Source organism: Sander lucioperca, chromosome 15 (assembly GCF_008315115.2).
Source record: "Sander lucioperca isolate FBNREF2018 chromosome 15, SLUC_FBN_1.2, whole genome shotgun sequence".
Classification (NCBI taxonomy): Eukaryota; Metazoa; Chordata; class Actinopteri; order Perciformes; family Percidae; genus Sander; species Sander lucioperca.
In genome coordinates, this window is record NC_050187.1 from 8659802 (window position 1) to 8890752 (window position 230951).

General features: G+C 40.4%; 3 protein-coding genes and 1 long non-coding RNA gene across 5 annotated transcripts in view; 2 read left to right on the top strand and 2 right to left on the bottom strand.

Moving 5' to 3' along the window:
• Positions 1 to 3232, bottom strand: part of LOC116047880 (coiled-coil domain-containing protein 85A-like) — a 52230-nt gene extending 48998 nt beyond the window's left edge. For both annotated transcript variants that reach the window (XR_004104498.2, XM_031296904.2), the window contains exons 1-2: positions 2469 to 3232; positions 207 to 1296 (exon numbers count right to left, since the gene is read on the bottom strand). Coding sequence is in view for 1 of the 2 variants with exons in the window: in XM_031296904.2 (XP_031152764.1) it covers positions 207 to 1296; positions 2469 to 2699 (1321 nt within the window). In the remaining variant the exon portion in view is untranslated. The remainder of the gene's footprint in view (positions 1 to 206; positions 1297 to 2468) is intronic.
• Positions 3233 to 37385: 34153 nt separating this feature from the next.
• Positions 37386 to 46587, bottom strand: LOC116047893 (G2/M phase-specific E3 ubiquitin-protein ligase). Its single transcript, XM_031296919.2, has 13 exons — positions 46438 to 46587; positions 46102 to 46214; positions 45706 to 46015; positions 45332 to 45417; positions 44680 to 44735; positions 44559 to 44583; positions 44345 to 44409; positions 41614 to 41697; positions 41218 to 41528; positions 40806 to 40987; positions 38731 to 38903; positions 38135 to 38349; positions 37386 to 38027 (listed from the first exon to the last, which is right to left on the bottom strand). Exons 1-13 carry the CDS (start codon positions 46478 to 46480, stop codon positions 37795 to 37797), a joined length of 1896 nt encoding a protein of 631 aa, XP_031152779.2. The 5' UTR covers positions 46481 to 46587; the 3' UTR covers positions 37386 to 37794.
• A 4280-nt stretch (positions 46588 to 50867) lies between these two features.
• On the top strand, positions 50868 to 63647 carry LOC116047876. Its single transcript, XR_004104496.2, has 3 exons — positions 50868 to 51839; positions 63289 to 63294; positions 63637 to 63647. It is a non-coding gene; the product is annotated as an uncharacterized LOC116047876 (long non-coding RNA).
• A 23913-nt stretch (positions 63648 to 87560) lies between these two features.
• LOC116047871 (sodium/potassium/calcium exchanger 3-like) lies at positions 87561 to 223325 on the top strand. The gene is made up of 17 exons (XM_031296896.2): positions 87561 to 87920; positions 144977 to 145102; positions 193031 to 193107; positions 194595 to 194669; positions 195027 to 195111; positions 196071 to 196174; positions 196759 to 196833; positions 198462 to 198487; positions 198598 to 198651; positions 204011 to 204138; positions 205723 to 205883; positions 207855 to 208095; positions 212342 to 212508; positions 214108 to 214222; positions 214917 to 215029; positions 219439 to 219504; positions 220231 to 223325. The coding sequence occupies exons 1-17, from the start codon at positions 87740 to 87742 to the stop codon at positions 220378 to 220380; spliced, it is 1944 nt and encodes a 647-aa protein (XP_031152756.1). The 5' UTR covers positions 87561 to 87739; the 3' UTR covers positions 220381 to 223325.
• The last annotated feature ends 7626 nt before the right edge of the window (positions 223326 to 230951 follow it).

The window sequence follows — 230951 nt, forward strand, 5'->3', positions numbered from 1 at the left end:
AAACTAGAGTATAACTGTAATAATGTGTATGAACAGTGTAATAATAAGCCTTATATCCATCATTTCAAAGCCAGAAGACACTGACTCAGTCAGCCCAGATCATTTTATTTCTGGTATAACTTTCTGTACATGTAATAATGTTCTTCTTTATGGGTAATGAATGACTTATCAATGGAAATATAAGATAAGAGTTACCCTCTGCCTACCGTTGTACAGACTCTGATGGTGGGGAGCCATCTCCTCTCCCGCTGCCCTCCTCTGCACCCCGTCCCTGCCGGGGGAGCCACTGCTATAGGTCCCTTTGCCGTGCTCCAGCCCGGTGCTATGCTGATAGTGATGGTGGTGCCGTATAGACTCTGGACTACCCACAATCACCCGGCCTTTCCTCAGGTGCTCAGGCGTTCCCATGCCTGCCAGCATGGCCTCAGGACTCCCACAGCCTGACCCCTGCCCCATGGTAACCGACCGGTGTCTCTGACTCAGCTCTGGGCTGGACTTGGCAGTGCCCTTCCCACAGCCTGCTGACGCCTGCCCGGACATCAATAGCTGTTTGTGGGCTACTAGGTCAGAGCTGCAGGGTTTAGGGTGGTAGTCACATGGCAGCCTGGTGGGGGACTTGCTGTGTTTCTCTGGGCTGTGTCCCCGAAGGCCACGGGGTTCCACGTTGGTGAGGGACCCCCCGCGGGGGCGGCAGGACTGGGGGAAGGTGTGGTACTCTGGGGTGGAGCTGTGCCTCCTGCCTGTTGATTCATACACATCGGCAGGTTTCTGGGCGTGCTCAGAGGAGACACCTCTGGATCCAGTGCTGGTGTTGGAGCCCACGGGAGGGGGTTTGAGGTGGGGGTTGTCTGGGCTATCAGTACTCCCCGCGCTGGAGGTGCTGCTCCCATCGCCAACATCCCGCAGCAGGCCAGGTGCTGGGACACTTCCACCTAGCTGGGACAAGCTGCTCTGACTGTCAATGGAGCTCCTACGGCCGGGGCCTCCATGCCCGCCCACACCTCCACCGCCTCCCCCTCCCCCTCCTCCAGCCACGGCCGCAGCCCTCTCCTCCTCCAGCATGAGGCACACCTCCTTGAGCTCCAGGTTTTCCCGCATGACGTCCACCTGCCGTTGCTCCAGCTCCTTCAGCTTCTGCAGGTAGATAGCCACCTCCTTCCTCATCAGGCCTGCGCTGTAGCGGCCCAGACGCTGCCACTCCCGCGACACACGCTTCCCCTTCTGCCGGTCGTCATCCAGGAAGCAGCACAGGTCCCGCAGCTCCTGGTTGTCCTCCTGCAGTTTCTGGTTCACGTCCTGGTTTACATAGGCACACACGCACACACACACACACACACACACACACACACACACACACACACACAGCAGCACAGTGAGGAATTACATGCACATCCCCGCTGGGAATGATCATTCGATGAGTGAGAAGAGTGTTCCCATCATGCAGTTCTGTGTATGTGAGGTGTTCTTGTAGAACTGAAACGATAAGTCGATCAACAGAAAATGAATCTGCAACTATTTCAATAATGCCAAACCTTCTCCAGTTCCAGCTTCTCAAATGTTAAGGATTTGCTGCTTTCCTTTGGCCAATTTGTTTTGGACAAGTGACAAAACAAGCCATGCCATTTTTGCTTTAAAAAAAATGCCAATAGTTGCCGATACATTTCTATCAATCATCTTGATCAATGACTAATGATTTCCGCTCTAAATGAAAATATCATTAGTTGTAGCTCTGTTTTTTTGAGGGTGCCTGAGAACTAGGAATATTCTTAACACAATCAATGTTTTGTCCACTCCTGTCTAACTGATGGCTACACCAGCAAACATTTCCCTATTTTTAGGGCTGTCCTCCACTTAAGAAATTCTTAGTCGACTAACACGTATGATTTTGTCGACTAATCGATAAGTTGATTTAATAGACAGATCTGTAAAACTGAGTTTCTCCACAAAGAATCATGTAAACGCACATCTTTAAATCTTGTGTTTACAGAGAGGTGCTCATATGTTTCTTGGAAATAAGTCATTTAGCATGAAAAAGCATTTAAAAAATGACTAATCGACTAAAGAAATCTCCGAAACGACCAATCAATCAACTAATCGACTAAGAGGGGGCAGTCCTACTATTTTTGGACCAATATGGGCAAAATCATCATTTCTTTATATAGGGCAGAGACATTTTACTGAAATTACATTTTATTTGTAATTAATTATTGAAAATGTTTTACCCTCACATCCATCATTCCTTCATTCTGTCTATCCCATATGCAACAGGTTTAATGGTTTTAGTATAACCTTTATTAATTAATGACCATTTTACCCTTAACTGACAATCTGTAGCCTAAATGTGGCCATATATGTCAGACTGCGTCCTCTCTTACTGATCCTGTACAGATCCGTGTCGGCATGCCTATTACACACCTGTACTGAAACCGGCGGGGAACCACCTCCCCGGGGCCCCCCACCCATCTCACCTTTAAGCTTCGTATCTCGTTCAGGTGCTGCTGGAGTCTCCGGTTCACCTCCCGCATCAGATTGCCGTGCTCCACGATGGCGCTCCTGTTCCCCGCCTCTGCCCTCCGCAGCCGCCGCACCAGCTCCTCTTTGCCCCACTTCAGCAGCTCCTCGTCACTGATTTTGGAGATGTCCTCTGGCGGACTCTGTGCGCTTTTGGACAGCTGCGGCTGATGTGCGCCTCTCTCCATCCTTTTAAACTACACAGTGGAGGTTGGCAGAGCAAAAAAAAAAAAAGTACTGAGTTTGGTGAATTTCAGAGAACAAGATAGCCTACCAAACCAAGCCCCATAGAAAAATACACCCGTGACAACTCTGATCCAAACGCTGGGTTCCCCCCACCCCTCTTCTTATGTCCGTGGAATTACATGGCTTTCATTTTGGCTGTGCCTCTGTCTCTTCCCCGCCCATGCTGCAGCTCCGATATCCGCCCGGTGCTCTGCTGCTATATCCCCGCTGCTGTTAGAGCGTCCGTGTGCACACTGTGTCTCCGGCGGAGCCCTTTGGACGGCTTGGCGGGGCGGTTGCTCTCCAGGTGCATGCCGGCCGGCCTGCCCTGCGCACTCCAGCTGCTCAGTCCGCGCTACCACTGTCCAACCGCCGGGGAGGACAGGGGGAGGGAGAGGAGGGGGATGACTGCAAGGGCAGGTTGCAGGTACATAGTTGGAGAGCCAAGATGGTAAAGTGCGTTAGTTAGTGTGGAGAACAGAATCCTCTCTCTCTCTCTCTCTCTCTCTCTCTCTCTCTCTCTCTCTCTCTCTCTCTCTCTCTCTCTCTCTCTCTCTCTCTCTCTCTCTCTCTCTCTGAACGCCTCTTTGTCCGATGGCGCCATCTGCTGTAGCTGTAAGGAAAATGTGTCAAACTCAAGGCCAAATCTGCGCTTTTCCCGTCACGTTTTTGCCACTTTTATCCGATGCTTTTTTCGACCTTTTTAGGCGCTTTTTTGTATGATTGTTAATGACCTTTTTCCTGACTTTTTTAGGGGTTCATGTCGATCAAACTGTATGTGAGAATACTTTACTTTTTCGAAATAATAAACTAAACAATTCTCATTTTCCGGTGTGGCCCATAGTGAAATTGAGTTTGACACCCCTGCATTGTCTGCACACGTTGTGCAGTAATGGCCTGTGTTTGAGATGATATACCAGTTTGTAAATTGAGTTTATAATGAGTACATTGAGTTCTTGGCTTCTAACCTCCCCTGCACAATGTTTTTACTTTGGAACAAGCCTTATCGTTCTTTTTTTAACAATGTGCTATTAAACTAAACTAAACTGAATGAGAATGAATGTGACTTTAGTAAAACTAGGTAGGAATAATATATATATTATATTATAAGTTTAATATATAAAGTAAATATATGCATAAGTATATAAATAAGTCATTAATTGAAAATGTACAAACTTTACTTAAGTAAAAGTACAGAATTATTGTACAAATTATGAAAAAAAGAAAGTACAGAATTATTGTACAAATTATGAAAAAAAGAAAGTACTCGTTATGCAGAATGGTTCATTTAGAGCATTACTGGTATATATGTCAATATTGTTTTATTATAAGGAATACATTCATGCATGTGTAAGTAGCATTGATCTGGGTGGAGCTAATTTGAGCTAGTTAGTTAACTAGGTACTTTAATCTTTATCAATGCATCATGTGTTGAGTATAATCTTAACCTGCAGAGTAACTAGGCTATGATGTTACTGTAATGTATTTTGATCTGAAATGTAGTGAGCATATAGAATGGCATAACATGGAAATACAATATTCAAATAGGTACAACCTACCTATCTGGGGCACCTGGATAGCTCACCTGGTAGAGCGTGCGCCCCAATGTACAAAGGCTCAGTTCTTGTCGCAGCATAAATGAACTGTCAACCTCAAAAATTGTCTACACTTGGGATTGGATTTGTAAGTACATGTTATTTATTTATGCTGTAGTGCCGTTTTTTCCCTCTCTCATTATATTCTAATATACATATTTTAATATTCAAATTTATGTTTCTTTTTACTATTCAAATATACTGTATATTTGAATTTAGAATATATTCGTTAAGGGACTTCCGGTATGCTCTGCGAGTGGTGAGACGCATGTGGGCGCCGCTCTGTGAACTCAACTTTTAAAATATATTTTTAGTGAAGCCTACCGTTTACTATTCAATTCTTATTGTCTCCTATTGATAATCGACTACTTCTGCATGTACAAAATGCCACGAAAGGGACCAAAATCCGACTCAGAGCAGACAACTGAAGCTAACGCTAGCGACCCCGACGGTAAGCTAGCTGAAACCCCGGGTCCGTCCATGGGGACTGAGCTCACGCCCGCCTTGATCGAGAAGTTGCTAACTACGACCATTAGGAAGGAAATTTCCGAATTGAGGACTGAGTTTCTTTCAGAACTTCGTAAGTCACATTCTGCATTAGATTCTATCATATGTATCCCTGTAAGCTGATGGTTCGGTTCCAGGACAAAGAACACAAGTTTGACGAGCCTTCTACCGCTACAACCTTTTTCACCGACAACATACAGCCAACGCTAACTTCCCGGTAAGGCAACCAGCTCTTCCTGCCCAGTTGATGGAAACAGCGGACACTTTCTTTGGACTGCCACTTCGGTGCAATCTGGTAAAGTGTTGAAACGTGGTGGCTTACTATCATCCTATTTAATTATATGAGCGGATAGACGAGAAATTTATTTGAGGGTCTTACAATGTCTAATTTATGGTACTCATCAAGACCCACTTGTTAGGTTTGGAAATTGTATTAAAATGATCATCTGACTGCTTTCTCGGACACCCCTTTATCACATGGAAAATTACCTTTAGGTGTTCTGTAAAATAGGCCCGCTTCTGGTCAGCAACTTTTTCTTAACCTTTTTATTTGTATTATCTTATTTTTTATTCAGGCAGACTTTTTAATGGATGTAGTGGTCTCCGGGGCTTTTTTCCCCCCCTTGCTTTTTTCTAATTAAATTCATTCCTCACTAAAGGCTTTCTACTATATTATCATATGAGAGGATTAATGTGTATATGGTCTGTGTTATCTACGATTTCTAATTTAATACATTCATTAAGACCCTTTTATGTTTTTTTTTTTTTTTTTATTATTATTTTTTTTTAATTGTTTCAATTCTGTTCGGTCTGTTGATTGTTTTCTCAGACCTTTATACATTCCGAGACATCCTCTCTACCACATAGACAATATTTCATTTTATATAATTACTTTTCAATTTTTTTTGGTATCTCAGTACACTACAATTCTGCTGCTTATTATTTCATATAATGGAGGCTCCACATACATTGCTTCTGAAAATCTCATACATGTTCACAGTGCTCTCAAGGCTAGATTATCCTTGACTAAAAAACCCTGTTGGAAATGGGTAACTGCACTATTAAGGGTTTCCCCCTTTTAGTGCTTGGGTTTGTTCTGAATGTTCCATGTTCCCTGTTAGCGGGCATGCTTTTTAGTTCTTTTTTCTTTTCAAATGTTCTTCCTCATCTGTGGCAATATTTTTCTATGATTAGTTTTTCCCTCTGTGTTGTTATTTTCCTCTCGTCTCTAGACCTGTCAGTTAGATATCAGATCTATTGTCCATAGTCCCACACACCCTCCATATGGCAGACAACCAAGTGAACAAGACGACTTTGGCCAGGGGAGAGTTGTGAATTTCTTAAGCTGGAATGTGAAAGGCCTTAATTCCCCAATTAAACGTAATAAGATATTTAACCATATCCGGAACTTTAATGTGGACATATTATATCTACAAGAAACACACCTTAACAACTCATCATCGCTGTCTTAAAAGGCCCTTGATCTCACAGCTTTTTCACTCGAAGTTTGAGAGTAAAGCCAGAGGTGTCGCCATCCTTATCCGAAATAATGTACAATTTAGCCCCATCCACTTGGGAGATTTGTGATTGTGTCAGGCCTTCTGTACTCTTCTAAAGTCTAAAGCTCTGTAATGTATATGCTCCAAATTGGGATGACCACCAATTTATAGGTAAATTGATATCACTCGTACCTGATCTTAACTCCCACCAACTTACTATGGGGGGTGATTTTAATTGCATGCTGAATTCCTCTCTGGAATGTTCTTCCCCCAGATCAGTCGCCATCTCTCTCAGTGCTAGAGCCATCAAATCTTTCCTCGACAGTTACACCATTGTTAATGCGTGGAGATTTTTACACCCTACCTCACGTTAGTACTCATTTTTTTCCCATGTACACCACTCTTTTGTTGACCGGAAGATTCTATCTAACATTGAGTCCAGTTCATATAAAACTATTTTGAATTCGGGGATAAACCCAGCAAATTACTAACCTTGCAGCTAAGGCAGCAGAAGGCTCAAAATTGGATCTCTCAGATCCGGTCTCCCAATGGCGATATCCTCACCAACCCAACCGATATAAACAAGTGCTTTCTTAACTACTACTCTGCCCTCTACCAAAGAGAATCGAGTGCAAATACAGAATCATTAGAATTTTTCTTCAATAAATTACAGATCCCCACTATTATCAATGACTGCAAGACGCATCTTGATCAGCCTCTGGGGGTATTGAAGGCCACTCAGTCCATGCAAAGCGGCAAATCAATGGGGTCGGGCGGCTTTTGCGATGAATTTTTTAAAGCGGCACACAGCGTTATGGTGAGACCAATGCTTGATATGTTTAACGACGCCCTGAAAATTGGGCTTCTGCCCCTTTCTACCCGCCAGGCCTCAATTTCTTTGATCTCAAAGAAGAATAAGGCCCCCCGGACTGCGGTAATTACAGACCTATAAGTCTTTGCCCTGTAGATGCTAAAATTCTTGCTAAAGTTCTTGCTCGTCGGTTGGAGCCTGTGTTACCTGAGCTTATTCATTATGATCAGACAGGATTCATAAAGAATAGAAAATCTTTATTTAATATTAGGCGTGTTTTTAATATCATTTACTCTCCTTCCAATCCCACCTCCCACGAAGTCCTGGCTATGCTCGACACAGAGAAAGCATTTGACCGTGTGGTCATATCTGTTTGACACTCGACGTTTCGGTTTAGGAGAAGTCTTCATTAGTTGGATTAACCCTTGTGTTGTCCTCCGGGTCCCGGTGACCCGGAGGACAACACAAGGATTATGTACTTCCGTTTACTTTGTTGAGAATTGCTCTCTAAACCCTGTCTCTTGTAAAGTAAGTAAGTAAAGTTTATTTCTAGAGCACGTTTAAACACAGTTTAAGCTGACCAAAATGCTGTACAAAAAAGCACTAAGGTGCTGTATTAACCCTTGTTTTAACACAAAGGTTAAGCTTCTTTATACTTCTGTCGCATCTGTTCGTACTAACGATACGTCATCTCCCTACTTTCAGTTGTTGCGTGGTACGAGACAGGGGTACCCTCTCTCCCCCCTCCTTTTTGCCCTTGCTATGGAACCCCTCGCAATAGCCATTCGCTCAGATAGTAGGATCTCAGGTATTACCAGGGGAGATCTCGACCAAAAGAATTCTCTCTATGCGGATGACATAATCCTTTTTATTTCCAACCCCGTTGTATCATTGCCTAGAATTCTCACCTGCATGGAGGGGTTTGGCGACATCTCTGGCTACAAGCTAAATATTAGTAAGAGCGAGCTCTTCCCTCTCAATATAGATGCGAGCTGTCTCCCACCCTCTGCTGCACCCTTTAAAGTAGCCTTGGATGAATTTAAATACCTCAGAATTGTTATCACACATAAATACTACTTAATAGGAACTTCACACCTGCCCTGGAACGTGTTAAGTCGGATCTTCTGCGCTGGTCCTCTCTCCCTCCATCCTTATCAGGCCGTATTAACTCTGTAAAAATTAATATACTTCCTAGATTTCTTTATCTCTTTCAGTGTGTTCCCGTCTTTGTTCTGAAATCTTTCTTTAAAACCCTCAACCTAACAATTTCTTCTTTTAGTTGGAATAAAGGCCCTTGCCGGGTACGGAAATCTATTCTACAACTACCAAAAACCGCTGGAGGACTTGCCCACCCAGATTTTCAGTCATATTACTGGGCTGCCAATATTCACAACCTCCTTTACTGGCCACACTGCCATTTCGGTCTGAGCGATTGGGTTCCCACGTGGGTACAATTAGAAGAAGCCTCTTGCAAACCATTATCTCTAACAGCCCTACTTTACTCCACACTAGCTTCAATTCCTAAACGTCCAAACTACAGTCCAGTAGTCAATCAGTCTTTACGTATTTGGAGACAATCCAGATCACATTTTGGGTTCCAGAGTTTCCTGTTTTCTTCTCCATGTGACACAAATCCAGCTTTTCCCCCATGGTTGAATGATAGTCTTTAAACTCTGGTTCAGAAAGGGAATACAAACATTTAAAAACTTGTATGTAGACAAGACGTTTGCCTCCTTCACCCAGCTGTCCTTAAAGTTTAGCCTCCCAAGGTCGCAACTTTTTAGATACTTTCAGATTAGAGATTTTATAAGGAAGATTTCTCCTCTGTTTCCAAATCTTCCTCCCCCAACACAGCTCGACACCACCCTTGATGTTAACATCAATAACAAGGGTGCTATATCCGCTCTTTATGACTGTATTGCAGGGTTCTCGCCTTCATCTGCTATTACAGCTAGACAAAATTGGGAGGTCGATCTGGACTATAGGTTTACTGATGAGGAATGTAGACAAGTTCTAAATAGGATCCATTCCTCCTCCATATGCATATTCCGCATATGCATATGCATTCCGCCGTCATAGTCTTATCCAATTTAAATTTATTCATCGCATATATTGGACTAAAGTTAGGTTAGCAAAGATCAAACCAGAGATAGTGATAGGTGCAGGCAGGCCCCAGCTTCTCTGCTCCACATGTTCTGGCTTTGTCCAAGTTTGACGGGCTACTGGTGTGGTGTCTTAAATAGTAATGCTGTGATGCTGTATGAAGAGGAATCCGCCGACACTGTTCTTGATTATAAAAAGGTTTATTACAAACAAAGATTCAGCATCAATTTTACAAACTCCTGAGAGCTTGGAGAACGACCAACCCAAATTCTTCCAAAAGTCGTTCCAACTTTTCTTTGTGTGAACAACGTATATATCCTATGCATTGTATCAACATAGGACGTAAGTATACCATTGGATGGATAACTGACCAATCAATGCCTGTTATCTGGCACAACTCCAAAAAAGGTATCTTCTGTCTTGGGGGGACCTCTGCTCTGCTTAACAATTTCCAGATGTTCTCAGTAAGTGTAGAGTAAAGTTCATAGGACTCCCTTATAACAAACCTTTAAGCAAAGTTTATAGAAAGTTATAGAATGGTCATATACTACATTTCCCCCCTTCGAGACTTAATAAAGTCTCGAAAAACAAGAAGAGTAGGAATAACATTTCTCATTATAACATGTTCCTTATAATATAACTTTTGGAATGTAAACAAATTTATAGAATGTAACAAAATGAAATCGTTGGAGTGTGAGAGCGAAAAACCCATCTGGCAGCTGTCTTTTCAAATAACCATCAATCAATCAAGATAGGAAAATTCTCTCACGGTCCCTCTGCCTAGGCGACCACCTTAGTACTCCAGATCAATTAGAAAATAAATCTTTATCAATTTATGTAGAAGTATGGTTTAAGCAAATACATGTAAAAACCTCAGAAAATGAAATCAAATCAAAACAATGTCCAAATTCAGGCAGGTCGACCCTTCGGATCCGAAAAAGGACTTCTATTCCCTAGACCCCATTTTCCTAAGCGTCAAAAAAAAGAAAAACATCTGAGGTCTCCATATATTCACTTCATGACAAAAACATCATTCTTCAAACAATCAATGCAAGAATATTGTACAAAGTATGTATTACTCTGTAAACATATATATATATATATATATATATATATATATATATATATATCAGACAAACACAGGAATGTAGTCCACTACATTGCAGCTTCTCAGTAATGTTGATGTGGTGAAATCTGAACAGATCCACACCGTCCTGGTTCAGAAGTCTCCTAGTTCCTTCATATTGTCCATATTTGTATCTGAATCTCCCTCTGCACATTACCCCATATGCTCTGGAAGAAAAGAAAACACTGACCAGTATCGTTTGCAAAACAACACATGAAAATTAAAAACATCAAATAAGAATAAAAAATAATAATATCAAAAGTAATATATGATAATATGAGTCACATTCCATTTCCATTTCCCCCCTTCGATCAATAAAAAAACACTAAATATCACTACATATTCAAAGAAATGTGAAAAAAGCATACAGTAAAAAACAAAAAATTAAACCAAACCCTCATTTTAAACAAAATTTAGCCAATCATTTTGTAGCATGTAATTACTTGCTTTTTACAAAGTACCACACAAAAGTCTCTCTTCACTGTTTGGTTACCAGATAGTGGGTGTCATAAATCTCCTCATGTCCAACTCTGTCAACCTCATCTATGTGACATTCCTGTTTAAATTAGACACAAGACAAACCAAGTCTGCTTGCTAATGTAATATGCAGAACAATCGTTCTCTCCATTAAATTGTTTCAGTAATTAATAAGCCAAAATTGTAATCAATATCAAAATTCAATGAACTACAGAGCTTCACTCTGGAGTTTTTGTAAGTTATTATTATTTGGTTTTTACCCTTTAACTCTACAGACTTCATTAACACCACTGCAACGTATGCAGACTAGTGAAATTCAAATCAGATTTCTAAACCGCTATATAAATAACAAAAGATGCTGATCCATTATTGGGCTATAATAACTGATTTCCATTCGCAAATCTTAGAGAGAAATCATGAACAAATGACTAATACACTATAAACAACAAATAAACCAATGCAAACAACTTTTAATTTGAGTAGACTATATCTGTGATTGGGAGTTGTCTTATCCTTTCTCACATTATCACTGCTAATGTTTTTATGCATTCCCTATGCATCCCTATTTTACTTATAGTTGCACAATTGTTCTAAGCTTACTTTTAACCAAATTCTGAGAACAGCACTCTTAATCTGCTGTTTATAACAACTTTACATCAATCCAATCCAAATTCATACATGAGATCACTTCCCAATAAATTATCTGGGCAACACTCAAATAATAGAAACATCTTCAAAAGTTGCCTATGTCACTAAAGCACAAAAATAAAACAGTGAAATGTTCTTTTAACATTTCCTGACACAGCAACCTAAGTAGCATATTTGTCACTAGTCTTGTTAGACGCTGTCACAGGAAAATCATTACAAATTTAACAAAATAGATTTCACCAGATACTGACAAAATTTAAGGTTTTCATACCAATTTGCTTAATTTAGATGTATGGCTTAACCCTTCACATAGGTGTGTTCACACAGTAACTCTATTTTAAAAGTAAAAATAATTACTTCTTTAGAGTAATTGTATTTTCAAATTGTGTGTTTGTCGGTGCATTACCTCCTTTTTATGTGTTGGTGCGTCAATGCGTCAATGCGTCGATGCGTCAGAGCAAATCCGATCTCTCTCACTCCTCCCTCTTTCTCTGGTCAGTCTGCTGATGTCAACGCTCATCTGTGCAGATCTGTATAAACTTGTGACTGTCCTGATCCTCAATTGTTGGATCTCTTTCCGGCCCTGATGACACCAGCTGACACCCCCCTTTCAGATCTTCTGGGCATCTCTAGAATCCTGGTTCCAGGCTCCTGTAAGGGTTCATCGGTCCTCCTCTGTAATTTCCTCTGGAGTTTCTTCCTGGTCTAATACACTCACGGGCAAAGTGTCCATCCTGTCCACAATTAAAACACGCTTGTGGTGATTGCATAGAGTATGAATCAAATCTTCTTCCTCTTCCTCTGCCTAAGCTTCCTCGTCCTCTTCCTCTCCAATTCTGTATCTGTCCAAAAACTGGCTGTGGATATAAAACAACTGGAACCACTAGTGGTGGTTGGGGCAATTGCGGTTGGACGTGGCTCGGCTGAAGTTGTGGTGGTGAATGTTGATTTGGTGGGCATTGATTCTGCACAACCAAAACCTGCTTCTTCTTCTTATTATTATTCTCCACCAGTTGCATTTGATTGAGTGTTCTGGGAGTTTCTTGGTCTTGTTCTTTCTGCTCATTTCTATATAGCTTCACTTGACGGGCTATATGATCTGTATAAGCACATTTTGCCATGCTTCCAAGTCCAATCACCTCTGCTAGTTTACTCCTTACTGGCAGGGGCAGCCCCTCCTGCAGTTTGGTTCGCAAAATTGACTGCTCCAGTTGGCTCAGATCTGGATCATTTCCGGTAATATGTCTCCACACCTGATAAGCTCTTGACACATAAACTCTCGGTTTTTCTTCTTGTCCCAATGGCTCAATCAAAATGTTGTCTGGATGCACATTTGTTGGATACTCATCTCTCAGCGCTCTCCACAGACAACCTCTACTTGCAGCCAACAACTCAGGATCATATACAGAAGTCCCCACATGTCGATTAAGTCCAGCTCTCTGAAAAACTTCTTCCATAGCCGGAATCCCAATGAGATTATCCAAAAGTCTCTTAATAACTCCTATGGCAAACTGTGTCCCTGTCGTAATTTCTTCCAACTTTGCAATCCAAGGATGTGCTCCCTCTTGAAGAGTAGGCAACTTATCAAGAATATCTGACATATCAGTGTTCTGCAAGGGCTTATACTCCAAATCTTGAATGATCACTGGAAGCCTCTTCTTCCTTGTGCCCCTTTGTCTTGGGCGCAATGTATACTTCTTCTCCACTTTCTGGGATCCTTTTTTCAGCAATTTGTTCCTCTGTATCTTCAGCTTCTCAAAGTGCTCTTCCAATCGCTCCATGTCTCTTTCAATCTCTTCTATGCTAATCGCTGCAGGATGAAATCCTGTCGCTCCTCTACTCTCCAAATCTTCATCGCTGTCTCCATCTTCACTTTCATCACACTCTTCTGAATCACTCTGATCATCATCATCGTCATCATCCTTTGTCTCCCTAAACCTCAGTCTGCCCTTAGTTTCCAGATGTTTCATTTTCTTCTTACTTTTGGAGCTTGGATTCATCTTTATGGTTGTTTCAGCTTGTCCTCTCTCAATTATTAGTTCATCTGTGAATGTTTCACCAAAGTACTTTGTAGGCGTGTGTAAGTTACTTCTTTAATGTCAGTCTCTGGTCATGCCCTGAGAGCCATCTGGGTGTCCAATTCAGTCACTTAACCATGGACAGTTGTAAATCTGTCGCCCCTCCTTCTCTGCTGCTCCAGCTCCAGATGCAGTTTCTGGTGCAAGTATGTGGGGGATGGGACCAAAGTTGACTACCAAATTAGCTTGTAGAGGAGTAAGACAGGTCTGCTCTGACATCCATCGAGGCACGCTGAATAAACACTTGTACTTTAATCATACTCATTTTAGTTTTCTTGCTTCTAACCTATGACATCATTGATTCAAAATGTTGCTACAAAAATATTACCTAAGTACGAAAAGTATCATAACAATATGTACTCCAAGTATCAAAAGTAACAATGTAGAAAAATCCTCACATTTCTGAAACTAGAAATGATCCCAACAGTCCTGTCAACTAACTAAGCATTTAAACAGCTAATCATTTCAACTGGACTTATAGACCTATATATTTGTTGGACAGTTTAACAACAATTAAACAACATATTTTATAAACATATGTTTGTTCTACACAAATCCTAATTCATTTTTTATGATATGTCAGATTACAGTAGTATCCAAAAGCAATTTGTCTTGAAAATTACCACTAGTCATTCCTGAAAATTACATAATTTATCTCTTTTCCCTAAGTTTTGTGCTTGTGGTATAGCAGTTTTTACTATTTTCATCTAAACGTCTTCCCTCCTGTAGATTGTAACCCCAATGCTACAGTTGTCTCTGTAACAACAATATTAGTATGAACTCCAGTGTCCTAATTCAAAAGTACATTTATCTCTTTCCTTGTCTTTCTGTCACTTTCTCAACACTCTCTTTCTGTCTTTAACCACCTTAGTACCTTATTGTACACTTAACTTTCTCTTAAAGTCATGCCTTTTTTCCATTATCCCATAAACTTTCTTTTCTCTTTCTACAGCATACACTTAACATCTTCTCTCAGCTTTCCTGACCATCTTTTGTAACAATAGTTACCCATTATTAACTCTAACTGTTTGATTAGGATTGAATTACTCGCTGTTTCTTCACAGGAATCAGATTCATTCATTCTGTTTTCCACCTTCACATATGTCACTCATTTCCTTGGTGCAATGACATAACCACATGTGACAGCGGAGAACTTTAGCAAAATCAAAAACCTTATAGAATTATCAAATTTTGAATTGTTTTATTCAAAGTAAAATCATTTTAGATGCCTCGCCACTCAAAACAAGTAGTCCAACATTTTAAAATGGCAGAGGTGACAATCCTGAAGCCCATCAATCAGTCCTCTCATCTCTTACTTTCAATAGAGGTATAGAGGCTGGACTTTTCTTAATCCAGGGTGATCAATCACTGATTTGAGTTCCAGCAAATCACCTATGCCAACTATTAATCTCTCTTTTTTCCTTTTTCTTTCAGGCCTGAGCCTTATTTATCCTACTTTTGTCCTCAAATCTTTCTCCCACTTTTTCTTTTCATGCTTCAGAAGCAAGCATAGTTAAGGCTTCCTAATTAGAAGGACATTTCAAATTCTAATGCCATTTCTCTAGGTGTTTATGACATTTTCTCTCGCTTTTTTTTTTTTATCCATCAACATAACTCTCATTTATAATTTAATGGATCTTAATCGCATAGTTTCATAGTCAAGCAACAGCCACTTTAATGTTTTACTGAGCTGCACTCTACCCCCCTTCTCCTTTAGCCGCTCCGTCTCTGCCCTTTAGTGCAGGTAAGGAGTGGCCTAAACTTTCTGTGAAAACTTGAATTCCTAGCATTCTTGGGCATGCGCAGATCAGTCAGCAGTGTGATTTCACAGTGAGAGGAACTCCAGCTCACACTCAACCAAAAGAATAACTAAAGAATCACTCAGCTTACTTTAACATAGAATTTCTTAATCTTACTAATTTCAAAGCAGCAGATAACGCAAATAGCAATATGCTATCATAAAGCAATTTAAACGATCTCAAAGAAATCAGAGAAAACTTAATGATTCTTACAAATTCTCTCAACAGACAGACCTATTGTCTCTCCATTTTTCCCTTCAACAGACCACATTAAAACAACAATGACACAGGACAAAACAAACCAACACAACACATAAAGCACAAATACTAATTTGAAGCTTCTTATTTTTACTATAGGTTAGCCTAATCTATTTTCACGTCCTCCAAAGGGGCTCATAAATTTTAGCAATTTCTGAAAACGTTCTCCTTCGAAGAAGACTCATAAGATTATTAAACAAAAGTCCTCCCAAAGAAGGCTCATACATTTTAACACTTTTGAAAACGTTCTCCTCAAAAAGAGACTCATATTTTTAGCCATAATGAACAGAATATCTTAACCTTACAGATAACTAAGACTCCTGTTCTCAACCAAAACATATATGTATATATATATCTATCTATCTAATATAGGATCCTTATGACGCATGCACAACCTATCACACACAGCAGAAACACCACTGTTCACACACACCGCTGTTCACACACACTCTCTCTCATACACACAAAAGTCGACATCATTCATGCATGTAATTCCTAAAAAGAGCCTGCTTTCCGCCGTATTGTTTTTTTTTGTCTTTTTTTCTTTTTTTGTTATTTTGCTACCTAGATATAGAAGCCCAATTGCAAGTCTGCTTCGAACATTATTCGTCAATGCATCGATTGGGAAACCTACCATTGAACTGTTAGTCTACACCTCAGTTCTCAGAACTGGCTCAAACTTTTCACCTAATAAAAGTTCAAGACTACGGCCCATCCTATGATCGCCTTTTTTCAAAGGGCTTTTTATCAGATTAACGGCGTTATCCTGTATTCTTTGTTCCTGTTGTTTTCTCTTTATTGTTCCTGTTATTTTCTGTATTCCTTTTATTTTCTCTTATTTCCTTTTATCTTCTCCTTATTACTTCTTGTTTTTATTTTCTCTTGTTTCCTTTTTCTTTATGTTGTTTAAGCCAAATTGCCCTGGCCAGGGTTAAACTGTTTTCTTTAATCCAATTTGCCTATTCCTTAAAATCTTTTCACATCGTCTATGTGAATATTCCTTAATCCCTTACTTTTTTCTCCCTTTTCTCTATTTCTTCACTTAAATTTCCTTTCCTCTGTTTCTCTAACTTCCTTAAGCCTTTGCTTCATTTGTCTCATATTCCTTTTTCTCTATTTCTCTAGCTTCCTTAAAGCATTTGCTTTGTTTTCTTCTTATTTCTCATATGTTAACTCACACTTCCCTCTGTCTGCGTTGATTTTAACGCAAATAAATTTAGGACGAACCTCCCCCTCACACAGCAAACACTACACAAAACACACACAGATTCGACACGGTGCAATCCCTCAACGCACACACAGAGCCACACATGAACTGACCAGCGCCCAAATAGTGAGAAAGCTCACCTCATAGTCGACCAATGAAGCGGGAGTCAGTCCCTGAGTGCCCATGATGAAACGATGACCTGGGAGATGCAACCGATCCCATCCTCGTCGCCAAAATTGTGGTGTCTTAAATAGTAATGCTGTGATGCTGTATGAAGAGGAATCCGCCGACACTGTTCTTGATTATAAAAAGGTTTATTACAAACAAAGATTCAGCATCAATTTTACAAACTCCTGAGAGCTTGGAGAACGACCAACCCAAATTCTTCCAAAAGTCGTTCCAACTTTTCTTTGTGTGAACAACGTATATATCCTATGCATTGTATCAACATAGGACGTAATTTTGTAAGTATACCATTGGATGGATAACTGACCAATCGATGCCTGTTATCTGGCACAACTCCAAAAAAGGTATCTTCTGTCTTGGGGGGACCTCTGCTCTGCTTAACAATTTCCAGATGTTCCAGATGAACTTTTTCTGTAAAGTTCATAGGACTCCCTTATAACAAACCTTTAAGCAAAGTTTATAGAAAGTTATAGAATGGTCATATACTACACTGGAAATTGATTTTTAATTCTATGTCAGTTGCACTGGGCTCTGTAATTAACCCTTTCCCACTTGTTGCACTTTTTGGTCTCTCCCCAAAAACTGCAAATTTGTCAAACCTCCATAACGGTGCACTCGCCTTCTGTACATTAATAGCCAGGCGATTGATTCTCCTTAATTGGAAGTCAAGTCAACCACCTATTCATATAAACTGGATACGTGACCTAATGAGTTGCATCCATCTTGAAAATATAAGATATCTGAGAGATGGGAAGCAGGACAAATTTAAGACTATTTGGAACCCATTCATTTCCTACTTCTCTTCTATCAATGCCACTGGGATCACTCCCACCCTGCCATCACTGTCTTAATCTGTCCCCAGCTGATACCCTAGAGACGAACCCCCCTCAGTTGTTATTTTAATTATTTTATTTTATTATTTTATTTTTATTATTATTATTTTTATTTATTTTCTATGTATTTTTTATAATTGTTTTCGCACCTCTTGCTTGCTGTGTCAGTAACATCACAATTACAGCTTTTTTTATTTTATTTATTTATTTTCTTCCTTTCTCTATTGAATAACTCCATCTGCCATAGATTATGTGATTGTTGTTCAATATGTAGCTAGGTGCTATATATATGTTTGTCATATATGTTGTCTACTAACAAAAATGAAAATAAAGTTATATAAAAAAAAAGATTATATTCGTTGACAGCCCTACTACACAGTGCCTGACATGGGCCAGTAGTCACCGGTACTGTACTTCTGATTTTTGTCCACATGAGTACCCTTACTTCTAATTGTATCATGATATATATATATAATGATTTATTAGGAACAACCAAGCAATTCTAGGTCAAACCAGACATTCAGCACCCCCATATAACACAAATGGAATGATCCTCTGATTCATAATCACATTTTCAGACACTGCAACGATTTGACTGTGAGATTGGCAGTCGAATCAGACTCCTTAGAGCGAATGTTTGTTTAGTGGAAATGTTTCCAATATACATCATAGTTTGTCTCCAAAATAAAATGTTTTACAATTTGTATTTCTGTGTCACTGTGTCACTGCCATGCCAGGCATGCCTCAGTATCACAGGTGTTATTAACACTAGGGACGCTGGGGACATCTTGGAAATTGTTTATTTAATCCCCATCACTTTTTAAAAGCAGATTCGCACAAATGTTCTGAAAACTAGAAGACAGAAAACACAGATATACAGATATATGGAATATGTTTTAAATGTGCAGAAAGTTTTGAACATGAGCAGAGATCTTACTGAAACACATTTGAGCTGTTAAAGTCCAGGGGTTTATGAATTAAATACAATTAATTCAATTGATCATTGATGTGAACAGGTGCATTTAAAGAGGTTACTTCCACAAACAAAAGCCTCAAAGCAGAAGGAAAAAGTTAAACGTACCTACATGTGTGTTGACTCAGCAGAGATAATATTACATGAGAAAAGTTGATCTACAGAAGAATAAATATTTGAAAGCAAAAGACAAGATTATATAAAGAAAGGCAATTCCTTCTACGGTGTGTGTGTGTGTGTTTGTACTAGTCTATATCCACGACGTTCCACTTCCGGGATTGCTCTCGGTCTGCTGGAAATGTCCATGTTGGATGTCCGTCACCTTCCGCTTTCTGTGTGTTGGAATTCTAAACTCCGGTGGATTTATGAGGACTATGGTTAACTGCTCCTCAGATCTCTGCAGGGTAAATCCAGACAGCTAGCTAGACTATCTGTCCAATCAGAGTTTTCTGTTGCACGACTAAAACAACTTTTGAACGTACACATATTCCACAAAAACAAGTTCCTGTCATGATTGTAAGTTTCTGTATATGTTCTGTTTCCTCTTTTATTTTGAAGTCTCTGGTTTTCTGCCTTGTCTTTTCTGGTTTTACTTCCTGTCTTTAGTTTTCCCACCCTTGTGATTGTCTTATGTGTTTCACCTGTTGTATGGCGGCATGTGTGTCAGGTACTGGCAGGACTGGCAGGACAGGTGCAACAGTAGCGCTTAGCGATATTAATATATCAGTGAAACCAGTTGAAAATGTTCTCCATACAGAGAGGACTGATAACGATCAAACAAAAATTAAACAACCCAAGCCACAGCAAACTTCGGCTATGGGAAACATGCGTTGGCAATAACGTTTATGTGTCCACAACTGTACCATCCTACAAAGAAACACAAGCCTTTAACCAAGATACAACAAAGCAACGCTTTGTTGATCACAATCTGCTTACTACTATCTGGAGATATTTATCCATGTCCTGGCCCGCGAGGGGAAGCAAATACCGCCGACATAAAACGCAACATTGCTGTTTCACGGGTAGGCTCTCTTTTTTTGTAATAAATCACAGATTGAACAGATCCAACAAACTAACCTTGATCGTCATCTCTGCTCCGTGGGCGCCGCTGGGTTCAGGTTGCCTATCCGAGTTCTTGAGGCCTGTCTCGCGGGGGAGCCAATTGATTCGCACCTGAGGGGAGCCGCCATTGCACCGGCAGACCGGCGGCGAGACCAGCGATGTGCCACGGTGGGGATTCCAGCAGAGACTACGTCCAACAGTTGCATCGCAGAATCACCAAATTCTAGATAGTTGTTCTCCGTTTTCAAAAAACAAAGGTGACAAACACTCCAGTTTAAAAGGGAGTTATATAGAAACTCTGAACTATCAATAAATCCATCCATGCCAACTACGGAACTATCAACAAATCCATCCAAGCCGTCACTGGATCAAACGGCGTGCACTGTAAAAAAGTCAAAAATTCTAAATATCGCAATCGCTAAAAACAGGAAATTGAACATATTCCAGACCGTCAATCACTCAAGAATAATCTGGGACCCCTAATCAAAGCGCAGGGGTATTTTAGGAGGGCACCTAAACATAAGAAGTTTTAAATCTAAAAGTGATCAAGTCCACCAGCTTTTATTAGACTCCAACCTGGATTTCTTGTGTTTAACGGAGACTTGGCTTAACGAAAATTCACCATCATCCGCTTTACATGTTCCTGGTTATAAGGTTCATAGAAAGGATAGAGTGGGCTCAAAAGGAGGTGGAGTCTTAATCTTTGTGAAAGATAATTTTCAGTGTCATGAGGTACAGTGGTCATGTAATGAGCTGGAGTGTATGGGACTTAACATAACTTTATCTCCATCTATGGCCTTCTCACTTACCCAGTAAGCACACATACGTCGCGGCGACGTATTGGCGATGTAATCAAAATGCATCGGGGATACGTAGTATTTTGGTAGTTTGCTCACTGGCACGACGTCCCCGCAACGTCGCTGCGCTACGTTTCAGCGACATATAGCCGCTCTCTCCGCGACGTATACATATATACATCGTTCTAACGTATGCCATACTTCGTAGAGATGCAGGCAATATACATCGTTCTAACGTATGCCATACGTCGTAGAGATGCAGGCAATATACATCGTTCTAACGTATGCCATACATCGTAGAGATGTAGGCTTATACGTCGTTCAAACGTATGCCATACATAGTAGAGATGTAGGCTTATATACGTCGTTCTAACGTATGCAATACATTGTAGAGATGCAGGCTTATATACATCGTTCTAACATCTGCTATACATCTTACAGATGTGGTCATGTACACAGTACAGATGTCAGACTCTACATCCACCAGATATCATTTATACCGTCTGCAGATGTCAGGCGCTATATACCGTATATGTTATCCTAACATACCTTTACTCTTAAATGTTGATAAAATAAATTACAAATTACTTACCTTAGTACACTGAGAATATTTTAGATAGGGGGCCTAATTAACATTTTACTGCTATAACTACTACTACTTTATAATAAACTATAGCTACAGTCCAATAATACCAGTCTAATCTGTAGAAATCATAGTCTAGAGGATGACAAACAATTATTAACCTAATTACTTGAAAACATCTTAAATCACTCTGTAGGATCGCTGGTATAAACAAGACCAGTAAACTTCTCACTTTTTGCTGAACAAACATTTATTTTGAACTATATAATTAATCAAACATAAAAAACATTAACAAATATTAAAACATTAAACATTAAAATAAAGAATTATCTTGGCCGGCGGTGGTGGCGATTAGGTGCCAGCCGGAGAAACTCTTTGATGGCCTTCTCGGCCTCCGCTTCTGTCGGCGCTGGAGGACCGGGTTCCTCATTACTGCTGCTGTAATAAAATCGTTGGATTCGAATTATTATCATACTATTTATTTTGTTTTATCTAGTCTTCTCAGTTTTCTATAGAGGTAAAATGGTATAGAATGGTTTCCGCACAGCAAGTGAATAAGAGACTGGTTTAACTTAGTGGAATATATATATTTAAAAAATTTAATAATTCTGGATTCGCTTCTAGTGAATGTTAAAAATGTTAAAAACGTAACGTTTTAACCAAGGACCCTTTCAGTGTTGCCTGCCATGGGGTGCAGTACCACCGTTATCCGCTAAGCCCATGGTGGCTTTTAGACTCGGCGCTCTTCCTGGAGGCTTGGCCAGACCACATCAAGATGTTGGGTCTGGGAACTCTCAATTGACAGGGCTCAATCTGAGGGGCGGGATAAACGGTTGTCTTTCAAACTCCCTCTGCATGCAATAGGATAGCGCTACAACCAGGCTGATCCTGCAAGAGATCATAAGGTAGTATTCACTCAGTTAAATTGCAGAAATCTACCACAAACATTCATAAAAAACAAATGTTCAAAAAATAAATAAATAAATAAACTTTGTATTATGAAATGAGACATCCAAGGGATGCATATAATTCTCCCAGTCTCTGTGTGAAGTAATGTAAACAAATAAGTATACACAAATTACACACCTCTCCAAGTATGATGAGAATGTCATTTTTCTCCCTGAACAGGATCGGCAACAGCAGGATTGCAGCTCTGAACTCAATCCCTGAAAAATAAGTAAAAAAATAAAAGAAAGTGCATTAGGTGAATGTACAGTGTATTTTGTTTGGTTAGGCCTTATCTTGTCTGAAGACAAATAGAAAAGAAATTAAGCTTAAATGGCTCCACAACACTAGGGGTGACCACGGCTGATCAGTGAGTCACTTACCAGGGACATCTTCGGTGAGGGCAGCCTCTGTTTCCTCCAAAGCCAGATCTGCAAGGGGAGATTTCCTTTGAGTCAGTCTAAGCACTGTGGGTACTAGGATCTTAAAGCCATCTTAAAATCTTCGGCAGATATTCATTCTGCAACACAGCACAAACAACAAACAGGAAACATGTCACAACATTATCATAGGATTTTAAAATTAAATTTCAAAGAGAGCCTTTAGTAATTTAATATGAACTCCAACACAAATATAAGGAAATAAAACATGTAGACAAACCCTGCATGGACTCTTACAATAAAACAATAGTCTTAAAATGTATGGCAAATTAACCATACTGTAACAATACTGTTACAGTAAAAGTCCTGCAGTGTAAATGTTACTTAAGCAAAAGTCTGTAAGTATTATCAGGATAATGTAGTTAAACATTAAAACATGTTAGAAAGTGTAAAGGATCCAACCAGTTGTGTGTTTAATGGACTAATCATCTCAGTTTACTTTAGAATCAAACATCAGATTTTATAAACTACATGTGTTCTGTGAGCAGTAATCTTAATGTGTAAAGTAACTAGTAACTAAAGCTGTAACAGATGAATGTAGTGGAGTAACTAAAGTAACTAGTAACTAAAGCTGTAACAGATGAATGTAGTGGAGTAACTAAAGTAACTAGTAACTAAAGCTGTAACAGATGAATGTAGTGGAGTAGAAAGTGGACTGAAAAGAAAAGACTCAAGTAAAGTACAAGTACCTCAACATTTAGACTGAAGTACAGTACTGGAGTAAATGTACTTAGTTACATTCTACCCCTGCGTTCGGACTACAAAGACTGTGCAAGATTATGCATTACAGTGTGTACACCCTAATGCATAATGTTACACTACATAAACTACCGGAGCCAGGTGAATTCAGATCCAGATAAAAACTTCTTCAGTAGTAACCTTTACATTTTATATTATATATATGTCTATGAGATTATAGAGTTATTTTCCATGGTTCTACTTGGGCCTAATGTTATAACAATCACATAACATTACTGTTACCGGTACCTTGATTCCACTGTAGCCTTCTCTGAATGTACCGGGACAGGCTCAACGGTTAGTGTCACGGTTTCTTTCCACTGCTGTACAAATCGGTTGAATTTGGCTTGCTTCTTAAACGATCCTTCAAAGAGGTATGAAACCCTCCTCTCAGTCAATCCATAGCCCACTGCTTTCTCCGTCAACTTCATTATCTAACGTACAATACAGAAAAGAAAAACAGCAATGTTAACCACCACTGTGGTAACAGCATAATGTAACGTTACACATTTAAAAGGCACATTATGCAATCACGCTTCTCTATCATCCTCCGTTTGGTGCGGACCTAATATCCATATAAAAACACAAAGTAGGGTGCCCAGATAGCTCAGTTGGTAGAGCGGGCGCCCATATATATAGAGGTTTACTCCTCGACGCAGCGGCCATGGGTTTGACTCTGACGTGCGGCCCTTTGCTGCATGTCATTCCCTTTCATGTCTTCAGCTGTCCTGTCTGTTAAAGGCCTAAAATGCCCAAAAAATAATCTTTAAAAAAAAAAAAAAAAAAAGTATTTAGGCGTACCTCATTAGAGACGCTGGAAAAGTGTCTCTCTCTCACACACACACACACACACACACACACACACACACACACACTATATTAATATAACGTAACGTTATGCCTATCTTACTTTTTTTTATTAATGATGATAATCGGGTTATTTTGAAAACAGCAGCTAGCTAGCTAACGTTAAATGTTAAGCTTAGCTAGCTACTCGAAAGGGAGGTTAACCGTTGGTTAACCGTTGGTCGGTTCTGTCAGTTAACGTTAACGTGACTGGTGTTGTAACTTGACGTTAGTCTTTGTAGGTTAATTAACGTTAACATTACATGGTTTTACGAAAATGTTCTAAGACAGTTTGACGACAAAATAAAGAATAAATCATCATTTCAAACCCTCACTGGCTACCGATAGTCACATTCCGCCCAAATGGCTTTGCTTTACCATTAACATATATTTCAGAACAAAAGACTTTTAGGCGGTGTAGTATATGATCATTCTATAACTTTCTATAAACTTTGCTTAAAGGTTTGGTATAAGGAGGATGCATGAACTCTACACTACATGCACTGAGAACATCTGGAAAGTGTTAACATGAGTAGGGGTCCCCCCAAGACAGAAAAGACCTTTTTTGGAGTTGTGCCAGATAACAGGCTTGGATTGGCCAGTTCATATACTCACACATACACCCTCCCACTTTAGGTCATACAATGCATAGGATATATACGTTGCTCACACAAAGGAAAGGCAGAACGACTTTTGGAAGAATTTGGGTTGGTCGTTCTCCAAGCTTCCTGCAGGAGTTTGTAAAATTGATGCTGAATCTTTGCTTGTAATAAACCTTTTTATAATCAAGATCAGTGTCGGCGGATTCCTCTTCATACAGCATCACAGCATTACTATTTAAGACACCACAATTTTGGCGACGAGGATGGGATCGGTTGCATCTCCCAGGTCATCGTTTCATCATGGGCACTCAGGGACTGACTCCCGCTTCATTGGTCGACTATGAGGTGAGCTTTCTCACTATTTGGGCGCTGGTCAGTTCATGTGTGGCTCTGTGTGTGCGTTGAGGGATTGCACCGTGTCGAATCTGTGTGTATTTTGTGTAGTGATTGCTGTGTGATGGGGTTCCGTTTTAAATTATTTGTATTAAAATCAACGCAGACAGAGGGAAGTGTGAGTTAACATATGAGAAATAAGAAGAAAACAAAGCAAAAGCTTAAGCAAGCTAGAGAAACAGAGAAAAAGGAATATGAGACAAATGAAGCAAAGGCTTAAGGAAGTTAGAGAAACAGAGGAAAAGGAAATTTAAGTGAAGAAATAGAGAAAAGGGAGAAAAAGTAAGGGATTAAGGAATATTCACATAGACGATGTGAAAAGATTTTAAGGAATAGGCAAATTGGATTAAAGAAAACAGTTTAACCCTGGCCAGGGCAATTTGGCTTAAACAACATAAAGAAAAAGGAAACAAGAGAAAATAAAAACAAGAAGTGATAAGGAGAAGATAAAAGGAAACAAGAGAAAATAAAAGAATACAGAAAAGAACAGGAACAATAAAGAGAAACCTACAAAAACAAAAAATAACGCCGTTAATCTGACATAAAAAGCCCTTTGAAAAAAGGCGATCACAGGATGGGCTGTAGACTTAAACTTTTATTAGATGAAAAGTTTGAGCCAGTTCTGAGAACTGAGGTATAGACTAACAGTTCAATGGTAGGTTTGCCAATCGATTCATTGTTGACGAATAATGTTCGGGGCGGGCCTGCTATTGGACGTCTATATCTAAGGTAGCAAAATAACAAAAAAAAAAAAAAGACAAAAAAAAAATAAAACGGCGGAAAGCAAACTCTTTTTAGGAATTACATGCATGAAAAATGTCGACTTTTGTGTGTATGAGAGAGAGTGTGTGAACAGCGGTGTGTGAGTGTGAACAGTGGTGTTTCTGCTGTGTGTGATAGGCTGTGCATGCGTTATAAGGATCCTATATTAGATATATATGAAATATTCTGTTCATTATGGCTAAAAATATGAGTCTCTTTTTGAAGAGAACGTTTTCTAAAGTGTTAAAATGTATGAGCCTTCTTTGGGAGGACTTTTGTTTAATAATCTTATGAGTCTTCTTCGAAGGAGAACGTTTTCAAAAACATAAAACTTATGAGCCCCTTTGGAGGACGTGAAAATAGATTAGTCTAACCTATAGTATAAATAAGAAGCTTCAAATTAGTATTTGTGTTTTATGTGTTGTGTTGGTTTGTTTTGTCCTGTGTCATTGTTGTTTTAATGTGGTCTGTTGAGGAAAAAACGGAGGAACAGCTGGTCTGTTTGCTGAAGATCATTAAGTCCTCTCTGACTTTTTGTGATCGTTTAAACTGCTTTATGATAGCATATTGCTATTTGCATTATCTGCTGCTTTGAAACTAGTGAGATTAAGAAATTTTATGTTAAAGTAAGCTGAGTGATTCTTTAGCTATTCTTTTGGTTGAGTGTGAGCCTAGGTTCCTTAACTCCAGTGGAGTTCCACTCACTGTGAAATCACACTGTTGACTGATCTGCGCATGTCCAAGAATGCTAGGAATTCAGTTTTCACAGAAAGTTTAGGCCACTCCTCGCCTGCACTAAAGGGCAGAGACGGAGCGGCTGAAGAAGAAGGGGGGTAGAGTGCAGCTCAGTAAAACATTAAAGTGGCTGTTGCTTGACTATGAAACTGTGCGATTAAGATCCATTAAATTTATAAATGAGAGTTATGTTGATGGATAAAAAAAAAGAGAGAGAAAAATGTCATAAACACCTTGAGAAATGGCATTAGAATTTGAAATGTCCTTCTAATTAGGAAGCCTTAATTATGCTTGCTTCTGTAGCATGAAAAGAAAGATTGGGAGAAAGATTTGAGGAAAAAAGTAGGATAAATAAGGCTCAGGCCTGAAAGAAAAAGGAAAAAAAAAAAAGATTAATAGCTGGCATAGGTGATTTGCTGGAACTCAAATCAGTGATTGATCACCCTGGATTAAGAAAATTCCAGCCTCTATACCTCTATTGAAAGTAAGAAATGAGAGGACTGATTGATGGGCTTCAGGATTGTCACCGCTGCCATTTTAAAATGTTGGACCACTTGTTTTGAGTGGCGAGGCATCTAAAATGATTTTACTTTGAATAAAACAATTCAAAATTTGATAATACTATAAGGTTTTTGATTTTGCTAAAGTTCTCCACTGTTACCTGTGGTTATGTCATTGCACCAAGGAAATGAGTGACATTTGTGAAGGTGGAAAACAGAATGAATGAATCCAATTCCTGTGAAGAAACAGCGAGTAATTCAATCCTAATAAAACAGACTTAATAATGAGTTAATAATGGGTAACAATTGTTACAAAAGATGGTCAGGAAAGCTAAGAGAAGAAGTGTATGCTGTAGAAAGGGAAAAGAAAGTTTTATGGGATAATGGAAAAAAGGCATGACTTTAAGAGAAAGTTAAGTGTACAATAAGGTACTAAGGTGGTGAAAGACAGAAAGACAAAGAAAGAGATAAATGTACTTTTGAATTAGGATACTGGAGTTCATACTAATATTGTTGTTACAGAGACAACTGTAGCATTGGGGTTACAATCTACAGGAGGGAAGACGTTTAGATGAAAATAGTAAAAACTGCTATACCACAAGCACCAAAAACTTAGGGAAAAGAGATAAATTATGTAAGTTTCAGGAATGACTAATGGTAATTTCCAAGACAAATTGCTTTTGGATATTATTGTAATTTGACATAAATAAAAAATGAATTAGGATTTGTGTAGAACAAACATATTTTTCTACATTGTTACTTTTGATACTTAAGTACATATTTTATGATACTTTCCTTACTTAGGTAATATTTTTGTGGCAACATTTTGAATCAATGATGTCATAGGTTAGAAGCAAGAAAACTAAAATGAGTATGATTAAAGTATAAGTAATGCTTCTCGGAGGTGTTGTGTTTTGTGTTTATTCAGTGTGCCTCGATGGATGTCAGAGCAGACCTGTCTCACTCCTCTACAAGCTGATTTGGTAGTCAACTTTGGTCCCATCCCCCACCCACTTGCACCAGAAACTGCATCTGGAGCTGGAGCAGCAGAGAAGGAGGGGCGACAGATTTACAACTGTCCATGGTTAAGTGACTGAATTGGACACCCAGATGGCTCTCAGGGCATGACCAGAGACTGACATTAAAGAAGTAACTTACACACGCCTACAAAGTAGGAAGACAAATGATGATGATGATCAGAGTGATTCAGAAGAGTGTTATAACAGTGAAGATGGAGACAGCGATAAAGATTTGGAGAGCAGAGGAGCTACAGGATTTCATCCTGCAGCGATTAGCATAGAAGAGATTGAAAGAGACATGGAGCAATTGGAAGAGCACTTTGAGAAGCTGAAGATACAGAGGAACAAATTGCTGAAAAAAGGATCCCAGAAAGTGGAGAAGAAGTATACATTGCGCCCAAGACAAAGGGGCACAAGGAAAAAGAGGCTTCCAGTGATCATTCAAGATTTGGAGTATAAGCCCTTGCAGAACACTGATATGTCAGATATTCTTGATAAGTTGCCTACTCTTCAAGACGGAGCACATCCTTGGATTGCAAAGTTGGAAGAAATGTCGACAGGAACACAGTTTGCCATAGGAGATATCAAGAGACTTTTGGCTAATCTTGTTGGGATTCCAGCTATGGGAGAGATCTTCCAGAGAGCAGGACTTAAGCGATATGTGGGGACTTCTGTATATGATCCTGAGTTGTTTGCTGCAAGTAGAGGTCGTCTGTGGAGAGCGCTGAGAGATGAGTATCCAACAAATGTGCATCCAGATAACGTCCTGATTGAACCATTGGGACAAGAAGAAAATCCGAAAGCTTATGTGACAAGAGCTTATCAGGTGTGGAGAAATATTACCGGAAATGATCCAGATGTGAGCCAACTGGAGCAGTCAATTTTGCGAACCAAACTGCAGGAGGGGCTGCCCCTGCCAGTAAGGAGTAAACTAGCAGAGGTGATTGGACTTGGAAGCATGGCAAAATGTGCTTATACAGATCATATAGCCCATCAAGTGAAACTATATAGAAATGAGCAGAAAGAACAAGACCAAGAAACTCCCAGAACACTCAATCGAATACAACTGGTGGAGAATAAGAGGAAGAAGAAGAAGCAGGTTTTGGTTGTGCAGAATCAATGCCCACCAAATCAACATTCACCGCCACAACTTCAGCCGAGCAACGTCCAACCGCAATTGCTCCAACCACCATTTGTGGTTCCAGTTGTTTTATATCCACAGTTTTTGGACAGATACAGAACTGGAGAGGAAGAGGACAAGGAAGCTTAGGCAGAGGAAGAGGAAGAAGATTTGATTCATACTTTATGCAATCACCACAAGCGTGTTTTAATTGTGGACAGGATGGACACTTTGCCCGTGAGTGTAATAGACCAGGAAGAAACTCCAGAGGAAATTACAGAGGAGGACCGGTGAACCCTTATAGGAGTCTGGAACCAAGATTCTAGAGATGCCCAGAAGATCTGAAAGGGGTGTCAGCTGGTGTCATCAGGACCAGAAAGAGATCCAACAATTGAGGACAAGGACTGTCGCAAGTTGGTACAGATCTGCACAGATGAGCGTCTGACCAGAGAAAGAGGGAGGAGTGAGAGAGATCGGATTTGCTCTGACGCATCGACGCATCGACGCATTGACGCACCAACACATAAAAAGGAGGTAATGCACCAACAAACACACAATTTGAAAATACAATGACTCTAAAGAAGTAATTATTTTTGCTTTTAAAATAGAGTTACTCCTATGTGAATACACCTATATGGAGGGTTAAGACATCTAAATTAAGCAAATTGGTATAAAAACCTGACATTTTGTCAGTATCTGGTGAAATCTATTCTGTTAAATTTGTAATGACTTTCTTGTGACAGCTTTTAACAAGACTAGTGACAAATAGTTACTTTGGTTGCTGTGTCAGGAAATGTTAAAAGAACATTTCACTGTTTTATTTTTGTGGTCTAATGACAGGCAACTTTTGAAGAGGTTTCTATTGTTTGAGTGTTGCCCAGATAATTTATTGGGAAGTAATCTCATGTATGAATTTGAATTGGATTGATGTAAAGTTGTTACAAACAGCAGATTGAGAGTGCTGTTCTCAGAATTTGGTTAAAAGTAAGCTTAGAACAATTGTGTAACTATAAGTAAAATAGGGATGCATAGAGAATGCATAAAAACATTAGCAGTGGTAATGTGAGAAAGGATAAGACAACTCCCAATCACAGATATAGTCTACTCAAATTAAAAGTTGTTTGCATTGGTTAATTTGTTGTTTATAGTGTACCAGTCATGTGTTCATGACTTCTCTCTAAGATTTGCGAATGGAAATCAGTTATTATAGCCCAATGATGGATCAGCATCTTTTGTCATTTATATAGCGGTTTAGAAATCTGATTTGAATTTCACTATTCTGCATAAGTTGCAGTGGTGTTACTTAAGGCTGTAGAGTTAAAGGGTAAAAACCAAATAATAATAACTTACAAAAACTCCAGAGTGAAGCTCTGTAGTTCATTGAATTTTGATATTGGTTACAATTTTGGCTTATTAATTACTGAAACAATTTAATGGAGAGAACGATTGTTCTGCATATTACATTAGCAAATAGGAATGTCACATAGATGAGGTTGACAGAGTTGGACATGAGGAGATTTATTACACCCACTATCTGGTAACCAAACAGTGAAGAGAGACTTTGTGTGGTACTTTGTAAAAAGCGAGTAATTACATGCTAAAAAATGATTGGCTCTTAAAATAAATTTGGTCTTCTCTAATCCCCACTTGACTACACCAAGACGTTAAAAAGGGATGTTTATGATTTGTTTGATTTAATTTGTTGAAAGTGTGATTGCTGCATCAGGATAAGAGTTGTTTTTTCAGAAATGACATAACTTTTGTTGCTGACTATCAATGGTCGGCAAAGAGGGAATTAGACATTTTGTTTAAACTGAGGGTTTGGTTTATTGTATGCTTTTTCACATTTCCTTGGATTTTGTAGTGGTATTTAGTATTGTCTTATTAATCAAAGGGGGGAAATGGAATTGGAATGTGATTCATATTATCATATATTATTTTTGATATTATTATTTTTTATTCTTATTTGATGTTTTTAATTTTCATGTGTTGTTTTGCAAACGATACTGGTCAGTGTTTTCTTTTCTTCCAGAGCATATGGGGTAATGTGCAGAGGGAGATACAGATACAAATATGGACAATATGAAGGAACTAGGAGAACTCTGAACCAGGATGGTGTGGATCTGTTCAGATTTCACCACATCAACATTACTGAGAAGCTGCAATGTAGTGGACTACATTCCTGTGTTTGTCTGATATATATATACATGTTTGCAGAGTAAAACATACTTTGTATAATATTCTTGCATTAATTGTTTGAAGAATGAAGTTTTTGTCATGAAGTGAATATATGGAGATCTCAGATGTTTTTCTTTTTTTTTTGTTGACGCTTAGGGAAATGTGGTCTAGGAAATAGAAGTCCTTTTTTCAGATCCGAAGGGTCGACCTGCCTGAATTTGGACATTGTTTTGATTTTATTTCATTTTCTGAGGTTTTTACATGTATTTGCTTAAACCATAATTCTACATAAATTGATAAAGATCTATTTTCTAATTGATCTGGAGTACTAAGGTGGTCGCCTAGGCAGAGGGACCGTGAGAGAATTTTCCTATCTTGATTGATTGATGGTTATTTGAAAAGACAGCTGCCAGATGGGTTTTTCGCTCTCACACTCCAACGATTTCATTTTGTTACATTCTATAAATTTGTTTACACTCCGAAAGTTATATTATAAGGAACATGTTATAATGAGAAATGTTATTCCTACTCTTTTTGTTTTTCGAGACTTTATTAAGTCTCGAAGAGGGGAAATATGTAGTATATGATCATTCTATAACTTTCTATAAACTTTGCTTAAAGGTTTGGTATAAGGAGGATGCATGAACTCTACACTACATGCACTGAGAACATCTGGAAAGTGTTAACATGAGTAGGGGTCCCCCCAAGACAGAAAAGACCTTTTTTGGAGTTGTGCCAGATAACAGGCTTGGATTGGCCAGTTCATATACTCACACATACACCCTCCCACTTTAGGTCATACAATGCATAGGATATATACGTTGCTCACACAAAGGAAAGGCAGAACGACTTTTGGAAGAATTTGGGTTGGTCGTTCTCCAAGCTTCCTGCAGGAGTTTGTAAAATTGATGCTGAATCTTTGCTTGTAATAAACCTTTTTATAATCAAGATCAGTGTCGGCGGATTCCTCTTCATACAGCATCACAGCATTACTATTTAAGACACCACAGCGGCAAAGACGCTTTTTATCGTGCTCCTCTGACGCAGTCCAACTAACGTTTTATAGCTAGCGTTAACATAAATCAGAAGAAAAGACTTTTCGGCGGCAAAAACGCTTTTTTTCTCCTCTGACGCAGTAGTTTTATAGCTAACGTTAATGTTAGCTAGCTATCTCGATGGTCAACTGTAGTTAAGTACCGTTAGCTAGCTAAGTACCATGTCGTAACATGTAGAATGGCAATATGGGACATAATACTGCTAATGTTTTAACCATAGATATAGAACAATAGATATGACATGTAATTCATACTTGCCATTCCAGGATGGAACCACTTGGCGGCCATCTTACCAAGTTTAAGTTTTAGAATTGCTTCAATTGGAACCAATGGGGAAAGAGGCTCATGTTGTCTTTATAATCCTTATATTTTTCTACCAATACATCAATAGTGGTTTTAATTCAAAGTAATGACTGTAAGACAACTGTGCCTTTCTAGAAAGAAACAAAAAATAGAGATTTGGGTGGAATTTTGATTGATATAGCTCCAAGAGAACAAGTAATTCGTTCAATTATAAAGATAATCTCATAATTTTGCATTTATACTGCAGATAATAATTTTATTTTTTCAATTTTGCCTGAACATAATATGTAAAAACTGTCTTTGGTATTCTGAATGGCTAATATACATTAAACAATATTTTTTAACGTAGAATTCCTAAACAGATTCAGTATTATGGTCTATAGAGCGGTAGTTACGATAAGACACATGAGAGAAACATCCAACTGTAATTTATTAATACATTTATTTATGTGTGTAGATTTTATCTCAACTATAAGACCACGTTTCTACGGTGGCCGACAGGGGCAAACGCCCTGCAACTTAAGAAAACACATGCAAATTGACAAAACACAAGCAAATTAAGAAAACAACTTCATTAATTTGCGCATGCGCATTGCAACATGCGCAGCATTCAGCAAACGTGCTGCAAATGCACACAACACAACCAAATACATAAACGCACTGCAAATAAAAAACGATACAAAAAGAAAAGCACACAAACCCCGAAAAAAGAAGCGATGCAAAAAGAAAAACAATTTCATTAATTTGACAACACATGCGCAGCATTCAGCAAACGTGCTGCAAATACCACAACACAACCAAATAGATAAACGCGCTGCAAATAGAGAAACGACGCAAAAAGAAAAGCACACAAACCCAGAAAACAAATACAACAAAATAAACGCTGCATCCAGATTCCACAACGGAAGTTCTCCAGGCCTCTAGAGGGAGCAGCTAGTGGAACAGCTGGATTTTTGAACCCACGGAACGAGAGCGAGAGAGAGAGCAGATGAGAGGTTTGTTTTGGAAACGGGACCAAAAGTGAAATAGCGGCGACATAACAAGGTTAGTATTCATTTTAACATTTGGCCCTCCTCTTTTACAGTATTTTAAAAGAGCAACAGGTTTACGTAGCTAGCAACTGTGTTAGAGACTGACTTCTACAAGAGTTTGCTAGTGACAACATTGTGTGCCTGATCTTTCATTGATAACGTTAGTCCTCAGTGGTAAGGATAACTAACTAGCCTACTTAACTGGGCACCTGAGTGTTTTGATTGCATTGACGTTAGTTTCCTCTTCTCTAAATCGTCTCTACATATGATAGAATACTGTATTGATCAGCGAGGTAACTTTGCATACGAGGAAGGAGCATTAGATATGCTCAAGAAGAAATAAAGATCAGGCAAAGGTGACAAGGAAAGAAAGAGAGTTGAAATAATTAAACAAAACATACAGAGAGATACAAGATCAGCAGACACTAAACAAACACACAATTTCACATTCCTCTGATGTAATCTTTCTCTTTATTTAGTGATGATCGCTATATGTAATTTTTGTTTGTTATTTAGTTGACTAAATTAATTCACCATATCAATGTCAATATTTCAGACTTCCATGTTTTGTCCCTTCTGTGGCCAACACCAGAGCACTGTTCAAGTGTTCTGTGGCTCATGTGGCAAAAATGTACAGTTTTTGGCACAAGCTGAAGACAACAGTAAATAGATTTGATTATATGTATTTGTGTTCGCAAAATAAAAGGGTTCAACACACCACACTGTTTTGAATACTAATTAGTAGCTACATACAATAGATGAGGATGGAGGCCTACTTTTCTGGATGTTTGTTTAAAATATGAAGAGGTCATGATTAGATTTGACTAATTTATTTCAACATTTTAACAGCTTCTATAATAATTTTAGTAGTTCTTGGTACATAGAATTAAATATTAAATCTGAATCAGATTTTGAGCCAATAAAGGGCAAGGAGAGTTTGTGAGTCTCACTGCCATGGGGAAAAATAGTTGTTATAGCATGAAGTTTTGGTCATGACAGACCTCGACCTCTTACCAGAGGAAAGGGGTTAAAACAGTTGTTTTAACAGGGTGGGAAGGATCTCGCATAATTTTCCTGCACACCTGGTTCTGGATTTGTACAAGTCCTGAGGAGATGGCAGACTGCAGCTGAATATCTTCTCTGTAGACCGGATGATGTTATGGAACCTGTCCTTGTCGAAAATATAACCTCTTAATCTTTTTCTTCCTTTATGTTCGTCAGGGTCAGCATCAGACAGCCCCACAGAAGAGGATCTGATTAGAAAGTATTTCCATGATGGCTACAGCTACGATGAAATGTTGGATTTCCTGGCAACAACTCACAATATTAAAATGAGCCTTCGCTCTCTAAAGAGTAAATTGAAAAGTTATTCATTGTCCAGGCAAACACATTTCTCTCCTCTTACTACTATACGTGCTGCCATACAAGAAGAGCTGAAGGGGCCAGGCCAGCATTATGGCTACCGTTCCATGTGGCAGACATTGCGCCAGAAGTACTCTCTCACAGTGAGAAGAGCTGATGTCATGGCTTTGATGAGAGAGCTTGAGCCCTCAGGAATTCAACTTCGTGCAAGACGAAGATTTGTGAGAAGAGTTTACAGCTCCCGTGGACCAAACCATGTCTGGCATGTTGATGGTTATGACAAATTAAAACCATATGGTTTGGCCATTAGTGGCTGTATAGATGGCTACTCCCGCAAAGTACTGTGGTTGGTGTGTGGAGCAAGCAACAATGATCCTGGAGTCATTGCTCAAAACTATCTGCATTGTGTCTCAGAATGTGGTATCGTACCAATGCAGCTTCGCACAGACTGTGGTACAGAAAATGGCACAATGGTGGCAATCCAGTGTGCCTTAAGATCAAAACACACTGATGGTTTTGCTGGGGCTGCCAGTCATATGTATGGCTCCTCAACCGCAAACCAACGGATCGAAAGCTGGTGGTCATACTTCCGAAAACAAAGGTGTGGTCCTCAACATTTTAAATATTTTTTTTTACAGCTGTAGTAGTGAACATAATATGTAGTCATGGAATTGAAATAGTTCTGATTACTTCTGAAAATAATTGCTTGTGACTGGACTCAACAAAAACAAAATGTAAAATTCTGTAAATCATAAGTGCATGCATGTTGTTACCCCAAACACTTCTCACGCGTACATCATAGAAGTATAACTTTTGACTTTCCCTTTTTTCCTTTTCTTTTTTTTTTTTAGAAAGGTATACCTTCAAATGTTAAAATTGTTTTTGATAACTGAGAACATCTGTGATATTTCTGTAGGCAGTATTAATTAGCATATCAATTAAGGCTTAGGAAACTTGCTGTCAACTAGATAGCCTACCGTAAGAATAACCAAATAGAGAAGCATGACTTTAAAGCATAAGGGATGCACTGTATTCTTTAATTTTCTCTTTAAACAGTTCAATTTTATAGTCTTAATATATGACATCAATATGACTTATGTAGCTTTGATAGCTTTTGCATAACACTTATTACCATGTGTGAAAATACCATAACATCAGACCCCTTTTACTCACTAAATCTTTTTTGTGGCACTTCAGGAAGACAGTTGTTTTATGATGATCATTGAAATGCTAATTTTGAATCCATAACATGGATCTGCATCACCTTAAAAAAAACTACATCTGCAATGTCTGTGTTCAGGTCTCAAATCTGGATTGACCTCATGAATGACCTGAGGGACAGACATCTCTTCAGTGGCAGTCGGGAGCACACATGCCTTGTCCGGTTCGTGTTCCTAGGTGTGCTACAGAGGGACCTTGATGAATGCAGGGAAAAGTGGAACACGCATGCCATCAGACCTGTTAACCAGTCTCGCTGTCCATCTGGTAAACCAGATGTCATGTACAACCTGCCTCACAGGTTGTTGTTTTTTCAAAACAGATTCTTCCTTTTTAATCACATTTTCTTCTAGTTACTGTCTGAAAAGCAAGTACATTCAGTTGAATGTTAAGTACTCGCTTTTAATCCAAATAGTTTTCCCTAAAAATGAAGATTCTAAAAATGAAGATTCTGTCATTATCTTTTCACCTCATGTCAGCCATTACTCTAATAATCTACTATTTTTGGTGTGACAAAAAGTTACTTTATTTTCAAACATTTGTTACAAAATTTGCAAAACAAAATTGAAAGTACAATAATACCATTAGAGCAGTGGTCTTCAACGTTTTTCAGGCCAGGGACCCCTTAGCTGAAAAAGAGACCGAGTAGGGACCCCCTACAGCATATATTGAATACAATTGAGTTGTATATTAAACTTGGCCTAATGGATGAAAATAAATGGATATTATTTATACATCATGTTTTAAAGTTAAACATACATGTGGATGGCACAGTGAATCTTTAAGCTCAACTGTACAGCTACCATAGTGGCTACCTTATAGAGTAAGCTTATCTTCAATATGTAAACATATATTATTTTCAAAAATAGGCCAATTTATGTTTGCTATTGATATGTTGGATTCAAATTACTGTAATGTATATTTTCAGACATTTTAATATTTGAATAAAGAAACTTTACAAAATATATTTTTTAAATAATTTAGTGGCCCCCCTGCACTAACTCTGAGGACCCCCTAAGGGTCACGGGCCCCCTGTTGAAGAGCTCTGCATTAGAGCATGTTGATACTCCTAACACTTCCCACAAGTACATCATACAGGATGAACATAACTCCAGCACAACTTCCTGCTTAAACATGGACCACAACATACATTTGCTGCCCACATGCCCAGAATTACAGCCTGCTGGTTGACTGAAAACATAAATGCAAAACTGAACTGATATGCATATTTTACTTCCAGGTTTGGTGGAACTGACTGTGAGTGCCCAGTCACACAGGAGGAATTGGGCCAGTTTGCGTTTGAGTCAACCTACAGTCAATGTGGAGATGACCATCTTCAGGCATCGGTATTTCAACTGTGTTTGCACAGGTTCTGCTGACTGGGAAGTGAGAAGTCATCTGAAAAATCAGTTTGGGTCGTGGCTGAATTCCAGAGGGAGGCAGTGTGTTTAATCCTGTGGCAAACATCAGGATATCATGGAGGAAGAGTCCTGTTCGTTTATCTGAAAAAATAAGTATTGAGTTAGTTACAAAATATCATATTTCAATAGAACTGCCTTGAATGGGAGAGGATATGAAGATGAGAACAATTGTTTTAATTCAAATAAACCTTCTGTCTCCAGAAGATAGTCTCTCCAGAATCCTACTACTCTGGTTTCTTCCTGTCGTCTTGTGCTGCCTTTTTCACTGAACTGAACCTCAAAGATTTCCTCCAATGTTGCAGATGTCAGCTGTTCCACACTTGAGCACATAAAGGCTCTGAATACGGATGCATGCTGCTCCAAAGCATGATTGACATCTAGTGTGGAAAGCCCATCCTTGAATCTAGAAAACATTTAGATCAATCATCACCTCTAAGATGCTAACGGCAGCATGTTGAAGCAGCTCACAAATCACACATGAGCCTAAGTTGTTAATCCAATCAGTGTAAAATATGTCAAAATTTACATGCAGTCAAATAACAATCCAACAATTTCAATCTTTTAATTATTACCAATCCTATTTTCCATCAAATAATCTTGCATATTCACCCCTTGACATAGACCAAGATGATATGCTTTATATGAGGTTGTCGTTATTTTCTGAACCCTTAGAGAAACACCAGCCCTTTGTTTGTAGTAACATTGCTTTATCATTTTAATTGTAATGCATTTGACTTGAAAAGAACAACATTTTAGCTTAGGTCAAATTAGGCAGACACATTACCTTTGTATTGAGAAATGGTTGCGGTAAATGATGTACCACTGCATGAAATCCTTTATGATCTTATCTTTCTCATCCACACCATCAGGGTACTGAAAGCAACCAGCAGTTTGCAACAAGCTGGAATGTCTGTCAATTGACGCATGTAGTTCATCCAATGTAGCTGCGTTAGATATCTAGGGGAGACAACAACCATCATAAACATAAAGCAATATGCTGCAAACTGTCATAACAGAGAAAGGAAATAATGTATCTAAAGAGACAATAATATACTTAATGTTATCAGAGATAATGAGGGTGCAAACCTATTTAATGTCTTGAAAACAAACAGAACAACTGGCCAAGACAAGTAAAATATGTTATCTCTCTGTTGCCAGTAAGAATTATGGGACAGAGTGGACTGACTGGTACCTGAATATAAGGAGTTGCAGTAATTAAAAACAAAGCAGGAAACAAAAGTGTGAATAACTTTCTCCATGTCATGAAAGGAGAGGAAGGGGGTTGGTTTTGACTACTGTTCTGAGATGACAGAAACTGGATTTACTGAGTTTATTTGTTTTTATAAATATAATGATAGTTAAAGTGTACAGGTAGCATAACGATGGAATGAAATATACTTGTGAAAGATTTGACCAAGGGGAAGCATGTAGAGAGAAGAGGTTAGGACATAGAATGGAGCCTTGAGGAACCCCACAGGATATGTTGGCTGTGGTAGATGAGAAAATGTCAAGCTTTACTGAAAAGGTTGTGTTTGTGAGGTATGAAGGAAAACGGTCAAGGGCTGTGCCGTTTACACCAACTGCATGCTGGAGGCCGTCAATCAGAATGGCATGCTCTAATGTAGCTCAGCGTAAATTCTGTCACGGAGACTTCTAATACGTTGTCTCTATTCTCTTTAACTGATCAGCTGGGCAGTGGGTGTTTCGGTTCTGTATACCAATTAGAATCGGGCACGTATGTTCTATCCAATCACAGCTTGACTACCTTGTTTTAAATATCTTCTCTCTCCCGTTTCTGTCAGTTGTATTTTCAGACGAGAGTGCGACCCGCCTCCTCCCCTTCTACCTCCAGGCATTGCCGACGGTGTATCGGTCTTCTCCCGGCTGACGGCCCATTTTAAATGTCGGATTTTCTCACCACCACCACCAGTGTCTAGATTCCATTGGGGGATGTGTTTGGTTTTCCTAAACATTAGTTGTATAGATCCCCTTTACAATGGAGTCTAATCTCCAAATAATTGTTGTACTTGTTTGGTTAATTGTTAGTAATAAATGTTTGCATATCTGCAACGAAGTCTCTCCTGATTGAATTGTGTCTGGGGTCGCAGAAAGAGCAGTAAAATAGCACAGTCACCTGAGTCTGAAAACGGCAAATTCAGCACTTTCAGTTGGGCAGATTCTGTGCTATGCATAGTTCTAAAACCAGATTTGAAAATGGAATATATGTTATTAAGGTTCAAATGGGACAGCAGCTAAGAAAGAACAACTTTTTCAGGGACTTTGGATATAAATGTGAGTTTAGAAATAGGTTTAAAATGGTTTGGAACTGTGGGGTCATGGTTGAGTTTTTTTAAGGAGAGGATTAATTACTGGATGTTTAGACAGGATGTAACAGTACCTGGGGACAGACAGTTGTTAATAATAAGGAGAATACAATGACCTACAAGTCCAAAAGTTGTTACAGGAGCCCAGAGGGCATGATATTGAGAGACCAGGTTGTGGGTTGTAGTTTTCATATACAGTGTCTAATAGGAGAGAAGGAAATGGATTTGACATGATTTAATCAATTTAGTTATCAAGTGTGAAAAAGATGTCTATAGAGACAGGGTAATCTAATAGTCAGAACTTTACTGTCAAAAAAAAATTCACAGGTTATAGGGGAGACATCAGACAATGTACTGTGTGAAGGGCAGATGATAATGTTAGGTTCAGCAATGTTTGGTAATAAATCTTTCTGTCCATCAAAACACTGGTTAACGTTGTACAGTATATCAATATAACATGTGACAAGTTAGCTGCATTTTATATGTTATACTGTGATTGTGAAATAAAATGAGCTTTGTAAATACGCCAACCTACCTCAAGCAGGGAAGCTCTCATGGTGTCATCCGTAACATCTTCAATCTTGGCTTCAATGTCAGTGATGGTTCCTCCTGTGAGGTGCTGGTAGAAAATCTCAGACAGGAAGCGAGGATCTGGACCACCATGAACTATTGATGTTGCTATCATCCTCCCAGCAAGAAAGTATTCATCTCTTGCAGCTGTTGATATTGTTGTCCAATTAGTACCACATTATCCAATAGTTGCCATGTTCTCATGAAGATGTGTAAGAAGCTGATTACATTTTCAAATCAAGCTGCAGAAGCCATAAGCACATCATGCATTTCCAATATGAAGTTTGGACTTAAGTAAACTTAACATAATTATTAATTGTGGACTAGTAACAAGAATAGATGTTAAAATTCTGAAACCTCTCTCTAAATAACATTACCTGCACTGTCAAATGTGAGAAATTTCCTGTCCTCTGGGCCATCAAAGATTCTTCGAGTTCTCAGGCAGTTCATTAGGAGGGTCAGGAACTCTCGCTTGGGACCACCAGTGTCCAATGCATCCTCAGTTTGCCCCTCATCATCAGTAAATTTCACTAATAACTCATGAGATGGGTCAAATGAAGCACGTTTGAAGCCGCGGACTGCTCCATCCCACACATTGGCTCTATTTATATTGAACCTGCTGCAAGATGTTTTTATTATCTTTGTTGAGAGTTCCAATACAATGTCTGCAGCAGTCAAATCCTCTGTGCTGCAAAAGATGTGGTGTACTATTATTTCAAATAATAAATCCACAAAGAATATCTGAGGAAATACTAGACAGTATTAATTCATACCGTTCTTCTGCAGTGTGCTCCATGTGTTCTTCTGGCTCAGACTCGCTGTCAATAACAATTGGTGCATACACATTTGTGTAGTTTCTGCAGTGAGGGGACGGTTAAGTAAATACTTTCAAAAACATAAAACAGTTCAAATTCATATATACCAAAGGATGTCAATCATCTTTGTTTCTCTGAAAAACATTTAGTATATTAAAGCTGCAAGCAGCGATGGACGGGCCCTCGCTCCTCTGCGCGCGTCGGGGTCACCGGCGGTCGCCGCTCCTTGCGACCGTGCATTAGCGCGGCACTCAGACACCGCAAATCGTCACCAATGAAAAGGGAACTCCCTGCTGCGTTCAATAATACCTCACACAAGACTCTACCTTAGATGGGTCAGCATTTATGAAAGGGGGCGTGGCTTGAACATAGGGGGCGGGCCAAACCATCACCAATGAAGAAGTAACTCTCCGCTGAGTTCATTGATACCTCACACAATGGTCAACCTTAAATCGTTCAAATGTTATGAAAGGGGGCGTGGCTTAAGCATAGGGGGCGGGCCAAACATCACCAATGAAGAAGCAACTCTCTGCTGAGTTCAATGACACCTCACACAAGACCCTACCTTAAACGGTTCAAATGTTATGAAAGGGGGCGTGGCTTAACCATAGGGGGCGGGCCAAACCATCACCAATGAAGAAGCAACTCTCTGCTGAGTTCAATGACACCTCACACAAGACTCTACCTTAAACAGTACAAATGTTATGAAAGGGGGCGTGGCCTGAGTAAGTGGGCGTGGTTACATTATAGGGGCCGGCTCATTATCACATGTAGACCACACATTCTAAGTTTCATGTAAATCGGATGATGTTTGTCATATAAGGCGCATTTCCTGTTGCCAGCGGGGGGCGCTATGACCAAAAGTCAAATATGGCCTGTAGGTGTCCTCAGGCCTGGACCCTTGTCAATCGTGAGAATTTTCGGGCAGATACGACAACGTACACTCAAGTTACAACAATTTATTTGTTCATCGCTCAACACTCAAAATGGCCGCCACGCCACGCCCACACCGTCAGACGAAAAGTTTTTCTTTTAATAACTTTTCATCTTTAAGGTGTTGGGATGATAGAGACCAAGTTTGAAGTACATCGGATGAAATCTCTAGGAGGAGTTTGTTAAAGTATAGCACCTTGACTTTTAGGCCTACTTCCTGTTGCCACTAGGGGGCGCTATGACTTTAAGTAAATATCGGCCTTTATTTGTCCTCAGGGTTGGACTCTTATGAATCCTGAAAAGTTTCGAGCCAATCGGACAATGTACACTCGAGTTACACCCACTTCCTGTTTCGGCGGCGAAACGCACAAAATGGCCACCCCGCCACGGCCATGCCCTATGACAAAAAGTTTTTCTTTTAACAACTTTTCATCTTTAACCTCTTAAGATGGCACAGACCGAATTTGAAGTTGATCGGATGAAATCTCTAGGAGGAGTTCGTTAAAGTACGACATGTGGAAATGGCCAAAATCGCACTAATTTCGAACTTTGAAATCAAAATGGCGGACTTCCTGTTGGGCTTAGGGTATGGCTTCAATGACGTTTTTTGTACATCTTGACATGATACATATGTGTACCAAGTTTCGTGAGTCTATGTTAAACGCACTGCAGGGGTTCAATTTTTTTAACATTGTAGGGGGCGCTAGCGAGCCATTTTTGCGCGCCTATTCCCGAAACCCTTAAAATACGTAAATTTTCACCAGACTTGATGCGACCGCCAAATTTGGTGAGTTTTTGAATATGTTAAGCCCCTCAAAAAGCCAATTCATTTGCCGGGAAAATAATAATTCCTTCAGTTTCAATAGGGCCTTCGCCGCTGTCGGCGCTCGGGCCCTAATAACAGACAATACCACCACGTTTGGCATATTCATACACTGTTCGTAAACATCGAGATCCAGGGTACAAGCGGCCGAAATGGGTTTCCTCAGGAGGGTGGCTGGCGTCTCCCTTAGAGATAGGGTGAGAAGCTCAGTCATCCGTGAGGAGCTCGGAGTAGAGCCGCTGCTCCTTCGCGTCGAAAGGAGCCAGTTGAGGTGGTTCGGGCATCTGGTAAGGATGCCCCCTGGGCGCCTCCCTAGGGAGGTTTTCCAGGCACGTCCAGCTGGGAGGAGGCCTCGGGGAAGACCCAGGACTAGGTGGAGGGATTATATCTCCAACCTGGCCTGGGAACGCCTCGGGATCCCCCAGTCGGAGCTGGTTAATGTGGCTCGGGAAAGGGAAGTTTGGGGTCCCCTGCTGGAGCTGCTACCCCCGCGACCCGTTACCGGATAAGCGGAAGAAGATGGATGGATGGATGGATGTTCGTAAACATTTGACAAAGATGCAAGAAAAAATGAATAAATATCCCAAAATGTGGGAGTGTTTCCTTGTCTTCACAGAGGGTGTAATTTGTTTCCCCATTGTGATTCGGGGTGTACATATAAAAAAATGTGAAAAGTAAGGTGGGCACCCAAAAAACAAGGTTAAAATATAAAAAATTAAAGAGGCGCAAGTATTTAGCCAAAAATTCCAATGCTGCTATAGTGCTTTAATTTCAGACATAGAGGGGAAGTATTACTTATTGTCTTGATTCAAGACCCTGTATCACAAAAATGGTCCATAGTCATAATGTTTCCCCAACCACATATTTTTATCTACAATTTCCAGCAATCTATCAAGTAACTCTGTAAAGGTTGCAACTGTCAACCCAGCTTACCTATAGAAGTTTGTCTGACCTTGGGCTGATTTGACCTCTTCCTGGACTGCGGTTTTTCTTCCATCCTAGTTTTTAAGAAATTACTGCAGTTAGCAACTAAAACAGTACACATCACATGTAGGTTGGCTGGGTGAATTAATGCAAATATTTACAGGTATTTCATATTTCATTTACACACATTAATCACTACATGTAATACATTTTCAAGTCTTACCTGATCAGCTGCTGGTTTTGGTTGTCTGGAAATACCAAAAATAATAGTTAATAAAACTCCTGTACTGTGGATACATTGTGCTTGTGCAACAAAACATTAAGTTGATAATGTTGTATTTTACCCATGCAAAATCTTCTCCATTTTTGGAGTGCTCACTTCATCTGGACCGTCCCACACCTGTCAATGTCAAATGTATTTATATAGCACATTTAAAACAACCTCAGTTGAACAAAATGCTGTACAAATACGTTTCAACATTAACAAATGAGCACAAAATCAAAACAAACAAATACAATAATAAATGAAATAGATGTGTCTATGCTCACCTAAACGCCAATGACAAAAGGTGGGTCCTGACCAAAGATATAAAAGATTCAATGGTAGGTGGACAGTGCGTATATTTATTTATATCTACTGCAAAAGCTTGGCCACCTCTATTTTTTTGCTTTGATCTGGGAACATCCAAGATCATGAGATTGGCTGATCTCTGAGATTTTGAAGGCTGGTGAACATGAAGCAGTTCAGATAAATAAGCTGGGGCCAACCCATTTAAAGCCTTAAAAACAAATAAAAGAATCTGAAAAGCAATCCAAAAGCGGACAGAAAGCTGGTAAAGCGAGGAGTACTGGAGTTATATGATCACGTTTCTTTGTACCAGTCATAAGACAAGCAGCTGCATTCTGGACTAACACACAAATGACAGATTGGATCGAATGAAAATATTATCAATTCACTTGACTTAAAGATAAATGCCATGATAGATGCAAACTGACCACGGTGTCAGAAAGTGGACTGTCTCCAGACGGCAAATTAACATGGACCACACTGTCATCTTCACTTGAAGGCTGTCCACTGTAACCTATGAAAAACAATTATTGTTATTGCATTGGAAATACAACCCTAAAGAGGGAATTCCTATTTAGTTTTAAAGAAAGAAAGTGAATGCTCTTTTTGATATTTAAATCTGCCACTAGTCATACCAGACCATTTGATGACACAATTCAAACCAGGAAGTGTAAGAAATCATGGGTGGAATTTATCTTGTACAGAACATCAGAGGTAGATGAAGAAACAGTGATATTTAAATCTAAAATATAATATAGGGTGAAGCTTTAAATAAGGGGGGAAATATGTCAGAAGCACTTACAGCTGTTTGCAAAGTCTTCAACATTGCAAATGTACATTGTTATTCTTTGGTAGGCCTTTCCAATTGCCTCCTTGTATTTCTGCACTGTGAAAGGGGTGTCTGTTCCTGGGATGTTTCTAACTTCCTGAGCATCAGGGTACAACAAAACATGTGCACCATCTTCCATATCCTGGTTAAAATCTTTCAGCTTCTTTACAGCAGCAGCCAACAGTTGATCAGATGACCATTGAGGGCGAATATCAAGGGGAAGTGACTTCCCTCTCACAGGTTTAAGGGAATCACCTGTCATCCTCATAACTCCAACATAAATCTGCAGAAAGAAAAGGAAATGGAAAAAGTCACTAGATTTGAGCAATATATTTAATTATAATAGAAACAATGTTAAAAATAGCATACCTTTACTATTTTCTGTTTCTGTTCCTTCTGACGTGTCTTTGAAAAGAATGTCTTTCTCTCCCTCTCTTTTATTGCCCTAAATTTCATAAAGGACTCTACACCTGAGCTTCCTGCTACAAAAAATATGTTAATTACTTTTATTAAGTTCACAAGGAGTCTCATCATTAATCTTTTCTGCAGAGCATTTTAGAACACATTTAATATGCTAGTTATTGAAGTAGACAAGCCACATAGTGCATAGGTGTACAGTATTTCAATAAAAGAACACAATTTCAACTTTCAAACCAAGTCTTCTAACTACTGTTTTTTTTGTTATTCAACTACAAATCTATTTACCAGTACTAGACTGTGCATTAGCATGTGCACTGGTCGTAGGCATCTCCTCAGGGACTTTGTTTGCCACATCTTTTAGAAATCTGATGTTTTTGCCACACACACAACAAAACCCAGGGGAAGCTGTCAAGGCAGATCCACAATATGGACAGTACATCTGTGGGGGGAAAAAACAACAAAAAGACAAGAGCTTGCAAGGTCGGCGAGGTTATATCAGAGAGAGTGGACATTTTGTTTATACAAAAAAAATAATGTTTGTGTTTAGTGTCTGCTGATCTTCTGTATATGAATGTTTACCCTGTGTTTGTTTAATTCTGTCACCTCTCTTTCTTTCCTTGTCACCTTTCCCTGCTTTTTATTTCTCCTTGAGCATATCTAATGCTCTCTTCCCCTCTCCTTACCACCTTCCTATTTTGTCTTAATGTCCTTTCTCTGCTTCCTATCATTTCGTCTTTCTTCTTCACATTTTCTCCCTGTGCTCTCTCTGTTATTTAGCTACTCTCTGCTTCTCTTTTTGCCCCATGCACTCCCATTAAATGTAGATTAATTTACATTTATTTTTACATACCTTCTCTACTCTCCTTTTCCCCCTTCTTCGTTCTTCACTTCCAGTTGTCCTCTCTCCTCCTTCCTCTTATGCAAAGTTACCTCGCTGATCAATACAGTATTCTATCATATGTAGAGACGATTTAGAGAAGAGGAAACTAACGTCAATGCAATCAAAACACTCAGGTGCCCAGTTAAGTAGGCTAGTTAGTTATCCTTACCACTGTGGACTAACGTTATCAATGAAAGATCAGGCACACAATGTTGTCACTAGCAAACTCTTGTAGAAGTCAGTCTCTAACACAGTTGCTAGCTACGTAAACCTGTTGCTCTTTTAAAATACTGTAAAAGAGGAGGGCCAAATGTTAAAATGAATACTAACCTTGTTATGTCGCCGCTATTTCACTTTTGGTCCCGTTTCCAAAACAAACCTCTCATCTGCTCTCTCTCTCGCTCTCGTTCCGTGGGTTCAAAAATCCAGCTGTTCCACTAGCTGCTCCCTCTAGAGGCCTGGAGAACTTCCGTTGTGGAATCTGGATGCAGCGTTTATTTTGTTGCATTTGTTTTCTGGGTTTGTGTGCTTTTCTTTTTGCGTCATTTCTCTATTTGCAGCGCGTTTATCTATTTGGTTGTGTTGTGTGTATTTGCAGCGCGTTTATCTATTTGGTTGTGTTGTGTGTATTTGCAGCGCGTTTATGTATTTGGTTGTGTTGTGGTATTTGCAGCACGTTTGCTGAATGCTGCGCATGCGTTGTCAAATTAATGAAGTTGTTTTTCTTTTTGCATCGCTTCTTTTTTCGGGGTTTGTGTGCTTTTCTTTTTGTATCGTTTTTTATTTGCAGTGCGTTTATGTATTTGGTTGTGTTGGGTGCATTTGCAGCACGTTTGCTGAATGCTGCGCATGTGTTGTCAAATTAATGAAGTTGTTTTCTTAATTTGCTTGTGTTTTGTCAATTTGCATGTGTTTTCTTAAGTTGCAGGGCGTTTGCCCCTGTCGGCCACCGTACGTTTCCCATCAACCCCGCTTCTTCCTGTTTAGCATTTGTTTTCTTCCTGTCAACCGGCCGGCATGGAGTTTGTTGTGACGATGAGCGGAGTAGTTGAAGAGCCTCGCTAGCTTCAATGAGTTTTGTTGATAAAGACTATAATGACTTCACCAGAACTGCTGATGGACTTGTCGCAATTTTCATTGCGCTAACGTTATGGAAATTACATTTACGATAGTAATGTGGAGACTTTGCTGGTGAAGTAGGAATCCTTTCTGGATTGAAGTTACTTTACCTCATCAAGACATGGATTATTAAGTTTTAATTTGCTTTACTGAAAGGAAAATCGTGTAAAGGCATGAGGTAAGCTGACAACAATAGATGTTAATATATGATGAGTGACAGCAGGATTCAACATGGCTAATGTTTGGGGAGCTAACGTTAGCTGGTGAAAATGTAACGTTAAGTGCGGCTGGTCGGTTAGGGCTCCGTGTTGCTGGATGTAGCTAATGTTGATTTGTGTAACGTAACATTACTCTATGTGTAACGTTACATTTGCCGGATTTGCCTTGAGATATTATAAAATGAGATTTAGGAGTAGAGAAGAGTACTTGTCGTTAACTTTAATTTAATTGAAAATTTAACACAGATTGAGTGAAATCAGCCGCAGCAGTCAATGTAGGGGTAATATTAACGACGTGTCAAAAAAACTGTTATAACATTAACGTTACTAAATGTCTTATTTGAGGTCAAAAATCAATCAACTAAAAAAAAAAATCAATCAAATAAAACAATGTTTGCTGTTCATAAATGCTGTTAAGAGCTAGCTAGCAATCACCAATAACTGACATCTCAGCAGGTCCGTTAACAGTTGCTAGGTAACGTAACTAGCTAGCTAGCTAGTTCACCAACTTTTCTGTATTTATAGTTAAAAAAAGAAGAGAAAATACTTTATCTACTCCTACTGACATGTGGAAAGTGATGCCAGCTTCCTGGGTCTCTTCGGTCCTTCTGGTAAAGCAGTTAAGTGCTCCACAGCTGATAACCATACTTGCTGCCATAGGTGACAATTGTAAACAGTAACCTAGTAAGATGGCGGACAGTTATGCCATTTGTTATGACGTCATGTCATATCTATTGTTCTATATCTATGGTTTTAACTAACTAACCTGTTAACGTTAATAATGGCAATCATCAATGTCGAGTGTAGCTAGCTAATGTTGACAGAGTATGAACTTGGCTAGTGCTAACGGTAAAGTTAACTTCCAACTTTGAATATTAACACCACAAACACAGATTAAAAATGCACATAATTTACCTTTGAATTTACTTCGCTCCTCTTCAGTGACCTTTATTCCAAAACGAAGTAAGCCCGTGATTAAATCCTCCGTTGCTAAATGTCCAAGCGCCATCCTCCCGACTTTGATCGACGACGGAGACTGACAGTTGGATCACTGTCGATTCACTTATTTATCCTTCCGCGCTGAAGTATTTATGCTTCCGCCGAGTCGAGCTCTCGTTAGCATGTAGCTAGATCCTTTCAATAGAACACAACTTAAAGCGTTAACAATTATTTGTCTGTTTCATTCTAATATAAATAGGGTAAAGGGTTTGAAAGTTAAATTCTTCAATAGGCTACTGTTTGTGAATATAAATATAAATTATTACATAGGCCTACTCCTCATTAACATGATTAAAAATGATTCAAAGGGACACTTCACCAAAAAAACATTCTGATTTATTTTGCCATTGTCTACTACGTGAAGACATATGGCTACTCAAAGATAATTTACACAAGTTCAGATTATTATAGAAAATCGCACACTAACACATTAAAAGTTGCTGGGCAGAATTCAGATTCACTGTCCATCACATCAACAGTGTGTGTAGTAAAGATGTCCAGACGCTCATTAAACGATGCTTCCAAATGACACGTGAACAACTGAGGAACTTTTAATACATTGTTCCGACATAGTTAATACGTCGCTGCGATGTATAGATTACGATCATAATAAGACGTCCAGACGCTCAATAAACGACGCTTCATTATGACCCGCAAACAACTGTTAACCGTTAACAATGCCAAATCACTTGAACTTGTTGTTAGTGGAAAATTAAGAAACAAGCCAACTGAAGTAGCTGATGCTCTCAATAATCATTTCATTGACTCAGTAGAAAATATCATCAAGTATTTTTCCTCTGAATATAAGAATACTCCTTGCCAAGTCAGACAGACAGAACCAGCTTTCAATATAGAATATATCACTGAGGCAGATGTTATGAGAGTGATTCGATCTCTGAGGCCATCTCGAAAGATGTCATTGGTATGAACACTATTATGTTGAAAGACCTTTCTGAATCATTAGTCTACCCAATTACGAAAATTGTTAACCTTTCATTTGCTCAGGGATTGTTCCCAAATGTGTGGAAATTAGCTGCAGTCTTTCCTGTATTTAAAGGAGGCGATTGCTTGTCCATCTGCAACTACAGACCCATTAGTATCCTGCCGGTGTTTTCCAAGGTGACCGAAAAACTTGTCTCAGAACAAATGACAAATTATTTAAATACCAATTCCAATCCTTTACATCCAAATCAATTTGGCTTCTGTATTAATCATTCAACAGAAACAGCCAATTGCTATTTCGTTGAAAAAGTCAAGTCACTGTTGGATCGAGGAGGGGTCGTTGGTGCTGTTTTTCTAGATTTAAAAAAAAGCATTTGATACCATTAATCATGAAGTTCTTCTATCTAAATTACAAACATTTAATTTCTCCTTAGGCACCATTAAATGGGTAGAATCTTACTTAACACATCAGACTCAGTTTGTTAGAGTTAGGAATCATCAATCAGATGCTGTTTCCATGTCTGCAGGTGACCCGCAGGGCTCAATCTTGGGTCCACTTTTATTTTCTTTGTATGTAAATGATCTTCCAAATGTTTGTCTTAATGCCAACACCCAAATGTATGCAGATGACACAGTAATCTTTGTACATGCTGACAATGCAGCTCAAGCTGCTGATCTGCTAACAAACTCAATGCAAAAGATAACAGAATGGCTAAATCACAATTGCCTTCAACTGAATGTATCTAAAACTGTATGTATGTTTTTTAGTAAATCTAAAAGTTGCTGTGCAGAATCTGATGTAGTCGTAGCAGGGGAGAGACTACAAGTCATCTCAGATTTGAAATACCTTGGAGTATACATTGATAACAATCTTAATTTTAAATCATATATTAAGAAGGTTTGTAATCGCATTAAGTTCAACCTGGCAAACTTTAGACATGTCTGCAATTGCATGTCAACAGGGGCTGCAATGATGTTTATGCACTCAATGATTTTATCCCATATCACCTACTGTTTGACAACCTGGTCACAAGCAAGCAACACTTCTCTCAAACCACTACTCTCCCTATATAAAAAACTCTTAAAGTGCTTGATAGGAAACCCATATATTATCATCATTGTCATGTTTTAAAAAAAAAAAACCTTTTAAGTTTCGAAAATTTGATTAGATATACAGATCTCTGTCTTATGTACAAAATTCTACATGGACTGGCTCCTCATGTATTGAGCCAGTTTGTAACCAAATGCTTACAGATCTACAATGAGTGCAGCAAGAGGTGACTGCATTGTCCCGTTGAGGAAAAGTGCATTCGGTCAAACAGCTTTTTCAGTCAGGGCTGCTCGTGAATGGAACCTCATTCCAACTCACATTAGAAATTTTAAAACATACGTTTCTTTTAAATTTAACTTAAAGAAGTGGCTAACAGGTAATCAGGAGTGTCGACATTACATATAGACACTAAATCTTGCTGCTATCTTGTCTTTCCTGTCCTGCCTGTTTGTGCCACTTGTGCTATGCCTATGAGGTTGTCTGTTAGATGCACTGAACGTTTGGCTTGTGTGTGTATGTGTGTGTTGGTACTGATGTTGATAATGACCATCTGTTTTTGTTTATATGTTGATCTTGTCATTTTTTAATTTTTTACATTTATAGTCAATTTTGCTTGTATTGGGCTAAACCTGTATGTACTCTTATAATCCTTTTATCTTTTTAGGTGTGACATTGTACGATCTGTCCAGGGAGAGCAGATGTAAAATAGCCTTTTGGCTAATTCTGGCACATTTTACATTTTTATACGTATTATTAGTGTGCATTGTCCCTGTTAAATAAACCTGAAATAATTAAATAAATCACCTGTCCCTTGTTAGTCCTCGTTACCTCTTGTATTTAGTCTCTGTGTTTCCCTTGTTTTTTGTCGGATCAGTGTTCCTGTTGGTGTGTATTCATGTTTTGTGTGTTTTGTCTCGCTGTTCTTGGTTCCTGGTACCTGTGATTCCTGTTTTGTATTTTTCTTATTCTGGATTACTCTGCCTGCTGTTATCAGGACACCCTTTTGTTAGTATGAACTTTGTTTTTGCTTATTAAATCCTCTAACTCAACATTCCCCGTCTGTCTCTGCATTTGGGTCCTACATTCCCTGAAACCCTGACAGTTCCTTCCCGAGGGTTTTTTGCAGCAGCACCGTGGCTCCCGCTCGCTTAGCACCGACCAAGACAATTGTGATTGGTTTAAAGAAATGCCAATAAACCAGAGCACGTTTTTCTCCCATCCCGGAATGCTGTGTGGACTAGCCAGACCCTCCTCCGCAGCGCTGTGGAAGAAGGTTAGCCTGGAAAAACTCTTGAGAAAAAAATTTGAGATTTGCTCTGCAAGTCATTCAAGCCCATTTCCAATTTTTCCAAATCGAGCCACTAATCACAACCGTTGAGGCGGGCTTTACACAATGACGATAGCGCAGCGAAGGCAAGCAGCTTTTTGTTTACATTCAACATGACAGCCACCGCTTCGGCAGCAACCCGTTGATGCCGCTGTCGCTGCTACGTCACCCGGATCGTTGGTCTGATTTGTTGAAGGACTATCCAATTGCCCCCAGAGGCATTTGAACAGCGTCTGTTGGTGACACCCCTTTGGAAATGCGTTGCAAATGAAGCTTGCCCAGACCCACTCTCAGTTACAACTGAGAAGGGTCTGGAGTCAACCAGGCTAGAAGAAGGTCTGGCAATGCGAGACTAAGATCAAAATAACTATTGTTATTTTACTTTGAGTTTACAATATACTTAATTTGTTCAAAGTATATTACCTGTGTGATTCCCTTTTTGACACTGTCTTGAAGCCAGTTTCCTGACATTTACTGTGGTCATCATCTTAGTCTAGCATGTTAGCATGCTAACATTAGCTTATTAGCATTTAACTCAAAATACAGCTGAGAATGTTTCTAGTTTTGCAGTTATTTGGTCATAAATCAAATTATTGGACCCAGTCAGTTATTACAATCGAATTCTGTTGTACGGTAAATGTCTGTACAGAACTCCATGGCATTCCATCCAATATTTGTGGAGACATTTTGCTGTGAACCAATACCACTGCTAGCATGGCTATCTAATACAAAATCAAATTTTTTGAAAATAAGAAGTGACCTATTTATATTTTTAGCTGTACCTTATTATTTTTTTAAACCAATTTACTAACTGTGATTGTAAAAAATGCTGTCATCATTATTTGGCCTTTATCAGGGTTAGGGTTATCAATACTGATGGTGCCCTCTGGGCTCATCCAAAGCCAGTTTTGTAAAACTTTACCTCAAATTTAAATAAAAGCAATAAGGCATAACAGTTAGAGCTGCAAAGATTAATCCACAAATTGATTAATTGTCAACTAATAAATTAATTGCTAACTATTGTGATAATCTGTTTATTATATTATGTAAAATTCTCTGATTCCATCTTCTTAAATGTGAATATTTTCTAGTTTCTTCACTCCTCTGTGACAGTAAATTTAATCTCTTTGAGTTGTGGACAAAACAAGACATTGAGGACGTCATCGTGGGCTTTGGACAAACACTGATAGACATTTTTCACCATTTTATAGACCAAACAACTAATCAGGAAAACAATCAACAGATTAATAAAAAAATAGTTGTTAGTTGCAGCCCTAATAATAGTAATATAATAAATCCAAAAATACATGATGTAAATTTAACTGGATATCAGTCATTTTACTACCAAATTTGTATGCTTATGATGAAAATCCAGTCACATGCTGACAGATAAAACACACAAAGACCCATAACAAATGTCATATCATGTGCTGAGTACATCTGGTTTGTACTGCAGTGTACGTGTGCATCTACTCTTGTGATATATTGGCCTTGATCTTATTTGCAATTAGCACGACCTAGATTAATCCCTGTTACACTGTACAAGGCTGAGACTCTTTTCTGAAGTGTAACAGTAGAGTATTAACCTTATACACTATGCGTAAATTCCAGTCCTGCACAGATATGATGCATGTGAATGAATCATTCAGGAAAATACATATACCATATATCTAAGAGGATTAGGGCCACATGTGAAAAGATTTATTTGAGTTCTGAGTTTAAAGTCAGGAAAAAAAAAAAATAAGATTATTTTTTGGGGCATTTCCACCTTTAATGGATAGGACAGGTAGGTGAGAAAGGGGAGAGAGAGGGAAGACATGCAGGAAATCATCACAGGTCAAACCCTGGACCTCTGCGTCGAGGCATAAACCTCTATGTGCACTCTACCAACTGAGCCAACCCGGCCACGTAATCTTATAATTCTAAGAATAAAGTCAGAATTCTGACATTTTTCTTAGAATTCTGACCTTATTTTCAAATTTCTGACTTTAAACTCAGAACTCAATACATTTTTTCACATGTGGCCCTAATTCTCTTCGGTATATATCTATTGACATTTGTTTTTACCACAAAGAGTGTGAAACTATGTGTTAAAGTGATTGTGATGTGAAGAGAAGAGAAGAACAATGCGGGAGTGCCTGTGTGACCTGATAAACTGGAAACGTGAGACGTGACCTTGCCAATTCAGTTTAAATCAGTCGGCAGCTGCATCAGTGGAATTACTTTGTATCCGTAATGTGTCCGGGAGGATGGAACTGCCACTGCTCATGCTTGTCCTGGTCTCATTCTGCGAAGGACAGAATTGGAATGCTCCAGACTTTTGCCGAAACAAACTATGCCCTCAATTCACAGCAGCGGAGCAACACCAGGTAGGTTCCACACGCACAAACCATTGGTACACTCTTTTTTTTTTTTGTATATGTAGAAAAAAGGTTTTATGTTTCTGTTACAGGGTTTTGAAGAGCGTTTGTATGTTCCCACTGAATGGATTACCACCAAGATAGACAACCCTAAGAGCACTGATTTCATGGCTGCAAATTCAAGGCTGAAGCGTGTTGCAGGTATGTCTGTTTATGTTTCACTTGTACAGTCGTTTAGTTTTGGGATGCAAATAGCTTATTTGAAATAGCCCTGCCAGTGCAATTCATGTGCTATAATCAGACCCAAACAGAAGCTGTGGATTTTCAGTTTTCAGAATTACCAGAAGTTGAAGCCAGATGTGTAGTTGTTTGTCCTTCAAACGCTGTTAAAAACTTTCCTTTCAGAGATATGGAAATTTGTTTAAGATTTGCCTGGAAATAAATGTCTGACTTTGTAGCTATTTATTTTGCCATTAACAAATCTAGAATCTGTACAAGTTTTGCCTTGAAGAACTGTTTCAGTGTGTCCAAGTTTTGTACTAAAGACATTTTTTTGAATTCACACGATCTTTGCATTCAAGACATTTTTAAAATCATATAGGTTTGGCCTCCAAGAAATGATACAAGTTTTGTAACTGTTGACAAGATGACAAACAAGTGTGATTTCCTTCAAAACGTGCCTGGGTCCCTGTAGTGCCGTACAGTTTGGCATACAAACTTTTTTACCATTTTGTACCGTGTTGGTCTCTTCCAGGTGATTCTGCTGACTACTGGCCAGTGCTGATCACTGTCACAAACGGCAGCGATGCATCCTTATCCTGGTTTGTTCCTCCTAACACAGCTAAGCCTGAAATGACTGATCCATCAGTCACACTGCAAAGAAGACCTGAGGTCACCGTCTATGTCAGGTAAACAATGCCTACTTTTATCTTTCAATCTGTTTTTACATTTGGGTTTTTAACAGTCACTATACACTTTAATTATATAAACATTTTACAGTTCAGAAACTACCAAATAGTTACAGTATGATAAAAAAGTGCGACTTGGACACATAACCACGGCCACACGGAATCCGCGTTTTTTTTTTTGCAGATTTTAAACACACAAAAAATCTCCATCCATCTCATCTTCACTCCAAGCAGAAAAATGGTCTGCTTAATCTGCACATACCTAGTCTACATATCCTTGACATTCCACTTCCAGAATTGCTCCGGTGCCGCAGGAAATTCCGCCAGATGCATGTATTTTCCGTTTCCTTCCGCTCTCTTTGTGTTGGAATTTTAAACTCTGGTGGATTTATGAGGACTATGGTTAACTGCTCCTCAGATCTCTGCAGGGTAAATCCAGACAGCTAGCTAGACTATCTGTCCAATCTGAGTTTTCTCTTGCACAACTATTTTACAGCAGCTCCGTGCGGAGCTTAGCAACGCCCATGACGATTGTGATTGGTTTAAAGAAATGCCAATAAACAAGAGCATGTTTTTCTCCCATCCCGGAATGCTGTGTGGATTAGCCAGACACTTGGATAGTCTGGTAAAGTGAGACTAGCACATACCTAACCAGATTTGAACTTTTTTGGGGCCATTTACTATAACTGAGAATTCAAACTTTTCACACCACTAATTTGCAAATTTAAGTGATCGAATAATTTGGCATATCCCAGCAATAAACGTAACACGCGTGCAAAACAAAACAGCGATAGAAGAGAGACGGTAAATGTCAGAAAAAAAAAATTCATGAACATCTCACACACCACCCTTAAAAGTCACAGTGAAAGATGATTTTGACAAAGTATTTGATGTAATCTATAACCATTTTTTTCTGCCATTGTTTCCACATCATACAAAAGGGTCTTTGGTGGCACTCCAGGCATCGACAATGGTCAAGAAAATGCTAAGATGCTATGTGACGCCTTGCAGGAAGCTGGGAAAAGCTGTACTGATACCTACTCCTTCGCGTTCTATGACTCCTATTTCTCTATTACTCACCACAACGAGGTCTGGTTTGACAAAACCCAGTAACCTGTACATCATTTAATCACTGTAGTAACTTTGTACTTCTGTACTTCCTCTGAATCAGGATCTGCACTGTAACACTTTTGGGGTAGAAAGCCAAGTAAATGTAGCAGAATCACAGGCACCGTTCTGACAAATTCTGTATTCTACCTCACTGTAATGAACATATATTTTGTTGGCCAGACATTCTCGGATGCTTCTGTCGCATGCTGGAAACTGGTTTCAGGAATGTTGTGGTGTTAACCAGCAGCCTGTCCTACTTTTTACTTATTAGTGACGATATCATGTCATCTGAAGATGCTTCTTGCTCCAAATATATCTGCTGTAAACAAAACAATAAACTGTTGAAAGCTTTATCTTTGTTTGCATGTGTGGTAAATGTCACAAGCTGTTCCTTCCTATCGCTCTGTTGAATAAAACGTTGACTACAGATCAGCACTGCAGGAACTCCCTGCCAAAAAAACAAGCTACTTTATTAAAGGGACATCTCCCTTTACACATACATTGGTGAAAATATCTACTTCCTCCTTCCTGGTTAGACTTGTTTGTGCAAAAGCATAACGCAGTCTATTATTCATTGTTTGTGGAAAGAGGTCATTGATATGATCTAAAAACAAAAATGTAAATATGCCTTTAGAATTTAAGGTGCTTTTAGTTTACTTATACCCACTGGATCTTATTTTGAGAGAAAAAGCATACATTTATAGATATGTATGTGTATATACAAGCAAAGCTACTTATTGTTTACAACTGGAAAAGAGTGATATGCCAAATATTGATGTCTGGGTTAAAAATATAGCACTGCAAATGGGATTAGGAACAAAATTGACAATAAAACCTTTATGAAGAAAATCTGGAAAGCATTCAATCTTTTGGATTAGGTATTGGGTCATGTTTGAATGGAAATGAAATGGCACCTCATAAGATATAACTTAACCTGGGGTGAAATGTAGGCTCTGTTATGTATTTAGTTTTCATTTTTACTTTTTAAAAACTTTATTTTACTTAATATTTTGTAGATGTCAATATTGTTGATATTTTTGTACAATATTAAGGTGGTTGGTTTTTACTTTTTGTTTCTCTTTGTCAAGTTCTGATTTTTTTATGCTGTTTAAAATATAGGACTAACTCATGTACATGCACATTTTTGTAAATCTTGGGTGATTATATTCGCAGATTGCACAAATGTCATCAATATTTTGCACCTTCCATCTCTTTGTTTTAAACACTTTGTTTAAACACTGTGCTCTTTTCATCTCAAAACAGATATGTTTTACATGTTCTTTATTATATAAATTTATCATTCGTGAACCTTGCAGTACTTAGTACCGTTTTTTTTCTTTAACTGTGCTTATTGTGATCGTTATGCAGGATAATACCAAGTATTCAGATCCTTCACCTAAGTAAAAGTACTAATACCACACTGTAAAAACACTCTGTTATGAGTAAATAAATTTAAAATAAAAAGTATGTAAGTATCATCAGGAAAATGTACTTAAAGTACTAAAAGTGAAAGTACTCAATGCAGAAAAATCCAAACAGTTGTGTGTTTAATGGTCTAATCATTTCAGCTGGACTTGTAGGCCATTATACTGTATTGTTGGGTAGGTTAATTCATTATAAAACATGATATTTTATAAACTGCATGTGTTTTGTGTGCAAAAACCTTCATTCGTAAAGTAACTATCAACTAAAGCTGTCAGATGAATGTAGTGGAGTAAAAACTACAATATTTCTCTCTGAAATGTAGTGGAGTAGAAGTAGAAAGTCGCATGAAAAGTACCTCAAATTTGTACTTAAGTACAGTATTTGAGTAAATGTACTTAGTTACATTCCACCACTGGTCCTAATAAAAACCAACCAGGCTTGATAAAGACCAGTTGGTGCAACACACTCCAGGACGTCATATCCAGCATCAAATCTCTTTGCATACTATGTCCCCTTTTAAAGAGAAGCAAAGCATACAGCAGTCACCTAAAAAATGACAAGAAATGACAGAGAAACTGTGGCGTTTTCAAGTAAAATGATCCTGACTAATAACTATATAAGCTTAAAAGCCTTGGACCCCCACATCGGTGTGTTTTCAGTTATTCTGGCTGATAAAACCTCTTCCCAGGACTCTGTGTGTGTGTGTATAAACTGATTGATTGACATCTCCTGAGCCTCCAGTTAGCTCTGTTGCACCTGCACAAATGACACCTTTATCATTCTTATTGGTAGATGAAATTTGTGACGTAATAAATTCCCATCTAAGCTTCTTCCCCCCTTCAATCTGGGCAGAGGTCTAATCAGCTAGATGAACTGAAAACGCCTGTGTGGGTGTCCAGGGCCTTTAAAAATATGCTGATGTATTCCAGCACCACCAGGCTCACTGGCATGTGATATCTGATATTTAACACTAGATGGTGCTGTAGGTATGGGTAACAAATGAAACTTGGTGAATGGAGCAAGCACAAAAAAGGCTGAATTTTATTTTGACTGAGATTTTTCCTCTATAGCTGTCACAAAGCAATATTACATAATTTGCTAATTCAGGTATGTACAGTCACATTCTAGCATGTTGGAAAGCTGTATGCTACTTTCTGGGTAAGCTTGATCGTTTTAATCATTATATGATTTTGTATAGTTCTGAAATGTTGGTGGAAGAACTATTCAGATCCTTTTTTTCATACCACAATGGAAAAAAGACTACATTAAAAGTAAAAGACTGCATTCAAAATCTTACTTAAGTAAAATATAAGTATTAAAAGCAAAATACCGTATAATTGAAGTATCAAAAGTAGAAGTTTTGTCATAAGTTAATATTCCAGGCTGTCCTCTGTACATACCTACGAAAAGTAATGCACTGTAATTTGTATGTATTCCACATATTTATTACTTTAAGCCCCACACTGATGTTTGCTGTAATGCAGCTACCGCTTGTGTCTAGGGATGCACCGAATCCAGATTTTAGGGTTTCGGCCGAATACCGTATCCACTGGTTAAGATTCTGCCGAATCCGAATCCTACTCCCATCCTCAGTCCATTAACACAGTAAACAAATTAATAAAGTAAATAATGTCCACAGCCTCTAAAATAGTTAAATGTAACTTAATGTTGAATTCACATGCTCTTTTCACATTGTAGAAAAGCACATCGCTATCGCCAGATGAGTGACAATTTTGTTTGGCAAATTTTCGCTAACCAGTGCATGATGAAGGCATGTTGGGTGGGTGAAATTAGAAAGCTAACGAGTTAGCAATAGCCAAGGAGTAGCAGCCGGCCGTTCGGTCGCTCCACTCCCATTGTAAGGATACTCATTTGCCAAGAGAACAGCTGACAGCCCGGGAGAGGCACTGTCTGGTTAACACAAGTTTTTAGCTGTGACTGTCCTTCCTTTGCCGTACCTGGGGTTGCTGTGTTGTCTGTGGATTCCTTAATGCACAGCTCATATTCTTTCGGATGTTTCATGCACAGGTGTTTTGGAAGCGCCGATGTTGTGTGTTGTTTGGGCGTGTGGCTCGGCTTGGGTCTCCTTCTTTTGGCTGGGGGTGCTGCCGGGCGGCGCTTTTTCTGCTCGCGAGTTCCATTTTCACTTTCTCACAGACTGCATTGAACGATCCACCTACGTAAACACCTTCCCGTAATCAACGGCGGCGTCATTACATCGACCAGCGCGCATAGTGCAAGCGTAGGGTTTGGTTCGGTGGAAAAAAACCCTGTCAAAAAGCCCAATATTCGGCCGAACCCGAATCCTGGATTCGGTGCATCCCTACTTGTGTCCATAGTAATTATGACCGCACGTAGGTCTGGGTGGTGGATGGGTCCCAAAACACAGAACTTTCAGCAATTACTTGTCATTTCCCAGAAGTTATTTACCACAAACTTTTTTCTTATCTTAAACATTTGTTATATCTTTACTCATATCACTGGGACTTTCCAAGTTTTATTCTGGATCTAAATAGGATGGGCTCTGTTTTCCCTAGATGAAGAGACAGCTCGTTATTAGACAGCCAAATCCAACATTTAGAAGCTCCTCACCCAACAACTTTTCCACAACTGCTAAAGCTTTATGACACACAAGAATAGCTGAATCGTTGGCACCTTTTGAAGGTTTGCCTGCATCAGCCTGCTTTTTGATGTGATCTGTAAAATATAAAAGGCAGGTTTCAGTGGAATGGGATTTTCAGAATCTTGACTGTAGTTCAAATAATATTTTGTGAATCCATATCCAGTGACATAATCCAAACATACGTCTCTGTCAGACTTTGAGTATACTTTAAGTATAGAGGGGCTACATCCCACTGACTGTAGCCACCTATCATCAGTGTTAGCGCGTTGAGTGTGTGAGTGCAGGCTGGCTTTATCAAATTGTCTTTTCCTATCACATCTAGCCTATGAGTCATTGATATAGACCCACAGAAAGAAAGTTCACTAAACTCTATTCAGCTACTGCTGTAATGTGGGTTTCTTTAAAGGGAACATGAGTAACCTTGAAACAGACCAGCATATCACTGTTCCTTACCACAAGACCCTCATCCACTTAATCGACACTTTCAGTCACCACAGCAACCGTTTCTAAAGTGAGAAGACAGGCCCAGTGCGTCAGGTATACAATCACACTTATATGGAAAGCTGATCTAAAGGTAGCGAGTGTGACCATATGACTCATACTTAATAAGGACTTACTCTCCCATCTACCTTTTTACATGCCTATCACTCCATAGATGAAAGGAACAATTCTAATGTAATATGATTTAACTGATTATATCTATATAACGGAAAAGGGGAAGAAGATGAGCTCAAGCTAGCAAGACCATCTCTGCTGCCATCTCATGACAATGATAAGATCATCATGATAGGGAAATCAATTCATAAGTCCCTTTCTGACTTTGCTGCCCGACCATCAACAAAAAATACAGCAAGTGTACCGATGCAAAAATCACCCTTTAGCGTCTGCATGCAACGCGCTAGGCATAGCAGCTGCTAGGCATAGCAGCTGCTCGACTGCGGCGCTGTTAGATGACGTAGTATTAAGAGCGACAACGGTAACAAGTGGTATGAAAGACAGAAAATGTAAGGAGGTTGGGGTGGTGGATGGGTCGGATGTCCCATTTTTTGTATATTTTGTACATTTTGTAACCCCAACCACAATCTTTTCCTTAATCTAACTGTCCCATTCTTGTGTCACATGTCAGTTAAATGTACGTCCCGACCCAGGGCGTGAACACATTTTTAATCCTGTGGTAGCTCATCCTGAAAGAAAAGAGGAGATGACATTTTTTTTGAGAAAAGCCTCAATGCACTGTGCTAGCCTATCTGTTTGTTGTTGCAACATGGCAATAGTTACAGCGTCTATTTCTAATGTTTAACATCCAGCAGTCGTTGAGCTTTATTGCATTACTATCTGTTTTATTCAGGAATTAATCACATAGATAAAAAAGTTAATGTAAGGAATGCTAACTATATTCCTGCTAGCTTGGTGATGTTGCACCGCCTCACCAGAGTCACTTTGTGCTCAGCTTTGAGTAGATATATATAATAATAGTCACAATAGATAATTGTAAAAAAAAATTAAAAATAAAAGGGGGAGGTTAGAGGACAACCACTTCACTTCTATCTTCATCTATCACCTGACTATTTTATCTATTGTTATCTTCTTTTGTAGCTATCTTTTGTATTGGGAATGTCTTCTGGTGTTTTTTTTTTATTATTTTTAAATTTATTTTCAGAAAGCTATTGAATACAGAAAAACCTCCATGGGGATGAATACTTTTTATTTTTTTTTATTTTATTTTTTTTAATTGATTCCATTCAGCATTGTCCCATTAGCATTTAACATCTCACATATATGTTTTTCACATATACAAAACTTACAAATATTTCACAACAGGGATCAAACACACAAATAGACAAAAATTCACAGTTAAACACAAAACTCAGTAAACTCGAAATGAGTACATTTTTCACTTCAGACCACATTTTCATTCCCCTCTTGTAAAGACCTTTCTCTCCTGGTCAAGGATAATGCTGAACATAATCTTATGAACAATTGAACAGTCAAAATTTGTAGCAAGAACCAAGGGGATCCATAAGATACAAAGTTTTTACCAAATAAAGTCTGTTCTCAATGGTGTTACAAAATCAATCCAGGGGATGAATATATTTTTCGCAGGAATTTTACTGTAAATCAACTTCAATTAGGCCTAGTATTTTTTTAAAAGAAGTGATTTAGCTTAAACACAGGTTGGAGTTTACATTCTTGTCAACCTTTTTATAATGTCTTTGGTATTCAATGGTGCAATGGTTACCTACCCCAGCGATACACAATGGAAGTATGGATCTATGACTGTCTTGTACCATCTGTTCCCACTCAGCCACTCACTGTTTGGCTCTCTGATGTATATCTTGATTGTATGTAGCTCTATAACATCAATGCATAATGTTCACGTTAATTGTTTGATGTTGTTTTAATTATCATCAAAAAACAACACTATTGCCAAGAGGATTAGAAACCTCCACGCTGCATTTTACATCATGTGCCATCGGGCTGGATTTGGCAGGAAATCTGAAAAATTGTTTGTTGGTGCAAAGCTGAAAGTGTGACGCTGTTCTTGCAGTAAAAAAATATAATTTTGGGAACAATGGAAGTGAAAGGGTTTATGGAGAGTATGGTCGTAGCTTTGAGAAACTGTAATACTAGCGATACTTATTTAATTACAAGTTTGTAGTGGAGTGTATTAATTCAAAAAGAAATGTTCATCTAAAAATTCTACATTATGTTCACTTAACAAAACTTTAAAAGAGATGTATAGTTGTTAGTACGTGGCTAAGATGTATCTGAAATACTGATAGGAATAGGACAAAAGCCCAAAAAGGCAAAGTGAAAATATGAAAGTTGCGGGCAATGGTGGCCAAAACAAACAGTGCCTGCAATTTATTTTTTCACCATGTCTCTCAGGTCTTATGTAGAATGGAGAATCTAAATATAGAAGGTTGGTGTGTGTGTGTGTGTGTGTGTGTGTGCGTTTGTTGAAATACGTACAAATGAAGTTGGAAGTCACTCATTATTTCTCATTCACTCCATGTGTCTCTCACAATCACACACATCCTGTGTGGTTGTGGCTGGAACTGCCAAAACTGAAAGCGACATGCTCATTTTAGAGCAGGGGTCGGCAACCTTAGGCACGCATGCCACCATGAGCATGCGGTACCTTACCCAATGGCACGCTGGCAATATGTGTGCAAGAGAGTTATTGATGTTGATCATGGTTGAAATGCTGAAGCACTCTCTCATCCGCATGCCAAATTACAACGTTCACAGTTGCGCGACCTGTTATTTACAGTAGTTTGATTGACTTGTATCCCCACCATAGACTGTATAAAAACTATCCCCATCTGCATGCAGAAAAGACCCACCCTACTCTGCCTCTGCTCTAATTGGCTAGTAGGCTACTAGTAACGCTGCTGGCGGAGCGGGCTCGGTAACGGTATGTCGGCATGCCTGCTAGCTAAGAACGCTAAAATTAATGTTCGGGCATTCCAGCCCTCGTGGACAGAAGAGTGGGGGTTTGTGTTTCAGAAGGACCGTGCTGTGTGCACTTTATGTCTTGAAAATGTTGTTTGCTGAATATCTAGTGTTAAACGCCATTTTGAGACCAAACATGAGAAAACTTTCAAGGATGCGCCAGACAAGACTGAATCTATCAAACGTCCCATGTCCAGGTATGGGTCTTCGCCACGGCCAGAAATCACGCTACCAAAGCAAGCTATCACATTGCTTAAACCCGATAGCTTTGATGGACATGAACTGGATTTATCTCTGATGGACTGGCTGGATATACAGGACGTGGAAATGCAGCTGATTGAACTGAAGACTTCAACACTGCGGGTAACAAAGTTTGCAGAGCACGGAACTTGCATCTTCACCTGCTGGATATCTGTACCAGAGAAGTTTTGCTGTCTCAGGAACATTGCATTGGCTTTGCTGACAGTCTTCGGATCAACATATCTCTGACTGGGAACGATACAAAGAGGATTACCAATGGCCGCTGGGGCAGATGAACTAACGCAATGCTCGTTACTGTAAGTAGGCTACAATACAACCTTCGTGAGTAAAAAGCCAATACTTATCAATGCACTCACCCGTATAGACAGACATAAACATATAGGAAGCGATATTTCAATCTGCTCTGTCTGCTCAGTTCACTCTTGTCCACCACACAGTTTTACGCAAACACAGTCGACTCTGCAAATAGCGAATTTTTACAAACAAGCTAAAACAAAAGCTGTCGGTTTGTAGTCTAACTGTTTATCTTAGTCTGCCGGGAATCTTGAAATTTGGACAAATTTTTATAAAATTAACTGCTGGCTAAACAAACCATTCTCTCCGCTGGAGCGGTAAATCTATAGATGTATTAATATGCACGTGAATGACACGATCATCATTCTTGATGATGATGCTGGCTGTATTATTTTGCAACAGCATTGTTTTATTGCAAATGAGGCATACAGGACCTGCTTATCAGTCCATTCATTATTAAAGCTGGGCTTTGCTTGACAGTGACATTTTTACCTGACAACAGCAGTTTCTTTCTGCAAGCATTTTCCACCAATCAGGACGCTGCATACTACAACCATGTTTCCGTAATCATAATAATAATATACAATAATAATAATTACAATGTCCTGATTATGGGAAATAAATGTTATCAAATGTTGCTATGGAATAAAATTACAGATTCCCTGGATATTAAATTTTGATGTGATGTCATAATTAAACTTAATGTTGACATGGCACACTAATAAACAAGACATTTTGAAAAGGGCACTTCATATCAAAAAGGTTGCCGACCCCTGTTTCAGAGCATCAAACTGTTGGAAATGCCTTCACTGATTTCACCATATGAAACATGTATGAGAAATAATCTGTACTGTGACTTGCTGAAAAGTCTCCTCTGCCTATTTTTAACTCTAGTTTCTTATTAAGTCAATTCTCTCTCTCTCTCTCTCTCTCTCTCTCTCTCTCTCTCTCTGACGCATACATACAGGCCTGCTTGAAGCATTTATGCTCGTCTGTCATGCCTGTGTGTGTGTGTGTGTGTGTGTGTGTGTGTGTGTGTGTGTGTGTGTGTGTGTGTGCGCGCGTGTGCGTGTGCGTGTGCGTGTGTGTGTATCCTTTTGAGGACAGTGGAGTCTGATAGGAGAAGTCAGTGTCAGCCCTGAGGGAAGATGCTTACTAATAGAGTTTGCTCTGTTGAGGAGAGTGCTCTAAGAATGTTGATGTATTCAGCTGTGTGTGTGTGTGTGTGTGTGTGTGTGTGTGTGTGTGTGTGTGTGTGTGTGTGTGTGTGTGTGTGTTGGTCCATCTGAGTTTTTTTACTCCACTACCCTAACCCCACTTTTGGACATAAACACACACACACACACACACACACACACACACACACACACACACACACACACACACACACACACACACAGTGTTTGTCTGTGGTGGCTGTGATTGTCAGGAGGGAGAGAAAATACCATGTCTGCATTTTAAAAACCCCAATCTGTTATTTTTGACCATATAAAAGTGGGGTAGATTTACAATCATTCTATCGGAGTATGATCCGTGGATAAAAACACTTCATAAAACAGAATTAAGGGTATATTTTACTCCAATATAAACAAACATGACTAATGTAAACTTTTCATATAAATACAGCAAATACGTAATATATATATATATATATATATATATATATATATATATATATATATATATATATATATATATATATATATGTGTGTGTATTTACCTGTTGTGTAGTGTTTTGAAAAATAAAATAAAACATGTTTCCATACTATTTTCTTAAAATATATAGACTCATGACTGGTGGCACGAGTAATTTTAAGATGATTAAGGAAAAATTACAACAATGAAAATGATTGAAAATCATAATTTTATTTATTATTAATTGAATTCAACCATACAAAATCTGAGGCAAGCTGAAGAAACGCACTTCTCATCTCCCATCTGCCCCTCCCTCTTGCAAACAGCCTCTTCCAAATTATTTGGTCTTGCCATGGGACTCTTCCTTCTGGAGAGAGGAGGTGTTGTCTGTCTTACGTTATACGTGGATGTATGCGCCACTTTGAGGTAAGGATGCCGGGAAGTACTGTACTTATGTACAAATTTGAAGTACTTGTACTTTATTTGAGTCTTTTCTTTTTATGCCACTTTCTTCTCCATGGAAGACCGGAGACGAAGCTGTATGATAAGACAGTGCTGCTCACCCTGCCAAGGTCAGGGAGGAAGTAAACACATAACACATTTTGTCTGTGCTGAGATATTTGGGCGCCCACAATATCTTTGTTTTCACTGAAGGTTCAGCTAAACTTAATGCTTCCAGCAGCACTTCACGAAGAAAGGAACTTCAGATATTTGGGACGGCACTGAACAATAACACATCATGGTTAAACTGTACTGCCTGCTTAATTCTCTCCTCAATTGAGGATTCATTAAATGCTCCTGTGTCATCAAAGTCTCTTGAACAGTCTTCGAGAATGTGAAATGAGTCTAGTCTACTTTTTTTAAAAGTAGACTAATTTACAACAACAGAGGTCCACAAAGGAGAGATGGTCCGTTCTTGGAGCCGCTTTGAATCAGTATGAACAACCAGACTTTTCCGGGGACCGTGCGCGCCTTCTGCACCGTGCCAACCACAACAAGCATGAAACTGGCATGACGCTAACCCTAACCCCTAACCCAACAGTTGCCCTCCTGCACTATTACATAACATTATAGGCTACTCAAATAGAAATGTATAGAAAATAATGAGGGGTATATGTGCCTGCATACATATAAATAGTGACCTTTCCCAAAAATGTTGCTGGTTCTGTGGTGTTGAAATTTTATATAACGTTACTCTAATAGAAATGTAGGCTATAGAAAAAGAATGGGGGTATTTGTAATATATACAAAAACATTGACTCATTAAGGACGTTTTCCTAAAACACTGCTGGTACTATGGTGTTGGCTCTTCAAATCTCATGTCTGCAGTGTGCCATAGGAGCATCAATTGAGGTGGGTCAAATGAGGCGAGTTAATTATCGCTTTTCCGGCGGGTGCCTGGTGGCAGTACATAAAAACCAATAGCAGTACTGTTTGTCCAAGAGTAAATTAATATTTTGGTACTTACAAGTCAGGAACTGGTACCAATTTGCTTGGTACCTTTACCGGTTCTCGATACCCATCCCTAATGGGGACCTTATGTTTCCCCCTCTCTCTTTTTCTTATAATAATAATAATAATAATAACAATAATAACTTTTATTTATATAGTGCCTTTCATGAAACCCTAGGACATTATACCAAGGAAATTTCATGAAACCCAAGGACCTTTGGCAGCTGACAACAATACAGCAAAGGGCATGAAAACACAGTGGAGAAATTTGTTCACTAAATTAACATAAATGCTATCTTAGTTGGGAAGCAGCACCCGAATTACCTTGTATTCATGTCACGTGCGTATGCTGTATTTCCATAATACTTGTGGGTGGAAACATACTTATTTGTATTTGCATTGCTTTTTGGAAAGACGTGACTTTAGTGGAAAGCATTTACACTGGACACACAGCACTGTGCATTATCCTAATGCAGTTTTTGTCACTGCTGTCCCATTGCAAGTGAGCATTGAGATGGACTTGCATGGATTATATGGCATTAATTTGCCCACACTGGATTACTCAACTCACTTGAGCGGAAAGGCATTTTCTCATGTCATACTCTCGCTCTCTCTCTCTCTCTCTCTCTCTCTCTCTCTCTCTCTCTCTCTCTCTCTCTCTATGTCAATCTCAATGTCACTGTAAGTCATGTCTATACACACACACACACACACACACACACACAGCAACTACCCTGATTAAGTAAAGATTAAATATCTATGTGACGCAAACATTCCACAAGCACATTTAAGACAGTGAGGAGATACAAAACCCTATCGTCAGCATAGAATGTTGATATTGAAGGATTCTGCCATGCTATCACACTCCTTGAAGCTCTGAATCTCTTGTTTAGTCATGATTTTGCAAAACTAGAAGCATTTTGAACACTGAGCAAAGCGATAGACAGTGATTGTACTGTTTTTGGAAAACAATTGTTTTCATAATTTTGCAGAAAGTTTTCTGATCTGCCCTTTTATATGTAAAGTTTGGTTAGGTGTATGTACAAAACTACTTGGTTGAGGTTAGGAAAAAAACTATGGCCATGATTAAAAGAAATCAAGGTGGACAGTTGGTAGGAGACATGATACAAATAGCGGTTTCCGGTGTCAAAGTCAGAGACATCCACCCTGACCTCCTTCTTAACAGGTTTTGTAGTGCTACAACGATGTCACGATACTTCTACTTTTGCTTCTCATAGAAGATAGACAATATTCACATCAGTACAAAAAGGAGCTTGTCAAGAAGACATGTAGATGTTAATATAGACAACTTTTTTTAAAGCCAAATTGGATCCAGAGTTAAAGGACAATTTCAGTTTATTACAACTTAGCAGATGTGGGACATGATAGAAATAATTCTCTAGTGTCAAAGTCAACCACTTATTATGTCTACTCATCCAGCTTGACCTCCTTAAAGAGATCTTTTGCTGATTGAAATCCAGCTCTGTGTCATGGCAGTGTGGGCAGTGTGTTTAGATGAACGGTGTGTGACATGTTTCGCGTTATCCGGCAGACCTCGGCTGCTCAAAGCTGGGGCCCCGGTGGAAAGCCACACACTGTTCATCTAAACACACTGCCATGACACAGAGCTGGATCAGTAATCAGCAATCAGCAAAATATCTCTTTAAGGAGTTCACGGTGATTGAGTAGACATAATAAGTGCCAGACTTTGACACTGGAGACCACTATTTGTATAATATCCCACATCTCCGCAACTTACTTTTGTAAATACAAAACACCAATAGAAATGATGTTCTAAACTATGAAACCGTTCATCTAAACACACTGCAGACACAAAGGTGACACAGAGCTGCATTGAAAACAGCAAAGTATTCCTTTAAGAGGTTTTATAGTGCTACAGCAACGTCATGCAACTTCCGCCCTTGCATCTCAGAGACAATAGCCATTATTCACATTGCTACAAGAGGGCGCTTGTCAGGAAGACAATGTAGATGTTAATATAGACAATAGCAGTTTAAAAGATTTAAAAAGTTGTTTTTCTAGTCAGTACAGTCTCTAAATTTGATAGGTGTTGTATCTGTTTTGCCTGATGTAAATGTTGACAGGATCGTCCGTTGATTGACAACATTTAAGCAATACTTTGTCCAATCTGCTAATTTTTCTGACAAGAGATGTATTTCAAATCATATCCTTAAGTCACGCTGTGTTTTTTTTGACACATTCTTTCCCTCCAGCTTGTGTCTGAGTATGTCATGGTGTTACACAATATGTCTCCTCTAATGTGTGAGCTTGCTGTATGATAATCTGTCACCAGGCCTCCCAACCTTCCAATAAAAGATTATATTTCTGAAAGTCATAGCTCCAGATCCGCTCAAGTCTTTATTTATAGGCTTTTGCATCATCCCATCATGCCTTGTATTCTGTTATTTTAAGCAATGTCTCATTTTCTGTAAGCATATAGATCCATGATCAGTGTGAATGTTTTTTTAAGAACCAGATAAGTGTCACAAATTAATTTTAATTAATTTTTTTAATTTTTTAATCCCCAATTACAGTCCTGTGGTATTCATCCATCTGTCTTTGTGTAGATGTTATGTTTTCATACCATCTCATCAGATGATCTAATTAATGCAGCACCGAACAGAAGCTAAAGCCTGCTCAAAAAGTCGCTAGATTATATTATCTGTTAATTTAGGGGGAAAAACAAGCTCTAACAAGCTTTATCATCAACTATTTTTATTGTTCAAGACTTTCAATTGCACGCTTGATGGGCTTGCCACCAGCAGTTATCAGTGTCTCTTCACTGACCACTGACAAGCAATGGAAACAGGCTCCACCCTCCTACAACCGCGATGTCTGCACCTGATTGGACTAACGCTTGGGGCTGTCTGCTCCTGGATTTCAAAACAGACCAACATGGTGGCTCGTTTGGAAAACAATCTCTTATTTTAAAATAATAGTTCACCGAATTGTGTTTCGGAAAACATTTTATGCGAGAAATAAGCTATACAGTTGCGGAATCTGTCTTCATTTCAGATCGACAACAGTCCATTTTTAAGATTTTCGGGAATTTTCAAGAGGCGGCAAGTCGAGTTGCCCGCTTCTCATTTGCATAAAGTAGCCTGGATTCAATTCAATTTCATTCAATATCATTTATAGCATTAAATCAACACAGGAGTTATCTCAGGACACTTACAGATAGAGTAGGTCTAGAACACACTCTACCAGACCCAACAATTCCCCCTCCCCAGGATGAAGGATTTGGTACGACAGTTGCAAGGAAAAACTTCCTGGCAGAAACCTCAGACAGACCCTGACTCTTGGTGGGCGGCCATCTGCCGCTGCTGGTTGGGACATAGAGACATTGATACAGATATACATATTCAACTTTAGTCAAATGAGGAGCAGGCAACTCGACGCCCCGCTTTCAGAATGCATTGCACGGCTTCTCACATAGACAATGAATGGGAAGCAGTGGGGAAATGATGCTGACAGTGGACACGTACTATTATAGGTATGTGCACACGTCCATGTACTGTCCATCTCTGAAGGCATACATGCAGTTTTTAAATATTCAAAATGCATTGAAATGATCACACTCTCCTCTTAGTAACTGAAAGCATGTGGCTATGCATTAATGGTGCTTCTGTTGAGATTACATGAATGCTAATGTGCCTGTGTGTGTGTGTGTGTGTGTGTGTGTGTGTGTGTGTGTGTGTGTGTGTGTGTGTGTGTGTGTGTGTGTGTGTGTGTGTCATATCGCTGAGGCTAAAGAAGGCCTGTTCACATTGATTTGCCTCCCACCACCTGCAGCACCGATCCTTGTACTTCACGCGCTGCCTGGAAATCTTAAAAGGCAGCAAAACAAGACCGAACATTTATGTCAGAGCGCCTGGAAGCTGGTCAACAGCTAGCAGAGGTGTGTTTGGAAAAGTGTGTTGCTCACAGTTTGTCCTCCTGCTGTGTTTTGGCTCGTTTTCGTTGAAGTCTATTATGCATTCTGCCAGAGTCGCAGTGTGACGGGAGAGGAGATGAGGGTCATCCAGACAGATTGGCCTGACAGTAAATACACTCATTTATTCAAACAAATCCGCCTGCTTTAGCCTAACAACCCTGCATCCTTTCGTCCAGGTGTCCTTTCCAGATGGAAGGTGTCAGTTGGCTGTCCTGTACAATCTGGAGAAAAAATAGACCCCAAATTGGGTCCAGAGTTACTGTATAAAACTTTCATCATTTCTATTGGTGTTAACATTGTTCTTACAAAAGGAATTGCAGAGATGTGGGAATACTACAGCCCCTTTCACACAGCCTGTTCAAGACAGGACTGTTGCGCCTTTAAGCCGACTCGCCGCATGTGTGAAAGTTACGAAGACGGAGAGGGGGGACATGTGGCTCAGGAGGTAGAGCAGTTGTCTCCCAATCGTAAGGTCCCTGGTTCAATTTAATTCCTGGCCCCCTGCAGTCTACATGACGGCCATCGATGTGTGAATGTGCATGAATGGCACCTTGTATGGCAGTCTCGGCCAACGGTGTATGAATTTATATCAATGTGTGGGGTGAATGGTGCCTGTAGTGTGTAAAGCGCTTTGAGTGGTCGTTAAGACTTGAAAAGCGCTGTATAAATGCAGTCAACCATGCAGTTACCATTTAAAAGCAGGATTGATAACTATTTCCAATATACACTTTTTTAATAATATGTTTGAAATGGTCTTTACACCCCGACAGCAATTAATAACTTATGGGCTCTGAAAAAGGAGCGAAAAAGATCCGTCATCTGTAGCTGCAGTAATGCTGTACCTACCACTGCCTACCAATCACTGCCTTGCCGCTTGAAAAGAACCAATGAAATGCCTCCTTGCCCTGCTGGCCGAACCTTACCCCTCCCGTTGCTATGAGAACCACAGACAAAATCCAGTTTCCTCTGTTGTATTAAAGATGGAGACAGAAATCTCAGAGACAGATATCTCAAAATCTAGATAATTGAAACCAAAAGTATCTGCACGAGAGATCTGTAATTTGGGTGAACTGACCCTTAAGTATTTTGACAGCTGCATTTACTAAGCCGACTCAGTTAAGAATATATCGAGGGTTAAAGGACTTATATCTCAGCAGGATATGTAAAAACCTGTGTATGCTTTTATCTTCAGTAGGCTCAACTACTGTAACGGTGTCTTTACAGGTCTCCCTAAGAAATCAATAAGACAGCAGCAGCTGATTCAGAACGCTGCTGCTGAGTCCTCACCAAGAAAGTGGATCACATCACAGGTTCTGAGGTCTTTACACTAGCTTCCTGTCTCTTAAAGATTTCAACATTCACCATTGGCACGCACTAGCTCAACCAATGGCACACTAGCAATAAGTGTGCAAGAGAGTTTTTTGGAAATGTTCCAATCCCAAATGACCTCTTTCCCAGCCATTGGCAGGAGCACAGACTATTTATTATATATATTTCGTTTATTTGAAGCGATGCAGAGATATATAAAATTACGTAACTTGATTTATGGGTTCATAATTATGAATTTATTGTACAAAGACGCTGTAATTCCATGCTGGATTACAAAGATTCTGGATGGCCTACAGTTGCACGGAAGACCTTGTTGAAACGGCGCAGGCCTACCATATTGGTCTGAATATAAGACATTTTTTTTGCTTGGAAATACTTTTGAAAAAGTGGGGTCGTTTTATATTTGGGGTCTAGACTTTTTATGTTAATACACCCACAACAACAGATGTCGCCAACAACATGAAATGAGTAAAACGGGTGTTGCCCTCCTAACTGAAGCGAACAACCAATAAAGAAGTCAGCTGGTAAAGTCATCTATAAACTATAGAAATGAAATCATCCATAATCCATTTTATTTTAATGTTACAAACAGCTGGTCGAAATGGCAGAGTTTTAGATGGAGCCTCAACGACGGTAACGTTATATGGTCAAGCGAGATAGAGAGAGACTGAAGAGAGAGAGCACCCAGCAGCGCTAGAACAAAGCAGTGAATCAGAGAAATAAACTAGATTCATCACTAGAAGTGTAACTGTAGCAATCATCTCAATATCACTAAGGTTATCCACATTCATACTTAGACGAAACAAATGATATATCCAGCTACAAAAAAGCCTAAAAGTCGGAAGTTAAAACGGAAGTCCAGCCCTGGTTCTTGGTCATAATAAACTGTACATTATTAATAGCTTGTGTCTCTTTGTGCTCATTTTGCATCCTGGTCCAGGGACCCGATCCATTCAGTAATTCAATTCACTTTAATTAAATTTAATTTACAATCACAACAGACGTTATCCCAGGACACTGTCCAGATAGAGTAGCTCTAGACCACAGTCTATAATTTACAAAACCCAACAATTCCCCCCAAGAGCATGCATTTGGTGGGACAGCGGCAAGGATAAACTAACTACAATAAATACAGAAATATAACTCATAAAAAATCCATCCATGGTACTAATAAGCTAAATACCTTCTGACTCTGGTAGAGGGGGTGCCAGGGTTGGCCAATCAGATTCCAGAGGGGTCTGGAAAGCCTGCTCCATTTTTCCTTTTTAATTTTTTTCGCAGGTCCTTCTGCTTCTTTTTCTCCTCCAAGGAAATCAGGACTGCATTGCATCGTGGTATACAGGAGTAAAATTCAGGGTACACTCAACTTACTTATGTACACTCAAATTAGCAGTGCATTGTGGGTATTTTGTAGTCGACTATATAGTGAATGAAATTAACTGCAGAGAATTGGAACACCACTACAAAATGGCATACACACTATATAGTGCACGGTTTGGAACACAGATAGAGATGCCCTTCCTCCTCCACTGTGAGAAGTTCTCTTCACTAAGAGATTTACACTTCGGGGAAATGGCAAAGACAACATCAAACTTTCCAATCTTAATCCCAGAAGAGAAGCTAGTGAAGAGACAGCAGCTCCTCTTGCAGCTCTGCCTGCCACAGCCTGAGGGACTCACAACCACTATAGGATCCCAAAATTATACATTTGTATAGTATCGTTTAGCAATTATATTAAATTGTACACAATGTTAGTGTATTGTATTGTATAATGTAGTTGTATTGTAGTTTACTGTATTGTATTGTATTGTATTAGCAATCATCAGTATTTAATATGTTATATGTATGAGATAGGGCTGCACAATATATCGTTTTTTTTAATCGTCATCACGATATCAACTGGTGCAATAAACACATCGCGAAAGGCTGCGACATATCACGATAGACACTCAGAGATTTCTTGTGTTGGTTGTAAGGAAATATCAGTAGAAAACTGCACTGCTCTATTTTTAATGGTGTCTTTTATATGCAATTCAATGTTCGTTTGTTCAATGAAAGAATGTTGCAAATTATTTCCTGTAATTTGTTTTAAATTCAACAAGCAATTTGTTGTCTTTTAGCAGAATACTGAAAGCAGCAGGCATAACTGAGTACACTTTAATATCTGTTCATTTATCGCGAGTAATATCATTATCGCGATATTCAACGTTATTGCATATCGCATATTTTCCTCATATTGTGCAGCCCTAGTATATGAATCTTCTATATTTTGGCAACAAAATGTCTTTCTGTAATGCCAATAAAGGAATATTGAATGGAAATTGAAGAGAGAGAGAGAGAGCGAGAGAGAGAATGAGTAGCTTGCTGTCAGCAGTGGAGGATGTTCCCTCACACAAAAACACTGTGCTAATGTGGAACAGGTAAAAGCTTCAGGGAGTGAACAGGTGTGTGTGTGTGTGTGTGTGTGTGTGTGTGTGTGTGTGTGTGTGTGGACTCTGTGTGTGCACCTGCATTTAAAATCTCCCAAGTACGTCCTCTATGCGTCTGTCTGTAAGCACAGCGTGTGTGTGTGTGTGTGTGTGTGTGCATGCGTGCGTGTGATGTGTGTGCACATCTGTGTAGATATAAGTAGGATACCAGAACAAAAAACTTCATAATCTTATTTTTTTTTTTTTTTTTTTACAGTTAATAGATTATTTATCCAGAGGGCAGCAAACAGCCTTAACCGTTGTCTGGGTAATGTCATTTTTCCCACCGTGCGCTACATTAAAATCACTGCGACACACCTTACAAAAAGCCCTCGATATGACTAGGTAAGATGCATGTAAATTGTTGCGCCCAACACTGTTGAAATTTACAGCTATATTTTGATTTCTTTACGGGAACACCGCCTTCACCTGCCATTTTTATCGGCTCGCTTTCGGGTCTGAACTTTCCGCAAAGCTTGCGCAGAGATCAACTGCGCAACTGGGTTATAGGTTGCCAGGCTGGCAACTGGTCAACATTAAACAAACATATTGGTCCGATTATTTATAAAGGAATAATTAAAAAAAAAAAAATAACAAAACAGGAGGGGTCCGGGAGATAGGGCTAAAATACAGGAGAAACCCTGGAAAAATGGGAGTGTTGGCAGGTATGCTATACACTGCTTTAGTTACACATGTTTGAATTAAATCCGAGGTCAACTGCACATATATGCAACACAAAGCTCCAAAATAGCATCTCTCTCAACAAGATGAAAAATCTGAATAGTGACACATAGAAGTTGGGATGTTCAGTACATAACACAACACAAAATCACAACACAGTCTATGAAAATCATGAGAAAAACGTGCTCTGGTTTATTGGCATTTCTTTACTAGACTGGAGGTGAATGGGGTGGACAAGGATCGCATCCGTTCTTACTGCTTTGACAACTGACAGCAGCAGAGAGGAGAACAGATTTAAAGTTTGACAGAGACGATATGATTGGCTTAGGGAGATCGTGGCAAAATCTGATTGGTTAAACTTCGAGTGAACACCCATAGTCAGCTGGGAGAGTAGAAGCCAGAGAGCGGGAGACAGAGAGATTGTGAATGAATAAGTCAAGTCAAATCAAGTCAAGTAATCTTTATTCATTGAAATTTATTGAAAAAAATTCTGGTACAGGATATAAAAGCCTCTATTCCAGACTCAAGCAACACAAAACAAATATATATATTCACATTTTAACGTGTTGTTTTCATAAAACACATTAATTTCATGATTGAAATTGTCTAACAATTCATAAAGAAGTTACATAAATTACTGACAAGCTTTATAATTATACATTACACCTTTTGACAGGCAAAATGTATCCAATCTATTCTTAAAAGAATTAATTGAAGTGGAACGCACAACTTCTTCTGGAAGCTCGTTCCATGATTTTACGCACGGAGAGTGAAAAAATTCTTTCTCTTTTCAGATATATAAGTTGACCCAAAGTGCTTTCCAATCACGGCAGATGTTTAAAAAAAGGAACTCTTTAACAGAAAGGTGAACCTCCTTAGAAATCCTTTCTATAATGTTGTCAGACACTTATGAATAATAATGAGCCTGTCAGTGGCAAAACAAGCACTTTTGTGAACGTTAATTGAAGGTGCGCAATTGCAACTTACATTGTAGCTTGTTTAGCTGACTACCGACTGCAGACCGTAGGCCAATGTCAAAAATGGTTGTTCCCATCAGTCACTTAGACACAAAAACATAGGAAAATAGGGTCCAGGTTGAAAAAAAATGTTACTCAACAATCCCACAATCTACATTGGGAACCACTGTAATGAACCGTTTTTTATCAATAATGTTTTAATTAATGTTGTAATTCCTTCTTTGAAAAGACTACAATATGTCAATTACCATCATTTTTAAACTGCACATAGCACATTAGACATCTTACTAAACATTGACATAAAAGACATTCAGTCGTTACTCAGTCCTGCTTTCTATTGATGCAGCAGATGTTCTAGAGCTGAAGAGGAAAGGTAGGCTATGTTTTATAGTTTGCTTTTAAGTTTCAATTTATCATGAATATTTGTGTGGCGTACGGACAGACTGAAGCAACAGTGTCTCAGTCAGCAGTGAGGGTGGGACAGTCTTCTGTGTTTTCACCGAATTAATTTCAAACACACCTAATTAATCTTCTATGAGAAAAAAAAATCCTTTTAACTGTTCCAACCGAATCCCTGATGATCAAAAGAGGCGCGTAGCAGCTTCAATGGTCCACGCAGAAAGGAATAAACATGGAATCCTGGAATGATTTACGGGACAATGCCTTGGACCAACAACACATCAAAGGCAGGTGTAACATCACACTACAAACGCAGTGTGTTTGTCCGTGCGTGTGTAAGAGTGTGGAGTGTGCATAGAGGGAACACAGGTATAATGCAAGTGTTTGAGAGAGATGCAATGGTAGTCAGAGTGTAAAATCTACCAATGACTTTTAATCAGATTTTTTTCATGTTGTCAAACCTAAAGACAAACGTGTTTTCATTTATCAAAGGATCAGATTTTGACGGGCTTTAAAAGTTTAAAGCATACATTTCATTACATTTGAGATCAGGCGTTTAGAAAATTTACCATTCAAACAGTTTGAGCTTTTGTACAGACGTTAACCCCTTCTCAGCTGGCTTTTGAAAGAAGGCCGTTTTGCACATTGGGTCGCAGTCGTTAATGAATGGTAACTTTTGAATTATAGGACGTACAGTAAATAGTTTCACAAAGTGATGCAGCTGGGATCAGTGGCAACTCCAACACATTCTCACTCCCAACTCGTCAAATACTGACACTTGGTCCAGACCCGTTGCTGTCACTTTCAACGCTCAGGGTACCCCTTTAGCCTCAGTTTTCAACGCGCTTGGTCAGGACCCCTTGGCATAATTTTTCTTGTACTGCCTGTCTGAATATACCTGTATTCACCCTCTTTCTGAAACGCTCCGTTGTAGCGCCTGTCTTAAGCCCCCCCTTCCGAAAAAGCCCAGTCGGCTCTGATTGGTTAGCGTTTCCAGTCTCTGCATCGTCATTGCAGCCGGGTAATGACTGTAACAGCACTGTAGCAGCATTCTACCTACAGTATATATTTAGTATAGTTGTGACATTTGTTAAAGGCACTGTATTTTAATACGGGCTGTGTGCATTTCTCTGTGGATTGAGCGTTTTGACACTTTCACAGTATTCATTATAATCAAACAAGACATGGAAATCAGAATTTCATCATTTTATCATTTCATCATGTTTAACTATTCCTTTAAATATATATTCAAATGTCAGCTGTTGTTTAACATTGTATTCTGTTAATTGGTGTCCACAAATGAACCCAAGAACATACAAATTGTGTGCAAAAATGTTTTTTGTTTTTTTATCTCTGTGACCTCTGCAGGGCTCTGTATTACTTCCTTTAAAGATAGAGATAACAGTCATTACAAAACCACATAAGGTTGCTTGTTAGCTAAATTTAAACACGGGCTGTTTTAAGTATGTTTGAACAAATGCCCAATCCTGTTGTTTTTCTGGTGAGGACTAGGAACTAGGAATAGGGTCAGCAGTTTTGGAAAATATATGTAATTCATGGTGAATCAGAATCAGGGGGTTAGAATAGAATAGAATACACTTTATTATTCTACTTCGTTTAAGAATGCTTGATTCTGATTGGCTGGGAGGAGGGCATTAACCCGGCAGGTTGCCCGCTGACTGAGCACAGCGTCATCAAATAGTAGATCAATACGCCGCTTGTATTTTTTTTTCGATCACAGAAATTTCAAACATGAGGTCCATTGTAAAAATAAATCTTGTTTAAAAAAGTTTCTAAAATGTGTCGGAAATCTATCGGAGGGTCAGTCGATACATAGTTTCGCAAGCGAGATACAATGTAGCAACTACGTTATTAAACTAAAGTTAGTGATCAGATGCAGCCTTGTGTGGTTGCTATAGAAATTAATTACCGTTAGCTACAGTTGAGCTAACGTTATTCGCCGTAGTTCTAAACATTACAGAGTTTTAAAAATGGACAAATTCATTGTCAATTTTAATATATTTGGAGTAGGGAAGACATTTGAGGACTGGTTAAAGAGCGACGAGGACAACAGAATGACAAAAGAAAAAGCCCAGGGTACCCGTTTCCGAGATCTGACAGATAAGGAGCTGCGTACAATTGAAGACAGGGCCCTTGAATCAAACACGAAAAAGGCAACTGCCTTTGCTATCAAGGTTTTCACCGAGTGGAAGAGCCACCAGAAGGATAGACTGACAGTGACAACTGACCCGGACACCTGCAGCGCCGAAGAACCTTGTGTGGTTGGTATCGAAACTAATTAGCTACAGCTGAGCTAACGTTATTCACCGTAGTTCTAAAGGGGACTACTTTTTGAGGGAGATGAACGCAAACAGAGTATACATTTAATAAGCATGCAATACGAATAAGAAAAAGTGTAATTATTAAAGTATTTGAATTGTTTTATTATGTTGGCAAGCAAGAAGTAGAATAAACGGGATAATCACCTCAAGGCAGGGCAATAAACAGTTTGATATATCCGGCTTGTGGAAGGTTACCACCCGAGACGAAGCCGGGCATATCAAACTGTTTATTGCCCTGCCTTGAGGTGATTATCCCTTACTTGTCCCCGAGGGGAAAAAGAAGGATACACATGCATGGCCTCTGGCCTGGTCCTTTTGTGTTTTATGTCATGTCAAACTGTAGCATTAATGATGAGATGATCTCATCCACACAACATATTTTAATGCCCTGTCAGTAGCAACAGAATATGACATGGAGCATGCTATTGACATGCTAAATGAACCATGGGATAGTCTCATTCTGCACTGAAACAAAACAAATGACTTTTTTTATACAAAGAGTATATAGATATAAAAACAACATGTAGTTCTGTTTGGAAATTTTACCCCGAAAGGATGAAGGGTAAAAATCCCTCACTGCCTACTAATCCAGCACACTTGATCATTGTCATTGTCTCGAATCACGGCTGTCAGACGCTATTGCTCAGGATGAGGATTATGCCCAATCCGTCATGAAGTGTGTGTGTGTGTGTGTGTGTGTGTGTGTGTGTGTGTGTGTGTGTATGCACGGGCCAAGGGGCTGTGGGTGTAATCTGGGAGCTCAGCCACACTGCCTTCTATCTCTCACATGGCATTATGGGTCTCTAGTTTCCGTCCAGTTTCTGTCCTCGCTGCGATGACATCATTACACCTCGGTGGGAGGGCAAGAAAAGAAAAGAACATGTCACTTTACACATGACACAGAGTTCAGTGTAGTCAGATGATGCACTATTTCAAGTGACAATCTCAAGTGCCTAACTATTTACTTTCTCCTTCCCGTTCTGTTCCTTTCTCTGGTCTGCTTCTAGAATAAAAGCATCCATCTATAGCGAGGTCAGGGGGCGTGATTTTTGGCCCTAATCAGCTGGAGTGCCTTGGAGAGACATGTTTTGAGGGTGAAAGATCAATCTCATTGATTTTAATGGTAATGCTCATAATGGCTGTCCCCTTTCAACAAGCTTTTTGTCGAGCAATTGTTGTTGCTGATGCTACCATACAAGGTGCCACCTGCTCAATAAGCATTCACCTGTAATGTTTAAGGTATTCAACATTAGTATAATGTTTACGATAGTGACGTATTGTTGTATGACTGCCATCATACGTTGTGTATAGAACATTGGCACTAAGCTCGCGAAAGTTAGTCAGTTATCAGTAGCCTACGGCTGTATGTATGAGACCTGCCTGAACGTATTATCACAGTAAAGTATACTAGTTACTCAACAAACGTCTGGTCATTTCAAACACCAAACGAGAACATCACATTGGCGACGAGGATAAAAAAACCGACAAAGGCTGTTGCGCTCTACAAAAAAAAGAAAAAAAGAAAAAGAAAGGGACTTTGCTCAATGAAGCGAGAGGACCACAAGTGGCTAGTTCAAGTACTAACCGGAGGAGGACAATGAGTTGCTAAAACAGACTGAGAAAAAAAAATGTCACTTGGAAATGCTGCCGCTCTGCCAGCTTTTGAAACTGAAACGGATCCGAGCTCAGTAGGACCACGCTGGACAAAATGAATACAAAGGTTTGAGAACTATATTACAGCAGTGAATATTACTGGAGATGCTAGGCAGAAAGCATTGCTACTGCATTTGGCAGGAGAGCGTGTTCATGATATCTATGACACGTTAGCAGCAGAGCAAGATAAGTTTGCCGACATTAAGCAGAAGTTAGGCACGTATTTCACGCCTAAAAAGAACGTCCAGTATCAAGTATATATGTTCCGAAAGGCAGTGCAACAGCCGGGCGAAAATCTAGACACATACTGTACCAGACTACGCATGCTAGCAAAGAACTGTGAATTTACAGACGTAAGCCATGAAATTAAAGCACAGTTGATCTAAAGCTGCAGTTCAACCAGGCTGTGTAGAAGAGCGCTCAGAGAGCCCGACAACAGCCTGGATGACTTTCTCGTAAAACTGAGTTTCTCCACAATTAATCCTGCAAAAGCATCACTTTAAATCTTGTTCTTACCAGAAATGTGCTCATAAGTTTCTTGGAAATGAGTAATTAAGCATGAATAAGCATAAAAAATTTTTTTTTATTTTTTTTAAATTTTTTTTTATCTAATCGATTAAGAGGTGGCAGCCCTAAAGGTCACACCCTTCTTTAAAGGAGGATGATGAGCTGATGAATTTCAGGTGCGCTGATTCGGAATAGGTGCCACGTGCGGGAAGAGAGCAGCAGGAGGGGGCGTGTCCACACACTGTAGTGAATGACGTTAAAGGAAAAACCAAAACACACCAGCCACACTGCAGGCACAACAAAATGAGGAAATAAAACAAAAACACAGTCACACCCACACCAGACAGTCACCAGTCATGACAGGGAGAGCCAAGCCCAATGTCCAGTGCAGGAATTGCAGAGGAAAGTATCCACACGACGGAGACTGCCCAGCAAAAGGAAAAGACTGTAAAGAATGCGGGAAGCTAAACCACTTCGCCATGCAGTGCAGGTCAAAGCAAAGAACACCTGAAAAAGGACTACGACACAAAACACAGAGACAACATTAAGCAACATAGAATGCACAAGAAAGTGTATAACATCACCAGCACAACACATACCATACAGGACTCGTCTAGTAGTGATGAGGCGTATGTATTTGCTGCCAGTAGCAACAAGAATACTACTCAACCACGCACACACATTAGGCTCAATGGTGTGAAGATTGCAGCAATGATTGATTCCGAGGCTGCAGTGAACATTATTAGTGAATCGGTCCTCAGTACACTGAGACCATGCCCACAGCTCAGCCCAGCTGGTATAAAGATATTTCCATATGGCAACACTAATCCACTGCCCATAACTGGTGCATTCACATGTAGCACAGAGACAGACAATAGAAAAACCATGGCCAAATTCTATGTAATGAAGGGTGATAGCTGCTCTCTGCTAGGCTACAACACAGCTGAAGAGCTAGGCCTCATCAAGATCATCAACACTGTGTCTGCTCCAACCAGCCAAACAGTAGCAGATGAGCTAGTACAGAAACACCCAGAGCTGTTTGAAGGCATTGGCATGCTGAAAGACTTTCAAGTAAAGCTTCATATTAACACTGACATCCAGCCAACCTATCAGCCACATAGGCGAGTGCCTTTTCACATCCGACAGGTCGAAGAGGAGCTGAAACGGCTTGAGGATGATGACGTCATTGAGACAGTAACAGGCCCTACGCCATGGGTCTCCCCCACTGTGACGCCACCCAAGCTGGAGGATTTGGACAAGGTTCGAGTCTGTATCGACATGAGACAGGCCAACACTACCATTCAACGTGAACGCCACATCACTCCCACCATGGACGACGTAATCCACGAGTTGAATGGAGCTACAGTCTTCTTCAAGCTCGACCTGACTACCGGTTACCATCAGCTAGAACTCCACCAAGACAGCAGGTACATCACAACATTCACCACACACCTTGGTTTGAGATGCTACAAGCGGCTGAATTTTGGGATATCTTCAGCGGCGGAGGTGTTCCAGAATGCAATCTGCCAGACTCTGCAAGGCATCAAAGGGGTGAAAAATCTGAGTGATGACATCATTGTGTATGGTAGAACACAGAAAGACCATGACGACAGCCTCAGAGCTGTGTTCCAGAGACTGAAAGACAGAGGGCTCACACTCAATAGAAAGAAATGCGAGTTCAACAAAGCTAAACTCTAATTCTTTGGGTTCCTTTTCTCAGCTGGTGGAATCTCAGCTGACCCCAAAAAAATTGCTGCCATTCAGCAGGCGAGTGATCCACAAGACCCGACTGAAGTCAGGAGTCTGCTTGGCATGGCGAACTACTGTGCTTGCTTTATCAAATACTTTGCTTCCATCTCTGCACCACTACGTGAGCTGACCAGAAAAGACACACCGTGGCACTGGAGCCCTGAGCACGCCAGAGCGCTACAGACGATCAAAGACAGCCTGACCAGCAACACGGTAATGTCATACTTTGATCCAGCCAAAGACACAGAGCTTGTGGTAGATGCTAGTCCAGTCGGCCTAGGTGCCATTCTCTACCAAAAGAATGGAAAAGGAGAGAGGCACACCATAGCATACGACAGCCGTGCTCTCAGCAACGTAGAAAGACGCTACTCACAAACTGAAAAAGAAGCATTGGCCATTGTGTGGAGTTGTGAACCTTTCCACCTGTACCTGTATGGCAACCCTTTCATCCTGACCACATCCTCAGTCACTGACCACAAAGCCCTAGAGGTCATATGGAACAACCCGCATTCAAAACCACCTGCAGGGATCGAGAAATGGGGACTGAGACTACAGCCATACAACTTCAGGGTAAAATACAGGAAAGGCGCAGACAACCCTGCTGCCTACATCTCCCGTCACCCCATCCCGATGCAGACGGGAAGTGAAAGCACAAGAGTGGTGAAAGTAGCAGTATGTCAACTTTGTGGCTGAGTATGCCACACCCAAAGCTATGACTCTCACTGAGATAAAAGATGAAACACTAAAAGACCCAATCCTGCAAAAGGTTAGTACCCACATCAGAGACAACACATGGCACAGAATCACAGGCGACACACAACATGCTGCAACACTGAAAAAGTACAGACAGATTAGTGAGGAGCTCAGTGTCCCACACCGATGACATCATCCTGTCTCTTCTCTTAGCCCCTTACGCTCTTTCTTTATTTTGTAATCAGTCTTCATGGCATGTGTCACCAGCAGCGTCAGGCCCAGTGTGCGAATGTAATAATCCTCCGTGCGGAAACACCGTGAGCAACGTTGGTAACATTAATTAAACGAAGCTTTGAGGCAAATCATTTTGCATCGAGGATTTTTAGTAATTAAATTATTTGAGTTACTCAAGGAATCGTTTCAGCCCTATACTCAACCAACGTCTGGTCATTTCACAACAACACCAAACGAGAACATCACACACCTATTCAGCTTTTTGGGGTTCGGCGTCTTGCCCAAGGACACTTCAATATGTAGATTGCAGGGGCCAGGGATTGAACCACCAACCTTCCGACTGGTAAACGACCAGTCCACCTCTTGGGCCACAGCATTTAAAAAACTGAATAGGCTATCATACCATAACATACAGTAACACATTTAATCTACACAATTTATTATATAAGCAATTCAGTTCAATTCAGTGTAGGCCTACTTCACTGACGCATGCTTTCACACTTTCACACTTTCTCACACACACACACACACACACACACACACACACACACACACACACACACACACACACACACACACACAGTCTTTCTCCCCCCCCCCCTTCTCTCTCTCTCTCTCTCTCTCACTCTCTCGCTCTCTGTTACATCTCCAGCTCCGAAGCAGCATAACCGCGACATGCCACACTCCTGTACCGGATCGTTTACCCAGGATCCCGACTATGGGGTTCCGTTTGTGCCAAAATTAAGTCGACTTGCTAACTAGACATAGACCGTAAGCAGACACATAGACACATAGACACATGGACACATGTACGACGACACATAGACAGACAGTTAGCATGTCGACTTAATTTTGGCACAAACGGAACCCCAAACCCGCCATCTGGCTCCAAACACGAAAAAGGAGAACTGTGGAGAGGCCAACAAGGGGGTAAGCTTCGCTTCAGAGCTCGGATCTCCTATGGCGCCATTTTGATGCTACAAAGCGATCACCCCCGTTAGCATCCCATTGACTGCCATTCATTTTGACGTCACTTTGACAGCGAATAACTTTACATCTGAAGCGTTTAAAGACTTTATTTGTCCATTGTTTATTTCTAAAGAAACACAACAATGTATAAAAGGCTCCATTACCTTGTACCTCACGTTATGGCTCTGTAGTATACGTTTTTGTAAAAATAGGCTAACGATTGTGTCATAACCACGCGACTTACTGTCGCATAGTAGAGGAATTACCGTATAGTACAGGAGAAGCTTGCAGGCAGTTTGGACTTACATTAGCTGTTTAAGTTTAATTACTAATGTTAACTAGCATTTTAGTTAGCAATAATTAGCCTTGTGTCCATGTCCTTGTGTCCATGTTATCTCCTTACATATACCTACGCTCTCCTTCTCTGCAAGATTGGGAATTATTGAGATTTCTCTTGGCACAGCTACCAGAAGACTTCCAACTTTCAGACACGTTGCTCACGTCACATTTACGTTGTTTCTCTCAGTTGGAGGCTGCGCAGTAACGCTCAGCGCTCACCGGAAAAGTGCTTCTAAAGGCCTTCACTGGTCTCCGTCCAGAGCAACGGGATCTGTTGGTCCATTCTTATATACAGTCTATGGAGGCCAACCACTTTCAAGCTGCGTCAAATCTTTAGAGTTAGCTAGTAACAGGAAATGGGAATTTCAAAATAAAAGCGTATAGTTTATACAACCTTTTAAGTTTGGTATTAGCATTTTAAAACGTAGGCTACATGCCTTATATAGAATTTCAGGACTTTTCACGGTTGCCAAACATTGATGATGGTATTTACATTACTCTGATTCTACCTAAAATATCTTCATGCTTTATACAATTGAGGTTCCACCTGCAGTTGATGTCTTTATTTTGTCCTTTATTTCTCAACTAATTATTTAGGAATCAAAACGATGTCAACTGTATTAGAATCACATAATTAAAAAAAGTAATTGCCAAAATAATAATTAGTCTTGATAACTGTGATTAATTTTGGTCTTCATTATTATCTAGTAACGTTAGGCCTATTGTTTTTGTGGGACCACTGTTTTTTGTTGCAGATGGGCTTCTCGCGTGACCTTGCGAGAATCCAGCTGCCGTCTAAGGTAAACTAGCTAACGTTACCTGTCAAGATGTCTAAGATATCAAATGCAGCTTTCCATTTAAAACTATCCAGCCATTTCCATTATACTTTATATTGTTTTACTATGTAGGCTATAGACTGTTGAGTAGCCTATCTTGGACAAAAATACCTTCGAGATAAATAATGATCGTAAAATCATTTTTGTTAGATAACGTTATAGCTATTGGTCACAAACGGGGTTTTATTTTGAAATATGAGCCCGGACGTTTCAGTTGTTACCCTCTGGTTTACTTTACAAATCCATCGACAAGCAAGCAATTCATATCTTCTCTCGTCGAGTAACTTCAGTGCCCATACAGCACATATTTCTGTCTCTTCCTCCTCGCTTCAGTTTCTCGTACCTTTGCACCACCACCGGTGGTTCCACCGGAACGCTCGCCGACAGAAGAGCGCCATGGCCCGCGTGGTGGTTGAAGGGATGCCGGAGTCGGCCGTCGGAGGAGGAGTGATGCTGAACCGACGGAGGAGCAAAGGCAGGCGGAGAAAGCGAAAGGAGTTGTTGGCCATCCAGATGTGCTTAGCGGGGGTACTGCTGGGGCTCGTCGTAGTGCTCAAGTCCGTTGCACAGAAAGCAGGTGAGGGGCAATTTAGACGTCTTTTATTGTCAACCAACATACATTTAGCCTACATTTATTTTGTTTAGAACACAGCGTACATGCGAAGTTTGTGGCAAGCAGGAACAACAGGCAGTTTGGAGGCAAAACGTCGGTTAGAGAAACACTGTCATGGGTATATTTATGAATTTTGTAATTGTTCTTTGTTCCTTTTGTTACATTTTTACATCCCTAAATCAACAAGATAAGCCTTAATTCGCGGCTCTACTGTGATGGATGTTAGGAAAATATACAGAAAAGGTATAGGCAATATAACTAACGTGAAATTATATAGTAAAACATGGAATTTAAAATGTAAGTAGCCTACAGTATGACCAATATTGACTAAAGAACACCATAGACACTTAAAAAAATAGATGTAAACAAATACGATTGAGTGCCAATAATATGTAGTACAGTACTGAACCTGTAAACTCATCAGTGAACAGGCTGTCAAAGATATAAGACAAATTGATCCCATTAGGGTTACAGACATTTTTGCTGTACTTCTTTTTGTGTCACTGCACACATTTACAACCACTCAGTGTAAAGAACGAAACAACGACATGCCTTCTTGTAGCTCAACATCTGTAACTAATAATCCCCGGGAATTGGCTGTGACTCTGCTGCTTTCTGTTGCTTGAATTACTCAACAGATATCCACTTTTTCTACAATTTCCTGTTAGCTACAGTAGGCAGAGGGCAACTGATGCGCTGTGAGTTGTGAATAGGGCTGGGCAATATATCAATATTATATTGATATCGTGATATGAGACTAGATATCATCTTAGTTTTTGGCTATCGTAACATCGGGATATGACACAAGTGTTCTCTTTTCCTGGTTTTAAAGGCTGCATTACAGTAAAGTGATGTAACCCTACAATATTGCTGTATTTGGTAAAAAATATCGTGATATTTGATTTTCTCCCAACTTGTGACATTCACTCAATGAGCAGCATTCTTATACTGTAAATATAATTTAAACAGTACAAGCTTATCACTCCAGCAGGGATATTCATAACGACTGGGTTATCAGTCAGTGGGTTATGTAGTGTAGGGGTGGGACAATATATACGGCAATATATTGTTGTCCTTCTTTGTGTGATACGAGAATCGATACGCTGGCGCCAAATGCCGATATTTTAATTAATAAAATAAGGCGCTCTAAAAAGATTTCCCTGCTCCCAGCGTTGCTACTTCATGGCTCCTCGAGGTGGCGCTCAACACATGAACAAGAAAAACTTGAACATAAGTTCATTAGCCAAAGAGGAAGAGGTTTTCAACGGGATGGCGGGCAGCAGTTTGAGGAAAATAACAGATGCCCCAGCCACGTTTCAGTCCAAAGTCTGGACCCATAGTTGCTCTATAGTTCTGTCATTTTAATTTACAGGCTGAAAAACTTGTGCTGTAGAATTGTGCCATTTCTAACAGTTTGGACTCAATGTGTATAAAGAGAGAAAACCTGCATTTAACCTTTTTTCACGGGCATTTTATGTTCATAGTTAGACCGATATCGTGACGTATCATGATAGGATTGTCAAGCAATATATTGAGTATCGCAGGATTGGTGTATCATGATATTGAATGATGAGAAATTAATGTAATTCTTAGTATTGTTTCTTGTTATATGCTGGTCGCTATAACATTTTGTTTTTGGTAAATAATGTTCATAGTAAGTCAGATGCTTATTAATGTGCATTATTATTTGCTTATATTTCAGAACCACATCCAACTTCACATGTAATGTCAAATACAACTTCATAGTTAACTTCAAATCTTCGGGGATCTCAAAGTCAGACATCTCTGGTTCAAGTTCTTACCGGACCCCCTACAGTGGGCCAGTGTTTCAGTAGCCAGTTTTCACAAGCCTATTGCCTATATTTTTGTAATATAATAAACACTGTTACACTTTTTGAAACTATTTCAGCTTGTGTAGGCCTATCAGTGCTTTCTGAACATATTGAACACACTTTTAGAAATACCGTGATTTTGGTCACTATAACCGTGAGGTTAAATTTTCATACCGTTACATCCCTAGACACAAGCTTCAGACTTTTGAAGAGCTTTATGCCGTTGTTGATTACCTCTAGATGTTTGTGTTTTGTTATCTTAAAATGAACCCGACCAAAGGGATAGGCTAGCATTTACAGTACGATTTTATACATTTAGTGCTTATTGTTCACTTAATTGCCAATTGACCGACTCACTGACATTTTTCTGATACTGTGCTGCTGAAGCTTCTATTTTTGGGGGCCACAGATTAGATGAGAAGGTGAAGTGATTACAGAGGCGTTATGAAGTGCAGCCAGATGTCTCACTCTCTAATGTGTAATTGGAAAGCAAGAAATTATCATTATTGGCACATTTCACTTCATGAAATTTCCCAAGTCTGGCCACCTGATGGGAGATTTAAATTTGGATGATTTTCTATATTCTCAGCTGTGGAACTCAAGCTTTGTGACACGAAAAATGTTCCTCATGATGAACATCTATCGTTGTTGTTTCAGCCTGTAATAATGTAGGCTATAAGAAACACACAACAAATAAGCATAAACACCCAAAGACAACTACCATGAAATGAAAGAACAACGCTACTGAAATGATTAGTGGAAATATGACAGCTACAGTTCATTGGAAAATAGCATTGTGGAGACTGAATTTGATGAATTTACTGTTTATCAGACCCCAGATGAGACAAGAAGCACACATACACACACACACACACACACACACACACACACACACACACACACACACACACACACACACACCTCTCTCCCTCCCTTCCTTAGAGTCCCTGTTAATTTGCCTACTCCTTACCATGTCGTCAACTACTCTCTCTTCCATCTTTTCCTCACTCGCTCCCATGGCCGTGTCATGGTCACTCTCCTCCTCCTCGGCTTCTTCCCTGTCATGATGTTGTTTCTGCTTCTCTGTATAGCCCATGGATGTATTAAGAGAACTGGATACAGTGTTCGGCGGGAAGCCCCGTACGTTCCAATGAGAGTGCTCAAAAGCGCATAAAGCAAACATGGAGCTTGGCTCTTCCGCATTGTTGGCCCATAACGCTGGTTGGCTCACGATGGGCATGTGCACTAGCAACAATTTGTTTGCGTTGTCGTAGCAACCGGTAGCAACATGCGTGTTCATGAGCTTCTCTGTCGTGTCTCTTACTGGCGAACTCATGAACTCGCCGTTTTAATTGTCTAAAATATTCACTAACGTTAAACATTGTTTTCGTTGTTCCCTATCGTTTACATGCTTAGCTAAATAAACGATAGATGTATTTAGCTAGACAACCAAGGAGATTTAATAATTATGTTGTGCTACTAGCTAGCTACCTACTAACTAGCGCTAGCTAGCTGTTAGCCTGCAGTTTCGTGAACAGAGCTTTACAGCAGCTACATACATCCCTGGAATGTATCATGACTTCATAAGATAATACCATGGACGTATTAATAGAATACATGGTGAATTACAACCATTAGCTATATCCATTATTACAGCTAGCTACATGAGCTCGGGAGAACAGTCATGTGAGCGTGCGGGCGCAGTCCCGCGGCTCTGCTCGCGTCCACTATGCGCGTTCATCATGTCAAATTTAATAATTCTGGATTTGCTTCTAGTGAATGTTAAAAATGTTAAAAACGTAACGTTTTAAACAAGGACCCTTTCAGTGTTCGGGCTGGTAAGTTGATATACCCAGAAACAAATTATCCGCTGAAATATAGACGTTTCTTTCGCCATGCAAAGTCTATGTGAAAAGGCTTTCTGGGCCATGGGGTGCAGTACCACCGTTATCCGCTAAGCCCATGGTGGCTTTTAGACTCGGCGCTCTTCCTGGAGGCTTGGTATAGCCAGCCACCTCTCCTCCTTCCTCTACTTCAGGTAATGCTGATGTTGAAGCAGCTACTACAGCCCCAAACATGTCAGAAATGTTTTGAGGCATCTGCCTGTAGATTCTTAATCTTTTTCTCTCGTAATTTCTCTGCACCTCCCTTGTGCTTTGGTGGTCGTTTGTCCATTTCAACGTGGATGCTAAACTTCCAGCATAAGCATAACTATTACAGCTTGTGTCTTAGGGCCGGGAGGCGATATTACGAATCCCACTATGGTCACGCCAAGACCCGCCCTTCAATAGCATTTATTGGCCAGGCGTCCATGCTTAAAATTAACCAATGGGCCGCTGTCAGTTCTTTATGGGCCGGCGTGGCCAAAAAAACAAAAAAAGGCCTATAAATTATATCGGTGATTCGGCCCAAAAGTGCGTCGGCCCACCGGGAAAATGCCCGGTATGCCAGATGACCAGTCCAGTCCTGGCTGTGTGAGAGAAAAGTGAGAGGAACAGGAGACAGCAAAGACGATGTAAAGTGAGTTAACAGTGAACAATAAAAACACCAAGCGTCTTAAACCATGGTGGCTTCATCTGTTGTTAAGTTCTGTCGCTAAAATAAATGGTGTTACAATGTGGAGACTGCATTGCACACAGAGACTAGAGTGTCACACACACAGCACACATTTTTGTTTACTTAAATCGCAATTTTTTTGCGGTTATGTAATCGAACACAGTGACATTGCGATTGCGATTAGATTATTCGTGCAGCCCTAGTTTAGAACACTGTCAAATCTGTTGTATCTCCATTGTAAGATTCCTATATAGAGGAGGCAGCAGGGTGCAAGAATTTGAATAATTGCAACAAAAAAGAGGACTGCAACTATTACATTCGTTATCTGTAATACTGTCTTCTCTCAGGGTTTTCACTGTTACACTGTTTGGACTGTTGTTTGAACATTATTATAAGACATTACTTTGGGCTCTGAGAAATTATAATGGACTACACTATTTTATGATATTTTTTAGACTAAACGTATTGAACTCCCGGTTGTCCTCAGCAGATTTAATTCAATTAGCTGTCATGTCTGTCTGACAACTTCATCTGCTTAGGAAGATCCTGAGATGTGGATGAAAAAATCTAATAAGTGGACCTTGAGTTAAAAATTGTATTGGTCCAATCTGTCTGTCGATTTTCTTTCTTTCTACTAATCTTTCTTTTCTAAGGGGAGGGGGGATGTTTCGAATTGATCTGAGTGGGGGGCTGACAGTGTCAGACTGTGAAAAAACCCTGTTTTAATCAATAAAATGTCAGAAACTAATAAAAGATGTCATAAATTCCACATTTTTTTCAGATTGTTTGTTTTGTCTGATAAACAGTCTAAAACTCAAAATTAAATTTAATTTCAAAAGTCTCTCATCTTCTCTTTCGCCCACTTACTGTATCTGTCTTTGTTGAGACCCGCCATGTCTGCAAAGAAAGCGGAAATACGTGGCGGAAATGAATACAACTTCTTTGTCTTCGTTTTATGGCGGGTTGCAACCATAAAATGCCCTAAAACGTCATCGCCATTCATTATTTATTCGGCAAACACCATGTCCATCAGCGTTTATCACATAAGACGTTTACCGATTAAGGGAAAATCCGATGAGATCGAACGTACAAACTTTGTGTCAATATTCATGTAATTCAATCAAATTTTACTGTTTCCATCAGGAATTTTTCATTCAATATTACTCAATTCACATAAAAACGTGTGGATGGAAACATAGCTAATGGTGACCTCGTCTGATGGAGAAATGTGTTCTGAGTTTGGTGCTAATTGACTGCAATTTCCACAGGGACTCCCACATAGGAGACCAGGACCTCTTGTCATGTCGATAATAGTTGCCCTCAGACGCTGAGGTTTGCAAAGTCTTGGACACACACACAAACACACACTTGTGTGTGTATTCCCTCATGTCTTTGCTTCCCCCCACGACCCTGCGGACTGACACACAGATGTACACACCACGCCTCATATCCCCTTGTCCTCCATCTGTCCTTATTTCCACCACCGTCCCCCTAAGCACATCTGTCCATTAGGGCTGGGACGATATGCTTTTGTCCTGATTGGATTCTTTTACGATATATGGGTTTCGAGTCGTATTGCGATTTTCATTTAGTATTTCCTTTGTAGAAGTATTGCCATTCGAAATTATTGAGCATTGCGATTTTCTTTTCCTTTTCCAAAAAACATCCCCCCCTCTGCTTTTTTCACAAATCGCACCCTGCATCCATCCATCCGTCCATCCATCCATCCATCCATCCATCCATCCATCCATCAATCCACGTCTCACCTCCTAAAACAAACACAAGATAAAAGCCAGACCCAGGACAAAAGCATTATAGGAAGGAGGATTACCCCAACTCTATGAGCAAACACATGTTGCTGTTGCGATCATCTGGAGGTTTAAATATCATTGAGCCTACTCAAGCCAAAGTCCCTCCATCATCCATCTGTCTCAAACCTAAAATATGGGTGTACCAGCCAGACAAATGCTTATGCTATAGAGAAGCCACTAATGGCTGCTCAGTATATCTGGTATACAGCAGCATTAGTCTCCAGATGATCTCATTACATAATATAAATATCTCGTAGGTGCGTCCCCTCCTCTTCGCACGCTAGCAGGGGGAGGAGGGGGGGGGGGGGAGCAGAGAAGCACAGAAGGAGCACTTTGCGCAGACGAAGCCTCGGGACTCTGAGCCAAATCAGACAAAAAGGAAAAGAGACAAGAGTGGAGAGAAACGAGGGGGTGTGGGGGGGGGGTGATGTGAAGAGGAAAAGTGGGAGCAAGCGAGGACAGTGGTGGCAGTGATGGAGGGAGGTGGAGGAGGGAGATCCTGATGGAGTAGAGCGAACGGAGGGATGTAGTGAGGGAGAAAGTGAGATGAAGAGGGTGAGACGGAGTCAGGGGAGGCAGGCAGGCGGAGAGAAAAGACAAAGCGGGGAGCCTGTCCGTGTTGAGGTGGAGGAAGTGAGGATGGGACTAAAGGTAGTGATTAGTCAGGGAGCAAGTGTAGAAAGAGGAGGGAGGATTGAGAGATGTCACTCTCACTCACTCACTACGTTTACATGTACACATTATTCCGGTTTTTGCCCCTTATTCTGAAAAAGACAATATTCCCACTAACCTGTAAACATTGCTTATGAAAGTGAATATTCCACTAAGATTCCTGTTTACATGTGGCCATGCAAAATAGGATTTTTTCAAAGTTTTTTTCTTTCTTTCTTTCATTCCTTCAACCACCTTGTTGAAAAAGTCAGTGTTGTGATGTTTGCCCATATCCAAAAACCATAAAAAGCATGCATCTCTACCACAGCCCTGCAAACTGTTGGCTGGTTGGTTTGTGTACAACAACCATAGCAAAGCACAGAGCTGACCGTAAGCTGTAAACGGGCCGTAAATTGGCCATAAACTGTTGCAAACTGCAGTAAAAACCCAGACTGAGATGCATATTCCGAATGCGCTGTATACTGTAAATGACCAACGAATGCCTCTAAAACCCGAATAATAGCAGCATATTCGACATCTCTTCATTGGAACATGCTAAATTCCGAAAAAGGCCTTATTCGGAATATCTAAACAGAATATGCTGTTGACATGAGCTGTATTCGGAATATTGTCATATTCAGAATAATAGTGGAAGAATGGTGTGCATGTAAATGCACTCAATGTCTGTCTTTCTCTCTACTCTTAATATTATATATAAATATATACAAACTGTGCAAGGTCTTTTCTAAAAAGGTCCAAACTAATAATTAATAACTCTTGTGGCATTGTTGGCAGCTGGGGCTTTAGGCAAAAGGGTTAGCAGTGAGTGCAGCAGCAGACTTTTCTTTTCTTAAAGTGCCCATATTATGAAAAAATCATTTTTTCTGGGATTTGGGGTGTTCTTTTGTGTCTCTGGTGCGTCCACACACATACAAACTTTGAAAAAAATCCATCCATGCTGTTTAGAGTGAGATACGGTTTCTGAATGTGTCCTGCCTTCAGTCTCTGGGTGAGCAGGCTAACCGCAACCATTAGCTTGTAGCGTTAGCGTTAGTATGCTAACGCTAATGCTAACTGCGTTCTCAATAGCAAAGCACTGCTACAACACACACAAGTTCACCATAATCTACAAAAGAACTACTTCCATGTGCGCCCACATTTAGAAGTCTCCCAGCTAATCCTGCCTTGTAACTGACCAAAGTTGTATAAACAGCCTTTCTTTTACTGTCTATGGAGCTAGCTAGCTGACATGATCTACATCTGAGCTACTGGGCATGTGCGAGTGCAATCAAAGATAGTACAGAAGAAGAAAAGAGGTCTCACTCTGTAGCTAAAACAGAGACCAGCTGAAAAGAGGATCTGCAGCAGTGAGAGAGAGCACTGCAGTACAACAAAAATATGGTGTTTTTTGAAAATTAAACCATGTAAACCTATTCTGGTACAACCTTAAAATACAATTATGAACCTGAAAATGAGCATAATATGGCTGCTTTAAATCAACATCAAATAGAAGAAACCAATATTAAAGGTTAATTTGTAGTGTCTAACTCTGTGTTGGGTTGTATAGTGGACAATGATCAAACTTCCAGATCGTCTTTCAGCACTCTATTGCAAGAACCTGAAATGGCATCAGCATAACTTCACTGCAATAGTAGAGGAACAAAGCATCCTCAGGCTCTCTCTTGCATAAATGCTCATAGGGAAAACCTCAGAAAGAAGGAAGGAAGGAGGAAGCAGAGCACTAAAACATGATGTATAGAATTCTTATAAAATAAATAACCAAAAACAAAATTCTTTCAAAAAAGAAAATATTACAGTGAGAAAATGCCTGTGCATAAACCCACATACCTAGAGAAACAACCATTCACAGAGTCTCTCTTATGTAAATGCTCTCTCTGTCTGTGTAACACGATGAATAGTCCCTAAATGCCCCGCGCTAGGTAGCATCAACTCAATAGTACACTCTGATAATGCAGGCTGCCCTGCAGGCCTGTCACACACATCCCCCAACAATCACGTTGATCCGCACTTTATTGCCCGCTTTGCCAACTTATAGTACAAGTTGTGCTTCAGAGATCGCCGACATGAACTCTCCCAACAGCCCTCAGGAACCTGCCGCTCCTCCATGTGGAAATGTAACCGAATCGGTACCATGTGCAGTGTTTTCCCTGGGTTTATCGTAGACTTAGGTGGGGTTTAGAGGTCTTTCCTCATGACAATTTGATGTTTTTCAATAAAAGAAAAATGCAAATTGACATCATTTTAGACCTTTATTATCATCATATCTGTGTCTAAAACTTTGGAAAAGCTAGAGCAGATAATAACATTCAAAAAGCGTAAAGACAAAACTTGCTAAAAACTCGCTTTTTTGTTTTGCCGCATTTCACATAATGGTAGGGAAAACCCTGATGTAAATCAGAATCAAATCGATTTGGGAAATCATTGGCGATACCCAGCCCTAACGTGCGTTGCATTTATGTAGTCCATTAGCCCGGGATGCCATTTTTCTGTAGTAGTATCTGTTATTGTTGTTGCGTAAAAATTCACTAGCATCTGCAATAAACAATTCAGCTCCCTGTAGTTCCCAAGTCAAGTAGTTTTAAAGTGACCACAGAATGATAAAAAGGTACAGTATATAGAAGATTTCATAGGAAAAGCATTCATCAGCTAAACTAAAGCAAAAATGAATTGCCAGGAAGCCATCAGACATCCAAAGCAGCTACATTGCAAAAAACTCAATATCTTCAATTTACAATATTCTACATATTAGTTGTGTAGGCAGACTCTTAAGAGCTTCTTTACTCTTCTACATCTTCTGTTACCGTTGCCAATGGGTAGATTCTGAAATTTCCCACAAATGGACTGCTGCGCCACCCTGGCAGTACCTTTTTAATGTGTGATTGACAGGTTCATTAATGAGCTAGTTAAAACTTGATCGAATGCCAACACAGCTGTGGAGGTACATGCATGGAATATTTTGTCACATATTGTGTGCCAGATAAGACGGCTAATTGTGAACAATGACTGAAATTTTCATCAAAACAAATTTGAAGCCTTTAATAACAGCTAAAAGAAGATTTACTGTAAATGAAGCATGTATGTATGTATGTATGTATGTATGTATATGTATGCTTGTATGTATGTACAATATGTATGTATGTATGTACTGTATGTACAATATGTATGTATGTATGTTGGTATGTATGTACAGTATGTACTGTATGTATGTACTAGAGCTGTCAATCTTCCTCTATAATACTATTCGAATTTCATTTGTTATTTTTTTTAATATTCTAATAATATTTGAATATTTAATGCTCAAATGCAGCCTGCTATTAATGTGTACTACACTACTCAGGCTTATGCATTGTCAATGCCACTATAAGCTGTTCTCTGTTTAATATCATTTTCCACCACGAGCACACAGCAAAAAACACATTAATGAACAGAGAACTCTGTAATGAAACGTTATCTAACAAGTGTATTGAAGCAGCTCTGTTGTAATGGCTAACGTTGTTCGGTTAGCACAATGACATCATGTTAGAAAGCACAGCCAAAACGATTTGTCATAAACTAAGTAACAAAAGTGTTAGCCACGATGCTAATGGCATTGATAACTAAACGAAACGGTGCTGTCACTACTATTTTAGTGATTTAAAAGCAACCTGTTTCTTGCTGATTGTCACGTTACTGAGAATAGATTAGATGGTAGCAAATGAAGTCGAAGCTAACTCTGACAGCTGTAGGGCAGCTAACATTGTCTCCATGAAGCTCCTAAGCTCCTATAACCTGCGACGCAGTTAGGAAACAAGAAAGAGCTAACTAATAATAACATAAGCATTTTGGCTCGGTGGATGTCGATTTTAAAGTCATGTTAAAACCATTCATTCCATCCTTCTTCCGATTTCCAGCCGCAGCCTGTCCTCCCCCTGTACTAACGTTACGTGCTCCGTGATGTTAAGACCTCACAATGCCTTGTGTTTCTCACTCCCGCTTACTTATTGTTCATCAGATGTGACATGACAAAAGCATTTCATTTTCACATACGGGTAGGCCAAGGTGAGAAGAGGGAGATTAGCTAACATTAGCCAACATATTTATAAAAGAAATCACATTTGAATAGTAATTTCAGCATTCGAATAGTATTGATTTTTTTACTTTTCAAATTATATTTGACTTTCGGAATTCGTTCTAATAGCACTACAGTATGTACAGTATGTATGTATGTATGTATGTATGTATGTAGTATGTATGTATTTACAATATGTATGTATTTACAGTATGTATGTATGTATGTATGTACGGTATGTATGTATGTATGTACAGTATGTATGTACTGTATGCATGTATGTACAGTATATACTGTATGTATGTATGTATGTATAGTATTCAATTCAATTTCAATTCAATTCAATTCAATTCAATTTTATTTATAGTATCAAATCATAACAAGAGTTATCTCGAGACACTTTACAGATAGAGTAGGTCTAGACCACACTCTATAAAGCCCCAACAATTCCAATAGTTCCCCCAAGAGCAAGCATTAGCAGTGGCTATTGCGACAGTGGCGAGGAAAAACTCCCTTTTAGGAAGAAACCTCGGCAGACCCAGACTCTTGGTGGGCGGTGTCTGACGGTTGGGGTTATGACGGTACAGGATGTAGCGTGGCACAGCAGAGCATGGGTGGACGCGGTGGACGCAGCAGGACGTAGCCGGGCATTGCAGGGAATCGCAGAGCGTAGCAGGGTGTAGCAGGTCCATAGCCACAGCTGCACCCAAGACCCAGGTCTTGGTGTCGCCCTAATCCGAGGCGATGTTCTGGGCGAAGAAGAAACATAAGGACTCTGGGGAGTAAACTCCCCAGAGCTAGGTGAGTAACAAGCACTTCTGAGACAGGATGTGCATAAAAGGAAACAAAAGAAAAGAGCGTGTCATAAGAAGGAACTTCCTCGGCAGTCTAGAATTATAACAGCATAACTAGGAGAGGCACTATATTATTGATTATACGATAAGTAAATCTGATGACTGTAAAGAGAAGCAGAGAAAATCAGGGGTGCTGTGTCTGCAGCTATACACCCTGCCCCGCCGGTCTAGGCGTTCACTGCAACTCCTCACTCCCTAACTATAAGCTTTATCAAAGAGGAGAGTTTTCAGTTTAGTCTTAAATGTAGCGACGGTGTCTGCCCCCCGAACCCAGATTGGGAGCTGGTTCCACAGGAGAGGAGCCTGATAGCTGAAGGCTCTGCCTCCCATTCTACTTTTAGAGACTCTAGGAACCACAAGTAACTCTGCATTCTGGGAGCGTAGTGCTCTAGTGGGACAATAAGGTACTAAGAGGTCCTCAAGATATGAAGGAGCTTGACCATTTAGAGCTTTATAGGTCAGAAGAAGGATTTTAAATTCAATCCTGGATTTTACAGGAAGCCAATGGAGAGAAGCTAATACAGGAGAAATATGATCTCTTTTCTTAGTTCTTGTCAGAACACGCGCTGCAGCATTCTGGATCAGCTGGAGAGTCCTAACGGACTTATTTGAGCATCCTGATAATAAGGAATTACAGTAGTCCAGCCTGGAAGTAACGAATGCATGGACTAGTTTTTCTGCATCGTTTTGAGATAGGATGTTCCTAATTTTAGCAATGTTACGAAGGTGAAAAAAGGCTGTTCTAGAGGTGTGTTTTAGATGGGCGTTAAAGGATAGATCCTGATCAAAAATAACTCCTAGATTTCTGACAGTAGTACTTGAGGCCAGGGCAATGCCATCCAGAGTAATTATATCTTCGGCTAATGAGGTTCATAGGGGTTTGGAGCCCAGGACAATAACTTCGGTTTTGTTTGAGTTTAACATCAGGAAATTGTAGGCCATCCATGATTTTATATCTTTAAAGATAGCTTGAAGTTTAGCTAGCTGGCTGGTTTCGTCTCGCTTGATTGACAGATATAATTGGGTGTCATCCGCATAACAGTGAAAGTTAATTGAGTGTTTCCTAATAATATTGCCTAGAGGAAGCATATATAAGGAGAATAGAATTGGTCCAAGCACTGAGCCTTGAGGAACGCCATGGTTAATTTTAGCGTAATTGGAGGGTTTATTGTTAACGTTAACAAATTGCGATCGATCAGAGAAGTAGGACTTAAACCAGTTTAGTGCGATTCCTTTAATGCCAACTAAATGTTCCAGTCTCTGTAAGAGGATGGTATGGTCAATAGTATTGAATGCAGCACTAAGATCTAATAAGACAAGTACGGAGACAAGTCCTTTGTCTGATGCAGTTAGAAGATCGTTAGTAATTTTCACCAGTGCCGTCTCTGTGCTATCATGCTTTCTAAATCCTGACTGAAAGTCCTCAAATAAGCTATTGCTATGTAGAAAATCACATAACTGATTAGCGACTACTTTCTCAAGGATCTTGGAGAGAAAGGGAAGGTTAGATATAGGTCTATAGTTGGCTAAGACCTCAGGATCGAGGGTGGGTTTTTTCAGTAGAGGTTTTATCACAGCTACTTTAAATGACTGCGGTACATAACCTGTCAATAAAGACATATTTATCATATCTAGCAATGAAGTGTTAACCATGGGTAACGCTTCTTTAAGTAGCCTCGTTGGGATGGGGTCCAAGAGACAGGTAGATGGCTTAGCTGAAGAGACCTTTAGCATTAAATATAAAGATAAAAGCAATCTAAGTATATGTCAGGTCTAGTCGTTCTTTCTAGCAGTCTGTCAGTTAAAGGTGACCCATTAGAGGTTGGGGGCAAGAGGTGATGAATAGTATCTCTAATTGTTATAATTTTATCGTTAAAGAAACTCATGAAGTCATCACTACTCAGAGCTATAGGAATAGATGGCTCAATAGAGCTGTGGCTATCTGTCAGCCTGGCTACAGTGCTGAAAAGAAACCTTGGGTTGTTCTTATTTTCTTCTATTAGTGATGAATAGTAGTCTGATCTGGCCTTTCTTAGGGTCTTCCTATAGGTTTTCAGACTGTCTTGCCAGTCTAAACGAGATTCTTCCAGTTTGGTGGAACGCCATTTACTTTCAAGTTTGCGCGAGATTTGCTTTAATTTACGAGTTTGGGAGTTATACCAAGGTGCTAGTTTCCTTTGCTTCATCGTCTTCTTTTTAAGGGGAGCAACAGAGTCTAAAGTCGTCCGTAGGCAGGCCGTAGCATCGTCTACGAAATGATCAATTTGAGAGGGACTAAAGTTTACATAAAGATCCTCTGTTATATTACGGCACGTTAATGAGTTTAGTGCTGTTGGAATATCTTCCTTAAATTTAGCTATAGCACTGTCAGATAGGCTTCTAGCGTAGAAGCTTTTATCTAATTTCGTATAATCGGGTAGTAAGAATTCGAAAGTTATTAAGAAGTGGTCTGATAATAAAGGATTTTGCGGGAATACTATTACGTCTTCAATTTTGATGCCATATGCCAGCACAAGGTCAAGGGTGTGGTTAAAACAGTGCGTGGCCTCGTGCACACTCTGACTGAAACCAATTGAATCTAGTAGTGAGTTGAAAGCAGTACTAAGGCTATTGCTGTCAACGTCCACATGGATATTAAAATCACCTACAATAAGTACTTTGTCTGATTTTAGGACTACACATGATAAAAACTCTGAGAATTCCGATAAAAATTCACAATATGGACCTGGTGCTCGGTAGACAACAACAAATATAATTGGCTGTACTGTTTAAGAGGTTAAGAATGAGATTTTCAAAAGAGTTATAATTTAATTTAGGTTTAGGATTAATTAACAGGTTTGAGTCAAATATGGCTGCAACTCCCCCTCCTCGGCCTGAGCCTCTAGGAATTTGAGTATTAATATGAGTGGGAGGAGTGGCTTCATTTAGACTGACATAATCTTCATGGCCCAGCCATGTTTCAGTTAGACAGAATAGATCAATTTGATTATCGGATATCAATTTGTTTACTAGTATTGCTTTAGAAGACAGAGATCTGATATTTAGTAGACCGCATCTAATTTTCCTATCCTGTTCTATCATTGCAGTGGTAGTTGTAATTCCAATTAGGTTGTTAAGTATTGCCCCTTTTTTGGTTACCTGTGGCTGACGTGAACTGGATGCTAAATTGACTATGTTTGCAGTCAACTCCTTATTACTTAGGGGATTCAACACTTTGTATGGTCTATTGTTGATTATAACTGGAATAGTACTAGTATTACATGTTACCCTGCAGAAAACATTTTCAGATTCATTCACTTGTAAAGTGCCAATAGGATCAATACCTGGGGGGCATGAATCTGTGATATTTTCAACAGAATGTCAATACTTAACTTTCAGTGTGGTCGTTATGTTGTCAGATAGCAGCCTGGCTCCATGTCGGTTTGGGTGGAGACCATCATGTTTCAGCAGGCTGGGCCTCTCCCAGAACAAGTTGAAGTTGTCGACATAGGGAATGCCCAGGGAAGCGCAGTGGGGTTTCAGCCAGGTGTGGAGCCCGAACAGTCTGGACCATCTTTCAGCACCCTTTCTGTAGGTAGGTAGAGGCCCAGAAATGACGATCCGTTTTCCTGTGCCCATCAGGGTGGTGATGAGAGTGGTGAAGTCTTTTCGAAGTGCTATCTTCGCACTATCTTCTGGCTGAACAGGAGGCACGAGTCGCAGCCAGGTGTACAGCTGAGGGGGGGCATCGTGTAGCTTGCTAGTTTAGCTAGTAGCAACGTTGACGGAGGCCCTCTCCAAAACCGATCCCTCTTCACTTGCAGTTCACAAGTCAACACTTGCGGATGCTCCTGCTTGTGTTAGAAAGCTGTGGATACTCCGTTACTACTGCCAAAATATAGAAAAGAATTCCAAGGAGGCAAACATCCTAAGGGGTCCGCGTCACCTCCCCGCTAGCAGACAGGCTAACTAGCCGTTAGCACAACAAATAGCTAGACGTTGGTTAACGGAGCGGAGGAGAGTTTTACAAACAACGGAGAAACTGCGGCCAGACAGGTCCGGTTAATATACAGCTAGACGATGCAAAGAGTGACTGTATTTCACTGTAGAGGACTTAAATCGCAGGACGTTAAGCGTTAAGCAGTCTGCAGCTGCCGTTGTCTACAACAGGAAACAGGAAGTCAACCGGTATATACATAGTATATGTAGGTACCATAGTATGTATGTATGTATGTACTGTATGTATGTACTGTGTGCATATGTATGAATGTATGATAGGAACAGCTCAGGGCAGCAAGGTCCCATGGGTGTGGGCTAACATTTGAGGATGTTAACAGGAAGTGATAAGTGCATTCTCATGTCTCTCATGTCTTTGCTCATCGTGAAATCAACAACTTTTTAAATATGTAAATTACAATATGTGGTTAGACCAGTCATGTTTATTTAACAAAGTTTAAAGTTGCATTTCCTTCTTTCTATGTGTTCCCGTAGACAATCTTAAATTGAGTTACACTAGGCAGACGGATAAAAGCTGGATGTATTTCTCAGCTGTTTTGGCCAAAAGTGCCACAAAAAATAAATGCAGCTTTGTGTCTACTCTGAACACAAGCAGCCATGGATGGATGGATAGATGGATGGATCTGACTGAGCGTTTACCTGACAGTTTTGGATACTCATCACATTAATATAACCTAATGATGTACTAGGGATGTGCAATTACAAAAAATAAATAATTTTAAATTATTATTTAGTACTATTTAAACATTTGAATATATATATTTTTATATTATTTATTTCAAGGGGAATTCAAAGAGTTCAAGGTCAAGAGTACCAAGGGAATTTTCACAGTTTAAGGTGTTTTCACTGTTGATTTGTTTAACTGTTTAACTTTTTTAAGTTCAATAAATGCAACATCTTTCCAAAAGTCAATTAGAAATTGTGTTAAATAATCGTGATTTCGATATTGACCGAAATAATTGTTATTATGATTTTTTTCCATAATCAAGCAGCCCTATGATGTAAAGTTGAAGTGCTATATAAAGCACCTTTAATTTTTAGATTGTGCAAGCTTTCTTGGCTTGTGATCCTCATGAACAGAGAGACATTCTGCTTGGAACACTCTGTCACTTTTTGTCTGTCTCTACCTCTAGCTCTTTAGCTCTTATACCTAGGCTGTCATCAACACGCACGCACGCACGCACACGCACACACACACACACACACACACACACACACACAAACCTCCAGACACAGGGCTGTGTCTAATTCAGCTGCATCTGGGTCAGCCTGTGTGAACAGAGAGCAACACTCCCCGAGTCTGACACAGACACAAACAAACTCTCTCTCCTTTTTCTATCCATCCATTTCTGCACTCTCTCAATCATCCCCTCCATCTAGCGCTCACTATGCCATCATCTCGTCCCTTTCTCCCTCCATTTCGGTGGCACTCCGCTATCATTTAGTACTCTACCCCCCTGTAGCTGTAACCCATGTGCCCTTCCATAGCGCCCCAGCCATGCAGCAGTTCCAGTTTTCTTCTTTCTTCCCCCTTTCCACCCTTGCTCACTCTCTCCTGTATCATCAGCACACAGTCTTCAAAAGCCTGTTCACAGAATTTGCTCAGGCACAGCTCGCCCGTTTGTTGACTTATTTATTTGCTGCTTCGCCTCACCGTCCCATATCTGCGTCATTGTTTCTGTGTTAGATGGTAACCTACTGTGTTTGCCCAAGCACACTAAATGCAGCTGAAAATGAAAGAAATTTGTGTTTGTTTAGACATTTTTTACCTTGGATTTCAATTTTCAATACTAGGGCTGTTACGATGCCTGTGTTTTAGTACTGATGCTTTTTTTTAATACCTTAGCCATTTGCCACTGCAGGAACTTAACAAACACAAATGAAGGCCTAGATGTCTGGGGTAGTAGGCACTTCAAAGATGACACCGTCTAGCTTACCGGTAGCCTGCAGCTGCACTTTTCGAGACACCGTGGCCACCATGCTTTGGCAATATTTTGCCTTCCCCATGAGTTAAGTAAACAACAAACGGTAATGTGAGTGAGCCCCGACCAGAAGTAAGTTGAACATAGTGGCCAAAAAGTGGAATTGCTACTCCGGGACCGTCACGTGATGCCCTCTGCCCCAAAAAGACATATTCTTACGTGGCGAAAGAGAGCGTCACAACCCCCCGCAAAATGACTCGTTTTACTATTAGAATTTGATCCATTTGGTCCGATAACATTTGGAAAGTTTGAAAGAGCTGCACAATTAAATCATGTAATACCCATTCAAGTTAGCTGAGCGCTAAAGTAGTGCCGATCATCTGGGTAATTTGTGGCTCCATGATGGATCCATGCCGCACTGAGCAACTCTCATAGAAATGAACGGCGTTCTATATCCAGTTGTTATTGTACATCCATGGCGCCGACAAGGACTTCAAGGTGCATTAAGGTGCACAACTGAGCACCTTTCTGCCATCTAGTGGCTCTTCTTTTTGTTGTTTAACAGTTTGTTCCTAATTGACTGGTGAAATAAGTTGTTTTTAAATAAATTATTTATAACTGACCATATGGCCTTAGTGTGGAACATTCAAAAATATGAGGTGGTTTTATGACACTTCGTACCATGTAGCCTATCTTTTTAAAGAAGAATTTGAAAATGTAAAGGACAGTCAGGGCATACAACCAATTATCTGTTGATCTTTACAAATCAAGACTACATAGTCTAACAATGGCATAGCAGTCAGTGCTGGAAAATAATTGTTTAAATCAAAAATTGAATCGAATCGTGGATTTGGAGAAGCGTAACACCTCTCATATTGTTATAGTGGTCCTTATAGACACGACAATGGCAGCACATTAAGTTTTATTTTGTTCCTGTTTTTTTACTACAGTTCCTGCAGTAGAAAGGGGTTATTTCAGATTAACATGTTTTTCTATAAAAACCCTTTTTAGCCAGCTAACAATGGGGCTTTAGGGGTGGCAATGTCAAGCATTTTGATTCACACTGACATTTTTACAATCATAGAGCACCATCAGCCTCAGCTTTATTTTAAGAATGAGAATATTTTAGCTTGTTAACTTGCCGGACGAAGACAGCACACATTGTAAACATTATCTGCTAAATGTTACCACTATGGGGATATTGGTATTGTGAGAATGTTAACATGCTGATGTTAACCTGTAGCTCAAAGCACTGTTCACAGAGTAAGCATGGCTGTAGACTTTTAGTCTGAAGATGCCAAAATTCCAAAATGTTGAATGTTAAAAACAAGCCGGTATATAATTGAAAGAAAAAATAAACAAGATTACAATTCTGACCAAACATGCAAATCTAGTATTCAGTATACTTGACAGTTTTGCTAATCTTTATAAACACATCAATTTGTACCAAAAAAGTGTAAAGGGTTTGCTTGCCAGCCTCATAATAACACGACATAACAACGGTTATTTGTATTTTCCAGCTAATCTTACATCTAAACATTGATTTTTTGCCACTTGGGGGCAGCAGACCAAGCTGTAAACAAAACGTACACCTTGTAATGTTGAAATGGTTAGGTCCAATATGTAATATATTTAATAAATAAATAATAAATAAAAAAATGTAATAAATCCAAAAATGACCCCAATGCGTCATCAGATATTAAGGAAACATGCTAAGTTGAAATACTATCTTTTCTGACAACAATGCTAATGCCAGTATTTTCTCCTTTTGAAATTTCCCGGAATTTCTGTTTGTGTTTTGGCCTGTTTGTTGTTATCAACTGCCCAGTTTGTCAGCCAGGCCGGGTTGCCAGATATACCTGTAAAAACATAAACCCAGCGCGCTACAGCTGTAAGGTTAGTACAGCCATAAAAGCAGCAAACAAACGAACAGGATCAACGGAGATTGATTTTACCCGACAAAAAAAAACGGCATGTTTCTAATAGTTGCGTGACCAGAGACGTAACAAACCCGTCTGGGTAAATATGGAGATGTATTTGAAAGATGGAGACAGCTTAGAGCCCAAAAGGACGCCGAGTTGGCTAATTTCCTCCTGAACAGGTAAGCATTAGCTTCAGGCTAATTTATCACAGCTACTAGGGACGGGCATTTTATGTCATTTCAACATTTGTGTAGCTACTCACATTGAATTATATAGCTAGAGTACCCAGGTTGGTTACTCGCAAAAACAATTGAGACACAGCCAGTGAAGTGATCCCGACTGGTCCTGGCTAACGCCGTCATGCTAACCCTGCTAACCCTGCTAACTGCTAACGTTACCGGAAGCAAGCGGGCCACGGCTGTTAACAACATGTAGCCTGTTCAGCGGCTTTGAAGCCAAGAGAGGGGGACTGTAAATCGGAAAGAGAGGACCTTGACTTTGCAGTGTGTTTAGCGATTGTTGCCGTAATTCTAAGCCAATAAAGTGTGTTCAGTCGGGTGGAAAAGGACGGCAAGGTAGTGGTATTTTTAGCGGTTCCTATCGTAATTCTAAGCCGAGGAAGTGTGTCTGTCTGGTGTATGGAGAGGATGGCGAGGTTGTGGGATTTTTAGCAGTTCCTACGCTAATTCCAAGCCGAAAAAGTGTGTCTGTCAGTTGGGTACAGAGCTCCACTTGAACACAGGCTTTTATGACTGTCAATATAGCCAGCATCTAACGTTAGCTACTCCGCTGTGCTGTGGAGTAATGTCTGGCTATGTGAGACAAGCGTCTAGCAACATTGTTGTGGATACTCCGGTATCAGCCTGGCAACCAACGTGAACTTCGAATCTGGGAAGGAGGGGGCGGGGGAGACGACTCTCTCCAGTATTTTGAATTTGTACTGCAGTAACACTAGCTGTCAGTATTACATATTGCACCTTTAACATGTTAGCATAATGATTCCTATGTGCACATCCAGCAGACACAGAGCAACATAAGTATTCACTTGGAGTCGTGTTTCTGAGTCCAATAGTCAATCTCCTTTAAGCTCTTAATACTAACTTTGTCATCTTAAAGATGCTGAAATGCTCCAGCAAAAAGTTTTTTTGTGTGCAGACTTTGGTGATTAATCTCTGTGTTTGTCATTACGAGCAACACCTTTCACATTACACATAGACACACAGACGCTGGTTAACCGATCGTTGACCCGTTAACCGTCATGCAGGCAACGGAGTCAAAAAAATAATTACCTTTTTATTTTTGTTTTAATAATATTGTTTTTAACTGATAGTATTAATTGGTCAAAATTATTATTGTCGGTTAAAGGTTAAACAGTGAAACAGTTAATTATTAACATCTCTAATTTGATTGAAGAAATAGTGCATCTGTGTGAACTCTGTATGTGAACATAGTTCAAATGACTCTGTACGCAATTGGATAGTCCTTCAACCAATCAGACCAACGATCCGGGTGACGTAGCAGCGGCATCAACGGGTTGCTGCGCTTTTTTTTGTTGAATGTAAACAAGAAGCTGCTTGGTCGCTTCTCTATCGCCATCGTGTTAAACCTGCCAATAGCGCGCCAGGTGGATAAGCCAGTTTGTGATTGGTCCCTGCAAAATTGTAACGGAAGCAGGATAGATAAACGTACAGGTTTCTAGCCTGAGCTGCAAGGCGAAATCAAATCACCGGCAGATCAGGCTGGGTTTACCCAGTCTATGAAACAGTCAGAACTAGAGGTCGACCGATTAATTACCCCTGTCCGTGGCAGTCTCATCCACTCCTATAACGGAGCTAACTGGAGCTAACCGCTAACGGAGCTAACCGCTAACGGAGCTAATCGTTGCTAACAGAGTCTTCAGTCCTCCGTGCCTGTATCCATTAACTGCATCTATGGACTCGAGCACGAATAAAACCCTTAATTTTATTAAATTGGCTGGATGAGTTTTAAATTACAACTAAGAGTTGTTTGAATGACAGAAATCTGGAAATCAACAGGACATGTAGGCTAACAGTAGGATCCCCAAAACACAGATAAAACACTTCAACAAATGAACAATGATCTAACAAACAAGGTGAACAAGAATTGACTTTAGATAGCCCTAGTCTTATGTGATTCAACAGGAGTTAGGAGGAAATAGTGTTGAGATTAATTAATCACTTTCTCTGAAGCAGATTTGTATTCTCAGAAGTTTAATAGGCCTAAATGCCGTTAAGTGCACTAAACTTTATTTTAGTTTATTTTCTTCTTACCTGTTTCGTTTATTTAATATATTTTTCATACATTATTTATACAATATAGGCTACAGTATGTTTTTACATTATACATTTTTAATTGAAGTAGCCTATACTTTGTAGATTGGTGAAGTGTTCAATAAATGTTTTTGTTTTTGTTGCTGTGTATATTAGTGTTACATTTTATCTTTCAAATAGAGGTTTAAAAAAAAAAGCACATATCAGCCAAATATCGGCCAAAATAAATCGGCAGCATTAATCGGCCATCGGCTGACCCTGATTTCTAAAGATCGGCATCGGCCAGAGAAAAACCATATCGGTCGACCTCTAGTCAGAACATAAGGTGCAAATGGCCTGCTGGTGTTCATCAGGGACTACAATATATGGATTTCTCTCTCTTTATCTTTTTTTTCTCACTCTGCCTGTTCTCTGTTATACACCCCTGTTAATCCGATTGCCATGTAGCACTTCTTTATAGGAGCTGCTTTTGTGACAGCGAGTCCGGGTTTTGATAGATGGCTTTGTGTTACTTACACACGCTGTCTCTGAGTTAGATTGCTGGGAATCAAACTGTCCTCTTCTCTGACTGAATGATGGACAAGAGTACACTCATGTTTTTGAGGAGGGTTGTATCGATTTTTCTCCCCACCCCTATAAGTCGCCAGGGGATCGGTTTATGCTGCTGTACCACTAGTGACATACCATCGGCCTCTTTTCAATCTCGCAAATTCGCACTTTACGAATCGGGCTATATAGGTTATATACGTTTTGAGCTGGAACCCATTGTGCTTCTCAGCAAACCTATAATGTAAACTGGTTCATTAATTTAGGATTTCTTTGTTTGGTTTTATTTGGTATATATGTGTCAGAAATTATTGCAAGTCTTTTTTTGTCCTTTTTTGGCTTATTTAAGTATCTTTACCGTACATCTACAGTAACGGCTTTCACTTGGAGCTCCCAAATAGAAAGTAAATCTGTTCCTCTCTGCCGTTGTCTGTCACAGCCTAACATGAGCTACGATAGCTAAGTAGCATGTAGTACGAGTATCTTGTACTTTTGGTGGCATCAGTACGGACTACTTGATTTTTGGTATCATGACATCCCTAAACTAGCCTATGAAGTGACGTATTTTCTTTTTAAATAAGTGCAGTGCGGTGGATCCAGTTCATGCCAATGTAAAGAGTGGTTGATAAATATTTAAAGAGACTTTAAAGTGTTAAATTGAGAACAGAATTTGGTTTGGCGTTGGTATGCTAATATGGCACACTGGTGAACAAGAACATTTTAAAATGGCACTTCATCTTAGGTTGCAGACCCCTGCCGTATACTGTATTCAGCTGTACAACACATAGCAGTTACCATTTTCCCCTGGATCAGTGTCATTGTATTCATACACAGGTCCCTCAGATCAAACCTTGTCAAATGGGGATCTGCAGGGTCTAGAGAGGCTGGCAAGTGTAATTGTGGGTTTAATCAGATGTCAGCACTTTCCATTTTCCCCCGCTCTGCTTCAGCAATGTACCTTCAGCGGACCAATGAGCTGCAGGTGTGAGTCACTCAAAGCTTCTATTCTCCCATTGTATCAACGTGTGGGTGATAAGTACACGCTTTTGTCATTGAATACCAGGCATAATCACTGCAGGAGGCCCCTGAACACTCGTACTCAGACACATTCAGTCACAGCACTCTGACACATGTTGATTGTCTTTGACTAGTCTAATTGAAACAAGAAATTGCCCCTGTTTGATATGTGTGCTGCATTAGGACAACCAATTCCAAAGTCCTGCAGAAACACGCAGTACAGTGTAGCAGAGTGTACCGTTACGTACATTTTGTTTAACCTGATTCTACAAATTGTATAGTATTGTGTTTTAGCTGTGTTTTTACATCATCACACTATAATATAATAACAGTCAACTTCATTTATAGTAGGGCTGCTGGATTATGGAAAAAATCACAATTATGTTGGTCAATATTGAAATCACTATTATTTAACACAATTATTAAAACTTTTGGAAAGATGTTGCATTTATTGAACTTAAAAGTCATTCACAACACAAGACAAAATAAGAGTTTACTTGCAAAATGTAATGTTCAAAATAATTGTTTTCTTAATTATGTTGTTGTGATCGTTAGGAGCCGAAATCGCGATCAAAATAAGATTTATTGCACAGCACTAATTTATAGAGCAGTCTTCATACAAAAGATGTAGCTGTCTTCATTTTAGCATGATGCTAAAAGGGCTTTTTAGTGTTATTGTGCCTCTGCGAAAGTGTCAGCTGTCGCCGGAGGCATTCTGTTTTCAGGTGGTTTTTCCATCCGTCCGTCCCATTCCTGTGAGCGTGATACCTCAGGACCCAATGGAGGGAATTTCTTCAAATGTGGCACAAACATCCACTTGGACTCAAGAATGAACTGATTTGGTTTTGAAAGTCAAAGGTGACAAAGTCAAAATGTGTTTTTCAGTAGGGCTGGGTTAAAATAATCGATTCTCCAATTAAAATTGATCTTTGTTTGAGGGATCTGATATTGATTAATACAATCTCTAAATCAATCTTTTAATATACGCCTTTTCATCATGGATGTGGTGAATTGACCCACCTTTTTGGAGGTCAATTCTTAATGTCTGGTGCATTATAAAAAATATTTGAGGGTTGCCTCTTACTTGTACAATTTACAGCATAGGTTCTCTGAGAATCTCTTTTATATCCAAGCAAAATTGTTAATTAAAAAATTTCCATGACCTAATTGACGTTGAAATGAATGGGAAAATTGTATCAATTTGGGAAACAATTGGCGATACCCATCCGTAGTTTTTAGCCCAAACTCAAGAGTTCCTACGCTAATTATGACATTTCACACAAATGTCTAATACAATTATGACAGTTTATATCCAACAGGTCAAAGGTCAACTTCACTGTGACATCATAGTGTTCTTCAGAAACAGTTTTCTTGCCATTATTACTGTAAACGCCATAACTCAGGAACAGAAGGGGAGACATTTGGGCCAATACTGAATTGGGGACACTAATCTTGAAACTGTGTGACTGTATAGATCTTTTGTGCTGCCTGGTTAAAGATGTGTGTGAAGCAGCCATATTTCACCAAAAATACACTTAATAACTTCTTTTAAATTGCTTCTTGACATGAATTCAGACATGGATGTGAATTGCAACTTGACTGGTTGGTGGTGGCATATAACAGCAAAGCGTTGGTTCTAGTTAGCATTCCTCTGTAAAACACAAAACACTACCAGATGAAACTAATTAGCAAGGTGTGTCGAGGTACCATTTGGCTTTTTAAACATCACAGTGTACACACAATATCATATGTGCGTCAAATGTGCTACTCTTTATTCTAGAGCTGCAAAGATTAATCGATGAGTTGTCAACTATTAAATGAATCCCCCAACTACTGTATTTTGATAATGGATTAATCGGTTTGAGTCATTTAAAAAAAAAAAAAAAAAGAACATTCTCTGATTCCACATTCTTTAAATGTGAATATGTTCTAGTTTCTTTACTCTTCTGTGACAGTAAACTGAAAATCTTTGAGACAAGACATTTGAGGACGTCATCTTGGGCTTTGGGAAACAGTGATTTGACATTTTTTTCACCATTTTCTGACAGCTAGACCACACAACTCATCGATTAATCGATAAAACAATCGATAGATTAATCGACTATGAAAATAATCGTTTATTTTATTTATTATTATTCTACTTTATTCACAGTTTTAGGTAAAGTGAGCTAAAAATATAAGCACTTTACACACACTTAATACAAACCCAGGTTCTCACAGGCTTTAACAATAAATTGAGGTTATCATACGGTTCCTGTTGATTCCATGAAAGCCCATTCATTTAAGCCTGGAGATGAATAATGAATCCACGGCAAAGCAAATTCAGCATGTAACAGACTGCATGACACTTTGAACTGTGGGGGAAGAGCAGTGTGGGTTATTATTTAATAAGCACAGTGAGAATAATGTCACACTCAGTTCAGAATTGTCTTTTGTACATGAATGTGTGAGGGAGAGAAAGAGAGATGATGAGCAGTGGTGAAATGTGAAAATTTACTTAAGTACTGTACTTAAGTCTTTTCTTTTTCAAGCCACTTTCTACTTATCTCCAGTACATTTCAGAGAGAAATATTGTACTTCTTACTCCACTACATTAATCTGACAGCTTTAGTTACTTTACAAATTAAGATTTTTACACACAAAACACATGTCGTTTATAAAATACGATGTTTTATTATAAATTAAACTACCCAACAATATAACGGCATATAAGAACATTTAACACAGAACTGTTTTGGTCGTTTCCAGTTTCTAAAATGTGAAGTTTTTTCTGCATTGAGTACTTTTACTTCTACTACTTTAAGTACATTTTCCTGATGATACTCACATATGTTTACTCAAGTAACATTTTCAATGCAGGAATTTTACTTATCAGTATTTTAACAGTGTGGTATTATTAATTTTACTAAGTGAAGGATCTGAATACTTCTTCCACCACTGATGGAGGGTGAGTGCATGTGTACACTTAGAAAAGCTCCAACACATTCTGGTGTCGAGCTGATAATTAAGTGCCCACTTGGCTCATTCAGCAGCAGCCAAATCTCACTGTGCTTTTAGGCCTCAAAAAGAAGCCACACTAATATACTCTCAATGTAGTAAGGTGGGCTATGATGATTTATATACCTCAGTCAAGAGCAACTGCCCTGGAGGTCCAACACATTCTCACTCCCATCGCGTCAAAAAGCAACGCTTGGTCAGGCACCTTTGGCATTTGTTATTGATGCAAAAACTCTCCTTCAGTGTCATATTAAGACACGCTTGGTCGGGACTCTTGGCGTGCACTTTTTGACGCTCTGGGTTTGGACTCTTGGCGTCACTATTTGAAGCTCTCAGGACTCACGTCTAGCCCTTTGGTGTCATATTTAGACACGCTTGGACAGACTCTTGGCGTCACTATTTGATGCTCTGGGTCGGGACGAACGTTTAACTGATATGTGGCACATGAACAGGACAATTAGGTTTAGGAAAAGATCGTGGGTGGGGTTACAAAATGTATGTTTCAGTGACACACGGAACCCATCCACCACCCCAACCTGCTTCCTTACGCGGATTTTGGGTCTTTCATCCTACACGCTACCGTTGTCGCTCTTTATACTACGTCATCTTACAGCGCCGCGATAGAGCTGCTGCTACGCCCGGCGCGTACCATAAAGATGCTAAAGGGTGATTTTTGCTTGGGTATCCAACACTGAAAGCCAATGACCAAGCATCAGTATTTGACTAGTTGGGAGTGAGCGGGTTTGGAGGTCTGGTGTGTGTCAATTAGTTTCTGGTGATTTGATCAATTGCAAATTTGTTTGAAAATGTGCACCACTACAGCTGAATATCAACTGAAACAACAAACACCTAAACACGGGTCTTGCATTATTCTAGAGAAACAGTTATACCTTGATTAATCAATAAGTCAGTCAACAGAAAAACATGTCGGCAACACAAATGCAGTGAAGTTCACACATGACAAGCAGTTTGAAAATGCAGGTTTGTGAAGTTGCAGGTTTGTGAAAATTGCAAATACTTTAAAAATACATATATTTGTGGATATTATTTATATGTGACATGCGATAAACGCTCAATAGCATTAGTTATTACTGCAGCATGGTCTGAATCTGCAGTGGGAGGCTGCTTGAACACTGTCGGGAGAAGGACTCACCTTCCACTCCGTTTCTGTCTTGTTCCGCTAATCGTCACAATGCTTGAAGTGTATCCACACTCCACAGATATACGCAACATTGTTGGCATACAGTTTGACACAAGCCATTGTCGATTAAGCCTGACTAACCTGGCTAACCGTTAGGGGTGCATGATATTGAAAATATGTGATATTGTGATATCGATAATGAATATTGCGATATCGATATTAATTTTGATATTTTTAAACATATGTAAAATTACCAAAGTTATGGGAAAATGCATCAAAATAGATTTATAACAAATAAAACAAGTTTTCTTACAACAAAAAGTTTATTTCAACTGACAGTCATATTGGACTGGTCCAACATGTGTCTACAGAACAGGACATGTTTTACTGCTTGGACAGTATAAAATAAATAAATAAAGAGCATGTCTATAGAACAGGACATGTTGTACTGGTTGTATATACACGACTACAGTATAAAAAAAAATGCAATGCACATCTGTTGGCTTAAAACCAAAGTATTTCCAAGCTACCGAGGAGTAGGCATTACCCTACAGTCACATTAGCTACAAGAGACAGCTACCATTCATTTTCAATGGGAGTGGCCGTTTGGCCACGAGCGACTGCCAATCAGAGTGAAGGCAGCGTGAGGGTAGCGTGACGTATGTCAGTGGCTCAAATCGAAGAAAATAATTCAAGATGGCGGACAACGCTTCAGGACATCGTATTTATGTATATATCTGATATGTTTGGCATTTAATCTCATATATTGTGTTACTTTTATCGAGAAATAAATACTTTTAAATCCAAAAACATCGTTCTTGTGACTTAACAATACCTCTGAAGTAACTTTTAAGACGTGGTTTAAGGTAGCACCGGAGAATTTCTGTTTACTGTTGCCAAGCAACCAGGGGTAGGCTAGGCACGCCCAGGAGCACCCACAAGCGAGTGCATGTCGCTCTCTTTTGTAGCTAATGTAACTGTAGGGTTACTTTTGGCCTCTAAAGTTTCCTTTCAATCTCTGTTATTTCGTCGTCTCCCAGAGCAACACTCATTTCCTTACTTTTGTGTTCTTTTTGCTCCACTCTTCGCTCTCTCTTTAGCTCCTTTCTTTTCTTTCGCTTCGTTTTATGGTTCTGCGGAGGCTCCACGTAGAGCTGGGGGTAAACGATTATTTATTAAACGATTAATCGGGCGATTATTTTATCGATTAGTCGACTAATCTAACGACTAATTGGACGATTAATATAACGATTATTTTTCTGTTGCTCGATTAATAAAAACCATAATGTATCTCAAATAAATACCAAAAAATTCTTAATAATATATTTTATTAAACAATTTTGCACAGCAAAAAATCTTCTGCTTTACACAAAATAAAATAATTATTTTACTGTTATACAAAATGAAAGGCCAGCCTGTTTACTCTTTTACAGTACCAACATAACTCTCTTGTTCAAAAAAATCAAGTTGTAGTGCAAAAAAGAAAAACACTGTGCAGTGCACAGTACAGACATTCCTTGGATTGTTTAACACAACATAACAGTCCCAACATAAAACCTGATGCATAATCAAACTGACTCTCTTAACTGCTATTCTGTAGGTTTACATGCTAATGCAGCTGTGCACTTTGGTGGTGCTAGGCTAACCAACGCATCTTAGCTCTCTGTGCAGTTTGTTCGTGCTAGGTTAGTAGCTAACGTTCACGTTAGCTAACGTTAGCTACTATAGATAGCTGTGTTCTGCAGCTGTAAGCTAGCTACCATTCAAGCCAACATTAGATGATAACTAACGTTAGCTAAACACAGCTGCCTAGGCGCCAGTAGCTAGCTAACGTTAATGTTAGCTACTAACCTAGCACGAACAAACTGCACGGAGAGCTAAGATAGTTAGCTAGCACCACCTAAGTGCGCAGGCTACACAACACACTACACAAACATGAAATTAATTTAGCTAACGTTAGTACTTGGGACTATATTTTAAGTATTCCCATACCCTCGATGATTAAGGGCGAGCTGTTTTTTTTAGGACTTCTTCTTTTCATGGGGCTTTTTGCAGGGCTTTGTTGGGAATTCTGTGAGGAGGTTGCTGTTTCCTGCAATGTTTTGGTCTCCCACATGTGTGTGTGGCGAAGCGTCGACGCAAAAATACGACGTCGACGTAATTTTGACGTCGATGCGTCGACATCATCGACGCGTCGCTGCAGGCCTAGCTCCACGCAGTTGATGTTTATACGTGCTCTGGTGTGTGCGTCGAGCATGTGGGTGTGTGTGGTAGAGCGAGGAAGAAGAGAGAGTGACGACGATTTTCTTCGGAGCGAATAGTGACTCTAGAGTGTTAGTGAGAGAAACTTAAGTGTCTCCTCTGTTCTTTCTGACCACGGTGGGAAATCTGTAGCAGGAAAAGTTAACCCTCTCCTTGATTTCATGTTGTTTGTGGAGAAGGTGAACCAGGAAATGAGTTGGGGGAAACACAACGCTACCAAGTGATGTGTATTTTTCGATAGATGCATCAAAGAGTATAGACGTAACAAGAGGAGAAACTCAATGGAACTGCAGCTCCGCCATCTTGGACTGAATGTAACACAACGTTCTATTGAGTTTCTCCTCTTGTTGCTTCTATACTCTTTGGGTACATGTCGGGCGGAATGCAACGCAAACAAAATATCGCGTAATTATCGCGAGACTTTCGGTATAATATCGCGCAACGTGATATCGCGATAACGATATTGAGTCGATATATTGTGCACCCCTACTAACCGTGCTATGTCAGAATGTCGGATAGTAAAGAAAAATGCCCGTGGGAACTTCCCAGAGTGCGAGGGGATGCCTTCAAATTGCTTGTTTTGTCCGACCAACAGTCCAAAATCTAAAGAGATTCACTTCCCAATTACATTTAAACAAGAAAGGCAGGATACCTCACATTAACCTCACCTGAGGAATTTGAGATTTTGTAGGTGTTGTGTTTATGTGTGTCCCTGTCTCCTGATCGTCCCCAATTGTCCCCAAAACAGCTTTATCTCTCACCCTCAGGAGTCAGTCTTTTCTCACGTGTTTTATACTCAGATCATATGCACACACACACACACACACACACACACACACACACACACACACACACACACACACACACACACACACACACACACACACGCACACAGAGTCAGAGCTCTGTTATGATGGATGAACAAATCCAAGCAAGGTTCACCGATTTTGTCTGTAAGCCATGTACTGTATTTGATCTAGCTGTGATTAAACATTAGGAGCTATTTTCTCTCTCTCTCTCTCTGTCGCTCCCTTGCTCCCTAAATACGCCCTGGTTAATTCATCACCCAGCCCAAGCCTATTTTAGCACCCGCCATGTGTATTCTGGGATCCTTGCACGGCTCGGAGAGACAGATGAAAGGAGGAAGAGTGGAAGAGAGGGGTCCATCCCTGAGGAGGAGTGTGACCATTGTATAAGATTCCGTAGACCTGCTGTTGTCTTTCCTTCTCTTTTTCTCTTCCTTTATTATTACTTAATGTTGTCTTCACTTGCTTCCTTCCACATCTGATCTCCTGTCCCTCCTTATTGTCTGTTAGGCTCATTGTTATTCAGTGTAATCGCAATTGACATGAGCACTATCATCCATTGTTGACAATTCCAGTAGTTTTGAGGATTTCATGCTCCAAAATCATGCAAAACAGTAAACCGAGGATTTTATTTTTCAACCTGGGTTTTTATCCTTAACGTGGCCATATGGGTCATGCTAACTCTGCACTCAACACTAGGGCTGGGTATATCGTTCAAAAATGTTCGATACCGGTACCGATACCCAGGGTGCAATTTGCTGTGTGTGTGTGTGTGTGTGTGTGTGTGTGTGGGGGGGGGGGGGATTTCCCCCTTTCTGATCTACATATCCCTGTCTCTGCTGAATTAATTTTATCCCCAGTGGGGACAAAATGTATCCCCCCCCTCAAAGTGATCATCTACTTCACCAATTGCCTATGATATATTATTTATATACCTAAAATAGAAGTATTTAAAACTACGTAAAGCGCTATAACGTGAACAGTCTTTAGAACGATAAAATCCAAGCGACAGTTGCTGGTTGTATTTAGCTGCTACAGAGCTCCGGGACGCCGGCTACCAGCGTCAAGTGTTTAGCCACCAATAAGTGACTGTGAGCCGGCTACAGGCACCGCCAGATGACGCTCCTTTCAGGGGCCATGGTAGTGGAGTTTAGCCAGAAAAAGTGGGCGTCATGCGGTGCTGACAGTTAACTTTAGGCACCAAAACGACTACAGTCAGAAAAAGATTCTGGTTTGGATTAAAACACTCCCGAGGAACGAACAAGCATTTCCTGGGTAAAAGTATTTTGTTTTCGCCGCATAGTGAACTCCGCTCTCTGGCTTGAAAGCGATGTGTTGACACCAATTTCATTTTGAGATTATTTTCCATTGAATATTGAAGTTCATAAATAAGTGTGTCAGCATGCCTGGTCGAGTGGCTTCGTGACTTCAATACAATACAATTTGCTGCCTTCATGACGTCTACCGTACAGCCGATCACAAACATTATTACATCTTGGTAGAAGCATGCTGCATGATTTATTGGCTCCCTGTCACTGATGACATTTACTCCTTAGGTATTGAAATTTGGTATTGGATGACGAGGCATATATTGATACTCGATACTATGGGGGAAATTTGGTCGCTGCCTAAAAAGTATTGAATTCGGTACCCAGCCCTACTTACCACCTTCATTGTAGGGAATGCACAGTCCAACAAAAAAGCTATATTGGGGCAAGCAGCCACCTAAAGCTTTTTGAGTCATGTCAGACAAAAAGTAAACAGAAATGAACATAATTAGCTATTTTATCTAAGTGTACAGGAATATCCGTCCTACTTACTTGCTAAGAGAACAAGCTGCCTGTTCATCTGCCTAATAACCGACATTACAGAATGTCCTATAAGACTTTGGTTTCTTTTTAGGGATTGTTGTTGCAGTTGCTTACAGTCTGACTGTTTGGTTCAGTGAGCGGCCTCTGACTTTTCTCCCAGTTGATTTTGGGGAGGTGAAACGCTGTCTCCAGGACGACGATGTTGATCAGAGCTGCAAATCTGTTGGGATCTTGATCATCTATTCACGTCTAGATTTTCCAAGTCCGTCATCAACAGGTCCCAGTCTCTGCAGCAAAGGCTTTTCTCCTTAGTCAACAGGAGAGCAGTGAGCGCAGGAACACCAGCTGTCTCAATCAACAGAGTTGGCTAGTTAGCGGTAAAAATGATGTTTGCCGGTGCTGCACTGGATCATGTGATCGATCAATCATCGACACTAAGTCCCCCTTTGCTGGGACAGTACCTGCTCTGAAGTTAGAGCTAAACAAGTATGTATGTAATGTATTTCATTACTTTGTGGTAATGTCTGAAGTTCTACCATGGACTCTGTAACATTTTTTGTGGATAAAATGCCTTGGTTACCTTGTTTCAAGCCATTCTAGCATTGTATAGAAAGCCTGCAGGAAGACTCGATTTTGTGCCAGTTCTCATTAATATTCAACGAGCTAAGCGGCTTGACTCCGATTGGCTAAAGGCTAGCCAATGAGAGCCTGGCTATCAGCACCCTTTACCCAGCGCAACTGGGCGAGCTCATGAATAGTAATGAGCTCAGGCAACACGTCAGACTGACCAGCTTTTGTAATTGGCCTGATTTCTCCACTTATTTCTTTTTAGTGGCTAGAGCTGACAGAGGAGGTAGCAGTTCATTTTCACATTCACAACATAACACAAACACAGATGGACCTAACATATTTAAAAAAAATGCAAGTAAAGACGGTTTTGTGTGTCAGGGCACCTTTAAAATGGCATTCTAAGAACTACGATTTCATTCGTATTTGGCTTACAGGCAACAGAAGCATCATGATACTAGTTAACATTACACATGGCAGTAGGTAATGTTAGCCTACCATAGGGCTGGGTGATATGGCCTAAAAAAAATCCCAGATTTTTTCACAAAAAATCTGATTTTAGATTTAAATCGATTTCCCCCCCCCCTACTTAAAATCAATCTGCAGATGACAAAGAACTTGTTCAAAACAAGTTTTAACTTTATTTTGTTTTGACTCATACACACACATGCACACACACTTGGGGCATGTATACCATTATGATTATACATGCCAATTTTGTGGAAATATAAATTGGTTTGAGTGTTTTCCCTACCATTGTTTTGGGGGCAGTGACAAAATTATATAATTATACTATATATTCAACAACAACAAAACGGATGCGTGAGATAAAGCTGTTTTCACACATTCATTCACTTCTCGTTCCTCGCTAAAAGTTCAAATCAATTTGACTTTAGTCGCGCAACCTTGCCCCTATTTTCACCTGTTGAGTAACGTACAGTAACATCCCATGGTCTCATGACTGAGCATACCTCTAGCAAGCTCCTTCGTAGTAACTAGCGGTAAAAAAAAAACGACGAAGAGGAGCTCCGTGCTACATTGCGGCGATTGCTAGTTGTTTAAGCCGCTACAGACTTCTCTCAAAGCTCGGTCGTATCAGCGGCATTTAGTAGATGTGTTGAGCCGCAACAGAGTTCCTCAACACCGCCTCTGGTGCTCCGCCTCTGGTGCTCTGCATGGTGCTCCGTAGGTCAGCTGTAGTTGGTGGTTCAGTTATCCGAGAATAGGTGACTGTCAGCCAGGTACAGAGCATCGCGACCTACCGGTCATTTCGGCGGAGATTACAGTTAAGTAAGTAATGAAACGATTAGTTAAGAAAAGAACTAATTTTAGTCCCTGTCGCTACCATGTTGTTTGTGTATCACTATGGCAAACACTGAGCCCGTTTGGAACTACGGGAGCCCAGAGGCGAGCGTCGCCGGATGTTAAGGAGAAAACCTTTTTCATTGAAACAAATCAACGTTAACTACACTCATTCGAGTTAATTGATAAAATCGATTTATCGGCCAGCCCTAGCCTACCGTTAGCTAGTAGCTAGCTTAAACCCAGTTAAAATGCTTAACTCAAAGCTAAACGGTCTGAAGTGTAGCTTTATTTCCCTCTAAAGGGTTCCTACACCATGGACATGGTGCAACAGTCTGCAGCTAAAGACACAGAGTAGTCTAACAAACACATTCTTACACTCATAAAGGTGCACAAAACATGTTATTATGAGACTGCCGTTTAATCATTATGAGCTTTATCCAGCTAAGACCATTTTTGCTCTTTGTTCATCTTAATCCTTTTGTGCAATACACACAGAGAATGGACCATACACTTCCCACAGTCCATTTTTGGACAATTTAGGGAAAACCTAATTACATAACTTTCTTGTCTGTGAGTTGCTTCTGCATTAAATAGACAATTTGACCTGAAATGCGTATGTGAGAGTGTGTGTTTTCTCCGATCTCTACACATAAAACATTTCCGTGGGGATAATCTTCCTCTCTAACACAGACAATCTTTTTGCTGCTCTGAAGCTAATACATTATTTGGTCTGTGTTTCAGTGTGGAGGAGAATTAATGCAGTAAGTCTTTGTAGAGAGGGAGTGAAAATCTCATCAGGTTCTGCCTGGACCTGGATGTTTCTAGCATCATGTGTGTTTGATTGACACAGGGAACATGAGACTTATGTAATACATTCACACACTGTGACATAAGTGATATCATGTTGGTTATTGTATGTGACATGTCGCCCTTACTGGATTGGTTGCTCATCCAAAGAGACATGGATCTGCTGTGGGCCAGAAAGAAAGTTAATTTGTCCGCGGGAAAGGTCAGAAAAGTCGAATTATAATGAAACCGAATCACAGTGAAAATTATAAGGCATCTCTCATTTCTCTTTAAGCGCTTGTGTTTCCTAAATATATGAAACAGGACTTTCCTCAAATATGTCATCACTCCTGGAGTGAAAATGTTGCCTCATTTCTATCCTTTTTGGTGATTTTATCCTCGACTACTGAAAATGATGAGCCTGTTTTTGATAAATTCCTTCTACTGTACCAACTATTACAAGAATATAAAATATTTGTGTCCGAAATACGCTCTTTCAGTTTGTGCTGAAAAGCTTTAGGATGTATTTCCAACCCTATTGTCTTCATTTTAGAGGTTAGTAGTATATTCCAGTTGTCTTGGCAATGATGCCATATGCTGATTCATTGTTATGTCTCAAAATGAATATTATAGTCACCTATTGATTTTAAGTTGCTAGAACTAGCCTCATTTAAGACGATTACTTAATGTTTCTAACATTTTAATTTCAAGAGCCACACATTTTATTAGACTATTAAATGTCTTCAAGCTAAAAGAGGTGAACTTTATTCAAATTATTCAGCAACCATTGATTTTGCTGGCTAAAATAAAGACCAACACTGGCAAATTATTTCTGTATTTACTCTCGACCGAAGAAAACACTAACACACACTACATAATTTTGAAGTTTGTGAAAATAGGGAGTGGACTCTCTTTTACCTGTTCAAAAAAGTCCTAACACTAACTAGCAGCTAATAATAATAATAATTTATTTTTAATTTATAATAATGTCCAACAAGTGGAATTTTCCAGTTAAGCATCTTTGTGTCTTGTGTCTTGTGTAAGTTTATCACCTTATAAAATTGTAAATTAGCACCTTCAAGATTCAGGGTTGAAGGAGCTACTGTTAGTCAAGCTAAAGCTAACGCCGGCAGCTAAAGTGCAGAGCTGTCAGCTGTAGTGTAAGTGTCATTGGTCAGATGCATCATTATAACCATACGTTGGAAAATGATCTTTAATATTATATAATGTTATCAAGGTTGTTTCACATCTGAATAAGTTTAAAAAAAATCATAACAAATGTAAAGCACAATGTGCCATTATTAAACTAAAGATATCAACAGCTTTCCGTATTGGTTCTTGCTCTTTCAAGATCATGTTTGTTCAGTAGCTTGCTATTGCTATTTTAGTAGAAAGATTCTATTGTTGCAGTATGGCAGAATATACCACAGCCTGGTGATAGATAAGTACTCTTCCTAACTCCTGATATCAGATAGTGCTGCGTTCAGTCACCCTCACATGATCATAACTGCCTTGAAGTTGCTGCAGGTAGATACAGTCCCTGAATTGGACCAAAAAAGGTGCCAGTACCGTGATTCAGCGGTTGCATGACATGATCATCACATGTGTCTTGGATATATTTGTATTTATACATATATCTTGAATGGGTAACCCTGAATAGTCTACTATTCGCTCTAAGGAGTCTGATTCCACTGCCAATCTCACAGTCAAATCGTCGCAGTGTCTGAAAATGCGGTTATGAATCAGAGGATCATTCCATTTGGGTTATATGGGGATGCTGAATGTCTGGTTTGACCTAGAATTGCTTGGTTGTTCCCAATACATCATAATATATATCATGTTTTGGTATAAATATTAGCCATAGACTGTATATACAATTAGAAGTAAGGGTACTCATGTGGACAAAAATCAGAAGTGCAGTACCGGTGAGTACTGGCCCATTTCAGGCGCTCAATGGTGTTTTAAGCCCCAAACGTCTCCTTCCAGGCAGCGCTGCGACCGTTGACTTCAAGGCACCTAACCCTAACCTTAATCCTAACCCTAACCATAACCATTGCCTAATCCTAGTGCCTTCCAGGCAGCGCTGTCTTCACGTGACCAAATCGCAGCCTTTGCGATTAGGAAATCACGTTTTAACATATCGCGATATTATTGCAAATGCAATTGATCGTTCAGCCCTAACGGCTGGTATCCGAAGTAAACGGCAGAAGAAGATGACGGCACAATACCTACACAAGTAGTTATGGCTCCCGTTGTATTGGTTTGACCTCTTATGGACATAATGCACACAAATAGATATTTTAATGTATTCAAACTTTTTTAGAATGAATATTGGATCCTCATTTCTGGCCAATTTTGACAGCCCTACGGGTAGATGTCAATTTTTTTTATATCGGTGTGGAAAGCAGTCCTCACTCCTTTGACACAGACTGGCACTTAAGTCCCTGGAACTTTGGGTCAAAATGTGGCTAATGTCATTTTCAAGGAAAAAACAATGACGGTTACCTGAGTAGACCACAGCACATTGTCAGCCGAGCTCAGATAAGAGGAGAGGGGATCGTTCCACACCCCCCCATGTGACCCCTCTTCCCTGGGCAGAGAGACTCCTCTGAGCCTCCTGCCTGGGTTGCATCTTCAGACAGAGAGAGAGATGAGAGCGAGCGAGGCGATAGGAACCGTCTGAGATGACAGCACTCTTACACACTCACAGCAGAAGTGGCGTCCGACAGAGTCAGCTAATGAGACCATTAACGAGCTGTCACGTTCGTTAGGCAACAATTAAAGAAACCCCTTGATGGGCTATGCATATATTCATCTTTTATGTAGTCATATTTTTTACCCATATACATGATTTTGTGAATACATGAATAAATACACTGCATACATAAATAGATAGTAGGCCTAACCAGTATATATTCCCTTTGACATCATTGGCAGATACACACACAGTATTTCTTTAAAACACAAGGGACCAGTCTCTTTCTAGCCACTTGTAGTCATATTGATTTATTGACAGACAGTCGCATGGCAAGGCTAAGCTGTTGCGTGTGTGTGTCTGAGAGAGTAGGGTGTGTGAGCAGAATTTGACACAGCTCTTGCTCTGAGATATTGAGTGGTTGTAGCCGAGCGCTCGCAGATAGTGTGTTTCTGATTTTCAGTTGGCACTGTGACAGTCAGGATTTGCTACAGCGCATTGACTGCTTGACTATCTGGAAAAAGTAAATTCTGTGTGGAAAGGTGCTGCTACTTTGCCTGGATCCAGACCTTTGAGTTCGCCCACTCCACCGAGTTGACTGAAGTGTAAGAAGTTGACAATTCTGTCTGATATCAAACAAGCTGCCGCTGACAGTAGGACGTTGACGCTGTTGATGTGTTTTTTTTTTTTTAGTTTTTTTACTTTGATTCACTTTTATTCAATTCTACATATAAAACAACTTCAGCGATTTATTGGAGTTCAAACCAGAGGTCCCTGAAATAATGAATAACTGGAAACTCTGAAATCAGATTGGCGCAAATTTGTTATATATGGTTATAACTATTGTATCCAATGTTAATATATTTTGTATTATAGGCCTGCCTTGCACAATTCATTATTCTATGAATAATTCCAAAATGATAAACCATCATTCTACCAACAGACCATTTCCACTTAAACATTTCTTTTTTAGCCATGGGCATTATGTTCACTGTGAGCAATGCTGTTTGCTAAGTTTAAGGTGAGAGTGCACCTTTTTTACTGGCCATTCTGTCTGACACTGTAGAGCCACTGTAGTTTGGAAGTCACACGTAGCTAGTAGATGCTATTAAGCTATTTACCAAATTAAAAAAACACCAAAATGAAACCCTAAAATAATCCTCAAAGAACTGTAGCTTTATCCGTGTCGTTTTGGAACTCCCATTTTCTAATACGCTTGTCATGCTATTTTCGTTACAGTGTAGGCCTGACATCGATACGCTAATGTTATGCTACTAATATGTATGTCGTATAATTTAGCAGCTCATCAGCATCCTAGCAGCTGGCTGGCCAGCTAGCTCATTTTCTAACCTGTCGTGTTTTGTACTCCTTGCAGAGGTCTTAATGTCTGTCACTAAGGTGCTTGGCGAGGTTTGAAGTGTTTCCTCCCTTGCACGACACTGTTTTGTAGCACATTTACATACAGGCTCTGTTATGTCAGTGGGTTTGCCATCAGCGGCTCTGTAGGCAAAATAGTCCCACAGTAGACTTCACTAGCCCATTTTGTACAGGGCATGGAGGTATTATGACACGCTGTTGTTGTCAGTAACGTTAGACACGTTGAGGCAGAGGCATTGCTTCTCTGTCACGACAATAGCTAAGGCTCACGCTGTATCAACGGGGATGAATGCACAGGAATTGCCCGCTGACTGCATAGACCGTACAAGCACCGGACATTGCTGTGACGGCCACCTAGTGGAGATTCAGACCAATTATACGTGGAAAAACGGAATAAAGGTATTGTTGAGACATGGAAACGCATGACATATAATCTAAACTGCTTTCGTTGACAAATCTGAAAATGAGTGCATTTGAAATTTCAACACACAGTTTGGGTAATATTTTTTACTGTTCATCTTCGTTTTCTCTTCCAAATAAGCTTGACTAACCTGCTGTGTTGTTTAAAGCCTGTCTGATTGTCTGGCTGCTTGTGTTTCATGCCCTACTTTTCCCCAATCTCAGCAATTAACTTTCTCAAGTAACACAAATTTCAAAAGCCAGGAACTATTAACTTATTGTTGTAAAAAATCAAACTATAATGTGCAACAGTACTACATTACTGGAAAAAGTCAGGTAAATACGACCCCCGATACAGACTTTGATGCTCTACTGAGTAGAGGCCCGTAAGAATTATTACATAATTGTCTAATCACAATTTTTTCATGTAATCGCAGTTTCTTTGTTTAATCGCAATTAATTGCTAACTCCTAATGGGTATGACTGTTAATGGCAATTGTCAATTTTATGTTCATTTAAGAAAAAAATATGTTTTATGATAAAAGGCATGGTTTACTTCATAGGCTGTGTACCTGTGTTTTTAAATTATCTGGGTCACATAACAGGGATATAACCAAAAGATGTATCCTGGGATTCATTCAAAACTCTAATGTCTTTGAAAAAGCAATACATTAATACATATTTTTAAATTTGACTGAAAGAGACAATTATATTATTAAGCACAATTATTTCTGAGACAGTTAATTATACAGCAACATTTGGAATTATTACAGCTCTACTGCTGAGGTGATGGTCACCTCTTCTGTCCAACTCTCACATTAGCTCAACATTCAACATGACATACTGTGTTCTGTAGCACTGAAGTTTTCACACACAGCTGCAAAGTGTGGTACATCATCTTCTCACATGCACTCTAATAGACACAAGGCACAGCTTGTTCCAGTGTGGCCTGTCATCTTTAAAGTAAGTAGGAGTTTTAATTGTTTTGGATCGGGGGTGTTCAATTAATAGCCTAAGAGGTCCAGTTACTGTCTAAATTTCTCCCTATAGCATACCCTTATGTGTATCAAATAAAATCATAAAAATAAAGTGCTGATGGGCCTGTGACTGCCCTGCCAGTAGTTTGAATCTGGATATAGTGCCATTCCCATGCACATGTCTAGGTGCTCATTGATAAGCCAGGAATGGTACTTGATTTTTTATAATAGTTCATAGCGGAGAAAGCTGACTCACAGTTGTAAGTCAATCCAAGCAGGGTCAAGGTGTGCAGTGCTACTTGACCTGGCGAGAGTGGGGTACACAGTCTTAGACTAGAAAGTTGCAGCTCACTTGCTTCGTGCTCCATGCTTTCATCTCTCACACTACGCGTGGTAAACAATCAATTTGATTGGCTTAATTAATTGTGCCTGCGGTCTAGAGCCGGTTCTGCTAGTAAAAAACAATGTCCCGTAAAGATGATTAGTTATTGTCAATAATTTATCAGAAATTAGTCTGACAGTCAGACTCTTTACTGATTGTCATTAATGTTGATTACTAATTTCAGCTGATGCAATTTTAGCTATTTAGTTTTGAGGTTGGCTTTAGCTGCTTTCAGCATTTGTCAGGTTAAGGAAAGAGAAAGTGAAAGTGAGGTCAGTATATTATATAGTGTTGCTTAATTAATAAAGAATGAAAATGGGATATTGATGTGTTTCCTTGCCAGGCCTTGTCATGGACTTATTCACAAGAAATATAAAAAACTATTCAACAGAGTATCTTTAAATTTACTAAACACATTCCTGTTCCCCAGAGGATGAACCATTTCCAATTTGGAAAAATCTATTAGCTACAATATATAACACATTTCATAATGTAATTGGCAGATTGGGAAGAAATTTGCTCAGCACATTCATGCTACCAAGCAAATAAACCCTTTTGATGGAGTGACCCCATAGTCTTTCCTCATGTGGCAACCTGAGTAAAAGTATTACTTTGTTTTCATCTCATAAATATTTTGTGCATATGTTTTGGCAGGACTTGATAAAATTGTGCAACATGGTATGTGTTACCCATGAAGAAGATGGGTTTTCTTTTGACATAGAAGCATTTTTACCATATTGTAAATCAATTCTATGTGAAACTATTCTGTTTTAGATGAATGTTATTGACGTTTTCTATCCATCCAGCATTAGAGCTAGATGCTACATGTTGTTATTTTCTCACTTTTAGGATAGTGTTACTTTCTGCATGCCATTATAGACAATACTACTGTATTTTGTAGATTGTGTCATTATGTGACCTTTATTTAGCCTGGGTAAACCCTGACGAACTTCCGGCAAATTTTAAATTTGCTCTGCAAGTCAGTCTGGCGAAGAGCCCATTCAAACCCATTTCCAATGTCCCCGAAATCGAGGCACCAATCACAACCGCTGACGCAGGCTTTACACCAGTCACAACCAGTGAGGCGGGCTTTATGCGACATCGATAGCGCAGCGCATAGACAGTATATAAGAGTCGCGCAGCGACGGCGAGCAGCTTTTTGTTTACATTCAACATGACGGCTACCGAAGAGCAGCGTCACCCGGATCGTTGGTCTGATTGGTTGGACTATCCAATGCGCCCAGAGGCATTTGAGCGGCGTCCGTTGGTGACGCCCCTTTGGAAATGAACTGTCAATGAACCTTTCCCACACCCACCAGGGTCTGGTGTCAACCAGGCTAACCTTTATTCTCAACATACATCAATTATTCCTTTCATCAACACAGTTTCCTGATGCTAATTTTATAATTAATGTAATTATGTATGTATATTTATGTGTATGTATAATGTATGGGTTCTATACTAATAGGTTCATACAATACAAATTGTAAATACCAGAGGGGCTTTTAGACACAAGGTTAAGGCTTTTTTATGGAATAGAATAGCCAATATTTTTTAATTAGAGGAGACTGATTATTTTATGTGATTTATGATTCTCTGATTTTAGAAATGTTTAGCTTTTAAACCTTGGATGATCTGTATTATATGTTATTGTATTTGACCTGAAATAGGTCTTCGTTATGTGTTGCATGTTTTAACACCAAGGACCATGTTGGAAATAAGTGTTTACACTTTAACATGCTATCCTTTGGATTATGTTGTTTGTCAAATCCAAAATAAATCAAATCAAATCAAATCAAAATACAGTAACCTAGATATTGCCTATGTCCTATGATGGGGAGCCAAGGATGTTGGTATCACGTGTAGCATGTTACAGCACCGTATAGTAAGAGCCATGTGCTCATGGCCTGATTCTTTTCTCTCTAGGGACAAGGTTGTAGCTAGCACTAAACACACACACACACACACACACACACACACACACACACACACACGTAATACACGTAATACACACATAATACACACAGCACTTTAATAGACTAGGAATGGCCGTGCGCACAATTATACAATTTACAAACACATACACATAACACACTTGTAACCCATATAAAAACATATTATGTCACACAGATGCACAAGGACTCAGACATGTCTTTATGCATAGAAAGAAATGTGCACACACATGCACTCACATGCATACACACACAAGCCTGCTAAGTGACGCTAAAGAAGATAAAGTAGCTAATTAAACACGACAGGAGCAATGAGCGGCCATGTCATGTGATGTTATGGGGTCGGCTTGGACGTATAGACTTTGGCCAATATAGGACACTGTGAAACGTGAGGTGGGGAGAAGAATGTAGCAAAATATGGGCCCAAAATTCCTAATCTGTTTCATCACCTAAAACATTCAAATCCATCCACTAGGGACCATGCATATCCCAAGCAAATTTCAGGACAATTAGACGTTAGATTTCGAAATACCAGGTGGAAGTTTGAGGATGACGATGGCACTAGACGAAAGGTCATGAAGTCAGCGGAATCATAAGGTATCATCCTCTGGGTATCTAAGTACTAGATTTCATTCCAAAGTGTTCAGTGGTTGTTAAGATATCTTGCTCTGGCCTAAGTGATGGGACCACCTTTTGGTTGAAGTTGTACCAGAAACCCAACCAACCATTTGCAGGGAAAAATATAGAGCAAAAAAGCAATATATATTATGATCTTTGAATTAGGGCTGCAACAAACGATTATTTTCTTGATTAATCGATTAGTTGTTTGGTCTATAAAATGTCAGAAAATGTCGATCAGTGATTCCCAAAGCCCAAGATGACGTCCTCAAATGACTTCTTTTTTCCACAACTCAAAGAGATTAAGTGTACTGTCACAGAGGAGAGAAGAAACTAGAAAATATTTACATTTAACAAGCTGCAATCAGAGAATGTTTAAACCGATTAAATGATTGTCAAAATAGTTGGCGATTAATTTAATAGTTGACAACGGTGCGATTAATTTCTGCAGCTCTACTTTGAATAGACAGTGCTAGTGTTCATCACAGACCCGTCCGATTGGAGGAGGGAAAATACTCAATTCTGAAAACTCTGCATTAGTACGACTTGTAGCTAATGACAAGCAGATATGAATATGAAAACCTGAATTTGACTTTGAAATGAATACATATCAACATGCAACTTGAAAATGTACATGTGTAGCTTTTTACATGATCATGATCAACATGGCTCTCATTCCTGTCTTCCATGTGGAACTGCTACTGAGTCCCAGTGTATCTACCTGTGTGTTGCACAACACATCAGAGAGCATGTGCGTGTAGTTTGGTTAGTCATTGTTTCGTGTGTGTGTGTGTCTGTGTGCATGTGTCGCGTTACTCAGAGCTATCTCATGCACAACCCCCCCCAAACCCTCCCTGCATCTTATCTATTACGTCACATCACCATGGTAACCTCAGCAGTGGTGATGCATTCTGCTTCACTGGACCACCAGCCACCTAAACACTCACCAAGGTCTGTTGTGTTTCAGTGTAAGTGTGTCTACATGCATGTCACGCAGGTGAGTGTGTGTGAACTTTAACTGTGTGTGTGTGTGTGTGTGTGTGTGTGTGTGTGTGTGTGTGCGTGCGTGCGTTTGTGTCTGTCTGTCTGTGTGTGTTTGTGTGTATGTGCTGTCTAATAAAGCACAGATTCAAGTTATTTAGGAATAACAGATAGAGATGATTCCTGAGGAGTGTGTTGAGGGTGTTTCAAGCTACTGTATAAAGTTCAATTTAATTTGCTGCACATTAACTGCAACAATACACAACATGCTAAATTCAGCTGAACATATAATAATTATGAGCTGCAGAATTCCTCAACATAAACAACGTTACACATTGTGTAAGAACAACATACAATATTTCAAATTGAGACACGTAAGGCTTGCAAAGCAACACCTCCGTTAATATACAACGCTCTAAACCAGGGGTCTTCAATGTTTTTTAGGCCAAGGACCCCTTAACTGAAAGAGAACCGGAGCAGGGACCCCCTACTACATATGTTATATAAAATGTTGTATATTAAACTGGGCCTTCAATAACGTGTGGGCAGCCTAAAACATTTATACCTTTTTTGCATAAAATACTAAGCTATTAAAATAGCCTAATAATTGTTGGCATGATTTTATAAATCATGTTTTATGTTAAAACATACATGTGGCACAGTGAATCCTTAGGATGAACTGTATCTGGGGATGGATATCTAAGTGACTACCTTACCTACAGGCCAGTAAGCCTGTCATCAGTGGGGATTTATATTTGCTAATACAATGTTAGATTCATGTTAAGACTTTTTAATTTTTTTAAAAACTTCAACATTTTGCAATAATTTGGAGCCCCCCCTGCATTGACTCTGAGGACCCCCTAGGGGTCCTGGACCCCCTGTTGAAGATCCCTGCTCTAAATAATCAAACACACGGGCAGTGCGAGGCTCCGCCATTATACAATAACGAGCAGCAACGCGCCACGACATTATTGCAGTGCAATAAACACAGTGTAACATTATTATGAGGTAAAACGAAGTACAGCAACACTATCTTATATTATCTATATATAAAAAGTTTTTCGACATCAGCACTCTCTTCCAAACTTTCCCAAAACTGAAACTTAAGCCGTCTTCTTCAGCGAGCAGCAGAGCGCAGTGCCGCTTCTGATTGGCTGATTCTCAAGCAGCCAGTTTTACCTGGCTAAGGAGGTCGTCCTTTGTCACAGCTGCCCCCAAATTTGTTACATTAAATTTGCCACACTAAGAAGGACTGACTGTATCAGTGTCTGGTATGGCAGGCAGAGCGACAAGGCGAGCGACAGGCCTCGTGTCCATTTTGTCCTTGACCTCAGTGACATGACGTAAAGGCCACTGCACTCTTGGCAGCTGTGGGTCCACCACCATGACTGTGGTTCCAGTTTGCAGCTGTGCAGGGTCCTTATGTCACTTGGAGCGAGTCTGAAGAGTTGGGAGGTAGTGTCGGATAAAGTGGGACCAAAACTGGTCAGCCAGCACCTGAGTGTGTCTCCAGCGGTGGCGACTCAGGAGCTAAGACTCAGCATACACAGCCTGTGGTAAAGAGGGGTCGAGCTGCCCCATGAGGAGCAAGTTGGGGGTTCACTGGGTCAGCATCCCCCACGTCTGTTGACACGTAACCCAGTGGTTTGGAGTTTAAAATCCCCTCCACTCAATAAGTACTGTCCGCAGGAACTCTTCGGGGACAGTCTGTGACTGGATGGTGGCATACAGTGCAGCTTTAACAGATCTCACTTCCCTTTCCCAGACTTCTCCAAAGTGTGGTGCGCTTGGGGGGTTGAACTGAAACCTTTTTTTTTTTTTTTTATTTATTTTTATTAATTTCTGTGGGTCATCATAATTTGGTTCCAGGAAATACATCAAATAAAGGCGAAACAACAAATAAAAAAAAAAAAATCATTAAAGACTCAAAATGTCACCACAGATCACACACACACACACACACACACACACACACACACACACACACACACACACACACACACACACACAAATAAGTAAAATAAAATAATAAAGGGGGTTCTAAAGACATGCTCTAGCAATATAAATTTTTTAAAGATAAGAGATGAATTTTTGGAGAGAATATCATTTTTCTGTTAGTATACTTAGATAACCAAATCTCTATACTCTCCCAAGTCTTCTTAATTCCTTTGCAGTACCAAAAGGCATGCATAAGGGAGTCACCATATAGATTACATTTTAAACATATATCTGATGATGTGTTATCAAACTTGTTTATTTTATCTCTAGTGTAATATATTCTTGTCATTATCTTAAACTGTATTAGACGCAGATTTTCGTTAGTAGTTAATTTGTATGTTAGTGACAAGCTTTCTTTCCATTTTTCTTTAACATCAACCCCTAGGTCTTCCGTCCATTTATTGTATATACTTTGTAATAATTCATCATTGCTTTCCATGCTTATCAGTAAATTGTACATAGAGCCGATCAGCCTCCTTTTTTTGTTGCTTTGGCTTAAAATGTTAGACATTTCATTAAAATGTTAGATATTTCGGGTTGAACTGAAACCTAATGTGGTGTTTAGCCAGATGAGCCTGGAGTGTGGGGTGTAATGACCTGAAGGCTTCTTGGAGCTCTCTTTCACCTCCCTTAGTTAGAATTAGTGGCCTGGTCGGACCGGAGCTCTGCTGGCTTACCCCTTCGTGCAATGAAGCGGCGGAGGGCCATCAGAAAGGAATCAGAGTCCAGGCTAGACAGAACATCCACGTGCACAGCGTCAGGTATTTAAACACTATGCCCCATCTCTTCTCATGGCGACGGCCAACCTTCACTGTGAAAGGCCCAAAGCAGTCCATGCCCGTAGAGAAGAACGGGGGCTTCAGCAGCCTTAGTCTGGACTGTGGGAGGTCTGCCATCTTGGGCACTGGAGAGCCTCTCCAGTCGTGCCCAAGATGGCAGACCTCCCACAGTGGTGCGCTTAACAGCTTCACAGCCATGAAGAATCCAGTATTTGCGCCGCAGTTCTGCAAAAAGGTGCTCTGATCCTGGATGGCCAAGGCTCTTGTCCATGTCCTGGATGATGAGCTGGGTCACTTTATGCTGATGGTCCAGGACCACTGGGTGAATAGATTCTGGCTGTAGCTGGTCACTGCGGCTGAGCCTTCCTCCAACCCGGATGAGTCTCACAGTCTCGTCATACTCTGGTGCTAGGGAGATCAGCCTACTGGTGGCAGCTACTCAAGAGGCTGAGCTCCTCAGCAAAGCTGTCCTGCTGGGCTCGTCTCAATACTTCTCTCTCTGCTTTTTGGTAGTCATCAGCAGAAAGACTGACGGGGCTCACTGATGACCCAGGGCTGGATTGTGCAACAGCCTCTGTCAGCGCTCTGAACAAGGAAAACTGATCAGCATTTGGTAGCAGAGAAGTCTGTATGCTTGTAGTGAGACAGCAGACAGTGGGTTTTCGCAGCTCAGCAGAATTCTCTGTCTTCTCTGTGGCTGGCTGTGTGGGCCAGACTTCAGGCGACTGTTGTAGGAAGGCAGGGCCCTGACTCCATCTGGTCTTACCAGCCACTTCCAGCAGTGTTTTCCCCCGCGTGATGTAATCGACTGGGTTGTTGACAGAATCCACATATCTCCAGGCCCGGACGTCAATCAGCTCCTGGATTTCAGCTATCTGTGTTCCCACAAATACCTTGTACCGACAGGAGTCGGACTTGGAGCCATGTGAGTATTGTTGTGGAGTCTGTCCAGAAGACAACATTGCAGATATTCACAGTCAGCTCTCTTTGCAGTAGTGCAGCTAGCTGTGTCAGGGCAGCACATAGTTCTAGTCTTGGTATCAATTGCTGCTTCTTTGGGGCCACTCTGGATCTGGCAGTCAGGAAAGACACTTCCACACGGCCATGTGAGCTCTCCGTCCGCAGATAGACCACTGAGCCATATGCCTTCTCTGACGCATTAGCAAAGATGTTTAGGTCTCTCTGGAGGTTTGAAGTGTCCATCTCAGGGCTCACATAGCAGCGAGGCAGTAGAATCTGGGAGAGATGCTGCAATTCTTCCTCAGCCATGACTGCAGCACATCCTCAGGCAGTGACGGGTCATCCCAGTCTCTCTGTTTGTCCCACAAGTGCTGCACCAGGACCTTGGCCCGCAAGGTGAAGGGGACTATAAATCCCAGGGGTTCGTACAGGCATGCCAGGACTCTGTATATGTTTCTCATGGTGGGTGTGGGTTGGTCCAGCATACGGTATTTATACCTTAAGGCTCTTATATACTAGACGCAGCCCAGCTGGCGCGTGCAAATGTGACGTCATGGGATCACCGTGACTATTTATACCCGCGCTGGTGCTCGCGACACTAGTTGCTGTCTTCTCCTGAACTGAGGTGGCGCTAATGAGCAAAGGCTACTGACATTGCTCTTTCTACGGACTAGAAGAAGAAGAAAAAAGTAAACAACGGCAGAACCAAGGGGGTAAGCTTCTCCTCACAACGCGTATATCCTATGGTGCCATTTTGATGCTAACAAGCACTCACCCCCCGTTAGCATCCCATTGACTGCCATTCATTTTGACGTCACTTTGACAGTGAATAACTTTACATCTGAAGCGTTTAAAGACTTTATTTGTCCGTTGTTTATTTCTAAAGAAACACGACAATGTATAAAAGGCTCCATTACCTCGTATCTCACGTTATGGCTCTGTAGTAGACGTTTTTATAAAAATAGGCTAACGATTGTGTCATAACCACGGGACTTACTGTTGCGTAGTAGAGGAATTACCGTATAGTACAGGAGAAGCTCGCAGGCAGTTTCGACTTCCATTAGCTGTTTAAGTTTAATTACTAATGTTAACTAGCATTTTAGTTAGCAATAATTAGCCTGTGCCTGTGTTATCGTCTTACATATACCTACGCTCTTTTAGATTCGGAATGATTGAGAATTCTCTTGGTACAGCTACCAGAAGACTTACAACTTTCAGACAGGTTGCTCACGTCACATTTACGTCGTCTCTCTCAGTTGGAGGCTGCGCAGTAACGCTCTGCGCTCACCGGAAAAGTGCTTCTAATATCCTTCACTGGTCTCCGTCCAGAGCAACGGGATCTGTTGGTCCATTCTATATACAGTCTATGGGCAGAACTGGCAGCAGCATTGCTGTCAATGCTTCGATTTGATTCGATGATCTACTTCGTCGGATCAAGCCTTTCATTCGCCATAAAAGAACTCATCTTAACCCAGTAAGTTTGCAAGAGAGACTTGCAGTCACTCTGAGAGTCCTGACATCCGGTTGTCGGCAAACTCGTTCAGGCCTCCTGTTTCCGCTTTGTCGCGCGCCGCTAAAAAAAAAAGAGCCGTGCGCGACCTCTGCTCGCCACCTTGGATGCGGCTAGTATAATTCGCGTTTTAAGGTGTCTGAATTGCAGAGCCAGGGGTGAGCTCCTAAGGGTCAGTGTCTGACTCGTTGAGCCACAACTCACTGCTCTCAGATCTGGCTTCTTTGGGCAGGTGGCTGATGACCTCAGGGGTGTTACTGGCCCAGTGGCGTAGCTCAAATCCACATGTAGCCAACAGTGAGGTCAGTTTGTCAACCAGGTGATGGGCTTCTTCCACAGACGGGAGGCTCTGCAGACAGTTGTCCACATAAAAGGATCGTTCTGTCGACACTTGAACATCTTCACCTGGCTAACTGTGGTCAAACACGTTTCTGCAGCGCAAAAGTAGCACAGCAGGGGCTACATGTGGTGCCAAATGGAAGGACTTGCCATGTGTAGATGCAGATTCCTCTGTCTTCAGGTCTCGCCACAGGAAGCGCTGCAAGGGCTTGTCATCTGGGTGCAGCCTCACCTGGTGAAACAAGCCTTTGATATCGCTGCTGACAGCAATGGCATGCTCTCTGAAGCACAGCATTACACCCAGTCAGTAAACTGGAACTTAAGGTGGGCCCAGGCAACAGCAGCTCGTTGAGGTTTTTTCCCTTATACATGAAGGAACAGTTGAACACAATCCTGTTCTTTCCCGTTCCCGTGGGGTCCCAAACGCACAGGCTCCACTGGAGTGATTAAGTGTGTATAATCTGACCCGATTAACAGCATGGGTTGCACTCTGTTAATCATCTGGAGAGACCTCTTAAATGCTTGTGCTTCCTCTGAAGTACCTTCATTGGGTAAGTGTGCTCAGCCAGACCTAGTTGATCAGCAGTGAATGATCTGTATATCTTAAAGGATTTCTTTGGATGGTCTACTGGGGAGATGGAGAAAGACACTGCAGTGCCGTGCAGAACCCTGATGTCCTGCCAAACAGTTCAGAGGATTAGATCTTCCCGCTTACCAGTAAGCTTAAGGCTCTGCGCTAGGGATGTCACAAGAACCGATACTTCGGTACCAACTCGGTACCAAAATTCTGAAAACTTGCCGGTACTCATTTTTCCAGGTACCGGGGGAGCAATCCTTCTGCACCTGACGGGGGCAGTATATACCCTGTTAAAAATGTTCTAGACTGCCGCTAAATGCTAAAGAAGAACACCGACCAGCACGGAAAAACAGCGAATAGCCCCTCATCTCCCTGTATGGCTTGACCACATTCAGCTTCTGGCTTTACCGTACATCTACAGCGGCAGCTTTCACGACTTCACCTGGAACTCCCAAACCGCAAGTGAGTCTATTTCTCTTTACATGTGCTCTGATAGCGCTTGTTTTAACGGACCTATAACATCAGTTAACTTTAACCAGTCCGGTTCTTTGTGAAAAACAACAACGGCAGAGAGAAACAGACGTAACTAAACATGCTTGCTGTCTGGGAGTTCCGGGTGAACTCATGAAAGACGGTACCGTACTCTGGCTGTGTGGTGATGCCAGGCTTCAAAGCAACGGGCTATGGGGTCCAGAAGACTGACGTTTTCGTTTTTATAAATCATGCTCTCCTTGTCCCCTCACACCCCCCCCCAATATTTAAATGAAGGAATTCATGTTTATTGTAATGTAAAGTATAATTATTATTTTCTTCCTTTTTTTTACACACACCGTGGTATCAACTTTAGTATCGAGTATAGTGTACTTTTGTTGGTATCGGTACCGAATACTAGTCGTGACATCCCTACTCTGCGCTGCTGCAGGGAGTAGAATGGTCCGCTCCGACCCATCGTCAAGGATGGCATATGTCTCCAAGGTTCACCGTTACGCAGCAGCACTTCACTCACTTTAAATAGGACCTGGCTACACCCAGCCTGCCTGTCTACGTACAGGACTTCATTAGTTGTGCTGATGAGGCAGGATGTATCCTCAGCTGCAGGTTTTATATTCACTTTATGCAGAGCTTGCAGATGTTTCCCCTTACAGTTGTGACATGTAGACATGTAATCTTCACTGTGCAGCCTGTTGTGTGCGACCGCATCGCCAGCACCTTTTGTTGATCCACGCTGTTATCTGTTCCACTGTAAGCTGTGCAAAGTTCACACACTTATCTAGGAAGTGCTGCGTGTTAGAGCAGTAAGGGCAGTATGCTGTCCTCTCTGGCTGCTTGGTGCTAGAGGGGGCCTTCTCTACTGCTGGTGTGCTCTCAGGTTGGTCTGTGGTGTGCATGATGCTGGTGCTCTTACCACTATTACCGTCGCGGGGGCGCTCTGTCCTGGGTCCTGCTCTGCTCTTGTCTTCACTGTTTAGAGGCTCATACACCATCTCTTGCATCTTCAGCTCGTAGTCAAGCCAGTCAGAAAAGTGCAAGAGGCTTGGGATAGTAACATGCATTGGGTACAGGAATCTCTTAAACTCAGCCCGTCTTTCCACTGTCCCCAAGCTGGTCTAAGATTCCCACGAGTGCTCTCACTTTCAGGGCGAACCACTTAAATATTAGGGGCCTCCATTAGATCAGCTATTTTTTCTGAGAGCTAGCTGGTGAGGCTGTCCATAATGCTCAATTAGGCTTGCCATAGTGTCAGTATAGGGCTGCAGTGAGTTAGTGTAGGAGTCCACTATTAGCAGCGCCTCCTCATACTTCAGGTGGTCCGCCAGGATCTGGCATTTAAAGCGCTCTGTAGCATCCACAGGCAGTAGGTTCTCCAGAGCGACCTTAAGCCTGGCGAACTCTCTCAGATCCCCTTTGGTCCCGCGGTACCCTCTCATGGTGGTGGGAGGGTTGCAGCTCTTCGGGCAGCAACTCACATCTTTGTGGGGTGTAGGGTACACAGTACTCTGGTGTCTGTACCCCGGGCACTGGATGATGTGGCTCAGGGCGACTGGGAGACTCCTGCTGACGTGTTGTCCTAATGTCTCTCTGCGCTGTTATGAGCCCTGCCATAAGGTCCTGTGATGGTGGCTAATAAACGTCATCTGCTACTGGGGGTGGTGGCGGTGGCCAGTCGTCATCATCTGGAGGCAGAGTGTGACCACCAACTTGCACAGGTGGCAGGATTGGCGTGGGTCGGTACACACCGCCATCCTGCTCTATGTGATGCTGCTGTTGGGGGGAGGGGCATCAAGTCGCCTGTGCATGTCCATTACCTGTTGCTGCAGCCTCTGATTATCTCCGCTCAGCTTATGAAGAGCTTCAAGGTACTCAGGCACTGTTTCTGGGGCAGGCCGCCATCGGGCAGAGGCAGGCGTACTCTGGAAGAGGGGTTCTGTATACTCAGACTGGTGTGGATAGGCAGCTTTGGCTCCCTGCATGACTCTCTCGTCCTTACGCAGCAGTGGGGGTGTGAGAGGCGTCATCCTGGCGTGTCTCTCCGGAAATCTCACCATGCTGTCGTAGGGCTGCTGTTGCTCTGACAGGTTAGCCGCTTGATGAGGCAAATGAGAGGGCTGCTACAGTGCTTAGAGGGGGATGTCATAGTCCTCCATCCAGGCTGGTCGCCGGATCTCTCGGCAGGGACGGGCATCTGCTGGGCGGGTATACTGATCCGAGAACATCTCTAAACAATCCCACGGTGACCACGCTGTATCCGGCTTGAAGGGCCAAATGTTTTGGTGACTGAAAAGGACTGTATATTTTGGCTGGATTTTAAAAGGTTGTGTGGTTGTGTGTGGTTCTGAAACAGAGATACAGGCATAAATCAGTAAAATGTAGACTTTATATAAATTTCAAATAGTTATTATATGCCTAGCAGGTATATAATAATAATTTTGATGCTCACAGCATAGAAAAATTACAGTACATTAAATAAGTTAGTTTTTCGCAGTTCGCAGAGCACACCTCCAGGTGCAGATTTTTTTCTAATAAGAGTGGAGTTGTTCAGATACCGATACCAGTATTGGAAATGCCTCCGATACTGCCTAAAGTGCTGGTATTGGTATCGGCAAGTACGCGATATGCACCAATCCAATACCACATCATTTAGCAAAAAAAATAAAATAAAAAATACTTTAAATAAGTTTATTGATGTTCTTATTTCGTTAATGACTGACCTCAAACTAGATAATAACAGAAAGTTCTATGGCATTCATTATCTGTAGGTATTTGTTCAAAGGGTTTAACCTGAGCCAGGCCATACAACAATGGCAATCATATCACATCCATACAGGGTTAGTAATATACAGCTGTTAAAATTAAACCTGGTATTGGAACATCTCTTAATAAGAGGGAAATATCTTTTGGGGGCTAATACAGCTCATGAGATGCCTTACACATCAAGGTGTTTCATCACTTCACTAATGCAAAAAAATCTTATAAAAATCTTGCAGAAATATAGCCATAAAGCAGTCCTGCTAACCAGCAACATTTAACAGTAATGTCCCAGAGGGGTAATGTGGTTTATAGACAGCAGTCAAATTATTGATAGATACAAAAAACAGTAATATTTACTGTGGGTGGGGGAAAAAAACAATAGAGCATAGTATCGTGATATTTTCCGTAGCAATACTGTATTGATACACGGAAGCCAAGTATCGTTTTTTTATTATATACATGCACGTGACAATTTAACTTTTTGGTCCTAGAGAGAAGAAACTGAATTGCCTTTTCAGTCCACTACATGGTGCAGTTGAGGTTTTGTTTCTGGTGGTCAGCAGGAGAAATGTTTTTAGATTAAAACAGACGTTAACAAAGTTTTTTTGACATAATTTGAAGTTGGAAAAAAGGTAAATTGCAATATATCGAACAATATCACAATATGTTTAAATTGCAATAATATTGTATTGTAATAATATCGTATCGTGGGGCCTCTGGTGATTCCCACCTCTAATATTTACAAAGAAGTGCACAGGTTAAGGTACCCTGTGGACTTTCCATCACAGCGCTGTGGAGGAGGGTCTGGCTAGTCCACACAGCATACCAGGATGGGAGAAAAATGTGCTCTGGTTTATTGGCATTTCTTTAAACAAATCACAATTGTCTTGGGAGGCTTTAAGCGCGGGACAGAGCAACGGCGCCTCTGCAAAATACCCTCGGGAAGGAACTTGTTTGTCACTTCTGAGCGGTGCGCGACCCCAGGAGTAGCGTAGCGCCTAGTTGGGCGGCACTGCACTCCCCATAGGAAATCAGTGGAACAGCCAGCGCAGAGCTGGTTTGCCACCTATCATGTGTAGACGGGTTTGCCGCATATCACGTGTAGACTGGTCATATCTTTTATCGACATTGTTACGATGGTAGTGAGAGCGACAATCGTAGGTGTGTTGAGTGAGTGACGTGAGTGACGTCAGTGAGTGATTGGACGTCAGTGAGTGATTGGTCGACTCAAGGAGAGAGGGAGCAATGTCGTACATAAGGGTAGCGGCGTGTGAGGGAAAAGCAAGAGGAACAAGAGACAGCAAAAACAATGTAAAGTGAGTCAAAAGTTTACAATGAAACAACAAGCTGCTTAAAGGTGCCCTGCCACATGTATTTCATTACTTTGTGGTAATGTCTGAAGTTCTACCATGGACTCTGTAACATTTTGTGTGGAAAAAATGCCTTGGTTACCTTGTTTCAAGCCATTCTAGCGTGGTATAGAAAGCCTGCAGGAAGACTCAGCTCGATTTGTGCCAGTTCTCATTAATATTCAACGAGCTAAGCTACTTGACTCTGATTGGCTAACAGCTAGCCAATGAGAGCCTGGCTATCAGCATCCTTTACCCAGCGCAATTGGGCGACCTCATGAATAGTAATGAGCTCAGGCAACACCACGTCAGACTGACCAGCTTTTGTAATTGGCCTGATTTCTCTGCTTTTTTCTTTTCAGTGGCTAGAGCTGACAGAGGAGGTAGCAGTTCATTTTCACATTCACGACATAACACAAACACAGATGGACCTAACATATTAAAAAAAATACAAGTAAAAACGGTTTTGTGTGTCAGGGCACCTTTAAGACACAGTGGCTTCATCTGTTGTTAATACTGTTGGTAAAGTGAAGGGTGTTACAACGTGGAGACTGCAGTGCTCACACAGAGAGTAGAGTGTCACACACAGCACACCTTTTTGTTTACTTAAATCGCACACTCTTGCGGTTATGTAATCTTACGGAGATTCGTGCAGCCCTTCTTGAATATGTCAAAAGTAGATAAATAAAACCAAAATATGGCTGCCAAAAAGGTAAGAAGAAAAAGAATTATTTAGTAATTTGGTTGTACTGACCCTTTACAGAAAATGCTATTTTTTTTAGGAAAGGTGGCAATACAACATTGCATTTAATGTAAAACAGGGCTCACAAAAAAAAAAACAATAATCAATTAAAATACTTACTGAGGAGGTAACACATTTTTCTCAGGGATTCACGTCTTTGTTGCATTGTCCCTTCTGAGACTTAGTTCTGCTTTTGGGCTTAAGGATAGTTGTTGGTGTTCACAGTTATTAGCTAAACATATGCTCCCAAGCACATATCCACCATAATACTGCCATACATCAGCTACAATCATCACTCCAGAGCATCCTGTTCTAGCTCACTGCCTCTCTATTCTTCCATCTGCCTGTGACATAGCTGTTTGCATAGCGTTGCCAACATTTCATGTTTCTGCATTTTGATAAATATAGCCGAGCTCAGTGCTATTTATAGAAGCCCCGGCATGCTGTGCACCTAAGACAGGGCTTGTTGCATGGTGGGAGGTGGGGCGCTTGAGGATAGTGTGACCCAGATGACTGAGCTGGAATGATTGGCCTTGCTGCGCTTACTATGCTGCCGCACTAATGCTCCCACAGAAACGTGGTGACACAAGATGCACGTCTCATCTGCCTTTGTTCTGTGGGGAGAGGGAAGGTTTGGAGTATTCAAGAATGTCTATTAACTACGGAACTAAGAGCTTGTGCATTTTGCCCATTAGCCTGTTTTTGCACGAGGGGCATCACAACATGCATCTATCTCCAGAATAAAACATAATAACGTAACAAAATATATTAGGGATCTCTTTGAAAGTGTTATTATTTTGTTACATAAAACCAAGTTTTTTCGAATGCAACGTGATGCATTCAGTGTCTTTCACCAAGCCAACTGCCCAGGGATAGAGCTGCCACTAATGGTTTGTCTCATGGTTTGTTTTCAGTGAATACATTCTTTATGAAACCATTCTAACTATTCCACCATCTCTTTCTCTTTGTTTCTGCCTTTGCTGGGCACTCTCAGGATATCATGTTTCCAGTTCCGTGGTTGATGAGGGCGCGAGGTGGGAGAGCCGTCACCTTCTACAAGAAGTCTATGACAACGAGTCAAAGCTCTACTCTGAGCCTGCAAAAAACTGCACAGAACCAGGTAAGACTGCCTGAGATGTACGGTGAGATAAATGTAAAAGAAAACATGTCACAAGAGCAGGCAGAACTTTGAGGTTTCTGTGAGACAAAGCAATTTAAAGAACCCTATGTGTGTCTTTGCAAGAGAGGTAGAGGTATTAATCACAGTGCAATGCAAACACCAGTGTGGGGAGTTAAGCATTTTCTTTGGATAGAACAATCAATTGATTATGTCAAGATGCTCTTATTACTGTATGACACATACCTACTGTATCTTATTTTGGAGTTTCAGGACTTATCAGAGCCAAAGCCCAAAATTTCACATTTCGTAGTAGGTAAAACAAAGATAGTTTACTGGGTAAAGTACAAACAAAACAAAACATCATTCACAATGAGGATCAAAGTACAAACAAAGTAAAGCGCTCACTTGGAGGATAACAAAACACAAAAAAACCCTAATATCATGGGAACATGGCTGGAACGTTGGACTAGACTGTCACACAGACTGAACAAGACGAACTGGCACAAGACAAAGGGAGACATGGCGTTTCTCAATCTGTGTTCTTCTATTGACTTGTGTTCTTGTGTCCCTGTGAAACGTCATCTCGTGTTGCCAAAGTACTGTCCCAATACACAAGTTCACATTTCACCAAGAACAGTTAAGATTACCGGAAATGTTCTTGACACGCCCATTTTACCGAGGATGCATTGGTTGGTAACTTGTATGAACTTGCCAGCAACTGTATCCCAACATTAATTTCGGCATTCAAGGAGGGTCGGGTTTCCGGTACATAGACAGACCAATAACGGGACAATTGTAAACATTTTCTCCATCTTATTTATCACTAAATTCACTTCTGAGAATGTTTTAGGCGAGAAATGCGAAGATCGTTGCTGAATTGATCGGAGTTGAGAAGCTCCATAAAGTGACGCGATCGTTTGTTTAAATATCACAACACATGTCCATCATAAGATTAACGGGAACTTGTGGTTAACTGTCTTTTCGGAGTTAAACTCCACAAGCGCCTGCAGGATTGACAACCTCGCTGGCCGGCCGTCTCACACACACAGCCACAGCACAGCAGGCAGAGGCGGGGGAGAGACTTGTTTAAATTATGACATAGGCTATATACATTAGATTTAGTATTTAGTTCATACTTGTTTTGGTGTATTTGTTTTCTGATTTATTAGAAGTTGAGTTTCAGTCATAAATGAACATTTGTACATAAAGTGGTAACATGCTATGGCATGTTATGTAGACTAAAGGGGAGACACCAACCTTTATAATTTGAATTGCTAATTTCCATCTGTTGTCCCTGGGCATATACAGTGCACTACAATAATATACAAATGTTAATTCTTCCAAGAACAACCAGCAAGAACGTTCTCCCCAAGAACACAAGTCCGTTATTTGCATTCTTGAGATTGAGAAACAGCTCAAGGACTACTTATACACGAGGTAGGGGAAAACAGATGAAACCAATCAGGAGCGGGGTAGACAATCACAATGGCGGGAAATTCGCACAAAGGGAGGAAGTCAGGGTCTGAAACGAGAGGGAAAGGTGAATACAAAATAAAACAGGAAGTGCACAACAAGACTAGACATGAGTGAATTAACTTAACATACTTGACGAGACATAACACACTGTCACGATTGCAAAGGGAGTTTATCTACTGACTTTTTTCTACGTAGTGGAAGCCCGTGAATAATGCACTACAGTTGCATATATCAATATAAATTCCTTGCTCCTTCCTTGTTACGAGAGTAGTGAAAGTAAGAGCGAGAATGGAGCGTTAAGTGAGTGACGTCAGTGAGTGTGTTGTCAAGCAAGGAGAGCGAGCGGTAGCGGTGTCCGACTGAGAAGAGATGTAAAGTGAGTTAACAGTTAACAAAAAACAAGAAGCTTCTCAAGACATGGTGGCTTCATCTTTTGTTAATGCTGTCAGTGAAGTAAAGGGTGTTACCCCCAAGAGAACATCAGCCCTGGATGGAACGTCTCCCCAGCTGCTTCCCGGCCGGTCTTGGAGCCCGAAACAGGAAAAGTGTAACATCTTATATCAAATTTGTATAACCTATTTAGTCAGAAACTTCATCCAACATCCTGGAGTCCGAGTCCAAGTAAAAGTCATCAGTCCGAGAATCCAAGTCAAGTCACGAGTCCGAGTCCAGGACTCGAGTACTCCATCACTGACACATGCACGCACACACACACACACACACACACACACACACACACACACACACACACACACACACACACACACACACACACACACACACACTATCCTTTCTCAGGAGAGCTGGCTTCAAAAATGCTGAACTGAAGATGAATAATGAACAGCGCTCCCTCTGGTAAAGACCAGAAGACAAACAGAGAGAGAGAGAGAGAGAGAGAGGGAGAGAGAGAGAGAGAGAGAGAGAGAGAGAGAGAGTGAGGGGAATGTTGACATTAAGATGAAAGCTGATGAAAATCACAAACTTCTCCCAGGTAGAAATCCTCTCTGTGCTCCTTTAGACTGAACGCTGCCAGCATCACTGGGCTTTTATCCCTGAGTGTCTGCTAGTCGCCTTCTCAGTGTGTACCAAAAGCTCTCATGTCATATGTTTGCTTTTTCTGGGGCTTGTCTGTGTGTGTGTGTGTTTGTGTGTGTGCGTGCGCATGTGCATGTGTTTTCCCCATGGCACGGAGTGTGTTAGTGTTTTCCATGTGGAATCCTGGGGCTTTACAGGGCTGACGTCCTGCCAAGCATTCTCTTGATCTCATTGTAAACACACCGCCCCCATCTAATGTCTGCATGCACACATGCTCCTCCTGCCTGCAGTTTGGGCTGCACAGACATCGGATTCTGCAATCTGACAGTCTGAATTTGTAAGGACGAGTTATATTTAGATAGCACATAGTTTATAGCCTGTTTCTGTTTAATTACCCTTTGTCTCCTGAAACACTAATTATCTTAATAGGGATTATTCCTGCTTTCCTGCACTAAGAGATGCCTTTACAATGTGTTCCTTATACCGCTCTTTCTCTCTCTCTCTCTCTCTCTCTCTCTCTCTCTCTCCCTCTCTCGCTCTCTGGTGTCTTTTTTTTACACATACAAGCATCAGATACATTTTAAGTCATAGAGCATTCTTCTTGTTCACAAGAAAATATACTGCATGCACAAGCACAGAAACACGGCATGTGCACACACTGAGGAGATACGAGCATCTTTGTGCATGCTGCAGATGTGATGTGCATGCACGTATCCATCTAAACAAGTATTTGATCTCATGTGGAGAGTCTAAGCCTTTTTGTTCTCAAAACAAGCAAACGCTTCAGACAGAGCGGTTAATTGGATTTGTTTTATTCGTTTAACTTCCTTGCTAGATTAGACTCTAAACCAAATGACAACGTCTTGTAATAAAGAAGATTAGCCCCTGTTGAATGATGTTGCACGTTTCAGGTTGAATTAGAGGACAAAAAGTCAAATTATTTCACCCTCCCGCCAAAAAAAAAGTCTAAAGTAGAGGATTTAATAAAGGTGAGACTGACAGTTTTGTCAGTGTGCAGTCTTTTCCTTTGTTATAGAGATAAGGAGTGTACTGTTGGGAGGAGTAGGGTATTTGCTGGAATGGGCTGCGGGTGCCTCTGTTGGGAATTAAAAATTAGCTAGTCCTATTTGTAGTTGCGTTTGCTTGACAGCCCCTCTGCAAATATGCAACAATGGAGCTTGTGACACGTGGCAGCAAATTCCCCAAAATAACGTTCCTTCTGCTGTTGGCTCAGGCCAGCTGGGGTCTGCGAGGCTCCGTCAAGTGTGCAAATCATTTGAACTGTACTGATCTGGATTCAGCTTAATATAAACTGATGTTAGTGGGAGATGCATGTGCATCATGAGGTATGATGCAAATAATGTGTTAATGGTTAATTATCATCACCAAATGGTCAGATGAGATATAATATAATAATATACAGTATATCTTTAAATGTTTCCCTATTATTACCCTTTGTTTTTGGCCTCTTATTACCCTGGTACATACATTTCAGTCTAATATTACTAGGGTTGAGCATGGTTTTGATTTTAACAATTCTGATACCAATCGCGATTCTTTGTTACAATTCCAGTTCTTATCGATACTCGATTCCAATTCTTCGAGGGGTGGAGTTGAAACGGATTACATGCTTATTTCACACATAAGAGGAGATTTTATTTTTAATTCAATGGTAATTTACAGTTTTTAAACCTAAAATAAATCCACACTAGAGCGCCATTTACTGTGCTCCGTGGCTGCAACACAACAAGCGCCTGGAAGTACGGCGGCCGCTATGGAAACCAAAACTTGCGCGTGTTAAATTTGGAACCGATGATCAGATTCAAAACCAAATTTTCCAAACGATACCAATTAAAAAACGATTCCATTTTAGAACCGGTTCTCCATGCCCAATCCTAGGTATTACCCAGGTATACCCATTGTTAATACCAAGCTATTACCTGGTTATTATTTTGGTAATTGCAAGGTATTACTTTATTATTAGCTTTTTATTATCAAACTATTACCCCAGCATGTTATTAAACTATACATGGGGGGAAAAATGGACAAGGCTTCTCCACTTCCTCCCGCTGTACACAAGTGAAGCCAAAATATCCCGGATATGGGTGCCGTCATCTTGTAATTTTGGAGCCAGAGTCTGTGCAATAGTGATTGGGGCGGTGGAGCCGCGGTATCAAAGTCCCGCCCATATACCTGCCAGACCAATAGCAAGTCAATCGCAGCTGTCAATCATGACGTTTCACCCAGTTTTTATAGCATCAAATAACTAATAAAAATAAAAAAAACTGCATATAATGATTATTTTCATTATCAGTGAATCTGTTAGGGCTGTCCTCGACTAAAGACATTCTTAGTCGACTAAGAAAACTGAGGATTAATTGTGGAGAAACTGAGTTTCTCCACAATTAATCCTGCAAAAGCACCACTTTAAATCTTGTGCTTACCAGAAATGTGCTCATAAGTTTCTTGGAAATGAGTAATTAAGCATGAATAAGCATAAAAAATGACTCATCAACTAAAGAAATCTTAGTCGATTAAGACCAAAACGACCGATTAGTCGACTAATCGACTAAGAGGTGGCAGCCCTAGAATCTGTACATTTTTTAGACGGATTGATAATTCAGTTTATAAAATCTTTGCTTGATAAATGAGTTTGACGTTTAATTAATTCTAAAAATCCTGGTTTTAGCACTAAATCCCATCTTGGTTAATCCAAAAGAGAGGAGCATCAACCAAGCTAACAACAGACAAGTGCTCGCAGTATTTGATTGACAGGTGAAGCACAGCACAAAACAAAACACCAGCAGCACTGAGCGCTAAACAAAAAACAAACAAAATGAAAGACCTCCAGATAAGAAAATGTCCCCACTCAAATTAATATGTAGCAGCTCAGATATATTTTTTTTTAGTTAAGCCCAGTTTGATTACCTACGAGTAACACTGACAGCTTTCCCAAACACATTTGAGAAACAGTCTGGGGTTAAACTTGCTCTCAGTGCTTACAGCAGCAGACAAAGAAACTGAGAACGTCTCCTCTTATCTGTCAGATGAGATTCTTCTTTACATTCTTATAACAGCAACTGTCTCTTCTCCAGCACTCTGTGCTGTAATTCGTCGGATCAATGGCACTAACCTCCTCTTATCTCACCACACACAGTATACCTACAGTACAGTACAGACAGTGCAAACGCATCCATACTCCTTCCAGGGCCTGAAAAGTGAAGCCAATGCAGAAGTGCCTTTAACCTGCATTCTATCTAATTTCCAGCAGGGGGCGACTCCACTGGTTGCAAAAATTTGTCTGTTTCTATAGAAGTTTTTAAGAAAATGAGCCTACTTGTCACTTGATTTATTACCTCAGTAAACATTTTTATAAAGAGTTTATGGTCTCAATCGCTACTTTCAAGTCTTCTTCTATACAGCATGATTTTCGTTTGGTAAATCATAGTCCCATTTATTTTAAAATAGACGATAAAGCAGGGGATCATTTAGAGCGTGGCTACACACCGGCCTGTCAATCAGGACAGAGGCTTAGCAATGATAACCATGGCACTGTGGACATTTAAACGTTGTGAACTTGTTTTTGGGGTGCAGTCCATGTTTTCATCTTAAACTTTGACCCTCTCACTGTGTGTTTTCACTTCCTAACAGTGAAACATTTTGGTCGCCTAAAAATGTCTTGTTCAGCGTTGGGTCGCACCTTGTCAACCAAAGCTAGCTAGCGCTGCTGTATTTCTGTAGCCTACTGCCGTACATGCATATGAACGGCGCCAGTATCCGGTGGTTCGCATTTACCAGCCGGCAAACCTCCACCGAATGAATCGTGTCAGAAGGGTTGGAAAAGCAACTATCAATTGTCATCCTCCCCAGCTCTGCCCTTTTGTCCAAATATGGTCACTTCTGGCTCCAAAATACCAAGATGGCGACAGTCAAAGTGCAAACTGCTGGCTTCAAAATGGCCACAAACCAATGGGTGACGTCACCAATGCTATGTCCATTATTTTTTTTTACAGTCTATAGCTATGTTTCCATCCACACGTTTTTATCCGAATTAAGTGATATTGAATGAAAAATGCCTTATGGAAACGGTAAAATTTGATTGAATTTCATGAATATCGACTCAAAGGAAATACGTTTGGTCTCATCAGATTTTATCTTGATTGATATACGGCTTATGCGATAAACGCTGATGGAAACGTTAGTTGCTGAATAAATAATGAATTGCGATTAAGTTTTAGGTTTTTCATTGGATCATTTTATGGTTGCAACCCGCCACAAAATGAAGAAGAAGTTTTAGTTCATTTCCACCCAGTATTTCCGCTCTGTTTGCACACATAGCGGGTGTCAACAAAGACAGATGTAAGTGGACGAACGAGGAAACGAGAGACTTTTTAAATTTAATTTACAAGCAAAATATAACGCTGTTTTTCCCACACCACAGGCGGCCTCCGTTGTCGTCGGGCATTTACATGCATCTGCATCTGCATCATCATAGCAATGTGTTGATAGTGTCGTTGTTTTCTTATCATAGCTTGATATGTTGCTATCAGCTGGCACATAAGCACTATTACAACTTGTGCAATATTGATCATTTGTTGGTAGATGGCGCGATCCATTTTGTCTAGCAAAACTTTGTTTGCAAATGTTTGCTTGAATGTTGTGCGATTCAGTGCGAAAATGAATGGAAACACCTTAAAATGTCTAAAATCAATTCGATATACCAATTTGACCGCACAACAGCATGTGACGTCATTACTAGAAGTCGACCGATAGTGGATTTTACCGATACCGATAGCTAGGTTGGGCCGTATTTGCCGATAACTGATTAATCGACCGATAGTATTTAGAATTGATACTGGATAAAAGCAAACATGACACTCCAGTAAAACAGTGCTGAACTTTGTTATAAAAATAAAAAAAACTGTATTGAACCATGAAAACATGCTAAATGAAATAAATATATAAATATAAATAAATATTGAAGTCAATAAAAGACATTAATTCAAACTGAAACAAAAAGTAATAAATAACAAATAAAAACAGTTAAACTCAACATGTAACTGTTTAACTGTACAGCAATGCTACACAAGCATGTGTGTTGTCTAAAAAAGTTCTCCTACATATTTGGAGTCATCCAGTGCAAAAATAAACATAATGAGCATTATAATTCATATAAAGGACAAACTATTTACATTTCTTCAAAAAAGGCTGAAATGTATGCCAAATCTCAAAACAGTGACGCCATTCTTCTCTGTAGAACGGTTTAGAACGGTAACAGACGATCTCTGACCTGGAGGGATCTATCTTTCCCACTTTATACTCTTTGTTCTCGCTTGGATGCCCATATAAGGTGTAATGTGTGACGGACCTGCCTTCCAATTGGTTGAAAACATAAACAAAGGCATCATGGGACATTCCCTTGTCGGTAGCACCTACTGTCTATGGGTAGCACGGAGGTGCAGAAATGACCGAAAATGTGATGAATTATGGACATCAAGTGGATAAATCTTGGATGTAACAGTTTGGATTTAATGCTCAACAACCCCGAAAAAAGGCCCAAGTTCCAGGCTGGATAGAAAATCACCTGTAAAGGCTAGAAAGACACCAAAGACACCCCCTTGACGGCTAACTCGTTAGCTTTTAGCTGCAGCAATCAGTAAGTATCTACGTTTAACTGTTATTAAATGATCTAAATATGAATCAGAGGTGCGTTTAGGATCGTGGACGATCCTTTAGGGTTCTGATTCTGACATTTGGGTCAGACTTGCGTTTATTTTTGTCAGTGTTTTAACCGCTTGAGGTAAGTTAGCCTACTACTAATGTTTAGCGTCATCTCAGCCTCGAAAGCAAACAAACATACTGTTGTGCTGTTCTTTCTCTACTAATGCAGCATCTATTCAACAAATTAATAACTTTATAATGATATGACAAAATGAACTGTATACATACCTTTTTGCTGTCGATGCTTTAAACACGCATCTGATGTCAGCCTTCTCCGCACAGCATGTGCTCTCCGTGCAGCGCGCAGTAACACGTGTCGAAAATAAACAACACGAGGCATCAGTGATAGTTTTTATTTCGCCTCTGTAATGCATGATGCCAGCAGACCCTTCAGAGCTCTCACGTACTGTGTAATGAATGACAGCGCGCGCTTCTCAGCCGCTCCAGCAACGGACGCAACCAGGAAAAACTATCGGTATGGATTTTTGCCGATAACGATAGTTCCACCAATCAACTATTGGTGCCGATTAATCGGCAAAACCGATGAATTGGTCGACCTCTAGTCATTACGCACAGGTTTTTATTCGCTTTAAAGCCGTTGGATGGAAACACACTTTCACCAGCTTTATTCGCATGAGTTTTTTTACCGGACTTCAGATAATTCGATTGACAAGTGGATGGAAACTTAGCTACTGGTACAAACACACAAACAAAGATATGTATGTGAAGCAAACAACTCTGCAGACATTGTTTTTTTCCAGCTTGTGTCTGGTATGGCTGCCACTTTTTTTTTTGTCATTTTCCATCCCTCTAAGGTCAAATACCGACACACACACACACACACACACACACACACACACACACACAGACACACATTCAGCTATGATTACGCATTATAACAGTGGAGTGTGTTGGATTAGAGATAATCGTGTTTACAATTGCCGGCTTTCTCCTCTCTGCTCATGCACCGCAACAAACTACAACCTCTGCCTCATTAGAATGTGTGTGTGTGTGTGTGTGTGTGTGTGTGTGTGTGTGTGTGTGTGTGTGTGTGTGTGTGTGTGTGTGTGCGCGCGCGCGCGCGCCATGGTAGCAATGACCTCTATCATTTTCCTCCATGACTCATATCTATTCTCATCTAATTCAATCTCACTCCATTATAAGCAGCAGCACAGATCGATTTGGATGTCTATAGTGATCGTGATCCAGCAGACTCTTGACCTGCTTTATCAGTGACACTTTATAGCTCACATTCCTGTCTATCAAGTCTTAATTAACCATACAAAATGATTTGTTACAGTCTGATTATACTACAGTTGCACACATGGGACATAATTTAAAAGGTAATGCTCTATTGCTCTTTGTTTCTCTTCACACTGCGCTCTTAATTAATTAGAGTTAGAATAAAAAAATGGATCGTCTGGGCAGTTCAGATGTCTTGACATACTTCAGTTTTACTTTTACTTTTGACGAGAAAAAAAATATTTTTGGCTAGTGTTTGTCAAATTAATAATGTGCTTATTTTTAATATTAATGTCTTCTTAGGGATTCAATTCACTTTATTTTATCAGGATTAGTCTATATCGACGACGTTTCATTTCCGGTATTGCTCCGGTGCCTCCGTGAATTCCGCTGGATGTCCCTCATTTTGGCCGGATGTCCGTCACCTTCCGCTTTCTTTGTGTTTGCATTTTAAACTCTGGTGGATTAATGAGGAATATGTTAACTGCTCCTCAGATCTCTGCAGGGTAAATCCAGACAGCTAGCTAGACAGCTATCTGTCCAATCAGAGTTTTCTGTTGCATGACTAAAACAACTTTTGAACACACACCAAAACAAGTTCCTTCCCGAGGCTATTTTGCAGCGGTGCCGTTGCTCTGTCTGGTGCTTAGCGCCACCCAAGACGATTGTGATTGATTTAAAGAAATGCCAATAAACCAGAGCACGTTTTTCTCCTATCCAGGAATGCTGTGTGGACTAGCCAGAACTTCCTTCACAGCGCTGTGTAACATATAACATAAGTAAACAATCTTGATATACTTGAGATCCTTTAGATTTAAAAAAAAAGAAAAGAACTGTCAAGATTGAAAATACTAAACGCAACATTTTAGGGTGTAAAATGTAACTTGTCAGTGGCCCCTGTTTGTTGTATCCGTACTGCAATTTGTTCACTAACATACTCTTCACTGTCTAGGTTTAGCTTGCGACGGGCATCTTAAACGTTGGGTAACGACAGTATTCAGTGTTTCCTCTAGAATTTTTTTCAGCGGGGGTGTTGGACCTCAGAGTACGGGCTTATCTGCTAATGTAAGGTACCGACCGTTACCTTGAAACCATCCAGAAAATAGACGGTACTGTAGGGTGATTTAACATCACCGCTCATTTTACACACAGTTTAACAACAAAACAAAATGCTGAGTGAACATTACTAGCTACATTTTTCATGTTGGTTTTGAGCGCTATGCACCCCCACTAACCTGGAAAACGGTTTTAAATCAGTAACGTTACTACAGCGTGTCGGAGGAATACACACAGTCTCCTGCAGCGGCGAGTCAGAGGCAGAGGGGCCATCACAGCAGCGTGGCTAACGTTAGCTTCTTGTCTCATCTGGGGTCTGATAAACAGTAAATTCATCAACTTCAGTGTCCACAATGCTATTTTCCAATAAACTGTAGCTGTCATATTTCACGGGCGTGAGTGCTGATTTCATGTCGCGGCTTTCGTCGCTGTTTATCACTTATTGAGTGAAGTAGTACTCGCCCTGTTGTTTATTTGGTTGCCATAACTTCGCAAGTGATGACGTCCTGTCACTGTTCCAGTTGCTCTGCTCACCCTAGGGGGAGAGAGAGCGGATGACAGTTCGCTTGAGTTCAGTAGAGCTACGACTTTATGATTTTTCATAAACAGCTGAAGGAGCGGTGATGCGCGGTGTACATAGCACAACCTGTTGTGCGTCTGCCCTATTTCTGATACCGTGGCGCTGGAAATTTGACCGTGTCAACATAGAGGAAACACTGGTATTTCTTTAGCAAACATCCCTTAAATGTAATGTTACCGTACGGCATAAATAACAGCGTACATCTGCCTGTTTTTTTGGTTAATCCCGGTTGTCGTATTGCCGCATCTTGTAGAACTTTTAGTGGCTTTAGTTACTGTAGAGCACATTTGTCAAACTCAAGGCCCGCGGGCCAAATCCGGCCCCTTGCTCATTTTGATCCGGCCCTGATATCACTTTAGGTTCACAATAAATTTTGGCTTGCCTAGTTGTGCGCCAAACCAAAAAGATGGAAAACATTTTTAAAACTGTATTTACGTGACACTCGACACACGTGAATTTTGGAAGATTTGTTCTTCAGACTCAGAAATTCCCACAGAAGCAGTGAGTTTTCATATTCAGGCTGTGAAACAGGCTTTATATCGATCGAACTGTAAGTGAAAATATATATATATATAACATTAGCTATTATTACTGAAATGCAAAATTATACGTTTTAGTGCAACAGGTTAAGCAGCTCAATGAACAAAAGATAGTTTCTGTGATTCCACAGATGCATACAGGTCGTTGAATAAGACTTTTCAAACAGTAATGTTTATTTGTCCATTTGTCCGTCTTTCACATGTTGTCACGTGGTTTTTATTTGTTGATTAGGTTTCATTGATGAAATTAAAACTGCTCTGGACACTTCACTCTGTAAAGGTTAGTTTTTATGTTATGAGGGAAAGCTGTGGGATTTGAGCAACACCTGTTTATGAAAAGGTGTCTCAAAAACTTCTGGTCAGTTATCCATGGAACCCCCGCAGAGCATCAATCCCTATGTTTCTGGTGATCATCTGACCTTTTCTATAGCACCGCCATCGGGCCCACATTTTCCCTTTTACCTAACAAATACCAAAATCTGATGACCACATTGCCATTAAAGTTACAGAACATATGCACCCTCTCCTGAGGATTAACCCTTTTCTATTTTGGATTCTCCATCAACTTTTCTCATGCATTACCCTAATGTTAAAGAGTCAACGTAACGGCTTTCACTAAGTCCAATGCGGCAACATCATACCACCTCCAAATAAGAGTGTCTTTTAGGGCACATATCCACATGGAATTTATAGATCCACAGGCATACAATGCCCAAAATATGTTGATAATGCACAATAAGAATGCTGTTCATTCTAAGAATAGCTATAGCATGTTGTTTGTTGCTTTATTTCCCAGTCAGTGTTGTCTCCAGCTGCAGTTTTCTCAAAAGTCAAATGCTTTGTAACTTCTTTTAAGAACACATGAGAAAGCTCTGCCTCGACTCGCAGCACAGCGGGATAAACAGCATGTATACTGCATGCAGCTAATTATCTACTTAATGGGACCATTTTCCCTTTTTCCATTACTGCACACTAAGGCAAAATGACCCTTGAAGGCAGAGTGAGAGACTCTTTGGAGACTTTTGAGACTATTTTGGCAGAATGGAGGCAGCTAAAAATTGCTAAAACTGGATCTCTGACAACATTCAATGCCTTTCAGTAACAGGGAGGGAACTTGGTTTTTAAAATCTCTATGTATTGTTCACTAAACTTAGCATCTGTTCAATAGGGAGTAGTCAATGAATCAATAGAGAGAGATTAAGGACACATCCTTTGTCATTGTGTGGATGCTGATGTTAGCATTTAGTTTAAAACACCACTGTTAGCAAAGCTGGGACTTAGACAAAACACCAGGGGCTTTCTCAAATTATTAGGGATATCCTAATGTATTCCGAATAGTCAAATAATAAATCACAAATTCTATGTCAAATTTTTATTTTAGTTTTTGTGTTAGCTATCATGATATCATGCTTTGGATCAAAGTTTTGGATAGATGGTCACCAACTTTTAGCTCTGCAGCCAGTGGAAAGACGAATTAAAACTCTGTTGTTCTTCAGTTGTTTACCTTTGACAACCACTGTTGAATTGATCAATTCTATTATATTATATCCTATCCCGCATCGGGTGATAGCCTATCTTAGCCTGACAAGCCAGACCCACATCAAGCTGTTGGGTCTGGGAACTCACCATTGGCAGGGCTCAATCCGAGAGGCGGGATAAACGGTTGTATTTCAAATTCCCTCTGCACGCTATAACCAAGCAGAGCAACGAAGCAGATAGCGGAGCTAGTTGATAGATTAAACTTTTGCCGTATCCGGTCGACAAACTACCGCTATACAAGAAACGATTTAATGACTGAATGAGCGTATTGGCAGTTTGGTTTTGAGAGTTTCTGTTTTTATTTCTTGTTTCCCTCACCTGCGTCTTCTGATAACAGCTGACAGTAGATTGACGTTTTCACAGCACTGTGCCGGCTCGAAAAAACTGAAAAAACAACAATCATCCCAAATCCCAAATCTTGCCTGTGACTCACACAATCCTACGCCTTGTGTGCGCAGAAGGTGTAGCCGGTTAAAAGATACATTGCACGGCATGTACGCTCCGCTAACGGTCCGCATATGTTACGCATTCAATATAGCCAAAGTCGCGCAACCTTGCCCCTATTTTCAGCTGTTACTAACTGTTGCTAAATAATTGTGTAATGTGTTGTTTTTATTTATTTTCGAAAAATCTGTGCACTAAACCACAATTGTGCTAGTTGTCACTATAGGTCGACCGATTATTCGGCCGGCCGATTAATCGGCCGATTTTTGGCATTTTTTTTTACATAATCGGCATCGGCCAATATCAAGCCGATTAATAAGCAGGCACATCTGCGAGCAGCCTAGTGTTAAAAACATGAATAGGCGACATTTTTTACAGCGCGCCCAGACCAGCTGCCTCCAGCCCCTCCCCTCGTGAATTCTTGCCGTGTGTCTCGCACAGTCACTTCAGTTTCAGACGCTACCGTTAGTAGTAGCATGTTGCTGGTGTTCTTGCCTTGTGATTAACTGTACTAATAAAACCGTACAAAACACCGTGGCCACACCGCTGTGGAAGCTCCCCTAATGTCATTTATCAGAGTCTGGTTGTTACCCCTGTCCGTGGCAGTCTCATCCACTCCTATAACGGAGCTAACTGGAGCTAGCTAACCGCTAACGGAGCTAATCGTTGCTAACAGAGCCTTCAGTTCTCCGTGCCTGTATCCATTAACTGCATCTATGGACTCGAGCACGAATAAAACCCTTAATTTTATTAAATTGGCTGGATGAGTTTTAAATTACAACTAAGAGTTGTTTGAATGACAGAAATGTGCTCAGATAAGATCCTAATGAGGTCAACAGGACATGTAACAGTAGGATCCCCAAAACACAGATAAAACACTTCAACAAATGAACAATGATCTAACAAACAAGGTGAACAAGAACTGACTTTAGAGAGCCCTAGCCTCATGTGATTCAACAGGAGTTAGGAGGAAATAGTGTTGAGATTAATAATATGTCACTTTCTGTGAAGCTTGCAGATTTGTATTCTCAGAAATTTAATAAATGCTGCTAAGTGCACTAAACTTTATTTTTTCATTGAAAGGTTTATTTGACAAAGTTTATTTTCTTCTTACCTGTTTCGTTTATTTAATATATTTTTCATACATTATTTATACAATATACAGTAGGCATATGTTTTTACATTATACATTTTTAATTGAAGTAGCCTATACAGTGTAGATTGGTGTTCAATAAATGTTTTTGTTGAGAAATTCTGTGTATATTAGTGTTACATTTTATCTTTCAAATAGAGGTTTAAAAACAAGCACATATCGGCCAAATATCGGCCAAAATAAATCGGCAGCATTAATCGGCCATCGGCTGACCCTGATTCCTAAAGATCTGCATCGGCATCGGCCAGAGAAAAACCATATCGGTCGACCTCTAGTTGTCACACAGTTAAGTGTTTGGACACCCTCATAAATAAACTTAGCACAAAAAGTAAGGAAATTTGTGTTTGGTAGATTATTTCTCTGTGGTAACAATGCTTTTTGGCAATAAATCTTATACCGTTGGAAAGCCTGTTTAGTTCCCTTTCAAATGGTGCCCCAATTGTAAGGAACATACATTTGTGGGATGAGCAGCAGCGCTGAGTATGTAGGTAGCACCAGTGAAAAATTTGCCAAATCTTCTCTGCTAATACCAAACAGGTTATTCTGCCATTGACTCGTTTGGTGTTTGGATGATTGAAGTTTGAAGAAACAAGACATATTGGCAATTTACAATTTATTCATTTCACAAACAGGAGCCTCAGTAGCGTGTGGAAGAACCATACACAGCCACAACAGCCTGGCACCTCCTCCTCATGCTGGTCACCAGCCTGGTCACACACTGCTGTGGGATGGCATCCCACACAGTCCTGACCTCATCCCCATTGAACACTTGTGGGATTAGTTTGGGCGTGCTGTTCGTGTCAGAGTGACCAACACAACCACGTTGGCTGACTTGTGACAAATGCTGGTTGAAGAATGGGATGCCACACATGCTAATGATATCTGAGAAAAAGGATTGTCTTGCATTTCTTAGTACTGCGTTATAGGTGCAAAGAATCTTTATAAATCTGAAAATTAATATGGAGATTTGATTTTGGCTATCTGCGTTCCGCTTTTCAACATTCTCTTTTCTGTAGCTTCACCAGTGTGGCATTTCTCCATGGTGCTTTTTTTTTAACCAGAAGTAACGTTGAGCTTAGCTGGGGCAAGAGCATCAATAAGATTTGTAGTTTTGGAGCTTAGATGATCCACCAAATCATCAACAGAGAATAGAGTGCAGGAGTGGCAGAGAACAGTTTGCTGGTGTTTTCAGTGATGTACCACTTAGTAATTATCTCTCTGTACCTTAGTGCAGACATTGATAGTTATTTCAAAAAATACAGAGGAGTGTTTGGAGAGGGCAACATCAGTAACCACAACACTAGAAATATTGAGACCTTTTGTTATTACTAGGTCACAGTATTGGTACCAGTAGCAACTATTTTTGAACGATACCCAACCCTAAATCGGTTATACTGCAACATATATCAGAGGTGGACAATGCTGGCTGGAGCGTATTGGATTTTTAATTAAAGGCACATTTCTGAAGACACAACTACAGCTCCATTTTCTGAAGGAAGAAACCTGGGCGATTTATTTAGACATGATAGCCTATCCCTGGTCCGGGCTAACTGTTGTGTGGCATGTGGTGCTTGGCAGGGAAGAAGAACCAACAGGTTGGGAAAGGCAGGCAGGCCATGCATCCCCATCATGTGTATGGAGCCTTGGGGATCCAGCCCTTAACACAGACTGTGAGTGAAGGCAGGAAGTGTGAAGAGTGAAGCCAGCTCCATGTTGGGAATGAAGCTTTTGTGCTGATGTGGGGACGATTATGTTCACCCCCTTGTGAGTGTGTTTTTGTGTGTGTGTGATTATATGAGTGTGTTTACCAAGCCATCTGTCACTGCAAGAAAGCTCACTATGCATGTCATGAGACTGCGGGTCAGCTGTGTGTGTGTGTGTGTGTGTGTGTGTGTGTGTTAAGGGTGGAGGATGGAGGATGGGGGGGGGCACGGGTGATCTCTGCCACTTCATTTCCTGTAAAAGAATCCCAACAGCGCAAAAAAGAATCCCAAGTCTGAGACAGGAATGGAAAAGATTATCAAGGAGAACCAAATTGGCAATTTTGTGGTTTAAAAGCCCCTTTAAAGTACTAAACAACTAACGTTACCAATTCAATGACAATAATCTTTCAGTACTTCAACAAAAACATTTTGTTAAACATAAATGTAAAAGCCATTACAAAATAAACAAAATACTAATATATTATCCTGGGAGTATAACACTGCTTTTATCAAATTAAAATCTCTGTCAATCCATTGTGCCGTGAAGGCTAAGCATACTCACACAAGCCTAGTAGCTCATGAATGTTTGTAGGTTTCACCTTGATAGTAATCTCTCTAGCTTTGGCGCTGGAGAATTTTGTCCATTTCTAAAATGCTGCGGTTATCAAGGACTGAGTCTTGCTGGTGGCGGTTTATGTTGCTTCTTCCTTCGACACGGTGTAATACTTTGTACGGTGTAATCTTCTGTAAATCTGTATAACAGAATTCTGATCACAGATTCTGGCGGACCATTTTTAAATCAATAAAATCGTTTATAATCACAATATTTGTGCTCATACTGAGCTCATAGCGCTGATCCGTGGATCATAACAGGAGAGAGAGGGTGGAGGGAACAGGGATCGCTAACAACGCTAGTGCAAACAGAGTATCAGTTAGCTCCATGGTTAGCCCACTTACCAGGACGACCATGGCTTCCGCCGGAGAGCCGTGCTCCTCAGCGGTAAAGTTAACGGTCGCAACCGGGACGCATGCAGGTAACCTCTGTATCTGAACTCTGATGAATAACTCTTGAATAACTCTGAACTGTCAAACTCAAAGTTTCCGGTTTCAGAACAGGTGAATAGAATTAGGTCAATCAACTCTGAGTAGTCGTGTAATAAGCAATGCAATAAGCCATGTAATAAGCGGGATAATGTAGAGTGAGCCTGTACATTATCCCTTACATACTTGCTGTTTCTCTCTGCCGTTGTTTTTCACATAGAGCCTAACGTTAGCTACGTTAGCCACGATAGCGGACATTAGCTCACATTAGCGGTTGCTACAGCGGACCTCTTCAGTTAGGTTAACTTTAACCGTTCTATGTGAAAAGCACTTAACATACTTGGCCCGGGACAAGTAAAACACCACGTCGGGCAAGTAAATATAACAACCCACTTGCCTGTTTGGGCATCATCTTCATCATTTGTTTTAATGTTTTTTGTTGAAATTTATTTGGATTTTTTGAAGTTTTTGATGCTTTTTGGCAATTTCTTTTCTTGTTTTGTTTTTTTTTTGGATAAAAAACAAACAATTTGTATAGGGGCCAGTAAAAATTGCCTAGGTGCAAGTAGAAATGTTTTTCACTTGCCCGACCAGACAAGTAAAAAAAACCTTAACGTTGAACCCTGATTGCTGTGGGAGTTCCATGTGAAAACATGGAAGACATTACCGTATGGTAGCTGTGTGGTGATGCCAACATTTTCTTCAGATTACATCTTAATCACGCTCTCCTGGGAAACACTGAAGTGTGTTATCATTTTAAACCGTTGTAGCAGATTGTTGCTTCATCCTTGTTCAGCAAACTGTCATGAATGTGTGTTTGAAGCTGCCATCTACTGTTGTGTCTCTTCTCCTGTGTGCAGTTGGAAGGCAAGGCAAACTCTGCTTAATGGTGTAATATTATGCATAGTCTGCCACTGCACTTCCAGTACTTTTCCTCTGTATGGGGACATGTACACTCACACATACACAACACACAAACCCAACCTCAGACACATATGGAGATTAAGCTTTAATGTCATATTACTCAGCAGCGTAATGGCGAGGCCGGCTACACACGAGGTGTCAGATTTCGTCAGTGTCTGGGAGGTATGTGTGTGTTTTACTGTACTCTGCTTGCCTGGGTTATCATTTTAGCAGAACCTGGTACCGAGCTTCGCTATCTGCTTCACCTTCTGCTGAGCCAGGCCGTACAGCAGAAAGAGGTGTGAAAGTGTCAGGGAAACGTTAAGTGACTATTTATGTGTGGCTGTGAATTGTGCATTAGTCCGTATACTGTGCACGCTTACCCTCTAATTCCATCGAACCTTGTCGCTCTTCGGCCTTATGGTGCCTGCAGTTTTCAGTGACAGTCATGTCAGCACAGTCCTTTTCCATGGATGTGAAATAACAGCAGAGGCAAGGAAACTATGCAATACTTATATCTGTATCTAGAATTCATTTGATACATGTGGAATGCCACACAAAAGCACATGATGAGATAGTTGTGAAATGCAGCAAGACTACAGATACCAAAGGTGGATTCTGTTCACATGGATTGCACTTGAGTCACGTGAATAGAGTCATCTACTTGATGACTTTAGACATAACAAAAAAGACTGTAGTGTCCATGTCTTCTCAACCAATAGAAAGTACAGGTCTTATTTAGGGATGCACCGATTTATCGGCAGAATGCATTTATACAGAGGTTAAAGTGGTCATAGTGTAGTTTTAAGGAAAACTCAACTCCTGGCTGTTTTGGAAGAAGGAAATAACGAGAGTTACAGGTGAACTAGAAGTGAGTTGTTTTTTTTCACTTCTTTATTGAGAATACAGATTTATTCATGAGATGTTTCTTGCATAGATAGAATAGTTACAAACAAACAAAGCACAATAACAAATTTACTTCAAAAATAGAACCTTTGCCTCGGGTGGAGCATACAAACAATAAAACTTAGAGCAGATACTTAAAAATTCAAAATAAATAAAAAAAAATGAGAAAAGAACAAATAAATAAGAGGGGCAAATTAACTTAAGTGTCTCAGTGAATACATACATTTAAGGACTTTCTTGTCAGTATCAATGACTTAGCTCATTCAAACCCGAAGACCCCTGGATATATATATATATATATATATATATATATATATGTATATGTGTATATGTGTATGTATGTATGTATGTATGTATGTATATATATATATATATGTATATGTGTATGTATGTATGTATGTATATATATATGTATGTATATATATATGTGTATATATATATCAATATATTGATATATAATATATAAGGAAGGTCTTTTCTTATACTTTGATCTCTGGGCTGTCCGGTCGAGCTTCCACTGCGGAACCGGTCGCAGCAGGTTCCCTATTACATTTTGACAAATAGGCTTTTTTTACTTTTTACTTTGACACCAAATCCTCCACGGTTGTCTTGTCGGTAAACTCTCCTTATGACGTGACTCCTGCTACTCTGTGCTGCTGCTCCATGGAGCAGACACTTCAGTTTATAATTGAAGCATCTGTTGTTGTCAGACTTTGATACGCTTAGTATTTTAGTGGGCGCCGATACCCGAAAATGAACTAAATGGGTATTATTTTTCTATTAAAGCAAAACGAGGGCAAGTAATGTAATCGCTGTATGCCCGACCACCGTGTAACACCTGAAACACAATAGTCCTGTACCCCAGTAGTCCTCCTCAGATGATTAACAGCAGCAATGTTAATGGTCTGTAGTTGTGTTTTGAACAGACATCTCACTGGGTGAGAAAGATAAATGTCCTAGTATGGATCCCTGTGGGACATTCTTTATTCTCCTCAATGGAATTCAACCCCTGGACCTATATATTGATCACCAAACCTCCACATGCTAAAATTGAGTGTTGGGTTATTTTTCTTGTCAGTTTATAATCCTCTGCGCAATTACTGAAGAGATGACCGTCCCCTGTGACGTTATTAGTGACCATCAACCCACAGTCTGCTGAAGGATGACCTTTGACCTTTTTGGCAGCTTTTTACTCAGTTTTCAGTGTAGGTTTCTTTTATTGAGAAAGACAACATACAAGTTGTGGGCGATGCTGATAGCATATAATAAATTAAAGGGTAATCATTCTTAAATACTGTAATTAAAGGAGAATTCCACTGCTCCCAAAAGGGTCGTTATAGGTTTAACTGGTTAAATTTAAATGTTTATAAATGCTCAGATAGTTCAATGTTAATTCTAACTATTCAAACTGTTGAGAAATTGATCGTTAGCTAAACCCCTACCCCAAAAAATGATGGCACGGTAGTTCTTTTACGTCAAAACGTTGTGCATGGTGCTCTAGTATTAGCGATACTCTTAAACGAAAATCTCTGAGTCATTTATGGGCTGTACAATCAGTGATGAAATCAAATACAAATATGCATCCCATTGCGGTGTGGAAAGGATAATATATCCTGGGATAAATATTACAAAGAATCTTACATTATATTATAAAATTGCTATTATAAAATAGCAAGCATGTTAAGTCTGTGTCTCTATGCTGGACCCTATTTTCCCATGCATTTGTGTCTTACCCCTATTTTTCACTGGGCTGCATTCTGGATGCGCCGCGCCCCCCGCGAGCAATCGCAACCATTCAAGTCAATGCTTGATAGTAGGGGTGTGACAAGAACTCAGCTCACGAAACAAGACACCAGATTGGGTACACGAGACGAGACGAGATTTTAACGCTATTTTAAAGAAAACTTCAATTAAGAAATAAGACTGGAAAAATGGAAGGAGGCTACTCTTGTATTGATTTATGACCATTTTAAGACGAGGGGAAAACCTTTTTCTTTGTTTAAAGCAACACTATGTAACTTTTCCCGCTTCGGTCCCCCTACAGGTTGGAAGCAAAATTGTCCATTACATTACATTATGCAAGTTTGCCAGATAGGGTAGCGGATCTGTAGCTCGAATCAACTGGACAATGTAATGGACAATTCCGCTTCCAACCTGTAGGGGGACTGAAGCGGGAAAAGTTACTTTAATATCATTAAAAGTAAAGTTAGATTTTGCTTTCTGCTTCTGAGAGAGAGAGAGAGAGAGAGAGAGAGAGAGAGAGAGAGAGAGAGAGACCGGCTGTACCCTCTGCTACCGCACTGCAAAAGTGAACTCAGAGTCAACGATGGGCAGGGGCTCTTCTCTGCTAATTTAGAGGTCCAAGCCAGACTCATCATCAAAGCCAGATGTATTATAAGACCCACCAGGTCAGACTCCGTCTACTGGCTGCTGCTCTGCACTTGTGACCGATATCACAAGACAGTTTTTACCTCAACAAGAAGTCTCGTCGTGGAACGAGATCTCGTCACACCTCTACTTGATAGTCCACCAGCCGCACCACGGCGTTCAGACAGCCGGGCAGGAAGTGAAACAGCGAGACCATCCAGTCAATTTACCAAAACACCTCACATCGCATACACGGAAATTGTTGCTCATCTAGTATACATCCAGGTAGAGCTGGGCAATATATCTAGATCGATATCGTGATATGAGACTAGATATCGTCTTAGATTTTGGATATCGTAATATCGTAATATGACACAAGTGTTGTCTTTTCCTGGTTTTAAAGGCTGCATTACAGTAAAGTTATGTAATTTTCTGAACTTACCAGACTGTTGTAACTGTTCTATTATTTGCCTTTACCCACTTAGTCATTATATCCACATTACTGATGATTATTTATCAAAAATCTCATTGTGTAAATATTTTGTGAAAACACCAATAGTCAACACTACAATATCGTTGCGGTATCGATATCGAGGTATTTGGTAAAAAATATTGTGATATTTGATTTTCTCCATATCGCCCAGCCCTACATCCAGGCATTTATCACTTACACAAAATCCACATTCTATGCAGTTGGAACGCACTAGGCCTATATGCTGAATTTTACATTTACAAATTCCATCATACAGACGTACCAGATGCCCTCACAACTCCCACAGATCTGCAGCCAGCACAAACAACCTGGCTGAAGTCACTATAACAGTGGCTATAGCTGTGTGTGTGTGTGTGTGTGTGTGTGTGTGTGTGTGTGTGTGTGTGTGTGTGTGTGTGTGTGTGTGTGTGTGCGTGCGTGCGTAATGGAGTCAGGCAAATCTGCAAATTTTTCCACTAGTGGGAATATACCCTCCTCCTCCCTGCTGCCATGGCAACCATTGAACTGTGTGACCTGCCAGTGGATTTTGTGTGTGTGTGTATGTGTGTGTCTGTCTACTGTATGTGCACGGTGTGTGTTTTACAAAAAGGAAGAAGTAGCTAGAAGAGAACACAAACCATGTCCGATGCATATTTCAATACTACAGCTTTTCCACATCTCTCTCCTTGTGCATGCCAGTTTCATACCTGGATGCACCACCTCTCTCTCTCTCTCTCTCTCTCTCTCTCTCTCTCTCTCTCGCTTTCTTTCTCTCTCTCGGCCTCTCAGTTGATAGCTGGTATATGTGCACGGTGCCAGCTGTTGGCATACCAGAGGTCTTGCAGCAGTACTTGGCTGTCTCTCGTGCCTCGGCGTGCCTCTCTGCATTCTTCATCTCCACGGGGGATGTTTACATTTCAAAACTCTCCCAGCGGAAACCAAAGAGCAGGAGCTGACAGACCTGAGTCAGAGGGTTCAGGAGGACCGAGACAGGGACATTGACACTGGAAGACACAATAGAACAGATTTTTGTCATGGAGATTTGCTTCTGATCACATTACCTCCTGCCAGTACTCGAATCCTTGACTCGGACTCAAGTCCGACTCGAGTCACTATTCTCTAGACTCGTGACACGACTTGGACTTGCGCACTGATGACTTGGACTCCCAACACATTCTCACTCACAGGGCGTCAAAATGTGACACTTGGTCAGGTGCCTTTTGCGTCATATTTAGAAGCGCTTGGCCGGGACTCTTGCCGTCACTTTTTGACGCTCTGGGTTGGGACGCACGTTTAACTGACATGTGGCACAAGAACTGGAAGTTAGGTTTAGGAAAAGATCGTGGGTGGGGTTACAAAACTGAAAGTCCTGTGTTGTCCAACCCATCCACCACCCCAACCAACCTCCTTACGCGGATTTTCGGCCTTTCATACTACTCGCTACCGTTGTCGCTGTTAATATTATGTCAGCTTACAGCGCCATGGTCGAGCTGTTGCTATGCCTGGTGCGCTCCATTTAGACCCTAGGGGGGGTTTTTACGTGGGTATCTGACGCTGAGAACCACTGACCAAGCTTCAGCATTTTACGAGTTGGGAGTGAGAACGGGTTGGGACTCAAGGATTTATGTCATCGGGCTCGAGCATTCGTGAAATAGGACTCGGAAGTTGGATGAAGTTTCTAACTACTCTTATGTGTAATAGGCAGCGATGGAGTAGTCGAGTCCTGGACAGCTAGCTAGCTACAACCAGCTAGTTTGCCAACTCGCTTTGTGAATAGTAAATATGTCACCAAGGTTTTAGCACACACAGTTTCACAAGGACATGTGGATGAACTGCTGGTTAAACTCTGCGTCATTTATTGGTGTGACCAGGGCTTAAGGGAGTAGATTTGGGGAAAATTCCAGGATTATATTGGGATATCAATTTCCAGTAGGCCTATTTAGCCAGAGTAATGGGATGTAAACCATGGTCTCAGACACCTTTTTCCACCAAGCTCCTCTCTAGGCTAGACACACTGTGAAAAAAAGACAACTTGAAAAGATTGGTTTTTTTTTAGATTGTCATATAGATTTCTGATAAATTCCATATAGAATATGGTATGGATCTGTGTATATCAATGTTACAACAGCTCGCTCCTCCTCTCCTCTCCAACTTGGCTTATTTTCTGTATACGCTCAAATGTTTTACATACTCTAAATCAGTAAGCTTCTCTCAGGATGCTGTTGCTGTTGGAGCGGTGTAAATATCACCAGTTAGAGGCCAGAAATAGAGGATTATATCATGACATAACCGACCCAGCTACACTCACACACACACACACACACACACACACACACACACACACACACACACACACACACACACACACACACCTGTATCTATCGCTATACTTGCTGCACTTGATGACAATCTTGTAACAACTTATCCTAACTGTAACTCTCACAATATAGACATAAGGCTTGTTTTTACTGATTTTCACTGAAATATGCAGGACTGATGTTCACCTCGATCTTGTGTTCCCACCCAGGTTACTATAGTAAACTATAACTGAAACGAACATAAGCAGTGAAAAATATTTTTAGTAAACTGAAACTAAATGAAAAGTGAAACCGTCAAGAAAAACTAAAACTAAACTGAAACGACATTGCCATGTTAAAAAAATTAGTACAAATAAAAAAAAAAAAATGAATGTAAATCATTTCAGTTTTCGTTTTTGAGCTATATTTTCCTTCTGAAAAAAGGAGACAGCATGATTTTCTGTCATATGATAAGGCATTGTGAAGATTAAACATTAGACATCATGGCTATTCCTATGCGGTTCTCCAACCGTGTTTGTGTGTATACGTAGCTACATACTTCTGAGACATTACATCTGGCCCTGACAACAACAAACTAAAATTACTTTAAAAATAAATATACTATATAAAAACTGAACCTTTCTGAAAACTAACTAAATTAAAATAGAACAGTCAAAAATAAAATATAATAAAAACTAATTGAAAATCAAAAACTATATTAACTCCCTTTAACTAAGTTCCCTGCAGCAAGAGAACTGTTTACTGCAGGGTTATCATGTAGTGAGGAAAGCTCAAAATATACATCAGATAATGCTGCAGATCAGCCAGAGTACAGTGATACAACACACAAACACACACATGCAGACCGTTGCTGGGTCTACAGAGTGATGTCATGATTTGCAGCAGAGATTACATGTAAAGCAAGATTATGTTAGTCCGGAAAACAAAAGGAACAGTAAAGTAACACAGTGGTGTGTGTGTGTGTGTGTGTGTGTGTGTGTGTGTGTGTGTGATGGGATTAATATCAGGCCTGTTTATGAAGACACTGATGGCATATAGGCTATATAATAGAAGCACAGGCTAGTGTGTGGGGTGTGCGTTCATGTGTGCATGTGGATATATATAATATGTGTTGTCGTCCAGTGTTTATGCATGTGTGGAACGGGGCTGGGGCTTTACAGAGCGCTACAGACGATAATGGTATAAAGAGGATAGCGTATTCCATGTCAAGAGGGCACATGCTAAAGAGAGGGCACATGTAATCTCCCTATTGGTTTGGAGGATTGTGCTGTTGATTTCATGGTATTAACTCTTGTGCGGAGCATGTAGGACATACAGCGGCAGATGCCAGAAGGTTGGAGAACCATTGAAAACAGCTCCATTTTCACATCTGATGTGCCAAGAATTGGGGGTCGATAGCATTTTATTTATTCTAATTCCAAAACTGAATCTCCAACTTTAGCTTTAAGCAGCAAATGTTATACATTTCAAATCATTTTACCTCAGTGTGCAATTGCTTTCATTGAGTATTTTTTTCTTTGTTTCTTGTATCTCGGCATCATTAAAAATGTGGGGGCCTAAATGATTTCTGAGATTTTGAAATAAAGGTTTTATACAATATTTAAAGTCACTATGTGTAGATTCTCCGAATATTTCAAAGAAAAACTACTAAACTACTAAAAAGACTAATTATGGCTTCCATATCTTGTAATTTTTCAGACACATAATTATGGGATTGTTTTCTCTTGAGATGCTTAGTTGTAATTACAAAGTACAGAAGTAATAAGAAGATGTAAGCATATTTTACTTTTTAATGTATTTATTTTGGTAAATGCTTGGGAAGATGCTATAATCACACAGTTAGCCTGGTTCCAGAAAGCTGAATCGCAGCCGATATCCTGTTTGTTACTCAAATACTTTTTTTATTATTACTTTACTCAAGGTCTAGTGATTAGGGGTGTGCAAAAAAATTGATTCATATTCGAATCGCGATTCAAGCTCTACCGATTCAAAATCGATTCATAGAATTCCAAAAATCAATTCATATTTTTAAAAAAACTACATTTACATACTGTGAATCGTTTTTGAATCGAAAATCGATTTTGAATCGAATCGTGAATCGTGCACCCCTACGAGTGATGTTATTATTAATGGCATGTTTTAACCAATAAGAGCTTAGCTGGCAAGAGTAAGAATGAAGATGTTATCTTCCAACAGAGCTAGCTACATTCAGGACAAATAATGACTGAAAAATTGGTGAGAGCGCAGATGTAAGGTTATCACCACATTTCTTCAATTATTGTGAAAAAAAGGAATTGAGGGTGCTTTCACACCTGAGCCGTCTGGTTCGTTTTAACTAAACCCTGGAGCGTTGCGTCAGATAGTCCACTTTGTTTGGGCCGGTGTGAAAGCTCCTTTGAACTCTGGTGCGGACCAAACAACTGAACTCTGGTCCGCTTGAAAACGGCGGTCTTGGTTTGCTTCCAAGTGAACTAGAGTTTGGTGCACTTCAGGTGAGAATACGATCTGACTTTTATTTACGGACTTCTATATGATTTAAGGGATAACTTTCAAATCCATAACCTATAATGACCATATGTCACTTGTCGTCTGTGTGACAACACATCATTATCTCTCTCATCAGGACTGCCCTCTCCTTCACTCGCTGTCTTGTCAGCTGCTCAGATTGTTTACCTTCTTTTAAAATATTAGAAACACTGAACCAACACCAGAAAAACCAAGACGTTATAAATTTGGTGCTCCATTGTTTCTGAGACCAGAAGTGTCGTCGAGTTTCACTCAGGTATTTCAATAGACCAGCGACTGTTTCCACCATGTGACATCTGTTTACAATGTTTGGTGCAATCGACAAAGTGTAGTTGTGCTAACCGACCCAAATGAAAAATGCAACAATGTTGCAATTTCACCCCCGAATCGCAGTCTACTAAAGTGTACGTGTGATAGCGCCCTAAGAAGATCAAAGATGCAATAATTGAGTCAGAGCTCATCAGGCTATTTAACCAACTTGGAACTGGATTAAACATGGAACCTACTATCAGACTCCAACTCTAAAGTGTCCCTGGTGGTACATTTGACTAGAAGTATAACCTTCTATATCTGGAGTTGCAAGTATTGTGAGTGAAGCTTATTCCTGTGTGTCATAGAACTTCCAAAAATATACACAAGAGTCATACTGCTGCATCCGGCCAGCATAGTATCTTTCTACCAGCGATGTAAACACACAGCCATGTGCCTGAGATCAAAACTGCAGTTCAGTGCCTGGACACTGGGACACTGCCTAAGACTTCCCTCCATCATACACATATATTTATTATTATTATTGGATGATAATATTATTGGTGGGCGTATGGTTTAAGACAAGCTGATTAGGATGGGATCAGAGGCGATCCGTGCATCATGCTTGGTAGACACACAGGGACACACAGCAGCGCTTCTCCTCCTCAGTTAAATAGATTAACGGTGCATTTGCACACATTCAGTCAAATGGAGTTGTTGATAGAACAGAGGATTGGGAGACGTTGGATTGTCCGCTGCTTTGCGTACAAGCAGATCTGTTACCTCAGCAGAAAACCCCTCGCTTCTCTAATACCCTGAATCTGTCGTTTAAATAGCAATGCCCCAGGTGCAGGCGCACCTAGGGTTGGGTATAAAAGATATTCGGTACTGATACCAATACCGTGACTTCGATATCGGTTCCTAAACAATACTTTTTTCAATACCAATTTTATGTAACAAGTCTTTTCTACTATGTGAGTCCGTCTCTGTGCGTAACATAAGAGTTTTTCCTGCCTGCCTCTATGACATGTAATGCTAAACAAACATTACTAGATCTTGGTAGAAGCATGCTGCATGCTTATTGGCTCACTGATGCTGATGAGATTTACTCCCTAGGTATTGAAATTTGAAATCACGAACTCGTCGAAAAAAGACACTTGCCACCGGGCCTAACAACGTTTCTGGGGGAAACCCTGCAGAGAGAGTTGTGTGGAGCTGATAGTCATAATTAGCTTTGTATCAACTCATTTGGCAATGGCTTGAATGTAACGGACGTTCATTAATATAAAATAGCACTGTAGCTTTAAGTGTCTGCAGCCTCAGGCCACAATTAGTACCAGAGGTGGCTGAGTGAGGGAGGGCGCCGAGTTCCAACCACCCTAGAGCTATGATATCTGGCCAAGTAACCTCCATACTGTCCTGCTTGTTAGCTAGTTGAAGAATGTCTGCTGTGTTATGGCAATCATCAGAAAAGTAAGTTTCATAATGTGTGTCTCTTAAAATTAGAATAATGTGAATTGATGAGTCACCTATTGTCAGTGTTCTTACTGTAAATATGTTAAAACCATGGAATGCCAACTTTGGAGTGAGATTCGGTATCGGTGAAGTCGGTGCTTTTTATGAGTGGGCCTTCAGTGACATCACCCCCACCAGCTCAAAGCTGTTTGTTTTGGAGAACAGTTGTCAGGCGAAGTGGAAGAGAGCGTGTTACTGAGGATAATGGGAGCAATTCGAGTAAAACTGTTATAGCACATTTTTTTTAGTAGTTTAATAGTTTAATGAGCTTAAACATTGCACATTGCAATTGTTATTTTGAAAAAATTGTTATTTATTAATTATATATATTATTATTTAAATGTAATATTTAGTGTTTAATAAGTAATTGTTAAATGTAGTACAGAGTCTGTAGTCTATCTACCCACCCCAGGGCCCCAGGGCTGACACGACCAAGGTAGATTACAGGATGGGATGCAGCTCTGCAGGCTCCACTCAATCACACAGACACAAAGGGAGAGAGAAAAAGATTGACTGCAGGCTAGGCAGCGGTTGAGGCCGTGACAAAAATCTGTGTTTACTGTGATATGATACGTGGGCAGCAAAATCCTTTTGACAAGAGGGCACATGCTGTATGAATGACACTACTGTAGGACTGAAAAAGAGGCACAACACAACATAGGGGAAATATATTGGACACATAACATACTCCATCATCCACAGGTGAGACACTAAAAACATTATACTGATTGTACGATGCTGTATAATATGAGTCTCAGGTCAGCGCGGGTCATAATCTGATTTCTTGCTGCCCACGTCTGCTGCCTCACTGATTAAATGCCAGCATTACCATGTAACCTTTAGCTGGGAAGTAGCACACACACACACACACACACACACACACACACACACACACACACACAACCAACAAGTTTTCAGTGTTTAGTTTTCTCCATCTGCAACAAAAAACTCAAAAAGCAGGCCTCCATACACAGATACAGTACATATACTCCCTCATCCCTCTTTATTATGTTTTGTTCATCTCTCTCTCTCTCTCTCTCTCTCTCTCTCTCTCTCTCTCTCTCTCTCTCTCTCTCTTGTTCACGCACGATTGCCTGTTGAGCCAGAGGTAACCCTAGGGGTGTTCTACGAAGCGATAATAGTGGGTTAGCAAAGTACATTAAGCCTAAAGCCATAGTTTTCCATGTAATGAAATTGGCTCTCTTTCAAGCTGGCTAGATCGCCATGGTAACTTATGGTGCAGACAAGAGCGAAACAGATATATCGGTTGGCTGATATTACCGATATTGTGCCCCATTTGTAAGGAACATGCCTTTGTGGGATGAGCAGCAGCGCTGAGTATGTGGGTGGCACCCATGAAAAATTTGCCAAATCTTCTCTGCCAATACCAAACAGCTTACTCTGCCATTTACTCGTTTGGTGTTTGGTGGATCGGATGATTGAAGTTTGAAGAAACAAGACATATTGGCAATTTAACAATTTATTCATTTCACAAATAGGAGCCTCAGTAGCGTGTGGAAGTATGGAGGAAATATTTATTCATAATTCAAATTGAAAGTCCAAAGAGAAATTGAAAGTCCAAAGAGAAAACGAAGCGAGATCAAATTAAAAATATTATTTTTTTTTTAAAATTTTCCATTGATCAAATTAAAAATATTATTTTTTTTTTAATTTTCCATTTGGCTTTTCCATTTGGATTTAATATTTGGCTTTTGAATTTAAATTTAACATTGGCTTTTTCATTTGGATTTAATATTTGGCTTTTGAATTTAAATTTAACATTGGCTTTTAATTTGGATTTAATATTTGGCTTTTGAATTTCAATTTAACATTGCCTTTTAATTTGGATTTAATATTTGGCTTTTCGATTTAAATTTAACATTGGCTTTTAATTTGGATTTAATATTTGGCTTTTGAATTTCAATTTAACATTGCCTTTTAATTTGGATTTAATATTTGGCTTTTCGATTTCAATTTAACATTGGATTTTCATTTGGATTTAATATTTGGCTTTTGAATTTACATTTAACATTGGCTTTTCATTTGGACTTGACACATGTCAATGTAAATGAAGAGGCGTGGCCCAAAGGCTGGTGGGAGGGTCTAAAACGAAAGGGGTGCAGAGGCACCTTATTCACAGCAGGGGGAGCTGACTGCTGGGGAGCACACTGTTGAGGAGCATCTGTCTGCAGCTTGGCCACCAGGCTGGCTTATCCTCTTATTTCACATGATAGAAACTGATGATGTAGGCTAAACACAAACCACATTTCATGCAACAACAGTGAAGTTTTCATGTAGATACTATAATTGGGCCCGTGTTAGTGAGGACTAGATTAGGACTGGATTTAAAGCTGATTCTGGTTTCCAACTTCGCCCCAGGTGTGTCTGTTTAAAACACGGACAGAGACAACTTCTCTCTTCTGATGTTTTATTTAATTAAGCAACAGTACAACCATGGGTGTGGGTAGCTCTGCTACGTGTGTTTGTGTGTTGTCAGATCTCGAGGACACACACACACACACACACACACACACACACACACACACACACACACACACACACACACACACACACACACACACACACACACACACACACACACACACACACACAATCTCAACCGGGTAGTCATCATCCGAACTGCGACCTCTCCTTTTTTATTTCTCTCACTTTTTTCTCCGGATGGTGCGCGCGGTGTGAGGTGCGTGTCCGCGCTATTCTCCGACACGTACTCACAACAATCACTCCTGATTGACGGCCTTTTGTACAGCCTGTGTACTTTTTCGTTCATTTGATTTCCGATTTTGAAACGATATCCAAATTTGAAAAAATGGGTAATTTTAAACCTTGTTAATATTGATGACAATGTGTTCAAACGTAAAACGAGCCATATTTCAGTAAATAAACTTGTCCATGATTCTATTGAGAGACTTCCAGCTGACAGCGGTGTCTGTGAGCATCACTGGCCGGCCAGCAGGGAGGCGATCCCGGCCGCCACCAGCTGGCTGTCCCGTCAGACTGAAGCTTCTGACAACATTGGAGAAAATGTGCAGTTGGCCATCAATGTTTGTAAAACTGCCCATATTCAAACTCTACACAGTTAATTGCTCGCATAAAAAAGTCTCAATAGTGAATTTAGTGGTTAATTAGCAGACAAAAATTTTAAGAAGTTTCCAGTTGTTTGCTGCTGCTGCTACGGCAAACTCCCGATCTAGATTATAGAATCGATTGCTTTTTTATAATTTCCATCTGCTATTTCACACACGTTTTCCATTTGAACACATTGTCATCAATATTAACAAGGTTTAAAATGACCCATTTTTCAAATTTGGATATCGTTTCAAAATCGGAAATCAAATGAACGAAAAAGTACACAGGCTGTACAAAAGGCCGTCAATCAGGAGTGATTGTTGTGAGTACGTGTCGGAGAATAGCGCGGACACGCACCTCACACTGACGCACCACCCGGAGAAAAAAGTGAGAGAAAGAAAAAGGAGAGGTCGCAGTTCGGACGATGACTACCCGGTTGAGATTGTGTGTGTGTGTGTGTGTGTGTGTGTGTGTGTGTGTCCTCGAGATCTGACTACACACAAACACACGTAGCAGAGCTACCCACACCCATGTTTGTACTGTTGCTTAATTAAATAAAACATCAGAAGAGAGAAGTTGTCTCCGTCCGTGTTTTAAACAGACACACCTGGGGCGAAGTTGGAAACCAGAATCAGCTTTAAATCCAGTCCTAATCTAGTCCTCACTAACACGGGCCCAATTATAGTATCTACATGAAAACTTCACTGTTGTTGCATGAAATGTGGTTTGTGTTTAGCCTACATCATCAGTTTCTATCATGTGAAATAAGAGGATAAGCCAGCCTAGCTGCAGACAGATGCTCCTCAACAGTGTGCTCCCCAGCAGTCAGCTCCCCCTCCTGTGAATAAGGTGCCTCTGCACCCCTTTCGTTTCAGACCCTCCCACCAGCCTTTGGGCCACGCCTCCTCATTTACATTGACATATGTCAAGTCCAAATGAAAATCCAATGTTAAATTGAAATCGAAAAGCCAAATATTAAATCCAAATGAAAAGCCAATGTTAAATTGAAATTCAAAAGGCAAATATTAAATCCAAATTAAAAGCCAATGTTAAATTTAAATTCAAAAGCCAAATATTAAATCCAAATGGAAAAGCCAATGTTAAATTTAAATTCAAAAGCCAAATATTAAATCCAAATGGAAAAGCCAAATGGAAAATTAAAAAAAATAATAATATTTTTAATTTGATCTCGCTTCATTTTCTCTTTGGACTTTCAATTTCTCTTTGGACTTTCAATTTGAATTATGAATAAATATTTCCTCCATATGGAAGAACCATACACAGCCACAACAGCCTGGCACCTCCTCCTCATGCTGGTCACCAGCCTGGTCACACACTGTTACCACAGAGAAATAATCTACCAAACACAAATTTCCTTACTTTTTGTGCTAAGTTTATAATGCAGAAAACAATGCTACGGGTGATTTAGAAATGATGTCATATAGCTATTTATTACATTTGTATTCATTGTTCATTGATTAGCAAATGACTGATACTGAACGTGATCTTTATTGAGCTATTTATTTTATTTTTATTTATTTTTTTCTTAGTGTTCATTTCTAGAATTGGTTGGCAATGTAGTACATTCATTTATACAATTTAAACAACAAACAATATTTCTGCCAGCAGTCCTCCCTTGACAGAAACAGTGTTGTTTATTGCTCTAATATGTTTTCATAATCTTCACAGGCGGAAGTAGGTGGCATGAGATCGATCCATTTTGTGCAGTAGTCAGATGATCCGACAAACGGCCCTTTTTATAGGAACGCTCACAGATCCTGAGGAAGAAACCCTGGGTTAACAAAGACAGTTGATAACCACCTTCATGATACTCTCTATCTCTGATTGTGGCTTTAGGCTTTGGCAAGCCAGCTAACATAAAGAAAGCCGGACTCTGTCGAACTTGCTTCGTAATACAACCCTTTGTCTTTGTTTGCATTGTGATTTAAACCTCCCCTCTCCCTTTTTTTCTTTTTTCTTCTCCCGAAATTGCTTCATATGACTCCTCCCTGAAGGCGAAAAACAAGCTCCTTGGAGACGAGAACATTGGAGATTTTCTGACGCAGAATGTACAGAGAGAGAGAAAACCTATTCCCGGTCAGAGCTCGTTAAAAGCCTGTCCCAGTGGTAAACTTGTCATTATGGAGAGGAGGGCGATTGATCGGGAATGTGTCCTGTCAGGGGTACTGTCAAACCAGAGTCTGGATTTGATATGGTTATCTGCAGGGTTTCATTGATAAATGATGCGAAGAAGAAACATAGACCAAAGGCCAGTTGAAGACAATAATTTGTGGTGTTTTGCCTTCTCCTAATTAGGAGACAATTTAGGTTTTTTTTTAAGTAGTAATTGCAAAGAATGTGGCAAATCTCTAGAGGAAAAGTATAAGGAAGCAAAAGAAAGGCACTTATCTTTCCTTGTTTTTTATTAGATAAAGCAATGTACAAATCATTCAACAAGCAGCCAACACATTTTTGACCAGAGGCTGGCTCTAGTGCAGCTTTAAAGGGATACTTTGCCAATTTCAATCCAGATCTGTGTCATCTTTGTGTGGGCGTTGTGTTTAGATGAACAGTGTTTTGCTTGACTCCATGGCAACAGTGCACGGAGCATGGAGCAGCCAAGGTGTGTTGAAATCTCAGCAGACCTCCGTGACGCATTTTGACCACTGATGCAACGCTCATCTGGAAGCTCTGTGCACTGCAGCCATGGACACAGCCTCACACTGTTCATCTGCACACACTGCCCACACTGCCATTTAAACCATCAAAATATCTCTTTAAGTTTTCCAAAATGTTCTAAGTTGCCCAAATGATACCTGCCTTTTTGATGTACTCTGCAAGCCGTTGTCTGAAGATTGTTGTTTGTGAAAATAACTCCACTCTATGATAGCGAGTTGACTGTTTGTGAATTGTTAAACTTATCCAAGCGCTACAGCTTAGAGCAGAAATTGGTAGGGCAGTACTGAGGTTAGTTGCCCACCTAATATAGCTCAAGGGTGGGTAAGTATGAACCCTCACTAAGCCACCTGTGGTGCTAATTGTGTCCTAAGGCTGCAGACACTTACAGCACTAGCAAACTGTGACTCTTAAACTTTAGCCCTCTGACCCCCCTCGTCATGAAAAAAAAAAGTACCAGCCTAGCTTATTGTGTCCTCTCTTACATTACTGCAAAAGTTAGTTATGACAATTCCAGCTCTGAAAGTAAAATGAAGACGCTAGTCCAGCCTTAGCAATGCAACGAGTCACCAAAACAAAAAAACAGCTGATTTCTTAAGCAAAATGCAAATCCTCCTTACAAATAATCGCATAATCACACAAGCTGTGTGTGCACTTCAGCTGAATATGGTGACAGTGGGCTGGGGTTCAAAACACATGACAGCCACCCCCTCCTACCACACAAAACCACATTTTGTGTGCCTACACATCATGACAGCGTGCACACAGTCCAGTGACCACCAGCAACAGACACTTCAGAACCATGGACAGTGAACAGCGATCACTGCATTTTGGAACCCATCACCACAAACAAGCAATATTATTAATTAATAATATTATTAGATAGGGGATTAGTTTTTTAATAACTTACCCTTTGATAATGGCATTACTTGAAAACCAAGTTCAATAAAATGTAATTGCTGGAGTTGAAATGCCTTTAAAAAGCCTTGGTTTTCTGCACCAAATTAGGCTTCGGTGTAGGTCTTTCTTTGCCGATTTACTTCATCTTTTCATTAAAATCATCTTGGGGCGCCCTGGTAGCTCACCTGGTTGAGCGTGCGCCCCATGTACCAAGGCTTAGTCCTAAACGCATAGTTTCTGTCTCCCCCATGAGGAATTTTAAGTAATGACAACAAAACTGTCAGCGCATCCACATGATACAATTCTTCCGTGATCACGCAACCCCCCCCCCCCTCCACACAGTTGCTAGTAGCCAAGGAGACATGTAGGATTAAAAAAACATGATGGACTCTTCAGAAGAGGTAATTATCTTCACTCAAGTTTCTGCGCGCAAAAATCGCCGGACGCCACAATCGCCGGACGCCACAATCTTCTGAACATAGCCATACTGAGAAATACAGAGAGAGTTGTGTGGAGCTAATGGTCTTAAATAGCTTAAATAACTCATTTGGCAATGGCTTGAACGTAACAGACGTTCATTGAAGGACAAATCCGGCGAGAGTTCACCATTCTCTGGGATTTGTTTTGCAACGTGCATTCAGTTCAGCTCACGTTGCACGGCGTTCGGCGTTCGACTGGCCCAAGATGGCGCCTGCCTGTATACGTGAAAGGTACTTTCTAAACTATCTTTTTAATAAACTGTCTGTAGACTTACAAAGTTCTCAATGCTTCGGTTTAAATGTAGGGACCCTCATTATGCTACCGTCGAAGTGTGGTGCTATTTTGAGCCTTGTTAGTGGTATAGAAATAGCGATTTCTTTTTACTTTATCCGTGCCTCGACGACTAGCGTTATAAGGTAATTAGCGGTTTGTGATAAAACTGGTCACATTCGATTAGCATGAAAACAAATACCAGAGAACGGTGAACTTGGTACACGTGTTATTAACCCCTAGGTTCATTTTGTGCCGGATTTGTCCTTTAATATAAAAATGTTACGCACTAAAGCTTAAAAAAAAAAGAAGTTAATATTAAACAACGTGTTAAAGTGGCAAAAGTGTCCTCCTCATCAGCGTCGGCCGTGCTTATGGATCTATGGGCAGTGCTAGCTTGTGATATAAAGTTATGAACAAAGCCTGCCCATTTAGAGTGAAGATAGGATTGGTCAATTTGAAATTAGTCTCTCATTGAAAACTATTGCTCAGCCTTCTGTAAATGTATAGCTGGACCACCAATCACAGAGCTGAAAGCACAACATCTTCTTCCCAGCAACTGCAGAGGCAGCAAAATTCTGATAGGTCGACAATTCATTTAACCCTTCACATTTTAGGGTTTATTTCCTATTACGCTATTTTTCAATGTTGATTGTCATATTATGAAATGATTAGGGCTGTCCTCGACTAAAGAAATTCTTAGTCGACTAACACTTATATGATTTTGTCGATTAATCGATTAGTTGATGTAATCGACAGAGCTGTGCTCTTTGAGAGGTGGTTAAGACTAGAAAAGCACAATATAAATGTAGTTAATTAACCATCTGTAAAACTGACTTTCTCCACAATTAATCCTGCAAAAGCACCACTTTAAATCTTGTGTTTACCAGAAATGTGCTCATAAGTTTCTTGGAAATGAGTAATTAAGCATGAATAAGCATAAAAAATGACTCATCAACTAAAGAAATCTTAGTCGACTAAGACCAAAACGACCGATTAGTCGACTAATCGACTAAGAGGTGGCAGCCCTAGAAATGATCAAATACAATTACATCTGATGACTATTAAATATAATTTCTTAGAATAGCTTAGGCCCTCTGACAGTCCACCACTGACTTAAAGGGACAGTTTTGTAGAGGGACAGAGCAGAGGGCGACAGTTGATTTGATCTCCCCATTTTCCTTGCTTTGCTTTTTTGTTTTTACTGTTAACTTACATTCTGCATTCCATTCATACATTCTTTGCTGCAGACATTAAGAGCCATTATAAAGACGTGTATTTGATTTTATTAAACACTGATGTTAGTCAGCGATTTACAGAAAAATGTTGTAAAGACAGTTGACCTCTCTTCGTGCTTCCCCCTCGTTTTCTTTAATTTCTTCACTTTTTTTTCCTGCTGATGAATGTCCGATGCGTTAGGTAATACCACCCACTTACTTGTAAACACTTGTGGCAGAAAATAACTGCAACCACATGCTGCCGTTTGTATATGTGTGTACGTGTAGTTGCCTGGTTTCTTATGCACTAAACTGTTAACCACTAGCAGGCGTAAGGCCACAGGGTTGAGCATTTTAAACTTACATCATATTTCTTCCTTGTGCCTGCTGTGTACATGTACATTGCGTGCTGACTGTGTCTAGAGCTGCTCAGTTAGAGAATGCATACTGTTCATGAGGTTAAGACAGTTTACATTAAACACTGAACCTAAATGAATGGCACTTTACATCCCAATGCATTACAATTCCATCTTTAGGAGAAAGGACAGCTACAGCAAGACTGCCATACTTGTTGGAGACCCCTGGTCTACAGTCTGTAAAGCTAAAGTTAAATATGGCAAGATAAAGTTCTATTAATCCAGTCTTATTACACAAAATGTGTGTGTGTGTGTGTGTGTGTGTGTGTGTGTGTGTGTGTGTGTGTGTGTGTGTGTGTGTAACCCCCAATGTAATAATACATAAAGGTAACTGTAATTTCACGTTTTCCCAGTAACTGTAACCGATTACAGTTACTTTTATTTTGTAATTAAATTACGCCGTTACATGTAACTAGTTACTCCCTAACACTGTTAATAACATTTTCCTGTGGTGTGACAAACATTTTTGTATTTGTTTTACCAGGGCTTTAACCTCTCTCTTTCACTGACACATTCAATAAATGGTGTTAAGCTGTCACACATCCCTGCAGCACAGAGGTATTTAACTGTCTATGAACTCGGTTAAAGAAAGTTCATTTTGAGTTGCCCTCAGTTTAGGCTGAATTAAAAAGAAAAACACTACAACAGGTGGCACACCACTCGTAATTTCTATTAATCATTAGAAGCCGACAGAATGGAAACAACTTATAATACTACAGTAAATATGTAAATTCCAGTGACTGAAGGTGTGGAGGGGTATCATATTGTTCTCCATCATTTAACAATAGAATAGTAAACTTTATTTTTATAGCTCAAAGTGTTGCGATTACAATTGCATTAAACAGAATCTAAGGTTGCAAACAAACAGTTTAGAATACAATAAAAAATGCAATGTAATATTTCAATGAAATAAGCGAGACAACTAGAAACTTAAAGGGGCTACACTCCAAATACTGAAAAAAATTCAGTCTGTACTATTATTGTTTCCATGTGGTGACAAAAATCTTTTAAACTGACCGTTGTCGATCTGAAATGAAGACAGTCAGCAACTGCATGGCCTATTTCTTATCTATTAAAATGTTTTCAGAAACACGTTTCGGTGAACTGTTTTAGTAAAATAAGAGATCGTATTCCAAACGAGCCGTCATTTTGGTCTGTTCTGAAATCCGGGAGCAGATAGCCCCCATGACGCGTTTGTCCAATCAGGTGCAGCTATTGCAGTTGTAAGTGGGTGGAGCCTGTTTTCTTTGCTTGTCAGTGGTCAGTGAAGAGAAACTGACAACTGCTGGTGGCAAGCCCACAAGCGTGCAATGCTGGGAAGCGTGAAAAGAACGCGTATATGGACATGTATAGATTAGTTGTCAACTATTAAATTAATCAACTATTTTGATAATCGATTAATCGTTTGAGTCATTTTTTTATTAAAAAAAATAAGATTTCTCTGATTCCAGCTTGTTAAATGTGAATATCTTTTAGTTTCTTCTCTCCTTTGTGACAGTAAACTGAATATCTTTGAGTTTTGGACAAAACAAGACATTTGAGGACGTCATCTTAGGCTTTGGGAAACACTGATCCACATTTTTCACCATGTTTTGACATTTTTATAGATGAAACAACTAATCGATTAATCGAGAAAATAATCGTTAGTTGCAGCCCTAGACATGTACCATGACCGCGACACGCGAAATTGCAGGTCTTCCCATCCATTTTGAATCGGGGTAGTGCGTTTCGTCTGCGGCCGTGGGGGTCGCAGTGGGATCTGTAAAAAACGCAGCGCCCTGCGATGAAAAATTGAGACCGATTCAACTTCTGGAGAAACGCAACCCGATGTCACGCTAATGTGGTCAAACAAGCGGTATCAGACTTGCCAGTCGGTTTTGAGGCGGTGTGAGAGTCCCGTACAGTAAACAGGAAACATCACTGCCTTCATCGCTGCCACAAGACAGTTTTAAAACACTATGAGGGTAAAAAAAAAAACTAAACACAAGCACTGAACTGCCTAGGTGTTTGTGTAACAGCTGACTGTTTCCTCCAACAACAAAGCACAGTCCCTCCGTCTCTTCTTTCTCTCTTTCTCCTGAAATGAAGCTGCCTTCAAGCGCGGTCGGAAATGTCGAGATCTATAAACGATCTGATGAAAAAACAGTAACTGTGAAATATAAAGTCTACTTGTGCTATATTGGGGGGTTAAAGAACACAACAGGACGTCACACAAACGGGTCATTCAAGTGACATTCCCACGTCGCACAACCCTGCGGCGAATCAACGGATCACTTTTTCTAGTGTGAATGGGCCTCAACAGCGCTAACGGAGCATGCAAAACAGAGCATAGTGCATGCACTAACATGCAAGCATGGCTGGACCGGCTTCCAAAACAAAGAACAGAGAAGGTTGGATTACAACACACACGGAGGGAGTGTGACTTCCTTCTCTGCTCAGGAAGCCATTACTCCACTATATCTTTACATAACAAATATTTGTTTGCTGCTATGTATATAATATTAATGTTCTGAATGTTGAATACAGCCCCTTTTTTTAAAAAGATACGTTTCTTGAAGGAGTGCTTTTGAGTATTTGGACCTAGGACCTAGCTGCAGACAACAGCAGTATGTCCCATCCCTTTTTTACTCTGTGCTCCGTTCATCCTATTCTGTGTAAAGCCGTTCAGAGAGGCTGCACACTGCACTTAAACCACCAAATACCAGATAACGCAGATTATACATTTTCAGAAACAGCTTTAATGCAGCAGCTACTGTAAATCATATTGAATTTTTTCTTTTCTTTCTGTAAATCCGGAGATTATGAAACTCTTTTGTTTCACCCACTGTTTGACATCCATTATTTCACAGAATATTTAACAAGATTAGTGCAGTATGAGAGGGTGACATCAGTGCAGTGCTGATGTCAGCCTGGTCCAACCACCATCACCATCCTCCACATGAGTTTGTTTAATCCTAAATCATGATGGATGCTCATAGATGACTTAGATTGTGCTTAACATGAGGAAGAAGCATTTTGACATTTACTTTTTAAGCACATAGCAGAGGCTTTTACCCAGAGTGGCAGAGGGCAACAGTCACATAAATCCTGTATGACATACATTCACACATGACATGTAACCAAAACCACAAGTTCAACGCTCAAAGAATAAAGTTATACAAACATTATACAAATGTTTTTAGATAGACTCATGATACTTACTTATACTTGTCACTGTAAAACTTTTCACATTAAATTCATTTATTAAAATGAATATACTGGCAGCAGCATCGCCAGTAAACTACTGTGTATTTACGGTATGCACACTGTTTTTAAATGTCTAAATGTTAAGGTATTTTACTGTAAATAGACAGTTTCTTACTGTATTATTTGAATTTACAGTAATATACTGGGTGCAGTGTAATTCCCGCCTTTTCCTTTATTTTCCCAAGATGCATTGGTATTGACAGTAAATACCTGTAATCTGTAACATTCGCAGGTAGTGCTGTAACATTATTTTCTCCCAGAATGCATTGCCATTTACGGTATGATCCTGTATAACATTAAAACGGTAAGATACTGTGAGATTTTAGCTGTAAATTTACATCAAAGGTTTATAGTGTATGTATACTTTTTAACCCTTGTGCATCATTAGGGACATTTGTGTTTTAAATTTTTTTGATAATTTTGGCTCTGTTACAGTAATACATATTGCATAATTATTGGTAAAGGGGCTTTCACACCGCCGGGCAGTAGGGCTGCATGGGCAATATATCGATATTACAGTATATCGATACCGATACATGCGGCTGGATATCGTCCTTTTCGAGTGTTGTCTTTTCCTGGTTTTAAAGGCTGCATTACAGTAAAGTGATGTCATTTTCTGAACTTACCAGACTGTTCTAGCTGTTCTATTTATTGCCTTTACCCACTTTATATCCACATCATTGGTGATTATTTATCAAAACTCTCATTGTGTAAATATTTTGTGAAAGCACCAATAGTCAACCCTACAATATTGATATCGATGTAATTGGTCAAAAATATTGTGATATTTGATTTTCTTCATATCGCCCAGCTCTACTGTGGGTGAACCTCCGGTCATTTTAACTAGAGGGATGCGAAAGATGGAAAGTGGTTTCGATCACGGTGGTAGGGGTATGAAGCGGTTGCCGCCCACGTGAGCGTGCACAGATTTTGCAGTGTGAAACCAGCTTAAGGAGGTGAGGTTTTCCTCAAATTTTGGAAGTTAAGCTTTAGTTCCTATAATAAGTCAAAAATAAACTGTGTATCCAAAATACAGACCCTCAGACCTTTAAGGACAGGATCCCAGGGGGCCAAAGGGGATGTGGTTTGGATCATGGCGGTAGAGGTATGTGGTTGCCACCCACGTGAACATGCACAGATTTTGTTCACCGTGCTGAACTCCTAACGGTAACTGCAGTAGGAACTGCTTTTAATAACGCTTTGCTTTTTTGGGAAACTGTCTTGCAGATAGGCAGTTGTCAGGGCAGTTGTGAGGGTGGTTGTCATGGCGGTTGTCATGGCGGTTTTCAGGGCGGTTGCCGCGCAGCTGTGAAAAACAAACTCAGACCCTCAGACCCTTGAGGACAAAAATGTCCCCATTGAAACCCTGAAGTTGATTAAAATATGTGAATAAATGAAAGTGAGAATAAATAATAATATATAATATTTCATGGCATTTTTTTCACGCAGACATGTTTGTCCTCTAATGACACTAGAGGAACTTTTTAGTAGTTATTTGAGGCACAAGGGTTAAAATCATATATTTTATTTGTGTTCAAGTATTTTCTACAAATAAAGGATTTTGTAGAAAACATAAAGTAAGACAAAGTTCCCCAGTGTTAAATGAACACAAGCAGCAGCACAAGAACTTTGCCTAAGTATTCTAAAATTAGAAACTGGTCTCGTCAAAGAATAAGTAAAGTAAGGTATGAATCTAAATTTAGTTTCCGTGTTTGGGTTTGGGTTTGATAGTATTATCTGGTGTGTTTGTTAGCATGTGTGTTTGAATTGTAGATATTTTGTAGTATGATGTCTGCCCTTCCATTGGGTCTGACACACACACACACACACACCTTTGGTCTGTGTCCATGCCTGCATCGACTAGGTTCAGTGAGCCTCTAATCTGTGAATTGAAAACACAAAGACTCCTCACAGATGCTCCAACAGAACCAGTCATGCCAACAGACCAAGACTATTGTGGTTATTTTGGGGCTGTGGAATTGGCTAAAGCGGTGTCTCATTAGTATGTTAAGAGGCCTGTGTGTGGTGTGAGTGTGTATTTGGGTTTGTACAATTGTTACTGTATTTAGGAATATGCATACAATAAGTGTCAGGTGTGAGACGATACAGAGACTGAACTTAATTGTTGTCTTCCCTGCATGTGCTGTGTCTGTCTGTCTGTCTGTCTGTGTGTGTGTGTGTGTGTGTGTGTGTGTGTGTGTGTTGCACTCCTCTTGTCACTAGCTGTCCTTGCTGTGAAGGTTCTGTGGGAAACACATTCCCCTGTAAGAAATGGCCCAGCAGAGAAACTGAAGTTCTTTTTTTAAGTTGACTGACTATGTTTGAAATCTAAGGTGATGGCTAAAGCTCCTATAGTAACTACGTTTAGTCAGAGCAGAATTTAAAGCAGTAAAAAAAAGAGAAGAGGAGAGAAGATTTAGTGGCGCAAAATATCGATTTAGATTGTATGTTATTTGTTATTTAGGCAAAATGGCACAAACGCCATCCTAATTAGAATTTTTCATGTATTTTAATCCTGAGTAAATGGAAATATATAGTATATGATACATAATATATGATTTGCTGTTGCCAAACGCTGGTCACTGTAGTAAAGAAGATATTTGAGAATGGTAAAGCATGTATTAAGCACGACCCGCCCTGCTCTGTCTCTGATTGGCCAGTACTCGTTGTCCTTGTTGGTTGGGGTTGGTTAGGTCTAGGCATGATGAGTGAGATTGGTTGGGGTTAGTGTAAGAATATCAGATGCAGAGTAGGGCGTGACATGCCTTCACCATCCTAGGGGGAAAAAATGATTGCTTCCAGGAACATGTCTTCATCATTGCTGGGGTCATTAACCACACAACCCTCAGGAATTATCTTCCCAGACTCTTCCAACATGTTAAATTCCCAACTAGGGGAAAGAACAATTTAGATAATTTATACTAAAAGAGGACGCTTACAGGAGCATCTCGACAAAAGCCCCAGATCACAGGCAAATCGGCGTTGGCTCGGAGCTCACAAATCAGCATGTGAGCTGTTGAAACATGCAAGGCGAGAGGCTCTCTGGTGCCTCGCAGACACATTCCAGATATCTACAGTAGCAATTCACCTCAATTCAATTTTATTTATAGTGTCAAATCATAACAGGAATTATCTCAGGACACTTTACAGATAGAGTAGGTCTAGACCACACTATAATTTACAAGGACCCAACAATTCCAGTGATTCCCCCAAGAGCATGCATAAATGCGCAAGTGCGACAGTGGCAAGGAAAAACTCCCTTTTAGGAAGAAACCTCAGACAGACCCGGCGGTGTCTGACGGTGCTGGTTGGGGGTATGATGAACAATGGCAATAATAGTCACAATAAAGATAATGACTAGAAGTAGTAGTTGTAATAGTTCATGGTGTCGTAGAGCACAGCAGGGCGTAACAGGGCGTGACAGGGCATTGGCCGGACATAGCAAGTCGAAGCCGGGCATTGCAGAGCGTAGCAGGGTGTAATAGGGCACAGCAGGGCGTAGGGCAGGACCATTGCGACAGCTGCCACCATGATGTAGGTGCCATCATGAGCCAAGATGATGATGCTGGGCGGAAAAAGAACATAAGGACTCCGGGGAATAAGCTCCCCGGAGCTATGTTAGTAACAAGCATTTCTGGGACATGAATACACACAGATGGAAAGAGAGAGGAGAAAGAAGCTCAGTGTGTCAAAGGAGATACCCCGTAGTCTAGAACTATAACCGCATAACTAAGAGCTGCAGAGAAGGAGAGATAGGGAGGCTGTGTTCCGTGATTGTGGCTACACACCTTCCCCCGCCGGTCTAGGCTAATGCTGCGACTCCTTACTCCCTAAGTATACGTAAGCTTTCTATGGGGAGAAGCAGAGATAGGGTGGGGGTGCGCCATGACTGTGGCTACACACCCACCCCCGCCGGTCTAGGTGAACGCTGCAACTCCTCATACCCTAAATATAGTAAGCTTTCTATGAAGAGAAGCAGAGATAGGGAGGGGGTGCGTCATGACTGTGGATACACACCTTCCCCCGCCGGTCTAGGCGAACGCTGCAACTCCTCACTCCCTAACTATAAGCTTTATCAAAGAGGAGAGTTTTAAGTTTACTCTTAAAAGTGGTGACAGTGTCTGCCTCCCGAACCCAGACCGGGAACTGGTTCCACAGGAGAGGAGCCTGATAGCTGAAGGCTCTGGCTCCCATCCTACTTTTAGAGACTCTAGGAACCACAAGTAACTCTGCATTTTGGGAGCGCAGTGCTCTAGTGGGACAATAAGGTACTATGAGCTCTTCAAGATATGATGGTGCTTGACCATTTAGAGCTTTGTAGGATTTTACATGAAGCCAGTGCAGAGAAGCTAATACATGAGAAATATGATCTCTTTTCTTAGTTTTTGTCAGAAGGCTGTTAGCAGGCTACATATCTGGAGCTATCAGGGAGTTGAAAAGCCAATTAGAGCACAAGACACTGGTTGAGGGGAAACCTGGTGGAGGCCTGTAACAATAGGAACTTTACTGTATGTGTTGCATTTGCAACATGGACCAACAACAAAGTTGTTGTTACATGAAGAGGAAGGAGGCTATAAATGGTCAAGACATGTGGAAACAGGCCATTTTTGTGAACGGGTGTGCCAACGACAACATCCCCTAATCCTTATTTTCTTTTTCTTCTTTGTTTTTGTCGCAGCAAATCCACACACCAACAACATGTAGCCCTTGTTTCTGACATGGACATCCATTTTTGAAACACAATCCTGTCTCGCACGTGGCATTACGTCATTTCCCGTGTCATTTTCCGCATGTGTAGTTTGGAGACCAGACATACACATCAGGGATTCCTCCTGGTGAAATATCTGCTTGGTACACGTTTGACCATAACAGACATAGAATAAAAAAAAGTTGTGTTTTATTTTTTTCATTCCAAGCTCGTTTTTCAATAGCATGATGTGAGATTCTTAATTTTGTCTGTTGTTTCCCTTTCTGTCACTCCCCCACCCCCCCTCCCTCTCCGTGCTACTGTCAGTTCCTATGAGCAGACAGGCCTGTGTTGTGTTTGGGCCACACAGGGCAGGCTGATGCTGAAGCCGCCTGACTCACAAGCTCTCGGCTGTTGAGAGAGAGAATGTCACTGCACATTGGGTTGCCTTCACGTTACACAAGCCAATGCACAAATGCACACAGCAAACAAACATCCAACGGGAAAATATACACACACATACTCACAGCACACAGACAGTACACACACAGAGCAAGCCAAGCAAATCCCAACTACGCACGCACATGCGCGTCCGCACACACACACACACACACACACACACACACACAGGGCTATTTTTAGCCTGGCCACTCATACACAAAATCATATGCAACAGGAAATGCACATGATGGCTGTGAATGACTATGTGGTATATTTTGGCATGTTGTGATTAGCCGATGCTGTTGGGACAGTGATTGATTTGTGCTGTCACCTCTGTCAAGTCGAGTCAAGGATGGAGGGACAGACCTTTTTGACGTTTGCCGTCAAACTGATATCTCACACAGGACTGCTTCACACTGAGCATGTGTGGATCACTGAATTTAAACTCTTGGGCACTTCCTCCTTTTGGTTCAGCTTTTTATTTTGGCTAGAGCACAGCAGTACCATGCACCCTGAACATAAAGGGTAACTTCGTTTTTCTTTTTTTTCTTTTTTAAACCTAGACCTTATTTTTCCAAGTTTTTGTGTGTAAGTGACTGATGGGAACAACGATCTCTGAAATTGGTCCAGTTTTAAGCAAGATCGCTTCTGTCGACAGCGGTGAAACAAGCTACAATGTTAGTTATTGGGCACCTTCCATTTACGTTCACAAAAGTGCTTGTTTTGCTCAGATTATTATTCTATTATTATTATTATTATTATTAGTGTGTCTGACAACATTATGGAAATGATCTCTACAGAGGTCGACCTTTCTGTTAGAGTTCAATTTAACAATTTACATGGTGAAATACACGCAAAAATATTTTTTTATTTCAATGGAGTCTGGTGGGTTTAGCGATAGCACTCTCTGAGCTGTTTCTGGTTAAACAAAAAGGATTTTACTCTTTAACAAAAAGGTCTCAATTTAGATCCTCTCCCCAATGTTGTCAGACACTTATATTAGTAATCTGAGCCTGTCAGTGGCAAAAACAGCACTTTTAGTAGATGGAACGGACAGTGAACATTTGCCCTATAGGTTTACATTGCAGCCAGGTTCGCGGCTGACAGTTACAGCGTTCTCGCTCAATACTGAACCAATATTAAAGATTTTTGTTCACATTAGTCACTCAGACACCAATGCATGGGGAAGAAGAAAACAAAATTACCCTTTAAGTGACTCCAATTAATTGCACCTGTATGCCTTAAAATGCAGTTTTGGCTCCCCCTCCAAAAGAGCTGTGATGTGATTTAATAGCAGCACTTGACAATGTTATTTTTTAATTCTGTGGTGTTGTAGTTCTTTCTGTCGCTAGTCCAATTATAATTCGCTGTATTACGACTACAAATTAGACCAATATGCAACTCATATTGCACCCAATAGTGTAGTTTCAGACAATGTTACCGCACTCTGACATCTGACTTTCTTTTTTTTTTTTTATGTCACGATATAGTTCTTAAATTTTAATGGTCTTAAAATTGTCTAAAAAAGTCTTAAATTGGACTTGGTGAAACCTGCAGAAACCCTGAGAACTCTCATTTACCAGCTCTCTTGTATTTACTTTCCACGAGTCCCTCAGGATATCGTCCTCTCGCTCACCTGCAGTTGAAATTAAATGTTTAATATTTTGTTTCCTTTTAGTTTTATTCAGCATATATGTGTGTGTATTTTTTCTCTCTGCAGCAATCCATGAGTTTCCCAGGGATTACTTCACCAACCAGGAACGTGTTGATGGAGCAGTGGGTCTACATGTCCTTTGTGTGAGTGTTACCTGCAGCTCTCTATACACTGTACACACTTAGAAAAGGATGCCAATGCTTAAAGAACCCCCATTATGCTCCCCCCCTCCACCCACTTTGAGTGTGTTATATAGTTGTTTTGTGTATGTAAGAAATGTACAAAGTACAAAAAAACACATTTCACTCCAAAAATTCCTCAATTAATGATGTCACTGATTGAGAATGCCAGCCCAGTTTTGAGTAAAAATATGATGCTGAAAAGTAGTATAATAGGAGTCATGTCTCCCTCGCTCTCAACCTCTTCACTCTGTGCACGCTCAACTCTTGACACACTCGCTCAAATTTTCACAGCGTTACAAGTGTGCCACAAAACCAACCAATCGGAGCATTAAAGGTCAATTCTGATTGGCTGTTTGTATGCATTGACTGTAGTTTTACAGTCAATGCATACGCCACTAGAATGTATGTATGACGGTTATAATCTACTAAACGTAACCTTTTCAGCTACATTTAGTCCAGTTGTAACAGACGGCTAAACCTCTTTTCTGTTCTGTGCTGTTATTGGCTCCTCCAACAACAAACTGAGACTTTGGAGAGAGAAAAAAAAACAGAAAGTAAAAGCCACAAACCTGCTACATGACATTCATTATTTTTTAACCTAAATCTACATTTTTATTGAATCGTCATGTTTTGATGACAGTGGCTTGCTGAATAAAGGGCCAACCAAGAAAAACGCAAAAGAGCGATCTGTCTACACATGGCCGATGGTTATCCCCCCACCCCCATTCATTTAGGAACACTAAACCTAAAGTCTTGGACGTTATTCTCACCTTGAACTAATTGTTTCCTGCAGCCTCTGTACAATTTAAAGTCCAAGGTACTGTAAATTCTCTATCGGAAGCCAATATTCAAACAATGGCTAACAAGAACAAATTAAGGCCATTTGTGAATAAAGGCCCGGTAAAAAAATGGGGGGGAATTATCTGTATTGGAAAGGCTGACTTGTATTGGTGAACCAGCATAATGTACAATGACACAGCAATATTCTAGCATTTCAGACATGTCATACTCACCAGTCTTCCCTCTACATAGAGACAGAGTGCATCGCATCATACTCTGAAAGCCACGCCCACCGGGGGAACAACTCTCCGCTCTCCATTGACTTGTATTGCAGGAAGGTTCCTCCTGTTAATTTCATCTGCTAGCAAACAACAGTAAAAATGCCTAAAAGCTGCTGTGTGGTGATATTCACTGCCAACAGGGTAAATAACCCATGACTTAAGTTTTTATAAGCTGCCCACCTGAACAACTGAGCTTTTATGAAGTCAAAAGTGGATACAGACGTGAGGAATCAGCAGGAAGAATGGGGAGACAGTGGGATCATGACACTAAGCTAACGTAGAAATAACCGAAATTACGTAATTACGGAGTATTATAGTATATATATAGTTGTTTATTGTCCCTTTACCAGTGTATGTGTGTGCGTGTGCGTGTGTGGGCGTGTGCAGACGGTCTACATGTTCCTGGCCTTGGCCTTGGTGTGTGACGACTACTTTGTCCCGTCTCTGGAGAAGATATGTGAGGTAAGAGAGCACCGCCTCCACTGAGCTTCCATCACTTCACAACAACTCCCTTTGGGATGCACTGGGATGTACAGTATTTCTGTGAAGAATAGTGTTTTCTTCTCTGTTTGTTTCTTTATTTATTTTTTCTTTCTTTTCTTTCTTTATTTATTCTTTCTTTGTTTCTGTCTTTCTTTCTTACTTTTTTCTTTCTTTATGTATATATTCTTTCTTTTTTCTTTTCTTTCTTTGTTTCTGTCTTTCTTTTTTCCCTTTCTGTTTTTGTTTCTGTCTTTGTTTTTTTATTCTTTATTTATTCTTTTTTTTTTTTTCCTTTCCTTCTTTCTTTCTGTCCTCCTCTTATCCTCGCTTCACCAGCGTCTCCAGCTGAGTGAGGATGTTGCCGGAGCAACCTTTATGGCAGCAGGCAGTTCAGCTCCTGAACTGTTCACCTCTGTCATTGGTGAGAAACACACACACACACACACACACACACATTCTGTAGACTATACAGTGTTACGCCGCTAATGTTTTGTGCATTTTATGATTTTAGGTTATCATCTCATAATACTTGTGTTATAATAATTTGTATTTTCTATTTATTGCTGGTATATTTACATATCGATATATTTGTATTTTATTGCAATGTATTGCTATGTTTTCCACAACATTTCTCTAGAGATTGAGAGTTGCAAATAGGCTTGTTGCAAACTTTTAAGCCTGTGACTACTTAAATCTATGAGTTCAACTGCATTTTCTTCATTCTTAGATTTTTCTTATTAATGATTTTGAGAGGTTTTAAGAGGTACATGTGTCCCATAATTCACAGAAAAAGGGAAAAAAATAGAGAAAAGTCAGGAAAAAACTACAATTTTATGTGACAGAATTTTTAATTTCTTATTCCAATAAACTTATCTTTATCGTTGGACAGTTTGGGTGTCCGGACCCCAAGGTAAATGTCATTAACCTTTTCAGAATAAAGTCCCTGTGAACATAAATATAAAAAAAAACATAAATATATAGAGGCTTCAATTGAAAATTATTGTTTTTGTTAATGCACTCAATTATTATTCAGTTACCGTTAGCAGGGCTAATATAGCATTGTGGATCGGGTGGCTTTTTGACTACAGTCATACCACAGAACCATGTCAACATCACCAAATACACACAACCAAAAGATGTGAACTAATAGCTTTAGATTAGATTATATAGACTTTATTGATCCCAAATTGGGAAATTTCAGTGCTGCAGTAGCAAAATATCAGACACACAGCACACATACAGAATATACAAGAAATAATGAATGAAGGAAAGAATGTACAAACATATATACAAGTTGGGAATAAAAATGTACAAATACTTACATAGTATTTATAAAGATGGAAGTCGCGTGTGATAATTTGTGTTTGCGATCTGCTGCAGGAGTTTTCATCACGAAAGGTGACGTCGGGGTCGGCACCATCGTGGGCTCGGCCGTCTTCAACATCCTCTGCATTATTGGAGTGTGTGGGATATTCGCCCTAGAGGTATAGTGCAAAACACAGACACATGCACACACACGTACCTATGTCTGTTTCTCTCTCTCTTTCCATGTTTCCCTCCTAACATTCACGCAAAACATTACCAAGCATTTCAAACACTGCACTGTTAAGTATGCATCCATGAGCCGACCGACGTTGTTAAAGAGTAATATTTTATTTTGAATTTTCTGCAGTACGGCCAAGTTTAAAAAAAGAAAAAAAACAAAAAACGGTTCACATTAAACATTGGATGGAAACTACACTCTCTATCTCTCTTTCCTTTATTTCATAACTGCATTTATTTTGCAGCAAAAGTGTGTGTGTCAGAAAACCATATCTGTCCCGTTCAGCTGTAATCCCGGGAGGAAAAGAGAAACATACTTGAAAGATTTTTTTTTTCCTATTTAGATTACATGTTATGTAAGGCCAACACACACACACACACACACACACACACATACAGAGCTTGGTTTATCTTGTTAGTAGTGCACAGCAGTGAGTACCTTGTGGGATGTGTTACTCAACAGGACAAAAAAATGTAGTTCAGTTGCATCATCTCACTCCACTATGTCTGTCTGTCTGTTTCCCAGGCAATTCGTCTCTCCCGCTGGCCTCTGCTCAGAGACTCTACGTACTACACCCTGTCTATCTCTGCTCTTATAGTGGTAAGGAACATCTTGATATTACCCAAACACAGTCATATTAAAGCTACAGTGCGCCCCTATTTTATATTAATGAGCGTTACATTCAAGCCATTGCCAAATGTGTTGACACAGCACTCTGTAGTTCTCAGTATGGCTATGTTTACAAAATGGTGTAGTCCGGCAACATTTGCGTGCAGCAGCTTGAGTGATGCGTTTTACATCACCGCTGAGAAAGGACAACAGCAGCATTTAGCTTTGGAAAGGAAGAGGAGTGCTGCAACAGGTGAAGGCATGGCTGAAAACTAGTGCTGTCAAGCGATTAATCACGATTAATCGCATTAATGTCATAGTTAACTCGCAATTAATCACACCTTTTTTTTCTATTCTAAATGTCCCTTGATTTCTTTTTGTCCCATTATTTTTTCTCATTTTAATACTCTTATCAACATGGAAAAGTGGATCGGCTTGCTTTATGCAAATGTTTTTTTATTGAAAACAACATTGGCATACTGTAGTGTTCAATTTCACACTAACATTCTCACTTGGAGCAGTCATTCACACTTGGAGCAAATAATCTCTCACACAATGTAACGGCTTTGACGAGGGGGGCGGAGAATTCGCACGAGCTGTGTGCTTGGCCATCAAGTGGTATTTCAGACTGGACGTGCTGCGATGATAGCTCAGTTCACAACGACAAAACACACAGATCACTTTGGTCTTGTCAATGGAACCATTTGGCAACTTTTTAAAAGTAAACTTTCCATTCAGAATCTGCCAACGCATCCATTTCGGCATCTCATGCTCGCCATCCACATAAAACGTAACGTTAGCCTACTACTCTTTGGCCGGCTTGCAAGCCCAAACAAGTGTGTGCGACATGCCTCTTGTTTTGTTTCCGGTCTAGCTAGGTCCGGTGTGGTGTTGTAGTTTTTCTAACGTTACTAGTTGTTGCAACAGCATGTGAAAAAAACTACAAAGTTTGCTAGGCCAAAAAGAACGTTAATCTCGCGATAAAAAAATCGATGCATTAAAATGGGTTTGCATTAACGCCGTTAATAACGCGTTTAACTGACAGCACCACTGAAAACCCGAAGAAGCACCCACGAAATGTTTCGGCCAGTGATTGTACTACTAGGAAAAGAGCTACACGTTCAGCAAAAGAACTGAAATGACCGAAGAAAGTGACCGACGGACGACCGCATTTCTGTTAAAATTTAAATTACAAGATAATTACCTCTCTTGAAGAGTCCATGTTTTTTTGTTTTTTAATCCTCTCTGTCCTCCTTGATTTGACGGGATAAACACTACTAGCAGCTGCATGGAGGAGTGGTGGTGTGGGATCACCGAAGGCATGTGGATGCTCCGACAGTGTTGTTGTCATTATTTAGATTAGAATTCATCATTGGCGCGACAAAAAACGACGCACTATAGCTTTAACATTGCAATTACAAAGATTCATGCTAGAGTGTCTTGCAAGAAGAATTATGAATATATTTTTAACTTAACAACCGGTTGGACTGATGTGATTGTCCACATGTAATTATGCCTTTGTGTGTTGACAACATGTGGGATTTCGACAGCTGTGTGAATTACATATTCAAATCTAGGACTTTCACTTCTCTGTCATTTTCCTCTTTTCCATATTACAGTTCATCTATGACGAAAAAGTGGTTTGGTAAGTCTAATTTTTAAATAAGTGTTGATTGTTTAAAATGAACAAGAATGAACGGCATGCCTCAGATTGTAATTTACAGAATAATTCACATGCTAAATTCATTCTTCCAGGTGGGAAGCTCTCACGTTGATTCTGATGTATTTCGTCTACATTTTGATCATGAAGTAAGTACTATAATTAAGTTCAACACCTTATGTTTTTTTCTTAAAGAATACTCATTGACAAAATAAGGGCACTTTAAAACAGGGGCCACAATCCGTTGATTGCAGTAAACCTGTAAAGCATATCAGTGTAATGTTGTTCATTTTCACCAGTCAGAATGCTCTCCGAGAGCCATATTGCTGTGTTACATCAGTGCCTATTCACATTAAAAGTTGTTGTAAAGCAACTGCAGAAACTGTCATATTCGTGGTCAGGTTCTGCACATTATTTTTCAAACCAAATGGGTGAGATTGGATTATCCCATTTATACCATGGCCAAAATGTAACTTTTGGTAACTATTTCTTTTTGGAAACAATGTGTTGGCAGTCTCTGAGTCAACCTGTGTACGAGTATTAAACTAGAATGCAGATGATGACTCTATGTCAGAGTGTTATGTCTCTATATTGTCTGGCGTTTTCACACCTATAGTTTGTTTGGTTTGGTTCAAATCAGTTGATGAGTTTGTAAACTTGGAGCGATTTCCCCTTGGTTCGGTTTCTTTGCACACCTGGAAAAATCCAATCGCACCAAAATGCCCAAAGAACCGCACCAAGGGGTAAAACCAACTGTAGTGCGATTCAACCAAACTAAATAAGGCAGTTGTGAAACTCCCCTAGGAGATGAGGACTAACAATTAAATAAACCCGAGAGGGGGGGGAACAGGTGGAAGCAGTTCAAGGCTAAAGTAATTTATTGTTAAACCAAGGAACACCACAAAACAACTGAAAGCGATCTCCACAAAAACCAAAGATTAAAGGTACAATATGTAACTTTTCTGCATTAAAATGTCTAAAAACGACCATACCTATGTTATGTATTTTTTTGAGTTGTGTAGTTACACTATCCCAAATGTTTCCATCAAATGGCAAACCCAGAGAAATCTGTTATTTTATTTTCAGACACGTCACGTTTCATTTAGTCGCCCGTCAGTGGCGTCATAACCTTTCACCATCTAGTTACTCGTAACTTCCGTCAAAACATGGGCACCCAGATGCTACGTTTGAGAGTAATTGTAAATCATACAATGTCACAGAAAAAAATACTGGTAACACTGCTTTTTCTGCCAAAATTCATCATTTTGTGATTAATTACATGCCACTTTGCAACACAGTAATACAGCAGAAACCTTATTTATTGATACATCAATATTAATCCAGTTTAATGTTACTACAATGTATGTGCTGGTTGACAAGTAGCTAACATTAATGCTAGCTAATGCTTGGTGGATAACATCATAGGGTTACAACATCGTTCAACACATCATAAAGTATATAAGTATAAAGTTATTAGTAGTATGTTTGTTTTGACCATGGATAAAAGCAGCACTGCGCTAACCCACGAATAAGTTCACTAGTAACGTTAACGTTAGCTGTATAGATAGATGCTTAATCTAATGCTAATTTAGCCAGCTAGCGCACTCCGCTCTGCCTGCCTCACTCCCCCGGCACAAAGAGACATCATTCGGGATGATAGCTGACAACACAGCCGGGCCATGTAGCAATAGCAAGTTACCGTTAGCCCCAGTCGGTGCTTACGACGCTAATGGCAGTTTAATGAAGCGTCTGGAAACAGAGAATATCAGACCCAGGCATCCTAGTCACAACATCGGCCATCCATAATGTTAGCTAGCTAGCTACGTCTCCGTAAACGCTAACGGTGTTTGTACCAAATTTCTCCCCCCTTCGCGTTTAGATGTCTTTACAGTTAGCTAGCTAAATTAACCCGAGAACAGGTGTGTTAAGCATAGGGTGACCAGACGTCCCCGGTTTCGGTGACCTGTCCCCGGCTGGAGCTGTCCCCAGAAATGTCCCCGGTTTAAACTGTGACTGACAGACCCAAAATTGTAATGAAAGAAAGAAAACAGTGACCAAATGTATAGTCGCGCACCCTACATGCGCAGGCTCAAGACAGCCAGAGCAGCGCCGCTCAGAGCTCAACTTCGGTAAAGTTAGAAAGATATTCACAGATTTGAACTTCCGGGATCAATTAATCTGCAGCGAAATGTTATTAAATCACAAACGACGCATCTTTCCTGCCGTAGTAAGGTAAACCACGAGCTACAAACTCATTTTCATCAAATTTTCATTGTTTAGGGACCGTCTACAAACTACAACACCGAAAAGAGATACAACAAAAATATTTATTAATTTAATGATTAAATAAGGTAGTGTCTCCAAACTTACCTCAATTATAACTGGTCTCTTGCTAGTTGTACTACAGCACTTACTTTTCAAAAATAGGCATATGCCTAATTTTGGGGAATATTTTTTGCCAATAAAAATGTAATATATGTCATAATTACAGAGAGTCATGTCTCCAAAACTACTCCACACATAGAAGCCCCCCTGCTGGTTGTACTACAGCACTTACCTTTCAAAAATAAGCATAATTTTGGGGAATATTTTTTGCCAAAAACATTTCATATTTTAATAATTAACTCTCAGAGCCTGACCGCGTCGTAGACGACACAAAACGGCACCTCTGATTAATATTTAGATAATTTGATAACGGTTTAATGTAGAAACTTACCGATTTTTGCTGCTAAAAGCTAAAGAGTTAGCCATCACGGTGGTGTCTTTGGTGTCTTTGTAGCCTTTACAGAAGGTTTTCTATCCAGCCTGGAACTCTTTTCGGAGTTGTTCAGCAATAGATCCAAACGCTTATATCCAAGATTTATCCACTTGATGTCCATAATTTATCAATTTTCCGTCATTTTTGCCGCTAGCTCGATGCTAGCTGCCATTTTGAATATCCCATGATGCTTTGCGAGATTGTGTTGACGTCTTTCAACCAATGGGAAGGCAGGTCCGTCATACAAAGAGTATATGCAGTGGAAAGATGCATCACTCCACCGAATCCAAGCGAGAACAAAGGCTATAGAGTAAAAGCTAGATCACTCCAGTTTATTACCTTTCCACAGAGAAGATTGTTTTGAGATTTGGCATATATTTGGGCCTTTTTTGAAGAAATGTAAATAGTTTGTCCTTTTACATGAGTTATAATGTTCATTATGTTTATTTTTGCACTGCATGACTCCAAATATATAAGATAACTGTTTTAGAACATTGCTATGTGTGTGATTTCAATAAATATGACATTATTATTTGATTATTGGCATAAGTGAATGTCATGAGGGCAAAAGCGTCTGGACTTTTTTTGAAAAAATGTATGTATTTAGTCAACTATATAAGTTATAATGTTTATTTTTTCACAGTTTGACTCCCAAGACATATGGGAACTGATTTAGACAGGAGATTGGCTTATCTTTTATTGATCTGTCTGTGATATCAATATATATATCAGTGAGATTCATGTTCCGTTTTATTTATTTATTTGTCTTTACAACCTATTTTTACATTCAAGTGACCTCACTGCAGCACAAATATTCTAATAGCCCAGTTTTTCCTGGAAAAAAATGATGTTCATAAATTGACTGTAGACAACAGGGTTGATGTTTTACAAGCTTTTTTAGAAAATAAAACCAGACGGACAATGAACTGTTAAAATGCCCTTAGTGCTGGTAGGGTTAAATAGAGTTGTGTCTCTAAACTTACCTCACACATAATTAGTGCTGGTTGTACTACATCACTTTTAAAAAAAAAAAAGTGATATATGTCATAGAGGCATGTCTCCAAAACTACTCCACAAATAGAACCCCCCCTGCTGCTTGTCTGAATTTGTTTTCAAAGTGCACCAGATTGATGCATTTAAACAGGGGGAGCATTCCCATGGACCCCCCTAGGGGGGCTTGTGCCCCAGTGCAGCTCTAGGTCTAGTGACGCCCCTGGGGCAGTGTCCCCGTTTTAAGTTTACAAAGATAAAAATATTACCTATTTTGGAGGTATTTACGCTTCTGAGCTGAAAATGTCCCCGGATTTTGTCTCAGAAATCTGGTCACCTTAGTTAAGCACCAAAACGAATAGTTAAGATTACAGAAAAGTGAAGGGGGAGATCGGGCAGCTGGGAGATGTTCTGCTGCTGCACAACAGGCATCGAACATCATCGCCATCGCGGAGATTCCCCCTGCAATCCCCACACACACCCGTCTCTCAGCCTCGTTGAGTAGCTAGCTAGCAGTACAACAAACCCCGTCCGCCCGGTAAAATCCAAAAGGTGACATTGGCATGTGAAATATACTGTGATAGTGTGGTAAAACCTGCTAACATTAGCCGCTAATGCTCACTAGCTAACTGGTCAGCCAGCTACCAATACAGATTGAATCAAGAAAAACGTAATTATGTTGGGGAAACTGCAGCTATTTTATTAGCATGACATGAATAAATGTTACTAAACGTAATGTGAATAAACTTGAATGGGTAAACTCATCCGTGAACAGATGCATTCTAATCAACAATAGCGTTTAGCAATAAAAACTCCCATAATTCCACGCAACTTCCCTACGTCATCAAACGTCTGTGTTTACAATCCATTGTTTTGGTTGAGAGACCCCTAGCTGCAGAAAGTTACATATTGTACGTTTAATATTAATCACTAAAAGTAAACTAAAGAGCAAAGTTTTTAACAAAGTAACAAACGATTAGGACTCGGTTAACACATCCTAATAAACACTACAACGCTTCACAGCACAACTGTGTTGGAGCAACACACACGGCTTCCACTCAGCTGTCTGGCACACTGGCTGCTGAAGCTCGGTGAGGCCACTTATTGCTTCTTCCTGATTATCACAGCTGAGCAGCTTCAGCTCACGGGTGTGACGTCACTGGCAGGGGCGCACACCTGGAGAGGATCAAAGCACAAAACCCAGACACAAAACACCACGGCACGTACAGTAACACAGAGCCTTTCAGTTAGCTGAAGATAATGCACACCGCAATCTGAATTGAGTATTCTCTGTGGCCTGGGAATAAAAAGTGTTATTTAATGTTGATGGAAACATTTACAAAAAAAGGAAACTACATAAAATATCAAGTTGTTATCAGTTGTCAATCAAACAAAACTGGTGCTAGGGGTGACAGTAGCTCAGTCCGTAGGGACTTGGGTTGGGAACCGGAGTACCAAAGTACAGAGTGTGGATTGGTAGCTGGAGAGATGCCAGTTCACCTCCTGGGCACTGCCAGGTGCTCTTGAGCAAGGCACCGTACCCTCCCCCAACCGCTCAGGGCGCTGGTCCAGCACTGGCAGCCCACCCCTCTCCATTAGTGCATAGTGTGTGTGTATTTCAGGCCTGTGTGTAGTGATTTCTAACAAACAGAGTGTAAATTGTAATTTCCCCACTGGGGATCAATAAACAGTATAAATTAATTATAAAAATTATGCTGTACATAAATGTTGAGATAATTAAATAAATGTGTCTGTTTCAGGATGAACTCCCATATTGTTCGTTTCCTGGAGAGGCAGAAGAAGAACCCGTCTAGTTTAAGGAACGGAGCTGCCAATAACGCAGAGCTAGACGATGGATGTGATGCTACCGCTGTTCTACTGAAGAAAGGTACACTTTATATTTTACAAGGATTCAACAGCTGGGCGTGTATATAAGTACTGGGCAGATGGATAAACTGTTGTTTAACCAGGAAATAGTTTCAATACAATACAGTAGTTTCTGTTTGTTTACCACTTCAACAAAATAAATACATGTTTAGTAGTGAGCTTTGCAGGGATTGGTCAATGTATTCTTTAATTTGGGACAGAGCCAGGCTAGCTGTTTCCCTGTGCATCCATTTGTTAAGCTAAGCTAAATGCCTCCCTGCTGCGTTATTATGGATCCCACGTAACTTCTAGCCAAGTCCCGCCCTACGAAGCAGCACGATTGGTTGGGGTTAATTCAATTCAATTCAATTTTATTTATAGTATCAAATCATAACAAGCGTTATCTCAAGACACTTTACAGATAGAGTAGGTCTAGACCACACTCTATAATTTATAAAGCCCCAACAATTCCAGTAATTCCCCCAAGAGCAAGCATTCAGTGCGACAGTGGCGAGGAAAAACTCCCTTTTAGGAAGAAACCTCAGTAATGAGAAAAACTTCTTTTAGGAATCTTCTTAAAACACACCTCTTGTCTTGTGTTGATCTTATGTGTATACTTGCATATTTGTATGGTGTTTGTCATATTGTATTTTATTTATTTTACTTATTTCTGTTTTATCTTTTTGTGCAGCACTTTGGAAACCTTGTGTTTGTTAAAATCGTGCTATATAAATAAAGTGGATTGGATTGGATTGGATAGGAAGAAACCTCGGCCAGACCCAGGCTCTTGGTAGGCGGTGTCTGGCGATGCCGGTTGGGGATGTGCTGAACAGTGGAAATAATAGTCACAACAAAGATAATGGAACAGTGACTAAGAAATAGTAGTCATAGTAGTTCATGTCATAGGCATTGACCTCGAGTGGTTAAGGTTAGGATAGCCAATTGGTCAGGGGATAGGACCTGAACAAATCGGGTTACGTTACCTTGCATAAGCATGGACACCTGGCCAATAGTAGTGTGTGAATGCTATTGAAGAGCGGTTCTTGCCTAGAAGTTGCGTGGGTTCCATAATAACGCCTCCCTGCTCCATCTCCATACTTGGTACTGAAGAAAGAGAAAAAGTGTATTATCCAAAGTGTTGACAACAAGATCATCTGCACCACACACACACACACACACACACACACACACACACACACACACACACATATCAGTCCACTCAATCCGAATCAGAATACTTTTGATCCCCTTTTGACTATTGATCCCCTAAGGGAAATTGTTTAGTTTCAGTTGCTCACAGTCAAATTCAAGGTAAAATAAGAGTAATAAAAGAGCAAGTCAATAAGTGTACAGTAACATAAAGTAACATAGCTACAGTAACAAATAAAAACGTTAAGTAGAAGTAAAGTAAGATTAATTTAAAAAGAGTGTTTCTAAAGATTAAACAAATTCTATTGTAGTGCAGTGTGAACATAATGTGCAGCTTCAACATGAATACAGTATGAATATAAATAAGTACTGTGGGAATATAAGTAGTAGCATAAGCATAAGTGTATATTGTGTAATTACCTGTGTGTGTGTGTGTGTGTGTGTGTGTGTCCTGCAGCGAACCACCACAGGAAGCCGTCGGTGCTGATGGTGGACGAGCTGATGTCGGCGTACCCCCACCAGCTGTCCTTCTCCGAGGCGGGCATGAGAATCATGATCACCAGTCACTTCTCCCCGAGAACCCGCCTTACCATGGCTTCCCGCATGCTCATCACCGAGGTCAGGATGCACACAGGCGCACCACAGCTGCACTTTTGATCGAAATAAAGAGAGACAAAACAAATTGCCCTAAAAGAAACAAAGAAAAATTATATTTTTGGTTTCATAATGGCACCCTGTCTGTGCTAACACCACCCAGGATGCAGTTGTTTTTCCTCTGCAGATAGTTACTCAAATTATTTTACTTCATACGTTTGCAGGAACAGCTGCATGCTTGGCCAGTTATTGTAATGATGACAAACTGCTAGTAATTCATAGTGCTGGGACGGTATGCTTTTGTCCCGATTCAATTCTTTCACGATACATGGGTGCCGATTCGATCTTTATTGCAATTTTCATATATTGGCGATTCTAGAAGTATTGTGATTCGATAGTGTTGAGTATAGCGATTTTCTTTTCCTTCTTCAACAAAAACAAAAGTTGAATAATCCACTTCTAGAGACAATATATCATGAGACATTTCTAAAAATGAGTTGTTTTCTAAGAAGAATGCATTTATTTCATTTGTAAAGAAGTGGATAACATGGATTTTCTGCATTTTCAGCTTTTGGCACCTAGTAATTCACATCCTACAATGTTTCCATATCGACTGATGACACCCAGTCAACAGCTCTGCTTCATAGCATCTTAAGATAGTGCTAAAATTAGCTTCACAGACAGGATGAGCTGCTTCATAGGCCTGAATCTTGGATGTCTCAATTGAGAGCTTTAAGGTTACAAGATTAAACCAATAATATCTGACTAAATGTTTAAAGGGAGATTCTGACAACTCTGTTCACCAGCTGTCATTTACAGCTGCTGAGCTAGCTGTCTGATATTTATGTGATCTTGTCTGTAGAAAAACATTCACCACTCTGTTGATCATATATGAACAGCCCACTGCATATCTTTCCAAACATAAAGACATGATGATACAGAGTGCTGTTTTGTCTTCCACAAAAAATCTTTTGCCAAGCATAAACAGTGGATGTGCCCATTGTCATGATAGCCGGTGAAATTGATAGACGCTGGCTTAACCCTTGTGTTGACTTTGGGTCACATTGACCCGTTTTAAATTTTTGTTTTATATCAGAAAATATGGGACGTAGAAATAAGCACTGAAAATGTATAGAAGAAAAATGTAAAACGTTGGAAAAAGCAAAAACAAATTGTGAAAAAAGGCGTCAAAAATGTCAGAAAAATGTGTTTTTTTCAAGGTTAAAGGGAAGACAACACAAGGGTTAAACCTTCACTAGCTACAGCTTGTTACAACACTATTTATTACATAACTTTATAGCTGAAATTCACAGCTCTTGCAATCAAAGAAATTACTCTTTCAAATTGCATTTTCAAAATAAAAGCGTTAAAGTGTTCAGCCCGAGCGTAAGACATGACACACAAAGAGCCCCAGACTGAGCTGCAAACAAAGACACACATCTTCCTGACTGTCCTACCAAACATATATCCACCAGAGGAAAACCTAGAGCCTAGATCGCTAATGAGCCAGTCAACTGTGTCACACTGAACAGCTGAAAAACTCAACTTCAAGTGTCACAAAGTGATGACTTTTTGCTTTTAGTTTAATTTAAAAGGATTTTATAACTCTCTGACTGTAAAAGAAGAAAGAAATTCCCAGTAAATATAGCGATCTGTTGCCCAAGTCTGAATTTCACATTGACGAATGAAGCTGCTATATGAAATAAATTGGATCAGGTTGTTCCATCAGTATGTTTGTATGACAAACTGATAGATTTGTATTTTTTTAGTTTGACCTACATTTGTGCATGTCCTTGGTGGTGGTTTTTATATAGGCCATTACAGGTTTTGCCACACCCTCACATGTACAATATTTTTGTATTTCTTCAATGTAATTTGTATTTTATATTCGGTGAAACACTTAAACTAAACTAACTCTGTGTGTGTGTGTGTGTGTGTGTGTGTGTGTGTGTGTGTGTGTGTGTGTGTGTGTGTGTGTGTGTGTGTGTGATACAGAGGCAGCGTCTAATCAACACCCGGACTTTGACCAACGGTGACTCGGATGTTCCAGTGAAAGGAGGAAGTAGGCGGGGCATAGAAAATGGGCTGTCCAAGGCTGAAAGGGGCGTCAGCGTGCGCCGCGACGACCAAGAGGTGGGCAACGAGACGGAGACCGAGGACAATGAGAACAACGAGAACGATGAAGAGGAAGAAGAAGAGGATGGAGAGGGACCCTTGGTACCCTTCCAGTGCCCAGGTACCTGCTGGAGATGCATCTGTGTGTTATTGTAAATTATTTATTTTGCGTCACTTTTGTTTAAAGGTCTCATATTGTAAAAAGAATGTCTTTTTGATTATAAAGCAGGTTGCGGTGCTATATGAATACTGTCAAAGTATCAAAATGACAACCCACAGAGAAATGCACACATCTGTATTCAGAAATTGTGCCACTGAACGTGCCTTCAGGACTGGTTGTGATGTCACAACTATACTTTATATAGGTATAAAGTGCCGCTACAGTCATTCCCCGGCTGCAATGATGGTGCAGAGATTCCGAGAGTGCAGATGCAGAAGCCCTGGAAACGCTGACCAATCAGAGCAGACTGGGCTTTTTCGGGAGGGAGGCTTAAAGGGACAGGTGCTAAAATGGAGCGTTTCAGACAGAGGGTGAATACAGGTATTTTCAGACAGACAGTATGAGAACTGTGTGAACCTGAAAATGGGCATAATATGGGACCTTTAAAGAAATAATTCAATGTTTTTGGAAATCCACTTATTTGCTTTCTTTCCTGGAGTGACTCCAGGAAGCTGCACACAGTCACTGCAAGATAAGGTAGCACCACATTACCACCACCAAAACCTACATGTCTTTTAGGGCTTGGAACGAATTCCGAAAGTCGAATAAACAGAAATTCGAATAGTAAAAAAATCAATACTATTCGAATGCTGAAATTACTATTCAAATGTGATTTCTTTTTATAAATAGGTTGGCTAACGTTAGCTAATCTCCCTCTTCTCATGTCACGTCTGATGAACAATAAGTTACGGGAGTGAGAAACACAAAGCATTGTGAGGTAAATTTACTAACGTTATGTACCGAGTAACGTTAGTACAGGGGGAGTGACAGGCTGCGGCTGGAAATCGGAAGAAGGATGGGAAATAGTTTTAACGTGACTTTAAAATCGACATCCACTAAACCAATATTCAAATATTATTCGAATATAAAAAAAAATAACAAATGAAATTCAAATGGTATTATAGAGGAAGACTGACGGCTCTAATGTCTATTAGTGCATTCCATTTATCTCGGAACTCGGACGCCGAAGCTGGGAATGCTGTCACACCCGTGTTGAATGCATTCCATTTACAAGTCGGATTTTTATTGTTTTCATTAGCCAGGTTAGCCATTGTTAGCAATGCCAGTTAATAACAACGGTACGTTAATAACAGCGTAACAACATGTCCACAGATAGCAGATGGACAGCACTGTGTGTACGACTGATTTAGTGAGACACTAATGAGACAGAAGTGCTAATAACTACGTTACTACAGCCTTCACAACTGTTGATGCACGGGGCATCCATGTTGGATTTAAGCTCGGGGTACTCGGTGGGTTTCCGAGTTCCGAGCTTGGAAATCCGAGGTCAGGCGGCGTGTTTCCGACTTTGACAATTTGACTTTGAAAATCCAACTTCCGAGTACAAGTGGAACGCACTATGTGTCACGGGAGGTAGTTCAGAGAACCCAAGTGCAGAACACAGAGGCAGAGGCTAGTAATGGAACAAGGTATCAAACTGATGATACTTGTTGAGAATTGGCAGCAGAGTGTTTGTGGCCAGAAGAGAGCAGGGGCTAGGCGAGGAGGAACCAGGGGAAAGGTTGAGGCTGGCAGTCGGAGTCCAAGGCTGAGAGGGGAAATGGCAGAGGGAAGCAAGGCGCTGTCACAGTCCAGAGAGCCGGGGAGAGCGGAGCTGATCCAGTGCGGTTTCCAGGCAAAGCAGGAGAGGGACAGAGGCAGGAGTCGGGCGGGGGGAATGCTGCAGGCAGAGGGAGACCAAACTAGCAAAAGTCCAAACAAGGGGCTGGAACGAGACTGACTATGTAGCTGAGTGAACAACTGGTGGAAATGAAGCCTAGTATTTAAAGCAGAGAAGATAAACACCTGCACTGTTGATCACACAGAACACTCACAAGACAGACGGACAGGGAGAAGCTTTTAGCTAGAAGGTAGAGGGGGCAGAAGCAGAGGGTGTGAGAGCAAACAAGATATATATGATTTAGACGTGGTGACAGGCATATTGTTGAATGTCAGGCTAGCTGTTTCACCCCGCTTTTAGTCTAAGGTGACCAGATTTCTGAGACAAAATCCGGGGACATTTTCAGCTCAGAAGCGTAAATACCTCCAAAAAAGGTAATGTTTTTATCTTTGTAAAACTTAAAACGGGGACACTGCCCCAGGGGCATCACAAGACCTAGAGCTGCACTGGGGCACAAGCCCCCCTAGGGGGGTCCATGGGCATGCTCCCCTGTAAGAACATTTAGGCTGAATCCCATTTCTCTATTACCCCTACCCCTTAGCCCTTGGCCCTAGAAAAACGAGGGGTAAGGGGTAGGGGTGAAAACATACCCCTATGAAATGGGACGCCACTTGGTTACATCATCATACATATAGGTCTGTTTGCAATACATATTTGTATACACACTGCATGGTGTGTTGTATATCTGTTTCAGTTATCACTGTTTTGAATGTCATTGATGTTCAGAAACACTTTCTTTGTTAACAAAAAGCTGTCTTTATTGCCCAATAAAGTAAACATTACAGGCAAAAACATTATATAAAAATATGTTATATTACAGAACCATTATCAACTATTAGAACCATAACTTACATGTCACACACACATATAAAGAAGGCACTCAAATGTATAAAACTCAAAAAAGACACACAAGACCACAAACAAACAAAAAACTACAGCTATTCTGAAATTCCAGACCCCAGTCTGATGCCTGTTGGCCAGTAACCTTTCCCTCCAACCCCATTTCTTTCATTAGTGTCCTGTATCATAACAACAACAATGTAAAGGTGCATGAACAGAAATGAATTACACATGTTTACAATAATACAGTACCAATACAATAATGAATGGCTACAACATGAACGCAGAAACTTCTGCTCGTTTTCAGAAAGTGGATCAGCTGCTGGGTTACCTCCGGCGTCCCTGTGTGATACAGGACGGTAGTGTTATACACTGATATCAAACGAAATTTGCTGCTAATGGAGTTTAGTTAACACTGTAGACATGCATGGAGTCCATTCAAGGCAGAGAAATGCGGGACTGTTGTGCAAATAAGCAATGTAGCTAACGTTAACTTTAGCGTTAGCGTTAGCATAGCAAGCTAGCGATTTTTAAAAACGTTTCAATTACAAATATGGTTGCAAATATATATGTACAGGACTGTGTAGAGCGCAAAACAAGACCGTCGTAATTTTTAAATCAATTCTTTAAGCCGAAAATACTTACATTTATGGATCTCTCTGGTCAACGGGGCAGCCATGTTCCTTGTTGCGCAATGAATCTGGATAGCCCTTGCAAGGGGTAGGGCTAAGGGGAAGGGCTATATACCCCTTAACACCAAGTAAGGACGCGAGCTTACTTGAAAAGCAAGGGGTAACGCTAAAGTTAACGTTAACGTTAGCTACATTGCTTATTTGCACCAAATAATGTTGTTTATTTGGTTGCCATCACTTCGCGAGTGATGACGTCCTATCACTGTTCCAGTTGCTCTGCTCACCCTAGGGGGAGAGAGAGCGGATGACAGTTTGCTTGAGTTCAGTAGAGAAGACGGCGCTATGACTTTATGACTTTTCATAAACAGCTGAAGGAGCGGTGGTGCGCGGTTTACATAGCGGAAACCCTGTTGTGCGTCTGCCCTATTTCTGATACCGTGGCGCTGGAAATTTTACCATGGCGGACCACCACTATGCTATCAACATAGAGGAAACATTGTGAATCTTTTTTTTTTAACAGAATAGGACAGCAAACTGTTCTTATGGGTGGACATCAGTTTAAATCTGAAATGTGAATGAAATTAAATGAAATGTTAATTACTCTCCTTACGTCTAGGGATTGCAGAGCTTGGTTTTGCTTGTGCATTTGAAAACAAAGAAAGCTAAACGCTTAGCCGCCCGACTGAAGGTAAAGATGAGAGGCCTACCTTTGTCGTATCTTGCACCTTTCCGCTCTTCTTTTTGGACCAGGTCTGTCTTCGTTCAGGTGTCAAACAGCGTCAACATCAAGTTGACAGTTCATTTGTAGACATTTGAAGATGCGGACATAACATCAACACAACTTGTTGGGGAAAACGTCACGACAAATCAGCCAATAGAAACCAAGAGGTGGATTATGACGTGACATAGTATAAGAGGGCATAATAATCTGTCTTTCCCCTGCCTCCATGTATCTGAGCCATGACACTGTGTCTCCTATCTTGTGTGTTTGCAGCGGGTGTGTTTAACAAGCTTAAGTGGCTGGTGGCCTGGCCTCTGTGCCTGCTGCTCTACTTCACCGTCCCCAACTGCGCCAAGCCTCGCTGGGAAAACTACTTCATGCTATCCTTCTTCTGCTCCACCCTGTGGATCGCCGCCTTCTCCTACATCATGGTCTGGATGGTGAGAGACTGGGAAGAGAGGAAGGCAAACTGGCATAGATGGGGATAAATAAAAACATACATGCTCAGTGATATGCTGTTCTGCCATAGCCTGTGTGATTTTATACATTTACATTTGTTTTAAATCTTTAATGTTGTGTGTAGCAATTAACCTGTGAAATTAACAAAGTATCCGTTAGCCATATACAAAAAAAAAATTAAATTAATAGAAGATTGGCTAGAATGGAAAGAAAAAGAAAACCAAACTGGAGCCGGGAGGAAGGTGTGCTGGTGGTGGAGGAGGTACATTAGTGAAAACATGAAAAAAGGGCAATTTAGTAGCACATTTTTGCCTCGCATTTCCAGACATATCCCCACAGCGCTGCGGAGTAAGGTCTGGCCCCTCCACAGATACATTCCTTGATAGGAGAGAAAAAAACGCTCTGGGTTGTTTGCATTTCTTTGAACCAATCACAACCGTCTTGGGCGGCGCTAAGCTTCAGACGCAGTGACGGGGGCTCTGCAAAATAGTCTCGGGAAGGAACTTCTTTTGGTGGAACATTTGCACACAGCAAACGATAACGCCACATACAGTATTAAATGAAGTTAACTGTTGAAACAATACAGTAATGTGAGCTAGTTAAATTAGCTGGATACATGGTTAAACATAATTTGTTCTTACCAGTGTATCGCCTTGTGTACTTCATCCACAGCAATCCCACCAATCGGTCCTAAAATAAGTAGCTGAAATAAAGCAACTGAATGTTGCTGATTCAAGATCCAAATACATGTCCAGTGTTTTGCCTAGGTTTGTGGAAGACTTAGGTGTACGTATTTGGTGGGGGTTAAGAGGTCCTTCCTCAGAACATGTTACTATTTTCGTCTAAAATTCAAAAAGCATTCATCCAACCAACTTCGCACATGGCAGGTGTATTGCTGTGGACCGATGAAGTGTAGTGTTGAGAGTGAAGTAGTAACTGCAGCTGTGGCTCAGGAGGTAGAGCAGTACCTCTACTGAGCACTGAACCCCAGGTTGCTCCTGATGAGGAGTCCAGTGCCTTACATGGCAGCTGCGCCACCATCAATTTATGTGGATGGATGAATGAGAGGCAAATTGTAAAGCGCTTCGTCTGGTAAGGAAGAAAAGGCGCTATATAAATGCAATACATTTACCACTGGATGAGTGGTTCTCGCTTTGAACAGGCACGCCACCCAACAACGCTGCAAGCAGCAATACTGGGAACCAAGCAATCGGCCCCTTCCAAACAGACATCACTCCAAGCGGGTACTGCACTAGTTCTAGCAATTTAGGGTTCAGTATCTTGCAACATGTAGACTGCAGAGGCAAGGGAATCAACCACCGACCTTCCGATTGGTAGACAACAACTCTACCTCCTGAGCGACAGAAATAGTAAAGCTACCTTTTAGCCAAACACCAGCCTCCTGGGTGCAAGTCCTGTGTTTAACCCATTCATCCACCACAACGAGCATGGTAACAGCATTTTCTGTTCCAAGCACATCTCAAGCTGTCTCATCTTTCTCCTATCTCTCTAACACAAAGACAACTGCCAAAATACAAGCAGTAATGGTCTGTCTCTGTCTCTCTTTGTCTGTGCGTCAGGTAACAGTGATAGGCTTCACACTCGGTATCCCTGATGTCATCATGGGCATCACCTTCCTGGCAGCCGGCACCAGCGTCCCTGATTGCATGGCCAGCCTAATAGTGGCACGACAAGGTAATCACACGCACAAACACACAACACGACGACAGGTTACCAAGCTGTCATTTAACACAAACACACACACACACCTACGGCCCAAGGAAGGCCAAACAATAGAATCAAAGTGAGGTCGCTGTTAAAGAGCCAGAGAGGGGAGGAGATGGCTGGGGAGGATGGGTGTGTGTGTGTGTGTGTGTGTGTGTGTGTGTGTGTGTGTGTGTGTGTAGGCACATCATCTTTTTCTGCTGTCCCTCTTCCGTCCCTGTGGTGAGACTGTAAAAGAATGGGGGGGTGATGAGGGAAGACAGCCCGACAGGGTCCCGTCCTCCATCCTTTCATCTGTGTTTATTCTTGTTCCTGTCATCAAATATTTAAACGGCTCTGTCTGACTGCTCGCTGGGAGACACACACTCACCACTGCAGTTTAGCCGTCCGTCGTTCGCTTTGTAGCCGCTGTCGCTTCACCGCTTCGTTGTTTCTGTGGGACGTCAGTCAGACAGATAGCTCCACTGATCTCGCCCATATCCACCCACCTCTGTCCCGACGTGTCGCAGCACCCCACCCCCACCCCACCCCACCGCACCCCACGCCCCCAGTGTCACTTCCTGTCTCCTCGTTGCCCACTCACTCACTTTTCCTTTCATGCTGTCTTTCTTCTCCTTTCCTGTTCCCTCTGTTTCTTCTGCTTTACAACTCCATCTTTGTTCAGGAATGGGAGACATGGCGGTGTCCAACTCCATCGGCAGTAACGTGTTTGACATCTTGGTGGGGCTTGGTCTCCCCTGGGCCCTGCAGACACTGGCTATCAACTACGGGTCTGATGTAAGTAGCACACTCCTCAATGTACATCACACTACTTCTTCTCAGGTTAACAGCCACAGATGTCATACACATCTTTCTGAAATCAGAAACTAAAAAAAGTTTTGGCCTGTTGAAACTAGCTAAATACCAAAGTTCAACTGTGGTGGTCACACCCCTGCTAATGAGTCAAACAAAGCTGGTGATAGCTTAGCAATAGAAACTCATAGCGCGTTCCATTTGTACTCGGAGGTCCGAGGTCAGAGTCGGAAACATGCCCCCCCTGAACTCGGACTTCCGAGTTGGGAAGTAGTGGGTGTTGCAGTACCCCAAGCTCAAAATCCAACATGCATGCTCCATGCATCAACAGTAGTGAAAGCTGTAGTAACATACAGGTACACACAGTCCTGTCCTCCTGTCCTTCTATCTGTAGACATGTTGTTACGCTGTTTGTATGCACAAAAAACAGCGAAATGTGTTGTTATTAACTGGTATTGCTAACAATGGCTAACCTGGCTAGAGCTAACCCCACAATGTACAATTCAGATTTGTAAATGGAACGCGTTCAACTCGGGTGTGATGTCATTCCCAGCTCTGGCTTCCGAGTTCCGAGGTAAATAGAACACACTATCATTATTTATAGCTCAACAACACACTTTGCACACCAGCCTAATTACCTAAACAGGTAGAAGTAAATCAGAAAAGTACATCTAACTGAAAGTTAGACAAGATCCTAGCACAGACAATTCTAGGTAAAAAAAAATAAGACCGTAAACAAAGAGAGGAGGCAGGGGCGGACTGGGACCAAACTTTAGCCCTGGCACTGTAGTCACACCAGCCCACATTACCATGCAGCCCCACCCACGGACACGTGCATTAACTAATTACATTTGTGTACAGATGGTGAAATAATATAAGCAGTACCTTATGTAACATATTTTTAAACATGTAATGTAAGTAACTGGCAAACAATGCTTACTACTTTTTAAAGAGCACACGTTTCACACAGACAAACGTACACATACTGTCTGTCTGTTGATGCCGTTTGTGCTCAGAATTGGCCTTTGGGGAACACATAAAGCAGGGAGGATCTGGTCTCCCCCAGGAAATTTTGAGGGTAAAAGACTTCAATTCCTGCATTCTGATAAATTTTTTGGCACCAATTTATGGTAACAATGTCTATATTTATGGCAAGGAAATCACAAAATTCTGGTGGCAGGTAACAATTTAAAATACTAAATATAATGGAATATTATTATATTCAGTAGTTCAGTAAGGGGGCTTTCACATCCGGGACATGGGCCGGATACGACAACACTTGACCCTAAAGTCCAGTTGTTTAATTAGCATGAACACGACTTTTTTTTTTACTGCTAAATTGTACAATAACACAATCATATTACGGATACAAAAGGTTATGAAGTGTAATGTTTTCTATATTCTATTGATCAAAAATGATCAGGGATGTTGAGACTACAGTGTAATGGACCACCACAGAGCATGCATACATGTGAACCGCAGATTAATTGCAGTTTAACCTACATAATGTAAAACTAAACACTATGTGAATGGGGCACAGCAGAAAGACGGAGCAGAGCAACGCTGCTTGTTCAGGGTTGTCATGTGTACTCCTATAACATCAGGCATTAAAACCAACTGTACCAAAACACTGAACTGGACTACTATTTAGTAGGCCTCCTCCCAGCTGGATGTGCCTGGAATACCTCCCTAGGGAGGCGCCCAGGGGGCATCCTTACCAGATGCCCGAACCACCTCAACTGGCTCCTTTTGACGCGAAGGAGCAGCGGCTCTACTCCGAGCTCCTCACGGATGACTGAGCTTCTCACCCTATCTCTAAGGGAGATGCCAGCCACCCTCCTGAGGAAACCCATTTCGGCCGCTTGTACCCTGGATCTTGTTCTTTCGGGTCATGACCCAGCCTTCATGACCATAGGTGAGGGTAGGAACGACAACTGACCGGTAGATTGAGAGCTTTGCCTTCTGGCTCAGCTCTCTTTTCGTCACAATGGTGCGATAAATTGAATGTAATACCGCACCCGCTGCGCCAATTCTCCGACCAATCTCCCGCTCCATTGTCCCCTCACTCGCGAAGACCCCAAGGTATTTGAACTCCTTCACTTGGGGTAATTACTCATTCCCTACCTGGAGAAGGCACTCCATCGGTTTCCTGCTGAGAACCATGGCCTCAGATTTAGAGGTACTGATCCTCATCCCAGCCGCTTCACACTCGGCTGCGAACCGATCCAGTGAGTGCTGAAGGTCACAGGCCGATGATGCCATCAGGACCACATCATCTGCAAAAAGCAGCGATGAGATCCCCAGCACCCCGACTACGCCTCGATATCCTGTCCATAAATACTACAAACAGGATTGGTGACAAAGCGCAGCCCTGGCGAAGGCCAACCCTCACCTGAAACGACTCCAACTTACTGGCGAGAACCCGGACACAGCTTTCGCTTTGGTCGTACAGAGATTGGATGGCCCTGAGAAGGGACCCCCTCACCCCATACTCCCGCAGCACCTCCCACAGTATCTCCTGGGGGACCCGGTCATACGCCTTCTCCAGATCCACAAAGCACATGTAGACCGGTTGTGCATACTCCCAGGCTCCCTCCAGGATCCTTGCGAGAGTAAAGATCTGGTCCGTTGTTCCACCCAAGGACGGAATCTGCATTGTTCCTCTTCAACCTGAGGTTCGACTATCGACCGAACCCTCCTCTCCAGCACCTTGGAGTAGACTTTACCGGGGAGGCTGAGAAGTGTGATACCCCTGTAATTGGCACACACCCTCTGGTCCCCCTTTTTGAAAAGGGGAACCACCACCCCGGTCTGCCACTCCTTAGGCACCGTCCCAGACTTCCACGCAATGTTGAAGAGGCGTGTCAACCAAGACAACCCCCCCACACCCAGAGCTTTAAGCATTTCTGGACGGATCTCATCAATCCCTGGGGCTTTGCCACTGTGGAGTTGTTTAACTACCTCAGCAACTTCTACCAGGGAAATTGACGACAATCCCCCATCATCCTCCAGCTCTGCCTCTACCATAGACGGCGTATTAGTCGGATTTAGGAGTTCCTCAAAGTGCTCCTTCCACCACCCTATTACCTCCTCAGTTGAGGTCAGCAGCGTCCCATCCTTACTGTACACAGCTTGGATGGTTTCCCGCTTCCCCCTCCTGAGGTGGCGAACGGTTTTCCAGAAGCACCTTGGTGCCGACCGAAAGTCCTTCTCCATGTCTTCTCCGAACTTCACCCACACCCGCTGCTTTGCCTCTTTCACGGCAGAGGCTGCAGCCCTTCGGTACCTTGCAACTGCCTCCGGAGTCCTCTGGGATAACATATCCCGGAAAGACTCCTTCTTCAGTCGGACGGCTTCCCTGACCACCGGTGTCCACCACGGTGTTTGTGGGTTACCGCCCCTTGATGGACCTAAGCCCTAAGACCACAGCTCCTCGCCGCAGCTTCAGCAATGGAAACTTTGAACATTGTCCACTCGGGTTCAATGCCCCCAGCCTCCACAGGGATGCACGAAAAGCTCCGCCGGAGGTGTGAGTTGAAAGTCTGTCGGACAGGGGCCTCCTCCAGACGTTCCCAATTTACCCGCACTACCCGTTTGGGCTTACCAGGTCTGTCCAGAGTCTTCCCCCACCCCCTGACCCAACTCACCATCAGATGGTGATCAGTTGACAGCTCTGCCCCTCTCTTCACCCGAGTGTCCAAAACATACGGCCTCAGATCAGATGAAACGATTATAAAATCGATCATTGACCTTTGGCCTAGGGTGCTCTGGTACCAAGTACACTTATGAGCATCCCTATGTTTGAACATGGTGTTCGTTATAGACAATCCATGACAGAAGCACAGAAGTCCAACAACAAACAACCACTCTGGTTTAGATCAGGGAGGCCGTTCCTCCCAATCACGCCTCTCCATGTGTCTCCATCATTGCCCACGTGCGCGTTGAAGTCCCCCAGCAGAACTATGGAGTCCCCCACTGGAGCCCCATACAGGACTCCATTCAAGGTCTCCAAGAAGGCCGAATACTCCGAGCTCTTGTTTGGTGCATACGCACAAACAACAGCCAGAGTTTTCACCCCCACAACGCGCAGGTATAGGGAGGCGACCCTCTCGTCCACCGGGGTAAACTCCAACGTAGTGGCGCTCAGCCGGGGGCTTGTGAGTATTAATTTCTCCGGGCGGGGTCACTCTATCTCTACCTCGTTTTTTCATAGGGTTTTTGAACCATTTCGAACATTCCTGCTGTGTGTCCAGGCCACGCTTTAGAGCGGAGAGGAAAAATGTTCATTTAAGATCATTCCAAAAGTTCTTTTTGTTCTTTTTCTACTTGTCTTCAAAGTGATGTACTACTGTAGTACTAATGTCTCACACTCATGTCTCATGATCTTGTTGCAGATCAAACTAAACAGTAAAGGACTGATCTTCTCTGTGGGGCTCCTGCTGGCATCGGTGTTTATGACTGTGAGTATATACGACAGCATGTCTTATCACTAGGGATGTAGGGATTCGATATGATTCACAATTTTAAGTTCACAATATGATTTTCTCACGATTTATTTAACAGAATGAGCACTATGCCACAAATGACTGAAAAATATTCCTTTATTTATATAAACTGCAAAACAACAGATGTGTCTTCTTATCAAAAGTGACACTGATGAAATTGTATTAAATGCAATTTCTGTTGCTCTTATAAGTGCAGATAACACAAATTAAATAAGAGAAATTCTAATTCGATTTTTTAAAACAAATCCCACATTCAAATAAAATAAAGAAACTGAGAAGACGTAGGGACGTCTGAAGTCAAACAAGTGAAAACAAAAGTAGATTACGCCCTAGGCAGTTTAAAATTGCAACATTGCGATTAATTTTTTTATCTCAACCGGTTGTAATATTTAAACATTTAGCGATTTATAACGGATTCATGATGCATCGTTACATCCCTACTTATCACTAATTCCTCTGACAGATTTCTGACAATCTGTCTATTGATCTGTTTACCTGCCTGTTTCTTCACCCACATTCCTATCTGTCTGTCTCTCTGTCTGTCCGTCTCTTTCTGTCCGCCTCTCTGCCCGCCTATCTGTCCATCTCTCTGTCTGTATCTCTGTCCGTCCGTCTGTCTGTCTCTCTCTCTGTCTCTCTGTCCATCCCTCTGTCTGTCTCCCTGTCTGTCTGTCTGTCCAGGTCCTGGGAGTTCACCTAAACAAGTGGACGTTGGACAAGCGCCTGGGTTTCATGTGTCTCCTCCTCTACTCCATCTTCCTGTGTTTCTCCTGCCTCATCGAATACAACATCTTCACCTTTGTCAACCTGCCAACCTGCCGGGATGACTGAGACACACACACACACACACACACACACACACACACACACACACACACACACACACACACACACACAAATAAACATATGTGCACACACTCACACTAAAAGTGGTGTTTGCAAGGAATTCTAAGTGAAGTGAAGTATAGAATGAGAGCCAGAAAGTTATCATTCTGAATCTAACAGCAAGAATTATTTGCAAACACCGTTTGACACAGGTCTGATTCACACTCACACACACTGTTTCCTGCTTGTATTCTCATCTATGAGAAGACATCCCACTCTGCTACTCTTTTTCTGATGCCTGTCTTTCTGCTCGGTGCAATATGGAGCTGCTCAGATATTTGCTCCCGATCAATCAGAGTGCAGGATTAAGTTTCAGGAGCAGAGATGGAAATGACTGACTCGTTACAAACCCTCACACAGGACAGCACTGAGGACAACAGCCACAACAACAAAAACTCTCTGTCCGACTACTGCTTGCTTCTGACGTGAGGACCTTTTCTTTTGAAATTTCCCCGTATTTAGGTGTGAAAGTAGTCATGTTTTCTAGCTGCTAACCTTTCCTGAGAGGAAAGGCAGGTCTTTTAGATCTACTAGTTGAGAGTAATAACTATAAAAGCAATGATGTAAATGGGTGGGAGGGTGTAGGTTAGCTCTGTGATGCAGATAATGTTGTCTAAACATTACAAACAGGGTGTGATTTGCGAAAAAAAAAGCAGGGGAAGGCGGGTTTGATCAAACAAAACAAAACAAAACATGCAAGAATGAAATCCCCCTTTCAATACCATGGATATAGTGCCACTAGGCCAGCCATGCCAGAACACTTAAATATGCACTGCGATATCCAACGGAAAATAATCTCATATGAAATAGCACAACCTAGTGTAAACATAAAACACAGTGCTTTCAAGCCGAAGAGCGGAATTCACTTTGCCGCAAAAAGTACATAGCCTCTGCTAAATTATTTTTAGCCTCTAACACCACCCCCCAACCCCCACCCCCGGGAACCGGCAAATCGCACCCTGATTACAAACAAACATTACATTTATTTCATTAACACAATTCTTCAGGCAAAGAGTACAATCTGTTATGCTGAGCACATTTTTCAAACGCCATTATCTAGACTATTTAGATTCCCATTATGTGGGCACAGCTAAGTGCTTTTGTTTAGAACATTTTAAAACATACAGCTACACAACTTGGGGGGAAAAAAATACCTGAAACCCCCACCCACACACACACACACACACACACACACACACACACAAAACCAGGGCATTATCCACTCACCTTTTTATAAATTAAATTCAATAGCATCACCTCTGTAGCTTCTATGTTTTGTACTGGAAATGAATTAGCTTTATGGAAAGTTCTTTTCTTTTCTTTCTGTAAATAGTACACCTCTGTAAATACTCCCCCAGATGTCATATTTATTATTTATTCATGTCATACGCACATTTCTCCTCTGGAGGTCACAAAACACCCGGGCAGGTTTTTATTTTTATGGACCCTGGGTTGAGGAAATCTACACCTAAGATGTTTTTCAGATGACCATTCGTGTCCAAACAATCACAATTTCCTCTTAAGGTATTTGTCTTGTTGATTTCATTAATGAACTTGATTGTGTGTGTGTGTGTGTGTGTGTGTGTGTGTGTGTGTGTGTGTGTGTGTGTGTGTGTGTGTGTGTGTGTGTGTTAAAAAACAGAATTCAACCTTGCACTGAAGAGCTTAAACTAGCTTCACAGGGAGACTGTGAGAGTGTTTCTCATCCCAATGCGTGCTGATTATAGGGATAGCTTCCTTGTAAAATGAAGCAGGTCTGTATGAAATTATAATGTTGAGGTTTTAAGAAAGCAAATGTGTTTTTGGGGGGGGTTGTTGTGGAGAGGTGTCATAGTGCTGCGTGTGTGCTGCCACCTATGGGACAGAAAATAATGAGCTGCTGCTTTTTTCTCTCGACCAAATAGACTCAGAACAGTGGTGGCATTACTTAAAACAACTGGGGAGCAAGTTGGACGAGGTATTTCCTCTGTGTTGGATGGATGTTCTGTCCCAAAAAAGGAAGTGAGATTTTAATGAAGTGGTAGTGTTGTATGAGTAGAGTAAAGATGCAATATAAAGCATCAGGACTTTTATCCCAGCTTTATCCCAATATGTTGGGGTTTTGACTTTTTTGTTTGTATTTTGTAATACCTAATGTCTAGATTTGTCCAGATATGGTAGGTTTGTGGTAAATTGAGATAGGTATTCCTACTAGTTTTTAGAGCATGTACAACGTGGTTCGTGAACCCCTACGGGGGAATTTTTATTCCGCTACAGGAGTCAAGGCACAACGCCAGCGAAGTCACACTATTCCTCAAAGACTTCCACCACAGAAATGACAAACACTTCGTCTGTCAGAGCCTGTTGGTTCTCACAGTATGCATCAAAATGTCAGCTTTTCCTCCAGATAAATTCATTTCAAATGTCCAGTGCTCTACTCATATTATATATATTTTTTATGGAAGGCAATTGCTAAAATACACAACTAAGTCTGATTTGTTTCAGGGACACTTTTAATTTATTGATCAGAAATGTAAAATATAAAATCTGAGATATAGTATCTTTCGAATGTACAAATAATTGTTTTTTTGTTTATATATATCGTCCATATTTAATTATTTCAGAGACACAGGCAGAGTACTCTGTGCTATGACCGGAAAACAGGGTTTAAATGTGTTTTGAATCTTATGTAATGCAATAACTATGAGCTTACGGATGTGTAAATATGCTGCTTTAAAGATCAAAGAGAAATTTATAATAGATTTTAACATGATGTATTCATATTGTCGATAATGTCTGTCAAAATGTGACACTGTTAGAGAATTATTTATGGAACTATTTATCAATCACTATACAAACAATCAAAAAAGGACTGTTATTAACAAACGGAGCCCTACAGCTCTAAACATCAGCATAGTTGGTTCGCACACAAATTACTGGTAGGCTAAATTGGTAATCAGATTACTGTTGGGCTAAATTGGTAATCAGATTACTGATAGGCTGAAGTGTTTAAATTATTATCATTATCAAAGACTGTAGATTCTGGTTATCTGAAGGGAGATATTTAGAGTCTGAGGGAATCATTTTTGCATGCCACAGCTTTTAAATATTTATTTTATAAGTCCAATCATTTCTTAATAATTGATTCGAGAACTTTCCTAAAAGAACAGTGCAATATGGTGCTAATTGTAGGGAAAATAGTGAGAATATTTTGAGCCGTATACAAAGTACATAACTCATTTACTTGAAAGAACCTGGAAATTGTTACATAGTTGTGTTGAGTTTATAAGCAACTGCTGATTTCCAGAGGAATTACATGGAAGCCCATTTCCACCAGAAAAAAATCATTAGTCAGTAATGAAATGCTGAGTAGAGTTTAGATGCCCGAGCCCGACCGGACCTCGGACCCTTGATCAAGCAATTTTTTTTTTTTTTATCCATTACCTTATTATCCTATTTGGGTGGGGAGAAAGCTATGCCATAATCAGAAATATTATAAATATATATATAGGCTATATAAAAGTAACAAATGTGTACAAAAGTTAGGCTGCAGTTACAAAATGCAGCACGTGTCATGCGCGGAGTCTCCTCCTCTCGCACGCATCACACCGGGAGCTTGAAGATGTAAAGAAAAAAAAAAAACAGGAGAATTAACTTTGAGCAAGTGTGGAGGAAAGTCGGAGGTATGGAAGCAGTTTAAACAAGTCGTGGGCAGTGACAACAATATGTTGTTCATCATTGTTTCTTTTTTTTACGTTTCTTCATTCGGATCCACTTGCGATCCGTTCCATTCTAAACAAACAGCGCAGTTTACATGCTTCGTCCTTGTTGTATTATTCTAAACAGATTTCTGTAGTTCAAACAACTCTGAATTGTAGTTGAGAACGTCAGTTATAACGGCCCACGTATTAAAAAAGTGTCGGGTTTAAATCGGGCTCGGGCTCATAATTACAGTTAATGTGTCGGGCCGGGCCAGGCTCGGACACAACGTGCTCGGGCTCGGGCAGGTTCGGCTTGATTTTTTGGGCCGATCTAAGCTCTAATGCTGAGTCAAAAGTTTGACTTGGTAAGTCAAAATGATGAGAGTGTAAGTCATAACTTTAACTTTTAAGCCAAATAATGAAATACTAAGTTAAGAGTATTGATATATGTTTGACTCTTACATCATTTTGACTTTGATTTTGACTTACATTCTGATATTATTTAATAAGTCATTATTTCACCTTACTATCTCATAGGTCAATTTTAAAATCACACAATTTGATTTTGAATCAATTATATTTGATTTTTAAAATCATAGTTTTTACTTATCGTTGATGTATCTTGAAATGTTGAATCATCACGACTTATTTTATATTTGTCATTCCTAACATTTCTTTCTTTTCCTTGCGGAAAAAAATGGGCTTCCATAAATTCTCTGAAAGAACTGAATTAATGAATGGAAACCCAGACAGAGATCCATTAAATCCAAGTAAATATTCCTTTATAATAGGAACCTTAATTTTATCGACAAGGTTTACATGTTTGCGAATTTATCTTTTAACTCTTTCGGTTAAGCTACAGTAGCAATTATTAATTGGAAGTGTAGAAATTGAGTTCTGTCTTCGTTATAACTAGAATTGTTCCAGATTACATAGTTTCCCAGGACCTTCTTGAGAATTTACACTGGCATATCATTTCATTTTATGAAATTCTTAGGAAGCCATGGGACCAATGAACTAAAGTGTCTCTTTTAAATCTCAACATGCTGATGACTGTTGGTACTTTGGAAATTAACACTGTTCAAAGTTTAGTTTCAAAACATCAACATTTGGTGATTTGAATGACATTAAGAAGTGGATCTTTATGTGTGTGTATTGTAGCATTCCTGGCTCGAACCAATAGAGGCAGAGCGCATTGCGTCATACTCTGAAAGTCACGCCCACCAGTGGGAACGACTCTCCGTTCTCCATTGACTTGTATTGCAGGAAGGTTCCTCCTTTTAATTTCATCTGCTAGCAAACAACAGAAAAATACCTAAAAGCTGCTGTGTGGTGATATTCACTACCAACAGGGTAAATAACCCATGACTTCAGTTTTTATAAGCTGCCCACCTGAAAAACTTTTATGAAGTCAAAAGTGGATAAGCTAACGTTATGTCTGATGTTATGTTTGCAGCAAGCATTTTGTTATCAAGTCAAAAAGCCAAATGTCAGTTTTAGCCTAACTATACGTCTGTGAATTAAGCTAAAGCATTTTGTTACCAAGTCATACATCCAAATGTCTGTAAGTTAAGCTAACACACATAACGTCAGACATAACGTTAGCTTAGTGTCAGGATCCCACAGTCTCCCCATTCTCTCTGCTGATTCCTCACATCTGTATCCACTTTTGTCTTCATAAAAGCTCAGTTTTTCAGGTGGGCAGCTTATAAAAAGTCAAATTATGGGTCCTTTACATTGTTGGTAGTGAATATCACCATACAGCAGCTTTTAGGCATTTTTCTGTTGTTTGATAGCAGACGAAATTGACGAGGAAACACCTTCACGCAATTCAAGTCAATGGAGAGCAGATTTGTTTTCCCCCTTCGGTGGGGGCGGGACTTAAATGCGCTGTCTCTATACCCATCACTAGCTACATGCTCCCTACTACAGATACAGATATTTATTCTAGCTTATACCATACATTATGCTGGCATCGCTGGTTACAAGGCATTAATCTTCCTTTAATGTTTTAACACAATCATTTATCGTTTGTCATATATACATATATTTATATATATATATATATATATATATATATATATTACAAAATATCTGTATCATGCACTTTACCATTTAACAATTGATGCTACAAATTATTTGGTTCAATACATTCTGTGCTGCTATTCACTGTGTGTACCTAACACCTAAACATAGGGTACCATGTCTTTGAAACTAACCAAACTACAAACAAAGGCGCTCACATTTTGAAAAGAGGCCTCTTGTCGAGGAGATTTCTAAATAATTGGTGATATTCACATGGGTGATATTGCTGATGTACATATGTGTATAGATAGGTGTAAATGTATTTATATATTTTTTGTCTCAATCTGTATATCTGTCGAATATATTTTCATAGATCCTAGGTCTCCCTTGTACCCCCCTTTGATGTGTTTGAGACCTCCAAAGCTATTGTCCTTTGTTTACTCGCATGGAAGATTTCAATATAATAAATTATTTATGATCAATCTTAATGTAATTTGGGATGAGAGTCCAATGAGTTTTTAGACAGCACTGGATTTAGTTTGAACTGGATATCCTAAATGACTGCATGCTGTTGTTAGTATAGGATATAAGAGATGGAGAGTGAGTGTTTGCAGACGATACGTTTCTCGACGTATCCAAGCTTTACCTCTTCATACACAAGAAACTTTTCAACAGAATGGTTTACTTTGTGTTTAGATGTTTCAAATGTTATTTTAGACATCATTTTGCTACCTGAGCATTAATAAAGTTGTATTTGCTTAAGGTAACACAAGCCTTGTCCTGTAGTAAGTTTTTGTTGAACCTACAAACTCACACATGCATGGAGAAATTTACCTATTAAGGGCTGACCAACAGCGTTATATTTAGCGCAGTGAATACATAGTTTTATTAAAGTATCATCAATCAATCAATCAGACTTTATTTATACAGCACTTTTCATACATGAAAAAAAATAAGAAACAAAAATAAGACCCTAACTTTGTCCAGCCAATGCAACAAGCGAACAGCACGAAGGGAGAGGAGCAATGAGACACATAGCCTACATCTCAGTAGGATTTACCTGAATATTGATGCCAACAGCAAAATAAATTCATTCACCTTTATCTCAGCAACGGGTTTACAGCGCATATACTTTTTTTTGACAGGTAATGTCAGATGGTGCACAGAACAGAGAAACACAAATTACACAGAAACAAAAAACCTCTCCTACCTTTAGTGTGGCTAATGTTAGCAGCGCAGCCTCCTGACCTAACGTCACACATTGCTCCAGCCGAGTGGTTAAATGGTAATATATTTTTGGCCTACTGCACTTGACATACTATTGGAGCATACACATTTTTTTCAGGCTTACTAGTATTATAGCATATATAGTATTTAGTATACGATTTGGGACGCAGGGTTAATCTGTCCCATCCAATGTCAATCGCTAATTGAAAACACCTGGGACAGCAGCAGGATGTTCACAAACCCCTCTCCCGTGCCGCAAGGGGCTGCTGTCCTCCTAATAGCGGTTGGGGGCACACAAGTTAATTTGGGCAGGCATTGCCCTCCTATGCCCCCCATGACGCTGGCACCGCTGAAAGACTTAACAGGCCTTACAACTAGACAGAAATGCCAAAATGTATGCAAATTGTGCTTATTAACTACTAATGAAAACTGTTACTGTTAAGATGGACTTACTTAAAATGAGTATTTTGGTCTCTTGATTGAGCCGACTCATTTCGTCAGTTATTTGTGATATTTTGAGTTTCAATACACTCTGTAGTACCTTTTTTGTATATATATAAAATTGATTACCTCTTATTTTCTTTTTCAGTTTAATTTTGTGTACAGTAGATGATCCCAATGTATTTTGTATTCAAGTTTTAAAGTGCTCATATTATACTCATTTTCAGGTTCATAATTGTATTTAGAGATTATATCAGAATAGGTTTACATGGTTTAATTTTCAAAAAACACCATATTTTTGTTGTACTGCACATTGCTGCAGCTCCTCTTTTCACCCTGTGTGTTGAGCTCTCTGTTTTAGCTACAGAGTGAGGCATCACACTTCTATTCCATCTTTGTTGGGAGTCGCACATGCGCAGTACCTAGGTAAGGACTACTACCCAGTCAGTAGCAGAGTATGAGGGCATGCTGCGCTAGTAGCTAGGCAAGTATTATAACGTGTGTTACAAAGTGATGCACATTCGTCACGGCTAGACTACAAGCTAGAGCTGTTTGGAGCAGTTTGTGAACAGTGTTTTCTGTTGGAGATGGTAAGTCCCTTTGGGGTGGACTTTGGGCTTTTTCACTTTGTAAACCTACAACATGCACAAAAAAGATATATAACACAATAAAGGAAAGGGAAAAAGCCAAAAAGCATAACATGAGCGCTTTAATACTTATCCATGCCATGCATACGTTCTTTTTGCTGGTGAGACACTTTATCCGATGCAGGGAAATGCATCATCAATCCAAAGTGCTTTCTGTTGGGTCAGGTAGATTTCATTTAAATGGCTGATCAGTAGCTGTTCACACCTGATAACAGACGAAACAAATAGCACTCTGCACCACTGACACAGTGTGGAAATATGAGTTGTGACCACCATCTAGTGGTTAACTACTGGTATGTATGGCTTGTGAAAAAAGCTTTTAAAGGGGTGACAGAATGATTATATAGGGTATTTCACACTGTTCCTTAACTTTCTCCGATCGTTTGTTTAAATAACTCAACACATATCCATTATAAGATTAACTGGAACATGTGGTAAGAGATTGCGGGTGTAACAATCTCACTGACCGCGCTCTCACTCACACACACCGGCCATTTAGCAGGAAGAGGGAACCTGCAGGCCCTGGAGCTCTGTCAGGGCAGCGGTGTTTGGTAGTCCAGTAACCCAGAAACGGTGACTTTGCACGGGTATCGAGCACCGCAGGCTGCCGGCCGTGACGGAGCTCCATTTAGCTCACAGCGGGCCGAGGTCTGTGAAGGAAGACAGGCCGGGCGGCGAGGCAGTAACCCAGGCAGCACCGGCCACTGAATTCCGACACACAGTCGGACAAAATTTGCAAGCCATCAATTTTTGTAAAACGGCCCATATTTGACCTCTACATAGTTGATTCTCGCATAAAAAAGTCTCAGAAGTGAATTTTGTGATAGCAGATGAACAATGTATACAATTTTTGAGATCTGCGCGACCTATTCAGAAGACTACCTGATCAGATCAGTGGTCATCAGTGGTGTAGCATATGTAAATGTTTGGGCGTGACAAAGGTAGAGACTAGATCCAAATGAGGAGGAGCTACCGAGTTGACGTCAACTGTGGTTCGTTGAGATTTGCCCGTTTTCAGAAGCAGTTTCAAATTGTGAGATTTGCAGAGGAAAAAGGTATCAATGGGATTTTGAGGTTCTATGTATGTCCTATTTACCCACCAAACTGTCATTCAACTATGACAAGGTAAAATCGGTTTCGCATTCTATCACCCCTTTAATCCAACACAACCAGACTTTGGAAAAAAAGAAAGATCCAGTTCTACAACCTTTTCAGCATCACCATTTATTGAACATACTTATGTTTCAACCCCTCTGGACCTTTGTCATGTTTTTTACAACGATCTTAAATACATAATGCTCTGCCCATTCTGTGTACACAGGTATGGGACAATTTCTCATCTGTGTGAGCGTCTCTCAATAATCAAACGTGGCATAAGGAACAACATGCATAGTGGCTCCACACAACTCTTATGTATTACTATTTATAAAAAATATTTACAAAGTCTGCATACTAAATGAATGAAAAACAATTATTGAATCTCATGAATCACTTGTATTTATCATACATTTCCCAAAGCTCCTTAAAGCATTACATGCCATAGCATGATGACCATTGGAAGATAAAGTTTGCAGATATCTAGTATACTTATTTTTTCTAAGATTTTTTAAGGCCTTTTCCTTTATTTAGAACAGCTGACGAGAGAGAGGAAATGGGGGAGACTGATGTGCCATTTTCCAACGCACCTGCATCTAAGAATTGTTGGATGTGTGAATTTTTTCTTTGTAAAATCAAATACAAACACAAAGTCAGGCATGGAATTCCATTTCCAACATTTATTAAGTGCAAAAGAATATGCAGATCATTAAATGACAAATAATAAACAGGAAGATGCAAATGACATTTTGACACCATAAAGAACATTATAGACATAGAACAGCCATCTGTGAAAAATCCCCGCACAGAGACGTATAAATACTCACTTTGCTTTATCAAAGAAAGTTAGATGCCAATAACATGGCAGTGCGAGTCAATTGAAAAATGTGAACACTTGGCCCCCAGAGATGTACATGGTGAGCTACGTAATGCTACAATACTCAACTGCCTCCAAAAGGCAGGTTTCCTCTCTACTAACTACACCTCAAACATCTACCTCTCACAACACTGTAAAACAGGAAGGAACGGAGTGTTACAGTTCAATACACTCAATACATAAACAGCATATCAATTAGATTTCCCAACTACTGGAACCCTTAGATTCACAAGAAACTTTCAAGTATTTTTTGACCAAACGTACCAAACTCAATACTGATGTAGACTGTATTGCAGAGCGAGCCCATCCCAGTAACATTCTCTCTCCTGCCCACTGTATACAGCTCAACAGTGGGGTTCCGGAAGTAAAAGTCCCATTCATTTTCTCCGTAAGGATTTTGATTATTAGCCAACATGTCTAAACCATCCGAGGTAGACTGACCACGAGCACCGAGGTTGTGAAACAAAGGTTTCTGCTTAATTAGAAGCCACAAGTCCGTATGAAATCAACCTTGTTTTAAGAAAA

What these genes read in the sequence shown, in the direction of transcription:
- LOC116047893 (XM_031296919.2), bottom strand. Translation starts at nt 46,480, where the DNA reads ATGCCTACGACCAGTGCACATGCTAATGCACAGTCTAGTACTG. An exon ending in GTCCACTTTCTGACACCGTG is followed by an intron (nt 44,736 to 45,331) that starts GTCAGTTTGCAT and finishes TGACATTGACAG; the next exon opens with GTGTGGGACGGTCCAGATGA. An exon ending in GAGCACACTGCAGAAGAACG is followed by an intron (nt 41,529 to 41,613) that starts GTATGAATTAAT and finishes CATCTTTTGCAG; the next exon opens with CACAGAGGATTTGACTGCTG.
- LOC116047871 (XM_031296896.2), top strand. Translation starts at nt 87,740, where the DNA reads ATGGCCCGCGTGGTGGTTGAAGGGATGCCGGAGTCGGCCGTCGGAGGA. An exon ending in CTATCTCTGCTCTTATAGTG is followed by an intron (nt 196,834 to 198,461) that starts GTAAGGAACATC and finishes TCCATATTACAG; the next exon opens with TTCATCTATGACGAAAAAGT. An exon ending in GGTACCCTTCCAGTGCCCAG is followed by an intron (nt 208,096 to 212,341) that starts GTACCTGCTGGA and finishes GTGTGTTTGCAG; the next exon opens with CGGGTGTGTTTAACAAGCTT.